The sequence below is a fragment of the Mauremys reevesii genome, linkage group 1 (genome assembly GCF_016161935.1).
Source record: "Mauremys reevesii isolate NIE-2019 linkage group 1, ASM1616193v1, whole genome shotgun sequence".
Taxonomy (NCBI): domain Eukaryota; kingdom Metazoa; phylum Chordata; order Testudines; family Geoemydidae; genus Mauremys; species Mauremys reevesii.
Genome location: NC_052623.1, coordinates 21159309 through 21399325, shown reverse-complemented (window position 1 = coordinate 21399325; position 240017 = coordinate 21159309). Strand labels below are relative to the sequence as shown.

Here is a 240017-nt window from a genome sequence, read left to right as displayed (position 1 = left end):
AAACCAGGTACATTTTATTAAGCTGAGACTGAGAGAGAGTTGGAAGTTTGGTGGGGGGAGGAGGGAGGAGAAAAATAAAATGATGAAATGACAGCATATGATATCTAGTCAAGATCTCTATTAGCAAGTGATCCTAGACTTCCCTGTGTGAGAACAGACACAGGCAATCCATATTTCCGGCTGGTTGAGAGAATTTATTTTTAGCCATCTTGAAGAGACACTTGCTTTGTTTTTTGGTTTTGGAGGATGGTACTACAGTAGTGTGGTGAGGGCCTGCCTGAGATTGGAGCCCTATGATGCTAGCCCCTGTACAACTTTACGCTATCAGACAATCCCTGCCTTAAAGAGTTACAGTCTAAACAGAGCAGGCAGATGAGGGGTGGGAAGGAAACAGAGGCACAAAGAGGTGAAATAGAGCCAGGAATAGAATTCGTGTCCTCTGACTCCCAATGCAGTGCCTTAGCCAATAGATTATGTTGCCATCCAAAAACCTTCCAAATGATCTTTAAGTGGCAGACGAAAAGGAAGCAGCCCAGTGGAGCTAACCCACTTGAAAATATCGTTCCCAAATTCATGGGAGAAATGAGCCCCACCTGGACTCCATTAATTAAGCCCACCGAAACAAAGGCAAAATAAAGTGTTGTGTCGTGTTTAGTACATCAGCCTTCTGCTCTATTCTTGATTCAGTGCTTCCTTGGGCCAGTCACAATTTCTGTGTCTTGATTTTCCCCATGTGTGAATTGGGAATAACAGCACATTCTATAGAATGCCAGGAGGCATTCTATGGTGTCCAGTATTTGAAGGGTATCCTTTTCATAATGGACAACCTCGTCTTTACTTACGGTGTTCCAGTGTCCTGTTTTTGCTTGACTCATTAGTTACTCCCTTCTCTTTGTGGTGTTAAGAGTGGGCTAATAAATGTAGTCCTAAGCTGGGAATGAATTTGACAGATGAACATGAATTGTGTGCATTGGCTTGGTCTCACTGAGAACAACAAAACTACAGCATGAATGACTCCAGCAAGTCCCCAAAATATCTCCTGGAAGGATCCTCTTGGAATTTTTTTTTTATTACATCCATTCTTTTGTGGGTTTCTCAGTTATTCAAAGGCACAGTGCTCTTCTTAAAGCAAACTTCCCTGTGATTTCCTAGCATGCGTGCTCTTCCTGGGCCAGATCCTCAGCTGGTATAAATCAGCACAGTGCCATGGATTTCACTGGTGCTATTTATGCCAATTTACATCAGCTGAAGATCTGGCCCAGTATTCTTAAATAAAGTGGCTTATGGACTACCAGCACCCATAGATTTTAAAATATGCCAATGTAAAAGGAAAAACAGGATCCATCCAGTTGTAGATCCCATACATAACTTTTTTATAGTCATATAGACAGAGGTAAAGAATGCAAAGATCTACCAAGTCATCCACTCCTCACCAGGCCAGGCTTGTCCTCTAGCCAACATTTTCAAACTTGAGAGCCTAAAGTTAGGCAGCTACGGGCCACATCTTCAACTGATGTAAATGGGTGTTGCTCCCATGAAGTCAATGAGCTGTGTTAATTTACACTAGCTGAGAATCTGTCCCCATAGTCTCTAGTTAGTCTCCTAAATAAAAATGGCCTAATTCTCAGAGGTGCTGAGGCCTCACTCCATCCACTAGAGGTCCCCGAAGCCTCAACATTTTAAAAACTCAGCTGTTGACAGAAGTTAAGGCCTGATCCTGATTGTCAGAGTAGCTAGAGATGGACCTGGGCTATCACAGGCATGCTGAACTCTGGGGAAAGTATCTACTATAAACTGGTTTTGGCTACAGCAAAGGGTTAGTAACTTAGGCTCTTGTGATACTTGGTGTCTTTCTAAAGCTCCTGCAATCATGGGATTAGGTGAACAATCTCATTGCTCATTTAAAAAATGAATGTATAGTCCTCAAGACTGTGAAGAAAAGCTTGAAAGCAGGACCCGAGTGCTCCCTAATAACTCAAAAAGCAGAAAGCAAATACCACAACTCCCCATGTATTTATTTTAAAATCTCATTGTGACGGGTTTGGTCACAGAGACCCCCCTTGTAACTGTCACCTAACGTGTTGAATTTGCCTTTGAGCTTGTTTTCTGTGCCAGCTTGGGACTCCAGAACCCTGCCTTATTGAGCCAGACACGCTAGCCAGCTGCAAACACAGACCCAGGTCTGGTCCATGCCCCCAAACTGAAGACTTTAACCAAAAGCTGCTCAGCAGGTCACCTATCTCCAGTATCCAGACCGCAATGGGATCCAAACCCCAAATAGATCTGTTTTATTCTGTATAAAGCTTACACAGGGTAAACTAATAAATTGTCTGCCCTCTATAACACTGATAGATATGCACAGCTGTTTGCTCTCCCAGGTATTAATAACTTACGCTGGGTTAATTAAAGTGATTTTATTAAGTATAAAAAGTAGGATTTAGGTGGTTTCAAGTAATAACCGACAGAACAAAGTAAGTTACCAAGCAAAATAAAACAAAACACGCAAGTCTAAGCCTAATACATTAAGAAACTGAATACAGGTAAATCTCACCCTTAGAGATGCTCCAATAAGCTTCTTCATAGACTAGACTCCTTCCTAGTCTGGGCCCAATCCTTTCCCCTGTACAATCCTTGTTAGTTCCAGCTCAGATGGTAAATACAGGATTTCTTATGACTGACAGCCTCCTTTGTTTTTTTCCACCCTCTTTTATAGCTTTGGCACAAAGTGGGAATCCTTTGTCTCTCTTTGGGTTCCCACCCTCCTTCTAAATTGAAAAGCACCAGATTAAAGATGGATTCCAGTGTCATGTGACATGTTCACGTGTCCTCTGAGACCCCAGCCTTCATTCTTCCAGCACTGGCCTGCAGGTACCCAGGAAGTTTTGCAAGTAAACAGAGCCATTCACAACCAGTTGTCCTAGTTGATGGGAGCCACCAAGATTCCAAGCCACCATTAATGGCCCCCACTTTGCATAATTACAATAGGACTTCAGAGTAATACTTCATATTTCTAGCTTCAGATACAAGAATGATACATTCATACAAGTAGGATGAACACATGCGGTAGATTATAAGCTTTGTAATGATACCTTACAAGAGACCTTTTGCATAGAGCATATTCCAGTTACATTATATTCACACTTAAGCATATTTCCATAACCATGGAGTGCAATGTCACGCTCATGATGGCGGGGGGGCCTGACTCATGGCTGTTGAGTATTTAGGGTTGGTAACACTTGAGTGAAGGTCAGGACTTTGAGGCACAATTCTTGACTCTGCCACTCCTTTGCTGTGTGGCCACTGCCAAGCCCCTTGATGTTTTGTGTTTCCATTTGTCCTTCTGCGGAAAAAGTGAGGTATTAACTAATAGTCAAGTGATTTGAGATCCTCCCATGAAAGGTGCAAAAGATTAAACAAGGTGACTTTTCGGTTTGATGCACTAACGGCTCAAGCCTGCAGGGCGTAGAGCACTCACAAGGAGGCACTCGGATTCAGATCTTCCAAGGTGTTTCGGCACCTAACTCCTACAGAAGTCAATGGAAGTGAGGAGTCTAACTATTTTGGGGGAAGCTGGGCTTCAGTGCCTCTCAAATCTGACCTCCACTACAAACTAAGGCCTGGTCTACACTGGGTGGGGGATTGATGTAAGATATGCAACTTCATCTACGAGAATAGCATAGCTGAAGTCAACGTACCTTATTTCGACTTACCTCCCGTCCTCACGGTGCGGGATTGACAGCCGCGGCTCCCCCGTCAATTCCACTTCCGCCACTCACCCTGGTGAAGTTCCGGAGTCGACGGGGAGTGCGGCGGGATCGATTTATCGCATCTAGATGAGATGCGACAAATCGATCCCCGATAGATCGATCGCTACCCACTGATCCGGCGGGTAGTGTGAACGTACCCTTACAATGGTATAATTGTCAGGGGTGTGAAAAACCCACACTTCTAAGCAACATAGCTTTATACTGACATTACCCCCTCTGTAGACAGCGCTATGTCAGCGAGAGAGCTTCTCCCCTCAACATAGCTACCGCCTCTCGAGGAGGTGGATTAATTGTGCCAACGGCAGAATTCTGTCCTGTTGGTGTAGGAGCATCTTCATTACAGCACTACAGCTGTAGCAGTGCAGCATTTTAAGTGTAGCCCTGCTCTCAGCAACTGACTCTCAGCTGCCTGCTCTGCAGCCCATTAAGACTAATAGAGCAGGTATAGTTTTTAAATCAGCTGTTAATGTTAATGATAAGGGAAACGGGGCAGCTTTGCAATAGAAACCAAAGCTTGCGTGTTGTGGGTTTTGGAAATTGTATGGAGCTGTGCCTTCCCAAACAGCCAGGCGTGGCCTAGCCCCCACCCTCTATCCCCCCCCTGCTTCTTGCCTCCTGATGCCCCCCCCAGGACTCCTGCCCCATCCAACCCCCCTGTTCCCTGACAGCCTCCCCCCGGACTCCTGCCCCATCTACTCCCCACTCCCTGTCCCCTGACCACCCCAAAACCCCTGCCCCTGACTGCCCCCGCCACCCCATCCAACCCCTCCTTCCTGACTGCCCCCAGAACCCCTGCCCCCATTCAACCCCCCTGTTCCCCGCTCTCTGATCACCCCAACCCCTATCCACACCCCCGCCCCCTGACCACCACCCCGAACTCCCCTGCCTTCTATCCAACCCCCCTTGCTCCCTGCCCCCTTACCGCTCTGCCTGGAGCACCGGTGGCTGGCGGCACTAAAGCCGCGCTGCCCAGAGCACCAGGACAGGCAGCTGTGCCTCCCGGCTGGAGCCAGCCACACCACCGTGCAGCACAGAGCACCAGGTCAGGCCCAGGCTCTGCAGCTGCAGCTACGCTGCCCCAGGAGCTCCCAGCCTCACCGCCCCAGAGCATTGTGCCAGCAGCACAGTGAGCGAAGGCTGGGGGGCCGGGGGCTGGCCTCCCGGGCCAGGAGCTCAGGGGCCGGGCAGGAGGGTCCCGTGGGCCATAGTTTGCCCACCTTTGCTTTAACAGCCTGATCAAGGAGAAACCAAATACTCTGCACAGATGCCCCTTTAATAAAGCCTTCTGAAAGGAGCCCTTTCTAAGCCAGAGCCCAGATAAAACCTACGTCCCAAACTGGAAGTCCCTGAGTGACAGCCACATTTCCTTCTGCTGTAAGGCCGCAGGCTTCCCTGTGGGCTGGGCAGTTCTGTAGTGTTTCCCCTGCTTGCTCAGGCTCTCTCCCCGGCCTCCCTGCCTCGAGAGCTCTGCAACCCCTTCTCTCTCTGCCCTTGAGCCAGGCAGAAGTACTGCTCCTATCTCTCTGCCTTAGGGGCATCCCTCCTTCAAAGGTCAGGCTCCTAGCAGCTCCCTTTTCTCCTCAGGAGCTTCCACCTAAGCTCTCCTATGCCATTTATCAGGTTCAGCAGTTAACCTAACCCCAGGCAGATCTGGATTGCTCATTCCCTTCAGCAGAGCCTGTCCCAGGTATGCGGGATAGCTGGCTCCTTTAAAAGATTTAGTTCTGAAGGAAATAGGAGGGTTCTCCTGGAATGTGTTAACACTCTATATTCCGGCATGGGATTAATCTTTGAGGGGAGGGATAGCTCAGTGGTTTGAGCATTAGCTTGTTAAAGTCAGGGTTGTGAGTTCAATCCTTGAGGGGGCCATTTAGGGATCTGGGGCAAAAATCTGTCTGGGGATTGGTCCTGCTTTGAGTAGCAGGTTAGACTAGATGACTTCCTGAGGTCCCTTCCAACCCTGATGGTCTATGATTCCACTGGTAAGAGGGTAGTGTAAGGTGGCCAAGGAAAGCTTAAATAAAGACATTCTCTCCCATGACAGGCAGGGAATCCCTGTGCTGCTTTGGACTAGCACTAATGGGAGTGAGGTGTGTAAAGCCTTAATACAGCAATGAGGCCCACATAGGGTGAGCAGTGACTGTACATAATAAACTGTGTGGGGGTTTGGTAGCTGCTTCATCCTTCGGGGTATTTTTCTGTACAAGTCAGTGAGAGAGCACAGCGGGAGCTGGTCCAGCCTGCGCTGCTCAGCTCCACAGAAGACCCCGGGGCTATCAGTGAGAAGGCCCTAGCCTATATGCTAACTCTAATCATTAGCTCCACAGAGGCACAACTCCATTGAAGCGCTACAAGGGCCTCCCCTGGGCTGCAGTAACCCCCCAGGACTCTGGGAAGGGCTACGCAGCCTGGGGCTGTATAATCTTTTCCACCTCATTGCCATGGGGCTGGATGGGGACCTTCTTCCCAGCCCATCCTCTGGCCCACCCAGTCCCCTCCTCCAAAATGGACCCCAGCCAATGCAGAGTGGCCTGCATTGGGTCTGGAACGAGTCAGGGACTGTTCTGCTGGCTGAACCATTTTAAGGCACACACTATTCCCTATGCTGTGGGTTTTCCCAGTCCTGTCCAGATTGGCAGCATCAACCTGATTCCGACATGGGATTGGAGGCAGCCCAGTGTGTTAGAATACTCCTGCTTTTCCTAAAGAGACTAGAAGGGAGACATCTCTTTCAGCAGCCGAGTTGGCTCATGTCAACACAGCTAACAGGACTGCTGTGCTAGGGGGAGTTATAAATAACAACACCCACACAACTACATCTACTGAGTAATGGAAAGAGTGTGGGAAGGAAGGAAACGTTGAAACAAAGGAGACTAGGAAATGCAAGACCAGAACAGATTGATGGTGTGTCTAGTCAGGGATCCTGTCAGATCTTAGCAGATAATCCAGAGGAAAGCATACCCTCGATAATACACTTACACACTAAGTGCCCCACCTCTGTTATAAAGATATGGGCCCTGCACCAATACACCTACACACTAAGTTTAATGTGACACAAGCGAGGGAGGCATGTGGACAAATGGGTACAGGAAAGGATTTGGAGACAATAATAAACTCATCTGGTTTTCTCAGGCACAGGAACATCTTGATAGCTCAGTGGGGCTATTTATAATTGATAGCAGGAGTTGTTAGTTTTGTATGCTCTCTTCCTCTCTCATGGGCTTCATGGCAAGGGTGAGAATTTTGTAAGTGCTAAGGGACGCGCTGGGTGAGCCAGCTCCAAGAGGGTGATCAGAAACCATAACGCACTTTGTACCAGGGTCACCAAGCAGTGATGCTCACTCCTCTGGCAAGGAGATGCTGATAAGCAATTTCCATTGTGGGAGTGGAGTCCCTACATTCCAGGGCATCCGTCACAGAGCCTGCTTGGGGTGGATTGGCATTCCTCAAATGGGGTTTGTGTATCTACAAGGGTGGAGCTGATAAATGGCTGGGAAGCAAAGGGTGGGCCCCACAGCAATGTTTGTGCAGGCTGAGACAGCTTCTGTTTAATTTAGGAGTGTTTCACCGAGGATCAGACAATGCAAGGTGCTGATTCAGCATCCTTCACTCACTGCTGCAGTCAGTGGGAGTTGAGTGTGGACAGCACCTCGCAGGAGTGATTAGGAGCTACCAGTGGTGACAAATGATGGCTCATTACATGACCCTTAACTGAGGAGACAGTTAAGTGCAGTGAGGTCAGTGTAAGGGGCGTCTCCTATTGCTAAGGTGACCTGGAAATTTGCAGATGTCAGTAAATTGCACTAGGTCTCCCAGGCATTAGTGAAGACTAATGAGATTCTGCTGTGCCTTCCTGACAAGGCTCCATCCTGCAGTCCTTAGAAAAACTCCAAGAGGTGGCAGGACCAGGCCAGCCCAGCCAGAGATAAGTGGACTCAGTGGATCTCCCAGGCAGTCTTGATGGCACAGTCCCAGCTGGCATGTAAAACTGCCATCACCAGGGTGAACCCCAGCTCCAGCACAGCTACCCCTGCAGACACAGGGAGGGGCAGCATGCACCCCTCTTAGCCACTGGGCTTAAATCTGACCCTGAATTTACATGCTGGGGCCTCAAAGAAGTTAGAGATGGCCCAAGGAAGTGGGGAGTTATGACCCATATTGCATTTGGCTGGGGGTCTCTGCTGAATTGGAGTCAGCGAATGCCCTGTCAAAATCAAAGACAAAGCAGCAGGAGCTAAAAACAGGTATAACCTCCATAGAATTACAGATACTAGCCTTGTAATCTAGCCCCCTTGCTTCTCCCCTAGAGTTCATTTTTCTAGAAACCTTTGTTCTCATAACACCTGTTAGCCAGCTACCTAAAATATCCTCTGCTGCTGTTTAGATTTAATTAAAAGAAAACAATACTTAAAGTTTCTAACTTTAGTAAAAGTTAGATGCTATGATTCTTTCTTAGTATTTTTAACTAGGTTTCCTATATATTTGAATTGACCATGATACAGACGGCTAATCTTATCAGGTTTACCCTCCTTTATTCTGTAAAGCCTGCTGATCAAAGGAGTGTAGTAGAAAGGTGGGTTAGTTCACTAGACTTCTGGAGTCCTAGGTTCAAATGTTGTTTAGATCACAAGTGGAAATGAGCAGTGTGGGGCACGGGTCACTTGCTGGAAGATTCTCTGCACCTTGAAGTCTTTAAACCACGATTTGAGGACTTCAATGGCTCAGACACAGGTTTGATACAGGAGTGGGTGGGTGAGATTCTGTGGCCTGCGTTGTGCAGGAGGTCAGATTAGATGATCATAATGGTCCCTTCTGACCGTAAAGTCTATGATTCTATGATTTTATTGTCCATTCTGACTTAAAACAATCCAAGCAACAAGGCTCCTCCTGGGCTTTTCATGGGAGTGTACAGCTGACCAGATCTCCCTGGTAGGAGATGTTTCCTGGTATTTGGTGTCTACAAGTTTTCCTTTGCCGACTTATTATATATCATTATTATTTGCATTACGGTAGGGCCCGAGAGCCTGAGTCATGAATCAGCATTCCATTGTGCTTGGCACTATACACACAGGGAAAAAGGCAGGTCCCCTGGCCCCAGGGAGCTGATAATCTCAGTACAAGATAAGAGACAACAGGTGGATACAGAAAGAGAGACAGGAGTTCCTCCTAGTTCTAGCCTACCCACTCTCCTAGACTTTAATTTTCTTATTTCACTTTATGTTAAAGCATCAGCTTTCTTTAAGTATTTAATTTTTACCAGGACTTATTTTATTTTTAGAAAGAGCTATAAAATACTCGTCTACCTATTGTTTGTCTAACAATTCGGAACAGAAGAGGCAGTTCCAATCTATTGGAAAAATACATCTGCTTAAAAAAAAAAACTTTTATAGCTCATGTTATTTTCCTAGCAGACCCACAACAACAGCTTGGAGCTGTTCCAGTTTATTGATAAGTCCATATTTATACAATATAAAAAACACCTATTTATTCACAATAAAAGGCATTGCCAAGTTATTTATTATTGGATAGGCACAAGGATCCCATCTCTTTTCAACAGAAGATCTGAAAGCACTTTAAAAAGGAGGTGAATATCATGATCCCTGTTTTATGGGTGGGGAAACCCAGGCCAAAGGTCACCCACCACACCAGAGGCAGGAACCCAACCCAGCTCTCCTGAGTAGCAAGCTAGTGCTCTGTCCACTAGGCCATACTGCACTAGTATTGCAGTAGTGCCTAAGAGCCTCATGAACTGAGCCCCCAGTGTGCTAGGCACTGTACAAACACAGAACAAAAAGACATTCCCTGCCCCAAAGGGCTTGCAATCTAAGTACTATTCCTCTGCCATGGAAAAGAGAAAAGCTACTAGTGAAAAGTCCATGAGGGGAGGGGTTTACAGCTCCACGGAGCAGATGGCCTCTGAGCACCATGGATTCCAAGGAGCTATGGGGAAAGTGGGGCACAACCTAGAGATCTCAGCCGTGCTTCACCTCACTGCTCTGTGACCTTCCCGAGCAGCAAAGTTCCCACATAAGCCTTGGGATACTCCCCATCTGGCTCTACACTAACTTCTCCAAGATAGGGGCAAGAACCCATCAAAACTATTCATGTCATAGGCTCTAACAAGTCCTTTATCCTCGCTCCAGTCTATCAGGTGATCTGTACTTAGCCTCACACTGAGCCAGAGCACCCCTTATGTGGGTTTTTTACAGACACAACGGTCATAGAAACAAAGGCAGTGCTGTGTAACTCCTGCTGGCCTACACAAAGCTGGTGACTATCCCTGAGGGGGCCTAAGTTCCTAAGTCAAGATAGAGTTGATCTGGTTTGTGGCGTCATCTGTTTAAAAGCAACTGGAATTGGCTTAATCGACTAGTGATGTCTGCAGGGTGCTGGCACAGAGCACAGACAGACGACACAGACACAGTCAGTGGTTGTGTGCTTTCACGCTTCAATAAACACAAACAAAAGGAGAAGCAAAAAACATTTATTTTGATCAATCTAGATCATGACACACACAACACACAATCACAAGCACACATACACACACTTTTTTTTTTTTTCTTTATACATATTCAGCTAAGCATATTCCCCCCACCCCCCCCCCCCCCCCTCCCCCCCCTTCCCTTCCCATGTCATTAAACAGTATAGTAAAGCAATTACTAAAGCAGTTAAATCATTCTTTGCAGCAGCAAAATTCATCCTCGTAGTGACTTTTTCTTGACCAGTTTTTTTTTTTTACTTTTTTTTGATTATCCTGCCCCCCTTAGCCAGGTGCAAGCAGGCCTCATTATTGCCTCCTGGTATCAGTGTTGCACTAATAACTAGCTGCTACACATTCCATCCTCGGTTACTGGCCTGTAAGGTCGATTAGAGTTTAACATGGAGGCACTCTGGACAAGCATAGAATAACTTTGGTTCATTCAGGCCTAATACAGATGCCTGATGACACCAACAGTGCCATCAGGCCTCCTGAGGACATGTACACAATGGGCCTCACCTGGTCACCGAGAACAGGTCCAGCACACAATACTCACGGTTCTGCGCAGAGACAAGGAATAGGGTGACCAGATGACAACACTAAAATATCGAGACACATTGAGGTGCCGTCAGCCCCGCCCACAGTCCACCCCCGCTCCTTCCAGGCTCTGCCCCAGGTCCCACCCCCTCCCTGCTCGGCCCCCACCGTGCCCTTCCTAATTCCCCGGCCCCCTATTAGCTTGCTGCATCCCTCTTCAGTCCCCCACCCACCGCTTGCCTCTTCACCCCCCTGCCTGCCACTCGCCCCTACGGCACTGACTTCCCCTGTGCTGGGTGGGTGCTCGCCCCCCCCGCCTCTTCCCGCCCAAGCATCCATCACTCCACACCCATTCCACGCCAGTCCCCACCCCTACCCTGCCTCTTCTCTACGTCCTCCCCTGAGCATGCTGCATCCCTGTTCCCAGAGCTGGTGCAAGGATGTTTCGCGCCCTAGGTGAAACTTCCACCTTGTGCCCTCCCCGCACCTGAGCCCCCGCTCTGAGGTGCCCCCCCCACGGCAGCTCCCACCCTCCGCCCTGAGGCACCCCACCCGCTCCAGCTCACCCCTGCTCCGCCTCCTCCCCTGAGCACACCATCGCTGCTTCACTTCTCCCATCTCCCAGGCTTGCAGCGCCAATCAGCTTAGGCGCCACAAGCCTGGGAGGCGGGAGAAGTGAAGCAGCCATGGCGTGCTCGGGGAGGAGGTGGGGCAGGGGTGAGCTGGGGTGGGGAGTTCCCCTGCGTGCCGCCCCCCCCCACACACTTGCTGCAGGCGGCCCTCCCTGCGCTCCCCTGCCCTAGCTCCCTCCACCTAAATGCTGGCGGTGACTGGGGCGGCCGAAGATCCGGCTGCTGCGGTTGCTGCCAAAGAAAATGCCGCCCCCCAAATCCTAGTGCCCTAGGTGACCGCCTACGTCGCCTAAATGGTTGCACCAGCCCTGCCTGTTCCTCCCACTCCCTCCTGGAAAGCGCTAAGCACCGCCAAACAGCTGTTAGGCGGTGGAAAGCACTGGGGAGGGGGGGCGGAGACATGGCACACTGGGTGGAGGGGGGAGAAGGAGGCGAGGAGGGGGGAGGTTGGCTGCAATTTTTCCCCACGCCAACCCTGAAGCACCCATCGAGTTGGTGCCTCCCTCCTGCTCGCCTCCTTTCCTGAATATCAGGACAAATGGCGTCCCGATCGTACATTGATCGGGACGCAGGACAAAGGGTTAAATATCAGGACAATCCTGATTTTATTGGGACATCTGGCCACCCTAACAAGGAACCAGCCAGGACACAAACACTGGCCCAAGGGGGGCTAAGTTTGTTGGCGGGGGAAGGCAATAGCAATATTCTATCAAACATCACTCAGTTTTACCCATCAACAGTTGGCCACATCCACAGGTTCCTGAGGTTTGGGCTGTGACCTTCGTGGTCCTGCTAGATTGGGCCTGCTCAGAATGATGAATGAGTTAACAGTTCTAAGAACTCTCCTCTCCTTCAGGCCGGCAGACAGGGCCATTGGGGAGGTGCAGGAGCAGCTTTCAACGGTTCTCTGGGTAACAGCTCGCTGAGCCCTTCTTGCCAATGCACCGCCCAACACAGAGCTCCGGGCTGACATTGCAGGTCAATACAACGCACATTCCAGCTTCTAGCGGTACTTCCCCAAAGGGAGGAACCTACCTAACGGCCCTAACAACAGTTGCCGGGGCTTTTCGGCACATAGAACAGCAGCTGCAATGGTGGCGGGAACCCCAGGAATCTCGTCACTCTGGACTATGGAGCCTTTCAAGCTATCTGCCTTTTTTCCCTTTCCCAAGGGAGAGTGAGACGCGAACCACCAGGCTGTGGGGAGCTATGGAAGAACACAGTCAGTGTTTGGGGGGGGGATGAGAGCCCTCTCTCAGCTCTGCCTCTCTCACCCCCTGAAAACATCGACTGTGCTCTTCCAGGTCATCGTTTTCTCTCCCCCGACCTTCCCCACTAGCTTCCCTTTGACGGGGAGGAAAAGAGAAGAGCACCAGGCTGCAAGAGCAACTGTTTCCACGTTGCACTAGTGCAGAGGACTTTGTTCCAGAGTCAGACACTGACAGTTCAAAGCCTCTTGCAGGAATAAATTGCAGCCTGGAGGGCTACAGCCAAACAGGCCAGACCAGTGGGCCCACTGTCTCTGGCGGGGCCGGTATTAGCTGCTTCAGAGGCAGGTGCACAATGCAGTGTCCGCAGTGACGTGCTCCCTGGGGAGAAAGCGGGGTGGGGTTCTTAAACCCATTTCAAACAGGAGTGATTTGGCAGCTGGGAATCAAAAACCCATAACAAACAAATCCCACTGGGAGACGCTCATATGCTAGGACTGTGAAACAGCAGCTTAAAACAAGCCACGCTGCCAGCAGGGCTCCGCAAGCTCAGCAGCACAGGTACAAGGATCCTACGTCTCACAGACACGGCGCCTTTCAGCCAAACAACTCAAAATGCTTCACAAACACTGGCCTGGATTCTTCTGGGTGTCATGCTAGTGTAAGTGACCCCAGCATAAAGCAGGGGTAAGAAAATGGAGACTGAGGCCCAGGAACTGTAACCCCTTCAAGAAGCTGGTCCACCAGAGGAAAATGGCCTACTACTGCTACCACCTTTGCTTAAGTGGGGGAGATCTGTGCTGTGTTGTTGAAGGGCCTGTGTTCAGATCCTGAGGAGGGCCATAAGCACCCCTGATTTTGGTTTTGCAAAATCCTACTAATGAACTTTAACAAAGCTAACCTCTCCCCTCTTTATTTGCCATGCTCTAGTTCAGGGGGTTTCAACCTTTTTCTTTCTGAGGGCCCCTCCCAACATGCTATAAAAACTTCCTGGCCCACCTGTGCCACAACAACCATTTTCTGCATAGCCAGTAGATTAAAAGCCAGAGCCTGCGTTAGGGGGTAGCAAGCAGTGTAATTGCCCAGGGCCCCATGTCACAGGGGGCCCCACGAAGCTAAGCTGCTTGGGCTTTGATTTGAAAACAGGGCCACCCAGAGGATTCAGGGGCCTGGGGCAAAGCAATTTCAGGGGCCCCTTCCATAAAAAAAAAGTTGCAATATTTATTATAGAATACTATATTCTCATGGGGGCCCCTGTGGGGCCCAGGGCAAATTGCCCCACTTGCCCCACCCCCACCCCCGGGGCAGCCCTGTTGATTTCAGCCTCCAGTGGTGGGGCTCGGGCTTTGGCTTTCTGACCTGGGCCCCAGCGAGTCGAACACTGGCCCCTCTCTGGTTTATTTTGATTGACCCCCTGAAACCTGCTTGTGGCCCTCCCGGGACCCCTGACTCCTGGTTAAAAAACACTGCTCTGGTTAAAAGTTTTGCAGGGGTAGAGAGGTGAGGTTCCAATCCTGCAGCTGCTGGAACAGAGGCTGATGACTCCAGTAACAAAAACTCACTGTACAGAACAAACTTTGAATTTATATCAGTCAACAGCTTCAGGTTTACAAGTGAATTAAATCCAGGATGTTTGGAAGACACAAGTGAGCTGTCCCCATGTAAGAATGGGATTTGCAAAAATCAGTGACCTAGAAAATTCAGACCTGCCAACTCGCACTGTTTTCCAGTGAGTCTTGATTGTTTATGTGTTAAGAGACTCACACAACCTCCTGCCTCCAAGGACATCTCAAGTTTCACTGCATTCAGCTCTGTTAACTCTTTAGGCCTGTCAAAGAGAAAATCCAAGCACTGCACTAAAAAGACTGCATAGTTATTCAGAGATGGATTATTACTGAGGATCGCTGGGGAGAAATGGTTACAGCTGCGCAGGAAGCTCTGAACATAACCTAACAGCATGTCACACTCACCTGGTCAGGGTTGCATCATAAAACCAAGATTTTGGCCAAGTTCACTGAAAGGTTCACTCAAGTGCATGAAAAAAAAAACAGGAGTACTTGTGGCACCTTAAAGACTAACAAATTATTTAAGCATGAGCTTTCGTGTCATTCAGTGGAACCTGGACCTAGCTTTGATCAAGACTTTGTCTCATGATGGGTTTAATTTCAAAAACTAGTGACACAGGAGCAGGCTAAGCAGCCTGCTGCAGCAGCTGCGCTGCGCGCTTCCGCGCGCGCTTCCGGTCTCTGGCGGCCCGCGCTCCGCTCCTCTCCGCCTGAGCTGCCTGCACCCCAGCGGAGCACCGGGAGCGGCAGACCTGCGACTGCGCCACAGCTCAGCCATCGGAGCTCAGCCGGCGGGAGGGGGAGCGGTCCCAGGCCAGGCAGTGCCGCGGGCGGCGTCTGGCCCTCGCTCCGGACTCCCCCGCAGGCGCATGCGCGAGCTCAACAACTGGAAATGCGCCCGCCCGCCCCGGCCGGCCGCCCCAAGCGCCTGCTTGGCGCGCTGGTGTCTAGAGCCGCCCCTGCACAGGAGCAAATTCAAATCTCTTTCATTTTGTGCTGCAAGTTTCTTTCTGGACCAAACCTTAAAGCCTGGTTCTCACAGGGAGAGAGGGATGCAAACCCACACAAAGCAAAACCAAAGAAGAGTTGGCATGAACATTTGCAAACTGACACAGTCCAGCTGTGGGAATGATGCACAAAGAAAGACAGACAGACACGGGAAAGGACATACTGGCCTCCGACGTAACAGGAACACCTCAAAAAATCTGGAGCAGAGATGAGGCTGTACTGCAAGATTCTGCTATGGATCTGAATTTCAGCAACGTTTTTGGGTCAGGTCTTGGATTCAGCACTCTCCCTCCTTTTAGCAAGTGGGAATAATTGGGATACTTCCCGGGTGCCCCCCAAGATAGAGGGGTAATAGTTGCATATATAAGACAAAGCCCCTAATAGTAGGACAATTCCGATAATAGCAGGACATCTGATCACCCTATCTCCTTTGGAGTTCCTGTTTATATTCACTCTTCTTTGAACCTCTGTGGTTTAAAAATCTGGCTGGAAATCTCATTAGCATAGCTCCCCTCCCCTCCCACCACAAGTTTTCCGGTGCTGCCTGACTCCAGCTAGGCTGGAAATACCACAACCAAGGAATTTCCACCTTTGATCCCAGGTGAATCCAGGTATATCAAAAATGGGGTGAGGCGAGAATGTTAACCAAACATTTGTGAACTATCAAAAACGGTTCAGGGTTGAGTGGAGCTTCGGCTTTGGTCTTATTTTACCTGCACCAATTAATCAATGTCTGAGCAACCCAGGAAACACAGCCACGTATGGACATTCGAGTCTTAACATGTTGGCCAGAGCGCATGTGAGCCATGGTTCAGACTAACCCACGTACTGTGTCTTTAAACAGAGCGAGGAGGCCGAAGGGCTGGGACAGCAGGGTGTAACCAGTTCAGCCAGACAGTCGTCACACATGGCAGTGCTCCCGGACAGGCTCTGTGCATTGGGAGGGATTATCTGGGGTTTAGTCACTTCACTGGTATCAGAGGCGGATGCACTAGGCACCCAGCCCAGGTCCACCCTGCCCCTCGCAAGGTGTTGTGCGCTACTTGCCAGAGAACTGATGAATACACACTTCCGCTTACAGGCTCAGCCCTCTGCTCTGTCACACCTGTAAGCTTTGGCACAACAGCACCTGAGCAAACTTGCGCCCTTAGGACAGTGGCTGGACTGGAGTCACATACAGAAGCCGAGACCAGACCTGAGCCACTGCACAGAAGCTGAGGGAGAATTAGAGAGGGGAGCCTGGAGCTATCCTGTACCCCTTGGCAGAAGCTGGGAGAGAGTCAGAGAGAAGCCCGTGATCTGAGTGCCAAGCAGCAAGTTCCTCTTGTACCTCTGAGCCTCCCGCTCCCTTCCTTTGCCCTGCAGGCCTGGGGGAGATGAGCATTTCATCAGAGCACCGATCCCTTGGGAAACAAGTCACGAGCAGCCTACAAACGGTGAGGGGGCCTGGCAGTGTTCTGTCTGGTGGGGGTCTCAGCAGTTTGCGGGTGGGACATTCTGGATGTTACGCTGCTTTTAGCCTGCTTGCCATTTCTGAGGCTTTGGGGTCAGCCAGCACCCAGAGATGTGACCCAGTCCATTCTGACCAAATTGGTGCCTCCAGCTTAGACACAAGAGTTCTGGCAATGACACAGCCTGCACTAGGTAGTGATTTCTACTCCTGAACTGAAGGGTTTAACTTGTATTTGTTGGAAAAAAGACCCAAGTTTCTCTTGCTCCATGGAGTGTTATATACTTGACAATTGCAACAAAGTTATCTCAGCATTTTAGATTTGCAGAACATTGACACCAGACTAGCATAGCAGGTTCGCTAATTCATGCTAATATTAAGGACACCTAGGTCAGGTCTACACTAGGAAATTAGGTTGGTATAACTATTCAGGGTATGAAAAATCCATATTTCTGAGCAACACAATTGAATCGACCTAACCCTTGGTGTGGACAGCGCTAAGTCAGCAGGAGAATTCGCCTCTCGGGGAGACAGCGTAGGTAGTGTCTTCACTGAAGTGCTACAGTGGCATAGCTGCCACTAAGTGTAGACTAGCCCTTAGTGAGAGTCACTGGTAATAATACCCAGCTGTTATATAACGGTTGTCATCAGGAGATTTCAAAGTGCTTGACAAAGGAAGTCAGTATCATAATCCCCATTTTATAGATTGGGAAACTGAGGCACGGAGCTGGGACATGACTTGTCCAAGGCCAGTGGCAGAGCCAGGACGACAACCTAGGTCTCTGAGTCCAAAGCTAATGCTCTCACCACTAGGCCACATTACCAAGAGTTACTAATTAGTGAATAACCAAATAAAGATGGTAAAATTGTTAAGAAAGCTGCACTAGTGAATGTAAAACATGTTCATTTCCTTTGACAGTAGTTTGCTGTTAGCCATTGACGACAACCCTTTGTAAAAGTTTCTGTAAAAGGAGCAAAGGCTGAGGAGTATAAGCCCTTGCTTCCCTTTGATCTTTGCTGGGAAGTGGGGTGAAGTTGCTAGTTTTCAGGTGGACTTACTGGGTTGTGGGCTAGTGTAAAAACATGGAGTGTGGTTCCACTATATAAATATTGTTGGGCCTTGGTCTCCTTTTCCCTGCACCTGCCGCAATCATTTACACCTGTCAGGTGGGTGTGAAATGCTTCCCAATGTGAATGACACCACTGTGCACCCATTTTGCTTTGGTGTAAGTGACTGTGCAAGGTGCAGGACAATGGCGAATCAGGCCCTTTTTATTTCACTGTTCCTTTGGGCCTAAGCTTATATGTTACCCTTCATGTTCCCCCTACATTTTCTGGCTACAGGCTCAATCCTGAGCACCCAGAACCTGACCCAGCAAAGAACCTTGAGCTTGTGATTAGTTCTGACGGAGTTGATCTTGCATGATCAAGCCCTGTGTTCAGGAAAAAGAGCAGATGAGTGGCTAGGTGTGGTGGTAATAGTATAATGCATGTGACTTGCATTCCGGTGTAATTGTTTTAGAGACCACAAACCTGCTTCGTCCCTGACTTTTAAATAAACAAGAAACACACCCCCCCCCACACACACACACACATACTTTGCTGCACTGAGCACTCAATAAAGTGGCTATGCAGAAAGGGGTGAGGTGTCACTTTTTCACCAGTCAGCACTGGGGGGTATTGTGCTGCTGGAGGAGCCATCAGAAGTAAAACTAAGATTGTGACCTCTCTGGGCATTCACAGATCCCAAGGCATTTTTCACAAAAGTGGTGACATTATGGCCTGCAGGAATTCAAATTTGAGTAAATTCCCCTGTAGTTTTAGGTTGGCGTATCTTCTTCACTTCATGGCCTAAATGCTATAGGAAATTTTTAGGGTGCTCTGATAAACAGCTGTTATCTTCTACTCCAGAAATGGCTGCATTTCAGTGGTGCATGATCAGTTAATCTGGTCTATCTTTTGGATTTATAACAATGCCCCAAAATAGGTAAAACTAATTTGGGGTTTTGTTACTAAAATTACACACAGCTCTTGTCCCAACTCTTAAGGGAAAACCCAAATCAAGGGGAGAGGGAAATAGAACTTTAGCTATTAATAGTGTAACAAATCCTTGGTTGTCCTCATGCTTGTTGCTATCACCTCACTGAAGCTTCACAATAGCAGGGAGAGACCTCAACACTTCCTGTTCCCAAGTCATAGGCCTCTATTCTGTGAGCTAACGGGGAATGCGAAGAGGCAGGATGGTCCCAGCAGTTAGGACTCTCACCTGAAATCCAAGTTCAAGTCCCTGTGTGACCTTGGCCAAGTCACTTAGTCTCTCTGTGCCTCAGCTTCCTAACTCCAAAATGAGAAAAATGGCACTTCCCTACTGTGACGGGTTGGATCACAGAAACCCACTTGGGAACTGCCAACTGATGTGCCAAGACTACTTCTGCCCCTGCCTTCCCTGCCGGCTCAGGACTCCAGCACCCTGTCTTGCTGAGCCAGACACGCCCGTCTGCTCCAACACAGACTCAGGGTCTGAACCACGTGCCCCAAAGCTGCGGACTTAACCTGAAAGCAGCAGAAGTGCTCCTGTCTTTAATGCTCAGATGCCAAACTCCCAGTGGGGTCTAAACCCCCAAATAAATCTCTTTTACCCTGTATAAAAGCTTATACAGGGTAAAGTCATAAATTGTTCACCTTCTATAACACTGATAGAGAGATATGCACAGCTGTTTGCCCCAGCCCCAGGTATTAATGCGTACTCTGGGTTAATTAATAAGTAAAAAGTGATTTTATTAAATACAGAAAGTAAGATTTAAGTGGTTCCAAGTAGTAACAGACAGAACAAAGTGAATTACCAAGTAAAATAAAATAGAACACGCAAGTCTATGTCTAAGACAACTGAATACAGATAAAACCTCACCAGTTCCAGTAAGCTTCCTTTTACAGACTAGTGTCCTTCTAGTCTGGGTCCAGCAATCACTCACACTCCCTGTAGTTACTGTCCTTTGTTCCAATTTCTTTCAGGTTTCCTTGGGGGTAGACAGGCTATCTCTTTAGCCAGCTGAAGACAAAATGGAGGAGTCTCCCAGGGGCTTAAGTAGATTTTCTCTTGTGGGTGGAGACCCCTTCCTCTCTTCTATGCAAAGTCCAGGTCCAAAATGGAGTTTTGGAGTCACATGGGAAAGTCATATGTTCATGCATGACTGAGTTTCTTACCAGCCAGGCCACATTCCTGGGAAAGCTCCAATGTGGATTGGCGTCTTTGAGTTCATTGTTGGCTTAAGTGGTTCTTGACTGGGCACTTAATTTGCACATTCCTTTCTCAAGAAGCTGACCAAATGCTTTACTAAGCCTATCAAGCAAGTATACAGCCAATATTCCTAACTTCAAGTACAAAAATGATGCATGCATACAAACAGGAGGAATGTATTCAGTAGATCATAACCTTTACATAGATATGTTACATGGCATATGTAGCATAAAACATATTCCAGTTATATCATTCATAAGCATATTCCCATGAAGTTTTATGGGGTACACCGTCACACCTACCTCACAGGGGTGTTGTGTGGAGAAATCCATTACAGAGTGTGAGGTGCTTAGATATTATGGCAATGGGAATGATATAAGTATCTTAGACAGACTCTTGGTTAGCTATTAGCAGGATATGAACTCAGATGCAGTTCCAAGTCCATCCAGTAGGGGACAGTGACACACTAGCCAGTTAATTCCAATTTCCCGCTGCTCTGACTTGTAATGGGTGTGGTATTTTCCCCCTGTGACTGCAGCTGTCACCGATCGTGGAGTTAAACATTGGCGGGGAGGTGTACACAACAACCCTAAGCACCCTGAAGAAACACCCTGGCTCCAAGCTGGCAGACATGTTTACTGGCCAGCCCAAGCTCAGGACTGACTCAGAGGGGAGGTTCTTCATTGACAGGCCAGGCACCTATTTTAAGTACATCTTGGAATACCTCCGCAGTAACCAGGTGCCCACCCAGTGCATCCAGGACGTGTATAAAGAGGCACTGTTCTATGACATCGAGCCTCTGGTCAAGAAGCTGGAGGACTCCCCTCAGATTTTTGGGGAGGTGGTGGCAAGGAAGCAGTTTCTGGCCCGTGTGCCCAACTACAGCGAGAACATCGAGCTGATGATTCGCATCGCCCGGGCGGAGGCGGTAGCATCCCGTCACTCCAGCGTCACAGTGTGTGTGGTCAGGACCGAGGAGGATGCAGCCAAGTGCCACAACGCCCTGAACAGCTTGGACATGGATAAGAAATCGGTGGTGAAGTTCGGCCCCTGGAAGGCGACGCCGAGCATTTCTGACCTTTTGGATTGCATTAAAATGGACATTGAAGCCAAAGGATACAAGATTTCCTTCCAGCCCCACGTCACAGAGAAAGGCTTTCGGTTCAAATCCTACGACTTCTTCTACAAATTTCTGTTCACCTGGTGGTAGCAAAAGGGAACTCTTGGCAGTGATTTTTAAACGGCTATTAAAATAAATAGACTTCTGTTGTTTTAATACAGAGAATCTCTCAGCGATCAGATTCTGGGATCTGGCCAAACTGCACACCGCACAAGTTGAGATGTGTGCGCAATGGGGGTGTAAAACCTCCCCACCCCCATGCTATTCCAAAACTGAGTCAATCGTGTACAGGCCTGGTCTTCCGTGTAAGTCAGAGCAGCCTTAGACTGATTGCTAACTGCCCCAAAGGGCAGAAACCACAGTCGGGACCAGAGCAATATAGGGTGCCCCGGTCTCATCCTCTTTACTCTGACCTCATTCTGTGCAAGCATCCAGGGCTAGGAGTAGTGTTGCCTCTACACCAGCTCTGGGGCAATCGTCCTGGGACTGAGTTAACCAGATTTACAGCCAGAAACAGTGGTCAGTGTAGTACAAAGTAGCCTTATTGGAGGATCTGGAACAGAATTTTTACTGTTGCTACACATATACGATAATAGGCAGAAAGAACTTGGCTTCCAGATCCCTGGTCGTGTTTGCAGTGCTGGGGGGAAATAATCTTTGTAAAGCAGCAAATCAGGTCTGGAAGTGTCATTGAGAGAGAATAAATATGGGAGTACACCAAGTCCTTAGTCTGAATATAGCTTCACTCTTAAGGGTACGTCTGCTCTTGGAGCTAGGGACGGGGTGTGTGATTCCCAGCTCGAGGAGACATACCCATGCTAGCTCTGATTGAACGAGCATGCTCAAAGTACAATGTAGTGAGTGGCAGGAGGCGCTAACCGCCCTGAGGACATACCCGTCCGAGACCCTAGAAACATACTCAGGGTGGCTAACCCAGCGTGCAGCTCACCCTGCTGCGGCTACTTTCTATTTTTAGCGGACTAGCTCAGTGGGAGTTCACACAGGTATGACTCCTTGAGGAGGGAATCACACGGCCCCAGCTGCAAGTGCAGACATACTCACTGGTCTCTCAGCTACAGCTGTGCACGATCAATGATATGGCTTCAGCTGAAGGAGTTACATGAGCACATGCAACTCAGGGGCAGCTGGTGAACTTTAGGGCAAGTGGGGCATAGCAGAAACCCCCAGGGCTCCCACACACACACACTTAGCACCAGAACTCTGGGTGCTCTTCTCTTCCCCCGCATTCCCACCTTGCTTAACCCTGGCCTCTAAAGTCTCCCTCCTCCCCCCTCCCTTCACCTGAATATCTCCTTATTCCCCCAGCCCCTGTTCCCCACTAGTCCCAAGCCCCTGAGGCTTCTTCACCTCCTAGGCCAGGAGTGACTGACAGATTTACCCATTCAGCAGAGTGGCTCTTCTCCTGAGCCTTTTGCCTTTCTTCTTGATTCCCTGGGGCCTCTCACAGCTCCTTGTCAGTTCCTCCTGCCTCTTCTCCTCTCCTACAGACTGTGCAGTCAAGATCTAAGAGGAAGCAAGCGGTGGGGATTTTGAGTGGCCTTTGAGTGGTGCCTGGAGCCGCCCCTGTAAGGACCCCTACCTCTCCCCTAGGTGTAAAGCAAAAGGGTGTCAATGCTCAGGTTGACAACCCACTCTCTAGCAAATATCATTATTATTGATGATTTGTATTGTGGTAGCACTAGGAGCCCCAGTCATGAACCAGGTCCCCATTGAGCTAGGTGTTGCACAAACACAGAACAAAAAGATGGTGTCGCCCCCAAAGGTTTTCCAGTTTAAGTTGAACATGTTCTACTTGTTAATGCAGAAGTGTTTAGCTATTGTTTGTGCCATCAGTTACGTCTCTTTAAGTGCTACAAATGAATATGTGCATCAGGAGACATCGTGAAACCCCATGATGATTATTAGATGGAAGAGTCTCATAAGGTACTTCCAATAGGACAAACTACAGCCTGGTTCCTATAGTCTCTACTAAAGCAAAACTCCCTTTGACTTCAGTGAAAATTTTGCCTGAGTAGGGGGTGCTGCATTGGGTCTATCGTTTTTTAAAACCTTAATATTCACAAATTTATTTTTATTTATTTTTATACTCAAGACAGCTGATGATTTTAAATTATTTACTACCCCAAGGATATCTGAAAATCATATTGGTTATTCTAGATCATGGTTATGTTTACTTTTACTCTTGTAATATGGGTTGCCTCCTATAAAGGACAATATGTGTTTTGGGACACTAAATAAATAGATACTAAATAAATACACTTTTAAAAGCCTCTTTGCATAGTATAAATCTACCTTCTTTATTATCCTCTTAAAAAACCACAAAGCTTTCCTTATATACTACTGGGTTAGACTCTATCTTCATAAAGTGTAGTATAAAATGCCTACATTCTGGTTATTGTTCTTCCAATGGTGTAAATCAGGACTGACTTCACTGAAGTCAGTGCAGTTACACTGTGTAAAACTGGTGTAAGTGTGAGAAGCTTCAGCCCCCTAAAATTTTGAAGACTTGGGCAACATTTTTAAAAGAGACTAACGATTTTGTGTGCCCCAAATCACTTAAAGGGACCTGGTTCTCAGAAAGTGCTGAGCACCCACTATCACTGGTCACTTTTGAAAATTTCCGCCCTGATCCACTATGCTTTGCCTTGTGCATTTAGTTCTTGGGGAGTTCCATACCCAAGGCCTAGTAGTCCAATGCCCACTGAAATAACAGCCTCCCTTGATTGACTTCAATGGTCAAAGAACCTGATCCTGAGATGTACCACCCTCCTTCAAATCCCACTGTGAGCAATGGGAGTTGAGGGCATTCAACCCTTCACTGGTTCTGGCTCTAGCTCAGTGCTATATAAAATGTTTGCAAACCAAACCCAAAAGCACATGAAACATACCCAGTTTGGGGTCTGATTACAAACTTAAAACACAGCTCAGGTTTGGGGAAAACACATCCCAAACACAGAATTAAAACCATTTTTTTGGGGGGGGAATTATTTCTAGACATTATTGGGCCAAATTCACATATCGCTGATGCAACTCTACTGACTTCAGTGGGTTCACACAGGAATGACTTTGGCCTGATATAGTCTGTATTAATGTATACAAATCTAATCTTTTCAAAGAAAGAGAGAGATGAGCCTGAATCAACCTCTCAGAACTGAACACCTCCAAACTTTGTGGGAGAAATGGGTTCCGAATCCATACTCAGATCCAGAACTAATGTCTGAGCCCTATTTCTTTGGGAGGCAGGGGACTTGAAGTCTGGGTCCCTTTTTAGTTCTTGTATTCACAAAAGGCTATAGTTAAAGATATCAAACTTCAATGGGAAGCTTTTTCCACCTCCTCCTGACTTCAGCAAAACCAAATGCATCCCCATGAAATTTTGCATGCCACATCTCATACCAAGATAGAATTTTTCTGGAAAATTTGGGTCACTTTTATATAACTTCAAATCTTTCAGTTTGGACAAGAAAAAGGGTAAACTCCAGATGGTTAAGTGTGTCTAAGTGCTGCCGAACCGTCGCAGATGGGCAAGGCCAGGACAACTCAAGCAAATATGTTTCACCCTTATTTACTTAACCTACATCAAATACTTACGAAACACAATTAAAGATAATTGTCCTGCCACAGTATAATAGTAGATCTCATAGACTGATATCCTAGAATTTGAAAGGCATATTTTATAAAGAAATCAGTAAAACCAGTCTTGGCATGAAGCAAGACAGTCTTTTATATATTTTAGCATTTTTAAGTCCACCTTGTGGCTACTCTCAGAGTACATGTGCAGGTATTTATGAAAACATGTTATTGAGAACAGTAACAGGAATTAATTTCCCTTCTGTATCACTAAATTGAACTGAAATACTCTTTCCACAAAGAAATTCAGACTGGAAATAAGGCTTACATTTTTAATAGTAAGTGGGTTATAGTCCAAGAAAGCTTATGCCCAAATAAATTTGTTAGCCTCTAAGGTGCCACAAGGACTCCTCATTGTTTTTGCTGATACAGATTAACACAGCTATCCCTCTGAAATACGGCTCCCCTCATTTTTAATAGTGAGCATAATCAACAATTGGAATAATTTATCAAAGGTTGTTGTGAATCCTTTATCAGTGGCATAGCTTATATCACGATTAGATGTTTTTCTAAAAGATCTGCTCAATTCAAACAGGAATTATTTGTGGGAAATCCTACACTCTGTGTTACACAGGAGGTCAGATTAGATGATCACAATGGTCCTTTCTGGCCTTGGAATCTATGACTCTATGTCAGTGGTTCCCAGACTTTAACAACCTGTGAACCCCTTTCACTAAAATGTCAAGTCTCGCGAATCCCCTCCTAAAAATGAATATTTCCAGGGATTTTCTCCTTTACCTGAGTATAAATTATAAAAGCAAGCTTCTTGGAAATATAAAATTTGTTATGACATGCTTATTACACACTATTTATTATTAATTATTATTTATCATTACAGTATTTTTATTACATTATGAAAACGGCAACACTCTTCCAAGATCTCACTTTCATAGCTTGTATCACTTTGAAACAAGGCACCTATGTTTCATCAAGGAGTATCAGATGTGAAACAGCATGAAGGTATTTAAGAAGCCAACTCACAGAGTTTCTCCTATACAAGCATTCAGGTCTTGAGCAGTCCAGGCAAACAACGCACATTACAACAAAGCTTAAACTTGTTCTTCATAATTTTAAAAACAATACTAGTTGCTTATTTCATTTTAAAAACAGCAAAAAATATCCACCTCCCTTTCCATTTCTTATAAGGAGTATTGAAGTTTAAATCTCCTCAGTGTGATAGATATGCTTGCTTTGATCTGCTTAGCTCTTGGAAGTCCAGGGGCTCCAGGCTGCTGGCCACATGCTGCCAGGGGGGCCTAGGGACAACTCTATCTGCCATTAGGGATTTTTTTCCCGAGAACCCCCTGTAACATTTCACGAACCTCCAGCGGTTCACGAACCCATTTGGGAACCACTGCTCTATGTCAGAGGTCTCCAAACTGTGAGGTGTAACCCCCTAGGGAGCAGCAGAGGAACAGTTGGGGGTGGTGAGGCAGATGGGCTATTGCCCACAGGGGGTGGGGAGGGAGTGCCACCCAGCCCCCAGCTCTGCTCCAGCCCCATCCCCAGTCACAGCCCTGGCTCCCAACCCTCCGCCTGACCCTGTCCCCAGCCGCAGCTCGGCTCTGCACACAGCTGAGGGGCTGGCTGCTGGCTCCCAATGTAGCCCTGCTGCAGCTCCACTCCTGGCCTGTGGCCCCCAACGTGGCCCTGCTGCAGCTCCACTCCTGGCCCTGCCCCCACTCCCAGCCTTGGTCCCTGACCATGGCGCTGTCCCTGGCCCCAGCTGCAGCCCCAGCCTCAGCCCTCTTACCCCTGTCCGTGCCCCGGCCCCTGGAGCTGCAGCCCCACTCCTGGCCCTCAAAAGTTTGGGGACACTGCTCTGTGTGGTCACCCCACTCAGGCAACAGCCCGAGGAAATGTTCTCACACTATGCCTGGAAGGAAATAACAGTTCGGGCCCCTCTTGGACCATGAGGGGAATAAATTTGTTAGTGACACACCCAGCACCCAGTGCATTGGAAGGGGCAGATACAGAAATCTATTTATGTGGTAACAAAAGACCCCCAAAAAATCTTTCTGGGAATTAAAAATGTGGAGCCAGATCCTGAGCTCTGCTGATTGCCCCAGCTGAGAATCTGGCACAGGCTCCTGATCTCACTACAACCTGCCCCCAGCGGGGGAGCTCCAGCCCCCATCAAGCCTCTCTCTAGCCTGGTTTCAGAGTAGCAGCCGTGTTAGTCTGTATCCGCAAAAAAAACAGGAGTACTTGTGGCACCTTAAAGACTAAAATAAATTTGTTAGTCTTTAAGGTGCCACAAGTACTCCTGTTTTTTTTTTTCTCTAGCCTGGGAGTCACTGGCCATAGAGAGGAGACCTCCAAATGTCTAGGAAGGACAGTTTATCTTTCCGTCACCATCTCTATGATTTCGTTTCCGGGTGCGGGGGGAAGGAGAAGGGTCCGGTACAGTACGGTGGCTGAGGCGGCTCACGCCCTGCCGAAGGCGAAAGGCGGCGGTGGCGGGGCTCAGCATGGCGGCGCACCTGAAGAAGCGGGTGTATGAGGAGTTCACTAAGGTCGTCCAGGTAATGGGCGTAGTCTGGAGCACGAGGGGGAGGCTGGGGAAGGGGACTCCCCCGGGGGAGGGGCCCGGCCCCGGGCCGAGCAGGGCGACTCCTGGGCGGCCTGGGGTTGCAGGAAAGGCCGCTGGAAGCCTGAGGCCTAGCACTGAAGCGCCTCCCAGTCCCAACCCGGGATCCGGGAGAGGCCTCGGGCGGCTCCTGCTCTTCCGGAACCACTAGTGCTGGGAGGGCAGCACAGGGGAGCCGGGCAGCTGCCAGCCACCCCGGGACCCCTTCGGTGTGGGGGTGCCCCCAAGGGACCCCTCCGGAGCGGGGCTCCACGGGGCAGAGAGCCCTGGGGCAGGGCCCGCCCGCCCCAAGCGGTGGGTCGGCTGATAAAGTGATGGAGGGGCTGGGGCCTGGCTGCTGGGATGTCCCGCCTCACGCCGTGTCACTGCCCCGCAGCAGCAGCACGAAGAGATCTCCGCCAAGAAGCTGCGGCTGACCAAGCCCAGTAAATCGGCCGCGCTCCACGTAGATCTGTGTAAGGCCACTTCGCCGGCAGATGCCCTGCAGTATCTGCTTCAGTTTGCCAGGAAACCAGTGGAGGCGGAAAGCGTGGAAGGAGTTGTCAGGATCTTGCTGGAGCATTATTACAAGGTAGGGAAATAGGGTGCCGGGGAGCAACCTGCCTGACGCTTAAAGCAGCAGGAAGTGGAAGCACGTTTGTACGGGTATATTTCCGGACATGGTTCTGGTTGGAGGGGTGTGTGGCTCAAGCGTTTGGTGATAGAATGTGGCGTTGCTAAGAGTGGATAGGGTTTTGGAGTGAACTTCCCCAGGCTGGGGTGACAGACTTGGGTTAGCTGGGCTCCTGCTAATAAAATAACTGTGTAGATAATGCTTTGAAGTTGCTGCTTGGGTTCTGAAGTGTAGGGAGGTGGATGAAATTCGGAGCACCCTGGTATTACTGTGTCCCATTGGTTTTCATCAATCCACCAAGTTTCTATGATGCTTATTATATCAATAGCATCATTTAATACCAGTTGCTCAAGTTCACACACCTTAGTAGTTAAACTTCTTGTGTTTGTATACAAGCACTTGTAAAATCTGTCAATATTTACTTGTCTGCCTTCATCTGATGTAATTGAATGGAACTCTTTTTCATTTGGCTGTTTCTCTTCGGTTCCTACCTGTACTTTATCAACTTCTATCCTCTTCTCCTTACTAAGACTATAGAATTTCCCTTTTAATCCTCCCCAGTGGATGTGGTTGTCCAAACCATGTGTTCCTCTCAGAGGTGAAAGTAAGCCAGTCCGGTCCGGTGAGGCATACCAGCAAGAGCCAGTACGCTGTGCCGGACCGGACCGCCTTCCCCAGGCTGATGACTTAAAGGACCCGGGTCTCTGCTGTGGGGAGCCCCAGGCCCTTTAAATCGCCGCCAGAGCCCTGCTGCTGCTACCCCAGGGCTCCAGCAGCAGGGCTCATGATTTAAAGGGCCAGGGTTCCCCACAGCGGCCAGAGCCCCAGGCCCTTTAAATCGCCACCTGAGCCCCACTGTTGGAGCCCTGGGGTAGTGGCAGCAGGGCTCCGGCGGTGATTTAAAGGGCCCGGGGCTCTGCTGCGGTAGCAGCGGCCGGAGCCCCTGGGCCTTTAAATCTTGATTTAAAGGGCCTGGCTATTTAAAGGCCCTGCCTCTTCCAGCTGAGGCCATGCTCCCTGCTCAGGACTCCGGCGTACCGGTAAGTCTTTTAAGTTACTTTCACCCTTGGTTCCTCTGCACCTGTTGACTTTCCCTCAGCCCTTGGTTTGAAACGTGCATTACTACCTTTTTAATTTTACATGCCAGCAATCTGGTTCTGTTTTGGTTTAGGTGGAGCCCATCTGTCCTGTATAGGTTCTTCCTTTTCCCAACGTTTTCCCATTCCTAATAAATGTGAATCCTTCCTCCAAACACCATCATCTCATCCACACATTGAGACCCTTCAGATTTGCCTGTCTAACTGGCCTGTATGTGTAACTAGAAGCATTTCAGAGAACCCTACCATGGAAGTGTTGGACTTTAATCTATTACCTAGCTGCCTAAATTTGGCCTTCAGGACCTTTCACCTACTTTCCTCTATGCCATTGGTACCTACATATACCAACTGGCTCCTCCCCAGCACTGCACATAAGTCTGCCTGTCTATGTCTTGAGAGGTCCGCAACCTTCACATCTGGCAGGCAATTTGCCATGCAGTTCTTTTGGTCATCACAAACCCAACTGTTGGTGGAAAACTCCCTTGTAAAACTCTCCTGTTTGCTGCTCCTGTGGGCTGCTCGGTGTCCTATGCAAAAAGAGTTGGTGGTCTAAGCCAGTGGTTCTCAACCAGGGATATGCAGAGGTCTTCCAGGGGATACATCAGCTCATCTAGATATTTGCCTAATATTACAGCTGGCTACATAAGCACTAATGAAGTCAGTACAAATTAAAATTTCATACAGATAATTACTTGTTTATACTGCTCTATGTACTACTATACACTGATATGTAAGTACAATATTTATATTGCGATTGATTTTTTAAAAATAATTATATGATAATTAGAAATAAGAAAGTAAGCAATTTTTCAGTAATAGTATGCTGTGACACTTGTATTTTTATGTCTGATTTTGTAATCAAGTGGTTTTAAGTGAGGTGAAACTTGAGATACACAAGACAAATCAAACTCCTGAAAGAAGTACAGTAGTCTGGAAAGTTTGAGTAAAACCATCATCCTAGATTTGTGGTTAATTAGCACTGTGGTTGGCAATTTCAGCAGATAGGCCAAGAAGCAAGTTGGCATGCCGGATGAAATACAGTAGAACCCCATTTATCTGATCTAATTGGGACCGGGCCCAGATCAGGTAATCAAAAATTGGGATAATCCAGAGAATGGGAAAGTGCGAGGCTGCGGCGCTGTCTAGTGGCCAAAGGAGAGATTGCTCACTCTGGACCTGTGTGTTCTGGTGGTTCGGTTAATATGGAGAGCCAGATAATGTAGTGTCAGATAAACGGGGGTCTACTGTATGTTATCTCTGCAGATGGTCCCTAAGGGTAGAGCCCTGTGCTAAGAGAAAATTTGTAGCCACATCCGATCGGCAAACATGGTTCACGGATATAAAGTGAATATCCACAGATTTGCAGGGCTCTAGCTGTAAAATTGTCATGGTTGTGTCATACTCTCAGGGCAGTGTGCGGGAAGCTTGTAAAGCTGCTCTGTTGCCCCGCTGTACCTGCTCTGTGGACATTTTAGTTCAGACTCTAGGCTATCAGTTTGACCCATGTCACCAGCTCTCAGCTAACTAATAAATGAATAATGAAAAGATGTATACTTTGTTGGCATCTAGGTAATAGTCCTCCCCCTAATCTATACATTCAGACCTCAGTGTGAATAATAGATCTGCACAGCAAACTGAAACTTTGCTTCTGAACAGCCTCGTGATGGTTCCCCTTTTAGGTAATCGTTACTTCCCTTGTTGATGAAGTCACAAGGGGAATTGCTTTGGTCATTTTCAGCCAACTAACCTGGTATCTGCGAAGGTATGAAATTCAGAACAGTCCTTCTGGGATTTAATTTTGTGAACCCCATCCTGTTTTATCAAATTATGTAGGAGTTCCCTGTTATAATTGCTATTACTCCCTTTCCAAGATGCTCGGTTGAAGACTATTTCTTGCCCTCTTTCTGTGCATGTTCACAGGCTGAGAGGTAGCTTGTTCCCACAGTGTCCTCAAAAGCATTAGCAATCATACCAAGGTTGTAACTGCTTCATGAATACCTAGATAGGTTGTTAATTTCAACATACTTCTTTCTATATTCTCTTACATTTTATCTTTGGGTATGTCTTTACTACCTGCCAGATTGGTGGGTAGCGATCGATCCAGCGGGGATCAATTTATCGCATCTAGTCTAGACGTGACAAATCGACTCCCGAGCTCTCTCCCCTCGACTCCTGTACTCCAGCGCCACGAGAGGCGCAAGCAGAGTCGACGGGGGAGTGACAGCAGTCGACTCACCGTGGTGAAGATACCACGGTAAGTCGACTGCTGCCACTCCCCTGTCGAAGACACCATGGTAAGTCGATCTAAGTATGTCGACTTCAGCTACATGTAGCTGAAGTTGCGTAACTTAGATCGTTCCCTCCCCCCCCCCCCCCCCCAGTGTAGACCAGGGCTTTGAGTCTATCCCGTATTGAACTCAGTATAAGATTTTTAAGCCATATTGATTTATTTCTACACTTTTCCTGCACTGGGATGTTGATTGAGACTATTTGGTGGCTTTCTTCTTACTCTTAACTAAAATCTTGATGGAAACTTCTTTGCCAAATATGACTTTCCAACAAACTGAAAGAATACAGGTGCTGGCTGGTGAGTCTTGCCCACATGCTCAGGGTTTAACTGATTGCCATATTTGGGGTCGGAAAGGAATTTTCCTCCAGGGAAGATTGGCAGAGGCCCTGGAGGTTTTTCGCCTTCCTCTGCAGCATGGGGCATGGGTCACTTGCTGGAGGATTCTCTGCATCTTGAGGTCTTTAAACCACTATTCGAGGACTTCAATAACTCAGACATAGATTAGGGGTTTGTTACAGGAGTGGATGGGTGAGATTCTATGGCCTGCATTGTGCATGAGGTCAGACTAGATGATCATAATGGTCCCTTCTGACCTTAAGTCTATGAGTCTATGAATACATAACATAAGAAACCTAACACATCCTGGCCATGTCCCAGGAAAGCCGTTGGGACAGATTTCCCATAATGTGTATTTCTCTTGCTCACCTTTCAGAGGGAACAATTGCATGAAAATATGTCTGGGAAGAATAACTATCATTCTTTAGAATAGGGTTGGATATCATACTTCAGGGGAGAGGGATAGCTCAGTGGTTTGAGCATTGGCCTGCTAAACCCAGGGTTGTGAGTTCAATCCTTGAGGGGGCCACTTAGGGATCTGGGGCAAAAATCAGTACTTGGTCCTGCTAGTGAAGGCAGGGGGCTGGACTCAATGACCTTTCAAGGTCCCTTCCAGTTCTAGGAGATTGGTATATCTCCAATTATTATTATTATTTATTAAAATTACCCATGCATTGTCCAACTGACAATGGACAGTGGAGGGTTATACTGACAACTTGGTAGGAGCCACAAGGCAACATCTAATTATAATTGGGCAACAAAAAGACAGAGATGAAATTCTGTGAAGACAATACAAGATAACATACATGGTTAAATCTACACATAAGCCTGATATTTCAAGTGCTTCACAGCCACAACTGGGGCCAGATTTTCAAAAGTGTTCAGACCCGACAGCTTCCATTGTGATGTTCTGGCCAGATTTTCCGAAGAGCTGAGCACCCAACATGCTGTGATCTTCTGAGAATCCTGTCACTTATTTAAATGCATAAATGGGAGCTGTAATCTTTTGAAAATTTGGCTCTTAAGAGCTCAGAGTTATTTGCAGCTGAGCTGATCCTTGGAGCCTTTTCCTGACTTGTCCACTTGGCCAGGAGTAGGGAGCTGGAGGTTCTTCCTCTTACCTGTGTACTGGTCCATGAGGTAACGACCAGACCTGGAAGCTAAGGTCAGTTTCCCTAATCCACTGCTCAGGGCCAGGAAGTGGGAGAGAGAAACACCTCAATAATCTTTTTAACTTGTTTAAAAGAAAATGGCAAGACTCATTCATGTAGGATTTAAAAAAACCCACCCTTTATTAGAAATAGTTAATTTCATTGAAATCTAGGTTAATGGTATCCTTTTAATACAAGAACATCAGAGACATTGGAAATGTGCGTAAGCATGTAGTATATTCTGTGGAAATCTGTGCCTCACATTATTGAGGTAAACAGTTTAGTTATACTGCATATTGTACTCCTTGGGGAATTCTGCAACAAAAAATAAAAAATTTGGCACACAGTATTTTAAAATGATTCAAAATTCTGAGTATTTTATTTGTCAAAATAACACAATATAATCACACCAGTTCCAATTATTTTTGGTCATTTATTTCAAAATACCTGTCAGCAAGTATGCCTGTAACAATACAGACGACGACAACAACAAAAAAACGATTCAGGAAATGTTTTTTTGACAAATAGATTCCTTACTAGGCATATTAATACAGAACTCTGAGTAATAATTCATTTAAACTACAATACAGAACTGTATTTCCCGTACCCCCTCAGAAGCAGTGTAAAGGCTTGGGGGGAGTCAGGGGTAACGAAGTAGCTGAGGGAGAGGGGAGTAAATTGCTGGGATGGTACCTGGGTGTGAACTTGGAAGGTTGTTGGGTATGGATGGGAAAAGTATGGAACGTGTTTTTTTGGGGGGGAGGGGCGGGGAGGGATTGTTAGGGAGCTTCCCCCATGCAGATCCTGGCTGACCCCTAGCCTCTCCCATTCAGTCAGGGACATCTGCCCCTGTCCCCATGTGTCCTTGCACGCCCATCCATGTGTCCCTCCACCCTCCCCCCTCAGACACCCACACCCCCATCCCCATGTGGCCTTGCACACCCCCCCCCCGTGTGGCTCTGTACCCCCATCCCCATGTGTCTCTGTGTCCCTACCCAGCCACTCCCCTGTCCCGATGTAGCTCTGCACCCCCTGCCTCATCGCCATGTGGCCCTGCACATCCCTGCCTCCTGTGGCCCTGTGCCTCCATTCCCATTCATCCCCAGAACATTAAACCATGTGAACCATTTGTGACAGAATCCCCAGGGTGCAACCTGGGACTGTGGAACCGCTCCCCCAAGGTACAGAATGTCATACATTAATGCGTGATGATATTGCAGTTCTGATATTCAGGGTCCCATGATTGCTTGGCCACATAATGTAACTCTAGTTCTTACAGATCTTGTCTCCACAGTCTAAGGGCTTGTCTACACTGGCACTTTACAGTGCTGCAACTTTCTCGCTCGCGGTGGTAGCTATGATCTTCATGAAGGTGGTTTTTTAGAGCTCTCTCCCAGTGCTTTGCCACGACTATACAAGCCATGTTAAAGCATTGCCAGTGTAGACTAGCCCTTAGTTAGATTTCTCTTATACCCTTATGGTAGGGAACATTTCCAAGTATGACCTGATGCATAGTTGTCTTCCTAACTCTGCAGACAGCCTGAATCAGTAACTCTGAGTGATGTGGACTGCTCCAACTAATTTAAATGGGATGTTGATTCTGATGCCTAATGATGGCAACATGATTATCACCAGAAACTTTCCCCATTGAGTAAATTGGCAGCTTTCTCCTTTGTTTGTAGGCAGAAACACAAGACACTCATCCGCCCCAGTGTTAAAAGCCTCAACTGCTTCCTTTGTGCTAAACCCCAAACTCCTTTTGGGTGCCAAAACTCCCAACTCCCTCTAACCACCTTCTAAAATCCTCCATCTTTCCCATCAATAATTGTTACATTTGTGTTGTCAATAGAAAACTCTCCTGCATGCTGAAGACTGAAAATGTACAGTGTAAAACTGAAACCATTTGAGCCATCTGACTTTAGTATCAAAATAACAGGGTATACTTTTTGTCCGTGCATTACTCATTTCATATTCAGTGAAAGAACTCTTTTGAAATGTTCTGGGAGCTACCACGGGAATCTCAGTATGCCATCAAATTTAGCATTGCTGTGCTGCAGTAATTAGTGCTAGTGAGGGGGTGGCTCCAGCCCTGACATCCGTCGTTTTGTGCTGTATGTGGGTCCTGCCTGTGTTTCACTATTTTATGATCTTAAGCTGAAAAGAGAGCAGAGGAGACTATCATTTCTTTCATCCCTAGGAGAACGATGCCTCTGTGAGATTGAAGATTGCTTCCTTGCTAGGTTTGTTATCGAAGACGGCAGGATTTTCTCCAGACTGCATTATGGATGATGTCATTAACACGCTTCAAAACGAGAGTAAGTCACACTTCAGATCTAATTTTAAATCAAGGCAGAATCCTCCAGACTTTGTACATCTAAGGCAGTGGTCTCTAACCTTTTTACGCACAAGATCACTTTCTGAATTTAAGATCAACCCAGGATCTACCCCGCCCCCTTCCTTGAGGTCCTGTCACACTCAGTCCATTCCCCCCTTCCTCCGTTGCTTGCTGTCCCCCACCCTCACTCACTTTCACCGGGCTGGAGCAGGGGGTTGGGGTGCAGGAGTGAGGGGTGCAAGGTCTGGGAAGGAGTTTGGATGCAGGGGTCATATGGTCACATTGCACCTAATCTCAGAGAATCCACTGGACACTTCACGAGTTTTACTTTTTATTAGTGTCATTTGTGGTTTATAGATCCAAAATCCTTCAGGGATTGTCACAAATCAGTGTAACAATCTCAGCTGTGGGGTGTGCATTGGCTGAGCCTGGGGCAGGAGGTTTGGGTACAGGAGTTGAGGGGTGCAAGCTGTGGGAGGGAGTTTGGGTGCAGGAGAGGGCTCCAGGCTGGTGCAGGGGAGGATGAGGTGTGCGGACTCTGGGAGGGAGTGTGGTGCAGGAGGTGGCTCCAGGCTGGGGCAGGGTGTGGGGGTGAAGAAGGGGGTGAGGGGTGTTGGCTTTGGGAGAGAGTTTGGTGCAGGAGGGAGCTCTGGGCTGGGGCAGGGGGTTGCGGTGAAAGAGGTGGGGTGAGATGCAGGCTCCGGCTGGGAGGCGCTTACCACAGGCAGCTCCTGGTTGGCGGCGCTGCGGGGCTCGGGCGGAGATCATGATTGACTGGCAGAGGCTCCAAGATCAACCAGACAGTCATGATCGAGGGGTTGGTGACCACTGACCTAAGGACTGTGGCAAGACTCCTATGTGAACACAAACAACCTAAGGATATGATTGGGGATTATTGCTCAGAGCGAACACTATTTTCTCCCCTCTCTTATTCTCTATTTTTATGACCAGTGGAAAATCCTATCATGACATTCTCAATTGACAGTCAGTGGGATTTAGGCACTTTTGGAAATTCCATCCCATGAGCACATCATTTATGTAATACGCGCAGTGGTATATCAGTTTACTTGCAACGTAGACAGTGAGATCTCTGTAGGCTCACAAAATCAGTAAAGAGATATGAAACCTTTCCCTGTTTTGTTTGACAGAGTCCCACCAAGTTCTTGCTCAGCTGCTGGATACCCTGTTGGTGATTGGGACGAAACTCACAGAGAACCCAGCTGTCAGAATGAGACTGCTAGATGTAGCCTGCAAGGTAATATAGTCTTATTGATGAAGTAAATATGCTTTAAAGGCCAAATTCTGCTCCCAGGTACTCATGTAGCTTGTGTTGAAATCAAAGGAAGTTGCATGCATATATCTGGGAGGAGCGTTTCACTCTAAATTTTAAATATGCATAATTGATTTTACCAGAATTTTTGTTTGACAATGCAAAAAATCTACATAACAAAAAGTGTCCAGTTCACTGAAACCCTCAAAATCTCTAAAACTGAATTAATTAGACTCTTGCAGCCCCAAAATAGCTGCTACGACCTACCTGTTAAAATCTGCATTCATATCAGTTTTCATACTTCCCACTTACTTGTTCATGTACAGATTTACAAATGTGGTTAAAAGTTGTTCCTGTTTTCCTGATGGGATTACTGGTGCATGGAGAACCCAGGTGAATAGAACTCTTAAATTTGGATATGGACATTGTCTTTCTACCTGTCTGCAATTCACCTAGCATCCCAATGGTTCTACATAAATCCAGATTCCCTTATTTGTAGGCCTGTCCTCAATCCACTAGACCACAGTTGGCTTTTATATTTAAAAAGACAAAGGAAATGAAGCTCGGAGTTCATAGATAATGTTAGCTGACATTAGTTAGCAGCATTTAGGGCAGGGGCAGCCAAACTTTCTTGCCTGAGGGCTGCATTGGGTTTCAGAAATTGTATGGAGGGCTGCTTAGGGGAAGCTGTGCCTCTCCAAACAGCCAGGCATGCCCCCCCCAACACCCCTCCCCCCTGCTTCTTGCCCCCTGACAACCCCCCCACGACTCCTGCCCCATCCACCCCCGCTGCCCGTCCCCTGACCGGCCCCGACTCCCCACAACTGCCCTCCGCTGCCCCATCCAACCCCCTCCTTCCTGACTGCCCCCAGGATCCCTGCCCCATCCCACCACCCCTTCTCCCTTTCCCCTGACCGCCCCGAATCCCCGCCCCATTCAACCCCATTCCCACCCTCTGACCGCCCCACCCCTATTCACACCCCTGGCCCCTGACTATTGCCCGAACTCCCCTGCCCTCTATCCAACATGCCTCCCCCGCTCCCTGCCCCCTTACCGCAGTGCCGGGAGCACTGGTGGCTGGCGGCGCGGCTGCACCAGGACAGGCAGCCATGCTGCCCATCTAGAGCCAGCCACGCCCCGCGCAGCACAGAGCACTGGGTCAGGCTGGGCTCTGCATCTGTGCTGCCCCAGGAGCTTGCAGCCCCGCTGCCAGAGCAGTGCGCTGGTGGCGCAGTGAGCCGAGGCTGCGGGGGAGGGGCCGGGGGCTAGCCGGCCGGGCAGGAGGGTCCCACGGGCCGGCTGTAGTTTGCCCATCTCTGATTTAGGGGGTATTATTTTTGAAGCTTGTGCAGTAAATGTTATCTGACTTCCACACCTGCTACCTCTTTCCCTCAGCACTCATGTCTCAGGTAAGAGCCCTAGTAAAGATAAAAGAAACAAAGAGCTCTGTGTAAGCTTGAAAGCTTGTCTCTTTCACCAGCAGAAGTTGGTCCAATAAACAATATTACCACACCCATCTTGTCTCAAGAAAACAGTGTCTGTTTATAGCTAAGATAATCTTGTTGTTAAAGGGAAAAACTATACCGACTGTGTTTGATTTGATCAATAAGTGTTTTGACCATTCTGAATTTGTTACAATTATGTCTGTAACCAAAGTACATTCTGTTCATGGAGTAGCCGCGTTGAATAAAAATTGCAGAATGAATTGCCATGAGAGTTAATCAATTATCCATAATTACCTATTTCCATTTTGGTATTTTAATGAAAAAATTATCTGAGTCAGTGAGTCACTCCTCTTTAAATTTAATTTTAAAATATGCTGCTTATCCTTGGTTTATGATCAATCCTCTAGTAAAGTGTTAGAGGAGGAGAATATATAAGAAGAAATTGTATTATACTAAAAGATCTTTAAAACACTTTTTTGGAAGGGATTTAATAGTGTATGTTTCATTGATTTCAGTCTCAATCTGTTGTGGGACAGGAATTCTTGTTAGAACTAATAAATTTAAGGATATCTTTTAAGGTACTGAAGTCATATAAACTCTGAGACAGTTTTGGTATGAGCACAAGACTAGGAACTCTTGAATTCCAACTTTGATACTTTTATTCTTAACTGTAAAATGGGGAGGATGGTTGTAAGTGCCAAATATCCTTGTTGCATGAGCAGTTACTCATTTTGTGTGTGCTGCTTAGGTGTGCAATATTTTGCCTAAATTACATCTGCAACTGTTTTTGAAAATAATGCCTCATGAGACAGCTTATTTTAATTTGTTGCCAAAAAAGCAGTTTTCTATGGAGAGAACTGTAGTGTGTGTGTGCGTGTGTGTAAAATTTCTGATTAAACTTCTTCATGAAATTGTTATTCTGTAGGATTGATAATGTATAGAATAAAATAAGTATCAAATATTTGAGGAAAGCTACTATTGGATTTTTTCCCTGAAAACTGTTGTAACTTTAAAACAAAACACAAACTTTTGGGAGACTTCATCTTATGTGAAACAGTTTGCTGCTTGAAAGGAAAAAATACCAAGAAAAACATTTCTTATTCTTTTCCATTATACAGTATCTGACGGACTCATCCCATGGTGTCAGAAACAAGTGCCTCCAGCTGATTGGCTATCTTGGATCCGTGGAAAAAGGTGCCACAAAAGAAGCTGAAAGCCTGGCTGCCAAAGATGTCCAGAAGATAATAGGGGACCACTTCAATGACCAGGACCCTCGTGTTAGGACTGCTGCTATAAAAGCTATGGTAAATGCTGCTGCACACTTAAATGTATTAGGAGTAACTCAAGAAAACTTATAAGTGGTTGTAAATTGAGTCAGAAAAACTCAAACAGGAGGGTGATTTATTAAGTCATTCTGGTAAATGTGAGAATTAAAGTTACCCAAGTTTCAATTAAATTGGTCTTGAACTAGTGTGAGGAGAATATCCAGATTCTTGTACAATAGATTAGTAGAGGATAAATATATATTTTGGAAGTTTCTCATTTTATAACATTTTATCATTTTTTAACAAAATCAGGCACATTCCGATTAGCAATAAATATGCTTTCCTTGCGTTAGCTTTGGTTATTTTCAATACTGACCACTCCAACTAATGCTTGTTGGGATATAGCATCAGAAGGTTGCTGATGGAAGAACTACTACTTCACTAACTTGAAAAATCCAAGAGGAAGTTTGTGCTTAAAAATAGTGTTTGTGCAGTGCTCAGTAATCTGGGTGTTCAGCAACTGGGTGTTCAGCAACTGCTAGTAAGGTAAAGCCGTTTCCATGTGGGGATGGAGGATATTCAAATTAGCACATGTTAAACTTCTGAAAAAGAGGCAGCATTTAATACAGGATTTCAGTAGGTTCTGGTTGGGATCTCCCTCTGCTCTTTCCATCCACTTCTGTTGTATTTTAAGAACTCTCTTTACAGATATTTTTTTAAACATGTTCATGTGACTTTTTATGGTTAAATTGAATGTCCAAACCTAGATTCTTATTGCCAGGACAATTTACTATCATAGCACAAAAGCCTCCATCATTCTGTGGTTTGAGACCAGAAGGCATTCTTTGGAGGCACCAAAAAACCTTGCCCATGACTATTTTGCTACTGTTTTAATATTTTTTCGTCGTTTGTAAATTGTAGTCTGCAGAGGCCTGTCTAGAAAAGATAAATGCTTTTCTTTCAGATGACACCTACCGGATGGTCTTTCCGTGTATAGGGAACATATATAATTCTATCTTACTATTTATACTTCAGAAACTCATATGGAGCTACAGTATTCTGTGTAGAAATCGTCTGTGGTGGCTAGAGCAGTTTCTACATTTTGCTGGGTCAGTAGTTTAGAATGTTTTCAGGACAAGAATTTATTGAGAATTCATGTTGTCAAGCACAACTATCCAGAAGACTGGAGAAAGATGGTGTTATTGGACACACTAATGTAAAAACCAAGTATGATGGAGGCAAACTTTATACCAAAGTCTAGATAATTATGTATCATAATAAGATGACAATATTTAATTCAGCAGAGGTCATGTAATGGTTGAATGTAGCAGAGAATCAACTGCTATAGGAAGCAATTATTATGGGATTCAAGTCAATGGTAATCAAATGGCAGAGACAATAGCAATGAAAATTGACTATCTTATTTAAAACCATGTGGTAAAGCATCTATTTGTTTTTTTTCTCCTTTTATAGCTGCAGCTACATGAAAGAGGATTAAAATTGCAGCAGACTATTTACAGTCAGGTAATGCCTTATTAAATATTGTGCAAGTTCCTTTTTAGCTTCTGTGACAGAGTAGTTCAATACGAAAGGAAGTATGTTCAGGGGTAGTGAAGCTGTGGAGATGATGTAATTTGCGTTCAGCATGTGTAGTTAGGTTATATGAATCATTGCCTTTGGTAGCCTGAAAATGCAAGTCTTTTAAAAATCCTAGTTTTCTCAGCTATAATAGTCCAGACAGGTATGCTTACTTTTACTGGAGGAGGGAGAGGGTTGGGGAAAAGGTGAGGCATTTTAGTAATTATGGCCCTGATCCTGCAGTCTAACCTTTGCAAGTGGAATCTTGCACGCATGCAGTGTCTTCCAAGCATTCCATGGCCTGGGCCCAGGATATCTAAAAGACTGTCTAAAGTGCTGGGACAAAGACGTGGTTGACCACTATGCTCCTCTAGGATAATGGAACTCTCCGCTTTAAGAGTAAAGCTCATCTGTGCAGGAGACAGAACTTTCTCCGCGGGACTGAGACTGTGGATTGAACTCTGCCAAGAGCTAAGGACCATCACAAACCCCTCCACTTTCTGCTCCTGGTGCAAAGTGCATTTCTTTACCTGCCTTCTCTTATGTAAACTCATAGCAACAGGTATATTTATTGGGGTGGGGGGGAACCCTACCAAAACAAGTTACTGCACTGCACATGAAGAGAGGATGAGCGAACAAACAACATGTGGCAGGTGTGTTGTCACATTGCTTAATGTAGTACTGGAAGGTTCTCATACTGTGGTGATGAACGCAGTATAAGTGCCTGAACAGAATTAAATAGTTTCATTGATGTTCTGATGAGGATGGGGTCTACCTTCATGGGTAAGGTTTCAGGATCAAGGCCTATGAAAATGAGAATAATGTGGAGCATAGTCTGTTGTAGTGAGGACAGATGCTGTGCAACATTCTTCACATGTCTCTGTGTAGTTCAGCCAGTCCTAGAGCTCACCTGAGCAGAGCTAACCAATCTGATAAATATTGCACTGAATTTGTGTAATGGACAAAGGTCTGGTAGGACTAGGTTGAGCTAACTAAATGCATTTTGATTCCTAACCTGACCTAGTTGGTATAGAATCTGTACTTTATCATATAGGAGAGTTTAATGGAAGCTTAAATGTAAACCTGGTGCAGGGGTTTAAGATTAATGTTTGGAAACCTTCATTTCAGGCTTGCAAACTGCTCTCAGATGATTATGAACAGGTACGCAGCGCTGCAGTTCAGTTGATCTGGGTCCTCAGTCAGCTGTATCCTGAGAGGTATGTGCTGTATGCAAACTGACTAAAAAAGCTATACAGGAAGGGAGTAAGCATGCTAGTTCTGAAGGTTTTGTCTTAGAGAAGTCCCTTACGTAGTGGTTTGAAAGGCTATGTATATTAAATACCTATAGCCTGATAAGCCAAAAGGGGGTTGACATGTTGGACTAGATGACTTTTTTTTTTTTTGTTCCTAAGATTCCTTGTGTTATATAGTAGTAGTACAGCGCTGTTTATTTCATTGGCTTTTGTATAAAATGTGTTATCCTTCATGGCAAAGTCTCAGCACGGTGATTTATATTGTGTGCCTTTGTCTTATTCAGCATTGTACCAATTCCTTCTTCCAATGAAGAAATTCGCTTAGTTGATGATGCATTTGGAAAAATATGTCACATGGTCAGTGATGGCTCATGGGTTGTTAGAGTGCAAGCTGCTAAACTGTTGGTAAGTTTCCTTGTTATTCTCATGTCCTCTTGGTAGAAGGTCACAGTATGTTGTCTTTTTTGCCTATGTTTGGGAAAGAAGGATGTGAGGGGTGGCTAGGACTCTTTGAAAGGCTATGTATATTAAATGCCTTTTTAAAGAGGCTAGGACTCTTCAGTTTGGAAAAGAGGAGACTAAGGGGGGACATGATAGAGGTATATAAAATCATGAGTGATGTTGAGAAAGTGGATAAGGAAAAGTTATTTACTTATTCCCATAATACAAGAACTAGGGGTCACCAAATGAAATTAATAGGCAGCAGGTTTAAAACAAATAAAAGGAAGTTCTTCTTCACGCAGCGCACAGTCAACTTGTGGAACTCCTTACCTGAGGAGGTTGTGAAGGCTAGGACTATAACAATGTTTAAAAGGGGACTGGATAAATTCATGGTGGCTAAGTCCATAAATGGCTATTAGCCAGGATGGGTAAGAATGGTGTCCCTAGCCTCTATTCGTCAGAGGATGGAGATGGATGGCAGGAGAGAGATCACTTGATCATTGCCTGTTAGGTTCACTCCCTCAGGGGCACCTGGCATTGGCCACTGTCGGTAGACAGATACTGGGCTAGATGGACCTGGTCTGACCCGGTACGGCCTTTCTTATGTTCTTATGAGGGGAGCATTAATGTTCTGACTTTTGTTTACTGGATTTGCTGGTCGATACTGTATATGATGTCAGTGTCTAGAATAATTGATTTCTGTCAAAATTTCAATGCAGTTTTGAGGGGAATGGTGGAGCTAGCGTATATGCAGATCCATTTGAAAACAGCTTCCCAGCTGGGGATTCACAGCTGTTCCCTCCTCTGCAGGGAATGGACTACTCAGCACAACTAAAATCTCATTTATGGCCCCCAACATCAAGGCCAGGTTTTTAGATCCCTACCTAGGACCAACTATAGATAGAGAACAGGAGTACTTGTGGCACCTTAGAGACTAACAAATTTATTTGAGCATAATTTGTTAGTCTCTAAGCTGCCACAAGTACTCCTGTTCTTTTTGGAGATACAGACTGAGCCCTGGCCCACACTGGGGGGTGGGGGGGTGGGGTGGAGGTCGACCTAAGATACGCATAGCTGAAGTCAGCGTATCTTAGGTCGACTCACCTGGCCGTGAGGATGGCGGTGAGTTGACCGCTGCTGCTCCCCCATCGACTCCGCTTCCGCCTCTTGCGAGCTGGAGTTCTGGAGTCAACAGAGAGCGCGTTCAGGAATTGATCTATCCGCGTCTAGACGAGATGCAATAAATCAATCCCTACCCGCCGATCCAGTGGGTAGTGATGACCTGCCCTAACATGGCTGCTACTCTGAAACCTATAGATAGAAAGTGGGGTGCTGTGATTAATTTATATGCAGATACTCATAAACTCTTAAAATCTCCTCAATACTGCAATGATGAGCATTATATAAACCCCTTGAAATACAGAAATGAGTGGTCGCTGTGCTGCGGTGTGTCACTTAGCAGATTCTATTGCCTTATATTCGTAACCATCTTGGTTCTTCACATAATGTGTTTTTTGTTTTTGTTTTGTTTGTTTTTTTTCAGGGATCTATGCAGCAAGTTAGTTCCCATTTCTTGGAGCAGACACTTGACAAGAAGCTGATGTCAGATTTGAGGGTACATAAACCTTGTCTTTTATTATTTTGTCCTCCCCCCCCCCCCAATATACCTAGCATACTAAAATTGCACAACAGGTATGTTAATGTCGAACATACTTGTTTATCTTTTCCATGCCTCAGGGCAATTGAGAGTTGATTAATCATGACAGGTTGACTTTAATCTAACAGAAAATGAAGCCTAAACTGCTTCATTAGCTTTTGTGTTCTTGTAATAAATCACTCCTGAGGCTGTTGAGGTTTCATTGAGGAGAGAGTGGGATTAGCATGCCAGCTTGACACCATCTTGTTTTAGAGCTTCTCTCTTATTTATTGTGAACAGAAAGATTGTGTTCCAGGTTTGGGAACATGCTATAGTACAAGATCTTACAGGATCTCCTTGGCAGTCATTTCAAATGACGTAATGCTTAGAATTGGGATTCTTTTTTTTTTTTTTTAAACCCTGACTTTTTATAGTTGATTCATATCGTGACCTTGGGCAAAATCCTTCTTCTCTTTGGCTCAATTTTTCCATCTACAAAATGGGATAACTCATCTGTATCTCACAAGGGTGATGGGGCTAATGGAAAGTGAATGTAAGGCTTTGTCTGCCCTGGGCAAATGAAGTGTGTTAGGAAATATGCAGACATTTTGATTAACACATGGTTTAATGCTAATTAGTATCTAATATAGACAGACAGTCATGTCAAAGTGGTAGGGCTTAGCTGCAATTTAACAGGGGTAACCACAGAATTGTGTTTTAACAATATGTTAATTAAACCACGTTAGATATAATTCTTTTCCTAGTGACAACAAAGCACAAAATATTGAGTAATTTTTCACATAAGAGGAGGATAGCTTTCATGTCTCTCAGCAATTACATCTCTTCCTCCTATCATTGTTGAAGCCTCTTGCTATAACCTTGTTATGGAACCAGAGCAAGTCAGTTAATACACCAATAGTTCCTTTAAAATGTAATAGTCTTTATGATATATCTGGGTTGTAATCAATCATAATATTCGTTTTCACAGCGGAAGCGCACTGCACATGAACGAGCCAAAGAGCTTTACAGCTCTGGGGAGTTTTCAAGTGGCAGAAAATGGGGAGACGATGCACCCAAAGAAGAAATAGACACAGGCGCTGTGAACTTGATTGAATCGGGAGCTTGTGGGGCTTTTGTTCATGGCCTGGAAGATGAAATGTATGGTGAGTGTTAACTTTGTATGTGGCAGCCAAAGAGGATTTGAATGTAAGGTCCCTAACATACTGGATAATGTAGCCTTCCAAAATTCATGTTGCCCGGAACAGATCTTCTTTTTAAAAAAACAAAAACAAAAACCCCAAATGACTAATATATTGCAAGGCTTTTTTTTTTTTTTCTTTATTACCGTCTTGGTGAGGGTGAGCAAGTAGATTTTGTTCCCAGTTGGTAAATATTCATGACTTTGCAAGACTGAATTAATGTTAGCTCAGCACTTTGGACAGGCAAAGCGTTCTGTATTAGGGTACCCTGAAATCAGTCATTTTTTATAAGCAGTTAATTTAGGTACGTGTGTGGGGAAAAGAGTGCCTACTTCTACTGTTCAGGGGCCAGATCTACCTCCCACTGGATGTGTTTTTATTGACTTTAGTAAGCTAGATTGATTGATTCCTAAATTGGAAACTTTAATTGCTGGAAATGGACAGAGTCTCTAGAGTCTAGAGAAAGGGGAAACTACATTAATCTTACAACAATTTAAAGCATGTTCATCCTCTCTCACTGTAAATAGTCAACAGAGTTGGCCAGCTGTAGTTTGGAGCACAACATTGGGACCCAAGCCCTGGAGTTCTAAACTTGGCCATGACAATGACACTGACCTTGTTGATGAGACTCACCAAGGTCACTTCACCTCTCTGCCCCAGCTTCCCCATCTGTGAATTGAGAATAATTCTTACTCCTTGTATCTCCATGGGGCTATTGAGAGGGTTAATGTTAGTGAAGTGCCTTGAAGCTGAAAATTTCTGAGAGCTGTAATTGCTGATTGTTGCTTTTAAAATTTATCGCATGGATGGAGCAACATTAGGAAATACAGGGTGTGCTCTAAAAAGTATCTCTGTAAAATCACATTGTAAAGATGGTTTGTTGCTCTATGACTTCCGTATTAGACTTGCTCAGTTTGCAATTAAAATTACATGGTGTTTCTTTCAAAATCTTTCTGGGATGTGAAAAATAACCTTGGTTCTCTCTGGCTTAATAATAAAGATTTTTCCCTTGGAACAATTCTGATTTCCATACCACAATATCCAACTTGCTGTCACATAGATTTTTCGCTCTGCAGTGCCAAAGGTAGCATTTCTATCAGTGAAGAAAGTGATTGACTCAGAATACGCACAGATCTGGTGAACTGATGTGGAAATTAATTATTTACAGTCACCCCTCTGACCATTACTGCACTTTAAGTGCTACTGTCTACAGTCCCACCTTATACACCTCATTGCAGCCTTCCCATGCACTGATTTTTAATCTGTATCTTAGTCTGCCTTGTCAGAGCAGTATCAATTAAATGTGGTTTAATCTCTGCTGCCTTGACTGTAGTGAGTAGGTTGGTGGATGAGGGGAAAGGATCTATAAGTAAATAAGCAGACATTTTACTGTGATAGTATTTTTTCCAGTTAATCAGAGGCATCAAGAAACACAGCATGTTTTTCAAGAACAATGAGGCCTAACATTTGCAAGTTTTAATTCAGTGTTTTCAAGCTGAGCTTTTTGGATGAAAAACAGAAATATCTTATAACATGTCAGATTTGGTTCTGTTGTTTTTATGATCGCCATTCACAAAAGCTTGCAGAAACTAGATGAGAGAGTATTTTGCCTTCATTTAGTGGATTACATGTGGAGGTACTTCAGATACCTACAGTGTTTTTTACAGCATGAATACACGTTGGCTGTTTGGCTATCCCCTCTGGTCTTTCCAATAACGTGCATATTAATCATTCACATGGTACCTCTTCCCTTCTGAGGGATCACGTAGCTCTGAACAAAGGATTCTCAAACTTCATTGCACCGCGACCCCCTTCTGACAACAAAAATTACTACATGACCCCATGAGGGGGGACATAAGCCTGAGCCCACCCGAGCCCCGTCACCCCGGGGGAGGGGCAAAGTCAAAGCCCCACTTTCCCCGGCCGGGGGACCGAAGCTGAAGCCCAAGGGCTTCAGCCCCAGGCAGGGGGCCTGTAACCTGAGCCCTCGGGCTTGGGCTTTGGCCCCGAACGCCAGCAAGTCTAAGCCGGCCCTGGCGACCCAATTAAAACGGAGTCGCAACCCACTTTGGGATCCCGACCCACAGTGTGAGAACCACTGCAGGGTTCACTTCTTCTGCTATTGAAACACAGTCACCCTGGGGTGAAATGTAACGTTTGTAGAGAACTACACAGCAAGTGAAGGAAGGATGTGAAGAACACTCTAGACAATTGAAATGGTAGGAAGACTACAGGGAGGCAGAATGTAATTATCCAAACCCCTACTCCTGCAAAACACATCATAGCTCTAATAATCTAATAATAATTTTTTTTTTCTCACCTGAAAATACCTTCAGTGTCACTTCAAATGGTAGCTTGTGCTGTTCAGAACTGGAGTGAATGATACCTAACTGAATCACCAGAGCTGTCTAGATTTTCCTTAGTGGTCTCCTATCAAAATTCTTACCCTTGCATAGCTAGAGGTCTGGCCACTAGGTGATATAGCTTTTGATCAGTATTAAAAATAATCCAAAATAAGATTTTTTTTCTCCTTCTTTCAGAGGTTCGGATTGCTGCAGTTGAGGCCCTCTGTATGCTGGCTCAGTCTTCACAGTCTTTTGCAGAGAAGTGTCTTGATTTTCTAGTAGACATGTTTAATGATGAGATCGAAGAAGTAAGATTGCAGTCGATACACACAATGAGAAAAATCTCCAACAACATAACGCTGAGAGAGGACCAGCTTGATACCGTGCTAGCTGTCTTGGAGGCAAGTGTTCTCTTCGGAAAGAGCTTCCCATGGTCATTGTCTTTGATCTCCTAGAATTTATTACCTTTGATTTTTGTATAAAAAGTCAAGATTTATGCTGATACAGAGTATGGTCTAAACTAGGGATCAGCAACCTTTCAGAAGTGCTGTGCCAAGTCTTCATTTATTCACTCTAATTTAAGGTTCCGCGTGCCAGTAATACATATTAACGTTTTTAGAAGGTCTCTTTCTATAAGTCTATAATATATAACTACACTATTGTTGTATGTAAAGTAAATAAGGTTTTTAAAATGTTTAAGAAGCTTCATTTAAAATTAAATTAAAACGCAGAGCCCCCCGGACTGGTGGTCAGGACCTGGGCAGTGTGAGTGCCACTGAAAATCAGCTCGCGTGCCGCCTTCGGCACCCGTGCCATAGGTTGCCTACCTCTGGTCTAAACTGTCAAAAAAGCTAAAGTTGGATACCCAAAAATCAAGGCACCTAAAATCACTAATCATGTTTGAAAATTTCGTCCTACACCTTTTTTTGTTGTTTGATAAATCAGCGTAGAAATACATTCATGTTATGCCAGCTAAAATGTGATAATTGATGCTTTATATCGCATCTCTGATCCTGAAGGATTTCAGAGCACTTTGGCTAATACTTTCCTTGCGATCCCTATGCCTGACCTTGCATGCGATACTTTCATTGGCTCTCCCAAGTCCCTCTTTGGAACACACTTTCTTTGTGAAGTTTTGTCCACTCAGCAGTTGTTTTTTTTTTTTTAATTAATAAAATAAAAGACAAACACTGAACATTCTGCACAGCCCTGTGGTACTTCCACCCTTTTGCACCTATAGCACTATCTTTGTTTAGTTAGACTGAGATTCTTAACACCAGGGCTTCTGTTTCTTCTCATGGTGTTGGTGTTCAGCAAATCGTAAATAAAAGAAAAAAAATCTACCACTGAAATGCAGCCACCTCTGGAGCAGAACACAAAAGCTTTTTAACAGCACACAGTAACACTGCATAAGTGCTTGTGAAGAGGAAGAATAATGTGTGCATTTGAAACTAGAGTGTATTTTAGGCAGGTAGAATGTAATTTTTCAAATTGGAATTCAGCTATGGCACAATAGTAAACACTTACTTAAATAGAGCTATAGGACCTCCATGTTACGGTGTATGTGAAAGGTGACACTTCTGGCAGCAAAGTGCCTCTTGAAGTGTTTTTCTGCCTTAAAAGGTGACTGCAAAAATGACATTGTGGGATTCCATGTTTATTGTCTCATTGGATTCCGTTATCAAGCTCTGTGCAGTTCAAAAAAGATCCTCCCCCACTCCCCCCGCCGCCCTGACTGCCAGCCTGGAAAACTCAACCTAGGAACTGAGAGTCATGCTTGCCTCTGTTCATCCCATACATCATCTCCAATAATAGATTTTGCAGGCCAGAATATGGCCTTCAGTGACACCTTTGCAAACCCATTTAAGGCTGCCTGGGGCATAACTACTTCCACTGAATTGAATGGGAATTTTGCCTGATTAAGGGCCTGCAGGCTCTAGCTTCAAATGCTGAATAAAGGAACACTTCTTCCTAAATGGCTAAATGTAGTTTTCAGCCATCATCTGCTTGGCCAGGCAGTAATTACCCAGCACCTCTAAATATCTACGAGAGACTTTGTGCCTGAGGATACCAGGTTGGTATATTTAACCACTCCTACTGATTTTCATTTGAGAGACTGAAGAGTGGAAAAGTTTTCATCCGTGAAAGGGAGCGCATGTGTAAGTGAGACATCTTGGCTGAGTTTAAAAGAAACAGAGCCTGCAGCAGTTGGGCTGGACTGATGTTCCTCTGGGTTTTGCTGTAACCTACTAGAAATAGACACTGGATTTACGGAACCTATGGGAATAATTCTACAAGCCAAGTAAAAAAATCAACATATTTTAAAATATATGTATATATGCATATATATACATACACATGTGCATGCTAATAGTCAGAGCTCTTGGTTTTTAGGATTCCTCCCGAGACATTCGGGAAGCACTTCATGAACTACTGTGCTGCACCAATGTCTCGACTAAAGAAGGCATCCATCTTGCATTGGTGGAGCTGCTGAAAAACCTAACCAAATACCCTACTGACAGAGAGTCCATATGGAAGTAAGTATTGCTTTTCTACATGCTTCTTGTGTGTCCACTTTTTTTAGCTTTCATATTTATTCTAATAACCAAGCCCTAAAGCAGGGGTCCCCAACGCGGTGCCCGCGGGTGCCATGGCGACCATGGGGGCATCTAAATATGCCCACGTCCTGACCGGCAGTGGAGCATCCGCCGAAATGCCGCCAAATTTCTGCGGCATTTTGGCGGCGACACCTCTCGATGATGATGCTTGTCGCCGACAAGTGATGTCATCGAGAGGCGTTGTTGCCGAAATGCCGCAGAAATTGGGCGGCATTTCGGCAGGTGCTCCACCGCCGCCACGGTCCTTCGTCTGCCCTAAAGCCAGTAAATGTTATATTTGGCTGAGGGGTACAGTTGCTACTCATATGATTTCTTGTTATCCTGTAAATATTCTGAACAGAAGTGGTCCTAAGCATTTTTCACACTGACATCTGAAATAGAGATTCTTCTTCGAGCGCTTGTTCATGTCATTTCCAGTCAGATGTGAGCGCGCTGCATGCATAGTCATTGGAAAGTTTTCCCTTAGCAATTCCCGTTGGGTTGGCTGTGGAGCCCCCTGGAGTGGCGCCTGCATGGCACTCAGTATATGACCCTGCCGACCCAGCCCCTCGTCAGTTCCTTCTTACCGCCAGTGACGGTCGTTGGAACTGCGGTTGCTTACCTAGCAAGAGCTTCCCGTAGCGTTCTTTCATATAGTTATCTTAGCCTAGTTTAGTTGGTGTGTGTGTGTGTGTGTGTGTATATATATATATGTGTGTGTGTGTATATATATATTGTGTATATAGTGAGGTTTGGGAGTGGGATCTCCCCACTCCCAAACCCTCCCCCCACCCCCACCCTGGGGCATGCCGCAAGCCCAAGGCTTTAAACCCTGTGGAACCTGAAGCAAGCCTATGCCAACGAGTGACCCCCACAACTCGTGTCTGAAGTGTCTGGGGGAGATGCACCAGATAGATAGGTGCAAGATCTGCAGGGCTTTCCACCCCAGAACTAAAAAAGAGTGAGATTTCCGATTGAAGCAGTTGCTCATGGAATCCGCCCTTTGTCCCCAGTCTGCTGCAGACTGCCAGGACCCCGCACTGAGCGCATCCGTACGGAGTGCCCCGGCATCGGTATGTGACACGGTGCCAAGGAAGGACTTTAGTCTAAGAGACCCTCAGCACCGGCGCTGTCTGGCACCGCAGGAGGCCCAGACAACCCGGCACCATTCACATTCACCGATGCTGTACTAGCGGCATAGACAAGCCGACGGGGCGCTCCCCGGGGCAGAAAACAGCGGGACCCGCAGATGCGATACCAGGAGCCCTCGGCATCTAGGCGACAAGAGTCAGCGCCATCGACTTTGGTTCCCACGAGGGGACCGTCGAGTGCAGCACACAGCGACTCCCGGGATGGGCAGTGCCAGGTGGAGGAGTTGGAGTTACCATCCACCCCGGACACTTTTGAAGCTGTCAGAGACTAAATAGAGGTGACGGCTCCTCAGCCCCCAGCGATCAGAGGCCATCTAGAGGCAAGCTGGCCATGATGCAGCAGTCACCCTCTCTGGCCCGGCGCTATTCGCCTCAGCACCGCTCCAGATCGCCATCCACAAGTCACCATTCTCCAGCAGTGGACTCCACGAAGGGTTCCCTGGCACCAGCGACACAGTGTTCCCTGGCACCGACGAGGGAGCAGCAGCGATCCCCGGCTCCGAGAGAGGACCAACACTGTACCCCCGGCAACAGATCTAAGACACCAGTCCCTAACACTGGATTCCCGGTTTCAGTCCCCGGCCCGGGCATCTTGACACCTGGCCCCTGCATTATCAACACGGTGCAGGTCCCCGGTGTAGCACTATGTGGCATCACTGTGGTCATCTCAGTTGAGATCCGTGTCTTTGGACTCGGGTGGTGACTTGCACTAGTCCCATCGCAGCAGGCATAGATCCAACAAGTGACGGAGGGAGTTGCCAAAGGCATGACAACTCACAGTGGCAGCCTCCAGCACAATGGCCTTTTTGAACCTCCTGGGCTTACCACAGGCCCAGGGCTCCTCTTCCAGGGGCTCCCGTTTGGTGGCCTCGGCGCACCGACCCATCCCAGATAGCCAAAGACCGGCCTATGCCCCGGGGTTCCAAGGTGACCTTGGCACAAGCCCCACAGCCAGCCCAGGTCGCCTCCGAGGCATGACCCATTGCAAGGCCAGGCTACTACTGCCTCAGCTATGGTTGCCACAGGGCCCCAGACACTGAACAGGAGGAGGGCAGCGAGCCAGAGGGTCAGGAGGATCCTGTACCACCTTTGGCCTCCTCATCTTCGTCCCCGGATGAAGTGGTGGCGGGAGCTTCAACCTTGGGCCCTCCCCCAATTGACCACAGGACCTGCAGCCAGAGGGACTGTCCAGGGTAGCTCTGCCACTAATAAAAATTATTCAGAGCAATATTAAGACTCTGGCAGACCCCTGCCTCAATTCCAACCACTGCCAGGGGGGTAGAGCGCAAGTACTTCGTTCCCTCTAAGGGGTATGAGTACCTGTTCTCTCATCCGCAAGCATGCTCCCTGGTAGTATCAGTGGTGAATGAGAAAGAGATGGGCAGCAAGGGCCGACCCCTAAATCCAAGGAGTGGAAAAGGATGGACCTTTTTGGCAGGAAAATCTACGCAACTGGGGGCCTGCAGCTGAGGATAGCTAACCAGCAAGCTATCCTCAGCAGGTACAACTTCAACTCGTGGGCCTCCATATTGAAGTTTAAGGAGCTGATTCCACCAGACTCCAGAGCAGAGTTCTCAGTGATCATTGATGAAGGGAAGGCAGTGGTGCGAACCTCCCACCAGGCTTCATTGGACTCGATGGACTCAGCCACTGCACCCTTTCCTCAGGAGTAGCCATGAAGAGGAGCTCATGGCTACAGGGTTCCAGATTGTCCCCTGAGCTGCAGCAAATCCTGCAGGACCTACCATTTGAAGGCACAGGGTTATTTTCGGAGCAAATGGACTCCAAGCTGCACAGTCTCAAAGACTCCCTGGCAACTGTGAAGTCATTGGGTATGCACACCCCGGCAACCCAACAACAACATTTCAAGCCTCAACTGCAACAGCAACGCCCGTATCCTCCTTGGCCGAGGCAGGATTTTTATAGGTGTAGGGGCAGGAACAGCAGGCGCAAATCTGCGGGGGAGGGATAGCTCAGTGGTTTGAGCATTGGCCTGCTAAACCCAGGGTTGTGAGTTCAATCCTTGAGGGGGCCATTTAGGGATTTGGGGCAAAAATCTGTCTGGGGATTGGTCCTGCTTTGAGCAGGGGGTTGGACTAGATGATCCTCTAAGGTCCCTTCCAACCCTGATATTCTTTCAAAACAAAACAAAACAACCACCTTCCAGTCCCCCTTCTGGGTGGGGCCAAGGCCCAACCAGACCTTCATCAGGCTGTAAAAAAGGCCTTTTGAAGATGCGCCCAAGGACGGTGCACCTGCTATTACACTGGATCTTTCCCACTGTTTTATGAATCGTCTGTCCCACTTCTGCCATGCTTGGTCCCCAATAACATGGGTCTGCTGGGTCCTTTGCATGGTAGAAGTGGGATATTATCTCCAATTCTGCTGCTGCTCCCCTCCTGCCCACCTCCTTTCCCCATCCCTCTTCAGGGACCCTTCTCACGAGCAACTGCTTATCTAGGAGGTGCAGACACTCCACGCAGCAGGGGCAGTGAAGGAGGTTCTTCAGGAGCTAAGGGGCAAGGGGTTATATTCCCGTTTTTTCCTAATCCCCAAAGTCTAAGGGTAGGGGGAGGGTCTCAGACCCATCCTAGATCTGCAAGGACTCAACAGATTCGTGATGAAGTTGAAGTTTTGCATGGTCTCCCTAAGTACAATTATCCCTTCCCTGGATCCAGAAGACTGGTATGCCGCCCTCGACGTGAAAGACATGTACTTTCACATAGCTATTCGACCTGCACACAGACGATTTCTATGGTTTGGGGTCAGCCAAAAACATTCAGTTCACATTTCTCCATTTCGGCCTGTCAACAACCCCCCGAGTGTTCACCAAGTGCATGTCAGTCGTAGCAGCCTTCCTCCGTAGGAGGCAGGTGCAGGTATATCCCTACCTCGACGACTGGCTACTACGAGGGTGCTCTAGGTAGAGTCTCAAGTCCAATTAGTCAGATCCACTTTTGAGAGACTAGGACTCCTCCTCAACGTGAACAAGTCAACCTTATCACCGACCCAAAGAATAGAATTTATCGGGGCGGTGCTGGTCTCAGTACAGGCAAGGGTGTTCCTTCCAGAAACCCAGTTCCAAGCCATAACAGACATTATTCAGAACCTCAGGCGATACCCGACCACCCCAGCAAGGGGATGCCTTAGTCTCCTTGGCCACATGGTGGCCTGCACTTACGTAGTCCTCCATGGCAGACTGAAGCTCAGGCAACTCCAAGCGTGGCTCATAGTGGTCACAGTGCCAGGGCAAGTACTCAAGTCCTTCCAGTGGTGACTCGACCCCCGGGCAGTCTGCAAGGGAGTCCCATTCAACAGCCCCCAGCCCTCTTTGTCCCTTGTAACATGTGTTAGCTCTGGGATGGGACGCACATTTGGGAGACATACAAACAAAGGGTCTATGGTCATGGGAGGAGCTTCCCCTTCGTATCAGCATCAAGGAGCTCAGGGCAGTATGGTTATCATGCCAAATCTTTCAGGCCCGACTATGAGGTCAGTGCATGGCAGCGATGACAGATAATACCACTTCCATGTTTTACATCAACAAGCAGGGTGGAGGCCATTCCTCCCTGCATGTCGAGAAGCCCTCCAGCTGTGAGAGTTCTGCATAGCCCACTCCATTCACCTGGAGGCGTCCTATCTCCCAGGAGTGCAGAATGAACTAACAGACCACCTCAGCAGATTGTTCTGCAATCATGAGTGGTCCATCCAGCCAGATGTCACAACACTCCATCTTCCAAGGGTGGGGATTTCCCCAGGTCGACTTGTTCACCACCAGGAGCAACAGGAAGTGTCCAGTGTTCTGCTCCTTCCAGCGTCACAGTCCTGGCTCAATCATGGACGTGTTCCTGCTTCCCTGGAGAGGCCGCCTGTTGTACGCTTTTCCTTCCGATCCCTCTTGTATACAAGGTTCTTCTCAAGATCTGCAGGGACAGAGCAGAAGTAATTCTGGTGGCCCTGACAACACTGGTACACCACGCTCCTGGAGCTGTCAGTAAACACTCCGATCAAGTTACCACTGCATCCCGATCTGATCACGCAGGACCACAGCCACCTTCACTACCAGACCTCCTGGTCCTTCCATCTCACAGCCTGGAAGCTTCATGGTTAAACCCCATGGAGCTTCTGTGCTCAGAACCAGTAAGGGAGGTCCTACTTGTTAGTAGGAAACCATCTACTAGGGCCACATATCTAGCTAAGTGGAAAAGGTACGCTGCTGGGCATACCAGCAAGTGAACACCTCCACTACAGGTGTCTGTACCTCTCATTCTAGAGTACTTTCTGTACCTGAAACAACAAGGACTGGCAGCGTCATCCATCAAGGTACATCTCGCTGCTATCTCAGCCTTCCACCCGGGAGCGTCCGGCAGAGCCATATTTGCTAACCCCATGGTAGGCTGTTTCCTCAAGGGTTTGGAACGCCTACATCCTCAGACCAGACAGCCTGTCCCAGCGTGGGACCTCAGTCTGGTCCTCACCAAATTAATGAGCACCCCTTTTAAGCCAATAGTGACTTGCTTCCTTCTCTATCTATCGTGGAAGGTAGCCTTCCTGGTGGCCATCACATCAGCTAGGAGGGTGTCATAGCTAAAGGCCTTTACCTCCGAGCCACCCTACACTGTCTTCCAGAAGGATAAGGTCAACTAAGGCCTCACCCAGCCTTTCTTCCCAAGGTAGTGTCACTCTTTCATACTAGCCAAGACATTTTTCTACCTGTCTTCTATCCTAAGCCTCATGCCAGTAGCCATGAGCAGAGGCTACACTCATTGGACATTTGGCGAGCGCTAGCATTCTACATCGAGCACGCTACGCCATTCAGGAAGTCAAATAAGCTGTTCATAGTGGTAGCAGATCAGATGAAAGGACTCCTAGTCTCATCTCAAAGAATATCTTCCTGGATCACGTCCTACATCTCACATGCTACGAGCTGGTCAAGATCCCAGCCCTGGCACTTACGGCACATTCCACGAGGGCACAGGCCTCATCAGTAGTGTTCCTGGCCCAAGTCCCGATGCAAGAAATCTGCAGGGCAGCAACGTGGTCCCCGGTGCTTATGTTCACCTCTCATTATGCGATTACCCAGCACGCCAGAGATGATGCAGCATTCGTCAGAGTGGTGCTCCAATCAGCAATTCCTTAACTCTGACCTCACTTCCAGCGTAGAGCTTGGGAGTCACCTGATTAGAATTGACACGAACAAGCACTCGAAGAAGAAAAAATGATTACTCACCTTCTCGTAACTGCTGTTTTTTGAGATGTGTTGCCCATGTCCATTCCAATACCCACCCTCCTACCCCTCTGTCAGAGTAGCCGGCAAGAAGGAACTGAGGAGAGGCCAGGTCGGCAGGGTCATATATTGAGCGCCATGAAGGCTCCACTCTATGGGGCTCCACAGCTGACCGGATGGGAGCTGTGAAGGGAAAACTTTCCGACGACTGTGCACGCAATGCGCATACACCTGATTGGAATGGACATGAACAACATATCTTGAAGAATAACAGTCAGGAGAAGGTAACCGTTTTTTCTACCTGCATATGTGCTTGTCTGCTTGCATAAAGGAGAACCTCACTAAGGACCATCCTAGTGACCAAATTATAAACAACCACTTGTAAGTAGAAAGAACAGGAGTACTTGTGGCACCTTAAAGACTAACAAATTTTATTTTAGCATGAGCTTTCGTGAGCTGCAGCTCACTTCTTCGGATGCTTGTAAGTATTCGCATGGTTTCCAGTACGGTTTAGTTCAACCTAAAAACTAACCTCTACTAAATCATATATTTCTGGTTACTTAAAAGATTCTACTAAATATTGGCTTTGTTACCTTGGTTTTTGGATCCTATTATACCTGTTGACAGCTATATTGTTTATGGGCACACTGCTTTTGGGCGTGGGGAGGGTTCTACTTGATCTCCATAGCAAACATTGATTTTCATGTACAATACCCAAGAGAGTTGCTTTGCATTTTTTTAAATGGAAGCAACAAGCAAATTAATACTATAGAAAATGTGGATTCAAATTGAACCTTTTTTCCCCCTTAGAAGCATTTATTTTAAACTGCTTTTTCTAAAAGCCTCTTACAGCATATTCTGGATATTTTAACAAAAAAGAAAAGAAAAGATTGGTAAAGGTGGCATGGTTATTAATTTTTTGTAACATAGCACCTCAAAGTATGTTTCGTATTTTGCAGTAAGATAGGTTCCTACTCCCAAAATGATTACAATTTAAGTAGACTGTGTTAATTGTTGCTCCCTCTTTTTTTTTCCTAGTTATGTTTTTCAAGCTATATTTTTAGTTTCATTAACATTTGATGGGGTCCAGCAAAACTATGACTGTTAGTTCTTCAGACTGTGTCATTGGATGTGTATGCGCAGTGCCTAACTCTCTGGGGTCCTGATTCTCATTGGGGCCCTTTGGGGCTATTGTAATATAAATGTGAAATAGTATTAATAACCTTCCTTTACTCAGAAATGTTCTTAACCTGTGTATTTTCAGGTGCTTAAAGTTCCTGGGATGCAGGCATCCTACTCTGGTGCTTCCACTGGTCCCAGAGCTGCTGAGTACACATCCGTTTTTCGACACCCCAGAACCTGACATGGATGACCCAGCCTGTATCTTTCTTTTTTTGCTATCTGACAGAAAGTTCTTGCTGACTTGGTAGAATAATTATACATATTTTTCTAATAATCAGATCGTTGTTCTGCTTCAGATTAAAGTAAACTCTTACAGCTATTTCAGTATGCAGTGTTGGTGTAGCCATATTGGTCCCAGGGTATTAGAGAGACAAGGTGGGTGATGGTAATATCTTGTATTGGACCAACTTCTGTTGGTGGGAGAGACAAACTTTCGGGTTAGTTAGTTTCCCAGACCTGAGGAAGAGCTCTGTGTAAGCTGGAAAGCCCCTCTCTCTCTCTCTCTCACACTAACAGAAGTTGGTCCAATAAAAAATATTACTTCAGCTATTTCAGTGTCCATTGTTCTACTCTGTTTTATTACCCATCCAATGGTGGGGTCAGGTTTTGGAATAACTATACTGCCTAGTTCAAATGCCAGCAGGATCAAATCAGTCCTTTATCCCTATGAGGTGAATAAACTAGGTACCTTGCAATTTGTTGTGTGTGGGTCTGTCAGATAAGTCCAGTTAGCCCTTTCGTTAAGTGGAGGGTTTGCCATGGAGCGTTTAACTAAAACTTCTCCTTCTTCCACTGTTCTGGTTGACTGCTGTCTTTCACTCCAGAAGTGGCTAAATTATAGTGGAAATATAAGTTTATAGTTTGTGGGGCACTTCGGTTTCTCTCCTAAATCTTGAATAAGTTAATGTTTGCACTGGGATATCTAAAGCACTGTATGTGCTAAGTGTTATCATCATAATCATCATTGTTGGCAATGGAAGATGCTATAGATATATAAAAGCAGCAAAGAGTCTTGTGGCACCTTATAGACTAACAAACGTTTGGGAGCATGAGCTTTCGTGGGTGATGCATCCAATGAAGTGGGTATTCACCCACGAAAGCTCATGCTCCCAAACGTTTGTTAGTCTATAAGGTGCCACAAGACTCTTTGCTGCTTTTACAGATCCAGACTAACACGGCTACCCCTCTGATACTATAGATATATAAAATTCTATTTTTCTTCTGTTCATTCTCCTCACTGCTCATCTCTGTAATGGCACACACACAATTTTGTTTAAAATGCCTGAGAACAGTTACACTGGAACTACGTTCTCCCCTCTCTACTTCTGTGAAGTACAGTTTCTGTCTCATGCACCATCCACCAGAGTTTCCTGTGCAAATATAATTAGAATAAACCGTTGTAGGAATTGAAGAGAATCTGAATTGAATGCAAGGAGGGGTTTATACCTAACCAGATAGATAATGCAATTAATTGAATACATTTGTCCTTTTGAGTAAAGGCTTGGAGAAAGTTGGGTAAAGAGGACTCCATTTGAGTTAAATTGTTTCTCTTACTCCAGTCCAGTCCAAAATATGTTAGTTTACAAAATCATCTTCACATTACTTCCTAACTATAACTGGTTGATGCTGGTGCTGTCCTTGCACCAGTCGGTCAATGGAGCATACTGTAACATAGTACCTAGTATCTACGCAGAGAGCTGTTTTGATTTTTTGCTCAGCATTCTTCTCCTGTTGTACAGAACTTTATAAATAATCTCCAGCAAAGGAAGTGTCCAATGTTTCTTTAACTTGCTACCCAAGAGGAATCAGAAAATGGCCATTTTTTCCTTAACATCCCACTTCAATAGATATTGCTGTTCTGGTTCTCATTTTTAATGCTGCTAAAACTTGCCCAACAATGCCAGCACTGTTCTCGGATCATACTTTCAGACACTACGCCTATCTTCGTGACAGTCTCTCTCATCTTGTCCCTCCATTGAGAGTAAGTTGTTTTTGGGGTAACCAATCGTTCTCTCAGTTGCTGTGAATATTTAGTGAGAACATTGTTCACTTGCCACTGGTGTAACTTTTTGTTTTCAGAAGACTGATTTTTCCTTCAGTGGGGTGAATGCTGCCGTATTTGTGAAGTGTGTGTATGAAATATTAACTCATTACAGTGTGGATTTTGTAATATTTTGGCGTGTCTGAGAGAATAATCAACTTATTTTTCCATATAAAAGAGAAGAATATAATCTACTGGATAGAAAAGGTGACTAGGAGGCAGGACTCCTGAGTTCTTTTCACTGCTCTGCAGCAACTGGGTGAAATTCACCCCTTTGCAGGGGACCTGCAACAAGGCCCCTGCTTGACATCAGTTCCATTTAAGCCCTGTACTTATGGATAAGATTGCCCTGTCAAGCTGTATGCCCCCATACCCCATTGGCCTAGTGTGTGTCCTCTACATGGGGGAGAATTTCACCGTGTGCGATCTTGGCAAAGACACTTTAACAGCACTGTGCGTCACTATCCCTGTTTTATATATGGGGATGCCACCTTCTCAGGGGTTGAAGTTTAATTGTCGAGTGCATTGAGATCCTTGGATGGGGCGGTCTCTAGAACTGCAAAGTGTTTGTATAATGAAGATGGGAAACTGAAGGCGTTGATGCAAATTCTGAACTAGAAAAATATGTTGTAGTTCCCACTTTGTAGAATTCTTGTTTAAATGGTGACACCCAAAATTGTGACCAAGTGAATTTTGTCATCTGGATTTAGCTTTTTTGTTGTTTTCCTTTTTGCTCAGTTGCCAGGTAGAAAACTAGTATCCTCCCCTGTTTCCTCCAGTGTTACCCCCCATGAAGATCCTTCCCAGCAGTTCCTGCAGCAGAGTCTTGAGAGAGTTTACAACCTTCAGCACCTAGACCCACAGAGCACACAGGAGCTGCTTGAATTCACCATTCGGTAAGGCTGTGTACTTTTCAGCGTTTTGAGATCTAGTGATGAAAATAAGAGTTAAGTAATAGTAGTAGTAATCATTGTCAGGAGAATTGTTATAATTCCCAGCTCTCTGAAATGCCTACGGTGGTTCTAGATGGTTCATGTCCCAGTTTGGGCTCTTAGACTGAACCTTCTGAAGAGAATGTTGTGAACAAGATTAGGCCATATGAAGTGAAATGGCTGGTCCCAGACCTATTTCTGCTCAGTTGCAATTGACACCTTTTGAAAGTCTCAGTAGGGGCCATAGCTTTAACAGGCATGTAGAGTGAACTACCATCTTGTATTTAGAGAGGACAGGATAACATTGGGGAAACTTGCACTTCACAGAACAGGAGCAGCACAGACAGGCAGGGCCGCACTAATGCAGGGGCTTTAGGGGCTGCAGCCCAGGGTCTCGGGCAGAGGGGGGCCTTGCAGGCCCACGGGCCAGATGTGGCCCGCTGCTTCTTTTTATCCGGCCCGCGGCAAGTCTCCGTGCTGCTGGACACCAGTCCTCGAGCCTCAGCGCCCCCCCTGGCTGGCGCTGCAAGCGCCGGCTCACCGATGTGCCCCTGCGGCCCCTAGGTGAGGGGCGTTCAGGGAATCTCTGCACACCCCCAGCACTGGCGTTGCAGCTCCCTTTGGCTAGGTGCCGCAGCCAATGGGAACTGTGAGAGCGGCGCTTGCAGGCATGGGCAGTGTGCATCGTGCAGAGCGGCCTGGCCCCTCTGCCTAGGGGCCGGACATGCCAGTCACCTCAGGGAGCAGAGCAGCGTGGAGCCAGGGCAGGCAGGAATCCTGCCTTAGCCTTGCTGTACTGCTGACCAGGAGCCACCCAACATAAACGCCTCCTGGCTGGAGCATGCACCCCGCACCCGCCTCCTGCACTCCCATCCCAGCCTTGAGCCACCTCCTGCACCACAACCTCCTGTCCCAGCTCTGAGGCACCTCCTGCACCCAAATCCCCCCCGCACCCTGAACCACCCGCTGCACCCCAACCTCCTGTCCCGTCCCTGGCTCCAACCCAGACCCCGCCCCCAGCAGGAGCTGCACCCCTCCCGCACCCCAGTCCCAGCCCTGAGCCCACTCCCCCACTCCAAACCCCCAGGGGCCTCACAAAATCTGATAGCCCTAGGCCCACAGGAGAGTTAATCTGGCCCTGCAGGCAGGGGATAAATAGGACTTCAGTCTCTAGGGTGGTCAATAATATCCATGGGTTCTCTGCTTGGTGGCCCACTCTGGATCACTCATTTTGGCCCTGTGACCCTTTCTGTTCAATTTTTGTCCCCTATGCTCCATTGATTTCTGAGTTCTGTGGCCCCTCACTCACTGGAGGTTACAGATTTCCACTGCTTGGTGGGTTCTGCCCACCAGTCCCAATCGTCAAATAGTCTCGTCCTTTTCATCCATACTAAATTCACAGGAGAGATTTCCCCCCCGAATAGGCAATGTTATTATGCACCACAGTCTGCCTTGGTATAGGTAAGAATTCAGTATGGCTTTTAAATGAAGGTTTTGTGCTGCCTTTTCCATTTCCAATTCATCTACTGATTTTGCATGAACAAAAGACTTGGAAAGAATTTTTTTCCGTGTGCCTTGTCTCCTGGACAGGAAAAGGATCCTTAGTTGAGAGGCAGGAAAGTACTGGACAATGCAATGAAAAAGATCTCAAATGTGGATGCAGCATTCCATACAGGTTTATTTTCTCTCCCAACTTATCTTTGCTGACTTGTTGCCATAAATCACCTTTACAGCTAACCAGTGTAAGGACTAAACAGTGTGGTATTCATTATTTGAAACGTGAGTGTGAAAGGTGGATGATGCGTTTCTAGTCCCCGGCTGTTCAGAAGCTACTGTACACACAATAAAAATTGTCTTGGGAATGTTTTAGGAACTAAATGTTGTGGCTGTGTGGAGGTAATTTTTTTAGCAGAACATCTGAAATCTCTGAAGCACAAAACAGCTATGGAAATCTCATAGGAGCTGTGAATGCTTCCCTAAGCTGGCAACTTGACGCACTTCTGGTGTGTGTATGTGGCAGAGGGCCACATGTGCAGCTTGTGCAAAGAGACAGCTTAATCAGGAGACAGCATAGCTGTGCATTGGGAATTAATGTAAACGATCTCCATTTCTGCCTTTCTTCTGCGACTGCAGCCAGTACTGCAGACCAAGGACTGTACTAAACTCCTTGCCCTTTGGCTTTTTTTGGGAGCGGAGGGAGGGACTTCTGTGCTTTTTAAAATATATCAAAACAAATTTGTTCTGTTATAGGATTTGTCTGGAGTGGACAAGAGGCTGCTACCTTGACTGTTGGGTGGGGAGGGGTAGAAACATTCTTAAGCCTCCTTTCTTGTAATTACTGTTAGTTGGGGAAGCCATTTTCCTTTCAGCCCAGTGAGGTGGTGTTCCTTAGTGCTTAGAGCACATGACCGAGAGTGGAGGTATCACAGGTTTTTTAGCCAGTCACTTAACATCTCTGATATTTGTGCCTCAGTTTCTTTATCCGTACAGTGGAGATCATGCTTACCTTGCAAGGGTGTGGAGGCTTAAGAATGTTTATACAGAAATAAGTATGGAATTGTCAACCACAGAAGCTTTGAAGATGGTCTTCTAGTTATCTGGCTGATTATTAGCCAAGGAAGAGCTCTCTCTCTTCCCATTAGGATGTTGGGGACAAATTGAGCGTGACATGACGACTGGACAGTAAGGAGTCTGCAGTTCTTCTCCTTTTACCGCTCTCTTACCAAGGAGAAGGGTGTACTTGACTGGCTGTGTAAACCCCAAATTGGTTTTATTGCAGTTGCATCTAAGGAAGAAGCTGCCCCTGTGATTAAGTAGTAGCTTCTCTGGGTACAAAGATTGGGATTCTCTCAGACCCTTTGCAGGCTGACGGCTGCTGAGGCAAATTTCAGGTTCAGCAGAGCCTTACCTGGGAACTACTTCAGAAATATAGGAGCAGCCTGGCTAAAATATGAGAGATGAAGCTTTCTGAATCAAATAAGTTATTTCTTATTTCTATAGCATACCTACAGCAGGGGGATGCAATAAACCAACACAATGATTTTTTAAAAAACTGGAAAGACTAAATTACAAAGCAAAATGCAGAATGAAAAATGAGAAGATGGACTCTGCATTTTGTATCTCTGATTTTTACATAATATAAGATTTCTTTTTTAATAGAAACCCAGATTTTGTTTAAAATTCCGCACAAACTGGAGTAATAAAACTCTGCATATTCAATTAGGGTTTGTTTACACAAACATTTAATTCACAGCAAGCTGGGGTGTGAATCTGCCACATACTAAGTGTCCCTGAAGAGCCTGCTGACATGCTCTAAAAGTTCATTCATGTGCTTTGATCTATCCCACTTCGAAACAGGAGTAGATTAAAGTGCACTAATGAACTGTTATGTACATTAGCAGTGTCCACACTGACATTTAGTGCATGGCAGGCTTGTATGGAGTAAATTTACACCCTAGCTTATCTAAACAAAATGTGTTGTAGATGTGCCCTTAGTTTGCCCTGTCAGCATAATCTAGGCAGTGGGTGTGGCTGATTGCTCTACTGGTATTTGAGCAATTACCTGTTGTGTGTTGCATTAAGTAACCAGCTCTTCTAAACTATACATCAGACTTACAAAATAAGTTGTATTTCAAAAATGCAGCTATGTTCCAAATATAATTGGCTAGATGAATCCAATATGTTCCAAGCTATCCCTTCTAGCTAGCATCAGAAGAAAGATTTCCCAGCTGTTTAATACAAGTTGGTTGTTTGCTGCTCTTCGAACATCTGCAATGTTTGTGTTAAATCTGGAGCCACCATGCTGTATGGTTCCCGTAGGGATGCAGAGTAATGCAGGATGACAGACTAACTGCTGCTCATGTCAGCCTACAAGAAGGGGAGAGAAGCTAACAGGTCCCCAGGTGCAGGCTGCTCTGCCATGCATGTTTTGCTGCTGTTAATGGGGGTGGTTATAGGGGTGGGCAGAGGTAAAGTACAGAAATAGGTAACTTCGGCCTTGCCACTGCTGCAGGATTTGGAATGTGTTAAAATTGACATTTTGACAGTGCTTTATGATGGTGTTTTAAGATATCTGAATTTTGCATTTTCTCTTATTTTCTCCAGTGACCTTCAGAGGCTTGGAGAACTTCAGTCAGAACTGGCAGGGGTGGCAGACTTCTCCGCAACTTACCTTCGGTGTCAGCTGCTCCTCATCAAGGTTAGGCTTCATCTGTGTTCATAGGGCCTAGAATCGTGTTGTAATTGGCTGTGTGTGTTTGCCAGCGCAGTGCTGGTCAAATCTTGCACTTACCATATTTCATGTGTGCTAGTGAGTCTAACCACTTATGAAGTTGCTTTAGGAAAAGTGATTTATGGTGAAATCGTGATCCAATGTTGCTCTGAGCACAGGACTGGAAGTAAAGGGCTCTTGAGTTTTGTAGCCTGATCCTATAATGGTTGCCAATGGGACTCATTTAATGAGAGGAGTGTACCAAGGTTCTTGCCCCAGAATCAGACACAACAGAATCAAAATTGAGAAGTTCAATATCTTGTAGGGAACCGTGGGGTGTATGGCCAGGGCACTCACACACAGCAAAACACAACCGTAACCATCTTCATTAATATACTTAATAGAGAAAGGAAAGCCCCAAAGCAATAGCATTAATAGAGTATTAGAGAGAGCTTAAATGTTATCTCTTGTGTAGCATATGTTCACAGGCTTGTATACGCATACCACCAGATCTCCAAGAAAGTGGTAAGAGACAAAGGACCAGCCCTATTTCTGGCATGCCAAATGGGTCCGATGGACTGGATCCCTAATGCTTGAAGATAGGTGATTAGATTATAGCACTAAAATATTGAAGGGTGGAGGGCCAACTTCCTCTTCATGTGGGCTCTTGTATGAATATTCATGGTGCTTCCCTGGCTCTATATAAACAAGTACCCAGTCTCCTCTGTCCATATCGAACTTCCTTGCCCTCATAATAGTGGGGTTCCTTTACCTGGTAGGCTAGCATATTAATCCCTATATGCTCATTACCATATTGCTAAAGCAAATTTGTGGTTAAACATCTACCAACGATCCTATCCTAAAATATCCAAGCTTAGTATCAGTTCAGTATTCTTACGGTTGCCTAGTCTCATTTTATGCCAGCTTTTCTCTTAAGCAAGCTAGTTCCCCAAAATCTAGGGTGACTGTTGGGCCACTTTATCTGTGCAAAAGGTCATAGGCCTATGCTTCATTTATGCTAATTTGCTTAAGCCAGTGTTTTACAATATGTAGTCCTGTAGGTTCCTTGTATTACTGCTAGGTAAAATCAAGGCTAAGCTGGCCCTAAGGGCTACAGTTTTTAGCCCAGCTCTGACACTGCTTCCCCTTTGTGCCTTTGGGCAAATCAATTAGACCTTGTTTATACTGTGATTTTAGCCACCGATGTGGCTCCACTGATATATAAACCATGCACTAGGGGAAACTTTGTCTACATAAGGGGTTTGCACAGTGCAGCTACACTGGCTTGAAATCCCAGTGGAGACAAGCTCACTGACCCTTTGCTGACGATGGTCTTTGTTAATGGTTTTAGCGGAACTGGTGCTGAAAGTGGTTTGCCTGCTGATGGAACAAAACTATTTTCAGTACTGTGCAGAAAAGATTCCTAAGACGTGGAGCAGAGTCTTCATTGTGCTCTCTGTTATCATATTGAAAACAATTCCAATTGCAGGTAAACTGTTTTCATCCACTAGGACAACAGTTATCAGCAGGTGGTCAGTTTCTTAGCATAGACCAGAACTTAAATTCTCTGCCTCATTTCTTCATCTATAAAACAGGAATAAAACAGTGACTGCTCACTTAACGTTGTCCTGGTTAACATTGTTTCGTTGTTACGTTGCTGATCAATTAGAGAACATGTTCATTTAAAGTTGTGCAATGCTCCCTTATAACGTTGTTTGGCAGCCGCCTGCTTTGTCCACTGTTTGCAGGAAGAGCAGCCCATTGGAGCTGGTGGGGGCTTGGAACCAGAGTGGACTGGCAGCTCCCCTATCAGCTCCCCTAAGTTCCCTGTGCGGCAGCCGCCCAACAGGCTATCAATTGCCAGGCAGTTCAGCTCTCCCCCCACTCACTGCTGTGTGCTGCTCCTGCCCTCTGCCTTGGAGCTGCTCCCGGGAGCCTCCTGCTTGCTGTGTAGAGGGGTGGGGGGGGAGAGGGGTACTAATGTCAGGGTGTCTTCCTTCCCCTGCCTCCCTGCTCCTGTACCCCATTTCCACAGAGCAGGGGGGACACAACAGAGCTCAGGACGGTGGGAGCTTACTGGCAGTAGCTGCTGTCTCAACTTGCTGATCTACTTAAAAAGACAATGTACTTAGAGTGGTGTCAGCATACTTAGAGAGATGCGCATTGCCCCTTTCTCTCTCCTGGTGTGTGTGTGTGTGTGTCTGTCTCTCTCTCTCTCTCTCTCTCTTACACAGTGTATGTGTGTTTCTCTGCCATGCTGTGTCTCCTCCCTCCATTCATGCTAGCTAATCATTTAGCACAGGGGTTCTCAAACTGGGGGTCGGGACCCTCAGGGGGTTGCGAGGTCATTACATGGGGGGTCGCAAGCTGTCAGCCTCCATCCCAACCCCACTTGCCGTCAACCTCCACCCCAACCCCGCTTGCCTCCAGCATTTATAATGGTGTTAAATATTTTTAAAAAGTGTTTTTAATTCATAAGGGGGGGTCGCACTCAGAGGCTTGTGATGTGAAAGGGGTCACCAGTACAAAAGTTTGAGACCCACTGATTTAGCAGCAAGGCATTCCCTGTGAAATATCCCAGACTCCACTACCTCAAAAAGCTTCACAGTCATCATTGCTGTATACAGTATTAAATTGTTTGTTTAAAACTTGTATTGTGTGTGATATATTAAAAACATAGAAGCAGCAAAGAATCCTGTGGCACCTTATAGACTAACTAATGCTGCAAAACGTCTGTTAGTCTATAACAGACGTTTTGCAGCATTAGTTAGTCTGTAAGGTGCCACAGGATTCTTTGCTGCTTCTACAGAACCAGACTAACACGGCTACCCCTCTGATATTAAAAACATAGTCTTTTTTGTCTGGTGAAAAAAAATTCCCTGGAACCTAACCCCTCCTCTTTACATTAAATTGGATTCACTTAACATTAAAGTAGCATTTTTCAGGAACATAACTACAACATTAAGCGAGGAGTTACTGTACTTACCTAGCTTTCAGGGATGTTGTGAAGATTAATTTAATGTTTGTACATGCTTTGAAGATCTACTATAAAAGTGCAAAGCATGAAGATTTGCAAATGATTCCCTTCTAGAAAAATAACTGTATTGCCTAGTAAAATAGAGAGTGGTTATTAAAATGGAAAAAAAATCATTCTTTGCTCTGTGAATTTGCCATTTGGCTTCTCTCAATGTTAGGCCAGGCAAATCTTCAGGTAAATTTGCAACTCAAAGAAAGTATTACATATAAGCAGATACAGCTCAATGCACTAGTCAATAGCTGGGACAGCAGGTTTTTGCAGAAGCAGTATGTGCTGCCCATGCAGAGAATCAGGGCTTGGGAGTTACCTTGACAGTTCCTCTCCTCCAGGGGGGTGATTGGCGTGAACCTATTTACATTGGAGAAGGGGATATGCTACCGTGTCCTCCTGGCAAAAATAAGTTCTTTTTTGTAGGAGGTGGGTGGACTCTACTTGAAGGTTGGCTCAGGTAAGGGAAATGCTCATGCCGAGGTGAGAAGATCCATTGCAAAGCAACATGGAAAAGGCAGCAATCTTTCTAAACTACTCATGATTTCATAATATCTGGAAAGACTATACAATTTAAAATCCTAAACAGATTGGAAAGTGAGACCCCTCCAGTGCCACTAAAGTATTTTCTGTGACAGAACAGAAACACTTAGGAGCAAATCCTGCCCCTTCCCAACCTCTTGGGGATCAAGGGGTCTTGGATATAGAACTAAAGCTGTTCCCTTGTGCCTGGGGCTGGCCGGCCAGGATTTTAAGAGCCGGTGCAGATAGTGGATACCCTGCATGTTCTGAACCTTGGCTTCCAGAGTGTTGCTGTGCAGTTGTATGGAAGGGAAGATGGGGTGGGAGAGGTGGACCGTGTAGGGAATGGAGTATGGCAGTGGATCTCCCTTGCTGATTCTGTCACAAATCATCAGAAAACAATAGATACTTTGGTACCAGTGTCAGTAGCTGTGATTATCCAGTAGTCTTAGTAACTCACTAAATCTTCTCCATTGTTTTTTGGTGGGGATGGAGCTGCCTACAGACGTGTCCTAGAATATTGCTGGGTCCATGAGCTTCTGAGAACAGGTGTTACCATTGCCTGACACCTGATGAGTTCCTGATCTCAGTCTGAGAAAGTGGTGATCAGCCAGGATAGGGGAGTGTTTCTTGTTTTCCCAATATCCATATCCTGTGCCTTTTAAAGAATACTTTATATTAAAGCTATTCTGGCAAGTAGCTAATAAATTCATACTTGGAATATAGCTTTTACATGTGAAACCTATGGTGGGGGTAAGGTGTATTTGTTTGTTTTATTTTATGGAGTTTTCATATTCCTCCATTTTCTATTTTGCTCATATTTTTAAAGGCACCCCTGCATCAGGCCGACACATTCTCCAGGAATGAAGAAACTGTGAGTGCTGCCTCCTGAGCAGCAAGGAGGGGTTGTCTGGGAGACACAAAGCACTCTCTCTTCCTGTGTTGTTCCCAAGCCCTTTTAGCACAGGAATATAACTTCATTTTCACTCTTAAATTATCGTGTTGGACATTTGTCAATATTCCATGGGTTTCTTTTGTAGGCCCTCCAGGAAAAACTGTGGAATGTGGCAGCTCCTCTCTACCTGAAACAGAATGCTTTGGCATCAGCTGCTGCAAAACAGGTGAGATTGTAGGAGCCATGTCTTCATGAGGGCAAGTCCTCTGTGCAAGGACCTTCCCTCATGTGTTTAGATGTGCCATATGCCTCTGACTGTTTAAGTAAAATAGACTATTTTAGTAATCTTGGATTCCAAAAGCAACGTGAATTGTGTGTGAGGTGTGGGATGAATGCTAAGCTGATGTGTATGTAACTCCACATGTACCGAAGATATTCAGAATTGCTTGGATGTTGTTGTTTTTTTAAAAAAGAGAAAACTACACACACAGCAGATAATTGGGTGATATCTAAATTATGAGTCAACCATCTGATTGAAGATATTATGATTATGTACAACTCCACATTCAACATATTTAAATGCCCGTAGGAAACTAAAAGCTCTCTGCGTGTCATCTTCAGAGGAAGATCTCCAAGGCTGATTTTGTTGCTGTTGAGTCTGAGTCTAACTAGTCTGACAGTCGCTCACAAGATCAGCTGTGCTAAAGTCACCATAGAATCATAGAAATGTAGGGCTGGAAGGGACCTTGAGAGGTCCTCAAGGCCTGCCCACCTCCCTTGCCTTAGGCATGACCAAATAAACCTAGACCATCCCTGCCAGGTGTTTGTCAAACCTGTTCCTAAAAAGCTCCAAGGACAGAGATTCCACAACCTCTCTTGGAAGCCTATTCCAGTGCTTAACTTTCCTTACAGTTAGGAAGATTTTCCTAATACTTACCTTAAATTTTCCTTGCTGCGGATTAGGCCAATTACTAATTTTCCTACCTTCCATGGACATGGAGAAAAATTAATCACTGTCCTTTTTGTAACAGCCTTTAACATATTTGAAGACTGTTATCAGGTCCTCCTTCAGTCTTTTTTACAAGACTAAACATGACCAGGTTTTTTTAACCATTCCTCTTACGTCAGTTTTTTTTAAACCTTGTATCACTTTTTTCCAGCTGAGGCCTCACCAGTGCCAAATAGAGCAACACAGTTACAAAGGCTAATGTCATTCTGAGGTGTTTTAACAATGGAATGGGTTACGTAGGGAGCTGGTGGAATCTCCTTCCTTAGAGGTTTTTAAGGTCAGGCTTGACAAAGCCCTGGCTGGGATGATTTAGTTGGGAATTGGTCCTGCTTTGAGCAGGGGGTTGGACTAGATACCTCCTGAGGTCCCTTCCACCCTGATAGTCTATGATTCTAACAGGAGTGTTTTACATACAACACTCCTGTTAATACACCCCAGAATGACATTAGCCTCTTTCACAACTGCATCACATTGTTAATTCATATTCAGTTTTCAGAGTAGCAGCCATGTTAGTCTGTATCCGCAGAAAGAACAGGAGTACTTAACTATCTTGTGTACTTTTATTTGAGCATAAGCTTTCGTGGGCTACAGCCCACTTCATCGAATGCATGCAGTGGAAAATACAATAGGAAGATATATATATATATATAATATATATATACACACACACACAGAGAACATGAAACAATGAGTGTTACCATACACTCTCTAATGAGAGTGATCAGTTAAGGTGAGCTATTACCAGCAGAGGAGAGAAAAACTTTTTGTAGTGATAATCAAAATGGTCCATTTGCAGCAGTTGACAAGAAGTTGTGAGGAACTGTGTGTGTGTGTGTGGGGGGGAATAAACATGGGGAAATAGTTTTACTTTGTGTAATATTCAGTTTGTGATCCACTATAACACCAAGATCTGTTTCAGCAGTACTACCACCTAGCCAGTTATTCCCCATTTTGTAATTGTGTATTTGAGTTTTTTCTTCATACGTGAAATACTTTGCACTTACTTTTATTGAATTTCATCTTGTTGATTTCAGACCAATTCTCCAATTTGTCAAGATCATTTTGAATTCTGTCCTCCAAAGGGCTTGCAATTCCTCCCCATTTGTTGTTATCCACACATTTTATAAGCATACACCATTGTCTAAGTCATTAATGAAAACATTGAAATAGTACCAGACCCATGACTGACCCCTGTTGGACCCCATTAGATATGTCCTCCCAGTTTGACAGTAAATCTTTATTACCATATATACTCTGTCATAAGCCGGTTCGTTTATAAGCCGACCCCCCAAGATGGATAAGTAAAAATGGAAAATTTTTATGACCCGTTCATAAACCGACCCTATAATTCAGAGGTCAGCAAACTTTGGCTTCTGGGCCATCAGGATAAGCTGCTAGTGGGCTGAGATGGTTTGTTTACCTTGAGCGTCCGCAGGCATGGAGGTAAAGCTAAGTAAACAAAGTGTCTCGGCGCACCAGCTGCTTACCCTGATGGCCTGGGACAGCAACTGGTGGGGGAATTTTTTTTTGGGGGGGGGGGGGACAGGGGAGTAACCCCTGTGACCACCCCCCACATGACCCCATCCCTAACCCAGGACCCCACACACTATCCCCATCCCATCCCTTCCCACCTTATCTGGGGAGGGCCAGGGGAGGATCTCTCGGGCTTGGCTGGAGCTGCTCTGGCAGGCTGGGCAGCACGGCCACAGCCTGCTCTGGCGGGCCAGACATGTTCCAGCAGGCTGGGCCGGGTGGCACAGCCGCAGTGTGCTCCGGTGGGCTGGGTGGCGCGGCCAGAGCCTGCTCTGGGGGGTCGGGCCAAGCGGCACAGCTGCACCTGCCAGCCCTGGAGCTGCAGCTGCTTCGGAGGCTGTGGGGAGAGCAGCGTGGCCAGAAGCGGAGAGACTCTGGCCCCACTCTTCCCTTCTGGCTCTGCTGGCTGTGCTGCCTCTCCTTGCTAATAGCCATTGATGGACCTATCCTCCATGAATTTATCGAGTTCTTTAAACTCTCTGTTATAGTGTTGGCCTTCACAACATCCTCTGGCAAAGAGTTCCACGGGTTGACTGTGCGTTGTGTGAAAAAATACTTCCTTTTGTTCGTTTTTAAACCTTTACCTTAGACCTTAGTCCATCCCATGCCTGCTGCACATTGGGCTACCCACATTTGCCATCATTGCCTGCCAGCTGCCCGTCTCTCTCCAAATCTTCTCATTTCATGTTGAGATACTTGATGTCGTTCAGAACTGTTTGTTTCCATGTTATTTGCAGTTTTCCTCTCTTTCTTCTTGCGTTTTCTGGCTTCCATTCAAGGGCGGTATTTAGTAAGCGTTCTTTTTCCATTCTCAGCACATGTCCCAGCCGCTGATGTCGTCTTTTGTAGATTATTTGTGAGCGGGTGCCTTGTCCAGTAATTTTTCTGATTTCTTCATTTGTCTTCCTATCTCTGTATGTTATTCCCAATATTCTTCTCAGACATTTGTGATGTAATGGATGCCAGGCTGGGCAGCACAGCCACAGCCTGCTCTGGCGGGCCAGACATGTTCCAGCAGGCTGGGCCGGGTGGCACAGCCGCAGTGTGCTCCGGTGGGCTGGGTGGCGCGGCCAGAGCCTGCTCTGGGGGGTCGGGCCAAGCGGCACGGCTGCACCTGCCAGCCCTGGAGCTGCAGCTGCTTCGGAGGCTGTGGGGAGAGCAGCGTGGCCAGAAGCGGAGAGACTCTGGCCCCACTCTTCCCTTCTGGCTCTGCTGGCTGTGCTGCCTCTCCTTGCTAATAGCCATTGATGGACCTATCCTCCATGAATTTATCAAGTTCTTTAAACTCTCTGTTATAGTCTTGGCCTTCACAACATCCTCTGGCAAAGAGTTCCACGGGTTGACTGTGCGTTGTGTGAAAAAATACTTCCTTTTGTTCGTTTTTAAACCTTTACCTTAGACCTTAGTCCATCCCATGCCTGCTGCACATTGGGCTACCCACATTTGCCATCATTGCCTGCCAACTGCCCGTCTCTCTCCAAATCTTCCCATTTCATGTTGAGATACTTGATGTCGTTCAGAACTGTTTGTTTCCATGTTATTTGCAGTTTTCCTCTCTTTCTTCTTGCTTTTTCTGGCTTCCATTCAAGGGCGGTATTTAGTAAGCGTTCTTTTTCCATTCTCAGCACATGTCCCAGCCGCTGATGTCGTCTTTTGTAGATTATTTGTGAGCGGGTGCCTTGTCCAGTAATTTTTCTGATTTCTTCATTTGTCTTCCTATCTCTGTATGTTATTCCCAATATTCTTCTCAGACATTTGTGATGTAATGGATGTAGCTTTTGTGTATCTTTCTTGGTAAGTTGCCATGGCTCACTGCTATATGTTGTGATGGCAATAGCAATTACTTTGTACACATTCAGTTTTGTCTTGAGGGAGATGTTTTTGAGTCTTCCAAATGCAGCGTTTGCCTTCCCGATTCTTCTTCTTATTTCCTCGGAACTAGTTTCATATTGGCTGATGGTACTTCCGAGATACGTAAAATTGGCCACCTTCTCCAGTTTCTCTTATTTCAATTTTGATTTCTGTCCCTATAGTCCACGTGAACATGACTTTACATTTCTTTGCATTGCATCTCAAACCTATCTTCTCCAAAAATGCACAAACCAAGTAAAAGAAGTAATGTAGTCCGTTGGCATCTTCACTGATAAGAGCGCTGCCTATTAATTTCATTTGGTGGCCCCTAGTTCTTGTGTTATGAGAAGGAGTAAATAACACTTCCTTATTTACTTTCTCCACACCAGTCATGATTTTATAGACCTCTATCATATCCCCCCTTAGTCGTCTCTTTTCCAATCTGAAGAGTTACAGTCTTATTAATCTCTGCTTATACGGCAGCTGTTCCATACCCCTAATCATTTTTGTTGCCCTTTTCTGAAACTTTTCCAAGGCCAATATATCTTTTTTGAGATGGGGTGACCACATCTGCACGCAGTATTCAAGATGTGAGCATACCATGGATTTATATAGAGGCAATATGATATTTTCTGTCTTATTATCTATACCTTTCCTAATGATTCCCAACATTCTGTTCGCTTTTTTGACTGCTGCTGCACATTGAGAGGATGTTTTCAGAGAAGTATCCACAATGACTCCAAGATCTCTTTCTTGAGTGGTAACAGCTGATTTAGACCCCATCATTTTATATGTATAGTTGTGATTATGTTTTCCAATGTGCATTACTTTGCATTTATCAACATCCAATTTCATCTGCCACTTCGTTGCCCAGTCACCTGGTTTTGAGAGATCCTTTTGTAGCTCTTCGCTGTTTGCCTGAGACTTAACTATCTTGTGTAGTTTTGTATCATCTTCAAATTTTGCCACCTCACTGTTTACCCCTTTATCCAGATCATTTATGAATATGTTAAATAGGACTGGGCCCAGTACAGACCCCTGGGGGACACCGCTATTTACTTGTCTCCATTCTGAAAACTGACCATTTATTCCTACCCTTTGTTTCCTATCTTTTAACCAGTTACCAATCCATGAGAGAACTTTCCCTCTTATCCCATGACAGCTAACTTTGCTTAAGAGCCTTTAGTGAGGGAGCTTGTCAAAGGTTTTCTGAAAATCTAAATACAAATCTAAGCTTTTCCCATGTTCAATTTTGACAAGACCCATGAGAAAACATGCACAGAAAAGCCAAAACTGAAGAATCCAAGTAGAAGCAGAGGAGAAAGAGAGCTATTCAGCAACATGGAAACAAACCTAAGCCGGAAACAAGTATCTAGTCCTGTTGAGAGAAGATATTGACTATTTGAGTCTCCAGTTAATTAAAATGTAGTGAAGAGACAGCTATCACTGTCAGAGCCCACTATGTTGTAAAGAGCTGTCTCCAGAGACTGGTGGAAAGAAAAGTCTATTAGGCTTGTATATCTTTCTCTAATTGCAATAACTTTACTGGCAGCTGTGCCCAGCAGTACCCAGACCCCTCGGCGAGGCTACTTGTTCTGATTGCACATGCAGCTCACTCCCAGAAAATGAGAGGAGAGGCCAAACTTTCTTATAGTGTAACTTGGTGGCACTTGACTTCAATATGAAGTGCTACTTGCAGAGAAGTTAGCAACCTTCTTTAATAATCTAAGCACTTCTCCAGTTTATTTGTGCATATTTTATATGTTCTACTATAATCAACTAATGTAACATCACAAATAGGATAACTTCTTGCCTAAACTGTGAACTATATATTTTGGAGAATCCAGAATGACATGTATGTTTTTTGTTTTGTAGCTGAAGCTTGAAATTGAACGGGGAGCATTCTTGAGTGTAAAGTTGATTGCAAGAGGATTGGACACTTTTTTTTTAAAAATCAAAATCCAGACAAACCTGAAACTGCCCATCTAGATCTTAAATTCGAACAGGGTCTTTGGAGCTGTTGTTTTTTGCTTACCTCTTGTGCTATCCCACTGTATCAGGGCAATTATTACAGGAGTGGGTTAGTGGGCACCAAAAAGCTTACAATGAGGGTGGTTGGAAACAGGATGCAGGGAGAGATGGCATCAGGAAAGAGAGAGGGATGGGTAAGCAGCACATAGACACCTCCCATGAACATCCTTGTTTCTGCAAGGTTTCATTCATTGTATTTCTTTTAATTTATTTAGGGATAGACTCTAATCCCCCTTACACATGTTGGGTACTATCTTATTCCATGAATAGCTCAACTGAAATTGAGACTGAGATGCTATTTGTCTCAGACGTATGAGACTGAGATGCATGAGTAAAGGTCTCTAACTCTGACAACCACACTCGCCCAGCAGCTGAACAAAATCTGACACAGTTAATCACATGTTGTTTATATTGTAGATTATGGAAGAAACTTACAAAATGGAGTTTATGTACAGTGGAGTGGAAAATAGACAAGTGGTCATTATTCACCACATGAGACTGCAAGCCAAAGCGTTACAACTTATAGTGACTGCACGTACTACTAGAGGGTAAGAATTACCTGCAGGGGAGGCTTCTTGAATGGGTTACCTGCAAAAATCCAGTTCTCTCAAGCTTGGTTGCAAATGACAAAGGTAACTTACATGTGTAATACATAATCATATGCAAATAACGGATCATTAAAAGACTGTTGAGAATGAGATGGTTTCTTCATTTATCTTCAAAGCACCTGTTGAGCTACACAGCATAAAGTCAAGTTATGAACTTGCTAGGAGTGTACAAGCCATTTGGGTTTTTTTCCTCTGACACAAGGGTATGAAATACATATCTAATCACTTCTAATTTGATAGGGCATCATTCATTTTAGACCTGAAAATTTGGAGTATTTTTAAATAGGAAAATGTCAGATGCATATTAAAAAAAAAATACCCATCATATTTATATTAATGGATTACCCTATATGCTTGTTAATGAGTCTTTTCTGTTAGAAAAGAAAAAAAATCTTTTTACTGACTTATTTCTGCCGCGGATGTTTTAGGCACTAGTACTGCAAATACTTAAGCATGTGCAGAACTTTGATCAGATGAGTGGCCCTGTTTAGTTCAATTTGATTATTCAAGTGAGTAAAGTTACACACGAGTTTGTGTTTGCACAATCAGAGCCTTATGTTATGTCTGTACTGGAGCTGGAAGGTGTATGAGACATACCTGCAGTAGCTCTGATCAAGTTAGTGCACTAAAAATGGAAATGTAACTATTGTGGCATGAGTGGTAGAAGGGTCTAGCCATCCCAAGTACATACCAGTTCAAGATGCTGATTACGTACCTGGGCAGCCAGTCCCTCCCGCTGCTCATGCTGCCATGGCTACACTTGGATTTTTAGTGTGCTAACTCAATCAAAGCTAGTGCGGATATGTCTCCTCAAGCTGGAATGTACACCTTCCAGGTGCACTGTAGATATACCCTTAGTTTGTCACGGTTAGGGCACAATATTAGGAGGCTGGATTTTTAGCTTTTATTTCCAGCCGTAACATAGAGTTGCCTTGGGAAGTGACTTAACCTATTTGCTTCTCAGTTTCCCATGTTACAATGCTGAAGTTAATACTTTCTTCACAGAGGTAAAGAATCTGTTTAAACGCAAAGATTTATTTTATGAAACTATCATGCTGGCCTCTCATCTGTAAGATCTTGCACTTCCCACAAGCACAGGATGTTCCAGAATCTCTAGATAATTTTATAATGCTGATAGGATTATAGCCAGTTTTTAACTGGGGGAGAAAAATAACAGGAACCTTTTATCTTCATTTCAGAGTGGAACCCCTTTTTGGAATGTGTGAAAATTTTTTACAGGAGGTGGATTCTTTTCAGAGGTGAGTTCCCCATTGCTCTTTCCCTTTCTATTAAAAAAAAAAAAAAACAACACAAGAACATTGATACAAAATCCTTTCTCACCCACGAAAGCTTATGCTCCAATACGTCTGTTAGTCTGTAAGGTGCCACAGGACTCTTGGTCGCTTTTTACAGATGCAGACAAACATGGCTACCCCTCTGATGTTATATGTAATAATAATCTCAAATAGAATGTGCCAAACTGATCTTAAGCTTTTAAGATGTATGTAATTCTAAAAAATAAAAAAATCCAAAGTTGCATAGTATAGAAAAATTCTGCTCTCAATCTACACAGTGGGTTTCATCTTGGATATCTGGCTTTCTTTGCAGCTCCTATTGCCACCAATGAGATCTGTGCATGTAGGGCCTGATCCTGCACCTATTAAACTCAGTTAGCTCAGTCGTGTAGAATTGGGGTCTTAGCAAAAACAGAATATAACCATGTAAGTAAAGAATCACTGGGCAGGTCTGAAAACAGAATATCTTCTCTCTTCTCTTCCCCCCCCCCTCCATTTTCTTTAATGAATGTACCATATGGATTATTGAAAAGCTTCTTATGGCTTGTAGCAAATGCCCCAAGATCATAATCATCTCACATTATCAGCTAACGGATTTAAAAATCTTGTGCAGTTTTTGGCTTCTAATAGGCTGACAGTTTATTTCTTCGCTTTTAAAGTAGCTATCACTGTGGTATCTGTGATTGTCCCCATGCGTTCCACTTCTGGTGTGCATGTGCCAGATCAGATTTTTTTGGACTAGCAGTATTCACTGGGGTTGTGCCTGCATGCTGGATGCCCTTGCCCACCACCCACCCATGGGCATAAAGACCGAATGAGCCCAACTGTCCATCAGTTCCTTTTTACGATCCATGGCTGCAAGACGGAACTCTTGCAATGTCCACTTCTCTGCACCCTGGCATCTATAGCACCTTCCTCAAAAAAGGCAGCTACGCACTATCAAGTCCCTTCAGGTGGTTGAATATTTTTATGTGCACCTAGTTTGTGGGACTTGGTATAGCAGCTGTGCATGAAAAATCCAGATAGCATGGACCCCCAAAAGGGACTCAAAGAGAATGATCTGAAAAAATTTGATTTACCTAGGAGGAAAAAATAATCACCATTGAGCCTGCAGATGCAAATTGCAAATTACCAGCTGTTCTTGTCAAAAGTAGGATTACATTAATTGGGATAAGGTATCACAATTTACTGAACACTTCCCTCAAGAAAATGAGGAACTGTTATCTCTTGTAGTTGACGGACATTGGATGGCTCAGATATCACTGCAGGCAACATTAGATACTTCGGATACTGCAGCATGCTTCATGGCCACCTTCATTGCCATGCATAGGATTTCATGGTTACTATCTTCTAGAATACTGAGGGAGGTCCAGACAACAGCTGAGGACCTCCTGTTTGAAGGTTGTGACCTGTTCAGTGCTAGAACTGCGGCCTCTGAAAGATTTGAGAATCATTCTCATTCCTTGAGTCTGCGTGCCAGCCTCTAAGCATGTTGGGTAACAAAACTCTAGACAGAGGCCCTCCGCATGTTACAGTAAAACCTCAGAGTTACGAACAGCAGAGTTACGAACTGACCAATCAACCGTAACCCTCATTTGGAACCGGAAGTACACAATCAGGCGGCAGCAGCAGAGACCAAAACAAAAAACAAACAAAAAAGCAAGTATAGTACTGTGTTAAATGTAAACTACTGGCAGGGGGGGAAAAAGGGAATGTAGCATTTTTCTTCTACGTAGTAAAATTTCAGAGCTGTATTAAGTCAATGTTCAGTTGTAAACTTTTGAAAGAACAACCATAATGTTTTGTTCAGAGTTACGAACGTTTCAGAGTTCCAGAAAATCTCCATTCCTGAGGTGTTCGTAACTCTGAGGTTCTACTGTATAATTGACAAAGATCATCAGAGCCACCGAGGAAGAAGTAGAAAGCCTGCTGCCTCTTCCTCTGCTATTGCACACCCCGTGTCCCCCTTACAGCAGCAAGACTGATGCTGCAGTCGAGCTTTTCAGAGCCTTTGGAGGATCTGTACCCTTTCCTACCTCCCACCCCTTTTGGCAACTTCCTCTTTATTTTCAGGTGGGCCTGGAATTGAATTACCTCAGACCACTGGGTCTTAGAAATCAATATGGGTATTCCATTCAGTTCAGACCCTTCCTGCCCCCCACCTCTCTTCTCCATTCCTCTTCAGGAGCCCCCCTTAAGACATACTGTTACAGCAAGAAGTGGGCTCCCGTCTAAATCTGAGAGCACTGGAAAGAGTTGTTTCTGGAATTCAGAGGGGAGAGGGGTTTTACAAACATTATTTTCTAGTCCCAAAGAAGGTGGGTTGTCACCCAGTGCTACACTGAACATGTCTCAGCAAGTTCATCCATCATTTCAAATTGAGGATGGTAGCTGTCGCTTCCATAATCCCATCCTTGGATCCCCAAGACTGGTTTGCGGCTCTCTACATACAAGATGCATACTTTCACATATCAGTTCATCCAGCACACAGAAAATACCTGAGATTCCAAGTGGACACTTTTTACTACCAGTACAGTGTTCTGCCCTGTGGTCTTTCAGCAACACCCGGGGTATTCATCAAGCGCTTGGCAGTCATGGCAGCCAGGGGCGGCTCTAGCAATTTCGCCGCTCCAAGCATGGCGGCACGCTGCGGGGGGGCGCTCTGGCGGTCGCAGGTCCAGCGGCTCCGGTGGACCTCCTGCAGACATGCCTGCGGGAGGTCCACCGGAGCTGCCTGCCGCCCTCCCGGTGACAGGCAGAGCGCCCCCCGCAGCATGCCGCCCCAAGCACGCGCTTGGCACGCTGGGGTCTGGAGCAGGCCCTGATGGCAGCTCACCTGAGTAGACAAGAGATCCAGATATATCCGTACTTTGACAGTTGACTCATTCAAGGAAGGTCACCACAGCAGATGGTTGATTCCTTTCACCTGATCCTACATCTTTTCGCCACAGTGGGTCTCAGGATCAACAAAGAAAAATTATCACTGTTGCCGACCAAGAGAATAGTGTTTGTGGGGGGCAGTGCTAGATACCATATTGGCAAAGGCTTCTCTGTGTCACAGGAGAGATTCAGGAACAAGGAATATCTCAGGCTCACCCACAAATGTCAGTAAGAATTTGCCTCAGACACCTGCGTCACATGGCTTCCTGCACTTGCTTCACATAGCATACCAGATGCCTCTCATGCAAGGGTAGTTGAAATCTTTATATTTACCAGCAGAGATCATCTGAGGGTGCAGGTCCCCCAAGGAGTAGTCTCATTCAGTTGATGGAAACACACTGCTGGTGTGCAAAAGAGTACTGTTTTCTCCAACTCCGCTTACCAGGATGCTGGTTACAGATGCCTCCATACTGTCTTTGGGAGCTCACCTTAGGTCACTTTCAGCCAGGGTCTCTGGATTGCCAAGGAATCTCATCTGCACATAAATGTTCCAGAACGTAGAGCTATTTGTCTAGTGTGCATGGCATTCCTACCCATGCTACAAGGACGATCAGTCCAGATGATAGATAACACATAGCAGTGCTTTATGCGGACAGCCAAGGAGGAGCATGGCCATCTCTGCTTTGCCAAGAAGCTGTTAATCTCTGGAACTGGTGCATTCATCACCAATCATGCCAGTAGGTATGCATCTAACAGGCTTGGAGAACTTCCTTGCTAATGGATCATCATATAATTGATCCTGCAGAGCATCTGCTGTCGGTGGGGATACCCAACAATAGCCCCATTTGCTTCAGACAGGAGCAAGAAATGCCAAACATTCTGCTCATGGTGATGTCTGTGCCCAGGCTCCCTGTCAGATGCTTTTCTCATCTCATGGACTCCAGGAATAACTTGTGGCTTCCAAGATCCTGTTAATATCAAGGGGCCTACAGGCCAGTCAGCCTCACCTCGGTCCCTGGAAAAATCATGGAGCAGGTCCTCAAGGAATCAATTTTGAAGCGCTTAGAGGAGAGGAAAGTGATCAGGAACAGTCAGCATGGATTCAGCAAGGCCAAGTCATGCCTGACTAACCTAACTGCAATCTATGAGGACATAACTGGCTCTGTGGAAATGGGGAAAGTAGTGAATGTGATATACCTTGACTTTAGCAAAGCTTTTGATATGGTTTCCCACAGTATTCTTGCCAGCAAGTTAAAGAAGTATGGGCTGGAAGAATGGACTATAATGTGGATAGAAAGCTGGCTAGATCGTCGGGCTCAACGGGTAGTGATCAATGGCTCCATGTCTAGCTAGCAGCTGGTATCAAGCGGAGTACCCCAAGGGTTGGTCCTGGGGCCAGTTTTGTTCAGTATCTTCATTAATGATCCAGAGGATGGCGTGGATTGCACCCTCAGAAGGTTTGCAGATGACACTAAACTGGGAGGAGTGGTAGATACGCTGGAGGGTAGGGTTAGGATACAGAGGGACCTAGACAAATTAGAGGATTGGGTCAAAAGAAATCTGATGTGGTTCAACAAGGACAAGCACAGAGTCCTCCACTTAGGACAGAGGAATCCCATGCACTGCTACAGACTAGGGGCCAAGTGGTTAGGCAGCAGTTCTGCAGAAAAGGACCTAGGGGTTACAGTGGACAGGAAACTGGATATGAATCAACAGTGTACCCTTGTTGCCAGGAAGGCTACCGGCATTTTGGGCTGTATAAGTAGGGGCATTGCCAGCAGATTGAGGGACGTGATCATTCCCCTCTATTCGGCATTGGTGAGGTCTCATCTGGAGTACTGTGTTCAGTTTTGGGCCCCACACTACAAGAAAAATGTGGAAAAATTGGAAAGAGTCCAGCAGAGGGCAACAAAAATGATTAGGGGGCTGGAGCACATGATTTATGAGGAGAGGCTGAGGGGATTGAGATTAATTAGTCTGCAGAAGAGAAGAGAAGAAAGAGGGGGTATTTGATAGCTGCTTTCAACTACCTGAAAGGGGGTTCCAAAGAGGATGAATCTAGACTATTCTCAGTGATAGCAGATGACAGAACAAGGAGTATTGGTCTCTAGTTGCAGTGGGGGAGCTTTAGGTTGGCTATTAGGAAAAACTTTTTCACTAGGAGGGTGGTGAAGCACTGGATTGGGTGACCTAGGGAGGTGGTGGAATCTCCTTCCTTAAAGGTTTTTCAGGTGAGGCTTGACAAAGCCCTGGCTAGGATGATTTAGTTGGGAATTGGTCCTGCTTAGAGCAGGGGGTTGGACTAGATGACCTCCTGAGGTCCCTTCCAACCCTGACATTCTATGAAACTCAAACAATTCAACAGTAATAATCATGTTAGCATTAACTTGACCCCGGCAGTTTCAGTATTCAGACTGAATGAACCTTTTGACTCAGCCCCTCGACAACATAAACTGTCTTGCCACATGTGATTTCCCAGAACAGAGGTCAGATCCTACATCCAGGCCTAGCATTGTTGCATCTGACAGCGTGGTTAACTACTATTAAAAGAAGCTGCTCAACTGAGGTCCGGAACATATTGGTGGGTAGCAGAAGGGACTCTACTAAACTGACTTGCGCAGGAAAATAGAAGAGGTTCTCTATCTGAGCAGCACAACACTATCTGTTTCCCTTAGAAATCCCAGTTCCTATTATTCTACACTATTCGCTATCCATAAAGCATTCAGAGCTATCCATTAACTCTATAAGGATACATTTAGCAGCAGTATCAGCACATCCTCCTATTTAGAGTCACACCATTTTTTCCCACCGTCCTGCAGTAACTAGATTTTTAAGGACCATATTCATGTGTCTCTTCCCGTCCTCCCCATTCTTTTCATGGAATCTTAATATAGTGTTAGTTTGGTTAATGGAGCCTGCTTTTAAGCCCCCTAGATACATGCTCTGTATAATATCTATCTAGGAAAACTGCCTTTTTTAGCAACCAAAGGGAAGCCAAACTGCTCACCCTTGATGTAGTTGGGTTATTTCATATCACCTTGACAGAAAAGACCATTCAGAGAAGCTCCCCTAAGAGGGAGCATTTGCTGATAGGGTGAAATGTCAGGCAGTATCTACCCAGCAACTGTTTAAATGGATATCTAGTTGTATTAGGTCACGCGATGACTTAGCTGGATTAGATCCACACAGGCAGGTTAGAGCCCACTCTGCCTGGGCTCAGGCAGCTTCTCTGAGAAGCATAGCAATTTTTTCTAATGTTGAAACTGAGCTTGAAACTTGTCCATTTATTCTGATATTTTTAGAATGTTTCTACTGTCACAATAGAGGTAATAAGATAAAGCCGAAGGAATAAGTGGTTAGACTGAGCAGCAGAGTCTCACTGAGTGACTATAATAAGCATTTGATTTTTGTTCAATATATTTTTAACACACACAGATGTTTTATTTCTGAACTGCCCCATATGCAAGACAGTTTTGTGGATAAGCTGCTGGACTTAATGCCCAGACTTGTGACCTCCAAGCCTTCAGAAGCAGTGAAGATCCTGCAAACAACGCTACGACAGAGCACCTTCCTGCACCTTCCTCTTCCAGAGCAGGTCAGTAATCCATAGAGGAATGAAGAGGAGCCCCAAGGTCCAGGGTTAACTGTCCTGGTGGAGCAGGAGGCTTTTATGGCCTATTTGGCTGGCTAGTCATGAGGGATATTTCTTCAGATATTGCACAGTGTTTCCAGGACTGTCCTCAAAAAGTTAAGGAGCTTGAATAATTTGTAGTTAGTGTCAGGAATTTCTAAAAGTTTACATCATGTTTTCTTAGATGTTTGTTTTCTCTCTCTTCCCTTTTCCTCCCAGATCCACAAAGCTACTGCAACTATTATTGAACCTGCTGGCGAGTCTGATAACCCTTTGAGGTTTACATCAGGACTCGTAGTGGCATTGGATGTCGATGCAACTCTGGAACACGTGCAGGACCCTCAGAGCACAGTTAAAGTTCAGGTAATGAGTGATTCTTCCTAAAGGGAAACAAGAAAGTAAAGTCTTTGAGGAGAAGTTTGCGTTTTCCCGTGATGCGCACCGTAGCAATATTAGTATTTCTAAATTATAAAGAACTATGTACTTTAATAGCAGTGAGGAATTTTTTTGTGTAGCTAAACACAACAGTACGTTTAGAGACTGTCCTGACCCACAGAGTCCAGATCTTCACTTACCCAAAGATTGTAAGAGTTTGGTTTGAGCCCCTCTCTTCTTACATAACAGCTAGGAACATCAGGTCTGATATGTCGGATCACAACACTGGTCTGTCAGGAACTCTGTCATGGCACTCTTGGATTGCAGACTCTTCAGATGGTGCCGCCTTTTGTATTCAAAAAGCACCTAGCACATTGTGGACATCAGCAGAAACAACTAATAAATGCCAATAGAAATATCTGTACATCCCAGTGGGAGGAATGAAATTCTCCTCAATTTATTCATAAATGATAATCCAATAAATTCATGATGTGAAGAAAAAGAGAAAAGAAAGCAGTGAGTAAACAGTTTGCAGATGAAGATAAACAACAAGACTAGAAAAAAAAAAAAGAAAAAAAGAAAATCAAAAAACAAAACAAAAAAACAAATGCAAAAACAAAAAATGCAAAAAAAAATAATGAAAAAAAAAAGTAATAAAAAACATAAAAAAATAAACCCAAAATACACACACACAATGATGGCTAATTTAGGATAGAAATTTGGCAGAAAAAGATCTCTGAGTGATCTGGAGTAGAAGAAGAGAACGCAGAGTGCAGTGTGCAGAGGTGGCAAAAAAAATAGGAGGAGAATAAAAATGAAAGAGAATAAGGAGGATAATATATATAATATTTATATAATTATATTAAATACTGTATATCTATAATGCTGTGTGTACATGTGGTCTCTCCTCCTCAAAAGAAAAAAAAAAAAGAGAAAAGGTTCAGAAAGAAATCAGAAAAAAAATGATAAGGGATTGAGGGTTGAGAGAGGAGAAAGAGGGAAGGAAAGATTAAAGAGGCTAAGAGAGAAGAGTTTGAAGAAGGGGAAGTATAGGGTGATATAGAAATTATAAAATCATGAGAGTGATTGAAGAAAAGTGGATTAGGAAAGTTTATTACTACACCATAATACAAGAGAACTAAATAAATAAAATGAATAAAAAGGCAAAAAAAAAAAAAAAAAAAAAGAAAAAGAAGCTCTTCACAGTCAACTTGTCAACCAACTCTGAGGAGGACCTGAGGAGAGGGTAGACTATAACAGTGTTTAGTGTTTAAAAAAATTCATGGTGGCTAAGTGGTGGCTATGGCTATTAGCCAGGATGAATGGGAATGGTGTCTAGCCTCTGTTCGTCAGAGGATGGAGATGGGATGGATGAGAGGAGAGAGATCATTTGATTGGTAGTTCAGTCTCCTCCCTCAGGGGCACCTGGCATTGGCCACTGTCGGTAGACAGATACTGGGCTAGATGGACCTTTGGTCTGACCCGGTACGGCCTTTCTTATGTTCTTATGGAAGCAGGAGAGGGTCTTCTCAAGGATATATAAAGATATAAGCCCATTGCTCTCCTTTGAGATAAGAAACTAAACTGCAGGAAGGAAATTATTTTTTTTAAATGTTGCCAAGAGGATGCATATGGAATGGTACTAAGTAGTTTTATATAGCCCTACAAAGTGTTCACTACTGGATGGTTACCCAGTGTTTGGTGCAGGGGAGAGCATCATCTTCAATATATTTTTTTGTATACCATGGTCCTGAATGGCTGGTGTATAGCCAGTAAAACTAGAGGATATGGAATCTCATCAACAAGGTACGCTATGCATTCCTGCCTTCCCAATGGTAGCAAAAAAGTACTCCCATAATGTGTAAATTCCAAGTATAGTAAATGTTGGATTATTTTGCCTCTTTTTTCATAGGTATTATATCCAGATGGACAGACACAGTTAATCCACCCTAAACCAGCTGACTTTAGAAATCCTGGTCCTGGAAGACACAGATTGATAACTCAGGTTTACCTTTCTCATACTGCCTGGACAGGTAAGGAATAATTAGAATGAGTTTATATGCTTAAATGTTGCTGTATCTTTATAAACAGGAATGCATCATTTTACCTCAGCGGTTTGGTACATAGGGTGCATCTCACACACACGAGAGAACCTTTTTGGAGGGCTTCTGTGGATTCTGCCATTGCTATAGCCTCCTTCCACTGAGCTTCCACATCCTTGAGGAATCTCCTTAGTACCCTCTTGACCTTGCAGGTACTTGCACTCTTCTGGCAGACTGATACTATTTGTTAATTAACTAGAGAGGCTGCTGTTTGACACAACACCCTCATGGACCTTATAGCCTTTAGAATGAGACACCAGAAACTAAACTGGGGTCACCCCTCTCAGCACAGAGCATTGCCCAAGACCTCAGAACTTACTGAGATCCTGGAAGACAGGAGAAGAGCTAACATAGTGCCCATAAAAGGGGGAAAAGGAGAAGCCAGGGAGCTATAGACCAGTCAGCCTGACATCAGTACCTGGGAAGATTAAATCTCAGGAAAAACTTCCTAAGGACAGTGGAACAGATGCCTAGGGAAGTTGTGGAAGCTCCTTCACTGGAGGCTTTCAAAAGGAGGCTGGAAAGCCATCTGTCTTGGATGGTTTAGCCACAACAAATTCTGCATCTTGGCAGGGGATTAAACTAGATGATCCTTGCGGTCCTTTCTCACCCTATGGTTCTACTATTCTAATTTAAATGCAATCAGTCGTGTTAAAATGATCCTGGTAATTCATTGGTCTGGGTCATGACAGAGAATTTCTGGAACTGTGTGTACCCTACATAGTAAATGTACTGCTGATTTATGTTTACACTCTTCTGTGCCAGGGGTTCTCAACCTTTTTTTCTTTCTGAGCACCCCCCCCCTCCACTGCTATAAAAACTCCACGGCCCACCAGTGCCGCCACAACTGGTTTTCTGCATATAAAAGCCACAGCTGGCGTTAGGGAAAGCAGGGAACCCCGCAAAGCTAAGTTGCTCAGGCTTCGACTTCAGCCCCAGGTGGCAGGGCTCAGGGCCCCTGGGCTTCAGCTATGTACAGCGGGGCTTCAGCTTTCTGCCCTGGGCTCCCATGAGTCTAACGCTGAACCTATTTGGTGGAACCCTGAAACCTGTGCACGGCCCCCCTTGGGGCCCCAGAACCCTGTTTGAGAACTGCTGCTCTATGCCATATAAAAATGCATTTATCTCTGATGAGATCTGAGAGTTTGATATTAATGTTCAATGTTACTTGGCTTTTCATTTGCAGCATGCTTCAGCAACTGGCAATATGGGGCTCAATGCAAGATCAATCATATGAGAATTCACTTTCTGCTTGGTATTTTGTTGTCCAGTCAATCTGCTGACTGTGTATTGTGTCAGTTAGTTTGTTTTCTTTCTTTTCAGAGCCATGTCAGATTGAAGTGAGGTTACTACTGGCGTACAACTCCAGCAGGAGCAAAGCTTCCACTAGACTCTCAAAATCCACCTGGATTGACAGCATGGAGGCTCTTCCACCGTTTGAATATGGCATTGAGGGAACCATACCATTCAGCAAACCTGTCAAAGTGTATATAATGCCAAAACCTGCCAGACGGTGAAGTCAATCACTAGCAGACTTTATTTGTGGGATTGTTGGGTTATATATAAACAAATTGCTATGTTCAAGATAGTGAATCAGACCAAAACAGTGTTACCGTTAATAATAATAATAATAATAATAATAAAAAAAAGGTACCTCAGAAGAAGACAGCTACAAAATAACAAATGGCACTCCCTATGGAAAAACTTGTTGATTTTTATAAAATGTACCAGTTTTTGCAGATGGTTGTGAATGGTTTCATTGAATACACAAATAGTTACATTCAATACACAGACATTTCTAAATCAAAGTAACAAAAACAAGACAATTCCTAATTAAGATTGGCATTCCCTCCATTGATATTCTCACTGGGCCAAATTCTGCAGTCCTTAATTCCTGCCTAGGCAAAACAGCCAGTGGCTTCCATGGGAGATTTTTCCTGAGTGCATGGTAGGTACAGCTGGCAATATTTATTATACAAATATATAGTAAGGATGTAGATGTGTATAATAGTCTTATGACTATGATAAATCAGGCAGAGTTTTAGGCATGTGTATTCATGCATTGATCCTTGTATGCCCAGTAAAAATCCTTCTCTAAAGAGCTGTCATGCCGGTACCGGCAGGAGGTACTTCTCAAAGTGGTGTAACTTGGGCTGCTCACACCTTGTGCACCGTATTGAAGTGAGTGGCATTGCATGGGGTATTAATCCATGCCAAGTTTGGGGTGTTGTCTGTTTTAAAACAAAAAATCTGTCACCAATAATGAGACTTTATATTGCAGACTTAGGTGGGTTACCTAACACAGAGTAATAGCTATGCAACATCCGTGTAAAATCAGTGACTTACTTTCCTTTCCTATCCCTAAAATGGTAGGGAGGCAATATATATTTACCCAGTGAACTTAAACTCTTCTTCTCAACTTCGTTTTGTGTGTCTCCTTATGAAGAATGTGTGCTAGTGGCACAGGCTTAAGAGTTAATAGTTGTTTTGTTCCAGTATAATGCAAACTCTTTTTGTAATCTTGTGCTGAGCTTATCTTGCTATGGTTAGATAATTAGCCTTCTAATTTGTGCAACTCTGCATCAGTTTTGGTAGTCAAAGGAAGTCTAAGATCTGCTTCAGTAGCTGGTCACACTCAGTTAAGTGATATTGAGCTACATTGTGCCTATCCTTTGAGAAGATACACAAGGGGTGGGATCAAAGGCATATGGAGATTTACCTAAGGGGCAGGCACAGTTTATAGCCCTTCAGTCAAGGAGCAGGAGGGTTGTTCTTGGCTCATGTCTACTGCCCCATGCTCTGGGAGGTGTTATACTTGCCTGAGAGATGCTTCTGTTGGGAAAGTGTCTCTGCACCTCTCCGTAACACAGGGCTGTGCCTCCTGTGATTTCCAGCTACGGCAGGTAGGATTTACCAGAAGCACTTAGCCAAATGTTGCCTGTGTTTGTAAATTATTTGTAAAAATCTGTATTTGTAGCAAGTAAACTGAATTGCTAAAAAATGCTTTTTCACTTGCATACAAATTAGCATAAATAATTTTGCATAAAATCCCCTTTAAGTGTGCTTTTCTACAATAAAACTGAAAACCCCAATCTAGCCGGTTTCTATTTATTATAAGCGTGAACATGTATTGCTGTAGGGGTTTGTGCTAATGAAAAGAGAGGTCATTACTTGTTTAGACTAAGATACTGGCACAGTTGAGTTGAGGCCTCCTCAACCAAATGCCTGTAGCCACTCAGCTGTGTTAGGTATTCCTGAATGAAACCTCACTTTGTAACATTATTGCTCTTACAAATTGTTTTTATATTTCACCTTTAGGGCCCTGGTTTGAAAACAGCCTGCATCTGTAGCAACAGAGTTACCAGCTAACTGCTGTGTGGCGGCCTAAGTTCAGTTTCCAGCGGACAGGGTTTGATGTACATCTCTTATTATGAAGCTGAATCCTGGGCAATTTCTTGATGTATTGAGCTACCTCCTGACAGATGTTCTTACACTTGTTTTACACTTTGGCAATATTTGTATAGTTTGTCATCCCAATAAAAAATCTGGATTCAATTTATGTCCATATGATAAAAGCCACCACAACCGATACCCTCGCTGGCAGTCAGAGGTGAGAATCCAAGAACTGAATGAGCCATGGAGAGCGAACTACCCAATCAACCCTAAAAGCTGTCCTCATGTCAGGGTGAAGCCTGTTGTTGGGCAATAGAAGGAAGCTTTGACAGCTACTGCCTGTTTTTCATATAAACCATCGTGTTCCATTGTTGTTAGTGAGATGCCTCGCGTGAGCACTGTATTTGCAAAGGGGGAAAAAGTTACTTTTGCTGTTCTGGGGCTAAGAAGCTCTGAGCTATGGATAGCCAACTGGTTTAGGACCATTGATTAATCAGATTCTCCTTTCTGGAACTGTCATATTGTAAAGGGAGAACTGGACATCCTTTTCTTATCGCTAAGCATTGTAATGAAAATGTTCTGTTTAACTCAAGGAAGATAATGACATGATGGAGAATCCCTTATTCTTATGTTGGGCTAGTGTTAACAGTCAGCTACATGTCATGTAAAATGAGAGACCAAAGTGTCCTTTCCGTCCCTCCCTTCCCCATCTTGGTAAGGAACAAGGCCCAGATTTTCAAAGGTATTTAAGCACTTAGGAATGCAGATAGGTGCCTAGTGGAATATACAAAAGGCACCTAATATGCATCTTTAAGCACCTAAATATCTTTGAAAATCTGGCCCTGAAAGACATTGGCAAAACTACAGATATGGAGAATCATAAAACTTCAGAGGGAGAATGAAGATCCAGTAGTTTGTTCCCTTCCCATTGTATGTTCTCTGGTTCTAAATGATTCAAGCAATGGGGCTTCCACTGTCCTTGTGAACATAAGTACCGGGTCAGACCAAAGGTCCACATCCACTTAGTTCTTAGTCTTCCTGATGCTCATCTTCTATTTTTCTTTCATTTTATTACTCCTAGTTCAACCTCATTGCAAAATCCTAAGGCATTCGCTCTCTTGGGTGTCTTCTACCATTCAAAGAGATGATGACTAATCCCCTTTCGTCATTGTTTGGCTCAGCTACTGATGGTTATACATAATTCACTCCTAAGTCAATTGCTGTGGCTCCAAACTTTTTTTTTGTTACACTGGAATTTAGAAAAGAGCATCTATGTCTTTGCTGGTATCAGGCTGACAGGACTGAGTATCGCCTATCATAGAGCGGGAGGGACTGTAGCATCCCTGTGATTTTACTTTGGTTCTCTTACTGCCTTATTGTTTGCACTGCAGACTTATTTTATAGTTTGCTATCAGACCTTGCTTGCTTTTGCTGCTGTTGCTTTTCTAGTCTTTTCCCTCCTAGTTAGCCTGTTCTGAGGATTATTTTCACCCAGATGTTGTTTTACACTTTTGTACACAGATTTCTGATCTGTCCTGGTCCTCCTATTATGTCTTTCATTTTATGGGGGTTCTTATAACTCCTGCTAACTTACTTAACATAGCAAACTATTTCTTTTAGGATATTAACTCCATGTCTTTTTTTTGTATTTGATACTATTCAGGGTAAATTTTTTCTGGATCCTTTTCTCCTCAGCTCTGAGGCATGTAGGCTTTCATCCTGGGATATGCTGGAGACAGTTCAGACTTTTCCATGAAGCACTGGCACTTGGCCATACCACTTCTGGCATCCTGGCAGACGTGCTTTCAGTCCTTCAGCACTCCCACCTTATTTGTGGACCTTTCAGCTTGGGGACCCCCCCACCCTGAGCCAGACAAACAGGAGAAGGTTTTCCTGCATATGTTTGAAGCAGTGTAGATGAATGTAGTGGCCACCATGGAGAGCCAGCCAGAGAGAGGCTGCACGGCCTAAAGCCAAGGGCAGATAACCTCCTCTTGAAAACTAAAACAGGCGGTCCCGCTTCACAGAGGTCACTAGGGAGGAGTGTGAAGCAGCTGACAAAGGGAAAAAGATGAACTGACAAGCTGTGAGATTCTAAAGGGTTCCTGGTAATCCCTTCTGATCCTTCCCAGGTTTGATGCAGCAATGGCATTCCTTGTAAAACACACCAATCTGTTGGGGAGGGGTGATTTCTTCCCAAAGACCTCACAGAGAGGAATATGTTAGAAGCCCTTAAAAGATCTTCAGCAACCCTTAAAACTTCCCTGGTAACCATGTGTTTTTCTAGAGCCAGGATGTCCTGGTGTAACTGCTTCCCAAGCCTGGCTCTCAAACCATGATGAATTCAAGTCAATACTGAAGAAAATACTCGCTCCTGTGTTTGTGGCAGATGGATCTGGGGGCTCTATGAGGCTGGCAGCTAACAAATCTTCTTTCATTTTGCCTGAATATAAACTCAAAAGTAGGGAGAGATTAAACCCTAGATGCTTGGCTGGCCCTGAGATAGTCTAGTGTTAAAACTCTCCTTTTTCTCTTGGTTAAGAGGAGCCTTCACAGGGTACAGTGGTGCAAAGGGGGTATGCAGCACTGGTCGTGTGTGTGTGAGTGAGTGTATGAGAGAGAGAGAGAGAGAGAGAGAGAGACACTGACTTGTCCTGCCTCTCCCTGCTGCTTGATTCTGCACCTTGCCTCACAAAGATAAGTAATGTGTAGGCTGAGCAGCTCATGGAGTCTTGCTGGCACTAAGCCCAGAAGCAGCTCTGTGCAAAAGAATTTTCTGGGGTGGGTGTTCACAGCTTGCTGGGAGGCAGACTCTCTTGCTAGCTGTGGTGGAGAGAGGAGGTGGGAGGGAGAGGAGAAGCCGTGTATGTGGTTGAGCCATGCCCTGAGAGTTCATACCTGTAATATGGTATTTGAGGTGTTTGGTTTTTGAAATATAGTCTGTTTTTTTGGACAGAAATCGCAATTTAACAGATCTGCCTATGTGGGATGTTTAAGGAAGCGTGGCCTAATTAATGCTTCATCAAAAGCTCCAAAATTGCCCTGTTCTCTGCGCTCCCCTGAAGCTCTGGTATTGGCTGCTGTCTGAGACAAGATACAGGGGGCCTGCTGAACCATTGGCCTAACCCAATGGCAGTTCTTACGTTCGTAGTTTGCTGGTTGGTTGACACAATGGATATGTCTACACCGCGGCTGCAAGCAATTCTCCCGGGCTGGGTAGAGAGAGATTTGTGTTAGCTGTGCTCATGCTAATGTGCTGAAAATAGCACTGTAGCCATTGTGGCTTGGGTGGCAGCTCAGGCAGGCCACCAGGGGATTGGATGGGTTTCAGAGCCTACCCCTCAACAGCCACACAGCTATTGTCAGCATGTTAGCTCAAGCCTAACTAGTTCCAGTCTGTTTACTGGGGCTGGGAGGCTCACTCACAGCTGCAGCATAGACATACCAATGGGGCCTGATCCAATGACAATTCAGCCAGGTGTTGGCTGGCCTGTGTGTAAGGGATGGTGGGGAAGTCACAGATTGCGTGAGTTTGAGACCTGTGCCTTTTGCTTCAGCTGTTAGCGGCTTTGGCCAGAGCTGGGGCTGCGTCCCCCCCTCACCCACGGCTTTGGCTGAAACCGGGGCTGGGGCTGTGTGCCCCCCTTCTCCCCATGGCTTCAGCTGGGGCTGTGTGCCCGTGGCTTTGGCAGGGTCTGGAGCCCGGGCTGTGCCCCCCCAGTGGCGGAGGGGCTGTGGCTGTCAGCCCCTCCAACGGGGATCCAGGTGTCATTCTCTCCTGCCTCCCGCCCCCAGCCTTTTCTTCCCCGTTATTTTTAGTAAAAGTCACTGGCAGGTCGGTGCTCCTGTGAATTTTTGTTTATTGCCCACCACCTATCCGTGACATTTCCTAAAAATAACTGTGACAAAATCTTAACCTTACCTATGAGGCTACGGAAGCTACTGAGGCAGAAGTCTGGGCTCATTGACTAGCATTCCACATAATTACTTTGCGGGGCTGAAGGGAACAGCCACCCACGCTGATTCACATCACAACTGGATGACTTATGCTAATGCAGGAATTTGGTTATAATGGCAGGGGATGCAGTCTAACTGTATATGGGAAATCTACCTCCCTTTCCTCACCACCAGCTTCAAAGGGATGAAAGTTACTTCGAGAAGAAACTTAAAATGGCTGCAGCATAAAGGTACAGTACAAGGAAGGCATCTGATGGAAGTCAAACAGGCAAAAGTAAAAGGAGCTAACTGACCCAAAGACCATGATGGGAATGGAGCACACTGAAGCAGTTTGAGGAGCCGGTAATGTGCTACCCCCTTAAATAAACCAAGCTGGCTCTCATCTAGCCTCAGTTCTACAAATATGGCTCCAGCCTGAAACTGGATTAAATGTCATTTTGCTATGTGAATGGGAAGATTGAAAGAAAATCAGTGTAGGAACTGAGTTGCTGATATGCATCACTTCTATGCACATTGTGGGCACCACCAGATGTAGCTCAGATTGTTTGGTGGTGGGGCTTCTGCCAAGTAACTACTACTTGAGGCTTTCTGAAGCTTTGGCAGCTCAGGAGATTACACATCACGATGGCTGGATTTGGGTAGGGGCCATATCCTGGTCCAAGCACTAAAGTACAGCCTTGCATTAACAGTTGTTCATAATTTGTACAGAGTCTTTGGAGAGAAGGGCTTGTGCCCCTGACTTCTGTCAGAGAGCTAAAGCCTTTAGGTCAGTGCTTTTATTGCTCACCACACCAACTCTTCAGAATTACAGCATTTATACCGAGAATAATCCACCTACTAGTTATACCGGCTGCCATCTCAATGAATGCAAAGACACCCAGAAAGACGCTCCTGCTGTTTTAGATGAGCTACTGCCTCAACATAGCCCTAGTGTTGAAGGATGATATTGCAATTAAGAGAGATGAAAAGGAAGTTTGTGTTTTACAAACACTAGTTCTTCCTCTTATTTGCACTATGAAATCATTTACATTTAATACAAAATGGAGAAAAGCAAACGTTAAAGGAAAAGGAATTATTTCCAAAAATAGGAGCCAGGCAGAGTTGTTTCAACATGACTGCACAGCACTTAGCACAGTAGAACCCTTCTGATGGCCTCTGTGCCCTACTGTAATACATACAAGATGCAGATTGAAGTAACAGCTAGCAGTCCCTGTGGAACGAAATCTATCTTAGAGCTAATTTATAATTGGGTATATGTTACAGTAAGTCCAGCACAAGATAAAAGTGAAAGACAGGCACCATTCAATTAGGTTTAAAAGCTGCAGCTTTTATTAAACATCTACATGTGTTTAACGTTCAACTGATCGTCAGCACCTGGTCTAAAAATTCCAACCACCATTCCCCAGCTAGTTAGCAATGATCGGCCAGTCTAATATGCTGCATACTAGCTTTCACTTTCATTAACTATAAAACCAGGGTTTGAAGTAATCCCACTGCTGATACCATATGTTAGATTGTGTTCCTTATTGAGGTGTACTACTACATAACCTCTATAGCGATATCTTTTCTTTAGCTCCCAGTGACTTGTTTTCATGTAATGTAAAATTTACAAATCATAAGTCATGGAAAGAGTATTCATCCCAAAGAAGCCAATCCACCATCATTTCACTCTGCGTGCACTAAGAGTTTGGACAGCTCAAGGGATTGGCAATGGGAGGCAGAGCTTTTCACCATTTTTATACACCATTTTACACACATGATGGTAGTGACCAAATGTGATCATCCAACAGCTATTGCAAATCTGAAAAGAAGTGAAGTCTCAGATCATTTCCTAACAGGTTTTAAAAGTGAATATTTTACTTCAGCAGCTAGGCCAAACGTTAATGGTCAGAAGATGAATTATGCCTTCAGGCCTAGAGGATTAGGTCAAAAATCACAAGTGTAGGGAATCATGATTAAATAGTCTACCATATCCAGCACCGTGGAAGAACATTTGTGAGCAATTAGATTAATTTAAATTCCATACTGCTGTATTTCTCCTCTGTTTTAGGTCTTCATCTCACAGCCAGGCTTTGGTACAGTGGGAAATATGAACTATAAAGCCCCAATACTGACTACTATCATTTATTCAGTCAAAAGGCACAAGACGTTTTGGCTACGGAGGAAGAGGGCTGTATTGTTTAATTCATTAGCATGTTGAATGGAAGACACCTCCCACTTTGACTCCTTGAGCAACCAGTGCATTGTACTCCTTCACAGCCTTCTCAGTTTGCAGGACTAGCACATCAATCCCATTTTTCTTGAGATAGTCCACGGTAGATGCTGGTACCTGAGGAAGAGGAAAGGAAAAGGTAAGAACAAATGCTAGATTCTTTTCCTTGCAGACCAGACCTCCTAGTAAGAAACAAGTACGGGTTGCTCTGGTTCAGAAAAATGCTTCATTACATCTCATTTCAAAGGCAGTAAAGTAAACTTGTGGTAATAACCAAATTGGAAATAGGCTGGGAATAAACTTTGAATTCGTTATAGTGGAGAGAAAGGGAATTTGATTTCACTGTCTAATAGCAGCTAATGTATATCCATCTTGTATTCCTTCTTCTAACATGTTCCTAAATGCAATTCTGAACTGCACTATTAGGAGAAATTCAGGAGATAGTGGTGGAAGTGGCTGTGAATTAATATGTTACAGAATTTCCCAAGTGTGGAAAGCATTACAAGGATGCCTCTGCCAATTCGCTCAGCCTACCACATTCAAAAAGCTGAAGTGACACTTGGCAATACCCTTACTAGCCAGGGTAATCAATGAGACTTAAATTATTACAATGGGGGGGGGGGGGGAGAGCCAGTTTACAATCAGTTTTAAAGGTTTAAAAAGTAACCACTGTTTAAAGATTTTCATTGTTGCTGCTATTTCTACAGGTTGTAAACCCACTTACAGTTTGACACTGGGCTGCCAATGCATTGGTATCAAATGAGGTTACTTTCAGCAAATATCTCTACCCCCAAAATGCTGATTCTACATTTTTTACAACTTTTTTCGTAAGTGCTTCTGGGCTTTATAAAAAAAAAAAAACAGGTTCAGATTATGAGGCTGAAGATGAACTAGACTGTTCTCTGTGAAGGTTAGAAATGATCTCTGCCTAAAGGGGAAAAATATCAGCAGTTCCAAGGTGTGGGTGTATCCGACCAAAAACCTACCTGCAAGGCCTCGCTCATGCCACGACCAATCACTAAAGTTTTAACTCCCTTCTTGACAACTTCTTCAAGATCAGCTGGCTGCACACCTGGAGAATGCTAAGTTTGAAGGAAAAAAAGTGCTACAGTTTTCATGCTGAGAGCATCAAACAGCAACGCTTCATTTAAATATTTTCAACTGGCAGTGTCACAGGCTATAAGACAATGCATAGTAACATTACAAGAACTAATTAACATCCCTTTCTTCCCAACATCCATTTTATGTTATACTAGCCAGTCAAAGAATACTCAAACAAGAGAACCCAGGCAGATCCATCATATCTGGTCAAGGCACTCTTACTGAAGGAATAGTGGAACTCTCAGAACCCATCCTCAAACCACACCGCCCCCCCCCTCCCCCCAAGAGCCAATTTCCTCCAGGGGACAGCTGATTTCCTCCAGTAACAACCTCCCTCAGAACACCATCCTTGCCATCATACATTTCACCTCCCTATACACCAACACCCCTCACCAGCCTCACTGCCTGCTTCAAATATCTACAAGATAATGAACACTCCAGATAGCCACTTCAAACATCACCAAACACCCATTTCATTCTCACCCATAATTTTACATTCAACAACACTTTGTCTAAACCATGGGAACAGTCATGGGTACTAGGATGGCTCCCCAATATGCCAGCCACTTCATGGGCCACCTTGAGGAAGTATTTACCGCCATACTGTTGATGTACCTAAGAAACAATGATATTTTCATCCTCTGGAAAGATGACCTAAACTCCCTCATAGATTTCCACCACAACTTCAGTAACAACCATCACCATCCATCTCTAGAATACTCCCACACTAGCATCAACAATCCTGGACACCACGATCAGCTTCAACAAGGGAATCCTACAAACAATTATACACAAAAGCCACAGATCACCACACCTACCTTCACACATCCACTAACCACCTCAAACACAATCTGTTTAGCTACAGCCTGGCACACAGATAACATGGAATGTGCCCAGAAGAGAGAGTCTGGGATACACACCTTAACACAATTAAAACTGCCTTCAGTAAACAAGGATACTCCCCCAGAGAAGTAGATTGCATCATGGAATGGGCCACAAAAACCACCTGAGAGAAGCTACTTCAATGCAGAACCTCCCCTCCCACCTGCACACCTCTGGTTGTCACTGACCACCCCACACCGCCTACCCATCAATTACAACCCATACTCGATGGAACTACATCCTGAAATAAATCTTTCCTGAACACCCTCTTCTGGCCTTTAAACAACCTCTCAACCTTGCGAAACTCATCAGCAGAAGCTAGCTCCACAGACCAGTACACATCAACTCAAAAGTGGCACCAGACTCTGCCATAACAGATTCAAGACGAGTAGACATAGCTCCACTGATGCAATGATCAATATCCCCCACAATACACCTTTCAAGTTCCATGGGTCCTACACATACCTATCACATCATGTGGTGTACCTCATCCAGGGCATCAAATGCCCCAGTAACAACTATGTGGGTGAAACAAGAGAATTATGTTCCTGAATGAACTCTCACAGAAAAATAAAAAAAAAGCCACCATACAACCCATAGGCAAATGCTTTTCATAAAATGATCACTCCATATCTGATCTCCCAGGCCTTGTCCTCAAAGGAAACCTCAAAAGGTGCACAATGCCTTCAAAAGATGAGCCTGGCGGCTTAAATTCATAACTTTGCTAAATGCTATAAGCCATGGACTCAAAGACACTGGATTTCTGGCTCATTACAACAATCTGTAACCCACTAATCCTCCTTTCTCCCATGACTGCAGAGGTCTTAACAGCCATTTCACCTTGAATGGTCTCTTGCAGTATGTTACCTCCTTATGTTTAATAATCTTCTCTACCTTGTATTTAGATGTGACACTCTGGCCATGTCTACACTACAAATTTTTGCTACCACATTACATCAGCCTAAAGCCACCAGAGTTAGTATATCACCTGGGCATATGTATGCTTGGCTCCTTGCACTGGCACTGTGTGTACTCACCAGGAATGCTTGTGTTGATACACCGTGCAGTGCACCAGGGGTAGGCATCCCAGTATACAACTCACCATCGTCTAGCACACCGTCTTTTGGGAAGTTATGACAATGCATGGTGGGGCAAAAACTAGTGACACAGGGGTGACTGGGAGCCAGGAGGGGTCAACGTCCCAGCATGCAACTTTCTTCATCTCATGTCATCTATATTCCATAATTTTTTGCACCTTTTAAAAAAAAATCCCATGAACCCACACAGCCCTCCTCGCTGTCCACCATCTCTGACAGAAGCATGAAGCCTGCACAGCTCTGAACTATTGTCATGAGCGTTGCAAGCAATGGATGCATCATTCTCTGGTATTTGCAGAGCTGCAAGGACTAAATCAGCAGGGAACATCATGATTTCCTGGAGGACAGATTGCTGTTAAACATAGAATCAATTCAGGGTAGTTGTTGGCATTCACAAAGCAGCTGCAGCTGGTGGAGCACTGCTTCTGGGCCTGAGGAACATGCACCCACTGGTAGGATCACAGTGTAATGCAGACTTGGGATCACGAGCCCTGGTTGCAGAACTTTCGGATGTGCAAGGCCACATTCCTGGATCTGTGTGCCAAGCTCTCCCCTGCCCTCCAGCGCAGGGACACCAGAATAAGGGCTGTACTAACAATGGAGAAGCAAGAAGCTATTGTACTGTGGAGACATGCAACACCAGATTGCTACTGGTCAGTGGAAAAATCATTTTGGAATTGGAAAATCCACTATGGAGGCCATTGTTATGCAAGTGTGCAGAGCCATTAATAGTCTCTGGCAATGCAGGACTGTGCTTCTTGGCAACGTGCAGGACACAGAGGATGGATTTGAAGCACGTGGGCTTCCTAAGTTTGGTGGAGTGATAGATGGCACAAACATCCCTATTTTGGTACCAGAATACCTTGCCACAGTGTACATCAACAGAAATGGCTATTTTTCTATGGTGATACAAGCACTGGTGGATCATCAGGGACACTTCACCGACATCAGTGTGGGCAGGTCCGGGAAGGTGCATGACGCTCACATCTTTAAGAACACAGAACTGTTCAGAAAGCTACAAGCAAGGTCTTTCTTTCCCAACTGCCAGATTACCATTAGCAATCTTGAAATGCCAACAGTGATCCTGGGGAACCTAGTGCCCCTTGCTCATGATGCCACATGCCAGCCACCTTGACAGCTCCAAGGAACAATCCTACTGGCTCAGCTCAGGTGCAGAATGGCAGTTGAATGTGCTTTTGGCAGACTGAACGGAGGCTGGCATTGTTTACTCAGAAGATTGGATCTTAGTGAGAAAAACATCCCAATGGTTATAGCTGCTTCCTGTGTCCTGCATAATATCTGTGAAGCAAAGGGAGAAAAATTGGTGCAGAGACAGAGGTTGAGCAGCTGTCTGCTGAGTTTGAACAGCCAGACACAAAGGTTATTACAAGAGCTCAACACAGAGATACGTGGCTCAGGGAGGCTTTGAAAGAGCACTTTAACAGTAAGCCACAGTAATGTGTTGAGGTGTACTGTGCTCTACTTGGTCCTACTGTTCTGGGAGGAATTGTGTGGTGCCTGGTGTATATGTATGAACAGAACACTGTCAATGCACCTATTTAATTTTGCGGTGGTTGCAGTACATTTGATTATTACACTGTTTTTGTCACTGAGCTTATGACTTTTGTCACACTATACAAAAACAAGTAAGTGGGCACTTTCAATCCCACTAGGCACTCTGCAGCATATGTTGGGAACTAATAATGAATTATTCCAAACAATACAATTTTACTGAGTAATGGAAACATTGCAGGTGCTATAATGGAGTTCTCCGTAGACTGCAAAGGGAAGCAAGCCCCTGACTGTTGAACCTGTAGGTCCATAAGAGTCTGCAGCATCTGTGTTTGCTGCCAGAGAAGCCCCATTATATCCTGGTGCATCTCCCTCTCCTTTTCCTGCCAGGACTCCAGAGCCTCTCTCCTGTCTGCTATGGCTTGCAGGATCTGGCTGAATCTGTCAGCCTGCATCCTTTTTTCCCCTCCTCCTTATCTGGCTTAGGCATGCTGCAGTTGTGGAGGGGAAATCTGCAAGGGCAACAGCAGCAGTACAGATAAAACGCACAGAGGTGCCCCTGTCAGTATAGTCACAACAGAAAACAAAAGTTCGGATTCAGAATTCCCTTCCCTTGCTCCCCTAAAGTTTTATGTAAGACATGCTCATTGCCACTTCTGCCTTGGAATGATTGTGCACGGCTTCAGCCACAGTGAGTATGGCATGGCAGGGGCAAGGAAAATGAGGAAGGAATTGCTTGGTTCCATGGAACTGAGTATAGGGCAATTACACTGAATATTGGCACCATTTTCCACCCGCAGTGGTGATTTTAGTCAATATCTCACTCCTGAGGGTAACAAAGGCAGGAAGCACAGCTGTTGCTGGCATCCTGAAGCCACCGGGTACCCTATGCTCCTAGCCTGTTTACTGCAATGGTGCCTACTGAAGTTTTATTGTCAACTGGCATGGGAAAGCGTCCTACAGTGGAAGAAGAAATGAGGCTACCATCCCTAGAAACCTTCAGGAGAGGATTGCAGAGTACCTCCACAAAAGTTACATCAAGCTCTCTCAGGAGGATCCTGGGGCCATTTCTCTGTACATAAACAAACTACTCTGCACAGCGGTCCCCCTCCCACCTAACTACAGGGGTATGAAAAGCAGATAACTCTACTTCTCCTTGTTGTACCACTAGCTCTTCTAGTATGAGTAAAGTAGTGAAAAGCAGTGTCCTGTTAAGTTGGAGGTGTCAGTACAATATTGTAATGGGAAATACATTTACACACTAACCCAAGGTTCCTTCCCCGTCTTGCCTGTGCTCGACTGACTGGACTGCAGTGGTGTCTCAAACAGATCCTGGCTCGTGGCATAGTTTGATCCTTTCCTGGTTGCATGTCCCCCATCCTCCTCCTTGCTGTTTGCAGCAGCGACATCAGGCTCCTCAGAGGTATCCAGGGTGGTCTGCGAGGTGCTAGTGGGCTCTCCACCAAATATGGCATGCGGCTCTTTTTGTAAAACTGGCAAGTCTGGCTTGGCATCAGATCAAGTATTGGCCTCTCTGGCCTTCTGGTATGCTGACAGTATACTATATGTCTGGATCATGTAGCCAGTACAGTACGATCAGCTGGGCACTTCTACATAACAGAGAGCTACTAGGTGGGCTTGTCAAGCTGGACAATCAGGAAAAAGCACTTCAAAAATTCACAGGATTTTAAGGGGCGAGCAAAGGGCTTCCAGTCTCCATGACTGCTGGGCAATGGAGTTCACAGCTGTGACCAGAGCAGTCACTGTTGAGCACTGTGAAACAGCTGCTGGAGGACTGTTAAGAACAACATAGGTAATGCAGCGTCTACACTTCTGCAGCAGCGATCTCAGTACAACAACCATGACACAATGACACTCGGGGAGGTAGTGTTAATGTGTTGCCATCAGGGAGTGTTTTCAGCGATTGGAGACAAATGTAAGTATAGACATGCACAATTAGATTGACATAAGACACACTGCCTCAACCTAACTTTGTAGCGTAGACCAGGCCATTCAGTATCTTTCCCAGACCTGATGCTTGATAGCTTGTCTCTTGTCTCTTTCACCAAGAGAAGTTGGTGCAATAAAGATTCTCACCCACCTTGTCTCTCTAATATCCATGGCTACAACACCACTGCAAAAGGAGGATACTCTAGGTAGTTTAAATGTACCAGTGAAAGAGGATTATCATCAATTGACCATATGAATGATATGCTAACATATTATATAGAGCGCTATAAACTGAGAGGATGTGTAGCCCCTCTACACATTCATAAAGTATTTCAGTTTGGCAGCTAACGTCTCAGATACTAAAAATTAAATGAATACTGTCAGATTAAAACAACAGCAAAAGTTTAGTGTTAAAATCAACAAAACCTTATTGAAGTCAATAGGATTACACAGCTGTGATAGAATAAAGTTTACCCCGCTCATTTATTAAAAAAAAAAACCAGATTAAAACTGAAAATGTTAAATGCAACTTTCTACTTGTTTGTATTTTTTATTTTGTGAATTTCATTCAGTATGGATAGTTATACTGGTCAGTTTTTACTTCATTGTATAGTCTGTTTCATTTTCTAGTTCTCCTGTACTATCCTAATGCTGCAGTGTTTGGTAGAGGAATGTTTAAATCCAAACAATGATTTTAATTAAAGAGATTAATCTCCTTAAAATATTTATGGAAGATTTTGACTGAATTAAAAAAAAAAATGTGAATTTTTCCCTGATTTACTCATTCCCTTTAACAAAAAACAACACACACACCAAAACCCGCCATACTGTTTCACAGATTTTTCCACTGTTTTTCCTACATTAACTTTTCTGCTGCTTCTGTCTATATAAGGTTAGCAGTAAATGTACCATAAACACAAACAGAAGAACTATGCCTTGTATTTGGCTACAGTATGGTCTCTTTTCAATGTGAAAATTGTTACCATTAATCTATTCAAGTCTTTAAAGAGATTAAAATATTCTTTAAGAATGTGACTGAGGGACTGACCATGTTTTTTCTTTCCTTACAAAATAGGCAGCGCTGTAGCAGATCTTTGAACAATTCTTCTGGAAGACAACTATCAAAGGCACATAAATGTGATCAGACAACCAGCTAACTTGCACGAACGTGGAACCGTTCCTTCCCTCCCAGAAAATATCCCATTCACTGTAGAAACTAAGGCCAAAGCATCAGCCTACAATTTAATAACATGACTCTTGTTGTTTCACTCGTTTTCCAACTTTGCCCTCTGGGGGATACTCTGATGGTTTGGGGATCCACATTCCTTCCTTCCCCAATCTTCAGTATTACAGAGGACCAGACAACTCTTTTCATTGCATGTCATCCCTGTTCTTTAATCACTGTGTGCTGTTACTGTCAGTTGTCAGATTTCTTTTTCAAGCAGAAGTCTTTCCAAGCTGAAGCCAACTTTTCACCAGTTCCTTAAGTTTCAAGTGAGGGAAGCCACCATGTTACAGCAATATTATCATCCCCATTCCACAATGCCATGTGACAGCTGGGTCTCATCTTTAGTTCCTCAGGCTAGAAATATGGCATAAACACCAGGCTGCTCTAGACCCAGCAAGGGAAATAGAGAGTTTCCTGTCCCTTTAGCCTACGTAGGTTTGTGTGCCCTCTCCTACACTACTCACCTTGTTACAGAGCCTTGCTGGGTGGGCGTAACCATTTAAAAAAAAAAAGTGTGTTTATGAAAGAGAAAATTCCTTATGGGCCTTTGAGGTACGTTAGAAACCTTTGTGTACTTTAACGATAGTCACTTAGACCTAAATAAAAGGAAAAGGTACGGCTTAATGCAATTACAATAATTAGATAGCCGGTGAGGGTTCACTGCCTGTGATCAACACTTGGAACAAAAACAAAAAAAATATTTTGTTTACACAAAGATTTTCTGAGAGGGGCGCTGTCTGTTTCTTAACAAACAAGCTTCATGGGGAGGGAGATCTAACGTGGGAGCAAATGCATTATCCCAGCCAATTCTCCTGATTTGGGGGCTAGGGGATAAAGAAACTGCAGTAGAATTTCTTTGTCTGTCTGTTCTCTGTTCTCCACTCTACCTCTCAGGAATCCTGTTCCTTTTTTCCCAGTAGCAGCTGGCACAGAAGTGCAGTCAGCCAGGGAGGCTGCCTTTTATCCCCCAGGGTTAAGGTCACATGGACTGTTACTCCTTAAAGCTACAGAACCCTGCAGAGCCAGTTACGCAGTTTTCCCAAGGAGAGGAGAATTACCTACAGGGCATCAATTTGTCAGCACAGCAGCAAAGGAAGCAATTTATTTCTAACAAGAGTGCAGAGCATGAGGGGCACCCTGGTGACAGCACCTGATGCACAGGCTTCAGCCCTGTGAATAGAAACACCCCTACAGGAAGCACACCCTTGTCTGGGTCACGAGGTAAGTGCTGTGACTATCACCCAAACATTCCCAGTCTGTTAATCAAATAAAGAGAACCTTTTCCTAGCACATTTGGAGCTGGGAAACCTTAGTTCTATTCCCTTTTTTGCTGCGTGCTGTATGATCTTAGCCAAGTCACATAATTGCTCCGTGCTTGCTTCCCTATCTGCAAGTACAGAGCTTTAAAAGTGACCTGCAAAGGGAAAAATATGGGTGTGTTTTTTGTTATTGAAAGTGGATAAAGGAGGTCTGTTTTTTCTTGTAATTTTTTTAACCGTATAGATTTCAGGAATGTTGCATCTTATTTTCCCTGCATTAGCTGGAGGAGTCCTCAGATGAGCTGCTATGGACTTGAGGCTTTCTCAGCCTTCAGCTGAAGGGTGCTTGTTTGAATCTTTATAAAGAGCATATTCCTCCCAAGCGTATTGTAGGTGTTAAAAAAACACAAGTTTGAAACAGTCTAACCAAAAATTACTTCCTGTTCAATTAATCAGGTTTCATTTGCATGACTTTTCTGCTATTATAAACCTTCTTGTTCTCCAGTCATCCAGAGATTCTTAAAGGAAAAAATAGGGTAGATAAGATCTCAATTTCTAATGTAAAAAGGAAAAAAACCAAAAACCTGACCCCCTCACCCTCCACTCTGCTTCAGGCCCTTCTTCTACATAATAAAGTAGCACAATAAAAAAAAGGAAGGGGGGGGGGCTCACTAATTCACATTTTCCCCATTTGCCAGTCAGTTAAGATCACTACACAAAGGGCGTTATATACTGTAAGTATCAAACTAATACTCAGTGCTGGAAGACATTTCTCTCTAAAGATTCTATATTGAGCTCCTAAACAAGGGCTCCAGGCCTGCAGCTGGGTTCGCACCAGGCCAATTGTCTTCAGTGGGGTTCTGTGTGCCCACATAAGATATAGTTGTAGGTTCAGGACCAAGAGCATTAGTCTTGGTCTACGTGTGACTTTTGTACCCATTTCACTTTTGGGTAGGGGTGTGTGGGGTTTTTTGCTGATATAGTTATACCAGTACAACCTCCACTTTGAGAACACAGTTATATTAGCATAAAGATTCGGGTGGGTAAACTATGGCCCATGGGTTCCATCCGGCCTGTCAGGGCTTTGGAGCCGGCCTGCAAGACTGCCACCTCCGTGGCGCCGTGGGCCCTGCACCGCTCCTGGAAGTGGCTGGCACTACGTCCCTGCGGCCCATGGGGGAGGGGTAACAGAGGGCTCCATACGCTGCCCTCGCCTGCAGGCACTGCCCCCCGCAGCTCCCATTGGCTGGGAATGGGGAACTGCGGCCAATGGGAGTTTTGGGGGAGGTACCCGCAGGCGAGGGCTGAGCACAGAGCCCTCTTCCCCCACCCCCCCCAGGGGCCGCAAAGACATGGTGCCAGCCGCTTCCTGGAGCAGCATGGGGCCAGGGAGCCTACCCTGGCCCTGGGGTGTGCCACTGCCACCCCAGAGCCACTCCAGGTAAGCGGCTCCGGGCCAGAGCCCGCAGCCCGAACCCCTTGTGCACCCCAACCCCCTGCCCTGATTCCCCTGCCCCACTTCTCCTGCACCTCAACTCCATGCCCTGAGCCCCCTCCTGCACTCTGCACCCCAACCCCGTCCTGAGCCCCCTTGTACACCCCGCACCCCTCCTGCACCCCAACCCCTTGCCCTGAGCCCCCTCCTGCACGCCGCACCCCTTCCTATACCCCAACCCCCTGCCTCAGCCCTACATTCATGGTCCTGCATGCAATTTCCCCACCCAGATGTTGCCCTCGGACCAAAAAGTTTGCCCACCCCTGATAAAGATGCTTTATCCTGGTATAACTTATTTCCCTTCCCATAGCAGAATAGCTATACCAGTATAAAAGCGGACCACAAGCTAAATATGAGTCAACAGTATAACACTGTTGCAAAAAAAGCAAACATCATTCTGGGATGTATTTGCAGGAGTGTTGTAAGCATGATATGAGAAGTAATTCTCCATGCTCTACTCCACGCTGATTAGACCTCAGCTGGAGTATTGTGTCCAATTTTGGACGCCACATTTCTTAGCTTCCACTACTGGTAAATACAGCAGTAACTGTTCCCAAGAAAGCTCTCTTAGCCCCTACTTTAAAATAGACTAAACAATGTACTTACATTTGTCCCTGTTTCTCTCCAATCCCAGGTTCGGCTCCCTCCTGGCCACACTTTGCAGTCCTTATAAGTTGTAGAACAACCTTTCACCATCATCTGACCCCATGAAAGGGAAGCGATTTCAGGAGAAGACGACATCGCCAAATTGAAAAGGTCTGAAATAAACAACATTAGCTACATGGCACCATAACATGTATGGCGCTTATCAGAAAAATAAGTGTTCATGCCCTGAGGAGCTTGGAATGTAAGTAAATACAGATGTTACTCATAATGAGTGCTGAGGAAGAAAGGAAGGACAGTCTTTTGGTTAAAGCACTGGATTGGGGCTCAGATGATGTGTTCAGTTCTCAGCTCTGGCAGACTTCATGTGGGACCTCCGGCAAGACATTTAATTTCTTGATGTCTCAGATCCCCATCCGTAAAACAGGGATGATACTACTTCTCTGTCTTACTGGGGTTTTGCAAAGATAAATCCATTAATTATTGGGTGATGCTCAGATACTATGGTAATATCAACACTTAGATAGATGGTTATGGTGCCCAAGATGGGCTGGAGGAGGAGGGTAAAATGCAAGATATTTGCTGTGTCAGCTTTGAATTAAGGTTCAAATGTATTCAGTAGAACAAGGAAAGATAGCTGTATGCTATACAAAGGACTCACTTTTAGGAATGTTTGCGTACTGGATTGTTTCTTCCACCCTCCCTTTTTCCCCACTTGTGAGTGGGGTCATTGATGACTGAAAGCTATTACACCATTTCCTTTGTCAGTCTACTTTAGGCATTTCTAATGCACCCATCACAGTCTGATCTAGGCAGTGATCAGGGACAGTGGAAGACACTAGAAAGGAACAAAATGCTCCCTTTCCCACAAAACCAAGAAGGGCAGCAGGGGGAAGCCACGCTGTCTTTACAGCACCAGAGATGGATCTCTGATAGGAGTCTTCCACTAGACCTCAGCTCATCACACAGGTGATAGGGTGGCAGATACTACAGGAATGCTTTAGATCGGCTTGCTAGATATTAGACCACCATCCTAGAGATTTGTCTTTCTGCCCTTCCAGTTCCTGAGTGGGGTGGGCTGAAAACAACCAGTTTTCTATTGAAATGCTATCTCTGCACTGAAGAGAGCTCTGTTCATTCTGTTCCAACTCATGTGAAGAGTGGACTCTCTTTATAAGGTGAATAGTAAAAAGGCCCTTTAATTGAATGTATGGAATTCAACCACCCACTTAAAAACTACATTCTCTTCTCCTGTCTATCCAGATTTCTACTCAGAGAAACATTTCCCCATCCTGAAGTTGTGTTAAATTGTTCAAATTCGACAGCAAAATCCACTGCAGGAAGCCTGGTGTTGCTGATTAACGAGAGAGTCCTCACAAAAGAGCAATCTCTGGATTAACAGATTTTCAGTCCTCTTGGAAAATCTTAAGGAAAAACCTGCTAACATTTGCACAAAGGCTCAAATAACATTACAGTAACCTTGCAATGCAACCCCCCTCCCCCTTACACACACCAAGGCAAACTATGGTACCAGACAGTAGATACTCTTCTTTGACTGCCAAGAATGCATTTGAGTTTGCTGCCTCAAATGTCACACGAAGAACAAACAGCACTACTACCTGGGACTCAGCAAAGGCTTTAGACTGCCTCAGCATTTATGCTTATAGCATGATAATAGGAAAACTTTTTTTGTTGACTCCTTCCGAAGCTAAGGACAAAGTGCCTGATACCCTTGTGCGCAAGGGATGTCCCCTGCATAAGACTACAGCTCTACTAGATTTGTGTCTTTCGGTTCTCTCTGTACATGTCTGCAATCAATGCCATTCCTTTCATGTGGAAACGCAAATCTTCATTTCTGAGAGGTATGTGAAGTGAGGCAGCAACAGAAGAAGAAAGGAAGAACAAGGGCAAGTCTCAAGACAAAGGAGATCAGTCACTCACCTCTGTTCACCCACACAGACCAAAGGGTAAAAGTAATAGAGCAGATAATCTAGAAGTTAGCTCTGAACAGGAGAGTTTCTGCATAAAATATTTGTGATGGTTTACTAAGAAACAAGTATTATGGAGTTACAATAGCTCGAGATTATACAGAAGAGAGTTATAGTTCTCTTTAGATAGATGACAAAAGATTTGGGGTATGAAAAACTTTCCATAGGAAGAGAGGTTGAAATAACTGGGGCTGTATAACAGAGACAGGACATAACGTGAATGGGATAGAGAATGTACATCAGGAGCTCCTATTTGCCTTTCCAATAACATAAGAATAAGGAGGCATTTAGTGAATTTGAAAGACAAAACTTAAAACTAGTTAAAGGAAATATGTATATATTGGGAATAATTAGTCTATGGAACTTATTGCCACAAGATATCATTGAGGTAAACAGCTTAATAGAATTCAGGAGGGCATCTAAAAGTTGCATTTAAAAACAGTTATTTTTAGAAGGAATATAAGTCTCTATTTTTTGGAGTGTCATCCCATAACCGTCTCTTAACTGTCCACTATGGGTTGCCCTGTATGTTCTTTTGAAACATGAGGTACTGTCTAAGGTCTGATCTGCTACTATAGCAATTCCTATTTTCCTATGAAAGGCAAGTTAGTGGAGGAATGGATCAGGATTCCAGCCATGACATGCATAATAGGGGCAGTGTTAGGGAGCTGATTAAGTTAAGTAGATTTGCAAACATAGGCAATATGGGAAGACAGAGACTTAAAATCAAAGATGATACCTAGGTTACAGACTGTGTGGAGGCAATATAAGAGGTTATGGCAGGAGATGTAAGTCAAGAGGGAAATGGAGTTGTGCATGAGAATGCTTTTCTTGCCCTTTCGCTGTCTTTGAGACATTGAGAAAGTAAGTTAAGATGAAACCACATGTTCTGCATAATCAAAACAGGCAGAGAGAGTGGACAGGAAGGAATTGTTAGAAATATCCGAGGATGTGAACAGTTGGTAACATCAACATAATAGTGGCAAGTACATTTAAAGTCTGACAGAAGTTCACACAAGAAGAAAATTGAAAGAAAACAGCAGTGGGCCAGGAATTAAACCTAGCGGAACTCCAAAGAAGAGGTGTGGGACCAGATCTTTAAAATTACTTATGCACCTAAATATGCAGACAGATGCCAAATGGGATTTTCAAAAGCACCTATGCATCTAACTCCCAGTGTAGTTAGACCTCAGTGCAGAGTAACAAGAGGCAGAGTGATCAGAAAGGTAGGTATGTCAGGAGGGAATCAGAGATAACTGTGCATTGAGATGGTGAAGGAGAGCAAAGTGGTTCATAAAAATCCAAGCCTGGCCTGAGATCAAGGAGGATGAGAACAAAGGAGTCAATCACCATCAAAGAGTTCTGACTATGGAGGAGAGCAATTAATATGCTCTGAACAGAAGGGGTGGATAGACAGGTGAGATAAGGTGACTTTTTTATTGCACTTGAAAAAGGGGAACAGTAGAGATGGTGCAGCTGTTAGAGTCAGGGTTATGAGAGATTTATAACTGAAAAAAACAATGGTTGGACAGTTATATAGGGAACAAGAGGAGGGGCAGGATTAAATTTTAGAAGAGACGGGGGTCAGAAAAAGAGGCAGATTTAGTGTTTAAGAATCAAGAAGTTCTGGTTTAGGAAATGATTAGTTTAGCTTCATTGTTTAATCTGGGGAAAGTAAACTAGTGAGCAGATTGCTCCAGGCATAAGAGGACCATGACAGAAGGCACAAAGCTGAGAATGGTAAAAAGAAGTGAAGGACAAAGAACTGGGAGGAGAGTATGGAGTGGGGTGGGAGGGGTGGGGAAAATGGGAGAATTGAGAACAGAAACACAGAGGGGCAAGATTACATAGAGCCCTGTAGGAGGAGGATAAAACACAGGAAACTAATTCTTGAAACTTATTTAAAATATCTTGTTGGAATGATACATGGAACTAATTTCTGCTTCCTTCCTCCAACATTTGATAGTGTGGCCTAATTTTAGGACAATCACACATTTGGTATTTAGCAGGTTGAATCCTAGTAGTACTACTGATCAAGGACCTATGTCCCCATGGGGCCATCTGGGAGAAAACTGTCCCTTTTTACTGCATCCTAAGCAGTGTATCTGAATGTCAGCACCCAGAACAAGAGCCTAGTTTATGGGAATCAGCCAACTGCTCATTATAGGTGCATTCAAACAGCTGTGATAGGTTGCTAAATCAGAAGGAACATACATTCTTCTTTTTACTGCTGTTCAACCAACACCCGATTCTGTCACCTTTACGCACAATAACTATCTAACATACCTATAATTAAGGCTGCAAGTATGTCACTGAAGTCACAGATTCTGTCACCTCTGTGACTTCTGCAGCAGCCAGTGCACCTAGCTCAGAGGCAGCTCAGGCAACCCCTTCACCAGGTGCACAGGTCACTGCTGGGGCAGTCTCAGGCCACCATGCCCACAGCAGCAGAGTTTGGGTGTGGGCTGGGGCATGGGACAGAGTGAGGTGGGCTCTGGGTGGCGCTTACCTGGGGGGCTTCCTGGAAGCAGTGACATCCTCCTCACTCAGCTGCTAGGTGGAGGTGTGGCCAGGCAGCTCTGCACTGTTTTGCAGTTCCCTTTGGCTGGGAACTATGGCCAATGGGAGCTGCAGGGGCGGTGCCTACAGGTGGAGGCAGTGTGCAGAGCTGCCTGACCATACCTCTGCCTAGGATGTCGCTGAGCTAGGGGGATGTTGCTACTTCCAGGGAGCCTTCCAGCCAGGTAAACACCACCCAGAGCCCGCCTCACCCCATCCCGTGCTCCTGCCGCACCCAAACTAAGTCTGTTGCTGCTGGGAGGGAAAAGGGGGAGGCACAGATGCAGCTATTCAGCCTGCCGGCCCTGCCAACCACTTCCCCAGCACTAGTGGGTGTCCCTGGCCACACACTGCTGCTGCCCACCTACCCACCCCCAGCACCAGTGGGGGTCCCAAGCTGCACGCTGCCACCCGCCCCCCCTCCAGCACCAACTAAAACTTGGGGTGGGAGCTGCCCGAGACCCCCATTGGTGCTGCTACCTGCCCCCCCTCCAGCACTAGTGGGGGTCTCGGGCAGCTCCCATCCCAAGTTTTAGTCATTGATATTTTTAATAAAACTCAGGGACAGGTCATGGGCCATGAATTTTTGTTCACGGCCCGTGACTTTTACTAAAAATGACCATGATTAAAACGTAGCCTTACTTATAATCACTGGACTATCCTTCCTTATCATCATATCTTACTCTGCTTGTAGCCCCACCAGCTGAGTAAAACACTCCCCAGCATGAGGATGGCAGAATCAGGCTCGCAGCAAACAAGATGTTTTGGGGGTGATGTCTCGGTAACAGGAGACAGGACGGAATGTTGGAAACAGGATGGAACGTTGGCACTGGCAGGTTCTGTGACAGTTGGCGCCTCCTGATAGGGAAAAGCTGCCTCTGATGCCCAAAGGAAACCCCATCTATTCCCCCTACCCCACTTCAGCCCTCCCCCCCCCGTGGAAACTCCATTTACCCCTCACATTCCAGCCCCCTCAAAGAAACCTCATTTACCCCAGTCCAGCCCCCCTATGGAAACCCCATTTATCCCTCAACCCGGGAAGGGAAGAGTCCAATTTACCCCTCACCTCCCCCCCAGGAACACCCCAGTTACCCCACGCCCTCCAAAGTCACGCGCAGGACGTTTAACCGACCGCCCCCCGGGAGGGAGGCGCCTATTCACCCCTCCCCCTCCCAGGGCAGCCCGTTCACCTCTGCCCACGCCTGAGACATGGGCACGCGCCCCTGCCTCCCAGGGGCCCGTCCTTAACCCCCCCGGGGGGTGTTTGCTGTCCCCTTAGCCTGCCTGGCCCCCGGGAAGCCACGCCCCCTTGGGGACACCCGCCAGCGCCCCCCACTCACGCGGCAAGCCCAGCTCCGCTCGCCCCCTCCCGTCAGGAGAGCTGCAGCGGCCTCTCTGCCCCGGGGGGACACGCCCCCCTCCCCGCTCATTGGCCAGCTCCCCGACACAGGCCACGCCCCCCGCGCTGTAGCCTTCGCCCCATCCCGCGCTCCGAGAGTAACAGGAGCTGACTCCTCCGTCTCGATCTGATTGGCTGCCCCGGACTCCGTCCCCGCCCTCCCTCCTTCCCCCGCCTTGTTTTCGTTCCCGTGTCACACGAGGCAGGCGGGGGAGTAGTCGAGTAGGGCAGCTCTGGCCGGCGCCCCGCTGTTGCATTGTGGGATAGTGGCGCCGGGGAGCGGGGTCCTCCAAGCGCGGCTCGCCAGCGCCCCCCTCTCTTCCCTCCCCGTCTCCTTCTCCATCCTCAGGTCCAAGATGGCGGCGGTGGCGGCTCCTACGGCTCCATCTCCGCCTCCCCCGCCCCCGTCGGGCCCGTGCTGCCCCGGCTCGTGGCCGAACTTCGCCGTGGTCTGCTCCTTCCTGGAGCGCTACGGGGCGCTGCTGGACCTGCCCGAGCTGCCCTTCCCCGAGCTGGAGCGCGTCCTGCAGCCGCCGCAGGAGCCCGGGGACCAGGGTAAGCGGCCGGACGCCCCCTCCCTCACAGACCGGCGGGGGGGCTGGGGCTACCCCCCTCCCCGCCCGCGGGCCCGGGGGAGGAGCGCACCGAGGGGAAGGAGGAGCCTGGCTTCCCCGGAGTGAAGCTGGGGGGGGGGGAGGGGAGACTTCTGCTGTGTCCTTACCCCCCCCCCCCCAGAGTCCAGGGGGAGCAGCTGCTGCTGGGGCGGGAGGTTTCTTTCCCCAGCCCCACCGGAGGGGTATGTGAGGGGGGAGCTTCCTCATTCCGGTGCCTGCTCCCTCCCCCTGGGCCCTGTGGGGGCTGGGAGCCCCTTCCCCGTGGGGGTCCCCCCCCGAACAGGGGGTGAGCCCCGTGCGCTGCTGCCCCTCCGGGCTCAGTGTGAGGGAGAGGAGCGACCAGACCCGCCCCCCGGTGCAGATGTTGCAGCGCCCCCCCCGGTGTAATCTTCATCTCTTACCCCACTTCCCATTGGGTTGGGGGCTAAGCGTGTCCCGCCCCCCACCTGGACCGGCGGAGGGAAGGGTTACACGCGCCCCTGTCTTCTTTCTAGCTGCTCCTCCTCACTCACGCTGGTTCCCCCCTCCCCCGGAGGCTGCAGGGAATGGGATGTTGACATGTTTAGGATGCCGGACTCCCCTGCTCCCCCGTCCCTGATGTGTGAGGCCATGGCGGGGGAAGGGCAGGGCAACAGAAGAGCCGGGGGGAAGGAGAGACGCACGGATACCGAAGGGAAAGGTGCTTGTTGCTCTTGGTCTCGGTCTATTATTGGTGTGGTGGTTACTTGTGCTCTCTTGCCACATAGAGAGAGACCGAGGAGCCTCAAAGCGCATGCTCCACCGGCCCCATAGAAACTTCCTGCTGCTAGAGAATCCCGGCTCAGGGCTGCTGATGCTGGTCCAACCGACCCCCCTCCCCCTTAAAAAACCCAAACAAACAAAAAACCCCAATCCATTATAAAACCTCCTCCATGTGTATTTATTGCAAATCGGGTCCACAGCATTGGTCTGTCCTGGTGAGAATTCTTTGCTCATGCAGTGCAAACATTGTATTTGTATGATTATGGCACCGACAAACAAAACACCAGTCAAGGTTCATTTAGTTACTGCCTCCTTAAGATGTCCAGTATCACTTTTTTCATGCAAACAAGACACTTCTAAACGCAGTGGCCATTGCCTGGGTCTTGCAGCCTACACTACTGCTTTCTCAAATAAAACAATTTTTCCTATCTCCCCAAGACTTCATGTTTTTTGGTATGTAAATGAATATTTTAAAAAAGAGGCACTATACTCAAGTTGACTGAAGTACAAAAAGTAAACTAATAGCATTTGTGGTGAAAATTAAAAATCAGATTTAAAGTTTTCAATTTTAATTTAAGATCTTGTAAGTTCTGTGTTTTTAAAAAACTGACTTTTAACCTTACAATAGCCTTTAATTGCACGATTAAAACACTTTTTTTTAATAGACAGTGATAATCACCAAGAGTTTTCTTTATAGTTTATTAATTGAAAGCTTCTAGCTGTGTCCTATAGGAGTTTATATATTAGATTGTCTATAAGATGTTGTTACATGATTTCAACCCACTCCTGGTCCCATAGATCTCAAGGAAGAATGGAAAGCAAAGCAATAAATGTTTTTAATGTGTGACCCAATATTAGAATAAATTTTAACAGTTAAAAACACTAGCTTAACTTTTTTTATTTTTGGACATTTATTCAGACAAGGTTAAAAGGTGCGTGTGATCATGATTATAGTGGCTGTGTCTTTCAGGGAAGGAAATGTGTGGAGATGGAAAACAAAAGCTTAGATGACCATCTTTTAGGGTTTTGGGGAAAACTTGTGTGGTGGTTATATGCCAAAAGGGAAAAACAAGCCATTGAACTACGGTTGTGAGGACTATTGTCTTCTGCATGTGTTGTACTATTTTGTTATCTTATCAAAAGATACATCTGTATATTTTTGTAACACTGTTGTGAAGACTAAATTTAATGTCCATTTTATAAAATTATTTTTGAGCCTTTAATAATAATAATTAATAAAAAGCTTGACATGGACATAAGCTTAAAACAAATGTTGCCTGTTACTAAACTGACTGTTAAAATTGGAAAATGTTAATCCTTTCCCCCTAACACTTGCTGTTTGTTTACTGTATGCAATTCAGCTTCGGTAGCAAAATTAAGCTGGTTAATTTAAATGTCTGTGTAATCAGTTTCACTTTCTGTTTTTATGCACTAGCACACTTGTGCAGTGTTGAGGTTTCAAATAGTGCAGAGTGACTGTTTAAATCCAGACAAACTGTTTTAATAAAACACATTTTAAATATGGGTTGTGTTTAAGAAGTTTTTACAAAGTTTAGGGCCAAAACTAGGCTATCTGATAGTGTCTTAAAGGCTATTTCTACGCTCGGAGCTAAGGGGGGGATTCTGCACTCACGTTACATATACTTGTACTAGCTTGAGGACAGCTAGCAGGCTAAAAATAGTAGCCATGATAGCATAGGCAGTGGTGAGTGGCAGCTTGGGCTAGTCATGGTTAGTATGTATCCACAGTGTTCAGGTGTGAGGAGATGGTTTGAGGAGACTTAGCACGAATATGTCTAACACAAGCTAGGAATCATACCCTTACCTCCTAGTGTAAACATTGCTGCTGTCTTAATTCAGGCGTAACATTCATGTCTTATTTCAGATGTAGAATCAATAGTAAATCAGCGTCCAGACAGTTCTATGCAATTACTGTGAGATTTTAACACTTACTACTTAATCTTTCCCACACACACCAATAAATAAACAAAAATAAAACGAAAGAGAGAGCAAAAAAATTCATAGGGGAAAAATAGTGGCAAAATGTCTTATGTCTGCTTGCAGTTTCATATATATATGTTTTACATGTTGCAACATTTAAAAAATTAAAAAAAAATTGGGGGGGGGGGAGTTGTATTGGTGTATTAACAGTGATGCTGAAGTTTGGTAGTGAGCACTCTATCTCAAATCTCTCCAAAAATTCCTTCCAAGCTGAAATTTTTCATAGGCTTATGGCCTAAGACAGAGAGACTTTTGGAGCATATGTGTAAAACTTGTTTAAGCAATTTATTTTTCATTATATTACATACAGACCTTTATTCAAAGGTTTGGGTAGAACAATTATATATGAACTCAATAATTAACTGTTCTATATTCTGTAGTTCTATAAAAGTGATCAAGAAAATCCTGCCTGCTAATGAGTGAGAATGGACAAGCTATAAGTTACTTTTTGTTCTAAGGAAACAAGGTGTAATTTCTACTTTTTGTTCCCATGATCAAAAAAGGATGATTTTTAGGGGTGCAGAGGAGAGATTTGGTAATTGCCTAGTTGAGTATCAAATAATATGGATTCTGATATGTTATTGTTGAAGTTTTAAAAAGTTACTATTGCTCAGTCAGCATTTGTGCAGTACTATATTGCCTCTGTATATGACTATATCAAGAAATATACTGATCACCTCTACACCTAAGTATTAATAGCTTTCTTTCTGTAGTCTGATCTGGTTAGATATTATGCTAATTTACATAGCACCAACAGTATGCTAAGTGCTTTGAAGGCAAGTACTAAGACAAGGCCTTCCCCAAAGAACTGACTCCTTCCTATATTACAGTATACAAATGAAGGATGGGAGATAATGACAAACAGTGTGATTGAATGGTGACATTTTGAACGTGCCAAGTCGGTTTCATGATTATCTCAATTTTATTCTATATTTAGGTAGGATGATGAGGTGAAATGGTGGCCATGGAAATAGCCTGATTCTCAGAGAAAATATGTAATAATAATAATAAAAAAATCCTTTTAACTTGTGGTGTTAGTGGCTCATTGGAAGTTGATGTTATTTGAACAAAATAATGAGACCCCTGGTGTTTTGGTGAATTACTGCTAAGACCAGGGTCATCCCTAGTGGGGTGCGGGGCCCGGGACATTAGAAACACAGTGCCTATCTGCCAGGGGTGCTCTCCACTAGCTCCCCCAGGCCCCACCTCCACTGCACCCCTTCCCCACAAGGCCCTGCCCCTCCTCTTTCCCACCCAGTTCCACCCCCTCCCCTGAGCACAGTGCGCCCTCCCCCCAGTGCCTCCTGATGCCGTGAAACAGCTGAACGGCAGCTGGCGGTAGGCACTGGGAGGGAGAGGGAGGTGCTGATTGTCTGGGGGCCCAACGGCAGGCAGGAGGCGCTAAGGGGAGGTTCTGATGGGGGTGCTTGGCCTTGCCCGTCTGCTGTTCGCTTCCTCACTCCTCTCGCCCTCCCACCTCACCTCTCGGCCCAAAGGGGCACCCCAAAACACAGGGCCCAGGGCGGTTGCCCTGATTCGCCATACTCTAGCGACAGCTCTGGCTAAGTCAAATAATTTTGCCTTTTTAAAAAGGCTTTTCCCTGTTGTAATGCTATATCTAAGGCAGCTAGCATAGTGATCATAACTCTGACCTTTAAAGCTTGTTCTCAAAAGAGGAGAGTGGAGTATATCGCAGAATTGCCATATTCTTGATAGCTGCTTGTAGTAGTTGCTTGTGGAGATGCGGCTAAGTGTGTAACCTGGTGTTTGTATGCACTGAGATTCGATAAAAAGAAACCCTATATTGGCTAATAAATAAAATCTTTATAAAGGCAGGGAAACTTCATTAAACTTGATATAAACTCTAGTCAGTGGATGGGGGGGAGGGGTGGACTCAAAACTCAGGTACCAGCAGGGGCTCATCCTACAATGTGTATCAAGAACCTAGCCTTTTTAATCAAACTGTTTTTGCTTCCAGTGGCAAAATTTGTGCAAATTGAAATGATTTGTCACACTGGAACTGTACTTGCAGTATTGACCACATCATGTAGTGTCTTACTAAGAGTTCCCCTTGCAACAGGGAGACGGTAGTATGTTTTTAATGTAAAAAATATGTGACTAGAAGGGAGTAAGAAAACACCACTATGATATCTAGTACAGTATTTAGAGAAATATCAGATTCTCTCTATTGTGTTTGCAAATAGCTTGAGAGTCAGTATAAATGTTAATTACGCACTTAATCCCCTGTGAATGAAAATATTAGTAGTGTTAGCTTGCACAACAGAGATCTAATTTTACACATGACTATGCAAAAGACTTGCTGGCTTGCCAGGTTCCTTGGTGTATGAATTAGTGTAAATTTTGGCAAGTTCTGAAGTATGTTAGTGATTATCAACTTTATAAACCTTCCTTAGCCATACTATACTTGATTGAAACTGTATCAGTAGAAGAATGAATACTCTGGAGGTTCTTCCAGCAATGAATTGGTAAGATGTTACTGATGTAAGAGGTTGGTAATCTTCATGAAGGATTTTTGGAAGATAAATATGATAGGTACATGTTTGTAGTATATTTCCCTTAAAATTGGGACTTACTAGTGCTATAAGAAAACTGTATAGAGACTTTAACTTCAATAGAAATTGTTTTGTGCTGCTGCTTGTGATTACATTCTTCACTAGTCCTTGTTTCCTTCCTTGATCTTCACATATTCAGGTGTGGGATGGCCTCTAAAAATTCTTCCATTCCTTTAAGGTTCTGTGGAAGAGAGAGGTCTTTGAGGCGGATGCTTCCATGGTTTCTTTAGTCCACCCCTTGTATATTTGCATTCTTGCCCCATCTGAACTCTTGTTCATCTAATTTCCTTTGTCTCTTCTGTTTGTATTAACTAGCTGGTCCAGCCTTGAAGTTCCTCTTCTCACATGGGTGATTATCGGCATGTATCTGTTATATTAAGTGCTTTGATTTTGATCATTGTTATAAATAAAGTATTGGGTTCAGAGTCCAGAAGTGATGTAACATAGAAATGTAACAGATTTGCTGTTATGTATTTGCTTCAGGTGCAACGTAGTTGCATGCTTTTGCTTCCATAGACCTTTCTCTCTCTACTGCTGCAGTTTTTGCATTAGAGAGGGAATTTAAGATTGAGACACATCTTGAAATACCTAAAGATGTGACAGATAATCTCTGGTAATACATAAAGGGCCTATGCTTTAGTTTTCCTTTGTCTAGAGCCAAGTATCAGAGGGGTAGCCGTGTTAGTCTGGTTCTGTAGAAGCAGCAAAGAGTCCTGTGGCACCTTATAGACTAACAGACGTTTTGCAGCATGAGCTTTCGTGGGTGAATACCCACTTCTATCTTATACTATATATGGAACCATAAAGCTGTCCTGACTTTAAAAAATACTTATTTCAAGGAGTTGCCATGCTTCAAAGCAACAAGTAAACTGCTTCACAGATTTTTGTACTCTAACCCCCTCTAGCTTCCCTTTAGCACTGATTCTTGGGAGTGTCTACAGCAAGTGCAAAGGGATAAAACTTTCTGGGCTTTTTTCCCTCTGTATCTTAGAGTCAGTTTCTGTGTTGGTGTGACGCTTGCCATTCTTACAATTTTCACACATTTGGATTAGAAGCTTGTGGAATGGATTCTAGTTTAACCATCTCCCAGATAAAACTAAAAGCAAGAGGTGATTTGACCTCTGTCTTGTAAGTACCTACATGGGAGAATGTTTCAGAAACTGGAAGACTTATTAATGTAGCTGGACATCCAAAACAAGATCCATTGGCTGGAAGCTGAAGCTAGGCACCTTATTTCCAATTTGGACTTGTCTGATTTTAACAGTGAGGGTAATTAACCCTTTGAAACCGCTTACAAAGGGATGGATTCGCAGTCACTTGATGACTTTAAATCAAGATTGAATATCTTTCTACAAGATATACCCAAACACTCTCTTGAGCTACTGTACCAGGTGCAGAAATCACAGGCTACAGAATTTCACCCAATCTTATATGGGAGGTCAGATTAGGTTGCTGTAATGGTCCCTTCTACTATATTAATCAATCAATCAATATTAGCAGCAATTGTATGCAGTGCTAGAAGCAGTACCAGACAAGAGTGTCATATGTTGTGGCCAATAACCTGACAATTGAAGGGATGTGGCCCATCAGGAAGACAATGAACAAGATCTGACATCTCATTGATAATACTCTAATGTTGGACAGGAGGATTACTGTTAACATCTGTTTCTAGAAGCTTGTGGGATGTGTTAAGAACTGAGCAGATGATTAAGGCAGATGACATAAGCTTCATTGTCCTGGGAAACGGCACCAATTCTCAGATAAAACACCTCTGTTACATTGGCTCAATCCTCCATCCACTGAGGGTTTTGAACATGTGATCTCCAGATCAGTGCACATTGCTGATCACATCCTGGACTTGGTCTGTGGTCTAGAAGTGGTGTGACATAAAAAAATGCAACCTTAAGTTAGTTAGACCACTACCACTTCCAGGCAGTGACCGTATCAAAAAGCAGATTAAAAGCTAGCGGAACTGGTAGGTAAGATCCCATGAGAAGAAAATCTTAAGGGATAAAGAATAGGAGTACTTTGTGGCGCCTTAGAGACTAACAAATTTATTGTAGCATAAGCTTTCGTGGGTCACAGCTCACTTCATCGGATGCATGTAGTGGAAAATATAGACGGCGCGCACACACACACACACACTCACACCATGAAACAGTGGGTGTTACCATACACATTATAAGGAGAGTGATCAGTTAAGGTGAGCTGTTGTCAGCAGGAGAGAAAAATAACTGTAGTGGTAATGAAAATGGCCCATTTCCAGCACTTGACAAGGAGATGTAAGGAACTGTAGAGGGCGGAGTGGCGGGGGGAGAAGATAAGCATGGGGAAATGGTTTTACTTTCTGTAATGGCCCATCCACTCCCAGTCTTTATTCAAACCTAATTTAATGGTGTCCAATTTGCAAATTAATTCCAATTCAGCAGTGTCTCGTTATAATTCTTGACATCTGATTTGTGTCCATTTATTCTTTTACGTAGAGACTGTCCGGTTTGGCCAATGTACATGGCAGAGGGTCATTGCTGGCACATATCACATTGGTAGATGTGCGGGTGAATGAGCCTCTGATAGTGTGGCCGATGTGATTAGGTCCTATGATGGTATCTCCTGAATAGATATGTGGACAGAGTTGGCAACGGGCTTTGTTGCAAGGATAGGTTCCTGGGTTAGTGTTTTTGTTGTGTGGTGTGTGGTTGCTGGTGAGTATTTGCTTCAGGTTTGGAGGCTGTCTGTAAACAAGGACTGGCCTGTCTCCCAAGATCTGTGAGAGTGATGGATCGTCCTTCAGGATAGGTTGTAGGGATAAGGGATAAAGGAGTTTAGGAGAGCTGGCAGTTTCTCAACGAGACTATATTAAAGGTGCAATTTCAAACTTTCCCAGCGCAAAGCGAAGATAGGAAGTAGAGCTATCAATTAATCACAGCTAACTCAAGCGATTAACTAAAAAAAAAAAAATAATCGCAATTTTAATCGCACTGTTAAACAATAGAATACCAATTGAAATTTATTAAATATTTTGGATGTTTTTCTACATTTTCAAATATATAGATTTCAATTACAATACAGAATACAAAAGTATACAGTGCTCACTTTATATTTTTATTACAGATATTTGCACTGTAAAATGATAAAAGAAATAGTATTTTTCAGTTCACTTCATACAAGTACCATAATGCAATCTCTTTATCTTGAGTCAGATGTCAAAAATGAGCATGCATCAGTCCGAACTCCTTTGGATCATTATCAAGCAGAACCCATCATCTGCATGGACGCTTGTCCTCTGGAATGAAGCATGAAGGGACACATATGAATCTTTAGCGCATCTAACACGTAAATCTCTTGCAACGCTGATGTCAGGGTTCCCTCACCACTCTGAACTCCGGGGTACAGATATGGGGACCCGCATGAAAAACCCTCTAAAATTTCTACCAGCTTAGGTTAAAAACTTTCCCAAGGCACAAATCCGTCCTTGTCCTTGTCCACCAAGTGAGTTAGACAAAGATTTAAGGAAAAGGACCACTTGGAATTCCTGTTTCCTCAAAATCCCCCCCAAGCCCCTCACCCTCTTTCCTGGGGAGGCTTGAGAATAATATACCAACCAAATAGGTTAACAAAGTGGGCACAGACCAGCCCTTGGGTTTTTGGACGCTAAAAACCAATCAGGTTCTTAAAAGCAGAACTTTATAATAAAAAGTAAAAGAAGCACCTCTGTAAAATCAGGATGGAAGGTAATTTTACAGGGTAATCAGATTCCAAATACAGAGGATCCCCCCCCCCCAGGCAAAACTTTTAAGTTACCAAAAAAAAACCCCAACCCGGAATAAACCTCCCTCAGCATAGGGACAATTCACAAGCTAAAACAAAAGATAATCTAATGCATTTTCTTCCTATTACTTACAATTTGTAATCTTAAAGGCTTAGTTCAGGTTTTGCTGTGGGAGATGTATTTTCCCTGCCCTGATTCCTGGCTGACCTGGAGAGAACAAAGGAACACACAACAAAAAGCTTCCCCCTCAGATTTGAAAGTATCTTCTCCCATTATTGGTCCTTTTGGTCAGGTCATCTGAGCTTCTTTACAGATAAAGGAGGGATTTTATGCTACCCTTAGCTGTATGTTTACGACAGTTGGCTACAACAGTGCCATGAGAATGCCTGTTCTCACTTTCAGTTGACATTGTAAACAAGAAGTGGACAGCATTATCTCCTGCAAATGTAACAAACTTGTTTTAGCGATAGGCTGAACAAGAAGGACTGAGTGAACTTGTAGGTGCTAAAGTTTTACGTTGTTTCATTTTTGAATGTGGTTATTTTTTATACACAACTCTACATTTGTAAGTTCAACATTCATGATAAAGTATCAGAGGGGTAGCCGTGTTAGTCTGGATCTGTAAAAGCAGCAGAGAGTCCTGTGGCACCTTATAGACCCACGAAAGCTCATGCTCCAAAATGTCTGTTAGTCTATAAGGTGCCACAGGACTCTTTGCTGCATTCATGATAAAGAGATTGCACTACAGTACTTGTATTAGGTGAATTGAAAAATACTATTTTATTTTTACAGTGCAAAATTTATAATAAAAAACGAAATGAGCATTGTACACTTTGTATTCTGTGTTGTAATTGAAATCAGTATATTTGAAAATGTGGAAAACATCCAAAATATTTATATAAATGGTATTCTATTAACAGCGTGATTAATCACGATTAATTTTTTTAATTGCTCGACAGCCCTAATAGGAAGTATAGTAAGAGGCAAATATGGCTCCATCAGGAGCTCTTTAATGACCTGAAAAATTAAAAAAAGAATCCTACAAGAAGTGGAAACATGGGCAAATTGATAAGTAGAGTACAAAAGAATAGCACAAGCATGTAGGGACAAAATCAGAAAGGAGAAGGCAGAAAATGAATTATACCAGTAGGGAACATAAAAGGACTTCAAAGAGGTTCTTTAAATACATTAGAAGCAAGAGAAAGTCTAAGGAAAGTGTAGGTTGTCTACTTTTCACTGAAGGAAAGCTAATAACTTATGACACCCAGAGGGCTGAGGTGTTCAGTAATTTTTTCCCTAGAATTGTGGGACGAGAAGGGACCTCGAGAGGTCATCTAGTCCAATCCCTTGCATTCATGGCAGGACTAAGTATTATCTAGACCACCCCGACAGGTGTTTGTCTAACCTGCTCTTAAAAATCTCCAGTGATTAAAAAATTATTAAAGGTCTAGAAAACACGACCTATGAGGGAAGATTGAAAAAAACTGGGTTTGTTTAGTCAGGAGAAGAGGAGACATGATAAAAGTTTGCAAGTACATAAAATGTTACAAGGAGGAGGGAAGAAAAATTGTTCTCCTTAACCTCTGAGGATAGGACAAGAAGCAGTGGGCTTAACTTGTAGCAAGGGGGGGAGGTTTAAGCAGGGCACTAGGGAAAACATCCTAACTGTCAGGGTGGTTAAGCACTGGAATAAATTGCTTAGGGAGGCTGTGGAATCTTCATCGTTGACTGTGCTGAAGTCTGCCTTCTTGAAATCCATTATCTTTATTGTGCTATTTCCCTCTTATTCCTTAGAATCATGAATTCTACCATTTCATTATCACTTTTACCTAAGCTGCCTTCTACTTTCAAATTCTCAACCGGTTCCTCCATATTTGTCAAATCAACTCTAGAACAGCCTTTCCCTTAGTAGCTTTTTCCACCTTCTGAAATTAAGTCTCCAATACATTCTAAGAACTTGTGCTCTGTTGTATTATTTTCCCAACAGATGGTAGTGATGGGGGACTTCAGCTACCCCGACAAGTCCTGTGCTTTGGATGACTTTGTTAGTTTAGAAAAAAGCTTCCTCAACCTCTTCTTCCTGGTGAGGTGGTCTGTAGTAGACCCCTACCAGGAAGGAATAAATAGGAATGCCTATTTTGTTTCAACCTTTACCAAAAATATTAATGGTTACCAGATACTCAACACAATTAATACTAACAAGGGGGATCACATTTCAAAATAGGGAAAGAACAAGAAAAATAATATTTAGATAAGTGAGATGTAATCAGGTTGCAGGGCCTGATGAAATTCACCCTAGATGGCTTAAGGAGCTAGCTGAATCAATCTTGGAACCGTTAACAATTATTTTAGAGGACTCATGGAGAATGGGTGAAGTCCCAAAGGACTAGAAAAGGTCAAACATAGTTTAAAAAGGGGAACAAAGAGGACCCAGGGAATTATAGACCAGTCAGCCCAACTGCCACATCTGGAGAGATTCTGGAACAAATTATCAGCCAATTTGTTGGCATCTAGAAGATAATAGGGTTATAAAGAATAGCCACCATGGATTTGTCAAGAACAAATCATGCCAAACTAACCTAATTTCCTTCTTGACAGGGTTACTGGCTTAGTGGATCTGGGGAGGGGGAGGAGCAGTCTTTTTGATGTAGGACTTCACCTACGCACATATAAATTGGTCAAATGGCACAAGAGCAGAAAATTCAAAAAAACTATCTCGAACTGAGTACTGCTTAGGATGGCAGTACTAGAGCATACAAAAGGAGAGTCTATTCCCAATTGAAAGTTATTTCGGATTAATGTGAAGGTTTTTGTATGTTGCTTTTTTACTGGATAAACTTTCTTGTGTCCCCATACTTGTTTCAAATTATGTGGCATCTTATTCTGCATTTGTAAGGCTCTTCATTTCTGGATTTTATTTTGTTTAAAATTGCTTGGGAATTTATCAGTGTTACAAAAATTTAAAAAATGGATGAAAATCAGTGCAAAAATTAACTTCACAGTTTTCTAAGAGAATATTGGGGTTAATATCGGGATGGGGAACAGGGGAAAAAGCAACAAATAAAAGTAAGAGTATTGACAGTAAAAGCAGTTTAAAGCTGTGGTTTATTTAATGAACTCTACATTAATTGTACATACACATGTATATCTTTTATTGCACTGCCTAACTTTGGTAGCCTTGCATTTATGCTTATCATAAATAGGTATTCAAGAAAATTCAACAGATAATTTATTAACATAAAAATTATTTTAATATACTTGAGTGGTTCAAAATTCAGGTGAAAATTGGTAAAGACCAGATAATAGCTTTCATAAAACCTGCACACTTTTTACTAAAAAAAAAAAAAGCTTTACGTTTTCATTAATCCACTTTGGAAGCAGATTTACTCTAGTTCAGGAAGAGTTATCCCTCAATATAGCTGGTGTGGATGCATCACCATTTTGAATTAACTGTTCTGCTTCTGGTGGTACTCCATTTGCTATCCCACACTGCACTGCTGCACACGTTGGTGGGCCTGATTCACTGTGAGACCTCTAGTGCTCCATGTCCGGAGTCATCTTGACCAGATGTCACCTCCCTGTTTGAATACTGGCCTGCAGGTAGGTGTACCCCTTAGTGGTGCCAGCTCGTGGTGAGTTCACACACTTGGAGTCCATTCTGATTTCAGCAGCAATGTCCTATGTGGGCCTTTTAGAGGTCCTGGATGTCCTTGGCCTCTGAGAAGAGGAGCAGGTCTAATCCAGTCTGAACACAAAATGCGAAGAGACATAAGAGGCTATCAGACCAAATGAAGGAGAGGGGGCAGTCCAGGACTTAGTGCAGTTCCACAACAAAGAAATGGAGTTCTGGCAGTGTTATAAAAGTACCAGGCATAGTAATACTACCTCTGGCAGAGGTCACAAAACTCATACCTATTGTGAAGAGCCAGACTGGATTCTTGCAAGGGAATGCATCACTGAACCCCAGCATGCAAAGACACCCAAACAGGACCTCAAGTGAGAAGATTGCCACGGCCAGACAAGATCTCTTCAACCTGCAAAACCATGAGGCAGGGAGAGTGAAGGAGACTCTGAAAACGCAGCCAGAGAACCAGCCTGACAATACTTGAGAGGGACCTTTTCCCGTAAGGATTGTGTGCTATATTATAATACACACGTATAGGGGGGTTTAAACAACATCTTTCTGGGTATCATCAGGGTACCACCATGTTGGGTGGATGTGAGCTGGTATCCCCTTTCCAGTTGCTTGGCTTTTATCCTCCCATCCATCTGACATGCTCAAAATGGCATCCTTAAGCTCCAAAGTGTTGTTTCTCCAAAATATTAAATCCCATTACCATCAGCCAAATGTGCCTGCCCCCTATTTCTGTGCTGCTTATTGCTCCCTCCCTCTGTTCAAGATGGCAGTACCATAGGGGTTTTAAAAAAATCATACACATTGCATGGTAGGCATGTTTATTGTAGCTACAGATAAAGAAAGAGGAAAAAGCAATAGGAAAAATACTTTGGCTCACAGTTTGACCAATGCCCCGTGTTGTAGTGGGAGATTTACCTCAGACATTTGTCTACAGAGACATTTCAAAATGCATAGAGATTGTAAGGCATTTGTGGCTGTTTTAATCACACACTTACTATTAACCCCTAGGGTTCAAAAGAATTACTGCAAACGTATTTATTTTGCAGGGCACTTTGTGCTAGTCTGCAGATATTTTAAAAGAGAACTTAAGGAAAAGATAGTGCTCTAGTTTGGCATTTGCACTGCAAAAAATGCAGCTTTCTTGTGGTTGCCTGTATAAGAGGTGGTTCCCTTCCATTCCTGTACCAGATGTGGGTGCACCATTCTGGCAAATAACAGTGTGGCATATCTTCCCACTTTGCCCATTGCCTTTTGAACAAGATCCTTTTCTGCCTTTTGGGGATGCTTCTTAGGGTAACATCCTCCAACCTAAGGAAAGCCTGTAGAGGTGCACATGCAATTATGAACTTGTTCTCTGCTGTTCACCCCTCCCCCAGGCCACCACCAAGCCAGCATTGGTACAGGGGTCCTGTACAAGGGGGTAGCAAAATGGAATACATTTTACCATCTCCAAACTCCCCCTAGACTGGGTTGAGCCCATGGGAATAAAATTCCAGTTTGAGGAAAAAGCAATGGTTTATCAGTGTTGGCATGGAAACTAGAATTGGGACAGTAACTACTTGTGCTGTTTCTCTGCCCTTCAGTACCTGACACACAGCAGCCCCCACAGACAGGAGCATTATCGGAGTCTGAAGACATGGCAGATTTTTTGGACGTGGAAGGGGGAGATGTGTTCAGTCATCTTCTGCCTCTCCTGGGATGTAGCCATAAGGTCACTAAAGAGTGGAGGCAAGGTTTCCTTCACCATGATACCGAGGAGGAGAGGGAACTGATGAGGGATCTCATTGCCAATTCAGTAGTATAACATGCAAGGCCGTGCACTTAGGATTTAATAGTAAGAATTTCTGCCACAAGCTGAGGGCTTATCAGTTGGAAGTGACAGAGGAGGAGAGATACCTGGGTGTGTGGGTCGATCACAGGGCAACTATGAGCCGACAATGTAATGCAGCTGTGAAAAAGGCAAATGCAATCTTAGGATGTATTAGGTGAGGTATTTCCAATAGAGAAGTATGAATGCTATTGTGCAAGGCACTAGGAAAAACCTCACTTGGAATACTGTGTACAATTCTGGTCATCCATGTTCAAGATAGATGAGTTTAAACTGGAACACATGCAGAGAAGATCTAGTAGGATGATCAGGGGATTGGAGGACCTATCTTATGAGAGCAGACTGGAAGAGCTTGGCTTGTTTCATCTAGCAAAAAAGAAGGCTGAGGGTGGGGATATGATTGCTCTCTGTGAATACATGTGCAGAGGAGCAGGAGAGGAGGTAAATACCAGGGAGGGTGGAAAGCTATGTAAGCTAAAGGACAATGTCGGCACAAGAACAAATGAATATAAACTGGCCATGGACAAATTCTAACTGGAGATTAGAAGAAGGTATCTACCCATCAGAGGGGTGAAGTTCTAGAACAGCTTCCCAATAGGCGTTGCGGGAGGCAAAAAACTTAGTTAATTTTGATAGCTGGACAAGGGAGGAGGGATAGCTCAGTGGTTTGAGCATTGGCCTGCTAAACCCAGGGTTGTGAGTTCAATCCTTGAGGGGGCCATTTGGGGATTGGTCCTGCTTTGAGCAGGGGGTTGGATTGGATGATCTCTTGCGGTCCCTTCCAACCCTAATAATAATCTATGAAATTTCTGGGTTGTTTATGATGATGAGGGCTGAGCGTAACCATCCTGGGGCTCACTCCTGGTTTATGTCATGTGTTTCTAAAGCTCATGCTGCAGGATTTCAACTGGCCACCGGCAGGGGTCAGGAAGGGATTTTCCCCCTCCCCTGCCCCCCACTTATTCTGGAAGGGTTTTTTTTTTTTTAACCTCCTTCCTCTGAAGCATCAGAATATAGTCATGGCTGGAGATGGAACACTGAAGTGGGGGGCTTCTGAGATGGCACTGAACAGTCTTTCTCTTGGGTGCTTGGCTGGCTAGTTCTTGCTCACAAGCTCAGGAGCTAACTGATTGCCATATATGTGGTCAGGAAGGAATTTCCCCCCAGCTTAGATCGGCAGTGAACTTGGGTTTTTTCACCTTCCTCTGCAGCATGTGGGTTCGGGTCACTTGCCAGGATTATCTTTCTTAAGATAGTGCATTTCAGTTCTTCCTCTTCTCTTCTTGAGGCACATCATAATCTGGTCTCTTGTGGGTTGTAGTACTTTGGTCTCATTTCAGTTGTTGGGTTAGTGTGCGGGTGGTGAGTGGTGGTGTAGGCCTTGATATACGGAGGTCAGACTGGATGATCTAGTGGTCCTTTCTGACCTTAGACTCTGACAAAGAAAAGGATATGCGGGCACAGATACTGGAGGAAATGATGCAGAGGCAGATAGCCCTGGTGAAGAGCATAGTGGTACTGTGTTCATGGCCATCCCTTGAACCTAGCTTTGTCCTGCACCTGCTTGAGATTACTGTATGCTGGACACCCCTTCCCTTCCCCTACTGCAGGGAACAGGTCCTTTGCTCGCTGTCTCATACACCAAAACATAGAACAGTTTTGACCCATTTCCCTACCTACACGTGATTGTGACCTCATCAGCACAAACTTGTGTGCTTAGCACTTCTGTTGGTTTTATGGTTTCACTGTATGATCATTAAGGATTTCATAATTTACAACTGTTAATTTCATAAAATGCATGTATGAAGCATAATAAAACCCTTGCACAAAGGTATGTACATTTTTCACCACTCTGCCCAGGCCTTATAGTAGTAGCACGGTGTGTCTCTGACCTACTCAGCCTCTCTGGTGGTTCATAATGGTCAGAAAGTCTCCATCTCTGCCTCCCACCCTTTGGAGGGGTTCTCTTCTTGCTCTCTCAGATGTTGTGCAGATGCAGAAAGTACCTATCACAGGGCAAATATTGCTCAACAGCCTGCAGCCTTGTCATGATGCACTTCCACCTTCCCCTTCAATCTTTCAAATGCATGCTTCACTGTTCCTCTGCAGCTACTCGGTATAGTTAGACAGAACCTTTCTCCTATCCAAATGCACAGTAAAAGGCTTTATAAGCCAGGGTAGCAAAGGTCTCCAGAATGACAGTAGGAAGTCACAATGCCATTAGTGTTCACAGTGGTTTTGGAGGAAAAAATGTATTTCCCATTGCAAAAAACAGATCTGAGTTTCTAAAGAGCCAGGTGGCAAACCTTCCACCATGTTCAACCAGGTCTTGCAGCACCACAGAGAAATACCTCTTTCTGTTGACTAACTCTGAAGGCTGGTATGACAGGCAAAGAATGGGCTGGTAGCAGTTGTCAATGGTGAGCTTCCTGATAGCAATGAGTGTGTGCTTTTTCCATGCTCGGGGGAACCTTCGTATAGATGTTCTGTCACTGCATTTCCAGGTTCTGCACAGACTCTAGGAAAGTGTCCTATGTCATCCAAAGTTCTACTGCTGGTCATCCTGGGTCTGCATAACTGTCTCGTCCCACCAGTCAGTGCTAGCTGGCCATGCCCAGAAATGGTGCTCTACCAAGAGAAGCCATTCCAGAAAAAGTTCATGTAACAATTAGATTATTTCAGGCTCTGCCTTCTCTGCCAGTATCACCACAGCCCTGCCATGGCTTTTTCCAAGTCATTCAAAGATATCCAGCAGCATGACTGCCAATATACATGTGCATCAGCCTGTTCGTATTAATGACTACCAGGATTGTGGCACTCAGCAGTGTTCCCTCTGATATCTGGTAGTGTTTTGAAAATGGCACCGGCTCTGAAAAGCCAGATGAATGAGGGGATGATACAAAGGGAATCATAGGAATTTTAGTTTGATTCTAGTCCCATAATTTCATTGGCTTCTGGCAAGTATCCCACAATGCTCCACAAAAAATAAAATCACAGAATACACAGAGCCTAGCAGCAGTGGAATGTTGCACCATGTGATGTCTGCCCAGAATATTGTATGCTTACATTGAAAACATGCAGTGCTGTGTGGATGCACAGATTCAAAATTGAGGGCATGTTAGCTGGCATAGCAAAGCAGTGTGGATCTGCTGCACTGAGAATTATTCCCGATGAGTTAAAATGGGGGAAAATAATCCAAAATAACGTTCATGTGTAGGCAAGCCCTTAATGTTAAATAACAGTAGCTGAGCTGCTAACTATCATAACCATAATATAATTAGGTTCAACATCCATGAGGAAGTTAAGGTACCAAACACTGACACCGTAATCCTGAACTTTTAGAAAGGGAGCTCTCAAGAAGAAGAGTACCTTAAAGGGTCTACAGTAAAAAGTAAAGGAAACAAAATCCTTAGTTGTGACATGTATCCTGCTTAAGAAAACAGTAGTAGTCTCAGGAAGCATGCATACCTCTGAACAAAAAGGGAACCAGCATGGGTAAATGGCTAAATTTGTGAGGTTATTTGAGTCAAGCAGAAATCCTCCAAAATTTGGAAAATTAACTTTTGTGAAGCAAATAAGTGAGAGCATAAATTACAGCACACAGTATGTAAGAGTGGAAACTAGGAGGCCTAAGATGGATTTTTGAACAGCAAATACGAAGATGTAAAAACAAATTCTTTATGTATATTAGAAGCAGGAAGCCTGGAAAGAATTGGTGGTTCTGTTGGATTACCAGGTTTAAAGGGAGCAATTAAGGTAAAGATATTGCTGAGAGGTTAAATAACTTCTTTGCATCAGGCTTCACCACAGAGGATGTTAGGAAGATACCTATCTCAAACCTGCTCTTTTCTGGTAATGAAGCGATGTACTATCGGACTGATGGATTAAAAGTGGCTGTGCTGGGACAAACAATTTTAAAAAGCAATGTCACTAGGCCCTGATGGTATCCATCCAAGTGTTCTGTAGGAGTTTAAGAATGAAATGGATGAGATGCTAATAAAATGTGCAGTCTTTCATTAAAAACTGATACTATACCAAAGAATTGGAAAATAGTGAATGTTATACCTATATTTTAAAAAAAAATCTAGCGGTGATACAAGGGATTTATAGAAAGCTTTACATCTGTACTGGGTAAATTGGTGTAATCATAATTTAAAATAGAATAATAAAACATCTGAAATATAAAGTCTAATCCTTTATTCAAAGAAAAACCATATGCTGCTATCTATTAGAATTTGTTGAATGTGAATAAAAGAAAACTGCTCAACACAATTTACTTTGAATTTCAAAAGACTTTTGACAAGTCATTAGTAAAAGGCTACTAAAGAAATGATACAGTCACAGGGTGGGAGGCCAAAGTGGTGGTTTAGATAAAAAAGATAGGAAACCAATTTTCATCATGGCAGAAGGTTAACTAAGTCTAGTGTCTACAGTATTTATTAACATTTTGGAAAAGGTGGATGTGCAGTCAGGTAGAAAAAAATTGCAGATGAATTATTCAGGTTAGATAAGTCCAGAGAGGAACTTCAGCAAGGTAGGTGAATGGAGAAACACACTGTAAATGTGTTGTTGTAAATGCAAGTAATTACTCCTGGGGAAATTCTGTCCCCAAAACCGAAATATTATGCAACAAAAATTAATTCTTTTCACAATATTTTCGAATGCTGTAAACTTCTGCATATTTTACTTGTCAGAATAACACAATATAATCACCAGTTTCAATTATTTTTGGTCATTTATTTAAAAATACCTGTCAGCAAGTATGTCTGTAACAATACAGACAACAAAAAAGATTCCTTACTAGTCATATTAATACAGAACTTTGAGTAGTAATTTATGTAAACTACAGTACAGAACGGTATTTCTTGCACCCCTCGGATGCAGTGCAAAGGCTTAGGGGAGTTGGATAATGGAGGAGCTGAGGGAGAGGGAAGTAATTGCTGGAAAGGAGTCTGGGTGTGAACTTGGAGGGTTGTTGTGTATGAGTGGGAAAAGTATGGAACAAGTTTTTTGGAGGGCGGGGAGGAATTGTTAGGGCGCTTCCCCCATGCAGACCCTGGCTGACCCCTAGCTTCTCCCATTCAGTCAGGCACATCTGCTCTTGTCCCCATGTGTCCTTGCACCCCCTATCCATATGTGTCCCTCCACCCCCATTCATTACCCCTCTGTTCCTATGTGGCCCTGCACCCTCTTCCCCGTTAAAAGATGAGTGATTAAAATAATTAAGGACATGGAAAAAGCTCTCATTAAGAGAAATTGAAAATACTGGCATTGTTTATTTTAGAGAGGAGACAAATGTATACAAAAATGTGTGGCATTAGGAACGTGTATTAGGAACTTGTGTTCTTCCTGTTTCCATAATAAAATAATGAGGACATTTAATGCAACTGAAAGGTGGTTAATTCAAACTTGATAGAAGGAAATACTTTTTCACAAAATGCATAATTAGACTATAGAATTCATTGCCATAGGATATAATTGAAGCCAAGAACGTAGCAAGTTTTAAAGGGAATGTTGGTCATTTGGCTAACGAATATCCAGAATTACAATAAAAATACTTAAATTAGTGATATACATAGAGACTGGCTTAGGCCTGTATATAACTGTTCACAGTTAGGAGGACTAGATATTAATCAAGTGACAGGTTATTCCACATTTCCTGTGGGGTTTCTTGCACCTTCATCTGAAGTATCTGGGCAGGCCATGGACAGAGACAAAGATACTGGACTAGATGGACTACAGGTCTGAATTCTTATGACACTTCCTACATTCTCACCAAATGGAAGAAAAAAACACTGGCCACAACTATAAACACGCCCTCTCTCACAGCTTGTTGTAGTTCTGACTTGTGTCAGCTAAGGTGAGAGGGGAAACTAGAATTTTTTTGGTCTAAAAATATAAGAGGAGGAAATTCATTCTCATTTATGGATATGTATTTGTATGGTGTACTGCTGTCTCACCCAGAGTTATTCCAGGGGTTGACGAGAAAGCTCTGATATGGCTCCATTTTTTTTATTTTTATTTTCCAGGATATGCAAAGCGGTGATTAGCGACTGCTCCTCTACCTCCAGAACACTCATCTGTGGAGTCCTACACGGCATCATGCTCTTCTCCCATTCTTGTTAACATCTACGTGCATTTACTGGGGGTGGAGGAAGCTGTGAGAGACCATTGTCTCAAATACCAGTAATGTTCAGATGATATCCAGGGCGTCATCTTTATCTAAATTGGTGTGGATAGTATTTAGCTGAGATAAATGGCTGCATGATAGGCAGTTGACTGAAGCTCAACCAGGGAAAGAGATGGGATGTTGATGGGCATAGTGAAATACTTGTAAGACCTAGCATCCACTATCAATTTACCATTCTGTGCAGGAGACTGCCTCTAATTTTTCAAATTGGTCTGCATCTTATAGGTCCTCTTGGGTTCTTTACAGATGCTGGATAATGGATAATAATGGCCCCCTGAAAACATAGCCTTGGCTACTTCATGTGGAGTAGGGAGGAAAATTAGATTATCAGCCATTGGCCTGTTGTGACTCTAGTGATCCTCTTTTAGGAGGTGCTCTAATACTATAGTGATTGGCACCATTGCAAGAACCTGGCTGGAATATAGTAAGAGCAATGTGTTCTTATAGATCAGTGGTTCTCAAACTTTTGTACTGGTGACCCCTTTCACATAGCAAGCCTCTGAGTGTGACAGCCCCCCCCCCTTATAAATTAAAAACACTTTAATATATTTAACACCATTATAAATGCTGGAGGCAAAGCGGGGTTTGGGATGGAGGCTGACAGCTTGCGACCCCCCATGTAATAACCTCGTGACCCATTGAGTCCCCACCCCGAGTTTGAGAACCCTTGTTATAGATAGATCATTGGTCTGACTCAGTATAGCCTTTTCTTATGCTCTGAAGAATAAGATAAAGAGGAGGCTTACAAAATGATGTGGAGGAATAGTAAAGGTGAGGATAGGAAGCAAGTAGGGAGAGAATTTCATATTTGAGGAAGAAAAAGCAAGAAGATAGAAAACAGGAGAGGTACACACAAGGAAAGAGAAACTTAGCTCCCAGAGACCATGCTGCTTAAATTGGAAAAAACATTGCGTCCAGGAACAGCACATGAGGCATGTGGAAGCAGAAAGATAGCTCTGGGAAGGTCTAAGTACCTGAGTTAAGGCGCACAAAAAATAGTGAGCCTGACACAGTTTATAAATTTGACTCTTATTAGATTTGCCATTGCAATACACTGTTCTGCCATGTTTTTGCAGTGAATTCTGATGTGGTTCTTAACAAGTCATTTTCACTAAAGACAGAAAAGAAGAGATTACTGAAAGTACAAGAAAAGCCTTATTTGAAACTTCATTGACTGGTTTAAAAATCTCTAAGAATTATCCCTTCCAACATTACCATTAGGAGACACTCTGGATAGCAGATAGAGTTTCAAAATTGATTTGGCAAAATAACTTCTTACCAACATTTTCGCACACATTCCCCTGGCTTGTGAGTTTGGTACCTTGTGCACAGCAGTGTTCACTGCAACCTTAAACGTTTGTGTGGGGGAAGAAGTTGGTTAAGAAACAGTGGCTCCAGAAGTTGAGACAGTCACCCTGTTCATGTCCTGTCTCTTCGCCTTGCCTCTGTCATCCTTGTTCTGTTAGATGGCTTTTAAAGTTCAACAACTTTGTGTTCATTTTGTTGTTGGGCCTGTTGTCCCTTCCGGTAGATTCTGGCTCTGTTTCTATCTTTCTTGCCCACTCTGTCCCTATTTATGGTTGTCCACTTCTGAGCTGTGATATATCGCTTCAGTTGCCAATCGTGAAACTGACTAGGACTGAAAGCAAACACAAACATTTAAAAACATCTAATGTGTTGTATCAGTGTTGACTGTGTATACAAATTCGAACTCTCACATACCATTTCTTCATCCACCAACTTCGCCCATTGCCATTGTGGGGTGTATCCAATGCAAATTGGAATGTTCTCTCTTCCCTGCCATTTGCACATTGGAATTTCCATCTCATCGGCGGAAAAAATGGAAAATGTTCCAGGCTCCGTCACGTTCCCCCTGAATGCTTTCGCCCGCACCGGCGGAGCAAATGGAAATCTTGTCGCGCCTCTTCTGTTTCTGTACAGCAACGCCGCTCTCACATCGCGCAGTATGGCACCCAGCACACTCATCGCTGCACTCGGTGGCCGCGAGTGGCGCCAGACCTCAGACATCGTACAGCCATCAGTCAGAGGAGAGGGCAGGAGTGGGAGGGCCGCGTGAGGGTGGTGAGAGTGGCACATGGTGCTCAGAAAGCAGCGAGCCCGGGTGGAGACTGCTGAGGTGGTGGAAGTCTATGGTGGTCAAGGTGGTGGTTTGGGCAGGAGAGGGGACAACTGCAATGCTGGGTGGCTGCAGCTCTGCTGCTGTCTGGAGGACATGACACTGTGCAGGATGCAGACTGTGTGTGAGGCTGTGTGCACTCTGAGCCCCAGCTGCTGCTGCTGCCTGGAGCGCCAGCACACAAGGATGCGAAGCTGCAGAACCAGTGCGGTCTGCAAAATGCGAGCAGGCCTGGGCCTTGCCCACCAGACAGCACGCTTGCTGTGATTACTTGTAGTCAAGAAACTATACACTGGGGATTGCTGTGTGGCTCCCGAGCGCCCACGCAATCATATGGCAACCAACGAGCTAATGGGATTCTCAATCCAGTCCAGGTCGATGCCAGGACTCACATCCCAATCCTGGGTGGCACCCAAATGTCCAGGGCATCACTATCCTAGGGCTACTTTTCAATGGTGCTGCAAGCTGTGGTGGACCATAAGGGTTTTTTTTCAATGGGCAAGCTGTGTGTGGGGCAGGGGGCTACTGGCAGTGCCAAAGGGCAGGTTGGGCAGGGGCTAGAAAACGCTGGCTGCGTGTAGGTTTCAGTCTGGTCTGTTCTGTGTAGAGGCTCAGCAGGTTTCTTACCACAAACTCAGGGAACCTGGCCAGATGCGAATATGTGATCTCTTGAACCCGGGACAAGGCTCGCCCGCACCCTGGAGGAACTCTTCAACTACCGGCTCCCTCCCTGGACACTGAAAAGGAACTCTTCTGGCTCGGCTGAATGGGATGCAATGGTGGTGCTGAAGTGGCTTGTAGGAGAAGAGTGGGGAGATGGCGGACCTGGCACGATGCAAAGCTGGCAACCCGAATAGGAAAAGGCGGCTGCCTTTTGGTGGTGCTGTGAATCGCCTGATCAGAATCGCCTGGTAGCTGTTTGTTATCTGCCAGTGCTCTGCAATGCTGAGAGCTGGCCCTAGTCAAGAGCCTATGACCAGGGAGGAGAGGTGATAGCAAGGAGCGCAGCTGTGACTGTCCACTTGAAGGGCCAGGAGGATTTTATAGCAGCCTGATCATAAACCATGATTTTTGATTTAAATTTTTGATCATGTTAAAATTTTCCCATGTTTTAGTAATTTTGGGAAATCAAACTCTTTCTTTGTTTTTCTCTAATTCTTTCGTTGATGGAAGCATTGGTCTTTGCATTCATGATAATAAATCTGTGCATGGTGTGCTGGTTTTGTGCACTGAAGGGTGGGGGGGTGTGAAGGGTGGGGGGTTGGGGTTTGGGTGGGGGGGGTGAGGGGGGAAGGGTGGGGGGGTGGGGGGGGGGGTGAGGGAAGGGGGAGATGATCTCCCTGGATGAGGTCTTCTTTGAGGGGCTCAGGCACCAAGGAGGCTGATGTGCACCGGGAGTGCAGTGCTTGGGAATTCTGGCAGGCAAAGGGGGACCTGGCTGCAGGCAAGACTGTGCAAGGACACCACACCAAGCATGCGGTGCACAGTGACTGTCACGAGTGTGCCCAGCCTGTTGACCTGTGCAGCCTGTCTGTGACCCTGCACTGTGGGGCTATGCAGTGTGTGATGGCACTGCCTAATGCGACAGAAAAGAAAAGAGTAGAACAGAAAGAACAGAAAACCAGAAAACAATCAAAACAACAGACAGTAAACAGTTAACAGTACATGTGCTAGTTAAAGTAGAACTTGGTGTTGGGACTGGTTGATGCTGTGTTTGGTGATGTTGTAAAAAATTTTGCAAGAGGTATGTCTGAGTTCATTTGTGTTGTCATTATCGTTGCGGTTGCCCCTCAGTCCCCTCCGGCCTTGGCCCAGGACAGGGGGTCTTTGGGTGGAGGGCGGTGGAGGGGACACTGCAGGGCAGCTCTCCTGCTGCAGCTGGAGGGCTCTCTCTCCTGCTCTGCAGCGGTCCTGCAGAACATCTACGGCGCCTTGCTCCTCGCGTTGTCCTCTGCTAGAGTAAGCAGCCTGCGCTCTCGCCCCGCTGCTTATCCTGCCGCTGCCTCTGCTCTGCTCTGCTGTGTCCTGTCTCTGGCTGTCTGCTCTGGCTCTCCGCCTCTGCCTCCTGCCTGCCGCTCTGCAGTGGCTCCTGTTTTCCTTCTTCTCCATTAATCTGTCTTTTGAGCCCGCCTCTGCCGAGGGCAGTCCGCGAAAGGGATGGGTGGCTGTGAAGGATAAAAGATTTCGAGTGTGAAGATGATTTGTGCAACAGTAAAACAAAAACAAGTTGCCAGCAGTCAAGTAAGAACACAGTTCAAGTTCTCAAGAGAGGAGATCAACCAAACTCTGTGAGATTTCGGAACTATCTGAACTGCGATCGCGGAATACGCCTATTGGCGCGACGCTGCTGAGAGAGAGACAGCGCTGGAGAGAGACAGCTGCCTCCTTCCACTTACCTAGCTCCTGCCACAGAGTTAGTGCTTAGCTGTGTGCTGCTGCTGCTGGAAAAAGCACTGCAAAAGCAGAAGTAATGGCGCTCAGAAAGATTTTCCTCCGGAAAGACGGAAAAATCGTGCCTGCTTTCTTTGGCTGTGCTGCTGCACTGCTCTGTGGTCATTCTTATGCAAAGTAAAACTCTAAAGTCTCTGTTGTAAAGTAAACTCTGTTAAAATCTAAAAAAATCTGGTAGTAAAATGCAAGTATGCACAAGTAAAACAGTACACTACACAACACTAATCTACACCTAATCACACTAATTATCACCAGCCTAGGCACGGTCAGAGGATGGAGCGGATGCTCACAGGCCAGAGCGGATGCCAGCATGCAGACCACGCCGCTGCAGCCATACGCCATACGATCCTGAGGCTGAGGATTGCCTCCCTGTGGCGGAGCTTCAAGAAGCGCGGAACACAAACAACTCTACCCAACCACAGGCAACTCACCTGCTCTGAGGCTCCTTCTTTGACCTTTTTTTCTCTGAGACTGAGCTGACTATAGAGACACCCATTTTGCTGTATGTGTAGTGTTGCTATGCTTTATTTATATTTAAAAATTTAATTTTTTATATATTTTTTATTTATTTTTTTATATATATCCCTATATATAAAAATTTGTGTTTCCTTGTTGTAGCACTTCCCGCCTGATCGAGTCCGGATCCGTTTCGGGGGAGTCAGGTGGGGGCGGGTGAGTTGGTAGGGATGAAGAGATCCTGAAGAGAAGTGCTGGAGGGGTGTCAGTTCGATGTCCTCCAAAGACCTTCCCCTCCCCCCTCCCTCTCCTCTCAGGGAGGAGGAGGAGGCGAACAGGGAGGACCGTCCCTCGGACACCACCGTCACTGGTGGGGCACTCCACCGGGCACTGGCAGACATGTGCCAGCCCATGGCTAGAATGTGCTGGCATGTCTGGCGGCATGTCCGGGGGCCGCCTGCCGGCCCGCTTGCGCTTTCTTTTTGTGTCTTAGGTCCTTCAGCGTCACTGGCTCGCATCCCGCTGTATCATCCGCATCGTCTATGCTTTGTCTTAGAGACCTTAAGGTCCTTCTGCTCCTTGCTGTCGCGTTGTTGGCCAGCACAGACACAGCAACACGCCCCACTCATACATCGATCAGACTTCCTTCCCATGCCTCCATGCTCTTCTATTCTGGGATTTCTTGCCATTCTGGACTCTGGAGAGCTCTGCTGCGAGAGCTGTGCATGCTTGCTGGTGCAGCCCGATGTGCCCGCCATGTCATCCAAACCAGCCAAGACAGAAAGGAAAAGAATTCAAATTTTCAATTCTTGTGGCTGGTGTGGCTGGCCAAGAATCAAGCTCGGACTGCTGTCAGAACAGAGTGCAGAGTGGTGTGTGGGGATAGTAGCCCTGCGCTGCTAAGTTAGATAGCATCCACAGCCTAATTCATTCGAGAGCCAGCGCGCCTTAGCGCCACTCACCTGCCGGGTGGGAGGACCACCATCAAAAAAAAGAGCCTAGTTAGTTAAATGGCCTCCTGGTGTGGTGTGTTTTGTGGTTTAGTAGAATTAACGCTGATAAAAAAAGAATTAAAGTCCTAGTGTAGACCAGGCCTCATTTTTGTGCTTACCAAAAAAGTGTGGCTACTCCATCATCCTTTGCCAGTACTGCATTTTAAGAATTGTACAAAACCAAATGATGATTTTGCTGAAATAATTTTATCATGCAAATATCAAAAGTCTTTAAACATCAGTCATGTCCACCCATACTATTTTTGGTCTATTGTGAAAACTGATTTAGAAATTTTTTGCTTTTAAGTAATCAAAGTAGCTTTCATTTATGGATTATTTTTTAGTGCACTGAGTAAAATAACAGTTGCCCTGTCCTTCTGCCCTCACCTCTGAAACTTCCTAAGTAGTTAACTTGATTACTCATTTTCATTGACTAGAATCATTTTTAAAACAAATACCATCTGCAGAGGTATAGTATCAGTCAGATAAATTGGATGCTTATAAAATGGTGGGCCATCCTAAAATGGAAAACTGATCACTCGCAAACATTCTAGTTGCTCTAGAACCTTCTGTCGAAGGGACGTGTTTCCTGCATTCAGTAGGTGGAAGAGAAAAAAGACATGAAATTACCTGAAACAAAGATGTAAGTCAGGCTAAGTTCCTTTGACTGCAGTGTCAGTTAATATTGATTGATCTGTTTCTAGGGAGAATAGGAATAGAAGATCCTACTAGACCTATCCCCAAACCATGAGAGAAATTCAAGGTATAGTAGCTCCTCAGAGTTGTGAACATCAGAGTTACGAACTGACCAGTTAACCACACATCTCATTTGGAACCAGAAGTACACAATCAGGCAGCAGCAGAGACCCAAAAAAACCCAACTACAGTATAGTACTGTGTTAAATGTAAAGTTCTAAAAAAAAATAAAGGGAAAGCAACTTTTTTCTTCTGCATAGTGAAGTTTCAAAGCTGTATTAAGTCAATGTTCAGTTGTAAACTTTTGAAAGAACCACCATAATATTTTGTTCAGAGTTACGAACATTTCAGAGTTACAAACAACCTCCATTCCCAAGGTGTTCGTAACTCTTGAGGTTCTACTGTATGTGTTAGATGTGGTCTGGAAGGGCTAGATGAAATATTTGTGCAAGGATTCTTTCTCTTTCAGTGTCACAATATAGATGTTTGGAACAAGTGCATGGAAATAGGACTTGTGCAGTTGGTCATAGGCAGTATTTGACCTGTACTTGGGTATGTTTATTTCATTTTTTGGGCTACCTAAAAAGAATGAGTAGCCTTAGACCTAAAATCTTCCCAACAGAGTGCAGGTGCAAATTTTCAGGGAATCCCTGAAGATTATAACCAACTCTCCACGGGAATTTTCTGATTTTTCTGGTTTTCTAATAGATTTGGCAGAGCACTAACGAGTGAGGTTCCCAAGATTCTTCTGTCAAAAAAAACCCCAAAACATTACAAGAGTGCTATAGCTTAGCCTAGCAACTGCTCTAAACGTATTCATGGACACGTTAATTCTCAATAGGAGCAAGCAATGAATAGTTACCCCTCAGTGAATCTCCTTTTAATGAGAAAGTTGACAACAATAGCTAGTTAAACAATGAAATGCTTAAATGCCCATGGATTTGATTAATGCAAGCAAAGGCATTTCATGATCCACAGGGGCTGCGCCACCTAAGTGGGTTCATAAACCAGGAAAATTGAATATTTTTCTGAGAAGAAAGGTCAATGAGTGCTAAACATAGATTTTTGTTTGACTGAAATTAATTGAATACGAAATATAATGAAAGACCTAAGACAGTGTCTGTCATATACTTCACCATTGGCAAGATTACATAGTCAGAGCATTAGAAATATTCCCTCACTTCAAGAGCAGACATTTTAAACAACCTTGACAGGGCAGTATTGATAACCTTAGAAACCATTCAGAAAATGGTGACCAACAAATACTAGAGATAGGAACAAGAAAAATCAGCATCGATGGAAGTGGATAATCATGAGGCACTGTGACCGGGTGCCTGGATGGGCCACCCTGAGAATGTTGTACTCAGGAAAGACTGCAAGGACTAGGGCGGACAATCCCCCAAACTGGCATTTTATTCTATACTTCTGTAATACTACACTGGTTACCAAGAAGCCAAATACAGTCCCTTTTAAGCATTCCAGCCCTTGACTCCTATCTAGACAGCCAAGTCTAATATAGTGAGAGCTTATTGAAAACCTGATTTACCATATGTGAGGTCCACCAATCCAAAAGGACTGGACAGTTATCACTGGGTCAATATGAGTTTCAGATTTTACCAATAATCATGCAGATGCCAATCCTTTAGTAACTAAAAGACTAAAGGCTTAATAATAAAAGGAAAAAGAAAGAGGAGAGTTGCTGTGGTTAAAAGGTCTGTATACATATATGTAAAGTCCTTAGGTCAGTTTCATAGCAGAGATGGTGAGGCTACTGATTTGTAAAAGCCTTTCTGGAATCAGTTTAAAGAGTTATAGTCCAATAGGCAGTCCAAGTGTAGAGTCTGTTCAAGTTCTTCCATGAGAATTCCAGGGTAATCCAAGGTAAACCTGGAGACTTCCCTGTTAAAGTTTAAGCAGACCTGAGATGAAAAAGATCAGGCCTGAAGCTTCCTTTATTGTCCTGTAGCAAGTTGATAAGCAACTTGTCACAGCAGGACTTTTCCCCGAGGAAGAATAGGTGGTGCAGATAGTTGCTTTGAAGCTCATCTTCTATTTCCTATGCATACGTAGTTAAACTAGTTGCAGTCATTCACATAAAGCAGGGGCTATCAACCTTCCTGGACTACTGTACCCCTTTCAGGAGTCTGATTTGTGTTGCAGATCCCCAAGTTTCACCTCACTTGAAAATTATTCGCTTATAAAATCAGACACCAAAATACAAAGGTGTCACAGCACACTATTACTGAAAAATTGCTTACTTTCTCATTTTTACCATATAATTATAAAATAAATCAATTGGAATATAAATATTGTACTTAGATTTCAGTGTGTAATATATAGAGCAGTATAAACCAGTCATTGTCTTATGAAATGTTAGTTTGTACTGGCTTCACTAGTGCTTTTTATGTAGCTTGTTGTAAAACTAAGAAAATATTTAGATGAGTTGATGTTCCCCCGGAAGACCTCTGCGTACTCCCAAGGGTACACGTACCCTTGGCTGAGAACCACTGACATAAAGCAATTAACTGGTACTTCATTATAGCGTAGATAATCAAGTTGAAGACAATATGGATAATATTATTAGTTTCCTGCAGTATCTTGTATCTTTGAGGTTAATTGAGCTATCTGCATGCGTAATATAAGGCTATTAAGACATGAAAGGGAATTAGCATCTACAAGCTAATCTGGTTACACTGTTAACTTCTAACAAGATATAGGTAAACACAGACAAATACACTTCGCATCTACCATTGATTTCTATTACTACAAATAAATGGGTTAATGATCCTGGTCTAGTATATCTCTCTGAAATTCACATACAAGAAAATTGTCTTGATTACATTTTTAATGCCTTTTGTTGAGGAGTTGTGTCATACCCAACTTGACCAGTCTGTTGGTGTCACATGTACAAAGAACTGGGACATTAGAGACCCAACCTTGTTCAGGCTTTTAGATGCTGCTGCCATGTAAATGTTACATAATAACTAGAGGACAGCAAGAAAAATCTGAAGCTTAGAGGTGTTCGTTTATTTTACATTCAGCTGCAGGTGTTTAACAAATAGTTTAGGCTCAAGGTATGCTAAAGAGCACTTTAACATTAAGATTACATTCAGGAAATTCAGTTGGAGGCATGTCTGATGTACAAGCCTCAGGAAATGACATTTGATTTACATCTCAAACTTGTGAAAGAAACAGCAAAATCCCTTTTGTGAGGACCGGATAAATTCTCAGAGACCAAGAAAGAAAGAGAGAAGAATATAAATTTGGATGATTTAGGATCTCTTATTAAATATAACCTTTCCAGTAAAATATTGACAATTATTGCACATTTTATGATTCTGTTCAATTAAAAGGCTAAGTGGACATTTACATTGCAGAAGGATGTTGTGCACTGGCCCCGTTTTAAGTTTGAATTATGCTTTATAAACCAAGTATCAGAGGGGTAGCCATGTTAGTCTGGATCTGTAAAAGCAGCAAAGAGTCCTGTGGCACCTTACAGACTAACAGACATATTGGAGCATGAGCTTTCGTGGGTGAATACCCACTTCGTCGGATGCATCCAACGAAGTGGGTATTCACCCACGAAAGCTCATGCTCCAATACGTCTGTTAGTCTGTAAGGTGCCACTGGACTCTTTGCTGCTTTATAAATCATGGTGTTTGAATATTTACGTGGTTGAACGCTTGCTTAAATGAAACACTTGCTTGTCTTTGAACTGTGGCATGGGTGTTATTCACAGTGCCAACGATGTGGCACTTGCATTTTCTATTGAACTTCATAGATGTTTGGCTGTCTTGCAGAGTATATGATGCAAATGCATGCAATATGATCATATTTGCTACACAATTTTTTGGGTAACAGTGCTGCACTAGAGGGTAGACTTAAAACTAAAAATAATTTTTAGTATGTGAAGACTTAAGGCTGCTGGACAAGGTGTGTAGAGGAGGTTGCTGCAGTATTAATTTGACATTTGTCCTGTAGTGTTAGTATCTAGCTAAATGGGTAAAAATCACATACACTTCTACAGGACTAGCAGACTTTCTAGGAAAGGGAGAAGTAAAGCTGTGGATGTGTTTCAAAGCATGAGTAAGGTTGATGAGGCAAACGGGGGTTCAGGAAGGTCACCACAAACACGGAAGAAGGGAATTCTTTTTAAAGATGAATGCAAAAAGGTGCCAAAATGTTTGTGGCCAATTTTATTTGATGTCTGAGGAAATCAAGAAACTTTTCCAAACATTTTTAATCTACTTTTTCCTTTTCTTTTCTTTCTCTTTGAAGATTATAGGTGACTAGGTGTGAGTTCTCTGATGTCATGATCCAGAAAGTGAAACCTGTCTGTGAGAAGAGATTTTTATTCAGGCTGTTCTTAAGCTTTATTTTAACATTGTCTAGTTAACTCAAGAAACACTTGGGAGTCAATGTCTTTGTAAACAAGTCAACACCATTGGCTTCCTTTTTAATTAAAGGCTGAGAGAAATCTCAGCCCGCATCTGAGACTCCTTAAGTTCTTCAGCAAAACCAAAGATCACGAGACATGGCATTCCCAAAACAACCAGAAAAAGCTTTCAGGCTGCCTCTTTTCATATAATGAAGCAAAATTACCACAAATCAATTTATTTAACATCTAATAGGGCACAGGAGTTTAACTCTGAATATAAATATTATTTTACAGGTGAGGAAAAAGACTGTTTAAAATTAAGCCAAAACTTTTCCAGCTATTAATGTGTAACTTTATTTCCATGAATTAATTTCTTAATGTCCCCTTAAATACAATAGCTTCAGATTAGTGACCCCTCAATGAGAAATATAATTAATCAAGGAGTTATAAGGTCTCCTCTTCCTTTCAAAGCTCAATAAAAGCTAAAAAATTTAGAGACTCATATTGGGTTTATCAAGGATGTTTGAGTACTCAATGTCTTTGTACCCAAATGAACTTTAAGACCTATGAGTTGCCTCTTGGCCAGATGCCTTAGTTTAGCTTCCTTCTGATGCATGAGCCTGAAAAGATGTAGGGTATGTCTATACGGCACCAACAAAACCAAACCACCCTGCGGTAGGTTGCATTATGGCTAAAAATAGCAGTGTAGAGGTTCTCGCTTGAGCGGTAAAGATCCAGCACGGTGGGAAGGTCTTGGATCCCAAGATCCAGCCCAACCAGGAAGATATACATTGCTCTTTTTAGTGCTGTAGCGCATGCCCTGTGAGACCAAGTCAGTTGGGCTCTAAAACTAACTGCCCTTTTTGTTTTTGTGTTTGATTTTATTTTTTTAATTTTTGTCATGTAGCCATACCCACAATGGTCTGCTCTAATACAGCAGTGTGTGTGTGTGTGTGTGTATGTGTGTTCCTTATAGTTCATTGTCAAAGCAAAGCATGCATGGTTTCTTCTCCTTGTATTTTCTTACTAAAACCTTTTATATAGTTTAATCTTTACAATGCCTGTGTCTTCCAAGATGTCTTCCCCCTGCCCTTCCCCCATGTGCGTAATATTTCTGTAACTTCACTCCTCCTATTTGGTATGATCACTCTGATCATCTAACTCAGAATTATTCGGACACCATGCAGTTCTATGATAAAACCAATACCTAAAAACAAACTAGAGGATTTTGTGTTCAGAGGTGGATCTCCTAAGAAATCTCACTGTCAGGAAGTTTTCCTTCACCTGTAGTCCATTGTATCACCTTAAAGAATTCTTCTTCATCCTTGGTATTTACCCCGTTTCAGATATTTCGAAGAGATGTACTAGACCAACAATCGTTAACCCATTTATTTGTAGTAATAGAAATCAATGGTAGATGTGAAGTGTATTTGTCTGTGTTTTACCTACTGTGGAAATCAGAAAACAGCAATAAAACTTATTCTTGGGCATTTAAAGGACATTTAAATATGATTGTCATATTTCCAAACACATGGAACAAAAACCAAGGGTAAGAGGGGTGGCCTTGGGATATGCTTCAAACCTTAGAAAAAATATCTGATGGTTAAAAGACTGTTGGGCCCAAATAAGATGATGACAATGGTTATAATAATTCTCAGCTCTTAGCACTTTTATCAGTAGGTATTAAAGCACTTTATAAAGGCGGTAAGTATAATTAGTTGTGAGGGTAACAGTTAATTGTGACCGACTACTTAACAGCATATTAACAATAACAGGGAAATAATAGGTTGAAGAATATTTAGATATTCAAGTCAGCAGTGCCAGCTGAAATGTATCCTAAATTATTTAAAGAATTTGCTGAAGCAATTTCTGAAATGTTAGCAATTATCTTGTAGAATTCATGGAGGAGGGGTGATGATCCAGAGGACTGGAGAAGGAGAAACATAATACCGATCTTTGAAAAGGAGTGAAAGGTGGTTCTGGGGATTATAGACCAGTCATCTTAACTTCAATACCCAGAAATATACTGGTACAAATTATTAAACAATCAATTTGTAAGTACCCAGAGGAAAATGACATGCTAAGTAATAGCCAACATAGATTTGTCAAGAATGAATCATGTCGGACCTACTTAATTTCCTTCTTTGACAGAATAACTGATCTAGTGGATTGGGGAAGCAGTAGATGTGATTTACCTTGACTTGTAAGCCTTTAGACACAGTCCCATGAGACATTCTCATAAGCAAAGTGGGGAAATTTGATGGTGAAATTAATATAAGGTGGGTGCACAGTTGGTTGAAAAACTGTACCCAGGTAGTTAGCAATGCATCACTGTTAAATTTGGAGGACATACCAAGTGAGGTCCTGCGAGGGTCTTTCCTGGGTCTGATATTCACTATTTTCATTAACATATTGGGTGATGAATTAGAGAGTACACTTATAAAATTTGCAGATGACATCTAACTTTGGAGGACAGGGTTAGAATTCAAAATGATCTTAAGGTAATAATTGGTATATCTCCAATCTCCTAGAACTGGAAGGGACCTTGAAAGGTCATCTAGTCCAGCCCCCTGCCTTTACTAGCAGGACCAATTTTTGCCCCAGATCCCTAAGTGGCCCCCTCAAGGATTGAACTCTCAACCCTGGGTTTAGCAGGCCAATGCTCAAACCACTGAGCTATCCCTCCCCCTATCTTGATAAACTTGAGAATTGGTCTGAAATCCAATAAGATGAAATTCAATAAAGATAAGTGCAAAGTACTACAGCTTGGAAGGAAAAATTAAATGCACAAATACAAAAAGGGGAGCAACTGTTTAGGCAGTAGTACTGCAGGAAAGGATCTGGAGGTTATAGTAGATCACAGATTAAATATCAGGCAATGTGATGCATTTGCAAAAAAGGCAATACGTTCTGGGATGTATTAACAGGAGTGTTGTTTGTCAAACATAGGAGGTAATTGTCCTGCTCTACTCGGCACTGGTGTGGCCTCAGCTGGAGTACTGTGTCCAATTCTGGACACAACACTTTAGGAAAGATGTGGACTAATTAGAGTTCCAGAGGAGAGAAACAAAAATGGTAGAAGTTTTAGAAAACCTGACCTATGAGGAAAGGTTTTGAAAAAGCTGAGCATATTTAGTCTTGAGAAAAGAAGACTAAGGGGGAACCTGATAAGTCTTCACCATCCTCTTTGTAACAGCCCTTAACATATTTGATAAATGAATTTACATGTTCACTGAAGGTTGGTCATTAGTCATGTTATTTGGTCATTTAAAGATGTAGGGTATATCTATACGGCACCAACGAAACAAAACCACCCTGCAGTAGGTTTACTTATTTATACTCTTGGCCTTCTCAACATCCCCTGGCAACGAGTTAAACAGGTTGACTATGTTGTATAAAGAACTTGCTGACTTTTAATCAGGTGACCCTTAGTTATTGTGTTACGTGAAGGGGTAAATAACAATTTTCTATTCACTTTCTCCATACCATTCATGACTTCGTAGACTTCTATCAGATCTGCCCTTAGTCATCTCAGAATAGCGTAGTACACAGCACAATGCAATTGTAAGTTAAGTGAGTCTCTTCCTTTAACATATCGTGTGTGGTGTTCCAATTTTTCTAGCACGGTGACTAGAGTCCTTGCTCCCAGACAGCTTTCTCTTAGTTCAGAATCTAGAGGTCTAGAGGCTGTTTTTTGTAAGATTGGTAATATTTGGTTCCCTTTCTTTTGCTGCAGAGTGAGCCGTCAGAGAACAAAATTACTACACTGTTCTTAGAGCAGAGCTTATCTCATCAGATGCTGGTCCACAAACAGTGAAAGTAAATGATGCAGAGCCCTGTTGGGTTGTGCTCCATAAGAAATACAGAGAAGAAAGCGCTTGCCATTGTGAAGGAGTTAAAACATTAGTTCAAGCCATCTTACTTCCATCCTCTGACAGTGTTAAATGTGGAGTTACAGAAACATTTTTAAAATGGTAATTATTAGTACCCCTCTTCATCTGAACAGGGTAGAATGACTCCCATATACTGGTCAAGAATGGCGTAAGTTTGAAGGTAGCCGGATCCAACAAATTTCAGACACCCCTAAAATTTTACCATTTAGCCTAATGTGTCCTCTCTCCCCCCCCCAAACACACTCTTCTTCCAACCTATTAGAGAGACAGTTGTTGTCTTCCCACTCTTGGCCCCTCGATTTTTCTCCCTAGTGAGGCAACCCAGCCTACCCCAGCAGTTACGTCTGGCACCATTCAGATGTTGGGTAGGCATACCCATGCCAGCTTTACTGTAGCTAGCATGGCTAAAACCAGCAGGGATGATGCAGAGGCCTGGGCTTCCATGTTGGCTAGCCATGCAGTGTAACAGGAGGACCATCCTGTGGTGCCATGTCTTGACTGGTAACTTTACTTGTGCTAACTAGATTAATGTTTTTTCAGGTATGCCTACCCAACCTGAAATCACACCTTCAGTTGCCATGTAGACACCCTGTTAAACTCAGGTCCTCTGCAGCCATGTGGTCCAGGATGCTACTTTAATCCACCTTGCTGTCATTGAATCTGAGTTGGACACTAATATTTAAACACAGTGGCTCCACATTGGCACTATTGTACTAAAGTATTTGCCTTTTGGCTTAATTTCTTAGAAGAAAAACTTTACAAAAGTTATATGTAGATGATTTTCTGCTATAAATATGCAGTCTACGTACATTATAAAACATTATTGGAAAAACATCAACAATATGGAGCTTTATGAAGCTTAACTATCGTAAGGGCCCTGTGGTCTCCTTTGTGCAATGGGTCCAGATTCTGTGAAGGTGTTAACTTATTGTATCAACATGAAATACTCTTCATTCCTGTCCTTCCCATCCCCAAACACACACAACTTTGGCTCACAGGTGAAAATACACAGTAATGTACAATTGCAGTAACTGTAATCTGCTTCAGTGAGCAGCTAATTGTCTCAGTTTCACTGTCCTTTGCTGCTGTTCTATGCACTGAGCAGCCTAGCCCAGTCTGCACCGCACCTCACCCCACCCCCCCGCCCCATGAATTATCTGTGCAGTTCATACATTTTATCACCAGTACTATAGATGATTAGGATAGATGCTCTCGTGCCTTATGATGCATGTGGGAACCAGTGTTGCCATCTCTTAATGGAGATGGACTCTTCAGATGGGTTGTTTCCAGAACTAACTTTTTTAAAAAAATGTGGACAGGTAGTTAGCCTAACACACAACCGTAGGTCCATGGCTGCTTATTCAGTGTGTTCAGAGCAGCCCATACCATGTATGGGGGTCCCTCATTTACCACCCCAGGGATGCACCTGGTAGTTTAGGATGCTCCAGGAATAGTGTAAGCATGTGGGAATGTACAAGGTCAATTTTCACAACCAGCTTACCTCTGGCCTTCTTGCTTTCTGTTTCAACCATTCATAGTAGTGTGGTATATGAATGAAGTTCTGTGAGAACGATGAATAAATTGATTTTAAATGTGTTGTGAAATATATGTAAAGTAAGAACTGCATCAATATGTCTTGTAGCTCCTGACATTAAACATTGAGATGTCATAAAAATGGCAGGACATCAGTAGGTTATTTTAAAACAGTAGCAGGTGCTCACAGAGCATACTAAGATTGATTCTCTAGTTATTTCTATAACTTTTGGAGTTTTATAATTCAGTCCTGTTTCCTCAAAGCGCTGACTCCTCAACAAGGGCTGTTCAGAGTGACCATGAATTTCAGCCTTCAGAAAAAATGTGAGACACTTCTCTAAGCCAACTTTCCTGCATTAAAAAAAGACATTCTCTCTGCCTGGGGAACAGAATGATAGAAGAACTAACTGCTTGATCCTGAAAGGTGCTGACCACTCTGGTCTGATCCAGCAGAACACCTAAGCATATCCTCAGCTTTAATCAAATGGAACTTGCTCACATGCTTAAAGTGCTTTGTGCTAAAATATTTTGGTGAATCAGGCCCATAGTGCTCAGCACCTTGCAGAATTGATTCCTGAGATTGTATTTGTTTGTTCTAAAATGGGTGCTCAAGTACTACAGTGATATGGACTAGCTCTTCCAAGAAAACCAAATGATTATTCAAAATGAAGATAAATAATGGCAAACTATAAATGGACTAAAAAAAAAAATCAATAAATGCTAGAGATAATCTTGATACTCTCCATTGTCTGTATTTAAAGCAGATATTTGCCCCCAAAACAGGTAATTCTGCACATCTAATGTGAAACATCTCTGTACTAAGACTGGCTATAAGTTATGTAACTGATCTAGTGCTGGTGCAATAAAACCGATACTTTCACACAAACTACATATTTTGAACTCCTTTATATTAACCTGAATATCAAGGCATTTGTTTTAAAGACTCTTATTAGCTCATTGAAGAATATAAATGAAATGGTGAAGAAATAAACTCCATAACGCAAGTCTTGGATACATGACAATACAAGTGACAAGGGAAAAAACAATGTGTCAATAAAAGAAGTAGCATAGACCAGTGGTTCCCACATGGGTTCGTGAACCCCTGGGGATTAATGAAATGTTACAGGGGGTTCTCAGGAAAAAGTTCCCTCATGGCGGACAGCATGGGGCCAGCAGCCCGGAGCCCCTTGACTTCCAAGAGCTAAGCAAATCAAAACAAGCATATCACACTGAGGAGATTTAAACTTCAAGACTCCTTATAAGAAATGGAAAGGGAGGTGGATATTTTCTGCGGTTTTTAAAATTAAATAGGCAGCTAGTATTGTTTTTAAAATTATTATGAAGAACAAGTTTAAGCTTTGTTGTAATGTGCGTTGTTTTTCTGGACTGCTCAAGCCCTGAATGCTTGTGTAGGAGGAATTCTTTGAGTTGTCTTCTTAAATACCTTCATGCTGTTTTTCATCTGATACTCCTTGATGAAACATAGGAGCCTTGTCTTATAACAGGCTTATTCAAAGTGATACAAGCTATGAAAGTGATATCTTAGAAGAGAATTGCCGTTTTCATAATGTAATAAAAATACTGTAATGATAAGTAATTAATAGTGTGTAATAAGCATGTCATAACAAATTTTATATTTCCAAGATCACTGCTTTTATAATCAGTTATACTTAGGTAAAGGAGAAAATCCCTGGAAATATTCATTTTTTGGAGGGGGTTCGCGAGATGACATTTTAGTGAAAGGGGTTCACAGGTTCTTAAAGTTTGGGAACCACTGGCGTAGACAAAGTGCAGTTGGATTCAGTCAGCAGTACTCTGGTTAAATGTAGCTGGTGTAAGAAAACATCAGGAAAAATCATAAAATCTCATTTTAAACATCTTACTGCTGTTAAAAGTAGTAAGGGTATATCTACACTTAATGCTACAATGGCCCCACTGTAGCATTTCAGTGTAGACACTACCCACACTGATAGGAAGGAGTCTCTTATCAGCATAGGTAACCCACTTCCCCAAGAGGTAGGTAGGTCAGTGGAAGAATTCTTCCGTTGACTTACCGCTATCTACGCTGGGGGTTAGGTTGGCTTAACTAAGCGGTTCAAGGGTGTGGATTTTTCACACCCTCCAATGACGTAGTTAAGGCAACTCAATTTTGTAGTGTAGACCAGACCTGTGTGTGCATGTGTAGTGAAGTGATTAGCGCAAAATGCTTTTAGAAAATACACTGAAGTTGTGTACAACCAAATTATTACAAGTAAACATGCATGATCACGTGTTTAAAAACAAGTTGATCTGTGTGGTTCTTGGACAACAAATCACACATTTTGTGGAATCTCCAACATACATAAATAAATAAGGGTTACTCTGAGGGTCCTGTGGCATTGCATTACTAATAGTCAATTATATTAAAATAATGGATGCTCTGAATTGTCTATAGCTTATTAAAATGGTGATGCACAGAGGTTTTGCCACTTGGTGGTGCCAGATTGATTTATAAATCGCAGATGATTTATAAAGTGGTAGTGTCCCTATGGGTGCACCACTCTAGGAGTCTTCATGTCCCTGCACCTCAGATCTGAAAGTTTTGGTAGCAGTGTCTGGCTCTCACAAGCACTCTCCCCATCTTGTGCTGTGCTCTGTTGCTATACAGCGCTGTGTGGGTAAACCGCCCTCAGTTGTTTCTCAACTGCCCTTGGCCTGAGACTGAGCCTTAGGAGAGCCCGTTGACAGAGATTCTACTCACTGTTTTTCTTAATTTTTTCTTAGTAGTAATAGTGCTTCAGTTAGTGTTAGTACTGCTTTTCATTTCATATATATATATATATATATATATATATATATATATATATATATATATATATATATATATATATATATATATATATATATATATATATATATAATTTTTATTTTGCTTGTAGAATAGTTATCTCCTTAGTATAAATTAGATTTCCCTAGCTCTTCCTGTGCGGGAAGTAACCCCTGAAAAGGGTATCCCTAGTTACCCCATGTCAGGAAGCCATTCCTGTCAGCGACAGTCATTCCTGCTGCATTTGCTGCCCTCTCCAGTGCAACATCAAGGATCTACAACCTATCCTGACGGACAGGAAGGCGTCTCCTATCAGCATAGTGGAGATTGTCTCAAAGTAAAATCTGGAACCAGAAAAGCCATGAACTGAAATTAAGACTGCTCATGATGGAAAGCTCACTTTGACCAGCCCCGACCCTGGGCCCGGGACCCACTCCAGACAGCAGTCCCTGTCAAGACTGATCCTGTCTACATTGTCGGGTCAACACCCTCCAGTGGCTTCAAAGAGGAAATCCTCAGATTCCTCTCAGACCACAAGTTCCTGAGAAAAAACAGATCACAAGTTCCTGAGCAGGGAATTGGCCAAGAGAAAGAGGTTCTTGGCACGGTTGATAACCTGTGTACTAACTGACCCATGATTAGGTACCTATGAGGCTGCAAGATCCTCCTGTACCAGTACCATGGGTAAGCCCAAAGACCCTAAGAGGGCGGCTCAGGCAGAATGGTACTGTTGGGGAAAAGGAGTGATGAAGACTGACCCAGTTCCTCTAAAACGGCAACGATGGAATCTTCTAGACAATCAGTACTGCATACACCACTATTGCAGAAGGCTGTGGTGACACCTGGTGGCCATTCCTCTCAATTCAGAGAGCCTCTGGTACCAATAACTCTCTCCACTTCAACGGCACCTACTCAACTGACCTCAGTGGGTACTAATGGCTTTTCCAGTACCGCAGGAATTTCGGTTCCCCAAAGACTTGATGGTCTCAGAGACCTGAATCACCCTTACTTGTCACTGACATAACCATGGTATGGGTTATGCCTAGGTCCCCAGACTTCCATGCAGTACCAAGACATTCTACTCCACCTTCCATGACTGCTTCACCCGTCAAGTGACGATGAGGAAGATGATGGGGATGACCTATACTCAGTGTCATTCCAAGGTTCTCCATTACAACACCAGGGAGCTAGCTGGGTGGAAACTCGTGCATTTTCAATCTATCCTCAGAGTAGAAGCAACCCACCCACCCTCGGCTGCCTCCACCCATGCCCTTTCTCATCACCTCAGTGGCCATATTGGGACCCACAGGTGGCATATAGACAACAGTTTTTGAGGAACTCTAGAATTCGAGGAAGGCAATTTCCTTCAGCTTCAATAGCCAGACTACCTTATCCTCAAGAGGAGACCTTTGAGGAACGACTAGACAAGGAAGCCACTCAGGTGTCCAGCATTTCCTCATCATCTCCTGATAAGGTGGTCATGCCTCCCCCACCAACTACAGCAGACAACTTCAAGCAATTTCAAGACCTCTTTAATAGGTAGCAGATTAAGAATCCTGCTTAATGAAGTCATAGTCACAGTGCAAACTGTTTGACATCATCAGCAAAGATTGCATTCCCCATCAATGAGGCACTGCTTAATTGGGCAAAAACTATGTGGCAGACATCATCCACAATACCTCCAACATGCAAAAGGGTAGACAAAAATATTGTGTCCTCTAAAGATGGGGACTTTTTTTATTTTCTCATCATCCCCTAATTCACTGGTCACTGATGCCGTTAATGAGCATGGCAGGCAGCATCATGCTAAAATGACACCATACAATAAGGACTGGAAATAACTGGATATATTTGGATGTAATACAATTTAAGATCGCTAGCTATCAAGCCCTTATGCCAAAACACAATCATACCAATTATTCAAAATTAAATGCCTTTATTGAACACCTCCTGCCGGATCAGAAAGAGCAATTCCTGGTGAACATTGCTGAGGGGTCAGCTCCTTATGAGGACAGCATTGGAGGCTTCTCTGGATCCTGCTAATACAGCTGCTCGTTCCATCTCCACAGCAGTTGTCATGAGGAGAGCATCTTGGCTTCATCTCTCCACCTTTCCAAAGGAGGTATAAGCCACAGTGGAGGACCTCCCTTTTGAGAGAGCTAAATTTTTTGCAGAAGGAATGGATGAATCCCTCCACATATTAAAAGATTCTAGGGCCACACTATGTTTTCTGGGTATTTACACGGCTGCCCAAGAAAGAAGACTCAGTAAGTACCAGACGGCACAGAGATCCTGGCCTACTCACTTTTCTCCTCCTCAGAGACATTATGATCCTGAAAGGAAGAGGCATAGATTACAAAATCAGCAACTAAATGCCCCACAATCATTGACATTTGCAACCTTCTGCATCCAAAAAACAATTCTGATGTGTTGGTCGAAGCCCCAAGTTACCACACCAAGTCTCATCTGCTCTAATAATCTGAACATCTCCACCAATTCGGCAACTGTTGTGATGTTACACCCCATATTCTTCATAGAAATATGGTTAAGATACGAATATGGCCTAAGATATATTTTATGCAAGATGGGTATTGTAAGGTATAATTGGAACGGTTATGATTTATTGAATGTGATTATCCAATATGTATGCATGTATCATTTCTGTATCTAAAATTAGGAATATTGACTATGTAACAATTACAACTGTGTGTGTATTTGGGAGACACCCACCAGACAACAGGCCATCAGCTTTGATGGGCCATTAGGAAGAAACAGCTGTAAAGAATCCTGTGGCACCTTATAGACTAACAGACGTTTTGCAGCATGAGCTTTCGTGGGCGAATACTCACTTCGTCGGATGCAAGTAGTGGAAATTTCCAGGGGCAGGTATATATAAGCAAGCAAGAAGCAAGCTAGAGATAACGAGGTTAGATCAATCAGGGAGGATGAGGCCCTGCAGTTGCCTCATCCTCCCTGATTGATCTAACCTCGTTATCTCTAGCTTGCTTCTTGCTTGCTTATATATACCTGCCCCTGGAAATTTCCACTACTTGCATCCGACGAAGTGAGTATTCGCCCACGAAAGCTCATGCTGCAAAACGTCTGTTAGTCTATAAGGTGCCACAGGATTCTTTACAGCTTTTACAGAACCAGACTAACACGGCTACCCCTCTGATACTAGGAAGAAACAATAAGACTTTAAAGATACTACTCTCTCTCTCTCCTTCCTGAGAGGAGTCCTGGGACGTAGCTGTGACACTGCTAGGTCAAGTGGCCTTGTCACCTCGTACTAAACACTATCTTGGACTTCTACCAATTTTCCACTAAAAGGAGGGGGAGGTCAAGACTGGGGAACAAAAGATTCCCGCCTTACATAAATCTTATTTAAAGCTGGGGAGTAAGGCAAACAGGACTCTTCTCCATTGCCTTCCTGCCCAAGAAGAAAGAGTGCTGAAAGTACCCAAAGAGACGAAGGAACTAAGCTGAAGGAAAGGCAAGGGCTCAGTCCAGACTGAGACAGAAGAGTCTAGTCTGTAAAGAGAAAACTGGAAATCTAAACTAAAGAAACTCTGCATCCTACTTAAAATCAACATTTAGGGTGAGAAATTACACTTTGAATCCTGTTTCTTTAGTGAATCAAGCTTAGTTTGCATGTTTTGTTTTATTTGCTTAGTAATCTGCTTTGTTCTGTTTGTGATCCCTTATAATTACTTAGAATCTGCCTTTTATAGTTAATAAATGTGTTTTGCTTGTTAAACTCAGTTTGTGCAAGTTCTAATTGGGAGGGCAAGAAGTTGTGCATTTCTCTTTACATTGAGGGAGAGCGTGAATTTTTATGAGCTTGTGCTGTGCACATCTTTCTATATTACGCAAGACAATATTATCTTGGGTGTACTTTCCAGAGGGAAGCTGCACTTGAGTGCTGGGTGATTTCCTAGCTGAACCTTCCCATGGAGAGCTGTTTACAGACTGTGGGATTCTACAGATGGTGCGTCCCTACCTGTATTTGTGTGCTGCTAGAGGCTGGAGAGCCTGATTCAGCAAAACAGGGAGAGGGAGCCCAGGCTAGTGGAGCAGGCAGGCTCAGTGAAATCCCAGTACATCAGGTGGCATCCCAGAAGGGGGGTCCAACCTGTCACAACCACCTTGCTCCTTTTTATCAAAACTGGGAGCGTATAACCTCCGACAAGAGGGTACTAGAGATGATCGTCAAGAGATAGTCAATCCGTTTTACCTCCTCCCCTACTCCCTCACCCTCTCTCCCCGTCCCTCTTCGTGGATCTTTCTCATTTTTATGTTCAGAAATGAACCACCTCCTAAAACTAGGTGCTATAGAACCAGTTCCCACCCAACACAGAGGGAAGATGTTCTATTCCAAATACTTCCTTATACAGAAAAAGAACAGTGATTGGAGACTCCTTCTGGATTTAAGGACACTGAACAGAGCTGTAAAAATATGTTTCAAGATGGTTACCTTGGCATCATCTCTGGACGCGAGGAACTGGTTCTTGGCCCTCGACCTACAAAATGTTTACTTTGATAACAGAATCCACCCATCCAAGAGGAAGTTCCTAAGATTCACTCTGGGTCAAGATAATTTCCTATATAAAGTGCTCCCATTTGGTCTATCGTTGGCATCCAAGGTATTTTCAGAGGTTGTTTCTATGGTCGTAGCATACCTTCGCAAACAAGGCATTATGATATTTCTGTGTCGAGACAATTGCTTGCTCAAACCACGTACCTTCACTAACACCTTGCAAGAGATACAAAAGCCTATAGATCTATTCCTACAACTAAATACCCAAAAGTCCATTCTTACGAGCCAACCTAGATGCAGTGGAGGCCAAAACCTTCCTCCCATCACACAGGTTAAACACTTAGCCAGCTTAATTGTGACAGTTCAGGCCAGTCTGCAGATCTCAGCCAAAACTTGTCTGCAACTACTGAGGCACATGGGAGCAAGCACCATTGTCTTCAAGGGTGGGTCAGAACAGTATATGTCCCGAGAAGACACAATTTAAACAAACTTCTATCTATGTCCTCAACAATCAAAAACTCGCTTGACTGATGGGCAGATCCTCACAGTGTATGTGTGGGAGTCCCCTTCAGTCAGCCACCCCTATGGTTGATTTTGATGAAGGGTGCATTCCTTATGGGATGGGGAGCCCACTTGGACACTTACACAATTTAGGGAAAATGGTTCCCTCTCGAATCCACGCTATGTATCAGCTTCTTAGAACTCACAGCAGTCTTCTCACACATCCTACCAATGATCAGAGACGAACATGTAAAGATTGAGAGACAAAATTGCATGTATGTTCTACATAAACCACCAGGGAGGAACAAGATCACATTCCCTGTGTGCCAAGACAGTGAAAATATGAAACTGGTGCATTAATCACCAGATCAGCATCTCAGCAACCTACTTACAGAAGACTACAGCGGATATTCTGAGATTTTCCCAAGATCCAAAGTGATATTTGAGATAAAGAAAAGGCCAGAGTTATTCTTGTAGTTCCAACAAAGCCATGGCAGACATGATTGTCATACCTTTTCTAGCTGGCAGTCTGTCCATCAATTGGTCTCCACTCCATTTCTCCTCATCTTTCTCAAGATGCAGACTAGAGCCATCACCCAAATCTGCAAGTTCTCCAGCACCAAGCATGGCTCCTCATTGGTTCCAAAGATTAGAAACGAACTGTTCTGAGGATAGATTTCAGAGGGGTAGCCATGTTAGTCTGTATCAGTAAAAACAACGAGGAGTCCTTGTGGCACCTTAGAGACTCACACATTTATTTGGGCATAAGCTTTCATGTGAAGGAAGTACTGTTACATAGCAGAAAAATAGCTGCTTGTCACACATACATTCAAAAATGGAAGAGATTCCAAATCTGATGTGACGCAAGACAGTTTACTTCTACATCCTCTCCGTTACCGGAAATCAGACCTATCTCTAAGCTCGGTAAAGCTACATCTCACAGTCATTAATATTTTCTGCTGGAACATAGATGGTCATTCGGTGTTTGCTCATCCTCCAATGAAAAGATTTTTTTTAAAGTATGGGTAACCTCTACCTTTGAATCAGAGATCTTACACCAGTATGGGACCTTAATCTTGTCTTAAACTGTCCGATAAGGTCAGCCTTTGAGCCTATGGCCACTTGCTCACTTCTCTGCCTCTCTATGAAAACTGCATTCCTCGTGGCTATCATGTCTGCTCAGAGAGAGGCGGGCCCTAATGGTATATCCCCTCCCTTTATGATTTTCTTCAAGGACAAGGCCATATTGTGGCCACACCCCAAATTCCTACCAAAATACCTTCAGCCTTCCACATAAATCAACTTACCTTCCAGCATTCTTTCCCAAACTACACCAGGATAAAAGGGAGGCAACACTACACACACTTGACGTTAGAAGAGTGTTAGCCTTCTGTCTGGAAAGGACTAAGCCTTTTAGAAAATCTCCAAGACTATTTCTCTACATTGCAGACAGACATAAGGGATCCCCAGTATCTATGCAATGGCTCTCTAGATGGATATCGGAATGCATTAACTACTGCAATTGCATGCATGACTTACAGCCCCCTTTGAGAGCCTGAACACACTCTACAAGTTCTCTGTCGACTTCTATCCTTCCTCAATAACATTCCAATCACAGAAAAATGCAGAGCAGCGACTTGGGCATCCGCTCATACCTTTGCCAGGCATTATGCAATCACTCGTGATTCAGCATCTGATGTGATACTTGATTTGACCGTATTATCATCAATATTGGACTCTGCTCCGATGTCCCACCCTTCCAACAGGGACACTGCTATAGAGTCACCTAGAGTGGAACACCCATAGGGATACTACTTGAAGAAGAAGAAGAAGAGGTTACTCACCTTGTGTTGTAACTGAGGTTCTTCAAGATGTCTGCCTATGGGTGCTACACTGTAGGTGACTCTTATATATGAGTTCTGTGGTAAAGAAGGAACTGAGGGTGCTTTGCCCATACAGCGCTATTCAGCAACAGAACACGGCAGAAGATGGGGAGAGAGCATGTGTGGGCCAAACGGAGACTGCTACCAAAAATCTCCAATCTGAGGTGCAGGGATATGAAAGCACCTAGAGTGGCGCACCAGTAGGGGGACACACATCTCAAAGAGCCTCAATTACTGCACAGGGCAAGTAACCTCTTCTGTAATGAGCAGCAAATCAGTTCTTTGGAGGTTTACTATTATTTCATCATCGACAATCATTAAGCTTTCAGCACAGCACAGTGGTTTAGAAATCCTAGGTCCTGTTCCACACTGCTACAGCTCAGTCAGCAGGGGCATGCGAGCTGGAATGCCCGCACTATGAAAGAGAGGGGATGGAGGGCAGATTGTTCCCTTTGAGTGTTCAGAGTCTCAAGAACTTGGTGCCACCCCACTTGGTCCAAAATAGCTCAAATTTGGTGACCTTCCAGGCATGCAGCAAAAGACACCTATTTGATAGGATTTTTGGAGAGGCTGTGTTTCTCACAATGATGAAAGGGTGGGAATTAGTTTCTGTAGGTGTCTAGCTGGCTCATTTCCTGTGAAATGATTACTTTAATGCTTCTGGGATATTGTTGCATTATCAATGATGTATTAGGGTACCTAAAGCCTTGGATAGATGTCCTCTATTTTAAATCTAAATTCAAACCTAGTTGATTTATTTAAGATCTTGCTTTGTTTTTAGTTGTGAAACTCTTGTTACATTGTTTTCAAGTTGTTATGCACTTTTTAAAATTCTCAGTGTATGGTTTCATCTCAATACTATTATAATATTTAGTATTAAGATTTATATATGTTGGTTATTTTTAACTATTGCTCTCCTTTTTAATACTGCAGTTCCAAAAGAGTTGGTAGAACTTCACTTGAAACTGATGAGGAAGATTGGAAAATCTGTCACAGCAGACAGATGGGAAAAATACTTAATCAAGGTACAGTAGATTTCTGTTCTGTTACTCTGAAAATGCTGGGATCTGATGAAATCTTATGTCGAGATCCGTAGTATGAATTTTAGTGAACCTAGAGCTGTAGCCAAAATCTGTGTGCATGCCCAGACCAGAGTTGCTTAAGGTCCTAGTTAAACTAACTAACTTTCGGCCTGCCTGGGTATGCACGCAAATTTCTGAAACTAGATACCAACTTCCTCATGTAGAAGGTTGCAAACCTGCAGGCTCTATTTCCTGTGCAAGACAGGAGCAGATTGGACTATAAGAATTATAGTGGCCAGTCAGAGCAGAGCGATTTCCATATTAATAATGATGTATCAGTAATTCTAATATGATGTAAATACCTGTACTATAGCTGACAACCATATAGAGATTTGTATACTGTATGCTTATTGATAAATAAGAATACTGTGATTATGCTATCAGAGTACCCAGAATTGAAAAACTGGGAAAAAATTGTAGTTATGCATTAATAGTGGTACATCATCCCTTTGCTCTGACTCCAAGATGGTTCCAGGTATGTGCTCCAAGGACCTCAGCATTTCATACATAATTACATTGTTTTACAACATGGAATGAATGGCAGTCTCACATATTTGTATTACAGTAGCAGGGCCTAGAGGCCGCAACTGAGACTGTGATTCCCATTGTGGGCACATCTACATTGCATTATAAAACCCACTGCAGCAAGTCTCAGAGCCTGGGTCTGCAGACTCGGGCTCATGCTACAGGGCTAAAAACAGCTAAAAGACATTGCTTCAGAACCCAAGCTCCAGTCCAAGCCACAATGTTTACACTGCTGTTTTTGGCCCTGTAGCATGAGTCCCACAAGCCCGAGTCTGTATACCCAGGCTCTGAGACTTGCTGCCACGGGTTTTAAAACACAGTGTTGACATACTCTGTGAAGTGCTGTACAGACATGTAAGAAGCAGTTTCTGCTCCATAGTACTTGTAGTCTAAATAGACATGACAGACAAAGGGAGATAGGAAAAGAAATGGATGCACAGAGGTGAAGTAACTTGCCCAAGGTCACATAGCAAGTTAGTGACAGAGTTAGTTCTATTCCTAATACAACCTGGGTCTCCTGACTCCCAGTCTAGTGCCCTAGCTGTAGATCGTGCTGTCTCTTAAGAGTTGCTCAGAGCTAGGAAAATGGAGTTGATAGTCAAGATCCTGATGATATGCTCTTTCAGGACTTAGTGGTGACATGCCCAGTGCTTGCCCACCTTCACCTGGCTTAATCTCTGGTTTTTGTCTATGGCTTTTTTGCTTGCAAAAGTTGCACTGTTCGTAGATAAAAGTAAACATTAGTATTGCAACAAAATACTCTTCCTCTGTAGAGGTTTCAAGTTACATTCATCCACTAATACTAGTTAGTTTAATATTTTGTTTATCTGACAGATATGCCAAGAGTTCAACAGTACTTGGGCATGGGAGATGGAGAAGAAAGGATACCTGGAAACAAGTGTTGAATGCAAATTGGGAATTCTGAAGGTAATGTATTCACTATTTTTTGAAAATGTCCCTTTGAAAACTTATAAATTGCAGTAATTAAATGTATTAAATTTGGAGCTGATGTCAGAGCTTGTAACAGACAAATATCACCAATCATAATTGCTGATGGTCTTGTTAATGGGGATAAGCCTCAACTAAATATGGTGTTTTCTATTCGTTTTCATACTTTACTTGTTCGCACTGAAATATATTTGTAGCTATTGTTCTGCCCTTGGAGGGTGTTTACGCATGCAGTATTCTTTTTTGTTATGTTCATGAGCTAGTAATGAAACAATTTTATCTTAAGTGCAAAGGTGAAAGATGGGGCTCATCTTCAGCTTTTCAGCTCATGAGAGGAGGCAGGAGTAATGAGCCTCATGTGTGATGGCTTAAATTACATGGAGTTTTACTGTAGATTAATATACTAAATAAATAATATCCACTGTTTAGCTAGGTCATTCACAAAAGGAAACTTCCTATGTACATTGCTTTCAGATGTATATAAAATACAGAGGTTAGAGTTTCAATGGCTACTTTTAAAAGAGGAAATAGAAACACCACCCTGTGCATGTATGCTTTGGTGGTGGCTTGCTTTCATCCTGCTGTAGTAGCTGTTGGAGTGTTTACTACAGTAGAACCTAAGTCTTGCGAACAGCAGTGTTACTAACCGACCAGTTAACCACATACCTCATTTGGAATTGGAAGTACACAATCAGACAGCAGCAGAGACAAAAAAGAAAGAAATCAAACACAGTACAGTACTGTGTTAAATGTAAACTACAAAAAAACAAACCTGGAAAGGAGCATTTTTCTTCTGCATAGTAAAGTTTCAAAGCTGTATTAAGACAATGCTCAGTTGTAAACTTTTGAAAGAACAACCATAACATTTTGTTCAGCGTTACGAACAACCTCCATTCCCGAGGTGTTCGTAATTCTGAGGTTCTACTGTACAGTAAAGATGCCTTCATTCTCTGTTTAAAGTTTACTGTTGAACAGGTTTAACACCATTGTAAATGGCCACTAACAAGAAATTAAAAACTAATCTTTGATTTACCAAAAGAGTATAATCTGGAGAGGCCTATGCACTGGATCCCCCTCTCTCTAGTTAAGTCACAAAGCCAATAAAGGGAGGTTTAAAAAGAGAACCCAAAACACACAAATAAGGTTTTTTTGTAATATCTTGGTGTTTTAAAAAAAAAATCTTTCTACCTTGCAATTTTTTTCAGTACCTCTGTGAGTGTCAGTTTGATGACAATCTAAAATTTAAGAATATCATTAATGAAGAGGATGCTGATGCTATGCGTCTCCAGCCAATTGGTCGAGACAAGGATGGTCTAATGTATTGGTATCAGCTGGATCAAGAACATAATGTGAGAATGTACGTAGAAGAACAGGATGACCAGGATGGGTCTTCTTGGAAATGCATCGTCAGGTAATTTTGTTCTTTATTTTCTTGTTTATAACTGCAAATTTTAAATGTGATTATGTGTGTCTATGAAGTTCAGATGTTGAATTCAATAAGTATCCTCTTTTCAGAGAGCAGTATTTTTGTCAATTTAATTATCTGTCTTCATACATACATAGTAAGGAAAAGCACATGCACAACTATGATTTATGAAGAAAAACAGCTTGCTGGTTTGTAGGATAGTAGCCAATGCATATTTCGTTTTATGGTTTATAAGAGAAACACCATCTAGAGTTTAAAGATCACAGTGGATATATGGAAGTAGGATCAGGAGGAGAATTGTGCCCCCTGGAGAATGGTCCCACTATGTGCTGACAATGTGCTATAGGGAACATGGAGGAAGACTGTGTTAATTCTCTAACCCCGGGGTCGGCAACCTTTCAGAAGTGGTGTGCCAAGTTCACTGTAATTTAAGGTTTCGTGGGCCAGTAATACGTTTTAACGTTTGTAGAAGGTCTCTCTCTATATCTATATTATATAAATACACTATTGTTGTACTTAAAGTAAATAAGGTTTTTAAAATATTTAAGAAGCTTCATTTAAAATAAAATTAAAATGCAGCTCTTAGCAATTTAGTGTGATCCTTGCCTGGGATCCTTGTCTGGGGTTCCAGCCACCAGCCTCGCTCAGCCCACTGCCGGTCTGGGGTTCCATTCACTCAGCCGGCGGCGGGCTGAGCGGGAACGGCTGGGGGCTGAGTGGCTCAGTCTGCTGCCAGTCTGGGGTGCCGGCAGCACTCAGCCTGCAGCTGGTCTGGGGTTCTGGCTGCCGGCCCCTTGCCAGTCGGGGTCCCAGCCGCCGGCCCCGCTCAGCCTCCTGCTGGCCTGGCTGAGCAGAACCCCAGACCGGCCGCAGGCTGAGGGGGGCTGGTGGCTGGAACCCCAGGCAAGGATCCCAGGCCCTACTCAGCCTGCTGCCGGTCTGGGCTGAGCGGGGGCCAAGTGGCTGGGACCCCAGGCCGGCAGTGGGCTGAGTGGCTCAGTCTTGGGTTCTGTCCACCAGCTCCTGCCAGCCGGGATCCTGGCCGCCGCCCCCCCTCTCCCCCCCAGCAGGGCCGCCCAGAGGCGGGGGGGGGGGCAAGTGGGGCAATTTGCCCTGGGCCCCACAGGGGCCCCCACAAGAATATACTATTCTATAGAATTGCAACTTTTTTTTATGGAAGGGGCCCCCGAAATTGCTTTCCCCCAGGCCCCCTCAATCCTCTGGGCAGCCCTGCCCCCCCAAGCCCGCTACCAGCCTGGGGTTCTGCTCATCCAGGCTGGCAGGAGGCTGAGCGGGGCTGGCAGCTGGAACCCCAGACCGGGAGCAGGCTGAGTGCTGCCAGCACCCTAGACTGGCAGTGGACTGAGCCACTCAGCCTGCTGCAACTCTGCAGTTCTGGCCGCCAGCTTCTGCCAGCGGGGGTGTCAGCCACCAGCCTGCTCAGCCCGCTGCCAGCCTGCAGTTCCCTAGGGGTCCCCAGGCCAGCAGTGGGTGCTGAGTGGGGCCGGCGGCCGGGACCCTGGCTGGCAACAGGGTAGCAGCCAGAACCCCAGAGCAACAGTGGGCTGAGCCACTCAGCCCACCGCCACTTGCCATAAAAAATCAGCTCACGTGCTGCCACCTTTGGCACGCGTGCCGTAGGTTGCCAACCCCTGCTCTAACCTCTCATGCTATCAGTCAAATTAATAATGGACAACATTATGCTCATTAGAATTGCAGGGTCAAGTTCTAGGCTCATAGAATGCAAAATAATTCCTTAATCTAGTACAGGAAGCCAAACACAAGAACCTTCTGAAGTAGAACTCAGATCCTGGATGACTAATGATTGAGTTACAGTGTGCTAGTAACTGCTGAAATGCAGAGGATCACCGCTCCTCTGAGTCTCAGTGAGCTCCAGCAGTTTATCCTGGTGACCTTTCCTTGATCTTATTATTAAAATGAAGGAAAGTGTTTTTGTACTATGTAAATATTTCATTTTCTAACATGTACCTCGTGTACTGTGGCATATTTTCCAAGGAAGAGTCTTTTAATTTTGAATTTATTTATGTAAAGTTTTCAAATGACTGATTTTTTTTAATATATTCTCATGTAGAACCTTTATTTTAAAAAAATCTAGTCAATTCCAAATGTGTTTCAAGCTGGACTCTGATCAAAAGAGAATCGGCATTGAGTAAAATGGTAAACAAACATGGTGAAAGAGATCTCATAAATGCCAAATACTGTCTATAATTTAAATTGTGTGTGTGTATATAGCTATAGCTTTAGCAATTAGGGTTGTTGAACAAAAAGTTTAAACTGCAAAGTCAGTTCTCAGTGGGTTACATAACATGACCAGTGTTACCACTTAAGGAGATTTTAGTAGCTGCTGTATGTGAATAAAGTAAACACAACAAACCAAATCAGCCAAAAGGTAAACTAGGCTCGACTTGCATCATGCCCCTGTAGACTGCCAGGAGAAAGAGAGGCCAAAAAGCAAAGTAGGATAGGCTTATGCTGAGAGAGGCCTGGCACCATGTGTCTCTCGCTGGTAAAACACAGTAATTCTCTCTGAGATCTGAAGTGGGTTTAAAACCACCAAACTCTCCATGCATGCTTCAAGGCTTTGGTTTTTTGTGTGTGTAAAACCGAAATTCCTATCCAAAACAACTTGCTAGGTATTTACTTGAGAGCAGAAATATGAGAGGCCCTGACTTCTAATCCTGCAGTGCAGCATTGCATCCATTTAACCAGCACTCAAAACAGGTTGTCTGTTACTGCTCTCTGTGTCCTTACTTAAATGTTTAAATTGGTAACTTTATTTTACTTACGTGAGCATTAATTTCCCCCCATAATCTCTGCATCAGTATAACAACTAATTTTAAATGTTCAGATTTTCTAGCCTTCTGTGTATTGTTTAGGGTGGGATTTTTGAAAGTACTTAAGTGCTTTTTAAAAATCTACTTTTAAATAATATAATTGCTCTTCTGTTTCATGAGTGCTGCACTACAAGGCCTTTCAATGAGGGAATCTGATAATTGCAAAGGAAAACAAATGGGCATTGATGATGATAGGTTAATAATTACAAAACTAATAAACAATAGAAGCTCAGATCCAAAGCAGGATGTTTTATTTTATTTTATTTAGTTTTATTACAGCTAAAATGGCAAGTTGTTTAATCACTAAATGATGGCTATTCTGCTTGGACAAAGCCGATCCACTGGTCTCATAGTTTGTAATGCAGCATCATTTAAGCAGGTGGTGTTTTTTGTTTTAGATGGATAGCTTTGGGGAGAGCCAGTAAAGAGCTTTATCAGACAACTTACTTCTTTTCTTTGTCATCCAGAAACAGAAATGAGCTAGCTGAGACGCTTGAGCTTTTGAAAGCACAAATCGATCCTGCACTGTTGAAAAAGAACAACCAGCAGGACAGCTCATCACATGAAAGCCCTAGCATAGAAGATGAAGATAGCAAAAAGGAGGAAGAAATATCTCCACCAGGTTTTCTACCCTCTTTTTACCAAGCTTTAGACATTGTGCTGCATCATATCAAAATGTTAAACTTCCTGAAAAATTAGAGGATTAGAATAGGCCTGGGTTTTTTTTTTAATTATTATTTTCTGAGCTAAAAGTCTCTGATCCATGTATCAAGGATACATTTTAAACTTTTTCACACATCTTAAAATTCAAAATAATTTGGGTGTGTCCTCAGTTTACTTAAAAAAAAAAAAATCCCAACAAATTACATATACAACTTTCCATTCTTTTAAAAAAAATGAACTTTGTTTTTGTGGTATTTTGTGTAACACCATTGACACTTGACATTTGCTTTCCTATCTATTATCTTTCTTTCATTTGTCATGCACTAGGTTTCAACCCAGCCTCACGTTTCTAATGGACATGAAACTCCTTCCGCCCCCCAAATTTGTGTAGTGGCATAACTGATGTTAAACACCACACTCATAGTTGTGTTGACATTGTCTTTGCCTTTGTATCACAAAATATGGATTTTTCTTCACTTTAGTAACCTGTGCTTTAAAATCAAGAGCAACACATCAGTTCAAGATAGTTTTAAATTGTTGGATTTAAGTACTGTATCGTCAGGTAGCTTAATAATCCCAATGAAGATCTGTGATGAGCTTTGTTTGATTAAAAAGCCCTTAACTGTGCACATTTTATTTTTCTCACCAGTGAAGAAACATTATTCATTCCTTACTGCTTTGTCACTGCATATTTCTGATATGTTGCCTAACTTATTTGACGTATAAGGTTTTTAATAGGAATCAGTTAATGTTAAATGCTTCTCCTTGTAGTAGAATACCTATTTTTTCAGGTTCAAAGCCATTAAAGGCCTCTCTCCCCTGGGGAATCTGGTTTTAAAATTGGTCTGCATTTTGGGGGGGAATTTCCACAATGGGGACAAGGTTTTCAGGATCACATTGTGCCCTCCATTACACCCATGCCAATCGTATTAAAGATAGTGAGTGTTATAGGTGTAACTGTGGGCAGAATTTGGCCCAGAGTTCTGGCCTACAAGAGGAAGTATTGCTACTGCATTGACATTCAATGCACGTTCTTCCAAAGAACTGGTGAAGGGAAGAAGCAATTAATACAATAATATAATATTGTGAGGTGCTGTAGAAACAGTTAAGAAATCTTATTGTACAATTAACTGTATATTGCTAATATCAATAATTAATACAGAGTATGATCTGTATTGGTTGATGTAAGTTTAATATAACTAAGATATTTGACAATGGCTAACGTTGCAATTACATTGCAAATAAGAGATGATCAAATCTCCCCAATCATTGATACTACAGAGTTAATTTCAAGCAATGGTCTTGAAATTGGTTCAGTAAAAACTGGTCAGACCAGTTTAAGCTACTTAAACTCAGGGCTATGCTTTGGCTCTAACTGATTTGATTTAAGTCTATTTAGCTGAACCAGTTTTAAAACAGTTATCCAGTATAGACAAGCCAATCATGAGACAAGACAGCATGGTACACCAATCCATCAAAGTTCGCTAATGTCACTACTCGTGTTAGGCTACCATCTGATATGCATTGCTTGTAGAATTTCTAGTGCTAGACAATGGGGTTGTGTCTATACCAGACAATAGAATTACTTGTTGCTGGTTTTAGGTACAAACAGTTCAGCACTTAAACCATTCCAGTTCCACTGCCCTCTGGTACCTATTGCACAATCCAAGTACTGCTTTCAGAAACAGTATGTTCTGGGAGATCGTGAAATAACACCCTACTCCCGAATGTACTGTTTGTTTGTCCACATCTACACCGGCACTAAATTATTCTATACTAAAACAGTTTAAACTGAATCACTTCTTAAATTTGCTGAAAGCCAAGTCTACTCAAATGATGTTTTGAGAACTTGTAAATAGCTAAAGCCCTCTTTGTGAGTGGATGTGACTACTTTGATGTAGGGAACTAAATCAGTTCTTAGAATAGGGAATTTGTCTAGCATACACAAGGATTAGAACGGCTGCTGCCCTCTAATGCTATAAGGATGTGGAAAAATTGGAAAGAGTCCAGCGGAGGGCAACAAAAATGATTAGGGGACTGGAGCACATGACTTATGAGGAGAGGCTGAGGGAACTGGGATTGTTTAGTCTGCAGAAGAGAAGAATGAGGGGGGATTTCATAGCTGCTTTCAACTACCTGAAAGGAGGTTCCAAAGAGGATGGATCTAGACTGTTCTCAGTGGTACCTGATGACAGAACAAGGAGCAATGGTCTCAAGTTGCAGTGAGGGAGGTTTAGGTTGGATATTAGGAAAAACTTTTTCACACAGAGAGTGGTGAAGCACTGGAATGGGTTACCTAGGGAGGTGGTGGAATCTCCTTCCTTAGAGGTTTTTAAGGTCAGGCTTGACAAAGCCCTGGCTGGGATGATTTAGTTGGGAATTAGTCCTGCTCTGAGCAGGGGGTTGGACTAGATGACCTCCTGAGGTCTCTTCCAACCCTGATATTCTATGATTCTCTGATTCTATGAGAAGCTTGAGGGAGAGGCATAGCCAAGGGAAAAGGGTTGCAAAAGAAAGAGGTCAGAGACAAGGGAAGAGGAAGCAGAAAAAGAGCAGACACAGAAAATGTATCCTACTCTTATCTCGGGTAAGCACTGCCTTCAGGAAAGCCACTTACAGCATTGAGAAGTTACAGGGGAAAGCGGAGTGTAAATCATCTAAGTAAGGAGGAAAAAATGGGTCTGGACCCTTTGAAATATAGTTCCTGGTTTTACATTCATGAGGAGTTGACTTCTCTCTCTGACTGACTTCTGAAACTACCTACATTGGTTTTGGTTTTTCTTTCAAAGTCCCTTGAGTTTCTCCTCACTATTTTTTTTTCCTTCTATACACTGTTTTCTTTCTTGTTTCCTGTTTGTGAGTTAAGCTAGCTCTTGGATGCCCCCTCTTCATTTAGAACTAAACCAGCATTTTGGGAAGCTTTCATCTGGGAAAGGACTTCAGTTAGTGCAGGGGGAAAGGAATAACTTGGTGCTGAGATTTACTGCATTTTTGGAATAGTAAGAGCCTTTCAAATGTTGGAAGATCACACTGAAGAATACGTAGTGCTATTACATCTCATTTTTTGTTGTCTTGTATCACACACCTACTGGAAATTGTATCTCAACTTCTGCGCAAAGACCATACCATCTAACTCTGGGCAGATCTGCTCCCTGCAGTTTTCTCTGATGTATTTGTACTCTGCACTTATTTTGTACGTGTTGGTCCCGTTGAAGTCAATGGGACTTGTGCATGTGAAATGAATGCGAAATGTTATTATTATTTGTATTGTGGTAGCACATAGGAGACCCAGTCATGGACCATGGCCCTGCTAAAGTGCAACACATCTGGGTGAATTTTGGTTCAGGACATAGTATTGCAGCTTCTCCTCTTCTCTCTGAAACAGAAAAAAATAATAAGTAAACCCTTCTGAAAATATCAATGTGTATAAACAAGAGTGTGGTTTGGATGTAGACACTTCACTTGAAATTCTAGTATAAGGAATTCTGTAGAATATTTTGTCATAGTGAAGTAATGCAAACTGTCAATTCAGACTTCTTTTAAAAAATAGTGTTACAGACCTCGTGCTTAGATTTTATGTGCACACACTTCTAGAAAAAATTTGCTAAAATTGATTAGGAAGCTAAAAGGTCAGCATAAAAAAAGATAGATCTGGGGCTCTGCTGATATTCTCTGTTAAGTTTAGAATTATCTCTGGTTTTTAGTTAAACTGATCTGCCATTCTGTCCCATTCTTTAGCTAATATTTGTCAATCAGACGGCAAATGCCAGAGTTAGGCCAAACCCTTAATTTCATTAGCGAGGACTCATTTTGATTGTTGTAGGATGCATCTTTAGCTTTATTTTTTTTATCCTAGAATTCATCTGGTTATGTTATATTATTTTGTTTCTATTTTAACAGGAAATGAATTAAAAATAAAAGAAGAAAAGGAGAACGTGGAGGAACAGTCAAAGGAATTGGAAAGTCTTCCTCCACCTACAGTTCCAGCAGATGAAAACATGATGAAAGTGGAGAAAGTGGAAGAAAAGGAAATTATAAAACTGCCTGTCATAGTAAAGCTAGAGAAACCTTCAGAAAACAATGAGGAAAAGCAGATTACCAAAGAAGAAAATGATTCCTTTAAAGAAAATGTCAAGCCTGTTAAAGCAGAAGTGAAGGAAAATAAAGTAGAACCAAAAGATTTTAAAGAAGTAAAAAGCAGCACAGATAAAATAACAGTTCATGAGCCTGAGAGATTAGAGTTTTGTGTCAATGTCAAAACCCCTCAAGAAGTTGTGGAGAAATCTGCAGAAGAAAGTGAGAAACTTAAAAATGACCAGCAGGCAAAGATACCATTGAAAAAGCGAGAGATCAAGCTGACAGATGACTATGACAGTCCAATAAAGGGGTCCTTGTGTAAATGTGTTACTCCAACAAAGGATGTCTTGAAAGAGGAAGGAAAACCAGAGGAGGAGGGTTTTAGACGAGTCCCTACAATCACTGCTTTATGTCCTGATGGGAAATTGCTAGTAAATGGAGAAGTTAGCAATGAAAAAGTTGCCCAAAATGTCACCCAAAATAATAAGTCAGAACATTCCATTAGCACAAAGGAAGACAGCAGCAGCTCATCGAAGGAGAAAAATTGCATCAGTGGGGGGAAAATATCAGATTCTTTAAACTCTGTTAGCAAAATTGTGAAAACATGTGAAGATGAGAAAAATGTGCCTACAGACAAAGAGGTAGCTGCTACGGTCTCTGAGATCTCTAATCAGAAAGTGCCTTTAAAGGAGGAATCTAGTCCTATGGAAAAAGAGTCCCTCGACAGTATGACTTCTGAGGTGGCAATGGAGGACTCTTGGAAAGCAGGATACTGCCCCAAGAAACCTGAAGAGAAATTAGCTTTGAAAACTAGGAAGGACAGACCACCACTCAAAGAATGTTTAGAAAAGCTGGAAAAGTCCATGAAGACATCCACTCCTAAGGAGCCTCCCAAGCTTGATCTAACAGATGAAGAGGGTTTGAAAAGTAAAAATGAACTGGAGAAGAAATCTGACTCTCCAAAAGCAGCTGAAACACCTCCATCATCTATTCCTCCTGTTCCTTCCGAGAAATCTGCTTTAGAAAAAGAGGGCTCAGATTCCAGAAGCATACTTCCTGATGAAAACAAAGTTCAGGAAGGATCAGATTCAGAAAAACAAAAGGAGGAATTTGAAGCTCCCCAGACAGAACCAGATAAACAAGATAATGCCCAAACCTCTAATATAGAGGAGTCTTCAGAGACTAAAAAGGAATCTGCAGTACAAAAAAGCAAATTTAAATATAAACTGATTTCTGAAGAGAACATCTGTGTAACAGATAACAAGGAAATAACCTCCGAGAGGCAGAAGGAAGGGATCAAGTTAACCATCAGGATCTCCAGTAGAAAGAAAAAGCCTGATCCACCTCCGAAGACTCAGGACACTGAGAAGAAGGAAGAGGAGGAAGTCAGTGTTGGTCGCACTTTAAGGAGGTCTCCAAGAATATCTAAACCTACTCCAAAAGTGGTGGAGACTCGGGATCAGAAAACTGACAAAAAACGAAGTGAAGAAGAAGAGGAGAAACTGGCAGTGCTGCAAAAGCAAGACCGAAGAGAGGATGTGAAAAAGCAAGAGAAGGAGTCCAATTCTAAAATGAGCAAGGTAACACCATTATAGTGCACAGGAGGAGATGGTTGTTTTCAGTCTAAGGAAAACAAATTTGTGGAGGAATGTGGAGAAGCATGCCATTATGGTCAATTTATGCATATTACTAGTCCAATAACTTGGTTAGGGCAGTGAGTGATCTGAAAACAGCCCCCAGGAGAGTTCTAATAGCTATTAACATCATAATTTGTAAGTGTCAGAATTCTTACATTGAACCTGGTTTTATAATATCTAGTGCAAATTATTTTATTTTCTAGAGGAGCTTATCCTTATTAATCAAACCTGTAGTATGCTTTAAATCCTATAGATTGGATGCTTTAACCATGAATAAGATGCTGAAGATTGACTGTGTGATGTATATGCTGATACTTGGTCAATTTGATGATGATGGCGGATAGATGGGAATAGGAAAAATGTTAGAGTAAAGTAGTAATGCTATGTAGAATTTAACAGGAGTTTTGTTCTTGAGAGTAGCTGAACCACTTTTAGAGCGATTGAGGGAATTTCTTATCTAGGCTGAATGTAGGTTTTATTTTGGGTTCAGAAAGTGTGTTTTGCATGAGAAGTTAGTCTTTCAGGCACAGTTTTAAAGTTTTTATAGAGTAGAAATGATAGTGAGCTTGCAGTTAGACATGTACAGCCTGCTATTAGCCATGCTGTGACTCTGTTTTCTTTTTGACCTGTATGCCTTTCTGAAAAGCTAGTTAAAATACATTTAAAAAACAGGAAGATAGAGGCAACATTTTTCTTTTTAAAAGTGCCCTTGGTAAAAGGACAGTGTCAACCTGAAATCGTTAATTTCAAAAATGAATAACTAGGTTGTTTTTTTCAGGTGCTGTTCCTGTTCTGAATCCCCTTACTAGCTTTTGTAGTTCTACAAACACCTTTTTCTCTGTTTAAAAAAAGTTGTTTTTTCTCTCTTCTGTTGCGGTGTGAATAACCTTCACAAACAAAATGAGAAATTGACCTTATAGGGGACAGGTGAAACTGTTATATAGTAAGTGCTGTCAAATGCCTTACATAAACTACAAATTGCTGAGATTTTTTTCATCTTTCAGTTCTGGTAATAATAGGTGCTACAAGTAACAATATGTTAAAATTGAAACAAGTACAGTCTTAAATGGACATAGCTTTTGAAAGACTTAGTGATCTAAATATGTGTAGTGAGATAAAAAAATTAATATAGAGAATTTTGGGCCTGGTCTCCTTGTATAGAACATAAACATGCACATAGTTCTCTCAGACATCTTCCTCCTCCAACCCCACAGGCAGAGAGAACACTTAACGATGACAGCAATTTATCTCTTACAATATGATGGTTCTAAAAGTAAAATAAGTCACATTCTGTAATTTGTTTTTCTAAAAGGAAGCAGTGATAGAAATATATTCTCTTTGGATTGAGGAAAGAGCTTCAAAATAAGATTTATTGTACTCTGGAGGGGAAAAGTTTATATGTTAAAGTTCTCATATTCACTATGCAAAATTACCTTGTCAAAGTAGAAATTTTAGATTTTGATAGCTCAACAAAGGAGTGGAGTCACATTCTAAAGCTTTGTCTTCATGTCTTTTAAACCTCACCTGAAGCATTTTCTTTGCTTGTACCCCTTAATTTCTGTTTTTCCTTTGGTTGTAATTAGTTCTGTAAGGATTTTTGGACTCAATGAAAGATCTACTCATTGAAGCTGCTGTATTTTGGGGAGGGATAGCTCAGTGGTTTTAGCATTGGCCTGCTAAACCCAGGGTTGTGAGTTCAGGCCTTGAGGGGGCCATTTAGGGATCTGGGACAAAAATCTGTCTGGGGATTGGTCCTGCTTTGAGCAGGGGGTTGGACTAGATGACCTCCAGAGGTCCCTTCCAACCTTGGTATTCTATGATCATGCTACATTTTCCTGTAGCTATTCTGATTGAAATGAATCAGTTCATTTTAGAGAACATTTACTCAAACTTAAAAGTGTGATGGTCTTTTTAACTTAAACAACCAGAAGTGAAAGTAAGCTGGTAAGCCCCAGTACAGCGTACTGGCAAGAGCCGGTGTGCCATACCGGGGCGACCCGGCTTTCCCAGGCAGCAATTTAAAGGGCCTGGGGCTCCTAGCAGCGGCTGGAGCCCCAGGCCCTTTAAATTGCCACCAGAGCCCCACTGCTGGAGCCTTGGGGTAGCGGCAGCGGGGCTCCGTGAGCTATTTAAAGAGCTGGGGCTCCCACTGCCTCTATTGACCTGGGCCATTTAAATATTGCTGGAGCCCTGCCACCGCTACCCCAGGGCTCCAGGGGCTATTTAAAGGGCCGGGGCAGTAGAAGCAGGGGAGTCCTGGGCCCTTTAAATAGTCCCCAGAGCCTTGGAGTAACGGCGGGGCTGTGGGGGCTATTTAAAGGGCCTGGGGCTCCTGCTGCCTCTACGGCCCCGGCCCTTTAAATAGCCCCCGGAGCCCTGGGGTAGCAGCGGCAGCTGGGGGCTCCGGCAATGGTTTAAAGGGCCTGGGGCGATAGCGGCGGACAAGCCCTGGGCCCTTTAAACTGCTGCCGGAGCCCCCAGCTGTCGCTGATACCCTGGCAGGGGAGTGGGAGGGCACTTACCGGTACAGGGTGGGCTGGGGCTGGCTCTGACCCCCCATCCCTGCCCCTTCCACCCGAGGCCCTGCCCCTTCTGGGGGCCAGAGCCGGCCCCAACCCAGCTGCGTACCAGTAAATCCCTATTTCTACTTTCACCCCTGCAGAAAACCCACAGTGTAAATGACGAGGCAATGTAAGAGCCTTTTGCTGTGTTTTACCTTTGTAACACTAGGTCACACAGAGAAGCAAAGTGCGGTGGACAGGTACTCGAACACGTGGCAGGTGGAGATATTCAAGTAATGAAGACAGCGAGGAGTCTGAGTCCGAAGAAAATTCTGAGGAGGAATCTGTGGGGGAAGAGGAAGAAGAGGAACCTGCACCTGCTGATGATGATGAACCATGCAAGAAGTGTGGCCTTCCCAATCACCCTGAGCTAGTATGTTCTTGATCTACAAAATAGTGTGATGGGAGAAAAGCTTCCATTAATCACCCTGAAAGTGATGGATTTTAGACTAGTAATGTGTAAAACAAAGCTATTTCTGCCATGAGCGAGCTTTCTTCTGAGAGATGTGTAATGGTATTTTACAATAAACAGTCCCTCCTTGGGAAAAGTGATGGGGCAGGTTTAATAGGTAGTAACAATAAGGGGACATGGATAAGGCTGCAATAGGTCCATTAGTCATCTTAATACAAACAAGCTTTTAATGCTGTGGGTATGCCCTGATGGCTTGGGGCTAAGATGAAATCTGCTTCCAGCATGGCCCCCCTCACATTGCTTGTCCCGTCTGCTTCCAGTCTGGATCTTGCTGACTGACATGATGGTGGTCTGAGTAGGAGGAGGAGGCAGAGTTCAGAATCCAGCTTGATCTCTTCAGCCTTCCCCAACATTTACTCCCTCTTCCTTCCTCTTACCAGTTCTGAGTCTCATGTTGGGAAAAGGGAGGGTGTATGAGACAGATTATTATTCCTGGACCAGTTCTGCGCCAAGAAACTAAAAGTTCTGCACACAATATTTTAAAATCCTGCATATGTTATTTGTCAAAATAACATAATATGATCATGCCAGTTTCAATTAGTTTGGTAATTTATTTCAAAATACCTGTCAACGTGTGTGTGTGTGTGTGTGTGTGTGTGTGTATAACAGTACAGACAACAAAAAAGATTCAAGAAATGTTTTTTTGATAAATAGATTCCTTACTAGTCATATCAATACAGAACTTTGAGTAGTAATTCATTTAAACTACAATACAGAAACATATTTCCCGCACCCCTCAGAAGTAATGCAAAGGCTTAGGGGAGCCAAGGATAATGGAGGAGCTGAAGGAGAGGGAATTAATTGCTGGGAAGGAGCCTGAGAGTGAATCTGGAGGGTTGTTGCGGGGGAGGAGAGTGTTATGGAATTGGGGAGCCTCCCCCCATGCAGACCCTATCTGACCCCAGTCTCTCCCATTCAGTCAGGCACATCTGTCCCTGTCCCCATGCAGAGGTGGCCAGGCCCCCTCCCTGTGGAGCAGCTGAACTGGCGAGCTGTGCCAGGCAGAGAGAGGCAGGAGAAACAGCTGGAAGCTGTGGGGAGGGGCTGCTGCTTTAACTCTGCTGGGAAAAGCAGGAGGAATAGCTAGGAGCTGTAGGGAGGGGCCGCTGCTTTCTGGGAAGGGTGGAGTCTGGCTTTCCTGGAGGGGCGGCTACCTGGGGAGCAAGTGACTTGAGCTGTTTTGGGGTTGTGCCCCCTATCCCCCCCCATTATCAGCAGGTATGGGTCATCTCTGTCCCCATGTGTCCCTGCACCCCCACTCAGCCACACTTCCTCCCCATCCCCATGTATCCCTGTACCCCTATCCGGTCTTGCATCCCTACTCCCATTCAGCCCCTGCCCTAGTCTGTCTCCATCCACTGGCCCTTCTGAATCCCATTCTGAGACCATCCTAACAGCACCATGTGCCCTACTCTGTCTGTCCCCCTATATCCCGTGCCTCCTCCCCTGACCCCGCGGGCAGGGCACTGTGAGGAATGCAGCCTCTCTTCCATCCTATCAGCTGCTGACTGCTACAGCTGGTGAGCCAGCCACCCTCTGTTCTGGTGCCATAGCAGCATCTGGTGGCAAAAGGCAGAATGCAGAGCCTCTCCAGCAGAATGTATTTTCTGCAGAGGAAAAAAAAACAAACTGCAGGGGACATGAATTCTGTGCGTGTACAGTGGCTCAGAATTCCCCCATTCTCTGGCCTCCTTTATTGGGGAACAGCTATCTTTTGCCCTTCATTGTGTGATGTTTTTGATCCCTTTAACATCACAGGCAGAGAATTGGGACCATTTACTTGAAACCAAGAGGAAAGAGTGCAAGTTTATTTCACTCCCTATGATGTCGTATCTTTTATAGTGTATACTCTGCTATGTTTGTACATAGCACCATGAAGATCTGACTTGGTTGAGGCCTCTAGGTTACTAGAACACAACATAAGAACGGCCATAGTGGGTCAGACCAAAGGTCCATCTAGCCCAGTATCCTGTCTTCTGACAGTGGCCAATGCCAGGTGCCCCAGAGTGAATGCACAGAACAGGTAATCATCAAGTGATCCATTCCCTGTCGCCTATTCCCAGCTTCTGGCAAACAGAGGCTAGGGACACCATCCCTGCCCAGCCTGGCTAATAGCCATTGATAGACCTATCCTCCATGAATTTATCTAGTTCTTTTTTGAACCCTGCTACTGTAATATACATTAATAAATTACTTACACACACACACACACTATTCTAAATGAACATTAAGGTTGCAAAGTCAAGCCGCTCAGATTTTAGGAAAAGGCAAAATTAAGGTTCCCATGCAATCTTAATTGAGCCCCTTTGTAGATATGCATTATGGGAGAATCTTAATTACACAATCACATATTATTTTTCCGCAGGCTCCTTGCCTCATTCAGTGTACAGGATGGATGGTGCTCAATTAATGAACAGCTATTCAATATTTTGTTTTAACCTCCATTGTTCAATATATGCACCCTACTCAAATCCTGCTCGGAAAACAGAATTATTAATTTCCTCATGGGCTTTCTGTGGCACTCAGACTACATTATATACGTTTCACAAATGTTCATTTATTTTCAGAACACCTCTTGTTAGGAAAGGGGCTGCTATTATCACCATTTGATAGATGGGGAGCTAAGGCACAGAGTACTTAAGGTCAAAAGTGTCCACTAATTTTGGGTTTCCAATTTCAGACTTCAGCACCTGATTTTTCAGAGTATGTAGCATTATATGGTGCATTGTGTTTAAAGCACAATTGTGTCTGAGTACTCGGCACATCTGCAAATGAGAACCCAGGATCTCAAATTAGACATGCAGAGGATGAGGAGTGTGCAGTTAGTGGCCGCCTGTTAAAAGTTGGGTTGAAGTGGCTTGCAGAGGATCACAAAGGAACTCTATGGCAGAGGCAGGGATAGAAACCATTTTTTTACGGCAGACTTACATAGCTTTAACCATGAAATCATCCTTTATCTTCCTGTAGTCCCCTTCCTCATTCACTACACACCTTCCAAGTTCTGCAACAAATGAGGCAGGGATCCTGTGAAAAATAAATATGTAACTAAAGACTTTATCATAAATACAAGAGTAGCAAATTAAAGTTTCCTAGGCAACCCCTAATGCTGGCATTTCCTGACTTTTGAGTACTTGCCTTCACAGCCTTAATTTTCCTCTGATGTCGCTTTTTGGCATGTAATAGTCACTTTAATTTGCCGACTGAAGCCAGAACACTTTTTCTCCATGATCAACTGAATAAAAAGAAACAATCAGACTTCTCACCTGGTTCACTCTGCTTTATTTTTAAAAATCGGTTTGGATATTTATGAACTAAGTGCACAGTCAAGTAGTTTGAAAACTACTTGCATCCCAGTGTAAAAAACAAGCGCTAGGAAATCATCCAGCTTGGTGCCATTTAATGTGTAATAAAGTCCAGGCCTATAAAGGTCCAGACCCAGAATTTAAACATTAAAAACATCTTTTATATGAAATTTTAAATAAGACAATTATGACATATCCTGAATGTAAAACCCTATGCCGTTTGGTGATGAAACATTGGGTTTTACATTCTGGGTATGTCCTTTGGAATAATAAGGATTGATTACTCTTTTCCCCCTAAATAAGCCATGGGGCAACAATCTGTGCCTCTTTTAGAGGTCATTACTTTTTCTTTAACTCTTGTGACATGGAGTTTACTGTGCGTGTGCATTAAAGGAAAACTCCAGGGCAATATATGATCCTCTGATGATTTCTTGGATAATTCACCAAAAACTAGGTCTTATAGATAACAGAATGAATTAAATAGGAAGCTGCAATATGGGGTATCTGAGAATGCAGGGTTGGACTTGAGAGAAACAGATAGCCCATTTGTGTGGATAGGAAAGGAAATGTAAGGGGTAAGATTTCAGAAAAGCCACTGCTATGTTCAGCTTTGAAGTCCTTGCTCTTCCATGTGGAAGCAGGAATCCTAGTCTCAATCTGCATCATATGTCTAGATTGCTTGCTGAGAAGTATCATCATTTGCAGCTTCAGCTGAGGCCATTCTCATTTGTGAAGGTAATATGACAAGTGTTTCCTACAAACTGTTCTAGAGATCCATTTTGCGTTAGTATATGTTCATATGCAGTAAATTAACTATTTAAGGATCATAACTTGTCACTGGAGTTTTCTTTTATATTTTTTTCAATATTGTAAGATGCTGAATATTGCAATATTTTAAATGGAATGGAATTCATAAGTAAAGTATTGCCTGAATATCTGTGAAGACTTCCTGACATCGAGTTTCTTTAGAAGTGGCATTATCTGCTCAGTGAAGTGCTGAAAACCCTATTGCTTGAGATGCTTATCACTAAATTGAACAAAGGACTAGATAGATGATTATTCTCTATAGCATTTTATCTCTAATTTCTACAGTTCTGCTTTAACAACACTTGCCACTCATCTTTAACATTTATATTTATCTGGCAAATCATAATGCTCACTCATGCCATTAATCCACAAAGTAAGTGTTCTTTTAGTTATGTGATAGACATGCCAGCATGGTTGAGACCACTTTAGTAGCTCCTTGAATGAATTGCGTACTCCAGTGGATGTGCACACAATTCACGTCAACTTTGCCATCTCCTATTTGACGGAAAAGCGGCATCTAGGGTTTACCCTGATAAATCAATATGCATTTTAAACAGCTTCCTAATTCTGTGTTCTTCTGTGATTCTAGGCAATCCAGAGAGGGTTTGTTTGTGTCTGTACACATGATAAACAATCCAGAGTTAAGGCTGAATATCCTGTTACATCAACTGTTCCACGAAAAGACATGTTTCATCTTTCCATAAAACCCTACAAATAAGTGATTTTGGAGGTTCTGAAGTTTGTATGGATCAGAGTATTTAGGCAGTTGTTTCAACACTGCCTAGAAAATAGTTTTAGAACTTGTTACCTGCCAAGAGGTACAAACTGATGCTAATCTGTTACGTTGTTTCCACAGATTCTGTTGTGTGACTCTTGTGACAGTGGATACCACACAGCCTGCCTTCGACCCCCATTGATGATAATCCCAGATGGAGAGTGGTTCTGCCCACCTTGCCAACATGTATGCTTTCTAGTTGACTAGTTTTCATCTCTGCTAGATGTTGTGAAGAATCATTGTTTGATTAACAAACTATTTCTGGTAACCATCTTTCTCAGTTAAAAAATAACCTCTCATTTGGGATGCATTGCCTCAACCATCCCCCTGCTCTGGTATTAAACCGAGCTGGAGATAACCTTTTCCTCACGCTTTTTTCATTCTTTTTTTCATTATTAGTAGATGGCTATTGTACTGCTTAACAGAATCAGTTCTTTCCTACCTTTGCAAAGGTTGCATCAAGGAAACAGTAGAATTGGAAATAGTCATTCTCTTCATTTTTCCTGTAAGAAAGACTGAATGTGGGAAGTGCAGCACTAGTCAAGGAAGCAGGAGCTCTGATTGAAACCCACTTCCCTCCCCAGAGCTACTTGCTCAGAACCTGGTTGGAACATGCAGCCAGTTGCCTGTAGCAAACCAGCAGGAGCATGTTTGTAACATGCCAGTCGGTCTCTGCTGAGAGCGAGTGCTGTCTCTGCCTAGCAGCAGGCAAATTTCAGTGCTTCCTCCAATGAGGCTAGATGCTACTAAAAAATATTTCAATGCAAACATATGGCTGGCCTTCATGTGAAATAGAAGGTGCAAAAATAGTGAGTTCTGCAGGGTAGAGGCCTGGAGTTTTAAAGGCCATTGTGTGACTAATACTTTTCCTGCGGCAGTGATTGGGGCAGAATTAGGTACATTATAGAGGCAGCCTGGTGGATCTCATACCCCATCTTTGCTTCCGAAACAGCTAGATCACTTGCATGTCACAAAGCAGGGCTTCTACTGTGAAAGAGAAGATCCTGATCAGTGATGATGTATAGTTGTATTGTGCATCAAAATTTGCCTGTTTCTGTGGTTTTAAGTATTTTTTTAAATTTAAATAATTAACGGGTTGAGATTGTAAGAATTTTTTTCTTTACAAATGAAGTTAGAAGTGCTACTTGTACCTGATTATATATAAAGCACCTCCCCACCAAAGTGCTAAGGGCACTGTTGACTAATTCCTAGTAAGTACATAATAAGAAAAAAACCCACCTAAAACTGCAAAAAAGACCAACGGAAAGTATATGGTGGGAGAGGAGGAATGGATAGGAGAGAACAAATCATATCTGCAAAAGAGAAGTTTTAAATGTGATCAAATGGGAAAGGTTCTACAGTGATTGCAATAAAAACACTTTTGGGGAGAACTTTTGCACATGTAACAAGTGTAATGGGAAAAGGCAGGTCTCCTATTGAGAGAGCAAAGCAAGTTCTTCTTATAGGGGCCACTTGTAACAAAGATCAACTCAGTTGCTGACCTAAGACATAATGTTAGAATCCCTAGAAAGCAGGTGATATATCTGTGAGTAATAGCCACCTACATGATGACTTGATTATTATCTTGATATTAGATGTGGATATAAGGTCTTATATCATACAAAACATTTTATTTTTTTATAAAAAGCACCACAGTAGTAATCAATAAATGGAAACTAATTGCTATGTGTTTTCCAATGAAATAATTAAAATGAAAGTTTACAATCTAAAAAGATAAACAATAAATGAAGTGTGGGAAAGAGGACTAAAACACACTATGTATATAAATAAAATAAAATACAAACTACCTCCCAGTTACCTTTCCGCTAACTATACAGATTTTAAAATAAAAAACAGGGAATCATTTAGAAGTATGCTTATTCTAAACACTCATCTTTAATACGCGCACTGGGCAGACTGTTTTCTACAATAGATACCTCTCACCAGAAGGGTTTATCTCTCTAGCAAAATGTATTGAAATTTGTGCTAAAGTCTACCTTAAATTTAGAAGACTGAACCTTCACTATGTGCCATGTTCTTGCCTGGTGGTATTCCAACAGAAGTAATATTGTGTTGCTACACCACTGAAGTCTCTGGCAGAGATTAAATTAACATAATAATCTTAGGCTATATACAGGGAAATGCAAAGAAAACTATGAATTTAGTTTTAAGTATTCCACATGTAGACACTTATCCCTATTCCAGCTATCATTAAGGCAAATGTGAAAACAGTGCATTAAGTGTCTGAATAAACTGATTAATGAAGGTATTTGCTTACGCAAGAAACTGATACTGTGTGTTATCCCCTCAGAAATTACTCTGTGAGAAGTTAGAAGAACAATTGCAAGATCTGGATGTTGTCTTGAAAAAGAAGGAGCGGGCAGAGCGAAGGTACTGAAACCTAGTTGGTTGTGTTCACAAACAGCTCACAGTGAGTTGCTAGGCAAAGAGGCGGAAGTAATTGATCAAGCGTTAAATGGACCTGGATAAGTGTGTTAATGAGACCTTGAGCTGATAAATTTGTTTTTGATGAATTACATGAACTTCCTATTAATCAGGGAGTTTACTACTGGCAGCAAATCTGGATATGCTTACAGGAGGGTAAAACAGAAGTCCAGTAGTTGAAGATGAGGAGATGGCGTTTACGAAGGTTCAGTCATGGCTTCTGAACGTAGTTTGGTCCTGCCTACGCCTGCAGTTAACTAATTTTCAGCACTGGTTCATCTGCACCCTTTGCTAAGACAGTCAGCAGTGTGTAAATTGCCTAGTGTAGGCAAGTTCTGAATCACCTGACTTGGATACAGAAGTTTCTAATGTAATGTGCCTTACAGACTCCTGTTGCCTTTTTCACCAAGATTAGTCTGAAACTTCATCTACGCTACAGGATCACACTATTGCATGTTACAGTGGTCTCAGTTTGTAACTTGAGATGGAGCTCTGTGTCCATCCTAGCCGTCATCCTGGTTAGTGTAAATCAACACTGCGTGTCCACAAACAGTCTTCCAACTGTTGCAGTAACAGTGCATTGTGCATAGCAATCCCACAGTTCCCAGCACAGATATCTGAAACAGGTTTGTGAGTAGCAATCCACAGTTGGGAGAGGTGCAGTATTTCTTAAAACATTGTGTGCCTTTAAAAATCAACTTTAACACATGCATAGTAAAGAAATTTTGATTCTCTTTTTATTTACGATATTGTATGTGGTTCAAGTCAGAGCCATGGCTTTCTGTTTTTTGTAAAATGGGTTTTGTATTAAAGTTATATTAATGCAACATTAACAGTTGAAAACTTTAAAAGGTGGGAAATACAGAAAAGTTAAGGTTCCTCCTAGCAATGTTAACTCTTCCACATAGCTTATGTATAGTATTTTTGCATTCCTAAATGTTCAGGTATCACACACTTTATTAATGCTATCAGACTTGTCTTCTTCATCGCCACTCAGTCTATCTTGCTTTTTAAATTTGCAGCCTAAGTGTTGCATTATTGTTGGTTTTGTAAATTTTACAGAACAGCACGCTGTTCAAATGTTACATCTGTTTTATATGGTGAAAATTACTATAAGAACAAACATTCAACGGCCTGACCCTCCAGCCAAAATAGTCTAGTTTCCTCTTCTGCATTTGATTTTTTGCTGCTTTTTGAAGCATATGATCTCTATTGGTACGAGAGACAGGGCAGTAAACTTGATGGCTCAATTTTCTAATCTGACAGGAGTCCAGTGCTGCTTTATTGTGGTGTGTTCCAGGGTAATCATGGTGAAGAGGGTAGAAATCATGACACAGTGGTGTTGGAAAAAGTCCAGGGTCCTGGTTTTTATCACAGAACAAGTACAGTTCTTAGCTAAAATGGGAAAATAAAGGTTATTTGGGGCACAAGAGCAGACAGGTGTTAAGACAGTATTTGCTGTACTAGAGCTCAGCTATATAAACCTATGTTAGCTGTTCATGTTTTTTAGTCTTTTCCTTTGGTGGAAAAAGAACCCCCTGATGTAATTAAAGCTCTCACTAAGAGTACAATGGTCTGATCCTTTGTGTCACTGCAGTGACATTGCTAAGTCTCCTAGTTTTGATTATTTCCCATGCAGCCCAGGGTTTAACTTGGCAACATTCAAGGTTCTCATTGAAATTGGTTTAGCTATTCAGCAACACGTCCATACACATCCCCAAAATGGCAGATTATGGCTAACTTATTTTTAATGAAAACCATGGTGGCAATAACAGTTGTGACAAAAATGTAGACTTGGGTCAAAATCTTTTTCCTTCTACTCCAGGCTTACTGAATTTCAGTTTTTCATTTATACACCTACTAACATTTATAACCATGTCCTGCCACCAGATGGAAGCAGAGGACATTGAAGATTTTGCTGATACTGTTTTGTATTTAAATCAGGGGTTCTAAAACCTTGTCAGAGGGTGCCCCGTATCTTTTGATAGTGTCTCCTGGGACAACTTTCCAGTTCCTGGTCACCTCTTAACCCATGCTCAGTCTCATGGATTGCCTCCTCTCATTCATAATATATCATCCCTGTGGCAACCGCTGCAGTTAGTTACACAGAAAAATAATAAAAACGAGTCCTTCTGGCACCTTAGAGACTAACAAATTTATTTAGGCATAAGCTTTTGTGGGATATAACCCATTTCATCAGGTGCATGGAGTGGAAAATACACTAAGTAGGTATAAATATACAGCACATGAAAAGATGGGAGTTGCCTACCAAGTGCTGGGGGGTCAGTGCTAATGAGGCCAATTCAGTTAGAGTGGATGTGGCCCATCCCAAGAGTTGACAAGAAGGGGTGAATATCAACAGAGGGAACATTATTTTTTGCAGTGACCCAGACACTCCCAGTCTTTATTCAGGCTTAATTTGATGGTGTCAAGGTTGCAAATTAATTCCAGTTCTGCAGTTTCTCGATGACATCTTCATTATCTGAATCCATGGGAAGGAGGCCCTTGAGAATTCCACCTGGATTTCAACAATTTCCACCCCACCATCAACCTCAGCCTGGACCAGTCCACACAAGTGATCCACTTCCTGGACACTAAAGTATAAATAAGCGATGGTCACATAAACACCACCCTATACCGGAAACCTACTGACCACTATACTTACCTACATGCCTCCAGCTTTCATCCAGACCACATCACACGATCTATTGTCTACAGCCAAGCTCTACGATACAATCGCATTTGCTCCAAACCCTCAGACAGAGGCAAACACCTACAAGAGCTCTATCAAGCATTCTTACAACTACAATACCGACCTGGGGAAGTGAAGAAACAGACTGACAGAGCCAGAAGGGTACCCAGAAGTCACCTACTACAGGACAGGCCCAACAAAGAAAGTAACAGAATGCCACTAGCCATCACCAAAAAATAATTTTCCCTCTGCTGATATTCATCTCTTCTTGTCAACTGTTGGGAATGGGCTACATCCACCCTAATTGTATTGGCCTCGTTATCACTGACCCCCCGCCACGGGGCAGCTCCCATCTTTTCATGTGCTGTATATTTATATCTGCTTGCTGTATTTTCCGCTCCATGCATCTGATGAAGTGGGTTATACCACAAGAAAGCTTAGGCTGAAATACATTTGTTAGTCTCTAAGGTGCCACAAGGACTCCTTGTTGTTTTTACTGATACAGATTAACACGGCTACCCCTCTGAAAAGTAATAGTACGAGATAATGTGTATGTAGGTTCTTTTAATGCAGTTTAACAGTTAGAGATAAAGAAAGCCAGTGCATCTCCATGGCAGGCAGTTTGAGAACTGCTAGTTTAAATGTTGAGCCTTCATTTGTTCCTCCTTGGTAAGGAAGGTACACGCTATTTCATCTGCCTGTCTAATATAAGACTTTTGCTACAACATTGCAGGCTCCATCCTTAATGCTATTTTTTATCCCCTAATTTCCTATACAATCTGTTGGGTTCCTGACTGTCAGAATTAGGATCAGTACTTGAGACCCTCTCTAGTAAAACCTGATTGAATTTTACTCTTCACTCCCTTGTTGTACTTGATTTTTTTGCTTCATAGGAAATAAGTGGAAGAGGCAATGAATCCTAGTACAGAAGAAAATGTGATGATGATTAAAACTTTTACATCTGTGTTCTCCCCTTTAGCAGCTTCTTCTCTTGCATCAAGAGATTATTTTTCATGAATTTCCCTTAGTTTAAGTCTGCTAGACAAATGATGAAGCAATTTTCTCTCCATCCACCCAGGTCTCATAGCACTCAGAGGGAGAGAGAGTTTCTTTTTGATTTATAAGGTTAGGGAACTGGCACTGGGATAGAAAAATAAGTACTTTCAAATAAAGCCAAAAATGTCAGTGCAGGTGTTACCCTACAGTAATATAAAATTGTGACAGCATGTGGCCTCGTTACTACAGCTATAGGAGAACTATCCAGAATCCACTTTACTGTTTTGTCAGCTTCCTTTTAAAAACAGTATTTGCTGCTTTTACTTAAGAAAAAGATTGGACATATTCTTTTTCTGCAATTGGTTCGTTAGAAGGATATTGAGAAAAGGAAGTCTTGTTCAGATGTCCAGTCATAAGAATATTTGAAAATCTCGATCTGCTACCGGACAAATGCAAACATTGGGAAACATATTTTCATAGATAGATGCTTGCTACTGTGTACGTACATACATACATACATACATACATATATATATACACACACACACAAACTAACACACACAAATATAAAGTTAATATGCATATCAGGTATTTGTGCATGTGTGTGAACAGTTAGGTGCATAGACAATGCATGCAAATGTGATTTGCACATGCAGTTGCTTACTGCTAATTTTGAAAACTGGTTCTGATTGACAGTACAGCCGTCCAGGATCTGTTTCAGCTCATAAAAACACACAAGTCTAGCACTTTGGCCTTAATTCTTGCTTTCTATTTTAACAGTACAGTAGAACCTCAAGAGTTATGAACACTTTGGGAATGGAGGTTGGTTGTAACTCTGAAATGTTCGTAACTCTGAACAAAACGTTATGGTGGTTCTTTCAAAAGTTTACAACTGAACATTGACTTAATACAGCTTTGAACCTTTACTATGCAGAAGAAAAATGCTGCTTTTAACCATCTTAATTTAAATGTAACCAGCAAAGAAACAGTTTCCTGACCTTGTCAAAACTTTTTTTAAACCGTCCCTTTATTTTGTTAGTAGTTACGTTTAACGCAGTACTTTACTGTATTTGCTTTTTTTTTTTTTTTTTTGGATCTCTGCTGCTGCCTGATTGCGCACTTCCAGTTTCAGATGTGGTGTGTGGTTGATCAGTCAGTTCGTAATTCTGGTGTTCGTAAATCTGAGGTTCTATTGTAGCAATGCTTCATGTAATACTGTAGTGGGGAGATGAAGAAGAGCTATTAGATTACATCTAATCCATCCCCTGCCAGCATATAATTGCTCTCTACAGTATATTTCTTAGCACATTATATTGTCCAGTCTAGATTTAAATTCCTCAAGAGATGTGGCTTCCCTTGGGAGACTCTTCCACAGCCTAACAGCTCTGTTTTTTTAGATATTCAACTGTTTCTTTATTTTCTAAATTTTCCTTAATTTTGATCTGTTACTACTAGTTACCCTCCCTCATACCACAGTAACCCATTCCTCTCCTTCCTCAGTGTCTGTTCCCTTCAGACATTTGCAGTTGTCTGAACTGTTTGTAAAGTCACCGGTTTCACATGTAAAGGAAATTGTGATCCTTCAAGACTTAGGAAATAATACACCTGTACCCCAATATAACGCGGTCCTCAGGAGCCAAAAAATCTCACCGCCTTATAGTTGAGACCGCATTATATCGGGTATGGTCCGGTATGGCGTTATAGCTGAATTTGTATTATATTGGATCGTGTTATATCGGGGTAGAGGTGTACCTACTAACTTTATTCAAGGTCTGGAAACTTGTATTTTGCGGTGAAACAACTCATAGGGCTGCTTCTGCGGGACTGCATGAATAATTTTGAATGATACTGATTAGATCATTGTTTTAAATCTGTACCATTTTACAAACAGGCTCCTTGTGAACTATTTTTAATTTTCTTTCTCTCCCAAGGAAAGAGCGATTGGTGTATGTGGGTATCAGTATTGAGAACATCATCCCACCACAAGTAAGTTGACTCAGCTGTGTTCTATTGTTCTTTCATTTAGTAAATGTGTTTACTGCAATAAGTGACTGACTTCAGTCTGCTTAAAAAAAAAAAAGATATTAACATAAGATTTGCATCATTTTTAAAAGGAAACTGTCCACATTGTTTAGTAGTTTCATTTGGTAAAATTTTGAACCCATTGTGTTCGTTAAGCACATGCTTAAAATTAAGTTCTTTGCTGGATCAGGGCCTAATGCAGTTTACTGCTCTATATTGTAATTTGCTGTTTTGTGTATTGATAATGAAACTAATTTAAGTCCTTTTAGTATATCTAGCTTGGTGAAAAAATCATTTCTGGACTGCTCCAAAGAGTGGCTTCGCAAAGATATTGGCTACTCTGCATCATTACTCAACAGTCTCTATGTGGTCACAGGGAATGGGACACCCAAGTGTTAGGAGTGGCAAATGCTCTTTCAAGGCAAAACATTAATTAACAGGTAGATGAGAATTAATTTAGTGGCTCACATTTTAGCTGGTGAGAGTGTAAGAATTAGGCAAGGATATTAATTGCTGTTGCTTTATTTTGGGATTGAGAAAACCTGTTCAAATTTTAATAGCTTAAAGCTTTATGAATAGTGCTAAGTAAAATACTTCACAGGCAAATAAGACATCATTTACCTTTTTTCAATTCTGATTATCACTTTCCTGATAATTGATAGGGGAAGTCAGTTATGCACCCCCAAAGAAATTTTGTTGTCCTCTTTTTAAAACTACACTGTTAAATAAATGGTGCCAATGTCATTTGACACAGTGGGACTTCCTGAAATAAACCAGTTGCTGTCCAGAGTTCACTTTCTCTGCAAAAAGCCTTTTATATTCACAAAAGTCAGAAAATTCAAAGTTACGGTGCCCAAAGCATCCATAACTTCTCTCTTACTATAGGAAGGATCTTCTGATACTGGATATTGTATTAACTGTTTGTCTTAATACAAGTGTACATTGAGAGTTACAATTGCTGCAGGAACCATAATTCTTTGCATTGCTTTGCTTTTGTGTCTGCACAATTTCAGCCACAATGTTGTAGCAAAAATTTATTGACCTTCCCTTTTTTTTTCAGAATGGGAGAAAAATGTTTTACTCCTTCAGAGCTTGTGCTTTTTCCCTCATAAACTCATTTCAAAGTGATTTTTTTCTTATGCCTTCCTAACAGATGATTTAATCCAGGCCCAGTAAATGAGCTTTTACATTTAAACTTGTTCAAACAATAAATATCAGGTAGACTTTTCCACTCTAACTCATTCTGCTAAACCAAATTTTCTCCCTCCACACTTGGATAACTGAGAAATGGCTCAATGGGATTTTACCAAACTTTAAAAAACAAAACACCACAAGCCTCTTTCTCCCCAAAAAACAAACCACCACCACACCTCTTGATAAGAACAAAAAATTCAGCTCAAAGGTCAATTTTTATTGAAAACTAAGGCTCTGAAAATAATGGCATAGAGTTAAAGCCCTGTCCAGAGTGGGACTGAAACTGTACCATAAAAAGGTATGCAAAGAGTGGGGACATAATATGGATCTTCTTCTCCAGAACTGTCAGCTGTCTAGAGGAGGTGATCAATATGGTACACACAGAAAAAATCCCAGTTTATAATGGCTGCAAACACTTGTTGGCAACAATCTTGTTCAGCTGTAGCATGGACAGGGCCTGAAAGTGTCACCTCAGCTAGAAACATAATGTCACTACAGATACTGTAATCTACATCGTCAATCCAGATCCTTACGGAATTATGTTGCCAGTAAATCTTGCCTTTGTTATCTATAGTACCACAAAGAGAACTGGGTACCTGTGAACTAGGTACCTGTATATAAATCAGCCACTTGGGAACTTGAAATATTTTGCACACACCACTTATCTGTTTGACATGAAAATAGACAATTCCAGCTCAGTCCTCGTGAATCTTGAGAGGGGAGACAAAGCTATCTGATGTCTGCTCCAGCATATTTAGCACTTGTTGTCATACTTCAACAGGAGCCAGAAATACCAGAAAGTCAGGAAGAAAAGAAGAAGGATTCCAAAAAGTCAAAATCAAAACGGCTTGAAAGGAGGTCTACTAGAACACGGAAATGCATAAGTTACAGGTAGGCAGCTTGTTCTTCAACTGGAGAATATTAATAATATATTGCCATTTCCTCTGTCCATGCATTCACCTGCTAGAGAGGATACTCTTATGGTTCGCCAACTGATCAAATTTATAATGTCTTACTTTTGAATACTGCACATGATTACCAAGCATAGAGCAAAGGTGCCACTTTAGATGACTGACCTGTAAGAGCAGATACAGTGTTTAGCCCAGTGATATGGGAAATAGAGCCATCTTAGAAATGACTTTATTCTTATTGCACTGTATGCAAAATACTAATGCAGGCCGATGCATCAGTTCTCCCCTCTAATGGAAAACTGACTAATATAAATATCTGAAAGCTTTGTGTTCCTATTCCTCTTTTCCTATTGCCCCTGTCCTCTGTAAACATCTGAAGAAATGTACAAATGAAACCCTTATCACAAGATAGAATGAGAAAAATGAACTTTACCTTTGCAGAATAGCTGGAAACAGAATAGTGATGTCACCAGTGTTTCCAGACAGTTATTGCTAACAGGTTCATAACATTTCCACCCCCCCAGCCCCCCGCCTAGTGTGTTCTAGAACTGTGCTGTAGATTACTTACAGAAGTAGCCTGTAGTACAGCATAGCTAGCACTGCTTTTAAGTGTTCAATGCCCACGTTGGTCCACAAGGAAACTGTTTGTTTAAAACCCTGCTGGCAACAACAGTGTTTAAGCCAATAACTAATTTGGCTCTCCTCTCAGTGAGTGATAGGGAATTAGTATAACATGATGAATTTGCCAGCATGATGTTCACTGAGCACTCAGGAATTTTCTCTTAATTAACTGTAGATATTTTTCGGTACCTCCTACTCCTGGGGGAATTCTGCACATGTGCAAAATTTGTCTCCCTCAGATTTCTTTGCTTCCCCGCAGAAAAATGACTTTCTGATGGGGGAGCAAAGGGAGGCCACAAGAGCGATCATGTGACCCTCCCCAGCAGTATGTTTCAGGTAACCAGGGTACCCAGCAGAGAGCTAAATCACTGTGTGGCAGCAGGTGGGACTGGGGAAGACCTGGTTCTTGCCCTATGCCGGGCTCAGCTGCTAATCCCAGCAGGGCTGGGGAGGACGAGACTTCCTCTTCCCCTGCATGGCATCTGGGGCCATGTCAGACCCACCCCAAATTTCTCTGCCAGCTGTAGGAAGCTCTGCAAACTCCCGCACACTTCCTGCTCCTCAACTGTAGGGGGAGGGATCTCTGTACAGGGAGCTGCTCCCCCATCCACCCAACCCCCGGGCATCCAGACACTCTCATGCTCCAGACTCTCCACCCCCCCATACCCAGAACACCCCCACAAGTCCAAGTCCCAGTCCCTCTGCACCTGGACTACCTCAACAAACCATCCGCACCCAGATCCCCACCCTAGCAAGCCCCAACCAGCTGCACCTGGATCCCCACCCAACTCCCCCAGCATCTGGACCTCCCCACTGAGCCCCCCTTCCGAGCTCTATCCCCCCACACCAGGAACCCCCGCTGAGCCCTAATCAGCTTCACTTGGACCCCCCCCTGCAGAGTCCCATTACCATTGCACTCAGAATCCTCCAACAAGCCCCTGTGCCACCAGATCGACCACTTAGCTGCCTACACCCAGATTGCCCCACACAGAACCCTTTAAACCTACACCTGGATCCTCCCACATTAAGCCCCTCCACACTTGGATCTTGCCTTGCTGAGTCTGCCTGCCCACACCTGGTGCACCTGGCACGGAGGGGCAGGGCCCTGGGGTGTTTCTGAGGCAGGCCTGGTCCTGTGTTAGGATTGGGTGCAGCCTCACCGCTGAGTCTGTGTCCCGGGGCGGAGCTGCACTGTGATCTCCCACCTTTGTGCAGCCAGTGGCTTGTTCTCCCCAGTGCCATCCTGGAGCCTCCACATTTATTGGGCAAATAAAATTTGCAGAATTTTGCAGAATTCTAAAATATTGTGTGCAGAAATTTTAATTTTTTGGCGCAGAATGCCCTCAGGAGTAACCTCCCTTTGTTAACAGCAGATGCCACACTGAGGAAAATGTCACTGATGGTATACAGAATTCAATATCGCTTGTAAGAGACATGATGCTAAGGGAAGGTTTTTATAGATTTCTGTCATGTTCCTGACAGTTGAGGCAGTCACTGACCCAGAGGAAAATGTTTGTTTTTGCCTGTAGGGCATTTTGACAGTACTGCAATGGGTTTATAAAATCCTGCGGGGCTAGTGATTTTTAAATGGAAATAATTTGCTTCATACAGTATTACATTTGATACTCAGTCTTACTATCTAAAATGACAGACAAGTATCTCGTGCACAGTACATCATAGATGTCTTTGAGTTTGTGAATGTATTTGTGTGTGTGTGTATTGTCTGTACCCGACTTCAAATTCACACATATACAATGGAAGTCTAGTTTGTGTTAATGAGAACTGTGTAGGCCCTCCTTCAGTGAGGGGAAATAAACCCTAAAGTCTCATTTTGCTCACAAATGAATCTATAAAATGTATGTTAGTTCTGTTCGGATACCTGCTTTCTTTGTGTCTTTGGAGTCATCGGCATCACTTACTGATGAACAGGTTAATACAAAATCAACACTACTGAACTAATAAAACTGCAGAAGAGCAAGCTGCCATCTGTTATGCCTCATGTATGGAAAGACAATTGTCAGCTAGCACTTGATTCCAAAATAGTTGTTAGTAGTGACATGTGGAATGGAAAGAATAGTTTAATTATTCCAAAGACAAAATGAAGCGAAAATATTTTTGTTAGAAGAAAATAACCTTATTCTAAGGTACTTGTTTGGAAGTACCTTAGAATAAACCTCACAAAGGTGTCGTTTCAGAGTTGTTTATTTTACCATAAATACACTTTAAAGGTGACATGCAAATGTGAGGATTTGCTTCTTTATGATGTACAAAGAAGGCCAGAAATCTTTTGTTATGAAGAAAGCCTGGTGGTTTTCACTCATAGAAATATTAGGAATAGTTTTGCATGTAAGGTACAGAATGAAGAGCTCTCTCCCATTCAGTTAAGGGCTGAACCTTTATTAAAAGAGGTTTTCTCCAGCTGTTAAACATTTAAATTAAAAAAGATATGTGGGGGGAAAAAAGTAGAATTTTATCTGTCTGAATAAAATTTACTTCTCCAGACAATTAATCCAATTTCATTTCCTTGTATCTGATGTCATAGGCCTACTAGCTTTTTTCTCATCCATAGTGTCTTCCAGGGAAATCAAGGTAGACAAGACCTGAATTTCCAACAAGAAATAAAACATAATATCTTTTTAAACAAAACCCTCCTGTCTTCTTTTGTACATCAAACCAAAGAGGGAACAAACCCTGTTTTCTTCTATTTGCAGGTTGCCTTTAAATTGTTTTCTGTATGTACAAAGTCACATTCAAAATTATAAAGTCTCCTATAACAAAAATACAAAATATGAAAAAGAATACTTTTGCTTTTGTCCTTCCAGTTTGCTTTACAGCATATTTCAACCTGTAAATAATAGCGACCATAATATAATTAAATTTAACATCCTTGTCCGGGTGGGAAAGTACCAAAGAAGTCCACCACAGTAGCATTTAACTTCAGAAATAGGAGCTACGCAAAATGAGGAAGCTAGGTAAACAGAAATTAAAAGGTATAGTCACAAAAGTGAAATGCCTGCAAGTTGCATGGAAAACTAGGCAGGCCAAAAAAGAATTTGAAGACTCAAAAAGTAACAACTTTTTTTTAAAGTACATCAGAAGCAGAAAGCCTGCCAAACAATCAGTGGGCCACTGGACAATTGAGGTGCTAAAGGCACACTCAAGGATGATAAGATTGTCATGGAGAAGCTAAATGAATTATTTGTACCAGTCTTCACTGCAGAGGATGTGAGGGAGATTCCCACGCCTGAGTCATTCTTTTTAAGTGACAGATCTGAGCAACTGTCCCAGATTGAGGTATCAATAGAGGAGGTTGTGGAACAAATTGATAAATTAAATAGTAAATAAGTCACCAGGACCAGATAGTATTTACTCGAGTTCTAAAGGAACTCATTTATGGAATTATAGAACCACTAAGTGTGGTATGTAACCTATCACTTACATCATTTTCTGTACCAGATGACTGGAGGATAGCTAATGTGACACCAATTTTTTAAAAAGGCTGCAGAGGTGATCCTGACAATTACAGGCTGGTAAGTCTAACTTCAGTACCAGGCAAATTGGTTGAAACTATAGTAAAGAACAAAATTATCAGACACATAGATGGACATGATTTGTTGTGGAAGAGCCAACATGGTTTTTGTAAAGTGAAATCATGCCTCACCAATCTGTTAGAATTCTTGAGGAGATGAGCAAACACGGACAGGGGTGATCCAGCGGATATAATATACTTGGATTTTCAAAAAGCCTTTGACAAGGTCCTTCACCAAAGGGTATTAAGCAAAGTAAGCTGTCATGGGATAAGATTTCGTGGATCAGTAACTGGTTAAAAGACAGGAAACAAAAGGTAGGAATAAATGGGAAGTTTTCAGAATGGAGAGAGGTAAATAGTGGTGTTCCCGAAGGATCTGTATTGGGACCAATACTGTTCAGCATATTCATAAATGATCTGGAAAAAGGGGTAAACAAGGATGTGGCAAAATTTGCAGATAATACAAAACTACTCAAGATGGTTACATACGAAACTGACTGTGAAGAGTTACAAATAGATCTCACAAAACTGAATGACTGGGCAACCAAATGACAGATGAAATTCCACGTTGAAAAGTGCAAAGTAATGCATATTAGAAAATATAATCCCATCTGTACTTACAAAATGATGGGATCTAAATTAGCTGTTACCACTACAGAAAGAAATCTTGGAGTCATTGGGGATAGTTCTCTGAAAACATCTTTGAATGTGCAGCAGCAGTAAAAAAAAAAAAACTAAGAATGTTAGGACCCATGAGGAAAGGGGTAGATAATAGAGAAAATATCATAATGCCACTATATAAATCCATGGTACACCCACACCTTGAATCCTGCATGTAGTTCTGGTTGCCCCATGTCAAAAAAGATATACGGGAATTGAAAAAAGGTACAGAGAAAGGCAACAAAAATCATTAGGGGTATGGAACAGCTTCCATATGAGGAGAGATTAAAAAGACTGGGCCCTGTTCATCTTAGAAAAGAGACAACTAAGGGGGATATGATAGAGGGCTATAAAATCATGACTGGTGTGGAGAAAGTGAATAAGGAAGTGTTGTTTACTGCTTCACATAACACAAGAAGGAGGGGTCACCCAATGAAATTAATAGGCAGCAGGCTTAAACGAAAAAAAGGAAGTACTTTGCACATCACACCATCAACCTGTGGTTCTAGTTGTAGAGGATGTTGTGAAGGCCAAAACTATATAAGCTCATAAAGTATAGATACATCAATGGCTATTAACCAAGATAGTCAGGGATGCAATCCCATGCTTTCTGTGTCCCTAGCCTCTGACTGCCGTAAGCTGGGAGTGGACAACGGGATGGATCACTCAATAATTGCGTGTTCTGATCATTCTCTCTGAAGCACCTGGCATTGGCCACTGTCGGAACACAGGATACTTGGCTAGATGGACCATTGTTCTGACCAAATATGGCCATTCTTATGTTCTTTCAAATGAAGAATTCTGTAAAGCATGTATTATGTTTAGTCTAAAATGTAGGTAAACTACCCAGTTTAGAGAGCAGAAGTAGCACAATATGAAATGCACTCTAGCAATCAAAATTCAGACAACTTGACTACTTAACGTGAGACTTGTAGAGACACATCTGAGAAGGCTGTCCTGAAAAACAAAGATGCATATGCCATCTAAATTTAAAAAAAAAGTTTGGCATAATCAATAAACTATTTCTTGTGAAAAAAAATTCTGAAATACTTTTAAAACAAAATATTCACATTGTGTTTTTTTTTAATTCAGTAGCATACTCTGTAAAAAGGAAGTGTTTTTGTGAATTTATCTAAATTATTAGTAAGTCAGCCTAGGTAGTAATATATATCCATCCTGCTAGAAGCTGGAAGTGCTCTACATATTTTTTAAAAACCCATTGAGCATCTGTCTAGTACACTATGAATATGTATGTTTTTCTGATTATTTTATTACTTTCCCTCAATTTTGGAATGTCTGAAGCACTCTGAATTCTTACAGCTATTTTAAATTTTGAGGCATGACATCAAAATATATCTGAACTGTGCTCTGTTTCAAAGTAATAAATAAAAGATACTATTTTTAGATTTGATGAATTTGATGAGGCAATTGATGAAGCAATAGAAGATGATATCAAGGAGGCCGATGGAGGAGGTATGTTTTTATTCCTTACTATTTGTATAGTTAAAATGGTGACATGCTGGGCTGGTATGACACGCATTCTGTTACAATGCCAGAGGGAATGCATGTAGTCCTGACCTTTGATACCTCGTCTGAATTTCTGCATAGGTTGAAATTTTTACTGCTGCACTTTCAAATGGAAATTGCTACTGTATTTGCCTGGTTCTGGGGCAATGGGTATCGTATGTTGGAGAGTCCATGTAGGGAAAAGTCATGTTGCTTTTGTTAATGATAGTTAAGTTCAGTTTTTACTTTTTTTCAATATCGAAACATAAAACTGGGCATCAAGAACCGAACATTTTATAATTGCTCCCCAACTTTGGATGGCCAGATTAGGAAGCCACTGGGTGCTGCTGGTATTCAATACCTCTGGAAATTGGGCTCATATGTGTTTTCACATTGAGGTGCCCAAAACTAGTCAACATCTTGAAAATGTTGGCCCTGATCTTGGTCAGTACTCCCCTACTGCACAGATGTGTTGTGACACTTTACTCATTAATGCTTGTAAATCTCTTTGTGATCCTCAGGTGGAAGGAGCTAATAGTAAAAAATGAGAACGAAGTTAGAAAATTATAATTTAATCTTACTATTCTAATCTGTCTTTCTTTTTGTTTTGTGACATGGTGAAGAGCTGAGGGACAGATTTTTCCAAACATGCCCAAGCAATTTAGGAGCACGGTGCCTATTGCCTGTCAGTGGGATTTGTGCTTCAGCATCTCTTACGTGTTTAAAATGTTCAGATAATCCTTTGCACCTGTTCTTTTTGAATCCCCAGAACAATGCCTGTTTTTTCAAAAGCATTACAATGAGTTCCACGGGAACTCTGCCTGCCTGCCAGCCAGCCACCTCCTTTCATTTAGGAGGTATACCATCGACTTTCTCTAAAGACCCTATCAAACTGATGTCATTTGCAGCGTGCCCAGAAAGTCACCAAATTTGAGCTGTTATGGACTAAGTGGGGGAGCAGGTTCCAGAGTCTCAGAGCCGTCACAGAGAACACTCCATCAGCCACCCCTTCTCTTTTATAATAAGGGAAATCCAGCTGAAACGCTCCTGCTTGACAGACCACAGCTGTGTCAGTATGGCCGAATATGTGACTAGAGCACATCCAAAGATAAAGACAACGAAACAAAACATTTTTAATGCTAAAGTGGTATCTACTTACTGGAGCACTTCCATCCAGACATAGTGTTACTTATCATGGGGAACACCCTGAGCCTTTAGGACCAGAAGTGGTTAGGACAGCAGAGAGAGTGACCATGCTCCATCATTCTCATACTTATAGATCCATGCACATGTCACATCACTTGACGAAACCCTTTGATGGTTGCAGGGGCGACTCTAGGTATTTTGCTGCCCCAAGCACTGCAGGCAGGCTGCCTTCGGCGGCTTGCCTGTGGGAGGTCCCCGGTCCCGCGGATTCGGCGGCACGCCTGCGGGAGGTCCGCCAAAGCCGCGAGACCAGCGGACCCTCTGCAGGCAAGCCACCGAAGGCGACCTGCCTGCCGCCCTCACGGTGACCAGCAGAGCGCCCCCCGTAGCTTGCCGCCCCAGGCACGCGCTTGGCGTGCTGGTGCCTGGAGCCGCCCCGATGGTTGAGATTGTGATAGAAAGGGTGGATAGAAATGGGATGGGTTGGGTGGATAGAAAGCTGGCTAGATCATTGGGCTCAATGGGTAGTGATCAATGGCTCCATGTCTAGTTGGCAGCCGGTTTCAAGCGGAGTGCCCCAAGGGTTGGTCCTGGGGCCGGTTTTGTTCAATATCTTCATTAATGATCTGGAGGATGGCGTGGACTGCACCCTCAGGAAGTTTGCAGATGACACTAAACTGGGAGAAGTGGTAGATACACTGGAGGATAGGGATAGAATACAGAGAGACCTAGACAAATTAGAGGATTGGGCCAAAAGAAACCTGATGAAGTTCAACAAGGACAAGTGCAGAGTCCTGCACTTAGGACGGAAGAATCCCATGCACTGCTACAGACTGGGGACTGAGTGGCTAGATCGCAGTTCTGCAGAAAAGGACCTAGGGGTTACAGTGGACGAGTAGCTGGATATGAGTCAACAATGTGTCCTTGTTGCCAAGAAGACTAACGGCATTTTGGGCTGTATAAGCAGGGGCATTGCCAGCAGATTGAGGGACGTGATCATTCCCCTCTATTCGGCATTGGTGAGGCCTCATCTGGAGTACTTTGTCCAGTTTTGGGCCCCATACAAGAAGGATGTAGAAAACTTGGAAAGAGTCCAGTGGAGGGCAACAAAAATTATTAGGGGGCTGGAGCACATGATTTATGAGGAGAGGTTGAGGGAACTGGGATTGTTTAATCTGCAGAAGAGAAGAATGAGGAGGGATTTGATAGCTTCTTTCAGCTACCTGAAAGGGGGTTCCAAAGAGGATGGATCTAGACTGTTTTCAGTGGTAGCAGATGACAGAACAAGGAGTAATGGTCTCAAGTTGCAGTGGGGGAGGTTTAGGTTGGATATTAGGAAAAAGTTTTTCACTAGGAGAGTGGTGAAGCACTGGAATGGGTTACCTAGGGAGGTGGTGGAATCTCCATCCTTAGAGGTTTTTAAGGTCAGGCTTGACAAAGCCCTGGCTGGGATGATTTAGTTGGGGATTGGTCCTGCTTTGAGCAGGGGGTTGGACTAGATGACCTCCTGAGGTCCCTTCCAACCCTGATATTCTGTGATTCTTTGATCCTACTGTGCAAAGGGCCATAGAAACATATACAGACATAGTCCCTGTCCTGAAGGCCTTACAGTCTCAGAAGAAAAGCAAAATGTTAATTGGAGGGGGAGACAAGGTGGAGAGGTAATATCTTTCATTGGACCAACTTCTGTTGGTGAGAGAGACAAGCTTTTGAGTCACACACTGCTCTTCTTCAGGTTTGGGATTGTGAACGCACGCACTTCGTGTTTATTTTTTGTTTTATAATTGCATCAATAAATATCAGTATATCCTGACTGCTGCTCAGCCTAGGTATCTAACACTGTACTAAGCTAATCTTCCCACTACTTATTTCCTTGTGGTAGGGCTCATGTCACCTCCTAATCAGCCAGTTTTCAAAACTAGTTCCCCAGTCAGGTTGTATGTGATGGGGCGTGCAACCACAACCCACCTCTTGCCTTCAGTTATGATAATAGTTTGTTAGCACATGCTAATTACTGGTGCATAAGTGGTTGGAATAAAATAAGCTGGGAAGAAGGCCTATGGATACAGCTGCCTGGTGACTCCCATCTCCCTTGGCAGTCCTTTATAGATGATTGCCAAAGAAATCATTGGGACCTACACCATGCTCTGTAGAGAGCGATGGTGCCATTGATTGACTGACTCTCACATCTCACAACTACGCCTTTTGTAGATGTCCTACTACCAATTCAAATCCAGTCTCTCCAAAAGAAGGCTGCTCATCTTTCCTCCTAATCCCTCTCCAATTCCTTCTCTCTCTGGCATCACTAAGAACTCTGCTACCGTCCCTTGTCTCCCAAGCTGCTAATGCCATCTCAGACTTCCCAATGCTCCTTCAGCCACACCCAGTTCCCTCACTAAGCCTTGTTACTACTACTACTTTAAAATCAGTGTGTTCTTTCATCTCTCTCTCTCCCCGCCATTACAACACTTATCCATGACTTGGGCATCTCTCACCTTGATTACGAGAACCGTATCTCTAATTTTCCTGTCTCACCTCTTCCCACACCGCACTCTTCTATTCTGTCAATAACAATACTTTTAGTATTAGGACTGTTCCTTTTCAATTATTCCAAGCATGTGTCATATCCTTGAATCTACTCCCTAAGTTTCCTTCAGTCCTACATCATATTCAGACCGCTTGTCCTCCAAGAACATTCATAATCTTGTTTTGTGTGTGTGTGTGTCCGAGTTTATCTTATGGCATAGCATTTTAATATGTTCCTATCAGATCAGTGGTCCATCTAGCCCAGTATGCTGTCCCAGACAGTAGCCAATATCCGATGCTTCAGAGGAAGGTGCTGCCATTCCTGTAATGGACAGTTGTCCAGTAACCTGCCCATAGGGAAACTTTCTAACATCCCATGGGTAAATAGTTGCTTTGAGCCCCTAGGTGTTAGGGATTATATCCCTTCCAAAATATACTCTCTATAATATAGCTGTGAATGTAAGAAACTTGGGTTCAAGAAATTGTCTTGGATGATGAAAAAGGTCTCCTTTATAAAAGGAAGTTGAAATTAGCAAGAGGATGGGAAGGTCTCTGTGAAGTTGAATGAGAAATGCTATAATTTAACTTGCAGCTTATTTTCCCTTTCTCCCACTAACACAGGTGGTGGCAGAGGCAAAGACATGTCTAATATCACAGGTCACCGGGGAAAAGACATTTCCACCATCCTAGAGGAAGAAAGAAAAGAAAATAAGCGGCCACAAAGGGCTGCTTCAGCACGTCGCAAGAAACGACGGCGACTGAACGATCTTGATAGTGATAGTAACCTGGATGAGGAAGAGAGTGAGGATGAGTTCAGGATCAGCGATGGGTAGGTAGCTGTTAAACTACTAGTCTTGGGTTATTAACCACTACAGGTTTCTGTGAGCTTACGATGCCACTGGGTTGTCTCTTTGCGGTTTGAAGCTGTAAGAGTAGGTTTTCTGTTAAGCCAGGTCTAGACTTAAAATTTTTATTAGTCTTACTCTTTTAGTTAGGGGTATGTGGGTTATTTTTTTTTTGTTTTCTTTTTAACACAACAAAAGTAGTTACATCAGTGAAAGCCCTAGTGTGGACACATTTATATTGGTAGAAAGGTGACTTATACCAATATAGTTTTGTTTCTTACTGTATGGGAATTGCAGTGCCAGTATAAGGCATCTTTCTGTTCTATCAATATAGAAAATCTAGTCACAACTCTCTAGTGTAGACAAGACCTCATAGATCTTAGAATTATGAAGTACTGATAGATAGACTGAAAGCTTCATCTCTAGTAGCTTAAAGAAAGCTATAGAAATCAACTTTTGATTTTTAGCATACTACAAATTTGAGGTTCAGACCCAGCAGAACTAGATGTGGAGATCAGGAAAAGGTAGCGTTTACCCTCTCAAAAATCCCTTCCCCTTCTGAATTGCTCAACTTTCACTTTCTTGGGATGCTGCCATTTTATTAGTTCTCCAGTCATCAGAATCCTCCAGAGCAGACAGACCTGAATGTCTAATGTTAAAAATCCTTTCAGTCCTTTTTTATGCTTTCTAAAGACACACACAAGGATATAAGACCTTTTTTTTTTCCCCCCTCTTTGCTGAGAGTCCTTAAGGCTGACACACTGTTCATTACCCCTCTTGTTGTGTTTTGGAACTATCTCTATTTAAATCTCTTCAGCTCCATTTTCCACATGTGATTGTGTTGAAGGTTTTTCAGTGGTTGAGCAAGATGTGCTGGAACTTTCCTAGTTAGTGAATTCAGCCTGCAAAAATCTCACTGAATTAGCACTGCATTCATCTGTCACATTGAGTCCACATATTTTCAACAATAATCTCTACTAATTACCTGTTGGATGTTAGATTAGAGCAGGGGTAGGCAACCTATGGCACACGTGCCGAAGGTGGCACTCACGCTGCCCGGGTCCTGGCCACCAGTCCGGGGGGCTCTGAATTTTAATTTAATTTTAAATGAAGCTTCTTAAACATTTAAAAAACCTTGTTTACTTTACATACAACAATAGTTTAGTTATATATTATAGACTTATAGAAAGAGACCTTCTAAAACGTTAAAATGTATTACTGGCACGCGAAACCTTAAATTAGAGTGAATAAAAGAAGACTCGGCACACCACTTCTGAAAGGTTGCCGACCCCTGGATTAGAGTTTGCATTCAGATATGGGAGTAGGATGCCTATTACTGTTGCATAAGAACCTTTCTTTTCAGGTAGGCTGCTTAACTGTTATATAAATTGACTCAGTCTTTATATGGCAGTAGTGCTGAAAGACCAGTAATATAAATCAATGAATTAGAAGTTTATCCATAAGTGCATAGCTTCATGGATATGATTCTTTCAACTCTCACAAGTGAATAGATTTGTATTTGGTCAGTGCTTGAATGAGAGATCTCAGGGGAACACCTACTGTAGGTGAAACATGAAACTATTTCACAGATGGTGTTCTGCCTGAACTATTACTGAACCGGTATGACAGAAGGCACTGTAGGTGTGAGGGTGCCATATTTCATACAAGACACGCAAACTGAAGTCCTGACCATTTGTGGGTACTTAAAGAATGTCTCATGAGAATAGTGGTGTTTATCCTGAAGTCCTGGGCCAATTAGAATTCAGCTTAAATAAAGCCACCTGCAGTTTCAATTGGATACAGCATTTGAATTCACTTACTGTCCTAATCTACTGTGTAACGTTATATTCTGTAAAGGCACCTTCAGGTATGCAGTAGGTGTTTAATTTCAGTGTTGGGTATGTTGATCTCAGCATAAAGATTTGGTGCCTCACATTAGTTGTGAAAATATTCATTCATTTTTGTGAAATGCTCTTAGGATCTCCAGACAAAAAAAGATGTAGATGTTATTTCAATAATACATTTCTATATTTATTATAAGCGATATTAAATATATCTAACTCTTATATGTTACATTATTTTAGTCCATTTGTTTCAAGTATCTCTTGGCTGTAACTTTTTTTTAACAGATCACAGGACGAGTTTGTTGTATCAGAGGAAAACCCAGATGAAAGTGAAGATGATCAGCTGTCAAACGAAGACAGTGATACAGAGTTCTGTGCCCGTAGACCCAGGCGACACCACTCCAGGCCAATGAGACAAAGCAGGCGGTTACGAAGAAAAACAGTCAAGAAAAAATATTCAGAGGATGATGAAGAGGAAGACTCTGAGGACAATTTAAGTAGGGAGTCTGGTAAGCTTAACTTTTTCAGAGTTAGCTGTTGTATGTCAGAGAAGAGGGCCCAAGCAAAAGGACGGGGGCTTACAAACTCCCGAGTTCTAATCTTGGCCTGGACATTGACTTGGCTATATGGAGTCAGTCAAGTCATATGTCATCTGTGTTTCTAAGGTTCTAGCTATAACAATAGGGCTAATGCTTTTGTAATAGAGGTGTTGTGGTAGTTAATTGGATATCTCTGAGAGTTACTTTGGAAATGAAAAGTGCCATGCGAGTACTGATTTTTTTAATAATTGTGTTCCCTATTTAAGGTTTTCACTTGGTCTGAGTGTTCTGTTCAAAATACACAAAAGGAAATTAGTGTTGAGTGCTAGGTTCTTTGGGTCACATTAATTTTTAAATGCGTACTTAAGTTGTATGCAGAATTTGCAGATTCCTGATGTTTCATTTCCAGTTGCATCTCTATTTGCATATTTTGTGTGTGCCCAATATTTTTTTTAAACTTAGCAGGAAAAGTAGTTCAAAGAACTATTTCATTGTGTCTACTCAGAGATCTGCTGATGCCTCATGGAAAACTTTGAAAAGCCTATTGCTATGAGAAACTCAATCCCTGATTTTTAGTAGGGAAGAATAATTTCCTCAACTGCAAGAATTCTTGTACTATGATCTATGTTAGACTAGAGGACAATGTTAAATTACAATAGTGATCCCTTCAGACTTTATAATCTATGAATCTATGGTTTTGATGTTTCTCTCTTTTGAACTTTAATTACTAGGGACACTTGCATGACAACAGCATCTTTGTTCCTTGCCTTATACTGTCTGTTCCCCAATCAAAATCCATCCTCTGTCTGAAATACAATTGACTGTGTAAAAATTATTCCTACTAAAGGAATAAGCAATGGAAGCAAATGAACTAAGGGGAGAAGATATTTTTTCTTACGTGTATTTGTCTTTACTAATCAAGAAGAAATAAATCAGAAAAAAAGTAAATTTTGTCTCTTAATAATGTATTCTCATAGCATTCCATGAGGAATTAGCACTTTTTAGGAAGAGCTTTCTCGGGAGCGTCACTTACCTTGTAGGACTGAGCCCAAAACCACCTAATGCCATTGGGAGTTGAAGGCACCCAGCACCTTGCAGGATTAGTTCATTGCAGGTATTGAATTTCCACGATTGTATCCATCTTTCTGAAGTCAGCTGAGCTTCAGACTGAAATGGGTTATCATGGAAGGGCTGGTCTCCAGTGTGAGTTTTTATGTATGGGCAAATTATAAGAAAGGTGTATGAGCTTAAAATAATTGTTCCGTAAGCTGTCTTCCTTTTCTGCATGCCATTAAGAGACCAACAATGAGTGTAAGAAAGAAATGGCTAGAGTCTGAACACACAGAGATTCATAGTGGAAATGTTGGTAGTCTGTGTGATTAATGAAAATATGCGAGCAATTGATGCAGAAGCTAAAGGATCTGAAGTTGTTAGTAATCTGCATCTTAATGCAGCTAAACGCTTGGGAGCAGTTCTTATTCAGTTCCTAGTGGACATGTGTCCATCACAAAAAAATACCACCCTAATATATGCACTAATGCTCTTGTTGACAGCTGGCAGAGAGGCCAAAGGCGCAGTGTGCCTGGAAGTGGAACTCCCTTCTTATCTCTGGAAGTGATCCCCCCATGGCAGCTTGATATTGGAGAAGCTTGCACTGCTGATGCCCAGTATTCATCTGTTTTGTGGACAAATATAAAGAACCTCAGTCTTCGAGGTTTTCAGTCCTGTTCCTTTCCACAAGGCAGTGAATCTCTCCTCTTCCCCCCCTCCTCCCCCCGCCAAGGGTGGTGGCCCGAACTGTATGTTCCTTTCCTTACCCCCACAAGCTCCCTTTCCGGAGAGCCTGCCTTGCCTTACGTTGAGTCTAAAGAAATAACAAACATGGACGGTTGCTTTATTTTTTTTCTTCTCCAGATTTCTGAGGTTTCTCATTGAGCTCTCTTACTGATGTGCTCTCACCTTTTCCTTAATGTTTTTGAGAGAAAAATGCGGCTGTTTTACTCTGGGTCATTTCAGTTAATAACACGATAGGGCAGCTCATGATGTGAATGAAAAGGCAGCATTAACACTGTGGAATAATGTTTTTGAGGTGGTTTAAAGAAAAAGTAGCTAAACATGATCCAGCTACCAGAGTTATTTTCAGCTGTTGGAAAAAGTGGCTGACAAGCTAGACCCTAACAAGGTACTAATTCTTCAGAAGGCTGGTGCACCGAGAACTAGGAATAACGGTGGGTCGGTTGTTATAAATGCTCTCATCTGGTATTCTGACCAAATGTATAGCTGCAGCTTTGAAACCTATAGGACTGATCTCCTTGTAGCTGACTTGAGAACAATTAATCTGTACTTTCCTACCATCAGTAATATAGTCAAGGGTAAACTCAGGTACACAGAGTTTAGCCACTTCTCGTTTGGGGAATTGAGTTTACCCACTTCATTTTTGACCACTGCCTACAGTTCACTGTTACTCTGTCAATATCTTTCATGCATGTTGTCTAAAAATGCTTGAATATAATAAAATTAGAGTTAAATAAAAACCAGGGGGGACAGGTATTTTCCAGTGGAGCTTGAAATGAGATTGTATCATAAATTCAGATTCAAGCAGGTTGTTTCAGTTGGCAGGAGCTGTAGAGGAGAAGTATGTTTCACACAAGTAGGCATATAGAAGGATAAAAAGGATCATATAGAAAGATAAAAGGAAACCAGAGGAGTGGTGGGAGAGGTTTGAGAGTAACTGGACAAATCCATAGTGGAATTTAAAAACGGATGGCAATTTCAAGCTGGAAATGAATGGGGAGCCAGCGGAGTAGTATGAGACTTTACCCGGACAAGATAACAACCTTCCCGTTAGAAGCATAATGATTGAGGGTTTCCTGTGACTAAAGAGTGGTTGATTTTGTTTGCTCAAGGTTGCACTTTGTTTGAACAAACATATCTTTTGAAAATGTGACAGTGGGTCTGTGCATTTTCATTTTAACAGAATAAAGCATATGGCTGTGTTCTTCTTTGCAGAAAGTGGTGATTACACTGATTACAGTGATGATGATTACCTGGAAACTAGGCGGAGAAGATCAAGGCGGAATCAGAAGAGACAAGTTAACTATAAGGAGGATTCAGAAAGCGATGGCTCACAGAAAAGTGTTCGCTACGGAAAGGAGCTAAGACGACTTCATAAACGCAGGCTTCCCAGTTCAGACAGTGAAGGTAAAACAAGCACTCCACCATTTGCAGGAGCTGATGTGTGAGTGATAGTGCAAAAGGAGAAATATGGGACATAAAGTAAACACAAGATTTGCATTTAGTGTGAGATACACAGTGAATTCTTTCCTGAGATCCTTGATATTTCTTAAAATCTAAATGTATCCTTGTGATGCAACCTATCAATTTCTATAACAAGGCATTACTACTGCTATTTGTCAAATTCCCTGCTTTCCCTTATCTTGACTTCCTGGTGTGAAATTACTCCACCTGGCAGGGAAATGTTGAGATTGCAAAGGAGGAAATGCAGTAATTGTGGAGGACAGGATTACTTGTTATGCTTCATTTGTGGTCATTAAAGATCCCACAGCACTTTTGTAAGAGTTAAAGGTGTTAACCCTGGTGTCCTGGTTGTATCCAAATTGGGTAATTTTGTTCTGTTCCCCTAAATATGCCTGTAGTTGTAATTAAAACTTGAATAGAATCATAGAAATGTAGGGCTGGAAGAGACCTCGAGAGGTCATCTAGTCCAGTCCCCTGTGCTGAGGCAGGACCAAATAAACCTAGACCATCCCTACCAAGTGTTTGTCCAACCTGTTCTTAAAAACCTCCAGTAATGGGGATTCCACAACCTCATTTGGCAGCCTATTCCAGAGGTTAACTACCCTTATAGATAGAAAATGTTTCCTAATATCTAATTCTGGCTGCAGATTAAGCCCATTACTTCTTGTCCTACCTTCAGTCGACATGGAGAACAATTGATCACTGTCCTCTTTGTAACAGGTCTTTACATATTTGAAGATTGTTATCAGGTCCCGCCTCAGTCTTCTTTTCTGATGACTAAACATGTCCAGTTTTTTTAACCTTTCCTCATAGATCAGGTTTTCTAAACCTTTTATCATTTTGTTGAGCTCCTCTGGACTCTCTCTCCAATTTGGCCACATCTTTCCTAACTGTGGCGCCTAGAACTGGACACAGTACTCCAGCTGGGGCCTCACCAGTGCCGAGTAGAGCAGGAGTTAACCTTCCATGCCTTTCATATGACATTCCTGTTAATACATGTTGGAATGACATTAATCTTTTTCACATCACGTTGACTCGTATTCATTTTGTCATCTGCTCTATAACCCCCAGATCCGTTTCAGCAGTGCTACCACCTGGCCAGTTATTCCTCATTTTGTAGTTGTATGTTTGGTTTGTCTTTCCTAAGTGAAGTACTTTGCACTTGTCTTTATTAAATTTTATCTGGTTGATTTCAGAGTAATTCTCTAATTTGTCAAGGTTGTTTCAAATTTTAATCCTGTCCTCCAAAGTGCTTGCACCCCCTCCTAGCTTGATGTCTTTCACAAAGGTAATAAACATGCTCTGAATTTAATTATTGCAGTCATTAATGAAAATATTGAATACCACCAGACCCAGGACTGACCCATGGGACCCCATTAGATACATCCTCCCAGTTTGACAGTAAACCATTGATAACTACACATAATCTTTCACTCTATTGTACACCTACTTTTAGAATGTTTTCATCTAGACCACATTTCCGTCATTTGCTTATGAGAATGTCATGTGGGACTGTGGGACAAAAGCCTTTCTGAAATCAAGTTTATACCATGTTTTCTGCTTCCCTGTATCCATTAGGCCAGTAACCCTGTTAATGAAGGAAATTAGGTTTGTTTGGCAAGATTGGTTCTTCTTCAAGTGCTTGCTCATGTTGATTCCAATTAGGTATGTGTGCACCACGTGCACAGTAGCCAGGTTTTTCCCCTAGCGGTACCCGTCGGGTCGGCTCAGGCACCCCCTGGAGTCGTGCCTCCATGGTGCCATTTATAGGGCCCTGCCAACCCACCGCCATTTCAGTTCCTTCTTACCGCCTGTGACGGTTAGCCGGAATGCTCATTTGTCCTTGCTTTGGCAAGCCTTCTCCCTGGTAGTCCTCAGAATGTCTTTCTGTGAATAGTTAAACCAGTTAGCTAGTAGCTGTAGTTAGTCAGTCATTATATAGCTAGATTCCAGTAGGGAGCGACCCCCACACTTCCTGCTTGAAGTGCCTGGGGGCATCACATCAGAAGGACCATTGCAAGATCTGTAGGGGATTTCACCTCAGGACTCAAAAAGAAAGAGACCAAAGGTTGAAGATCCTTCTGATGGAGGCGGCTCTCTGTCACACTCAGAGGTGACTTCAGCCAAACTGACACCTAGCACCTCAACATTGGTGCGCAGTGCTCTGGCGCCGATACGGGAAACTTTGGTACCGAAAAAGGACTTGGATAGAGACACTCAGCACTAACAGAGCTCACTGCACGGGGGCTCCACGCATGGCAGTCTGTGGCACCATTCCCAAATCCCTGGGGCCCCTCAAAAAAAAGAAGCTGTACAGGGGGTGCTCACCTACACCGCATCCGGGACAGAAGGACCCGCATTGGGCCACGTAAGCGCGGCACCACCTAACCAGGCGCCGTTGACTCCTGCCCCAACAAAGGGTCAGTTGAGTCCAGCTCCCCAGGACTCCCCTCTCCGGGAAAGTCACAGAAAGGCTTTGCAGCGGCCCTCCATGCCAGAGACCTTCAAGGCGGAGAGAGAGCTCATCACCTTCACAGCACCGCCTTCCCTGCCCAGGTGAGACAGGGCACCAAGCTCAAGGGCAACGGCACCCACGAGACTCTCAGTGTCGTCCCGAGGCAAGCCAGCAATGTACCACATCAGTCACCATCACCTGGTCCACCGGTCCCTGGTACCTTCTGGCAGCAGACCAGCAGGGGAACCACAGTGATCACCAATCTCCCAGCACTGCTCCACGGCACCGGTGGGCACTGCTCTCCCATGGCCCTCCCAGAGTGAGTCCCCCCAATCGTATTCAGAGGTGGAATCCTTTGTGTCCAGGTGGAGCTGGCACAGATCGGAGCGCAGACACTCGAGGTCGGACAGGGAGAGACAGCAATTTCCCCCGATGCCGTGACCCGTGCAATGGCAGGCTCCAACCCAATGGCCATTTTGGACCCCCTGGGCGTTTCATCAAAGCAAGGGATCCTATTCCAGGAGGTCAGTGTTGGTGGCTTCAGAAACCCATGCACCTCCCCCATCTCTTTTGGTGCAGGACCAGCCGCCCCACACCATACTGGTCACTGCAGAGGCCAGGAGCAAGAGCCGGTCCCGGGTAGAACCTCGTCTTCGTCATCACCAGATGAGGCAGTGGCTGGTACCTCCATGGCTCCTGCACTCGAGGACAGTAGGGTCCACCAGCAGCTCCTGAAGAGAGTGACCCAGAATCTGGGGCTCTAGGTCAAGGAGGTCTCTGAGTCATTGGACCCCATGGTGGACATCTTGACTCCGTGAGGACCCTCCCAAGTTGCCCTGCTGCTCATTAAAACCATATAAGATACCACCAAAATGCTGCGGCAAACCCCCGCCTCCCTGCCCCTGGTGATGAAAAGGACAGAGAGGAAGTATTTTGTTCCCTCTACACTTTTATTCACACTTGCCACCGGACTCCTTAGTGGTGGCGGTGGCAAACGAATGAGAATGGCAAGGGCACCAAGGCCCATCACCTAAAGCCCGAGATGTGAAGAAGCTGGACCCCTTTGGGAGGAAAGTCTATTCTACCGGGGGGCTCCAGCTTTGGATTTCAAACCACCAGGTGATCCTTAGCAGATAATTCACTGATTCTGCCAGCAGAATTGAGGGCGGAGTTTTCTACCTTGGTGGAGGAGGGCAAACTTGTGGCACGGGCTTCGCTACAGGCAGCCCTGGATGTTGCCAGTTCAGCCACTTGGACCAGGGCTTCAGTGGTGGCCATCAGAAGGAGCTCCTGGCTGCAGGCATCAGAGCTCCTGTATGAGGTCCAACAGACCATCCAGACCTCCTGTTTGAGGGCTCGACTAGGGTGACCAGACAGCAAGTGTAAAAAATCGGGACGGGGTGGGGGGTAATAAGAGTCCATATAAAAAAAAAGCCCCAAATATCGGGACTGTCCTTAGAAAATCGGGACATCTGGTCACCCCAGGCTCGACCCTCTTCTCTGAGAAAACGGACTCACGGCTTCATAGCCTTAAGGACTCAGAGCCACTCTCAAGTCCCTGGGCCTCCATACTCCATCTACTCAGTGGAGGCATTTTAAGCCTCAGCCCCTGCCTTGATTCTACCAACAGGCAGGACTATTCTAGGAGGCGTATTGGAAACAACAGGAGGAAGCCGCCGCCTTCTTCATCGGCTCTGGGCAGGTGAAACAGTCCTCCGGTTAAAAACAAGCCTTTTGAAGGTGCGCCCGAGGGCGACGCATCAGTTCAAACACCGGATCCAACTATCCCATCCTTTTTCTGCCAACTGTCTCACTTCTACCATGCTTGGATCCGGATCATGGCAGATTGCTGGTGCTCCTGGGAGAATTCTGCGCCCTGCAGGGGGGTGCAGAATTCATACCTTCTGCAGATTTCTTTGCTCCCCTGCAGAAAAATGGGGGAGCAAAGAAGTCTGTGGGGAACACATGCCCCTTCCGCAGCAGCCCAGACACGTTTGCTTCAGCAGCAGAGAGCAGATCACCGGGGAGGGGAGGGAGGGAGGTTGGGCAAGGAGGTGGGGCTGGGTGCCTGGGAATAAGTGAGACAGACTCACTCTGTCCCTCTCCTCGCTGTTGCTGCATCCCGGGCTTGCAGGCATAGGGCTGTGTGAAGCAGGCTCTGTCCCTGAGGCAGAGCAGAAATGTAACAACTAAACAGGCAGGCTGCTAATGTTCCCATTGCTAGTTAATTGTTCCCACTGTTAGTCAATTAAGACTCCTTTACCTTGCCAGATGAGGTAAAGGAACCTTGTTGTAAATGACAGTAACGGAATCCTCAGCTGGGAAGGTCTGTGTGCTTTCTCGCTTTTTTCCCTGTGCCAGAGAGGCACAATGGGGTTAGATTACAGCTCAGGATCTATTTTACTTATCCATTTAAAAAAATGCATGACAATGATTAGCAAAACTGTATGGTTTTCTTGTGTGAAAGTCTGAGCGATTTAAAGCGTCATTCTACTTTTACAGAACACCAAGAAACAAAATAAAAGTAATGTAATTTACATGAAAATCAAGGATTATAACTGGAATGCAGGTTCTTGGTTACCAAGTATTTGTAACTTAATTTTCATGTGTTTAGGACATGCTGGACAGTTAGTGTGATTTTTTTTTTCCTCTGTATGGTAGTTTAAATAAATTACCAAAATAAGTGAAACTGGTGTGATTATATTGCATTGTTTTGACAAATAAAATTTGCAGAATTTTGGATTTTTTGGCGCAGGATTCCCCCAGGAGTAGCACGGTAGAACTGGGATATTCTCTATAGTTCAGCTCCCAGTCCTCACCTTCGGCCTGTCAGCGGCACCTTGGGTGTTCACCAAATGTATGGCAGTCATGGCCACTTTCTTGCGGAAGTACTAGGTGCAGGCGTTTCCATACCTCGACAACTGGCTGACCGAGGGCCACTCCACAACACAAGTGGAGGCACACGTCAGCCTGATAAGAGCAATGTTTGATGACCTTGGCCTTCTACTGAATGTGCAAAAGTCAACCCTGTCCCCTGTCCAGAGGATAGAATTCATAAGTGTTGGACTCAAGACAGGCGAGAGCATTTCTACTAGGGTCATGGTTTCACACCCTTTGTGACATCATACAAGATCTCAGACAATTCCTTACCACCACGGCAAGGAATTGCCTGAAGCTCCTCAGCCACATGGCTGCCTGTACTGATGTAGTGCAGCATGCCAGAGTGAGTCTCCCACCCTTTCAGGCATCTGAAGTGGAGTGCATCTGGGGGAGCTCAGGACTCAAGACTTCTGGTCCCAAAAGGAGCTCTTACTTCACATCAAAGTCAGGGAGCTGAGGGCAGTCTGTCTGGCATGCCAGACCTTCCAGGCTCACTTGGAGGGGAGATGTGTATCAGTCATGAAAGACAATACAACAGCAATGTTTTATATTAATAGACGGGGGGAGCATGCTCATCTCCCTTGTGCCAGGAACAGTCTCTCAAACTGTGGGACTTCTGCATAGCCCACTCAATACACTTGGAGGCACCTTATCTTCCCAGAGTTCAAAACGAGTTGACAGACCATCTCAGCAGGTCGTTTCACAACCACGAGTCGTCCATCCACCCGGACATCGTGAACACCATCTTCCGACAGTGGAGAATTCCCTAGATAGACCTGTTCGCGACAAGACACAACAAGAAGTGTCCACAGTTCTGCTTCTTCCTGAATCACAACCCGGGCTTGATTGCGGACACGTTCCTTCTTCCCTGGAAGGACCACCTCCTTTATGCGTTTCCACCCATTTCACTCATTCACAAGGTGCTAATCCAGGTTCAGAGGGATGAAGCCTCAATAATATTGTTAGCTCCAGCCTGGCCCCATCAGCACTGGTATGTGTCTCTTCTAAAGCTGTCAGTGGAAACTCCGATCACTCTACCGCTGCTCCCGGACCTGATAACTCAGGACCACGGCCGTCTTCAGCACCCCAACCTCGAATCTCTCCACCTCACGGCTTGGAAGCTCTGTGGCTAAACCCAGTGGAGCTTGCTTGCTCTGATCCAGTTAGGAAAGTCCACCTTGGCAGTAAGAAACCATCTACTAGGCAGTAAGAAACCATCTCACCTACCTAGCCAAATGGAAGAGATTCACAATTCGGTCATTACAGAAACACACGTCTCCTACGCACTCGACAATACCTTTTATCTCGGACTACCTTCTGCACCTGAAATAGCAAGGGCTTTCTATGTCATCAATAAAAGTCCACTTGGCTGCCATTCCACTTGGCTGCCATTTCCACCTTTCACCCAGGTGTGGCGAGCTGGTCAGTCTTTGCCAACCCAATAGTTGGATGCTTTCTTAAATACTTGACAGCCTATACCTTCAAGTATGACAACCAATCCTGGCCTGGGACCTTAACCTTGTTCTTTCCAGACCAATGCGGCCCCCCCTTTGAACCACTCAAAACATGATCTTTGCTCTTATGTACCATCGAAGGTAGTGTTTCTGTTGGCATTAACATTTGCCAGGAGGGTATCCAAGCTAAAGGCCCTGATCTGACCTCTGACATCTGACCTCCTTACACAGTCTTCTATAAGGACAAGGTTCAGCTTCGGCTGCAACCAGCCTTCCTCTCGTAGGTCATCTCCCAGTTTCATGTTAATCAGAACATTTTTCTTCCAGTCTTTTACTCTAAGCCACAGTCAAACAGACAGGAACAGAAAGTTCGCTCTTTGGATGTTTGCCGGGCGTTAGCTTCCTGTATCGAACAAAGCTATTTTGAAAATCTACCTAACTATTCGTCGCAGTAGCAGACAGAATGAAGGGGCTCCCAGTCTCTTCTCAAAGAATTTTGTCATAGATTACATCATGTATCCTGAAATGCTACAATCTGGCGAAAATACTGTCCCCGCACTGACAGTGCACTCCACCAGGGGTAAACAGTGAGGTGGCAAAATTTGCAGATGATACAAAACTACTCAAGATAGTTATATCAAAAGCAGACTGTGAAGAGCTACAAAAAGATCCCACAAAACTGGGTGACTGGGCTACAAAATGGCAGATGAAATTCAATGTTGATAAATGCAAAGTAATGTAGATTGGAAAACATAATCCTAACTATACACACAAAATAATGGGGTCTGAATTAGCTGTTACCACCCAAGAAAGAGATCTTGGAGTAATTATTGATAGTTCTCTGAAAACATCCACTCAATGTTCAGCAGCAATCAAAAAAGCTAACAGAATGTTGGGAATCATTAAGAAAAAGGGATAGATAAGACAGAAAATATTTTATTGCCTCTATATAAATCCAGGGTACACCACATCTCATGCAGTATTCAAGATGTTGGACTCCCCTTCTCGGAAAAGGTTCAGAAAGGGGCAATAAAAATGGTTAGGGGTATGGAATGGCTTCCGTATGATGCGAGATTAAGGATTGGAAAAGAGACAACTAAGGGGGGATCTGATAGAGGTCTATAAAATCATGACTGGTGTGGAGAAAGTAAAAACCAAGTGTTATTTACGCCGTCTCTTAACACAAGAACTAGGGGTCACTAAATGAAATTAATAGGCAGTAGGTTTAAAACAAAAGGAAGTATTTTTTCACAGAATGCACAGTCAACATGTGGAACTCCTTGCCTGAGGATTTTGTGAAGGCCAAGACTATAACAGGGTTCAAAAAAGAACTAGATAAATTCATGGAGGATAGGCCCATCAATGGCTATTAGCCAGGAATGGGAAGCTCGGAATGGACAACACGGAATGGATCACTTGATGATTACCTGTTCTGTTCATTCCCTCTGGGGCACCTGGCATTGGCCACTGTTGGAAGACAGGATTCTGGGCTAGATGGACCTTTGGTCTGACCTAGTATGGCTGTTCTTATGTTTCAAAGAGCAGGCACTGTGTGTCAAATTGGGAATCCATAATTAGAAGATATTTTGGCAAATGTTGGCCGAAATTTGTAAAGTGCTGTAGGATCCTTCAGGATGAAAGGCGATTAACTGTATTATACAAGCTTATTGTCTTTTGCAAACTGAGCCTTAAAATGTAATTTGCATTCTCTTCCCTTAAATTGGATGTAGAGAGAACCTCTCTGCCAAGGATCTCCTATATAATACAATAGCCTCACTGGGAACTTCAGTCCTTTGACTCCTAGACTTTTGGCTTACCAATGGTTAAATAATAGTATTTGTTCTATGAGATAATTTGCATAGTATTAAATTTGTTACTGGCTTTTTGTGCAGTAAAAACAGCACAGCGGTACCATTGGTATTTTCCCCAGGCATATCAAAGTACAGTGTGTAACAGTGTCACTGGAAATATAATTACCTGGAAGATTTATTGTGGAACTGTGTGAAAGACTGCTCAGAAACACCAGAGGCAACTTGCCTGTTGTAAAATTTCTGTGCAAAAAACATACTTTCAGGTGACCATGTACACACATTGTACACACATTCTAGGTAGCTCAAAATGGGCCAATGAGTCAAACTGCTTGGTGTATGATTTCCTGTCCCCGCCTCTTCTTTCCCAGACTATCAGGAGCTACAAGTGCTGAGGGGCTATAGAATACTCTCTCTATTCAGGGAAAAGACATTGCATTACAGGTGCCCTCCATGTTACGCAAACCCGACATACGCAAATACGTACTTATGGAAAAAGTTCCGTAAGCTAGAACGTGTGGTGGGGTGGGAGGGTGTTTTTCCATAATGGTCGGGTATACGTTTCTGACTTAGGCAAAATTCAAGTTATGCAAGCCGTTACGGAACAGAATGCTTGCGTAAGTCGGGGAGCATCTGTATACAATAGCAAACCTTCCAGCTGAAATTTAAGGTAACGTTGATGAGATTTGAAAGGAGTCCTATACAATTCTCTTTGGGAAGGCTGATGGCCATAATATGGGCTCTCGGTGTCTGGAAGAGTATAAAGTGGGTGTTAAGAGATTAGGAATAAACTTTCTCCACAACCTCTCTGAATGCATATTGTTACATAATTATCCATTATGTGGGATTACACCTTCCCCTCAAGCAGTCAGTGTCAGAAACAAGATACCAAGTGAGATGGACCACTAGCCTGATCTAGTGTGGCAATTTCTATTTATTTTATTTTATGTGCGAGTACTCTAACAAAGTTTCAGAAGGCCTGGCTGGAATTGGTGTGAGAGGGGAGGGGTGACGGGATGCGAGACAGAAAGGATTGACATTTCAGAAGAGAGGGATAAAAGGGAAAATATAAAGAGCAATTGTAAATGTTTTGCCTGCCGTCAGATTTTGCTAACGGCTTTAAGTCTGTTCCTCATTCCAGAGAGCTACATGTCCAAGAACTCTGAAGATGATGAACCAGCAAAGGAATCAAGGCAGTCTATTCGAAAACGTAGCCGAAGTACAGATGAATACTCAGAAGAAGAAGAGGAGGATGGGGACGAACCTGAGGAGGAGAGACCTGTCCGCAAACGGCTGAATCGAATTGAAACAGATGATGAAGATAACTGCGACAATGCGAACAAAGATGCAGAAAAGCCTGCACCTGCAAATAAGCCATCAGCACCTCATGCTCCTCATGACAGCACCAAGAAGCCCTGCTACCGGATAGAAAGTGATGATGAAGATGACTTTGATAATGTAGGGAAAGTAGAAAGCCCATTGGACTACAGCCTAGTGGACTTGCCTTCCACCAATGGACAGAGCCCAGGTAAAACTATTGAAACCTTGATTGGCAAACCAAGTGAGAAGACTCAAGCCCCCAAGGACAGCACAGCCAATGCCAACCTGGCACCCAATGGGACGGGGGGTGGGCAGGAGGTGGTAGGGCCAGAGGAAGAGGAGGATGAACTTTTGAGAGTGACTGACCTTGTTGATTACGTCTGTAACAGTGAACAGTTATAAGACTGACTTCCATTTTTGTGCTAATTTATTCCACGGTAGCTCATACCAGCGGGCCAGTTATTAAAAGCTGTTTTATTTTTCCTAGAAGACTCTCCACTACAGTATCACTTTTTAGAAGCAAGAATTTCACCAGTTCTGCAGTCTTTCTGTGAAGTGACCAGTTTTGAACTTTGAAGATAAATTGCTGTAAATTCCCTCTTAATTTTTTTCTCTCCTTCCAAGTCCATGGTCCTGGGTAATTTCATTCACAAAAACCTTATAACAACAAGAGATTTGTATATTTTTGACTTTATATTTCCTGAAAGCATACAAATTTGTTGAAACGTGTGGCCTATGAAAGCATTCCAAATCGGTCAGGGCCCAAAACGTAACTGGGGCAGGGGGCAGCGGGAGGCGGGAATGGGGGCGTGTGTGCAGAAGCACTTGTGCTTTAGCTTTTTCATAATGAGATATATATTATATTTAAATGTTCACAACTTAGATTACAATTTAACAGACAGTTTAAAAATTAATGTCTCTACTGTTGCATTTTGTGAGTTGTAGGTTAACATACATAGCTCATTTTAGTAACCACCTTCATGAAAGCAGCTTGATTTAAGATTGGAGATAACCACAGTAAATAAAGAGGCCAAGAAAGTACAATAAACAAGAACTCTAGTATCCATTTTGACTTGCAGAGTTTCCTGATAAACATCCTTTAAAGTGTTTGTACAGTAAAGTGTACTGTAATGAAGTTTTGACGGTCAAAACATGCTAGCAATGAATTTATAAAACAGTTTTTCCATGCATTTTTCATCAGATGGCCTTTAATGTACAGTATCTGGTGGGAGGGAATCTGTGTGAAGTTAGTTTGTAAATGGAATGATACCATGTGAGTGCTGTAAACTTTTCACAGATGCCAGAACCACTGTATAAAGTAACTGCCTGGCCGTTTAAGTTTTAAACCATCTATCAGAGTATTTTGAAAGGAATACGTTTGTACATACTGCATTGACCACAGGATTACAGCACATCTGATGATGGAGGAATTTTCAAACAAACCTTGACTGGTCCATTCATGCCCCTAATATCTACTTCAAATTGAAGTAAACAAATGGAGCAGTTTTCCTTTTGGAGGTTTTCTGTTATGGATTTGTGTGTTTCTGTTTTGATTTACTTATCTGCCTGGATGTACTAGCAGGTTTTGAATGTAGTGTTGGCCTTTGGCCATTAGAATTTTCTTAAAATACATTTTAATAGTTGTCATGTGACCAACTGATTTCAAGAAGGCAGTATTTCTGGGAGAAAATGCTTGACTCCAAGACAATATCTCATCACTTTGAGTGGCATGTACTTTAGCTCAAGTATACAGATTTTTTTTTAACAGTTTATTTGGCACATAATAGACAGTGAAGCTGAAGTTTGTTTTGGATAGCACTCAGTTTTCTCTTCGCTCTTAATTAAGATGTAGGCTGTAAAGTTTATACATGTTGTAGCCCACAGCTAAAATATAGCTGCCAAATGTTGAAATCTGATAAGGTCACATCTATTAAACCTTTTGCGCTGAGATTTGGATTTCCCCTCTCCCCCCGGTGTTATGTCCATTGCCGGCAATGGATGCACCAAATTTGCTGCTGGCACCAAGGAGTGAATTCTCCTTCCTACCCCCACCCCAACCTCCTCAATGTCATATTGACTAGTCAGTCAGTAGTTAAGCACTTCTATTTCATTGTAATAAAACTGGCATTAGGCCTTTACTAAATACCTCTCTAGAAAACCTAGATCCAAAAATACCTACCTTCTAGCCTTGAAAGTCCTTGTTTTTGTTTTTCCCCTCTGTCCATGTTAGTTCTGTAGAACCAACTGCATTAATGTTATTTCATTGGGATTCTAGCAGTTCATATATCCTCATGTATAAAACTAAAACCATCAAAGATGCAAAAGGTTAGGACCCACTCATCGTTTGCTATGGTAAGCAAGGTTTGTGACTTAAGAAAATGAGAATTCACTTTTTCTTTCCAAATGAGTTTATTCCCTTTGAATTTTTAAACAAATCATTATTTCCACCATGTCAATTGATAGTTAACAGGTTTCATTAACAGATGTTTAAACAGGGTAGTGCGAAAAGCCACAGAAGTTAGAAAGTGTTCTTAAAAGCATATGTAGCATTTTAAGCTACTATACAGTATATGCTTCTTTTTTTTTTGCTTAGGTGATGCAACAATGTAGTGCTGCTACATTTCTAATATACTTGTATTTAAAATGATCAATGACATGTGGCTCCCATTTTTCAATGTTAGTAACTGTGCATTTTTAGTATTTGCAATGCAAACTGTCTAATTCACATATGCAATACTCTGCGCAGCCAAGACTTCTGTTTTGTTTAGGCAGTGCCATAACCCTTTTGTTCTCTGACTTAGCCTTTTAGTATCTGATCAGTGCTGTAGCAAACATTCTTGCTGTAGCATTAACTCTAAATTATAGACATAAGTGGGCAACTAATTTCAATGTAAGAAAAATACAAAAGAGTTGAAAGTATTGGATACACCAACCAGAGGAAAAAAATCAAATATTGTGTCTTAATTGTGGGAATGATGTAAAAGCAGACAATATCATAAATTTCAGTCAGAACACTGGAACGGAGGATCCAGTCATTTTTCAGGTACTGTCAGTTCCATAAATATATACATGATTTTGATGCTGCTATGGAGCTTTACTTCCTGTATGTCAATTTTGTAGATTGACCTTCTATTTGATTAAGAAAAAGTCCTCTCTGGTGTTAATGTCGTCCCAAAGAGCCCAAGCCTGAAACCCTTACACAGGCAAAGCTCCCTTTTTATATCAATGGGAATCCTATCTGAGTAAAGACTGCAACATTTGGCTGAAAGAGAGGGCTTACATTTTCAACCCCGCCCCAATCCCCAGTTTTGAAGATTTTCTGCTTTCTGGGAAATGTATAGAATCTTCTTTGGGAAATGGCACTTCCTGATAAGAGCACAAGTGACCCCTAGTCAGATGGTAAGAATATTTTCATTAGTCCACACTATGGAAATGTCTTCCAGTTGATTTGGTGTCATTCACAGATTGTGTTCTACTGTAATCTTGGTAAGGAATGAAGTGCAATGTTTTTGGATTATGTTAATGTCCACAATGAATACTAATCTTCAGCTGTTGATTAAGTTAATTAGCAAATGATCAAATTTTAGAAATACAATAGAGACTTGCTTTGGGTTATTTTAACGGAATAGTTCCAACTGGAAAAGAATAGGCAGATATCAATCCTATATGTAAGGATTTGATTGCACAAACAGCTACCCATCAGGTTGTGACTAAAAGTTGCTATATTGCAGATTTTTAAATTGAACATTGTTTAGTGCAGAACTGACTGGGAAGAAAGTTAATTAAGTGCAGTTTAGGTTTTAAGCAGCACTGGAGAGGGGAGGAAGCTACAAATTGAAGGAATTAAATGAGGGATGGAACTTTCTAATCCATTTCATAACGAGAAGAGTGATATTTGCTGACTTGCAAACCACTTGTATGAGCATTGGTGTCAAAAGTGTACAGTAAATTCACTTCACACTAAATGGATGTGCTGGATTTCATTAACAAAGCCCGTAATATAGTAAGAACTTCACCATGGCTGTTTTTGTCGTCTTTGATTCTTCTAAATGAGTGTATTCCTGGTTTTAAAAAACAAATGTAGACACAGTGTATGTCTCTTTGTTTAATTATGAGTACAGGAAGATCAATACTAAACAATGAACTCTTTGAGCATTTGATAGTTGATTCAGAGTTGTGCACATTAAATTATGTGAACACATTAACACATCTTTTCTTTATCTAATGGCTTTTGCATTTTAACTCCACTTGAGAAGACTATTCTTTTGCATTAAGGTGCCTCAGTTGCTGCTCTGCTAATGGAGGTTGGACTGTATTCTTTTTGCTTCTGTTTTGTCTTCACTGTGTCTGAACTCATGAAAGACTGACCTATTCAGAGAACCTCAAGGCAACATGTATGTTCATAAAAGAAAAAACCTTTGCATGGCAGTCCATTTGTTCTAATTTATCTTAGTAACTTTATCATTTGAACTATGTGACTATCCGAATGCTGTAGTAGTTCAATAACCCTAATAGTACACTGTCAGGGTGTCCATTACAAACCTCTGTTTTCAGGCGTTGAAAGCTCTTCAGCGTGAAGGCTTGGTCCAACAGTCATTTCTTTTTAAATTTGCTTCCAATCACATACTTTCACAAACTACCTTTCTTAAAACTAAACAAGATAAAGGCACCTGTGTTTTTAAAATCTCCTCTGTATACAGTAATTAAATAACATTTTGCAGTCATGCTAGTCCAAAAATGGTCTGATCAAGATATTTGTATCAACTGGCTCAAAATGGCAAAAAGTGATTGTGGCACATGTGCAGTGACTACTGTTCACAGGTTTGTATTATAGATTTAAATACACAGGATGCATCCTATGTGCGTATTTATGTAAGAAGAATACTTCCAGTCCATTGGGAAAATAAAACCTTTAAAAAAAAGTATATAAATATTAAATCCTTCAAACAGAAACAAATCTTTACTGGAAAAAAATATACTGAATGGAGGGGGGAAGAAAGAAAGCAATTCATGTTAAGTAGTCCTGATCTGCAAGTCCTGACACACAAGTGCGTCTATGGAAGTCATTAAGACTGCTTTTAGGAATACAGGTTTGCAGGATTAGGGCTAGAATTCTTGACGCAATCTAGGAAATCCTGGCTGTGAATCTTGGCTTTTGTGTTTCACCCCTCACCTGAGTTAGGGGGTGGGATGTTGCTTTTAACTGTTTTGGAAGTCAAGAAATATGAAGTGAGCAGAGAGAGGCCTTAATTTTAGTTGAACTAATGTTTGCAATATGTATTGACCTAAATTTTCAAAAATGACTAATGATTCTGGATGCCTCCATTTTTGGGTGTCCAGTCGGAGACATGTTAAAGACGCCTGACTTTTCAGAAACTGCAGAACACTCGCTCACTGAAAATAAGGCCACTTTTGAGGTGTCTCCCATTGGACAACCAAAAATCGAGACACTGAAAATCATTAGTCCCTTTTTGAAAATTAAGTCACTTACTAAGCTCTTATTATAGCATCAGTATAACTGCCTGTTTGAATGACAGAACTCCAAACAGCAAAAAACAAGGTTGCATGGGTAGTGAAATACCGTATATACTCATTCATAAGCCGAATATTTTTGGTGGTAAAGTGACGCATCAAAGAGCGGGGGTCGGCTTATAAATGGGTCTACACCAAAATTTGATGATTTTAAACTCTATGGAATCATTGAATTGAATATCTAATACAGGGATTGGCAACCTTTGGCCCGCGGCCCACCAGGATAAGCACCCTGGCAGGCCAGGCCAGTTTGTCTGCTAGTGGGAGCTGCGATTGGCCGAACCTGTGGATGCGGCAGGTAAACAAATTGGCCCGGCCCACCAGGGTGCTTATCCTGGCGGGCTGCGGGCCAAAGGGTGCCGATCTCTGATCTAATACACTGTAGTTTTGTTTACCTGGAGCATCTGCAGGCATGGAGCCCCTCAGCTCCCTGTGGCCGCGGTTCGGCGTTCCCAGCCAATGGGAGCTGTGGGAAGTGGCACAGGAAACGGCGAACCGCCCTGGGAATGGCAAACTGCAGCCACAGGGAGCTGAGGGGCTCCATGCCTGCAGAGTAAACAAAACGTCCCGACCCGCCAGCGGCTCACCCTGACGGGCCAGAAGCCAAAGTTTTCCAACCCCTGAAATATAGGGTCGGCTTATGAAAGGGTCATACAGTTTTTGCTGTTTTTACCTATCCATTTTGGGGGGGTCGGCTTATAAATGAATGGGCTAATGAAGGAGTATATACAGTAATTGCCCAAAGCTTCAGAGTAATTTAACTTATTTGTACATTCCAAAAAATTTATATTGCTTAGAACAACACTTAAATTATGTACAGTTTCTGAAGGAAAGAGTAGAACATTCTAAAGTAGATAATAGATTTTTACAATTGAGAATGTAGTGTAAAGGCTCCAGACACAATTACAACTATAAAAAGTCTGACAACCTGGGTTTTTAGGTATCGCTCTGTAACTGCTTGCACCCAGTACCTGTTCTCCTGAGCAGTAGAGACAAGGGAAATGCAGGCAGAGAGGACACATTGCTTAATATTGGTACTTGTGGCTGTAAATATTTCTCTGATTGCTACAAATAACCCCAAAGGTTACTAACTAGAGCTGAGAGATCAGAGGGGGAAAATGTTGCTCTGTTTTTTCCAGTTTGTTTACTGTGTGCATTGGATAGCACTTTGTGTATAGTCAGCCTCACTGTTTCCCAGGGCTAGTAAGAAATTGTTTCCCCCTGTCGTTTTGAGTGGATCTTTCAAATGGCAGTACTGGACAGGAAGAAAAAATAGCAAAATGTGATTGCAAACTCACAACCATTTGCAGAAGGGGATTCAGACAGGCAGAGTGTTGAAACAATTTGTAATTCACTCTTAAAAACTGACCATTTCAAATTGACTGTGCCCTTTAAGACACTGAGGTTGACACCCTCTTGACCTCATTCCTATCCTCTTTGAGCAGCTGCATAAAAATCAGTGTATGTTAGCAAAGCTGGTTTCCTACAACGGATGAATGAGTGCTAAAGGGTAGGTGTGGATGCAGGTTTTTTTTGGAGCAATACATTAGATATTATAACACTGTTTGGCTTTGGCACAATCTGATGGAGGCCACTGTATGCTTATCCCTCCTCTTATGACCCAAACAGCTATATTGATTTGTAATATTTAGCTTAGCCTGTTAGGATGTAACAAGTTGTTGTAGCCAGGTTGATCCCAGGATATGAGAGAGAAATGGTGGGTGAGGTCATATCTTTTATTGCACCAACTTCTATTGGTGGAAGGTACAAGCTTTCAAACTACACAGAGCTCTTCATCGGGTGTTTGAGCTAAATACAAGTCGGGATTTTTGTTTGTATTTAGTCCCAACTTTTTCGCTCAGGCACTCTGCTTCCTTCTCCAGACCTGAAGAAAAGCTCTGCATAGCTTGAAAGCATGTACCTTCCACCAACAGAAGTTGGTCCAATAAAAGAGATTATCTCACCTTGACACTCTCAGGACTTAACAAATGACTCTACAGGAAAAAAAGTTGTTCTATTGAAAGCCGTAATAGGCATAGTACTGGCACACCATTTATTAGCTAGATGACTGTAAGGTTCTTAAATAGATATTAATCTGCTACTAAAGTTAATGTGGTAGAAAAGGAAATCAAATCATCAATCTTTTGCTTTTAATTTCATACTCATTACATTGACTCTGAAATCTTGTACCGTGTCTTATTCTTACAGTACATTCATTAAAATGGTACTTCCCCCTAACTTGCATTAAAATTCTTTTAAATGCCAATGGTTGCTAATTTCTTACTTGTTTCACGGCCCTCCTTTATAATACATAGCAGCTATCATATGCTAGTTGACTGATTTGAAAAGTTTAATATCACTATTTTAGTGTATAATGGCTGTCAAATGGGCACGTTCTCTGTGTTTATACCTGATGTTCATGTCTCTATTCACTGTCACAGTAAATTTAATACAGATTGCTTGCTAGCAGAATGGTTATTCCAATACTTTGTAATGATTAGATCAAAACTCCCAAATATGGTCTCTTAAATTTTAAGATATGCTTACATGAAATACAGTTTTTGTCTTACTTCTGTGTGCTGTTTAAATGTTTGCAGAGAAACCTACAGTTCCTTAAAGTTTTTATCTCAAATTCACTGATGGCCTCGTTTTTGTTTTATCTTACTCTGAAGAGGTAACATGGTAAATTTCAGAAAGCTTAGCAGCTCTTTCTAGAGTTTAACCCTTGCTTTGCTTGAGTCCTGAACCTTGATTTTTAAATCTTTCTGTGAAATCATGGCTTGCTATATTTTGAGGGGAAAGGACTGCGGTGCACACACTGCATGTGTTGTGTGTGTGTGTGTGTGTGGAGGGGGGAAAATATGTTGAAAAAACTGGAAGTGTAATTCTTGTTGCACATAACTTGGGTGGTGCTTTCATTGTTTTATTTCCCACCAGTAATTTCACCTGCATGTAAAACATGATACATTAAAAAATTTAAAACGAAAGTCATGGTGGTCTCAGTGCTCAAAGGGGTTAACTGCAGTTTAATAACAGCTGATGTTTTTAGATTTGCAGTACACAACTGTTTAAATACTGTATTCCTTGTAAATGAAGTTAAAAAAAAATGTTAAGGCTGGTGCCAATATTTTTGTTAATGAAATGTTCATTGTTGTCTCTCACTACAGTCTGGTCAGAACTCTTTGTGTATAAGCTGGGCCTGAAGCCATTTTATAGCTTGTAGGCCTAATTGTGTAACTTTTTCTTTCATAATGTTTTTGTTATAATATCTACTGTCATTTCTTTCATATAAATATGACATGTAAATTGTCATAATAAAAAAAATTAAATAACTTGATGATGTACAAAGTATAATGTGTCTAGGAGAAGCATGTTTGCTTTTAATTTTCCTAGCACCTAAATAGCAAGGAGGGGCTTCTTTTTGTCTGACTTTAAGGTAGATAGTGGAAAATAGCTGCTGCAGATCGGTCCAGCCTTTAAAAGTGACATTTGTTTCGCTACAAGTAACAAATTGTGCTGTTTTTCTTACTGGGTTCAGCCTGTGAGGTTTTCTTTTTGACCAGCAGTTGATGACAGTGAAGAAATTTGAAATCCCTATATTTTGTAGAGCTGCGCTTGACTGGTCTTTGCTATCAGTTTTCTCTGTATTCTGTATCTTCTAGATATACTATTTTAAAAAAGAAATATAGGGTTGTTCCATTAGTTGATCCAGAATGGCAAATTGGGAGACTAGCTGCTTAGGGCCACATTTTTAAAGGTATTTAAATGCCTGGTGAGATTTTTCAAAAGCATCTGGGCACTTACCGCCCCTTGAAAGCAATGAGTTTTAGGCACCAAAGTGCTGAAAATCCCACTAGGTGCCTAAATATCTTTAAAAATCTGACCCTTATTGCTTTAGCTCTGCTGCCACCTGCTCTCTTTGACTAACTAAACCCATGTTTATACAAAATCATTGTCGTCGTAAGGCTTAAATACTCTCCTCAAAGTGAGACATCCAAAGCCAGTCTGTCAACAGACCCTATCAGACATTTATGGGTGCCTTGGTCAGGGGTTCACAATCTCCTAGATCAGAGTTCAGTAATTTGATTGTAGAGGCGGTTAAACATAGCCTGGAAAAGGTTCAACTTTGCTGAGACCTGGGGAATGTTGGTGCTTGGCAAGAGGCCAAAGCACCTTAAAGAAACAACTACAGTTAAAGGTCCAGTTTAGGAAAGGAAACACATTTGATCATTCCTTAAAATCATGTTGATGGCAAGTAAATTGATCGGGACTGCTGGGAACCTTTAACACTCGTAATGTTTTGGTTTTTTCCATGATGTGGTTTATGGAGCCTTTTGGAAGGGGAGATCCTGGCTGAAACCTGTTGATTTGTTGCAGTACTAGGAGGCAAAGGAGGAATGGACCGAGTAAGCGGTACACAAAAATGATCCTACATAGAGTTCCAAACCAACTGGATTTTGCCAAGCGCCGACACAAATGGAAGAAACGCCTAAACCTACAATAGTTCTTCTGCAGTACAGTGTGGCTATAGCGGCCCTAATATTAATAAGAGTTTAATACAGGAAGGGGGGATCATCTTGAATTTGAAAGTGGAAACATCATTTTGTATGGACATGGAAGAACCAAACTCATGCATCTGAGAAGAAAAATGTAGGGGATACAGATAAATGGTAGATTCTCAAGGTAGGCAGAGTAAGCTTTGTCTATGCAGTTATGAGTTGGAGACAGCATGCCATTTATGTGATGTTGTAAATTGGCTCTGATCACTCTATGTATCCACTTGCCTTAAGCACTTCAGCTTTGTCTGCCGTCATCTACTTAATGGTGCAGCTCACCTAGTGGTGAAAGTGGTAGGGTTCAGTGTCTCTCTTACCACAGCATTATTGTGGTTAAAACACCTAAGCCATGTCTATGCTACAGCTTCCACCATTTCTGTTACTGATGGAGCTGTACCAGGGATGAATTACAGCCATGAACTTTGTTTGTATAGACAAGGTTTTCCAGGTGTTGTCAGCATCTCCTGGCATGGATCACTGCTTTTTAGCCATAACTTACAACCAGCAATATGATAGCCAAGCCATACAATTCCAGGCACAAGGCTCTGAAGCTTTCAGATGGGACTGCAAGAGCTCAGCTTCTTTGTTCACTTAGTCATGCATGACAAGAGGTGCACCTGGGCTGAGCCAAGTCCTGCAGAGAATATTAGAACCACTAACTATGACAAATCTAAAGAGAAATGTATTTACAGCTTCTGGTAGTTGGTCTGATAGGTGCTTATGGCAATGGAAAATCATAACATTAAGAAAAGGAGTTTCTTCTTCGAGTGCTTGTTCATGTCCATTCCACATTAGGTGTGCACGCATACACAAGCGTCGGAAACTTTTTCCTTAGTGGCTCCTGGCGGACTGGCGGGGCCCCCGCCAGTGGTGCCACTGTGCCATGTATATATATACCCCCGCTGGCCCGACCCCCTCCAGTTCCTTCTTATTGTCCGTGGCAGCGTTGGAACAACCTCTTGCTCTCATAAGAGAAGCAATCCTTTAGCCTTAGGGTTGCATAGCTGTTATCAGTTAGTTAGCATTTCATTGTTGTTGGACACTTAATAGATTAGGTGCTTGGAGGATTCTAGCATCTGCCCCGGGCTGCGGGGCATGCCGCAGGCCCACGGATTTAAGGCTTGCGCCACGTGCCACAAGCCTATGCCGGTTAGTGACCTCCACGACTCCTGTCTACGTTGCCTAGGGGAAGCTCACCAAACAGAGAAGTGCAAGATTTGCAAGGCCTTTAAGCCGAGAACAAAGAAAGAGAGAGACTTTTGCTTAAAGCAGTTGTTGATGGAGGCAGCGCTGCAGCCATCGGGCCCGGAACGCCCAACGCCGGCCCCAGCCTCCTCGGTGCGGAGCGCCCCGGAGCTGTCGAGATGCGTTACCAGCCAAGCACCACAGACCGTCGGCCCCTGGACACCAAAGTAGGCCCCGGCACCGCTCATCCTCCCCAGTGCGGCCCAAGGCAAAACCAAAGGAGGAATGCGGATGCTCCCCACAAAGGAGACTGGCGCCATATCAGGCCCTGGGTACCGGGAAGAGCGGGATGGACACTGCACCGACTTTCGCGTTGGTGGTACCGGCACCACAAGTCCCACCGAGTCCAGCTATAAGTGAACTCAGTATGGACGAAGGGCTCGAGGGCATAATAGATCAGCCCTCCATGCCTGACACCTTTGAGGCTGCAAAAGACCTCATCAGATTGTTGACAGTGAGCCCCCTCCCGGCCAGGGAGAAGTCTCCGGCACCCGGACCCAGGGTGCCGTCGAAGGGAAAGCCAGCAATGGTGCGCCCTTCGAGGACACCGCCCTGGCACCGCTCCCAGCGTTGGTCCTGGTGGAGCTCTGAGTCTGTGGACTCCCAGTTACCCTTGACTCAGAGGGAAGTCTTGGTACTGGAGGCGAGTCAGCACACGGAGTTAGTGCAGGGCACACGGCGCTCCACGGCGCCCCCCCCCCCCGCCCACAAGACTGGCATCAGGAGGAGACAAGCCAGGAGTCGCCAAGGGCTCCCAAAAGGCACCGGTCCTGCTCTCGGGAACATCGGTACTGGTCCAGAGAGCAGCGGTACCAGTACCACTCCCGATCAGCAAGAAGCAAATCGTCAGCCTCTCACCGACACAGATCGTCGTGGCACTCGTGCTCGGCGTCGTCGGAGTCCGGTGCCAACTCGGACCAATACAGCTATCTGCAACGGGCTCCAGACAGCAGGGAACAACAAGCTGGTTGGCAACCACAATGGGGACTACCAGGGCACTGGCCCTTCTGGACCCCTTGGGCCTACAACCAGCATCAAGGCCCAGCTGCTCGGTACAGCGGTCCCAGTCCCCGCACTGACGCTCTTCCATAAGGGAAGCTACGGTGTCCAAGCAACCTGCAGCCTTGCCGAGCGAGAGACCGGGGAGCCCAGCACCATACACGGTGCCGCCCCAAGGCCACCAGCCCCAGCTTGAGCCGGAAGCCCCTCCCCGGGGGGAAGGGGACCAGGGAGACCAGCTAGAGGAAACTGAGCAACTGCTAACTTCCTCGTCATCCCTGGATGAAGCAGTAGTAGGCATGGCAGTAACAGGACCTCCGCCAATAGACCACAAAGCCCACCAAGAGCTGCTACGTAAGGTGGCCCATAACTTGGGGTTGCAAGCCCTGGAGACGGTTGAGCAGGAGGACCCAATGGTGGACATTCTGAGCCCTGAAGGTCCATCCAGAATAGCACTCCCGCTCATTAAGACCATTCAGTCTAATTACATAACTATATGCAGACCCCAGCATCCAGCGCACCAACAGTCAAAGGTGTGGAGCGCAAGTACTTTGCCCCGTCAAAGGGATACGACTTCTTGTTCTGCCACCCGAGCCCATGTTCCCTGGTAGTCTCGGTGGTAAACGAGAAGGAGCGCCATGGGCAACAGGGGGCCTCCAGTTGAGGATTACTAACCAGCAGGCCATCCTCCGGCATAACTTCAACTTCTGGGTGGCAGTGGGGAAGTTTAAGTACAACCTCCCACAAGGCTCCCAACAGGAGTTCACAGCCCTGATGGAGGAAGGCAAGGCCCTGGCGAAAACCTCCCTCCAAGCATCCTTGGACTCAGCAGATGTGGCAGCCGGGACAGTTACATTGGGCGTGGTCATGCGGCAGTCAGGTCTGCCGCTTGAGGTCCAGAATTTGCTCCAGGACCTCCCCTTCGGAGGGTCCGGACTCTTCTCGGACCAGATGGATGCAAAGACTCTAGAGCTACACTCCAAGTCACTGGGTATGCATACCCCGGCGACTCAGAGGAAGCCCTTTAAGCCACAACCTCCTCCCCAGCGCCAGTACCAGTACAGGAGCCTTACCGCAGGCAAGGCGGAGACTACAGGAGGCTGCGCAATAACAGCAGCAACTCCAATAGGCCGGGCCAGAGTCAAGGCCAACATAAATCTCAGCCGGGCCCTAAGCTAGGCTTTTGAAGGTGCGCTGAAGGACAGCGTACCAGATCAACTACCGGATCCATCCCCTTGTTTCCGGGGCGGGAGGGATAGCTCAGTGGTTTGAGCATTGGCCTGCTAAACCCAGGGTTGTGAGTTCAATCCTTGAGGAGGCCACTTAGGGAGCTGGGGCAAAAAAATTGGCCCTGCTAGTGAAGGCAGGGGGCTGGACTCAATGACCTTTCAAGGTCCCTTCCAGTTCTAGGAGATTGGCATATCTCCAATTATTATTACCTCAACCGCCTGTCCCGCTTCTCCCATGCATGGTCCAGCATTACGTCGGACCGTTGGGTGTTACGCACGGTGCGAAGCGGGTGCATGCTACAGTTTTCCTCCCTGCCTACCCCCCACCCCCCTTCCCCGTCCCTGTCCCTCTTCAGGGACCCTTCTCACGAGCATCTCCTAGAAAATGAGGTTCGCTCGCTCCTAGAGGCAGGAGCGGTACAGAAAGTACCTGTACACCTAAAGGGGAAAGGGTTCTGCTCCCGCTATTTCCTCATCCCCCAGGCCAAAGGGGGCCTTCATCCTATTCTAGACCTGCGTGGGCTCAACAAGTTCCTGGTCAAGGCCTGGTTCCACATGGTCTCTCTGGGCACCATCATCCCTTCCCTGGATCCGGGAGACTGGTACGCTGCCCTCGACGTGAAGGATGCATATTTTCATATCGCCATCCACCCAGCGCATCGCCGGTTTCTGCGCTTCACCGTGAACCAGGAACATTACCAGTTTACGGTTTTACCTGTGGTCCCACAGGTATTCACAAAATGCATGGCGGTAGTGGTGGCGTTCTTGCGGAGGCAAAGGATTCGAGTTTACCCTTACCTCGACGACTGGCTCCTGGTGGGCCGGTCCGAAAAAGAGGTTTGGTCCCACGTGCAGACAGCATTGAGTCTGTTCCGCAAGCTGGGGCTCCTGGTCAACGTTCCCAAGTCCATTCTCGTTCCAACGCAGTGTGTGGAATTCATAGGGGCGGTCCTAGACGCAGTACAGGCAAGGGTAAGCCTTCTGGAACCGCGATTCCTGGCCATTCAGCAAGCAGTGAACTCCCTGTGCCAGTTCCCCACTACAACGGCCAGATGTTGCCTGCGGCTGCTAGGCCACATGGCAGCTTGCACACATGTGGTCAAGCCTGCCAGACTGAGACTTGAGACTCTGCAGGCTTGGCTCGCCCATGTATACCGCCCGGACAGAGACCCCCTAGACTTGATTGTGGCAGCCCCGGGGGACGTGCTGGACTCCTTGATGTGGTGGTGGTCCCAGACCATGGTTTGCAAAGGCATCCCCTTTGCCGCACAACAGCCAGAATTGACGCTGGTAACAGACACGTCAGACCTCAGATGGGGGGCTCACCTGGGGGACCTCAGGAACCAGGACGTGTTGTCGGGGGCAGAGCAATCGCTCCATATCAAAGTGAAGGAGCTCAGGGCGATTTATTTAGCCTGCCAGACCTTTCATGCCACTCTGAGTGGTCACAGCGTTACAGTTCTGACAGACAACACGACCGCCATGTTTTATGTAAACAAGCAGGGTGGAGCCCGTTCCTCCCTGCTCTGCCACGAGACTCTCCTCCTCTGGAACTTTTGCATAGCCCATGCCACTCACCTCGAGGTGGTGTATCTCCCAGGGGAGCAAAATGAGCTGGCGGACCACCTCAGCAGGTCCTACTGCATGCATGAGTGGACGCTCAGAGCGGACATCGTGCTTTCGCTCTTCCAAAAGTGGGGGTTTCCCCGGGTGGACCTGTTTGCTACCAAGGGCAACGCCCAGAACCCTCAGTTCTGCTCATTCCAGGGTCGCAGCCCGGGCTCAGTAGCTGACACATTCGCAATCCCGTGGGGAAGGGAATTGAAATACACCTTTCCCCTGATCCCCGTGGTGCGCAAGGTACTGCTCAAGGTGTGCAGGGACAAGGCGTCGATCATTCCGCCCCGGCCTGGGCCCACCAGCACTGATTCACCACGCTCCTGAAGCTGTTGGTGGAGGCCCCGATAACCCTGCCCCTATACCAGGACCTCTTTACACGGGACGGAGGGCGGCTTCTCCACCCCGACCTGCAAGCGCTGCATCTGACGGCATGGAAGCTATGTGGTTAATGCTTTGGAGAGCCAGTGCTCCCTTCCTATGCAGCAGATTCTACTTGGTAGTAGGAAGCCCTCTACCAGGGCGACGTACTTAGCCAAGTGGAAGAGGTTCTTGTGTTGGTGTGGACCACAACAGATACAGCCGCACCAGGTCCCAGTGCCAGCCATTCTAGAATACCTCCTGCACCTCAAGCAGCAAGGGCTGGCCCTGTCCTCGATTTAAGGTGCACCTGGCGGCTATCTCCGCCTTCCACCTAGGGTTTTCAGGTAGTTCGGTTTTCTCCCACCCAATGGTGGGGCAATTTCTCAAAGGTCTGGAAAGGGTGTTCCCTTACTCACGCCTCCCATGGAATCTCAACTTAGTCCTTTCTAAGCTCGTGGGATCCCCGTTTGAGCCCTGGCTACCTGCTCCCTTCTCCACCTTTCCTGGAAAGTGGCATTCCTGGTGGCCATCACGTCGGCCAGAAGGGTATCTGAGCTAAAGTCGCTCACCTCGGAGCCACCATACACTGTGTTTCACAAATTCAAGGTGCAGCTCCACCCACACCCTAATTTCCTCCCAAAGGTGGTCTCACAATTCCATCTGGGCCAGGACATTTGTCTGCCACTGTTTTGTCCCCAAACGCCATGTGGACCCGAGCCACCGCAGCCTGCACACCCTAGATGTCCGCCGAGGGTTGGCGTTCTACTTGGAGCGCACCAAGCTCTGTCGTAAATCCACGCAGCTGTTCGTGGCAGTAACTGAGGATGCGAGGCCTTCCGGTGTCGGCACAGCGAATCTCGTCGTGGATTATGGACTACATTCAGGTGCGTTATGACCTCGCTGGTGTCCCGGCTCCGGCGGTCACAGGCTACTCAACCAGAGCACAGGCAGCTTCCGCGGCCTTCCTGGCACAGGTCCCCAGGGCCGGCTCCAGGCACCAGCCTCCCAAGCAGGTGCTTGGGGCGGCAATCTGCAAGGGGCAGCAGTCTGTGTGTTTTTGCCCCCAAGCAGCGCGACGAATTGCCGCCGCGGACGGCGGGGGCCGTCCCTGTGCCGTTAGGGCAACTCGCGCGTTTCCACGGTGGCGGCAGTTCGGCGGCAGCTTCTATGTTCAGCTGCCCATGGCGGCGCAGCTTCTGTCTTCCTGCTGAAGACAGAAGCTGCCGCCGAATAACGGCACATGGACTGCCCCCGCCGTCCATGGCGGCAATTCGGCGTGCTGCTTGGGGCGGCAAAAACAGTAGAGCCGGCCCTGCAGGTCCCGATCCAGGAGATCTGCAGGGTGGCCACCTGGTCATCGGTGCACACCTTTACGACCCACTACGCGGTCAACCAGCAGGCACGGGAGGACATGGCAGTTGGCAGGGCGGTCCTCCAATCAATTGTTTCGTGAGTCCTACCCTCCTCCAAAGGTAAGCTTGTGATTCACCTAATGTGGAATGGACATGAACAAGCACTCAAAGACGAAAGAACGGTTACTTACCTTTTCATAACTCTTGTTCTTTGAGATGTGTTGTTCACATCCATTCCACCACCCACCCTCCTACCCCTCTGTCGGAGTCGCTGGCAAGAAGGAACTGGAGGGGGTCGGGCCAGCGGGGGTATATATACATGGCGCAGTGGTGCCACTCTGGCAGGTGCCCCGCCGGGAGCCGCTAAGGGAAAAAGTTTCTGACGCTCGTGCATGTGGCGTACGCGCACCTAATGTGGAATGGACGTGAACAACACATCTCGAAGAACAACAGTTACGAAAAGGTAAGTAACCGTTCTTTTTATTGGCCAACCAGGAAACAGCCCCAGAAAGTACAGAAGAAAGCAGGAGCTGAATTGGAGATCAGTTTGATGGCTCTCAATGCTAACCTCTGTGAAGTCTCTCATAACCTATTTCCTTCTACTCTGAGTATACTTTTAATCAAGGCCCTTATTTTTCTTGGGATACAGTGAAATGTACTTGTTGCAGAATTGTGGCTCCAGACTTGGATTTATTGTTATTTATTATGTATTTGTATTGTGTTAGTATCTAGGAGCCTCAGTCATGGGCCAGGACCCTAGTGTACTAGGTGTTGTACGAACACAGAACAAAATGATGGCCCCTGCCCCCCAGATCTTAAAATCTAAGTATACGACAAGAGCATTGAAAACAAACTTTGTTTCTAGCCCTTGTGGCTGGGAAGAAAAGCTTCCAACTATGAACTGTGTAAAATTGCTGCAATGTGTTTTCCTTACTGAATCTGTAGACAATCTAAAATTACTTCTCTGAAGGGTATGAACTTCTCATTTATCTCAGAAGATTAATAATGGTGAATGGAAATGTCAGTGTTGGCTTTCACTGATTATTTTAGCAGGAACCAATTAATGTGCTTATTGTTAGATCCAGTGGCAAATGCTGGAACATGGGCTAGCTGGCTGTTACAGGGAAAGAGACTGTAGATTTTCCCCCCTCCCAAGTGCTAAAAGCCCTTAATAGCTGCCACATCCAAACCACCTACTCTTCCAGTTCCTATCCAAACTCTAACCCTCCCCACCTTCCACCCCCATACCATCTTCTGCAAGGTAGTTATTCGTGGTCAGCACAGAAATCTGTGGCACAATGAAAATAAGTGTGTATGGAAGGAGTGTAAACTTAAATTTAACACAAGTCACTACTATTATTTGGTTCAAATTTTGTACTCAATAAAAACCCTCCATTAAAAAAATTCTACCGAATCTGATGTAGGATTTCCATTTTGCTCCAGAAGTAGTGGGAAATGCCTACGGACGGTCTGTATATTAAGAAGCCGGGCAGTGGGTCAAATTGAAATGGTGGTTTCATAACCTCTAGTTCATGATTTGTAGTGGATGTGTCTTGTGCAATGTGGAGGGGTCACCTCAAGAAGACAAGAAATTTGCACTGGTGTAGCCCCACTGATGTCATTATGCTGGTGCAAACCCCTAATGCAGACACCTTTTCCTGGTGATTTAGTAAGTGACCTGTACTGGTGCAAGCTTCCCCCCCCGCCCTTTGGACCAGTACAGCGCATGTCTATACTGGGGACTTGCTGTGGTATAGTTAAAAGGGTCCAAACAAGCCCAGCATAAAGAGGGCCTAGATCTGAGAGCGTAGTCCAGTCTTCCGAGCCACGGAGTCACTAACCTCCGTCCTGAGACCGCCAACAAGTGGGCTAAGTAGTAGAGGCTTGTGATGTAGTTACCTTCCCAGCAGAATCTGGTTCCAGGCCTCCAAACTCATCTCTCAAGAAGCACCCACACAGTCATCAACGGGTAAGTTAAATAGATAATATTTAAATAGTAAGGGATATATATGACTTCCTACCTTTTAGCTTTCAAGATGGATTGAGGCCTGGGATTCTGCCTATCTAGCTAATAACTCAGTTTACATGCTGCGATGATCCCAGAAGAGCTACTTTATTCTTTCTTTGCCACCTTTCATGCTGAGGTCTCCATGCCTTAACTAGTGTCTTCCATCAGTCTCTCCGCATTGTCACTAAGGTGTATTGAGTCGAGTAGGTTCATCTCTTGTATCTGAACTGGTGCTCACTGTAACACTTCTGTTTTGCTTTTTGTTTTCTAGATGATGACAATGTTTTAAAAAAGAAACTGGTAAAGACACAGGCTTTCTGAAACACAGACTGGAGGTGTGTTTTGAAGGCAGGCCACCATTGGGTCAGGACTCAAAACCCAAAAGCGAGAAAACAGATTTTTCTGGGTGAAATCCCCCCTCATTTTATTTATTAAAGAGTCATATATACTTGATGGAAGATCAGTGACTGTGCATTGGAAAATAACCTGTCCCAATGGTTAATGAACTGTGTAAAATTGTACTACAAATCTGAGTAGTGCAAAGAACCTCTGGAATCGAATATGGAACATAATGTCATTACCTATTGCTCTCTTCCCCGTCTTTCTCTCTCCCCCCCACCCCCAATCCTGTTTTATGGAGGGTAAAGAAGCCAGATGCTTCTGCAATTGCTGTATGCCTAGGACATCCCCCGCTGTCTCTGTAGAAAGGTAGGGGTGTGTGATATGGGTGGGGCAAGTACCTCCCTGGAAATGTTCACCTTCCCCCTCTGCTCCTGTAGCAAGTGCCCTGGTGCACAATGCAGTCTCAGCCACCAGCATTCACTTTATAGGTCATAAGAGCGTGTGGATGTGGCCTATACCTAGAAAGTTGCCAACAGAGTCTTCTACCCACTGCCTGTCCTGGAAGTAGGAAAAGCATCATGTGCTTCCGGTGGGTGGGGTCACAGGCGCTGGGAGGCACCAGCCGGCAGCATGGAAATAAAGAGGGACCAAACAAAAATCTTGCAGATAGGAAAGGAGAGAAGGTTAAAAGTGACAGAAGAACACAGGTGAGAGAGCAGTTGTGCTGCTGGATGGGTTGTAGGTACTCATTTCCCGATCAACTGCAGTGTGTGGAAGGCTCAGAGACAAGTGTGCCAATCGCTGCTGTATCTAATGTACCTGAAACTAGTGGCTAGCCTGGGAGCAGCGCTGGGCCCTCTACCTAAACAGAGGCAACTCCAAAGCTGCGTTGTAAAACTCTGCTTGTCACTAGCTTTTTCTGGTGTGTGCATGAAATCTTGTAAGTTCTGTCATCACCACCCCAGTGGTTCTTTGCACCCAAATAAATAAATTTTCCACAATGATTTTTTCTACCTGTGTTCTGAAGGTCTGGGTGTCTTTGGGTCGAACTGGTTACTAAAGGTCCTGTGCTATTTTATGTTCAGAGCTAAGAGTGTTAACTGTCATGTTGTGGGATCCTATTTTCCTGCCATAGAATAAGAGTAATTCCTATGTAAGACAATAGCAATTATTTGTATTTTGTAGAAATAAAATCAGGCCCTAGGGTTCCAGCTTTCTCGTTCCTTCATCACCGTGTTTCACAAAAGTCTATAACATGCATTTCTCTTGCATGTGTCACATTGGGTGGTTTCCTGGAGGGGTTGGGAGGTAATGGGTAAGAGTCCATATGGATGTTGCAGTTGGAATACTGCTATGGGGTATGTGCCCAGTCTGGGTGGGCAGGTACCATAGGTGTGGGCACTGCAGTGTAGCAAAGGGTTGGGTATTGTCATGGGGTGGGAATTATATGGGTAACTGCCAGCATGGGGTTCACCCTATGGCAAAGGAGCTAGTGACTGGTGGTGCTACTGCCTTGGTGAGTGGGTTCCTAGCAGACTTTTAGGACTTCCTAGCTGACTTTTTAGGATTTCCCCCGAGGGTGCTGGACCCCAGGTCCTGCCCACACTCCACCCCTTCCCACATGTCCCTACTCCTACCCCCCTCTTCCTGCCCCCCACCCCAGCACCTCCTGCATGCTGCTGACCAGCTGATCACAGCCAGTGGGAGGAAGGGGGAGGAGCTTATCCGTGCAGCCACTGGCAGGCAGAAGGCAGTTGGGAGGAGCTAATCCATGGGGCTGGCAGTAGGTGCTGAGCACCCACTTTTTTTTTTCCCCATGGGTGCTCCAGCCCCAGAGCACCCACAGTGTCAGCACCTATGGTTTCTGGGGGGTGGGTCGGTGGGTGCAGTTAAGTGGCTGGTGATAGTGGTGGCAGCAGCAGATGTGCAAGGCTGTGACAGCCATTGTATCACATAGAATGGACTCCCCTCTCCAACATCACTTGGAAGTTTTCCACCTTCAGTGAGAGTCAGGACATGTGTACACATTAAATGCTGCATGAGCACAGCTGTGTCATTATAGTGCTTCAGTGTAGACACAGCTGCGGGCTTGGGGGGAAGGAGGGAGGTTTCTCTTGTTAGTGTAGGCAATCCACCTTCCCAAGAGC

The 240017-nt window shown here is 43.9% G+C and overlaps 4 protein-coding genes across 18 annotated transcripts; 3 read left to right on the top strand and 1 right to left on the bottom strand.

Annotated features, from left to right (window-relative positions):
• Positions 1–15895: 15895 nt before the first annotated feature.
• Positions 15896–23215, top strand: KCTD14 (potassium channel tetramerization domain containing 14). The gene is made up of 2 exons (XM_039497101.1): positions 15896–16631; positions 20422–23215. The coding sequence occupies exons 1-2, from the start codon at positions 16572–16574 to the stop codon at positions 21091–21093; spliced, it is 732 nt and encodes a 243-aa protein (XP_039353035.1). The 5' UTR covers positions 15896–16571; the 3' UTR covers positions 21094–23215.
• Positions 23216–27009: 3794 nt separating this feature from the next.
• Positions 27010–90150, top strand: INTS4 (integrator complex subunit 4). 3 transcript variants are annotated; one of them, XM_039497137.1, is made up of 24 exons: positions 27010–27179; positions 27624–27815; positions 34929–35046; positions 36215–36321; positions 38900–39085; positions 40520–40570; positions 41753–41841; positions 42162–42282; positions 43862–43933; positions 44943–45117; positions 47694–47899; positions 49893–50035; positions 57738–57853; positions 59503–59636; positions 60435–60592; positions 64733–64826; positions 69426–69506; positions 76122–76252; positions 77512–77571; positions 83923–84082; positions 84338–84481; positions 86406–86526; positions 87919–88108; positions 89914–90150. In XM_039497137.1, exons 1-24 carry the CDS (start codon positions 27126–27128, stop codon positions 89924–89926), a joined length of 2916 nt encoding a protein of 971 aa, XP_039353071.1. In that variant the 5' UTR covers positions 27010–27125; the 3' UTR covers positions 89927–90150. The 3 variants fall into 3 exon arrangements, with proteins under 3 accessions (XP_039353071.1, XP_039353070.1, XP_039353072.1); XM_039497136.1 differs by having other exon boundaries at positions 27621–27815; XM_039497138.1 differs by lacking the exon at positions 89914–90150 and having other exon boundaries at positions 87919–88663.
• A 5101-nt stretch (positions 90151–95251) lies between these two features.
• AAMDC (adipogenesis associated Mth938 domain containing) lies at positions 95252–113502 on the bottom strand. 8 transcript variants are annotated; one of them, XM_039503964.1, is made up of 5 exons: positions 113172–113311; positions 112515–112689; positions 107288–107439; positions 97144–97239; positions 95252–96274 (listed from the first exon to the last, which is right to left on the bottom strand). In XM_039503964.1, exons 1-5 carry the CDS (start codon positions 113259–113261, stop codon positions 96134–96136), a joined length of 654 nt encoding a protein of 217 aa, XP_039359898.1. In that variant the 5' UTR covers positions 113262–113311; the 3' UTR covers positions 95252–96133. The 8 variants fall into 8 exon arrangements, with proteins under 8 accessions (XP_039359898.1, XP_039359915.1, XP_039359882.1 ...); XM_039503981.1 differs by lacking the exon at positions 113172–113311 and adding an exon at positions 113022–113161; XM_039503948.1 differs by lacking the exon at positions 112515–112689 and having other exon boundaries at positions 113172–113502.
• Positions 113503–113552: 50 nt separating this feature from the next.
• Positions 113553–239054, top strand: RSF1 (remodeling and spacing factor 1). 6 transcript variants are annotated; one of them, XM_039503926.1, is made up of 17 exons: positions 113553–113785; positions 161780–161871; positions 163288–163380; positions 164607–164812; positions 168150–168304; positions 172246–174002; positions 176790–176993; positions 182058–182162; positions 184288–184367; positions 190041–190095; positions 192107–192216; positions 198452–198519; positions 202846–203053; positions 205199–205422; positions 208462–208653; positions 218449–218835; positions 237800–239054. In XM_039503926.1, exons 1-17 carry the CDS (start codon positions 113587–113589, stop codon positions 237847–237849), a joined length of 4185 nt encoding a protein of 1394 aa, XP_039359860.1. In that variant the 5' UTR covers positions 113553–113586; the 3' UTR covers positions 237850–239054. The 6 variants fall into 6 exon arrangements, with proteins under 6 accessions (XP_039359860.1, XP_039359881.1, XP_039359849.1 ...); XM_039503947.1 differs by lacking the exon at positions 218449–218835; XM_039503915.1 differs by lacking the exon at positions 237800–239054 and having other exon boundaries at positions 168156–168304; positions 218449–219817.
• The last annotated feature ends 963 nt before the right edge of the window (positions 239055–240017 follow it).

Excerpts from the sequence above, each read along its gene's own strand:
- AAMDC (XM_039503948.1), bottom strand. The coding sequence starts at position 113,487 with ATGCAACAGCGGGGCGCCGGCCAGAGCTGCCCTACTCGACTACTCCCC. Across the intron at positions 107,440-113,171 it reads AGCGGAGCTGGGCTTGCCGC|ACCTTTTCAATTTGGCGATG; the intron begins GTGAGTGGGGGG and ends TGTTTATTTCAG. Across the intron at positions 97,240-107,287 it reads GGAGAGAAACAGGGACAAAT|CATTCTCCAGGTGTGCAGCC; the intron begins GTAAGTACATTG and ends CTTCAAACTTAG.
- RSF1 (XM_039503907.1), top strand. The coding sequence starts at position 113,587 with ATGGCGGCGGTGGCGGCTCCTACGGCTCCATCTCCGCCTCCCCCGCCC. Across the intron at positions 164,813-168,149 it reads TCTTGGAAATGCATCGTCAG|AAACAGAAATGAGCTAGCTG; the intron begins GTAATTTTGTTC and ends TTTGTCATCCAG. Across the intron at positions 198,520-202,845 it reads CAAGGAGGCCGATGGAGGAG|GTGGTGGCAGAGGCAAAGAC; the intron begins GTATGTTTTTAT and ends CCACTAACACAG.
- KCTD14 (XM_039497101.1), top strand. The coding sequence starts at position 16,572 with ATGAGCATTTCATCAGAGCACCGATCCCTTGGGAAACAAGTCACGAGC. Across the intron at positions 16,632-20,421 it reads TCACGAGCAGCCTACAAACG|CTGTCACCGATCGTGGAGTT; the intron begins GTGAGGGGGCCT and ends CTGTGACTGCAG.
- INTS4 (XM_039497136.1), top strand. The coding sequence starts at position 27,126 with ATGGCGGCGCACCTGAAGAAGCGGGTGTATGAGGAGTTCACTAAGGTC. Across the intron at positions 39,086-40,519 it reads CTGCTGCTATAAAAGCTATG|CTGCAGCTACATGAAAGAGG; the intron begins GTAAATGCTGCT and ends CTCCTTTTATAG. Across the intron at positions 64,827-69,425 it reads GTCAGCTGCTCCTCATCAAG|GCCCTCCAGGAAAAACTGTG; the intron begins GTTAGGCTTCAT and ends TTTCTTTTGTAG.